The sequence below is a fragment of the Neolamprologus brichardi genome, chromosome 17, assembly GCF_056152115.1.
Source record: "Neolamprologus brichardi isolate AB-2024 chromosome 17, ASM5615211v1, whole genome shotgun sequence".
Lineage (NCBI taxonomy): Eukaryota > Metazoa > Chordata > Actinopteri > Cichliformes > Cichlidae > Neolamprologus > Neolamprologus brichardi.
Window position 1 is genome coordinate 10,175,233 of NC_142120.1, and position 243,793 is coordinate 10,419,025.

A 243,793-nucleotide genomic window follows, 5' to 3' on the forward strand; every position below is an offset into this window, starting at 1 on the left:
GCGTGATTCTTTCATTTTCTTTTCTCAGAGATTTTGGGCTGCAAAGCTCGCCTACACACACCAGCTGGCTGTTGTCTGGGGGAATCGCCTCAGCCATCTTTTTTTCTGATGAAATCAGAGGAAATCCACAAGCAGCCCAAGGCGGACCACACATCCTTCTCTCTCTTCCCCCCCCACCCCTTTTACTCCTTCACTATTCAATAATTCTCAGTGATAGGCCTTCCCTTTGAGCACTGGCACCACTCCTCATTCCAATTAGTGAAAGGCAAAGAGGCCCCCTTGTTTGTCGGCACGCAAGCAGTAATTGGATAATCCCCGAAATTTGGGAGAGTGCACAAAAGGGAATCTGTAATTAAAGCAGAAAGTCTGTCAAATATTGACACAGATGAGTCCTGCAAACTATAGATACTGAGGATGAGTCAACATTATCGAACAAGTTTTTAGAATCCCACAGTTTTATGCACGGGGGCAAAATATGACGTTTAGATCCGAGAATAAAATGGCTTATGAATAAAATCCATCAGATTTTTTTTTTTAATTAATAAACTTTTGCATAATCTTTTTGTTTAATTGGCTTTAAATCCTCAAGCGACATGTCTCCTCGTGTTCACTGACATGAGCTCATTGGGTTTAGCAGGTGGACTCGGTGAGGGAAGAGATCTGAAGAGACTCACATTCAGCAGATTTTAAAGAGTTTCATGAAAAGAGCAAGTGTTGCACTGTCTGTCACTTTCTGCAGGTATCCACAGTTTTCAAAATGTGACGGCCACATGAGAAAAAAACTCCCAACATAGTAGAAGTGATTCTTTCAAGACTAATGGTAGTAATGGTGTTACAAGGAGGCATCCATGAATATAATGAGCCTTCTAAATAAAAATGTTTGTATCCCTTTACAGATACAAAGTCATCTACTGCTCAAATTTATATACTTATACCACATAGCGCCATAGTTTTGTGTGTATAAGTGCAATCACACCGACAAATAGAGCTACTACTTGCTCATTTTGCTATGAGCATGATTCAGAATAGAATTCCAGCACATCGCTTAATGAGTAACCAAATCTAATAGACAGTTTAATACATAATACTGCAAAGAGTTGGTTTTTCCTCTGCTGTAGCCATTAAGTAGGCATTTAATGCGACTCCATTTGAAGGCGTGGAGATACTTGACCAGCATTAAGAAAATAGCGTCATCCCAAAGCCCATTTATACCCTCAATACATACTTTTGTCTTTCACATTGCTGTAACACGTTCATGAAGGACACAACCATGGAGGATGATGCGACAATGAAAAGAGGGAAACTCTGATAATATAAACACACAGCAGATATCGATAGAAGTGGCAAACTGGTGGAAACACAGCTAACATAATGTCTCAAAAGGAAGTAAAACTAAACACGAAACACAAGAGACAAAAGATTACCTAAATTAAAAGTAACAAGACACAGAAACACGAGGGAGGCAGGATTACACAGGAACTCAAAAACTTGTTATGACCCAGAAAATAACCATGAACAGAACTAGATGTAAAACTAAAACCTCAAAATATAAATATATAAGAAACTAACCAGGAAAAACGATTCAAGCAACTACACAACCCTGCAACCAAGACCCAGCGACCAAGAAACAGATGCTGTAAATCCGGGGATTAAAAAATGTCGTGATAAATGCAGTCAGACATGGATCAAAATGTAAGAAAGAGCAAAGAAAGGACAGGAGAAAACAGCAAGATAGTATTTTCAAAGGTAAGGATTGCTCGGTTTATAAATTGGAAATTTGGTACTTAGTTAAAGTTATTAATTCTTCTAGATTTGTTCATGAGATATTGTACATTTACAAACAAATAGTACACAGTTTAGTGCAGACTGAAATGATTAGTTTACAAAACTGTGGAGAAATTTACAGTCTTGCTTTTCACGTTCCTTAACACATTGTTTCATGTCCCTGAACAGTTCCTGTTCTTTCAGCTCTTGTATATACCAATTCATGTCCATATACATGAAAGACAAAAAAAAGTAAAGTATGGTCAAATGGTGACGGTATAATTGTGTATAATGATGCTTTTCATGGCAGATGTTGGTGCTTGTGGTTGGCACATCTTTACAAGCTCTGTTTCTTGGTTGCCTTGGTCACACCTTTCCATTTTCTCTACACACGAAATAGCCTATACTTCCTTTTGAGATACATCACTTTCTAATTCACTGACATAAAAAAAAAAAAATTCTTCAATTTGTGTCCATGAACGAAATATTTGTTGTTTTTCGTCAGGCTGGAGTCGATCACCGACTTGGCTGTAGTCCTTTGAGTATTCTACTTGGTTTTACGGTGATTTGATGTGTTTTCATTTCAGCTAGTGAGTTATCAGTCAGTGGGTTTCATCATGTTTGAAACACTGACAGTTTTGTGCGGTGTTTCCACCTGGACTCGAGTGATGGACTGACCAGAGGACCAGCATTGCAATACATGGAGTCATGCAGCTAAAATGGCTAAAAACCTGTTTGTAGCAGCCGACTGGTGAAAGTTGGGTGCCTTTCATCAGCCTGCGTGCCATTTTGGAAACAATCTTTGCTCACTGGACTTCTCACTGTGACAGCAGCATGCTGAGTTACACAGATTTTTTCCCCAACATCTCACTAAAACCCATCACAACGAGACGTCTCCTCTTAGAGTCCACTTAATGAGAGTGTAGCGTCAGCGTTCTGGCTGCAATTACAGTGCTTAGGACTCTTTAATGATATGTTAATGGCTTGGCTGTATTACCTCTCAGCTGCCCAAACAACATTAAATACCCCGCGGCTGATTAATCCTGCATCCACAAAAACACCCAATTAGAGGGAAAATGTTTGAATAGAGTTTTGCCAACAACTTCAGAGCAAAATGGGGCACGCACAAAAAGAAATTCTACAACAGATTTTCTACAAAAAGAGAATAACTGAAGCTTTAAATTCAATTCCTTCCTGTTTTACATTTAAAACACAACATTGTTTATTGCATTTCGATAATTCTTTCTTAACGTGACTTCAGGAGAGGCGAGGTTACTTTGCTCAAGGGCACAATGCAAAAGCGCACAGCTGTTAGCGCACACTTGTTGTGGTGAGGGTCAAACCTGTGACCTCTCGGTTACATAAGGCTCTGTCGAACCAGCAAGCTGCCTTGCCTACACACTGCTGCTGCTGTTTTTGCATCAAAAAGAAAAAGGCTTTTAAAACATCTAACACAACTTGCGCTAATTAGGTGCATGTTGTATTTTTGTTCTAATTAAAACCATGAAAGGGATCTCAACATAATCATAAGTTATGGCCAAATTAGTAAGATGAAGTGTAGAGAAACTCTAGATATCATCAAAGCAACAACATCCTCCGCTTCTGAAACCAGTCCTCTGAATTAATGCGAGATATTGATTTAAAAACCGCAAACACTTTTCATTCCTCGGCATTACCATTGTGCCAGATACGATTAATCCGTGATACATTTCCAACAACTCCCAGCACAACTTCCCTCTTGTCGGCACATGATTGCTGTCGACGTAGACTCTTGCGAGGCAATAGTGATTATTAATGTGCAACATCTGAAGTCAAACTCTTGAGGGGGGAATTAATTTTCCAGGAGTTCCTACAATGAGCTGTGACAAAGTACCTCCAAGTCCACAGAGGGGAGGAGATCCCCAGCCGGCTACAAAACACACACAACACAAGTTTGAGCAGTGTAGGAGGAGGAGAAACAGTAGACAGGTGGTACATTCTGTCTTGTTCTGTTCTTAATAAGAGTTTTGAGTTGCTGACACTAGGGTATGCTACTCCAGTGTATATATAGATATATAGTGTGGTAAAGGGGGAAAATACTCAGAATCAAACACCTCCACATCCTCGGTCCTTGTTGGCATAGATTCCACAAGGCACTTAAACTTCAAGCAGAGTTTTTCCTTTTTTAATAGAGGTAGTGGACGCCTGGGATACAAAACCTTGTTGTGCCTCTTCTGCTATGACCATTCAAAAGCACGAGACGTGATGGTTGTATAATAATTAATGGTCCGTGTTTATGGCAAATAGTTCAATATTATATGAGTTTACATCGGATTTATTACAAACTGGCTCAAAGACAGTAACCCCGAGCATCTGGCCCATACAGCGTGTAGTCCACATGTGCAGTTTTCTATTGACAGCATTTGGCTTTGACTGATGGCAGCAACCTGGGGAGAGTCTGGCTGCCTCGACTCAGCCACAGTTCCACCTTATATGGGCCAGATGTCAGGTGTGGCGACATTTGGACATCATCTGGCCCACAAAACATTTGCCAGTACCATAACCAAGCTGTGAGTGCCAAAAGAAGCCAAGATTAAACTAAATGTGTTTGCTCCCTAGAATGAGATTACTTGAAATGAAAGAAAAAATGAAAAATGAACTAACAGTAGCGTGTGAAAGACAGCAATATCAGCAGTGCAAGAAGTGAATAGATGTGGGTCATTTGAGCATAAAGAGCAACCTCAGCTGGCTGACATCCAAAACTAGAAGCAAGACAAACAGAATCAAAGATTAAAGACAGTAAAATCTTTATATATAATAAAGGTTATAAACATATATTAAATATAATATTGTTGGAGGTCAAAAATGTCCTTCTTAAGCCTCCAGTTCCAACTGAAAACAGAGTATATTGATAGCAGCTACATTAATTTACTGGATCACAGGCTCTTCCTAGGTTTTCTAAAGTCCAAGCACTGTGTAAGGGCATTTACATTTTTGTTAAAGTACTCAACATTAAAGGCATATGAAATAAAAACATGTAGTTTAATAAACTAGTACTGTACTCCTGTAGCAAATTTATAGTAACAGTAACAATAGGGATTTAAAATGTTTACATTGGAATTAAAATTAAACAAATCCAAGTAATACGTTGACTTCAGAGGCTACTCACTGTAGAAGCAAGGCAATACTGACACCGTTGCCGTTGACCCACTTTGGGTGTTATTAAAGTCATGGTTTTTTGGTTGTTGTTTTTTTTCCATTCTCAAAGACATTTCCACTGAGTGTTACGGCATAAAGTCTGAGACCCCGAGACAGTTGTTGTGCCTATCGGGCAATCTTTCCTAAAATCAGTGGATGAGGTTATGGTTACCCTGGAACAAACAACTTCCATTTTATTTGTCATTTCTACGAATACATATGTAAACAACCACCAACCACCATCCATGCCAGCCAGGAGACATAGTCTCCCAAGCATGTCCAGGTTCTGCCCCGGGGTGTCCAACCAAGTAAGATATGCCTGAAGCACCTCGTCCACGAGGTATCCAAGTCAGTCATAGCTGGCTCTTTTTTAATGATCCTCACAGTTAGCAAAAAAGGCCGGGCCCCGACACTTATCAGAGGAAGCTCTTAAGGTTCCATGTATCTCGTGTAATCACAACATTTATTTTCTATCACTATACTAACAGCCTTTGAGCGCAGGTGAGTGTAGGAACATTGATTGACCGGTAAATCAATAGTTTTCCCCTTTTACGCTCAGCTCTCTTTTCTGTCAAGCACCCAGAGTGGGCACTCCACCCTTTTTCGGGTGAGAATTGTAGCTTCAGACATGGAGGTGCTAATTCACATCCTCACTGCTTCACACTCTGATCCAAACTCCTCAGTGAAAGCTGGAAGTACCACTTAAAGCCAGGAGGACAGCATCATCGTCAAATAGCAAAGACGTGATCCTGAAAACTCAAGGAAGTCTGAACTCATGTAGCATAATGCATCACCAAATTCCTCAATAAAGAGACAGCATATTCAAAATACACTGTTATAGTACATTTAGCAAAGCTGGCTCCTTTTAAGATCCATTCAGTGTGTTCTGGAGCTTTCCATCATATTACATTATCCATATATACAAATGGATTCTGCCTAGAGACTCATGAATGCAAATGTTAAGCTTTCCTTTTTCTGAAACAGTTAAAACATGTCTAATACCACTTCATCAAAAAATCTGGAGCTCTTTAATTTTCATTTAATTCATCCTCTTTATTGTTGCACTTAGGCTGATTCATCTATGTATGAGGTATAATTTTAATCAGGTTTCTTTCCTGTCCTGTATATTTTCCAATAAAAGATGAAAAGGTTTTTTCCTTTAAGGTTGTAGCAGATCCATCAGTAGCAGCGGTACTACCTGTGGCTAACTTTAGTTGATAAAGGTAACAATTTAAATGCAATCATGCCTCTCCCACACATTGCATTATTACAGCCTGATTATCAATAACTGGGCTAACAATAATCATTTTCTCCATCATGAAAGGCTCTTTCAGAGTGTCAGGTCGGTGTGTGCATTTCGCTCTATCTTGTCTGTTTCTTATCACCCCCTCATCAGCGGGGGACGAGAACGAGGTCGGAAGTGGGGCTGCTCATCCGAGGTGAGGAGGAGAGCCAAAAGAAGGCAGCATCCTTATCAAAGGCCTGGGTGCTAAGCCTCGGTTAAAAATAGAAACCGAGGGAGATTGGCATCGATTTCTGCAGGCGTTGACGGCCCGATTGACAGCAGCACTGCGGCGTCGGGCTGTTGAGCCATCGAGGGAATCCGCCAGACTGCCTATGATGAGATGAGATGGGAAGATAACTTCTGACAAGCCCTCCACCCGCCACCCATCTCTAATCACCCTGTCTGCACACACACACACACACACAAACAGACACACATATAGAGAAAAAGTAATTACCACATGCATGCACGCACACACACACTCAGGGACATACACACTTGCTGCCCCCTGAGCAAGTAATGGGACTTTGGCTGGCTGAGCATCCACCTGTCCAGTGTCTCCTGCCAAGTCAAAGCTCATGTGCTCGCACACATACAAAATACCTCTGGATGTCCCTGCACAGCCACCAGCTACAGTCCTTCAGGGTTATCTCACTAAATTATCTACCAACAGTAAATACTTCCTAATATCCATGAGTCCTGAAAAGAGATGTCAGTGACCTTTGTTTTACTGCTGTAATTGAACCCCACAAAGTGATTACTGTTATTACACTGTCCGCTTTAGTGCACCTCAATGTTATTCATCTCCCTGCTGTATTAGCAGCAATTCAGTCAAGCAAATGTACTTGGCAGCCTGTTATCCATATTTTTTTCGGTCCAAGGTTATCTTGTTTTAGTAATATTCTTGAAGGCCTAGTTTATCATCCAAAGGTTGATGCCAGCATGCATCTGGATCCAGAAGTCATTTATTTTCTAGCATAAAGACAAGAACAAGCTAGTCCTAACACTCAGGCCTACAGCAACCTCCTACAACTCATTTGTCGTTGGCTACACCCAAACAGAAACCCTGATATAAAATGCCATTTTGTAATTTAGGTCTCAGTCACACAGTCAGTAATCCGCTGGCAACCTCTAAATGCCAGGGAAGAATGTGTCTTCCCCAAATGGGTGTTGGAGGTTGCTGGGTGAAATCATGCTACGCTCCAGATTAAGTCAGAATTTTCAAGTTGCAGTCAGAATTTTAATTTGGAAGAACATGTTAACTTGCTACCCAGAGAACCAGAGCAGCCCCACCAACCCTGAATTAACAATCCATGGTGGCAGCAGTAAAATTGTAAAACTGTTCATCTGTACTGTTACATTTGTGTATTTGTGACTCACTGAATAAGCCATGCTGACCAAGCTCTGTCCGTGAATGTGGTGCAGCGGTGCTTTCAAGTATTATGCTGTATTAATAGCGATACATTAATGGCTCTACCTCGCTAAGAACCAAGACCAATTCCTGTTTTTCCAACGTGATTTTTAACTTCTGAGGTGTTTGGAATGCAGCATCAGATTTAAAGGGGGTGCTGCTGCAAAAACTTACTTGTGATTGTTTTGGTTGCAAGCTCGTCTGCAACACTCACTAACAAGCCAGCAATGCAGTGAAATGTCAGAAAGGGAAACTCAAACTGGAAGTGGCGAATGTTCTCCTTCAAATTAAAAGTTTGAATTATTGCTGAAGCCAACATCTTTCAAAAAGGTCCGACTTTTACTTTGAAGGTGAACATTCTCTGTTTTCATTTTTGCCTTTCACTCTGTTTACAGACACCTTCCATGCAAATGAGGCAATCTGCTCTCGGAAGGAGGTTTTCAGCAGCCCCATACACCATATACTGCAGACCTCTGTGACGAATTTTACCTAGCAACAGCAAACAACCTCCAGCAATCATTCACAGCTGGTTGAGTTTTCACTTTTCCCTAGCGACCAGTGGTTACCAGGCAGTAGCCAACTGGTTTGCACGTCTGCATGTCTGGGGTTTAAGCTGTTTAATCATTTGGAAAGCATTTATGGAGTCTTTTACTATTGCACTTGTTTTTGAAATCGGGGAAGACTCCCCCTTACGTCCATTAGAAGAAATGCAGGTTTAAAGTACTTCTGCATTGGTTTCATATTGCAAACCTTGAGGCTCTGTCCATCTTTTTTATATAGTCTATACTTTGAACAGAGACAGGGCAGCCTTTTCCACATATACGATCTAAGATAAGCTAACTGGCTTCTTACTCAATCTTCATAATGGTCACACAAAAGTTCACTAAGGATTTTCATCTAATTTATATTCATATCAAAATGACAGACTCTTAAAACCACTTGGCTCAAGAAGAATTATATTTCAGTGTTTTTGCCACAAAAATACAGAAGTCTAATTCTTTTTGAAGAATTAAAAGATCATCTCTAGATCTGTAAAAAGAAATGGATGGGAGGTTCCTCTCTTGACTAATTTTCAAAGGCGGGGATAGAGGAGAGGATCTTCTGCTATTACATTTTTGGACCACACACGGACAGCCAAATCCACTGCTCTGATAAAGAAGGCCCAACAGCAGCTCTATTAACTAAAGACACTTAGGAAGACCAATGTGTCCACAGAGCTGTTCAAGGCCTTTTATCACTGCACTAATGAAAGTGTTCTAACATACAACCATACACTACAGTACAAAGGCTGAAAGGAAAAGTGTCCAGAAAGTCATAAGAAACTTACAAAAAATCATCGGATGTCTTCACACTGGAGGACATCTTCAGGACACACTCCACCCGTGAAGTCAGATGCATCCAGAAAGCTGGAACTCACCCACTCTGTGAATGAGTGGATGATTTGTAGACACAATTACTCGCATACTGCCTCTACAAATGAGTGTAAATGCATATTATTTGGCATGATTCCACAAGCATGTGAGGATGTCTAATTGCTATCTGTGTGCATTGTTAGCAAGTCTGAGTGTGTGAAATGTGATTTTTAGCTGTACACAGCTAATTTTGTTGTGCTTTCTCTAGCTGCAGTGACTCTAAAAGCATCTTATTTCAATCCTGGAAATATAGCCTGTTGTTTTTCTTTCACTCTTATAGATGTGAACAACAAAATATCCTAAATATAGAAGTTCACAGATATTATCCAAACAAATGACAACTCCTAAAGCCAAATGTTTGTGACCAGGCTTGAAAAGGGGAGTATAGTCATCGAAGCAAAATAAATAATTCTAATCAAACACAAAGAAATCAGAACACACACAATATCTTAAAACAGCTCTGATGCTTGAGTCCAAAGAGAATCTGGTCACTATATATTTGAGCACTAGGATGTACAGGGTAGGCCGCAAGCATAATAATGTCTGTGGCCTACCATACAGACATAATGAACACAGGTGATGCTGGAAACCTGTGGGATATTTTTTTTTAAATCTTAGAGAACTAAGACTGCTCTTCCAATTATAAGTAAAACAGAAATTGGGCTTGAGCCTGCAGAACATCTCCATAATGAATTCTAATTAATGTTCAAATCCACTCAAAAATGTGTGACGTTACTTCTCGATGTTGAGTAACTCTGCAAAAGAAAACATTGGTTCACCTTGTTTTCAAATCCAGCTCGCCCAAAACCGGAGCATTTACCTGTAAGCACCATTTTTCTCAACTAAATTTGGACCCATTCTGCTTAAGTGGACAACTTGGGGAACTAAAATCCAAACTACAAAGTGCTGGGAATGGGGCTATTTCAGTGAAGTATTTAAGAATTCATAATTTTCATATGATAATATTTGCATATTCATAGATTTTGGATTTTTCGCAGATGTCATTTCAAAGACTTCTCAGCAGGAAATTCAGCTTATTTATGGAAAAATTCAGCAAGGGTTTCTATGATTTTAATCATGGCCCGGGGGAAGGTTTTAGATCATATGCAAGAAACACTAACAAAAAAATAGTATAATACTTAACAAACCTTTGAGTTTTAAACATATATAAGTTTCTAACTGTGCGTTTTTTTAACAAACAACTGAACAAAAGGCAAGAAAAACAAATTTACAGTGCCCTGAAGATGAGTCTGAGACTTTCGTCACACATGATTCTCTGATGCAGACACTGGGCAGCCCTTCCTTTCTCTGTTGATGGTGAAATTATCCAATAAAGCCAAAATAATCATGATCAAAAGCTGAAAGTTTGACTTCTTCTCATAATTAGGTGATTTGCAGCAATCTGCCACACAGACTCTGTCAATCTGTCAGCATGATCTTCCTCCTGTTAAAACTGCCTGGGAGACAATTACTCTGAGCTCCTCCTAATTAAAAACTCATTGAAATTTATGAGTGCCTGTTAAAAATGATTGAGTTCTGTTTCCTGGGAGGAATGCCATTAGGGAAGTGAATATCTTACAGGCCCCTTTATCTGCGTTTTTGTCCGCATTTAGCTGTGATATAAAAAGGTATGTGTCTCCCTCTGGTGGTAAAAGCTGTACACGTGCACATGAGATTGTAGTGGAAGATACAGTAATAACGACGACTGCTTGGCTTCACGTCCAATCGTTGTTTTTGGATAGATGCGGGCATGAAAATTGATGAATGAATAAACTGTTTGTAATGGAGCATCATATAGAAAAATAGAGCCTACATTTTAATTCAGTTGAATATAAATATGAATTTGTCCCTATTTGTGAGGTTTATCTTAAAAAAAACTGGAAAGAGTAATTTAATTTGCTGACCACTCACTTGTAATTTGCCCAAAATAAGATTATTCATTCTGTAAACTGGAAAGGACAAAAAGTAAATGACAACAAAAAAATATGATTAGAAGTATGGATCAAACAGAAAAGACAGGTTAGCTGTGGATATTTGATATTAACTCAGTCCAGCAAGACTCATGTTGATCATTTCAAACTTAAATTTCCAGATCTGTTGTATAGAAAGCTTTATTTATTGTATTGTATTTCAATACATGGACATATTTCAGTGTTCAGTATCATACTGACATCACACTATCTGCAACATGGATCCAAAAACTCACTTTAAATTTCATTTAGTCCAATTTCACCATTTTAGTTTCACATTGACTCAAGAGTTGGGAGTTCGCCTTGTAATCGGAAGGTTGCCGGTTCGGGCCCCGGCTTGGGCAGTCTCGGTCGTTGTGTCCTTGGGCGAGACACTTCACCCGTTGCCTACTGGTGGTGGTCAGAGGGCCAGGTGGCGCCAGTGTTCGGCAGCCTCGCCTCAGGGTGGCTGTGGCTACAATGTAGCTGCCATCACCAGTATGTAAATGTGTGTGTGAATGGGTGGATGACTGGATGTGTAAAGCGCTTTGGGGTCCTTAGGGACTAGTAAAGCGCAATACAAATACAGGCCATTTACCATTTGATCAGTGACCAAAAGCTTCATAGAGACTGGTGTTATTTAAAGAGGGATTACTAGTGTGACGTTTCAGTGCAGGGGACCTGGCTGTTGACCTGCACATTCAATAATACCAGTCATTTCAGTTCGGTAACACCGCCTGTGCATGTGTGTGTGTGTGTGTGTGTGTATGTTCAGTTGGTGGTTCTAAATAGGCCATAAGTGTGGGTTTGAGTGTGTTGTTGTCTGCATTATCCTCATAACTGACTGGCAACATGCCCAGTGTGTAAGCTGCTTTACCAGCTAGCATAAACTCCGGTCGCTTGCTTACCTGTCTGAGAAATTAAAAAAGAAACAATACCACATTTTTATTACCACTTTTCTCAATTTTCTTCCAGCCTATAAGATGCCTTACAAACAAACCATCGTCTTGAGCTACCCGGGGGGAAATGGAAATATAAGAAACCTCCAGTATCCAGTCAGCTTGGATAATTTGGATGACTTGGCACTTTAAATTGCATCAGCTTCTTCTCTGGTAGAGGAAGTCAGAGGTGACAGCCCACAGTCCCACGCCTGAGAGTTTGATGGTGCAGATTCATCTTGTCTGCTGTCAGTCTTTACATTTATATTTCCAGTTGTAATAATGCATAAACTGCCAAACCTAGCTAAACCTCAGCAGTGGTACTGAAAGGTTTGGATACCAGACCCCAAAACATAAATGCCAGACACGAAAAACCTAATTTATCAGTGATTACGAATAGTTGTTTGCTTTCAAACTGTTGTTTGCTTTTCGCTGTGGGCAGACCTCAGTATGGGTGGGTGACTATGGTCAGTAACGTGGGAGTGCCGCAGGGGACTGTGCTTTCTCTGTTCCTGCTCACCCTGTACAAATCAGACTTCATATACAACTCGGAGTGCTGTCACGAGCAGAAGGTCACTGACACTACTGCAGTCGTGGGCTGTATCAGGAGTGGACAGGACGAGGAGTACAGAAAACTGATCGCAGACTTTGTTGAATGGTGTGAATCCAGACAATTCCACCTTAACAGCAGCAAAACCAAGGAGTTAATGGTGGACTTTAGGGTCTCCGGGTGGGGTCTGGGGGCGGAAGCATAAAGAAGTGTTTCACATCTGGAAACAATGCAGAGGAAGGCAAGCTTTGTTGTTGGTATGGAGCTGGATAGACTGACAATTGTGGCAGCGTGATGGGTGCTAAGCAGACTCCTGTCAATCCTGGACAATCCACTACACCCACTCCACAGCATCATCTCCAGACAGAGGAGCAGCTTCAGAGAAACGCTGATGTCATTTTCCTGCTCCAGACGGAGGAGATTGTTCATTCCCAAAGACGCATGACTTTTTAACTCCATCTGGGAGGAAAGGAACATTAATGTCAGTATTCCCTACTGTTCCAGTGTAAAGAAAGGGTGTCAAACTCATTTTACATCGGCAGCCACATACAGCCTACTTTGATCTTAAGCGTAAAGCAGTTACATATTTATCTATTTGTCTACATGATAAAGAAAAAGCTGCTGTGACAAAGAAACAAATCTGTCAGCACGACTCTTTGGACTTTTTTGTTTTTTCACAAAGTTACAGAGGTTTTATTAGTGTTTTGCAATTTGGCAGAATTTGTGAATGTTGACATTTCTTCAGTGTTGAATAGCAGGAATTGAATTTTCTTGTCAGAGGTCATTTCTGGGAGGGGGGGGGGGGGGGGGAGGACTGTGAGACTCATTTAGACACTCAGACACTGAGCCATGGTATTTCATGGATGTTTTGCGGGCTTTCCAGTAGCACACTGTAAAAATGCTGGTAAACAAAGCATAAACAGAGCATATTGATACTAATGGTAGCATTTTACAGGATTCATATCATTCTAAACATGGCTGAAAATGATAACTGCCACTACATTAATGTGATGGACTACAAATCTATTCTCCACTCTTGAAATTATCGTACATGATGTTCTGTGCTGAGACTACATAACAAAAGGAGGATTTGTATTTTAAGTTCAAAAACATAATAAAACAACTCTATTACTAGTTTCCTTTGCCTATGATTTTCCAGTGTCTATACTGAATAATGCTACTTTAAGTGCATGATGATTTGGAGGACTGCCTCTATGTGGTTAACTGAAGACTGAGACTGAAATTATGTGCTTTCCCACAAATAGTTCTTTAACTTTTTGATGCTCAATCATCCAGGTAAGTAAGTAAGTAAATCCCCAACTTTTGGGGAGTTCTTGGACTTCTTTAATGACTGAGCCTTTGCCTTGGGTTTGACAACAAAAGGCTCTAAAACGGGTGTATTGAAATCTCTGATTATTCACTCTGAATTATTCTTAGACAGAAGGTAAAGTTTGAAACCTAGAATCGCCCCTGAATTAAGACAAAAATATTATTATTTATTTATTGTATTTATTATGCTTGTAATAATACAAGAATCCTTGTATTTCTGCTGTACAGCACTTTGGTCGGTCATGTGTTGTTTTTTTAAGTGCTATATAAATAAATTATGGTATGTATATGTACAAATACACAAACATATAGGGGAAAGACAAAAATGCAGTAAAATTTAAAAAAATAAAAAAGAATAAATAATTAAGTAACCCAACAAACAATGAGAGAACGACGGTAACAATGAAGAAAGACATTAAAAGCGTTAATAAAATTTTAATACTTACCTGTCGTCCTCCCCTGCAGTCGCTCGACTTGGATGACGCTATGCCCAGGTCGAACGCTGATTGGTAAAAGACGCCGCGTTAAACCGGAAAAGAAACCTACTGCCAGAGTTCATCCCAAAGAGGAAAAATCTCGACGAACGAGTGATAACAAATTCCCAAACGGGACCATCACACCAAACAGACACAGCCTCTCTGAATGGCTTTGACAAGTAGTTGACTGAGCAGGTTGCCCTTTATCGCAACCTGTACGATCATGAGTTTTACAAGAAGAAACGGATTAACGCTTGTTATCGTGGCGAGAAATCGCAAACAAGCTTGTGGAACCGTTTTATCCGAGCCAGGAAAAAGGCGGAATGCGGTTCCTCGAACACATCACTGTTGTTAGAGTCGCTATCATGGCTGGTGGGCTTTGTTAAATACAAGACGACGGAGGTGAGAAACACGACAAAAGCCCGTTTCTGTTTTTTTTTTTGTGTTTTTTATGTAAACGTAGTTTAATTTAATAACATTATTAAAAACGTCAGTAAAGCTGCGTTCAATTTACCTCGGATGTCCGAGGTGGGAGTGTCACTGCTCAAGGTGAGCGCGTTCCAGTAGTAAAGTCAGAAAAGCAAAGAAAATGAGTATTTCTTTTGCACCATAGCAAATTAGAACCATTCGTACATCGCTTGCAATACAGTACAGTGCTTTGCTTGTAGCACTTAAAAACGTAAAGAAGACACTTAAGGAGCGCGTGTGACTGGCAACTGCACGTGCACAGCGACTTCTGACAGCGACCCACCCACTAAGATGTGGAACGTGTGATTTATACAGCCATTGTTGTGTATTTGCGAAAAATAAAAATTCTGTTATAATTTTTAACTCACAGAAATAAACATTGTGTTGCAAGTGATTGCACTACTTTGCCTAATAGACCTCTTTGGAATAATAAATATTCTTTCCAAAATAAAATCATTGTTTCTAGGAACCTGGACAGAAAAAGGAATTTGGTCAGTTGTGCCCAAAGCTAAAGAATTGACATTTTAAAATTCACTGTATGGTTCAACTGAAAAAACGATTCCTGTGGATCCTGTGAAGAAGATGTGCGCTAGCAAAAAAGGCAGTCGGGGAATGGAGTGGTTGTGTCAAAATGGCACACAGCTGAGACGTGTGCATGTGATGTCATGTGAGAAACCTTGTTTAATGTCTTTTTCTTTCTTTTCTTTCTTTTCCTTTCTTTTGTCTTCATTATAGGCAGAAATTCAGAGGATGTCTTTAACCCAACCTGCAAAAATCCAAATAGACGTTATGAGATTGTGTGAAGAGGTGCAACGTTGCCCGTGTCTTTACGATGGGTCCTTAACACATAATAGAGACGTGGAAAAGGACAGCAATTTGTGGAGTGTTTGTTGGATAAAGTGGAAGTCTTTAAGAGACAAATTCGTGAAGACGAGGAAGAGGCTGCAGCTGAAGAGAAGAAACTGTGCAACCTTGTTTCTGCTTCCCATATATATTCCTTGATGGGCTGGCTCTCCGACTTTGTGAGCCACTGGGAGTTAAATTCCAAGTCTGCAGAAGAGGCAATGTCAATTATCTTTGAAGGTAGCGTATTAGCACCAAAGCGTTGAGCAATATGCAAACACACATACACCCTTCCACTGAGACCCTTATTGATGAGGAGGCGGAACGAGCATTCAATGAATAGCTGGCCTGAAAAGATGGGTGGTTTAAGAACATTTTCTTTTACATCTCATGTGCAAATGTACATGAAATTATAACAAGCTCTTATTTGTTGCAGGAAGAGGAAGGCAGCGTTACTGTCACACTGCTCCAGAAAACTGTTGATCTCAGCGATTCACCGCACTGCTCAACAGCATCGCCTACAGAGGGGTTGCCATCTCCACTCAATCCCTCCCTCTCAGCATCAACAACTGTCGTGAAAAAATCCTCATCCACAGCCACTGAGGATTTTATTCAAAACAATCTCCAGGAGATTAAGAAGATTATTAAGAAGGCCAAAGGTCCAAGGGGTGCATTTGTTTGAACTGTAGTATTAACGAGCTTCAACATTGCTGGTTCTGCTCATGTAATTTGATAAATAAGTGTATATATATATATATATATATATATATATATATACACACACACACACACACACATACTGTCTCGGCTGAATTCTTCTTCGAGGCCTGTGTGCAATGAACAAGGGCAACTCTGAAGTAGCTTTTGACACACAGACTGTGCTGACAGTAACAACTGCAGTGTCCATAAACATTTAAAAGCGTGGTCACAATTGAGCTCTTGCACCATAAGTGGAACATGTTTGTATAGCTGCGTCTGTGTGGTTTAACATGTGGGAAGAAGCTTCTACAAATCTGTGCCACTACATGGTGAAATTTTGTGGCGTATCAATAGAGCCATCGTATTGTGTTAATTTGCAATATTGTATCAATACAGGGACACCAGATATCAATATTTCATTAAATAAATTAGAATACTGTGGAAATACAGTGAAAAGAGCACAAGTGCACCAATATCCTAGGATAGCGTTAGCCGAGCAAACTTGGATTAAATCGTCGGAACTGAAAAATCACCCAACACTGAGTTGACGATTTATCACTGTTCATTCCATTTAACTGTGGATGTCAAGAATTTATGACAGTGTTGGTTATGTTTGACAGTCTCGTGCACTTGGCTCTTGACGGAGGCGGCCGCACCTTCTCCCTCTCCCTTATCTTTCCTGCTTGGCTTCTCATGTCTTTTGTATAGTCTCGCTTATTCTCTAACCCTTCTGATTCTGATTCTAAGAGAGTCTCCCAGACTTGTTCTCTAAAAACCTAAAGAAGAATTATGAATTTGATCAACTGACACCCTCCTGGGCTTGGGAGAGCCTGATCGTCCCTCAGAGATGTTTGCTGCTGGATACTCGATGGTCAGTTGCGTCGTGGCGACACTCTCGATGGAGGACATTGAACGACATCTACCAATTCGGAACCATGATAACAGAGTTCTGGCTGATTGGAGCTGGCTCGGACCTGGCTTATCAAAGAACAAGAAGCGGCTACAGCTGTTCAAAATCCCACAAGGTTGGCCAACATGATAGACGATGGGCAGGGCTGTGAGTACTCGGACTGTGTTTTTCAACGCAATAGAGATAAAATCATGGAGAAGCTCATGGCTCTGCTATATGGATAACATCTTGAAGAAGAAGAACAGGAATTGAGAGACCTGGTGACCAGTGACGGACATTAGACCAACAGTAATACTGGATGCAGTTTGTTCGCACTAACCAAAACAGCTACCATCTTCATCTCATGTGGCCCTCTGGCGCCAGCTGGATGCTCAAGGCAAAAGCTGACGGGAATAACAATTCTCCCTTAGATAAGAAGACCGTGTTGTGACTTTCTCCCTCCTCATTCAAGGCCACGCGCGTTGACCGAAGACTGTTGACTTTTGCCTAACCGGGTGACGGGACACTTTCTCTCGGCTAAACACAGAACACACGCACACATATGCGTGTACACTGACACAGACCTACACCCTGTTGGAGCTCAATCTGGGGGGGAGTTATTATTTTCTCCTCGTCTTTCCTCATGTTGTGCATTTTCCATTGTTATACCTCTCTGACCTGTCTTCCCCATGTGATGTAGTAATGTATGTATGTATGGTCGGAAGGGTAAGATGGCACTGGCAAAGGTCGGCAGCCTAACCCAACAAATTTCCCACCTGTGGGACTAATAAAGGTTATCTTATCTTATCATTTTGCAGCGTAATGATTAAAGTAAGAAAACATTATCTTATTGGATAAAACGCATACTGACGAAGTTTAGTTTTGAGGGCATAATTTGCAGTTGGAAAAAAAGGTGATAAATCGCAGTATTCGTCATTGCAGAACTCTCAATATAGTGCTGTAAGGTGATAATGTGGTGTTTGTCAGATTTCCGTCTTCCCCTGTCCTCCCTGAACCTCTTGGTTGCGCCTTTCAGGCTGATGTCAGCGTGTATGTGGCAGGTTGCTTAGGAGAGAAAAGTAGGGGAGTATGAAAACTGTCCAAATTCATCTCACTGGTGTCAGAGATGATCCCAGACCTCCTGAGCTACAAACGTAAGGCTCAGCTGATCCTTGGACTGAGGGCCCAGGTGAGTGACTGTGGTTATCAGAACTCATTGTGTGCATCTGTGGCTTTTCTTTTTATATCTTAAAAAGTACTATTACATTTTTGAGGAGCATCTATAATTGTTTTGGGTACATTTTACAGCATTTGGTCAGAATGAAGAAGGACCAAACAAAAAAAAATGCATTTAATTAATTTATTTAGCCTTGAAAAGTTCTAAATTAATCCTTCAAGGCAAACCTACAGCAGCTTGTTGGTAACTTCAGGAAGCGCAATCAGTTAATCACTTTAAGCCAGTGTGTATTTAATTTTGACTATAGTTCAGCTGCAGGCTGGTGAGTCACCAGTATTGGGTAAAGTAAAGACTCGAGTATGAATGTACCAATTTATGTCTTTCAGCTCATTCTTGAAATACTGAAGAAGACGAATGATGGTGACAGTTTCCAGCAGAATACAACAAACCACGTGGATGCAGAAGTAAGATGCAGTGTACTAAGCGTCTTAGTTTGACATGTTTTGCACTATAAAAGTGATTTTGCTGTCAAATTTAGATGCTGATATTACTGTTTATTGTATGTAAATATACCTTTTGGCTTTGTGAGAGTAACAAGATGAAGAGGTGGAGATTTCAAAGTCACCATTGGTGGATCTCATTCAAATGCTACTTCGAGATCAGTCATTGGGATTTCTTCTATCGACTGGAAGAGTCGTGCCCAGTGCCAAGTGTCTCAGGTATGCTGCGGGGTAATGAAAAAGAGGAAAAGAGGTGAACTTTAATTCCGTGATTGGCAAATGCTGTTCAGTTATTTAAAAAAAAAACAAATGGCAGAATTTTAAAAGTTTGTTTTATTCACAATCGATAAATTTTTCTACATTTTCATTCCTTCTACCAGCATGTCCACTAATAAATATAGATCCACAAATTAAATAGTGGTCTTGGAAGAAGAAATGGGCAGTTTGAGATTTAAGGAAGTCCATTCTTCCTTTCCAGGTGTCTTCCATGTTTGTGTTAGATCCTCTGGACTACAAGCCTGAGAAGTTTGTCCCTAATCTAGAGGATCTGAAGCGACTTTTGCAGCATCAAAAGCAGCAGCAGAAGTTATCCAAAAGTAAGTATCTTTTTATACTGAGTGTTTGGTTAGTATAATCTATGAATAAAAACATGGAGCTGGAAATGGGAATAACAGGTCCTCATTCAAAGGTCATTAAAATCAACATTTTTCTTCTCAGGCAACTTCACCTTCACATCAAACACTATCCTCTCCGTGCTCACGTCACAGCAAACTTCAGTGGGAATCGAGAAGTTTGCCAGACTGAAATACCATCATTTGACTCACTCTTCAGTTAAGCCATTGAAATGTCCTTATTATAACAAGGCCTACAGGCAGCATAAAGACCTTAATTGTCATGTTCCTATTCACACCAATCCTGGAGTCACGCCCATTGCTTGCCATCTTTGTGATAAAAGATTTTATAGCCACTCCTCACATAAAGTTCATCTTCTGTGTCACAGTGGAAAGAGGCCACATCCCTGTCCGCACTGCGATTAAAGGTTCCTGACGAACTCGGTCTTGAAGTCTCACGTGCGCATTCACGCAGGCGAGTATCCGTACACATAAAATTCACACAGAGTTATCCGCTCACCATCCACCTCAGGATGGACGGGCAAGACAGGCCAAAGCTGTGCAGCACATGTGGTAGATCATATTCCTGTGAATTCTGCAAAAAACGCTTCGCTACCACGTGCAGCCTGATGCAACATCACCGGTCCCACACGGGAGAGAGGCCCGACCCTGGCTCACAATGCGACAAAATGTTCAGTAGTTGTACAGGACTGAAAAAACACATTTATGATCACAGGAGAGAAGCCTCACAGCTGTGTAACATGTCACAAGACGTTTGCTCAGAAATCCAACCTGAAAATACATCTCAAAGTCCACAAGAACAAGCAAAGTGGCTGTGGGAGCTTTTGGAGACGCAGTTTGCTACAGATATGGTTCATTTGAGTGTCAGGACAAGTTTTGATGCTAAAAATAATAATTTGCATTTGGACATATAGTGCATTCAAATGTGGATTTTTCCTGTGCTGCCCTGCGTTGAATTTGTGTGCTAATATTGCACGTTACTGTAAACGGGTGTTCTGGATGACCCAAATTAAGGTGTCCATGTCCTAATTCATGGACATAATGAATTTTGAGTTAGACTGTCCTGTCACCCAAACACTTATATATGAGCTGTTGGTGCTGTGAGAATGGTCATCACTTGATAAATGCACTAGAAAGATGTAATATTTGCATTTTTATGGAATTAATGGAATGAAAAAAAGCTTATTTTCCTAATGTTTTTTACCAGCCTCTGTTGTGATGCCTAGTCTGTTGTTTTCTGCATTAAAAGTTTCCATCCCGTCCACAGTAACAAGTCAGCGAGCATCATTTAATGCTGATGATGATGCAGTAGATGGAAAAACAAAAGAATTAAAAAATCACTACAGAAATGCATTTTTAAATGCATATTAAACATGATACAACAAAATCACTTGTCTATGTATATGTTAATATGTGTTTTGAGCTTTTTAGTCTTTATTTTGATAGGACAGTGGAGAGAATGCTGGTAAGCCGAGACACAGACCAGGGGAAAACACGCAGAAAATGGATTTGGGGCAGGTTCAAAGCCTGGTGTCTGCATCTGTGGGTGCTTGCTTAACCAAGTAAGGTCAAGCAGGCACCCACAGATGTGAGTCTTCACAGTGTACTCGACGACAGCTCTTATAGCTTGACCAGGATATTAACTGAAGCTTATCTACTATTCATAGTGTATTTTTAAGACTTTAGTTTGAAAGTTTCCACTGAGGATTGGGTGATGGAACTTTATTTCCAAAAGGCAATCTCTTTAAATACAACATGATGTTCCAACACAAGTAAAATATTACTTTCTAAAATTTCAGAAATACACAACTCTTCATTATAAAACACGTTCATTTGGGCGGTCATCCTAAATAATAGATTATGCACAATACAGGTCCTTTTTGTCCAGTCTATGTCAGACATGTAGTGCTTTATCAGTCCCAAGATTCTGTCTGCAGTCAGTTTTAGAAACTATATGAAGACAGAAGATTCGCTTTGATTGAGCTTTATTACTGACCGTAGGCTTCCTTGTGGGAAATGCTGGGTGATGATGATCTTTTATATTATTTTGGGGGGCACTTTTGCCTTCATTGAATAGTGAAAGCAAAGAGAGACAGGAAGGCGAGGTGAGCTTGCACTAAAAGGCCAGCTCTGTAGTATGTGGCCGCTTGCTCACTGGCACCTCTTTATGAAGGTCTTAAACCCAAGCTCTGCTTGAAGTCCAGAAACAAGCATCCAGTGAGTTTTTGTTGTTCTTCTTTTCTGCACCAATAATTGCACTTCATTACATCTCATGAGGATCATTTCTCCAGCCTGAAATAACTGTGGCTTCTGGAAGGCTGGGGTAGGTGTCAATGTGATGCGAACCATCTTCAGTCGATATTCCTGTGTCTCTATGCTTGAAAGCAGGCAAGATTAAAATCAATTCGGTGCATTAGGTCTCTCTGTAACAAACTCACAGCCAGCATAAAAGTCTAAGGATCTTTTATAAAGAACTTTGTAGTAGAGAGGGGATTAGATGGACCTGTTGTCTCAGTCCTACGCTGTTTCTCTGGATATTGAACAACTTGCCCAAATGATCCAGCAAAGTAAACTCATAACTGGAATAGCAGATAACAATCAAATACACACCATAAGCTCATTCATAGACAGTGTTATGATTTCTTTACCCCTGTACTCAGTTGATCCAAATATTAGATATATTTAGCAAGTACCCAGCCCTTTAACAGATCAAAAGAAGATAAAGCTCTCAAATAAATGAATGTAACTAAAAAAAATAAATCTGTCAAAACTATACCAAAGCAATCATGACTATATTTATACCAACATAAGAAAAGACTTTGAACGATGGTTATACCACCCTTTGGGATTAAATGTTAGAATTAACTGTAATAAAGCTGGATATATGCCACATCTACTATTGTTTCTTTGTTAATTTATTTCTAGTTATTTATTACTGTCTATTTTAATCAGTGCCAGCAGATATAACACCAATTCAATTTCTATAGATGAGATAAGCTCATTTCTAGATGTATATGGGATATAAAGAGGCCTAGGATCTGTCACACAATATTACAACTACCTAAAAATAAAGATCTAATGGTACTTCTGAGCCTGGGTGAGATGTTCTGGGCATGTCTGACCGGGAAGAGGCCTCGGGGCAGACCAAAGACGCTCTGGAGAGATTACATGAGGAGCATCTCAGAGGTCGGCGGTGGCTAGAGGAGGTGGCTGGGGATAGGGAGGTTTGGGCTTCTCTGCTTAGGCTGCAAACCCCATGACCCCGCCCCGGATAATAGGAAGAAAATGGATGGATGGTACTTCCAAATATAAGAGTATTTTCAAGCTCAACTACAACAACTTGTCTATTATGTATGTCTGTATGTTGAGTCTGAGTCTGTATGTCTCTACAGTAATTGGGATAAGGACTCTGTATGTCTATACAGACACAATAAACTGATCCGCAAGGCCAGTAATGTTTTGGGTATGGAGCTGGACTCTCTTAAGGTGGTGTCGGAGAAGCGAATGTTGTCCAAGATAAAGACAATGTTGGATAATACCTCCCACACACTCCGTGACATGCTGGCTAGCCACAGGAGCACGTTCAGTGAGAGACTGAGATTACTAAAAAACTCCTCCATCTAAACACTGTAAACACTGAAATAGTTAATAGTTAATACTCTTTCTTACTCGGTAATGCTGCTGTCATTTTTTTTTTTTTTTTTATAATCACATCTGTCAAACCTGGATATTTATTATTTGGTGATTTGTATATATTGTGCTGTTCCTTATATCTTAACATATTGTATATTGTTTTTGTTAATATTAAGGTACAGGAGCAACTGTAACCTATATAATTTCCCTAGGGATTAATAAAGTATGCTGATTCTGATTAGTGTTATATTACTGATGTTGCTTTGAGGAAAGATATTCAAGCCCTTAAAAAAACTGATCTATGCCAGTACTGGTGAGACTGAGGCCCGAGACTATAAAGCCTCTAATAATAATGTTTACTTTAGATAAATGGTACTCAGTTGTAAAGCAGTTGTAATTTGGATAAGGACTTGGACTTCTAAGATGGATCACCCATGAAGGTGAATTCAAACCGGGGATGTTTGACGCCAGCTTTAAACAGTTTGTGGGAAAAGGTATTACCGCCATGTGTACACTTACTAGAAAGGGTCAAAGGCAGAGTTTTCAAGATATGAAAATCACATATGATCTTACAAACCAGGATTTCTTTAGATGTTTACAGATACAGATACAAGACAAATGAGGATAAAATACATCCTATTGTAAAGACATGTGCATTATCTTATCATAGGCAGTTCCCAGAGTTGTGTCCACTATGTACTGTAGTTTGATAGACTCTAGAGAATATTCGACTTTATATGTAAACAAATAAAATGGGAACGGTGGCTGGAAGAAGAAATCCCAGAAGAGATGCAGTATGATATCAATGCAACATTGCCCTGTCAGCAACAAGGCACTGCAATCACTGAAACGGATGCAATTTAGCTGAAAGAACCAGGTTGAGTATTTTGTAAGGCCTCAAATTAAAAGTAAACAGATAAAGTTCAAGAGTGGAATCTTTAGTTATACGATTTCACGATCGTGTGCAAGGACATGTGCATCCAAAAGACCTGTTTAAGATTCCTCTGGCAAAGGCAAAGAAAAATGTAACTAAAAACTTGCTAAGGACTGAAACACTGAGCTATAGACTTGGGTTGCTGGTTGAAGAGATCATGGTGATGGAAAAAGTCACATATAGATTTAATATGAAAAAAGGACATAAGTAACTTTATTATTAAAAGAGGCAGATTTGCTCCAGCACTGCAGCTCTGGTACTGTTTGTGTACAGCTTCTGGCTAGCTCCCAGATTTTGTTTTGGCTTTGTGTCAATTCTCTTAATGTTCAAACAAAGCAGCCAGAAGTGGATGCTGTAATTCTGAAGGAGGAGAGGTAGCTGAAGACACTTCTCATCAAAAAGAACACCGAGGCTGATCTCATATTTGCTAAAAGACTTCCTGATGATCCCCAAGACTTTTGCGGAAAATAACCTGTGGAACGACGAGACAAAAGTTGAACTTTTTGGAACTTTTGAGTCCTGTTACATAAAACTAACACAGCGTTTCATTAAAGGAACATTACACCAACAATCAAACATGGTGGTTGTAGCGCGATGGTCCGGGGATGCTCGTCATGAGTTGTGAAAGAGGATCCCCAAACGAAGAAACTGTCCGAAGGGTAACAAAAGAGCAGGAAAACAGACAGAAAACTAACTGGAAACATGACAGCGCAGAAAAACACTGACACTGACAAAGAATAACTACTGAACTGGAAGTGATCAGAGCTGAGAAACAATGCACAGAGGTAAATGAGACCAGAGAAAGTAAAACTGAAAACTAAACATACAAGCTTGACACAGATGGGCACGGAGGAAAGACTAAATAGTAGGAAACTAAACAGAATAAAAACATTAACTGAAAGAAACTTACGCTAAAGATACTAAGAGGCGTGATCAACCATGGACCATGACATTTCTTTGCCCATCTGAACCTTCTCCATGACTGTGATTTGTATTTGAGGTCTGAAGAGTACAAGGTGAAAGAGGCAGGAGAGCACACTGTGTCCTGTGCTGGTCACTGTTTCAGAAGAGGTCTGGGTCCACTCCATCTCAGTCAGTTTGTCTCTCAGTAGGAGTGGTTGGATATTGTTGAAATAGAAAACACGTGATCCTCACAGCACCAGATGTGCAGCACAAAAGGAACGGCATCTTCCACACCCACCTTCTCCTGGTAAGCAAGCTGCAGGGGGTCCAGCAGCTTGAAGAATATGAGAAGTCAGTGCAGCTGATCTGAAAACAGAGAGGGGAAACGTGGAGTTGTTCAGACAGGCAGAGATGAGCATGAAACTGTGATCAGCCATGTGATCAGTTATAGGCGAATAGGCTTACATGCTATCCAGCAGTAGAAATTGCGGGCCTCAGTAAAGTCTACGCTCTGGTTACGGCCCTGACAGCATCCCTCCATAGAAACAAACACAACACTGAGCCAGAGGAAAACCTGGTCGGACCTGATGGCGGTCTGGCGCCATCTAGTGTTATGAAATCAAAATTTCCTGGTCGATCCGGTCTTCATCAACCAACCAGGAAAGAGGGCTTGCCGTGATCTGGACTGAGGCGGATGAGACCAGAAACCTTTGTTCTGCCTTTTCCTCCCAGTACCGAGTAAAACCTAGAGAACGTTCATACCTCCAACAACACTGCGCTCGTATTTTGCTGCTTGGCGATCGCAGATGGTCATTTTATTAATCAAACATTTGCAGAATTCATTCATTAGGCTTTATACATACATTTTTTTCCCGATAGCTACAACCCGAGGGGGACAACTGGCCATTTTTTTCTGTCAGCTGCGAAATGGAAATAAAACGCGGAGCTGAAAGTGGAAGCAACCGAGGTGCGTGTATCAGAATAAACAGGGGGAAAAAAAATCACGGTATCTTATCTTATATGATCCCCGATCTTTGTGTTGGTAACAATGATTTTTACAGTGACCTCAACGATAACGGCGATTGCCTGCTTCTGTTCTCTGTTGATATTCCTGCAGTATTTGGAGAAGGACTCACTTAATCCACAGTTGATCTCATTAGAAAGTGAAGGTTGTTTTCCTTCACTCTGTCAGTGGTTTGGGCTAAACATCTGTGCTATCAGAGCATTATTTTTTACTTACTAGCCGTATTACCTCTGCCAGAAATCCAATAGCTTGTGCATCCTGCATTATAAAGGTCAGCAATAAGTCGTGTAATCCGTGTTGTGAGTTTGTGGGGGAGTTTGATGGATGCCGCTGTCAATGCACCTCGGAGCAGCGCTGTCATGTCATTATTTTACGCAGCACTTTGCCACTACACGTCAAATTAACTTATGCTTCCTGTGCCAGCATATAAAGCGTCAGGTGGATGCTGTTCACTCAGGATCCTCAAAGAAAGGCTGTCGCAGCTTGTTTGCACTTATTCTGAGGTAGTTTCCCTTTTGTTTTGATTTTGTTTTTTGTCTTTCTAAGCGGATTTACTGAGATTACTTCCTCTTTTCAGGCAGACAGGCTCACATCACAAAGAAATTCAACATAACAGATGTGATTTAGGGACTTTCTTGAAAGTTAGGAGCGAAAGATCATTGCGAGGCGGACATTCAGATAAGAAAAGGAATGAAAAAGCTTTCTAAAATCTTCTGTAAAGCTTGACCTGCTTGCTGATTACCTAAGAAGTTCTCACAAAGTGTGAAGCCATCTTGATATAAATCGCTGCTGCTGTAGGACAGGCAGTGTTGTAGGCCTGTAACAAAACAATAAGACATTTGTCTCTGTTGTGGTTTTACTTCTTCTCTCCTCCTCTTCAGGTAATGACCTTCCCCTCCGTTATCTTCGGCTCCTGGCCCCACCCTTGCAGCTTTTATCAGCTGGAGTGTGGCGAGTTGTGCAGCAGGGACTCGTGGATCACTACGGGATGCTGGAAGAGTTTGTTACCATGGTGACGGAGCTGGTCCCAGAGCTGATGAGCTACAGTCAGAGGGCTCAGCTCATCCTGGGACTCAGGGCCAGGGTCAGTAGTGTTTACGTTTTGGTCATACTGAGAGGAAGCTAAAGTTGTTATTTAAAAATATCTGATTTTTGTGTTTAACCAGCTGGTTCTGGAGATGTGTCGAGGGGAGCATCCAGTGGATATGCAGATCATTCAGCCACATCTGGACAGAATAAAAGCCCCTGTCAGTACTGCCAAGGATCACCACGTAAGTGAACTTTAGCAGGAAAATGCACAGCTGTGTAAAAGCTGAGCGCTAGGTTGACATAGTACATACCTGATATGCAGTGAAAAGTCCTCCTTTATTTGTTTGGGGTTTTTTTTCCTCATTAAGTAAAACTAGAGTGAGTTATTATACTGGTACATCTTAAAAAATATATAATGTCATTTAAATGTTTTTGGGGGGGGGTTGCTATTTAATTAAAATAAAACTTTCATATATTCAAGATTCATTATACGTAGTAAAATAATTGTGTTTGTTTAGATAATTATGGCCATATTTTAAAAGAATTGATTATAAATCAGTATAAATACCAGTTCACTCTGCTGACTTGACAGTTGTCCAGATGACGATCATCGACACCCTTCACAAGGAGGTTAATCCACAGAAGGTCACTGCTGAAAAGGCTGCCTGTTCTCAGAGTTCTGTATCGAAGCACATTAACTGAAAGTTTGCTGGAAGGGAATAGTGCGGTGGGAAACTGTGCATGGACAACAGGGCGCAGCTTTGAGAGGATTGTCAGTAAAAGTTGATTCAAAGAATTTGAGGAAAGAGCGGACTGGGGTCGGTGTCCGTATTATTTCCCGGGCATTTCATCTGGAAATCAAGATCTTAGAGGAAAGAGTGGAGAGTCACAAAATCTAAAATGTTTGAAGTGTTGTGTGAAGTTCCTGCTGCCTGTGAGGATATCAGGGTGCCAATTCATCCGCTGGTGTTGGTTGGTGATGTTACAGCATGTCTGCGTTCACCTGCTGTGAAGCTCATGCCAATCTACTTTTTCAGCAGGACTTACCCACTGCCTACTGTGACTATTACATGGTTTGCAAACTATGTTATTCCTGTACTTGATTGGTCAGATAACTTGGCTGACGGGAACCCCGCAGAGAATCTATTAGCGGAAGAGGAAGGTGAGAAACACCCGACCCAAAAATACAGACGAACTGAAGGCTGCTTTCAAAGCAACCTGGGCTTCAATGTCACCTCAGCAGTGCCACTGATGTGGTAAAGGAACCTCGACTAGGATCCTACTTAGCGTTTAAATCCACAGGAAATAGTTTTGAGATGTATTTTAGGAAGTATTTTAACTATTTGAGATACTGGACTTCTGATCTTCACAAGCTGTAAGAATATATTCCTCTTTTTTTTTCCGTGTGTGTGTTTATATCAGGTAACCATCAACCACGTGGAGGAATCGGAGGTGAACTTTGTGGAGCTGGTGCATTCGTTACTGGAGGATCCCTCTGAAAGAAAATACTTTTTCCAGGTGAGACATCTTGCAGAGACAAACCAGACACATTCAAGCTTTCAGGAAGACTTCAGTAACTCTGATAACACTCTCAGAGTCATCTCAGAATTCACATCATGCCCAACCTTGAGGGTAGATGGAGTACAGCATCAAAAGACTAAATGAGGATCCACTTTTGTCAGCCAACACCAGAAATGTGAGGCTGAAGTGGACTCACCAAAACTGAGCTGCTGAAGATTGGGGGTGGGGGAGGGTGTAGCCTGGTCTGATGTGTCTTGGTTTCTGCTGAGGAACACAGATGGTAGAGTTACAATTTGGCATCAAAAGTGTGTCAACTGTACAGGCTGCTGGTAGCGGTGTAGTCATATGGGGATGGTTTCTTGGCACATTTTTGCCTCTCTTGAACCATTAGGACACCGGTGCTGGTATGAAGCTGTTATGATGCCTCTCAGTTTGTGGCTTTTGTGGCTTTTTTGATCAGAAATGTATAGTACTGGTTCTAGATTACTCACCAGCACCCAGATATTTTTGGTCCTTTAACTTGTTGAACTCTAATTCCTGGGGACACAGGCGGAACATCTGGTTTCACAGGCTGTGCCGCCTGGTCTGTTGTTTAAATGTAGACATGTGTGGTATCGACAGAAACTTCAGAATCTCAGCTAAAAGCTCCCAAAATTATTTCTATGACTGCCAAACACAGCTTAAACGACAAACAATCAAAGATGGCATGAAAAGACGTAAACGCAAAGTGTCGAGTCACCTGCCAGCATGTACGCGGACAAGCAACGTCTCTGCAGATCTCACAGCTTCCAAAACTCCAAGTTTCATCACACTCCAAACAAGATTTACCACACTAAACTAAACACACAATTACCTTTGCTCCCTTGCTTCTAAAAATTCCACCACGATAAAACCGCTCCTGCCGCACACTTCCATCTCCCAGTGTGCTTCGAGAGCAGCTTCCCATCATGAATCGCTATTTTGTCTTATTCGCTTGTTTACACACAGATGCAATACACACCACGCTTTGCGGCTGTCCGTGTTTTTATTTCTTTGTTTTGCAGAAAAGACCTCTGACAATAAAAGCCTAATTTCTTCTATTCAACACCTAAGAAATTTAAGTTTTCGTAGATGGTGCCAAATTGCGAAAAGCTTAGCTATGCTTCCAATAAAACCTCTGTAACTTTGCTCCGTGTCACTTCAGCAGCGTCCATCTTTGTCTATACGCTGATTCATGGCTTTCTTTAGTTTTTGGTCTACTGCAACAGATTTTCACAGGGGTTATGTGCTATAAGAGACACAAAAAATGAGTCCAGGAAAGACTTCTTCATACTTTTCTTTGTTCCATTCTCAGTACCTTTGACACAATGGCATTTGCTGTGATGGTTACACCTAAAAGTAATTCTCACAAGTGTAAGCTTTATTTTCATATCAAGATGGTTTACACAGAGTTTGTAATTGTAGAGAACTAATCAAATCATTTTGGGCGTGACATTTTCAAGCAGGAGCCTCAGAAAGTCCCTGGGGTTTTAAAAGGTTAATCATGGTTTAAATATCACTATGAGATGGAGGCGGCAACAACTTTACATTTTCCAATGGCTACGTCAAGTAAAAGTGGCCTTAAAGTGGCTTTATGAGACATCACAGTGAGTTCAGTGGCCTCTCCAGACACCTTTGGGATGTGGTACAACTGCAAAGTTGACTGATGTTAGACATGTCAGCACGTGAAATCCACGAAAGAGATGAGGCTGTATATGCATCAGGAGGTGCTTTAATTACGGGTCTCTATAACATAAGGCACAGATGATAAATAAGAAGACAGCTCTAAGTTTGGAATAATGCCTGTTATGTCATAGTGGGGGAAACACATTTATAATGTTTCAGAATGTGTGAGCCAGGTCGGAAGGTTTAGTATAGTTGTGCTGACTCATTTGTGCTGAGACGCTTGGTATAAATGAGCTATCAATATTTATATAAGTTACACCTGCATATCAGGGAAACGATTAAAAAAAAAACCCTCAAAATCACATCCTGCTGTATTATCACTGTTGAATCTGGATAATGTTTCCTAGGGCTGTGCGACATGACCAAAATCTCATATCCCGATATAAGAATTCTATCCGATAACGATATAAATCACAAAAATGTAACATTTTCTGTAAATTCGGTGACTCTCGGGCAGCTCGACTTGCGGGAAGTGTTTCCAGATGTAGCTGGAGTCGAGTGTTTTAACCGATGCATGAAACTATACATTTTTAGACATAAGTTGTAACAGCCGCCGTTTTCTTTGTGAGTATTTATTACACGGCGTGCTGCGGGGAAAAGCCTGTTCTAACGTTTGAGTCTAAGGTTTATTTTTTAGCACCTGGCGGCTCTTTTTTACTACTCATCCGTAAATAATCTGCTCTTTCACGTGATTCAGTTTATTTTGAAAAGTCTCAACAGGATCTTGAGCTTTATTGTGAAAGGTTTATGTGGAACATAAACAAGCGGACACGCGATGCTGTTACCGTCATTGTTGCTAACGACAACGCATAAAAACAGGCGCTTGTCCGTCTGTAGTGTGGCTATATTACATATAAGAGAAAGAGAGAACTTTAAGAAAAATAATATAGCCACTACAGTGACCATCAAAACAATGAAAAAATATTGCCCTAAACAGTTTATTTTGCGACACCACGAAACAAATGATCGCTGTAAAATGAACCGATAGACGTTTTTATATTGTCATCCGATATATATCGTTATATGAACAGCCCTAATGTTTCCTGACAGCACCCCTTTATAGCTGTACCTCTCTTAACCCTCTTAACCAAGGGCATTCAGTTAAAATTTAAGGAAGTCCAGTTAGAGAAAAGTTCCTCAAACAAAGTTGAATAAAGTCATTATAACTAAATGCAATATATTTTGAAGTAACCTAATATTTGTAACAGTATCTGTATATAGTTTACAATTTGGTGTCAGGAGCTTCTTGGCTCTGGACGGAGGCGGTCACACTTTCTCCCTCTCCCTTATCTTTCCTGCTTGGCTTCTCACGTCTTTTGTAAAGTCTCGCTTATTCTCTAACCCTAAGAGAGTCTCCCAGACTTGTTCTCTAAAAACCTAAAGAAGAATTATGGATTTGATCAACTGGTCCCTAAATGCAATTGACACCCTCATCTCGACGAGAAGCCTGAGTTCGGGAGAGCCCGTGACAAGACATTGAAGACACCTTTTCGGAACCATGATAACAGGGTTCTTGCTGATCGGCCCTGGCTTGGCCCTGGCTTGGCCCTGGCTTGGCCCTGGCTTGGCCCTGGCTTGGCCCTGGCTTGGCCCTGGCTTGGCCCTGGCTTGGCCCTGGCTTGGCCCTGGCTTGGCCCTGGCTTGGCCCTGGCTTATCGAAGAATAAAGAAAGCGTAAACGGCTGTTCAAATCCCCACAAGGCTGCCCGCTATGTTGATTGGAACGATGGAGCGAGCTGTGGCTTCTCAGAATGGGCTCATCAGATGCAGCACGGATGACATCTTGGAGACGCTTGCGGCTGCTGTGAGTACTGAGACCGACCGACAACATCTGACAACATCTCGGAGAGGCTCACGGCTGTCGTAAACACTCATGCTCTATGAGCAAACTGGATAACATCTCGGTATGGATGGATAACATCGTGGAGAGGCTCACAGCTCTCCAACAAAAGACCTGTGACCAGTGACGGACATTAGACAACTGTAAAATTGGAAGCAGTTTGTTCGCACTAACCAAAACAGCTACCATCTTCATCTCATGCGGCCCCCTGGCGCCAGCTGGATGCTCAAGGCAAAAACTGACAGGAATAACAATTCTCCCTTAGATAACAAGACCGTGTTGTGACTTTCTCCCTCCTCTTTCAAGGCCACCCGCGTCGACCGAGGACTGTTGACTTTTGCCTAACTGGGTGAAGGGACACTTTCCCACCCCCTCCAAACGCCTTCAAAGCTTACGTCTTCTACGTTGTGAGATGTGCGGATTCATGTGCTGAGATGTTTTTTTCTGTTCTCAAACTGATCTCCCTGTTGGAGCTCAGTCTGGGGGGGAGTTATTTTTTCTTCTTGTCTTTGCTCATGTTGTGCATTTTCCATTGTTATACCTCTCTGACCTGCCTACCCCATGTGATGTTTGTGTAATGTATGTATGGTCGGAAGGGTAAGATGGCGCTGGCACGACTGGCAGCCTTAACTCAATTTCCCTCGGGATGAATAAAGTATTATCAATCAATCAATCAATCAATCAAATAAAAGCACAAATTTCAACAATGTTTATTATGGATGGTATTTTAATAATAAAATACGAATGAAATGTTCTTTACTCATTTCAAGTTTTGAGTTTGCATTGAAAAATTACACCAAAAAAAAGCTTTTGAGAAGTTTCAATTAAAAAATAATGAAAATGTGTAGTCTATCCAGCCACCCATCAATTGTTTTCTGTGGTCCGTCTATTGGTGACTTAGGCTCTTAATCATTCTGTGCCTTTCTTTCTCACTTGCAGGAAATCTTCCCGGTATATTTTGGCTCAAAGTACGACGCAGCACTAGAGATGCTGGTGTGGGAGTTCATATCCAGACTGGAGGAGCTGCTGCCCGTCCCAGACTTCACACAGGTGCCGTGTATCTTTGTGCTCATCCGTGCCAGGCGTCACTAGCCTGTTGCCTGATAATGATTGTTACATGACACTTCAGCTCTGTTTTGTCTATCCCGCTTAACTGTATAAATGTTAACATGTCCAGATTGGAATTACATTAAGAGACATTTAGCGCTACTGTGGAGACAGCATCACGTGAACGTGTAAATTTATTGTTGATTAGTTTTGCATGTTTCTTCTTCTTCTTTTAAATCTGTTGTAGTTGTGCATCATATTAACACAGTGCACCTTATCTGTCTCCACTGGCACGTTTCCAAACTGAACAGCCATTAAAGGCTGACTGGAGCACAAAGACTCGCTCCTGGGCCTCAGCTGTCTGTACCGCTGTGGAGAAAGGAGGGTTAACAGGGTGCACGCTCACCAGGGCCTCCCAAAAGGCTCATTCCCTTTTTAGTACTGAGCCACTAGAGAGAAACACTAGAGCAAAGCTAAATTAGAAGCAGTCCAGAGTATTAGAAATACACGTGTTCACATCAGCTATATTTAATTACATGGATCGCATATTCTAGCATTAAGTCTCTTCAAATGAATTTAAATTCTCTATTTAATTCTATGATATAGATCGTTTTGGCTGTATAAACAAGTAATTTAACTAATATAATAAATAATTGCAGAATTACTAAAAAATAATACCTTGATTTTTCTTTCAGTTGGCCGCCTTGCTCAGAGACACTCCGTCATTCCTAGACGACTGTTTGCAAACCCTTTTCCCCCCGGAGGACATGAAGGCTGTACTTGAACACCACAGAAACCTCGGCCATTTTAAAGAGAAAGGTACTGCGGGCGCGCACTGGTGGGAGATAATTGCACTTCACCGTGTCCTGAAACGCGTTGAGAGAAAGGCTCGTAGCTCAGCGGCACTGGAAATGTGGCGCGAGGGCGTTCTGAGATTCATAAATTGAAAATGTTATTTACAGGTAAAATATTCATGCTTACTTTGAACTCTTGTTGTGCGAGTGCTGTCACAGGAGTGCTATGTTTTTCTCGCCATTAATTTTGCTACTTAATTCCCCGTACTTCCTAAATTATGAATCCCAAAGCCTTGTCATAAAAAACAAGCTCACTGGAGTTTGTGTCATTCAGTTTTATTTATGCAAGACGTAGTTATTCTCAAGGCGCTTTAGAGTCTGCAGTAAAGGCTTTACACTATTATAGAGAGACGTCCAGTCCCTTTGTGAGCAAGCATTTGACAACAATGGAGAGAAAAAACTTCTCTTCAACAGGAAGAAACCTCCGGCAGAACCAGGCCCCGAGAGGACAGCCATCTGTCGCCATCAGCTGTTGGGGAGGGAAAGCCAGGAGAGAAAAGTAGAGCAAAAAGAGATCACAAAGAAATGCCTAAACAGACAGATTCTGTTTATGTCAGTTGGAGTGTCTGACAGCTTTTTTATTTGTGTTTAAGTTGAACCAGAGCTTTAATAACGGTCTAAACGCTTAATTGTAGATCCCAGATTATTACCCATGGATGACTGCATCCTCACCTCCCTGTCACTGCCTCCTGGGACCAAAACTGTCATGGAAACAGCCTCCCGCTCACCTGCTCTCAAAGACTCGGACCACAAAGGACTTCTCAGCGCTCCCGTCAACGCAAGCAGCACGGAGAAGTCGAGGAGGAGCTCTGAGCCGATCAGGCAAGGACCGAGGGAGACGAGGGACTCTGGCAGTTGGCAGCTGCAGGCTAGAGCTGGAAACGTTTCTCAGGAGAGGAAAGTACAAAACATAATTAGCACACTGCCATGCGACGAAACCATAGACCTCACTACATCCAACGAGACTGCAGACACGGATTCAGAAGCCAGTGAGAACAACCAAAGCTTGAGGGCGGCTCGCATTCTCAGGAAGAGGAAGCTGAGCGGAGGTGTGGACGTTCCCACAAAGCAGCAGGAGGCTTCAGCTTTCTTGTAAGGTTTCCATATGTTAATATATGTTTTATTCATTCGTTGCTAACGAACGGTCGGCATCACATGTTTGCGTCTATCCATAACTTTATCTGTTTGATCAAAGTCATGCTAGGATGTAGGTCTGCTGGTCCGCCTTTAATGTTTGGTTCAGACTGAAATCTCTCCCCAGGACGTAAATGATTTCCTATTAAATTTTCAGCAGATGTCTACACTGCAGAGAGCGTGAATACTAATATAGAGTCATTATTTATTTAACAAAAAAAAGAGCCAAACTAGAAGAATAAGCAGTGTGTAAAAAAAATAAGTACAGCGATCCCTTGTTTATCGCGGTAGTTGCGTTCTAAAAATAACCAGCGTTAGGTGAAGTCCACGAAGGGGCCAACTTTATTTTTTCTAATTATTATAGATCTTTTAAGGCTGTAAAAACCCCTCACTACACACTTTATACGCTTTTCTCGGACAGGCATGAACATTTTCACGCTCTCAAAGTTCAAACCTTCGTAGAAAAATAAGTCCAGTGTTATAAAATGAAACCAAAGATCAAACCCTGTTTTCAGGGCCAGAACATGGGAATAGAGCAGCTGCCAGAGAATTCAACATTAATGAATCAATGTTACGGAAGTGGAGGAAGCAAGAAGAATGAGTTGAGTAAAGTTTATCTGACTGTTTTGTTTCGCTTAATGCTCCTTATAATTCGGTGTGCCTTATGGTCCGAAAACTTCTACCTTCCTTTAGCATGTCCAGAAGTCCAACTTTTTGTGCGATGGTTAGCATCTTCCTCTGCGTTTTGGGTGCTACTGCAGGTGCCTTTGACGGTGCAAAACGTTTCGTCGACATTGTGTTGGGGAGAAAACTTACAAACAGTACAGCACTTCAGAGTCACACTGCTAGCGATCGAAGATTTCTGTACATTTGACAACCTGAACACATTCTGTACTGTACAGGAGACAGTGGTCTACAGCCGATCAGGACGCGGAACACAATGCGCTGTAAAAAAAAAACAACAACAACAGCGAGACCGTGAAAAGGTGAACCGCGTTATAGCGAGGGAGCACTGTACACCTTTACCACTTGCTTGGGTCAGTAGCATCCAGTTGCTGCTCATCAAATGCACTTAAATAACTGATCATCAGCAGTGATCTTAGAGAAGAATAGCAGCTAGCTGTCAACCTGCAAAGGGTAATAAAGGAATTTCCAAACAATTTGAAGCCATCGATTTAAAGTGAGGAAGATTATTATTAGTGGAAAACGTTCAGGACACTTACTAATCTTCCCTCATTCGAGTTGTCAAGCACGGTGGTGGCGAGGTGATGTTTTAGGCATGTTTTTTGTTTCATTTCTTTTCACAGAAAGCTGTGCATAAATGAATGAACTGCAGCAAAGCTATAAAAAAAAAGAGTGGTCCAAAATTCCTCCACAGTAATATGAAACATTGATAAAGTCACACAGTGTTGTTGGTAATGGTGGTTGAATCATAGAGTGCAATTCATTTTTTACACCCTCCTTCTGCATTTCAGCTAGGACAGCGTTAAATAAATCATTACATTTGATGAGAAAACGGTTTGTAAGCGAGCAACTCCAATCGTAGTTTTTTAACCTTTGCAGGGAGTCCTCAGTGGATGATGAGAATTCAGGTGAATCTCCTCTCATCTCCATATGGGGAGATTATACAGGTGTGTGCAGTTTATACATGGTCTCAATCTAATATATGGTTTTGTATTTCTAAGCATAGCTTTAACTGAGTCTTCGTGTTTCATTTCAGACTCTCAGGAGGGCTCTTTTCCAGTTGTAATGGACACAAAGGTTCCCTGGTCGGATGAGGAGACGCTCCATCTTCTCGACATCTGGGGGAAGGACTCTGTGCAGCGAGCTCTGAAGGGCTGCTTGAAAAACCGCCACATATTCACCCAAATTGCACAAAAGATGGCAGAGAGGGGCTACATGAGGACAGTGGAGCAGTGCCAGACGAGGATCAAACGACTGAAGAAGTGCTTCCGTCAGAACAAGTGGGCATTTAACGACACAGATTTTGAAGCTCTCGCTGACGTTTGTCAGATATGTTCACTGATCCTGTTGTTTTCTCCCTGATCTGTCGCCGGAGGGAACTCCAGGCTGGAGCATAAATTTTACACGCAGCTCGATCAGGTCCTCGGCTCGTCGGCTTCCTTGGCCGTTCCTGAGATCACCTACGACGTTGAGGAAATTATCGATGAAGACGAGTCCCGAGACGGTGATGATGACTTGCAGTTTGTCGGACAAACGGGCCATCTGGAAATTGGTAGGAGGTCACATATTTGTACTTAAGTTGAACTCTTGCAGCACAATTGTTAGTGACATGAACAGCTTTTCTGTCTTTTAAGGCTTCATACAATTTTGCATCTGAAAGAAATGCTAAGGATTACAGAATTTTTGCCAGTGCAGATAAAAAGGAAGTAAACAGATACAGTTAAATGTAAAAAAAAAAAAAACTCAGAAAAAGCCATTTTTTAATTCCACCATACTCTGAAAGAGTCTTAAATATACTATTTAAAACGAAATTTACTATTTTTCCTCTGACTCGTAATGCTGTGTGTCCGTCCAGTCTTTGAATCCAGATGTTTTAAGTCTCATTGCTACAGTGGTATAAAATCATGCACAAAGCCGTGCAGGCTGCCATTGCAAACATTTGTGAAAGAGTGGGTTGATCTAAAGAGCTCAAAGAATTCAATAACAATAATAATAATAATACATTTTACTCAAGGGCGCCTTCAAGAAACCCAAGGTCACCTTACAAAAGAACAAAATTAATAAATGGAGCAATAGTCATAAAATACATCAAATAAGTTCACTTCTCTGGCTCTTGACGAAGGCGGTCGCACTTTCTCCCTACCCTTATCTTTCCTGCTTGGCTTTCTCATGTTTCTGTCTAGTCTTGTCTGCTTCTCTCCCTCTACCCTCTCACAGTCTGTTCTCTAAAACCTAAAAGAGGAATTATGGATTTGATCAACTGGTCCCTGAATGCAATTGACACCCTCTTCTTGATGAGAAGCCTGGGTTCAGGAGAGCCCATTGAAGACATCTACTTTTCTGTAACCATGATAACAGGGTTCTTGCTGATCGGCCCTGGCTTGGCCCCAGCTTATCGAAGAATAAAGAAAGCGGAAACAGCTGTTCAAATCCCCACAAGGCTGCCCGCTATCTTGACTGCAACGATGGAGCAAGCTCGTACTTAAGTTTAACTCGGAGAAGCTTGCGGGTGCTGTGAGTACTCTGACAACATCGCGGAGAGGCTCACGGCTCTCCAACGGGAATGGTGAGGAACCGGTAATGGACATTAGACCGACTGTAAAATTGTCATGCAGTGGTTCACACTAAAGCAAGAACACCACCATTATTTCATGCGGCTACCATATCGGCGCCGGCTGTGGTCTCAAGGCTGGTTTCTCCCCTGATAACAAACTGTGTTTAGACTCTTCGTTCCAAACGCCCTCGTACGCTTATCTCCAAGGTCGAGTCGGACGGCCGGTCTGGGCCCAGCGCCGGAAAGATAGCGGCAGGGCAGGATGGCTGTGTCTGCATCGGCTTACTTCTCACCCCTGTTGCTTGTCACGTGCTTCGTGATGTTGTGATGTGGACATTTATGTGCTCTTTGTGACTTGCCCATTGTATTGTACATTTCACTGTTTTTCCGTAACACTACCGGTCTCCAACCTGTCTCCCCATGTGATGTCTGTGTTGTGTATGTAAGGTCGGGGGGGTCCCATTTCGCTGCAAGGCAACTTGCAAGTGACAAATAAAGGCTTTGTTGAACTTGAACTTGAACTCTTGAAAATTGCAAAACAGAACTTGACAACGGATAAAATCAGCACTAAAGCAAATAAGCCAGTTTGAACAGATGTGTTTTGAGCTTTGACTTAAATACACGAAGGGAGTCTATATTTCTTATGGCTGGAGGAAGAGAGTTCCAGAGGCGAGGAGCAGAGCGACTGAAGGCTCTGTTCCCCACAGTGATAAGACGTGCAGACGGGACAGTAAGATGAATAGCAGATGAGGATCTGAGAGGGTGGGAAACAGTGGTGATCTGAAGCAGGTCACACAAATAGGAAGGAGGAGATTTATGGATTCAGAAGTAAGATTTATCCTGGCGTCTATGGATAACCAGTGAAGCTGCTGAAGAACTGGGGTAATATGAGCCAAGACCCGAGCTGCAGAATTTTGAAGAAGTTGGAGTTTATGAAGGGACCTTTTAGGGAGACCAAATTAGAGGAACGTAATCGATACGGGACGCAATAAGACTATGGACAAGGATGGCAGCAGCATGGGGAGTAAGGAAGGGACGGCTTGGGTTTCCATTAATATTACGTAATTCAAGCGTGATGGTGTAATAGGATGCCTCTGTTGCCTTTGTTGAAATTTCTTCCCTCCTAGATATTCCACACTCAGCTATTAGTGGTATTATTTCAAAGTGAAAGCATTTATTAACAGTAGCAAATCAACCACAAATTGGCAGAGCATGTGAGGTAACAGAGTGGGGTTGTTGAGTGCTGAGTCCATAATAGTCGCCCATACTCTGCTAACTTAATGTCTGCATAGTCCAAACGTTCTCTAACATCAGCACAGGAACTGTGTATGGGAGCTTCATGGCTTGGGTTTCCATAAATGGGTAGCCCCTGCAGGTGCAATGTGGAGGTGGTCCAGTACTTTTGTCCACATCATACGTAGAGATGTGTCCATTTTTTTGGACACAGTATTGTTTTGCTCAAAATGGAATTAATACTTCTGACAAAATCCTGTGATTTGTTATTTTAGGAACGAGAAGCGTTCCCTGGACAGACTTGGAGACCTTGGCCCTGATCAACACATGGGGTGAAGATAAGATGCAGCAGGAGCTGAGGGGAATGCACAGAACCGGGCACATTTTTTCCATCATATCCAACAAAATGGCCACACAGGGTTTCTCCCGGACGCCAGAGCAGTGCCAGACGAGGTTAAAAAGGCTGAAATCGAACTTCAGGCAGTGCTACCAAAACAAGTATGCGTGCTCGGAGTGGAAAGAGTAAAAGAAAAGTTTTCGATTTGTAGAGCTAATATCTCTGCTCTTTTGTTGTCCCTGCACTGTAGCCTGAAAGGACAGGAGCAAGTTCAGTGCAAGTTTTACAACGAGCTGGGAAGAATTCTAGTGAAAGACTTCCCTTCAGTTCCACAGCCGGAAGAAATACCAGGAGAGCCCGAAGAACGCGACTTTCCTGCCTACACTCATCCAGACATGGGTAAGCTCAGTTTCTCTGCTCAGGACGACCGTTTAGATCAGCGGTCCCCAACCCCCGGGCCTCGGACCGGTACCGGTCCGTGAGTCGTTTGGTACCGGGCCGCGAGAGTTGAGGCTCAGGTGTGAAATGCATGGTTTTCAGGGTTTTTATCGGTTTTCAGCGTTATTTTTTTATCGTTTTTATCGTTAACTCGGTTTTCCTGGGTCTTTTCACGTGTGTTATGAATAAATCTTCTTTTTTTCAGTACTGGTACTAGTTTTATTTTGTTGTATTTATCTGCGACACCTTAAAGTCTGGGAAGGGATCTCAAAACTGGATTATAGATGGCAGACACCAACTCTCTGCCATCTATAATCCAGTTTTGAGATCCCTTCCCAGACGCCTTAACGCCCACTCACACCCTGGGCCATCTGACCTCAGGAATTCGCATGATAAGGTGGGGCCAGGTTTCACAATGAACTCACCTGAAACTCTGGCTGATTGGGACCCACACCCAGTTCCACACCTTGGCTCAGGCGATTAGAGGATCATCAGGGGGTCCTTTTGTCCCTCTGTGGGGGGAAACTCCCACTAGGTTTATATCTGGGACTCTCCACCATTTGACCTTAGAACTGAAGAAGTCTTCAAGTAACTTAAAGAAGTCCAGACGCTTTTCTTTGCAAGCTCCTTTGACAGCCAATGACAATCACTACTCTTCAGTGAGTGTTGGTAAGGTTTTAGTAAAACTAGATTAATTTGTAGTGGATTTCACTGTTTGTGAGCCTCCTTTCTTTCTCTGCTTCCCACATTACAATTGTGATCACGAGCCAGATGAAGTACTACGTCGAGGCAGTTAAATGTAGGGAAGTACAAGATACATGAGCAAAGCTCCACGTTATAAAAATCACCATTTGTTTTTGTACTTTCTGATTTTGTCCTCTGGGGGGCGCTGTGGACATGTAACAGAAATCTAAAGTTAGAAGTGAATGCTTGTTTATCTAAATTTTGCACCCACACTTCTTCCACGACTTTGTGTATATTTATTATTATTTCTGTTGTCAGTTTGTTGTATTTAGTAACTGTTTTCTTTATTTGTGGTTCAATTTGAAAACCAGAAATTATATTTAACAGCATAAACTTTTGTGTTGTTTATAACTAACTGACTGAGATATACAGAATGGATATCTGCCTTCAGATCATAATCATCTCACTATAACATAATGTAATCTTTTCTTTCACATAATCCATCAGTAGAGTACATGGCAGCAGAATCGATGTAAACCACAGTGCTGTGTCAAAGCCTTGAGCCACTCATCATTTCCTTATTTTCCAAGTGTTCTTAAACAATAGTTCTCAAGGTCTTTCATAGTTTTTCTTTGAGCATTGAAGCTTTTTCACTCATTTTTAATGCAGTTCTTGTATCTTATTGTTTTCAGAGAAATGAAAGCTACTTAACACTGACCTACGAATCATTCAACCATAAGACAACATCTATCTTCTTGCAGGATGAACCAGTACAGTATCAACACATAACAGACAACTTAGCAAAAGAATAAATATAATAAAACATGAATGATATCTTTGGGCACTTTGTTACTAGCAGTGTGTTGCAAAAGGTATCATTTGCTACCTTTTTTGTAGTTGATTCTATGAAAAATGCCATAAGATAGTTTGACAGATATAAAGTAGTATTTTTGCACCTACAAGGTGATTCTCAAAGAGCCTTTTGCTGAAAACTTAGCATGGTTTGCAGTGTTTTCTTTTTAAAAAATGAGGAAAGAGGACAAGTGAAGGACAAAAGAAGAAGTGGTGAATGTAAAAACTATCTACATCAGATGAACAGTATCTGAAAGTCATGAAGAATAAAGAAGCTCGTGGCTTCTATGGTGTATTTCAATTTATATTTTCACATTTCAATAAATCGCTGTTCCAATCTTCTGAGCAAAATGTAAAGAAATGAGAGGTAGCTCAAGACTTTTGTATGGTATTATAGTTATCTAAAAAAAAAAAAAAAGTGAAATAAGGGATTGTGTATTGATGTGTTTCCTTTTTTATTTCTGCCTCTTCAGAGTCTGCTGTGGAAATTCAGGAGGACAGGAGGAAAGTCCCTTGGTCAGACAAAGAGACGATCATCCTTCTGGAGATCTGGGGAGACCCACAGGTAAAGCACAATGTCACAATCCATGCACTCCCCAAAAAATGTTTCGGAAATGTCCATAAATTTCCCGATAATCTCACTTCATTGCTGCTTCATTCCGTATTACTTCACTTTACTACTTTTACACGGAATCCTACCTTCCTTCAGGTCCAGCAGTGCCTTAGACGCTACCCACACAACGGTCACATTTTCACTGAAATTTCAGAGAAGCTTGCCGCTAACGGCTACTCCCGCAGCCCCGAGCAGTGCCACACGAGGATCAAACGCCTGAAGGGGAACTATCGCCAGTGTCGAGAAAACATGAGGTAAAAACTGCACGTCTGGAGTCCTGCACTGTTGGAGTGACTTTGTTTTAACGCACCTGTCTTACTGCCTCTAGCTCATCTGGGACTGACAGAGTCGACTTTAAATTCTATGATCTGCTGGAACAAATTTTGGATAAGCAGCCATCAACGTCGTCTACCATGGTAACGGACTCCATCGAAATATCAGAAGACTCCAACAGTGAATCGGTAACAGAAAGAGGTAAAATTTCTGTCTTCTACCCACCCCCTCAATGTTAACTCAGAATGGAAGATTGTTTTAATGCTTTTTCATGCACCACAGCTCCGAACTTCTTAAGACCTATTCATATCTATTATGAATGGGCTTTAATTTGCCAAGTTCCTGGTACAAAGTCCATGCGATGTGAGAATCTTGCAGGCGAATGCCTTTTCGATACACTGCAAGTGAGTGTGAATCACGTCTCCTACCTCCTGCACACACAGATGACACCCTCGCCTTAGCGAAACATAAAATTTCCAGAAACCAGAGCTTGTCTGACACAGAGTATCTCCTCCTGCATGCTGCATGTGAGAAAGGAAAGGAAAGCGTAAACACCTCATGCACCGCAGGCTCAGTTTTTGCACTGCAGGCTCCTTGTTCTCCACCTGTTTTCTCCTTTGTTTTCTCCAGACTGCATAGAACATAAGCCTGCTGAATTTGCACCCAAAAATCTCCATAAAAGCCTAAATAACTCTTGAGAATGAAATAAGCAACAAAAAATTGCACAAAAATCACTTAAATACCGATTAGCATGCAGCCACTATCATCACAGAACCTTTGTGTTCAGTTTTTATTTTACACAGACCAAAACTGCTGGATTCACACAGGGGTAAGATCAATAACAACTTCTTCAATCCAATTAGTGTATAACAAATCACCAGAGGTCCCTATGTAATACTAGACCCATGCTAATTGGCCTTAAAAAATATTATTATGTAGTTAATAATTATGTAACTACATGATTTAAGCCATGGGGCGAACATGGCTCAAGAGTTGGGAGTTCGCCTTGTAATCGGAAGGTTGCCGGTTCGAGCCCCGGCTTGGACAGTCTCGGTCGTTGTGTCCTTGGGCAAGACACTTCACCCGTTGCCTACTGGTGGTGGTCAGAGGGCCCGGTGGCGCCAGTGTCCGGTAGCCTCGCCTCTGTCAGTGCGCCCCAGGGTGGCTGTGGCTACAATGTAGCTTGCCATCACCAGTGTGTGAATGGGTGGATGACTGGTTGTGTAAAGCGCTTTGGGGTCCTTAGGGACTAGTAAAGCGCAATACAAATACAGGCCATTTACTATTTACCATGTACTGTATGTGCGGACGATTATGTCGACTTTAGACTAAAGTGAAGTGAAAGTAAAAATGAATTCAACACATAAGTTAAAAAAGTATTCCTAATCCCATTTTTCCCATTTTTGGATGTTTTATACTCATGTTAAATTTCTGTGTCTCAATCACAAGACCCAGAAATCAACATGTCAGCTGAGAAGCCAGCAACCAGCTCTTGGACAGACGAGGAGACCCTGGTACTTGTCGATATCTGGGGCGAAGAAGATCTCCAGAAGGCCCTGAGGGGTTTCGTCCACAACGGCCACGTTTACGCAGACATTTCCGAAAGAATGCAGGACCTCGGTTTTTCGAAATCCTCGGAGCAGTGCCGCTGGAAGGTGAAGTCTCTGAGGAACAACTTTCGACAGTGCTACGAAAGGAAGAAGTGAGCTCAGTCTTTCCATCGGTTTACCTGTTTTCGTATCCCTCTCTGTGAGCGATGCCTCCGTAACTGCCGTTTTCGTTCTCGCTAGATCTGGAAGAAAAGTTGATTACAAGTTCTACAGCCAACTGGAACAAATACTGGGACAGGAGGCGGTTTCTCTTGATGAGTATGATGAAAGGGATGAACAAGAGGAGCAGGATTCAGGTACAGAACACGCGCTCTGCATTAGATTAAAAATCAGCCACAAGTCAGATATCTTACATGCGTGTCTGCCTGCAGCAGGTGCCGATGGTTTGAACACAACGTGGACAGAGCAGGAGACGGTTGCTCTCATCGAGGTGTGGGCCGCAGATGATGTGCAGCATGGCCTGAAAATATGCGTCCGCAATAGTCACATATTCGCCGAGATATCTGAGAAAATGGCCGCAATAGGCTACCTGAGGACAGCGGAGCAGTGCCACTCCCGGATTAAAAGGTTGAAGAAGACTTACAGGCGTTACTGCAACAGCCGCAGGTAAAAAACAACAACAATGCATGCTTTATGCTTTTTGAGATGATCCAGGCTCGAATGTTGTCGCCAGCTGACCGTGGATTTATGTTTTCCAGAAATGGAGGGCGGCCCACGGCGTTCCGATACTTCAACCTCCTTGCTCCGGTGCTTGGCGACGAGTCTATGTTTGCCCCTGTGGACAGTACCGATGCCACCTTACAACCTTTGATGGACAATGAGCCTGTCTTATGTGGGTTTACACAGCCAGTCAGTAATACACAGGGTTACTGTGCGTATATGAACTAAACTGCCAAAGATGAACACAATAATAAAGGCGTTTCCTCGTTTTAGATGAGCAGCCCTCGACCAGCCGCCTCCTGGTCGACCTGAGCCGAAAGATGCCCTGGTCGGATCAGGAGACTCGCACACTGCTGGAGATCTGGGGTGAGGACGGCGTCCAGCTCACTCTGAAGGGCTGCCTGAAGAACCGACACGTGTTCGACTACATCTCAGAGAAGATGAACAACCAAGGATTTATAAGGACCTCGGAGCAGTGCTACACCCGCATTAAGCGTCTTAAATATGGCTTCCTCCATGAAAAGTCAGTAACGACGAGACTTTGATTCTCACTTATTCTAAACTTGTTTAGATGTTTATTGGTTTTAGTATTGCTTTTGCTTTTAAAATGTTTACATTTGACACGATCACGGGTGAAGGTCCATGTGAAGTCATGACAATCATCCCGAAGATCTCAAAAGATTTCAAGAAAGAACTTAACAGAGCATAAAGATGCTCGTTGTCGTTTACAGTAATTACCATAAAAACTGTAATTAGAGTTCTGGTTTTAACTGTGAGTTTGTTTTACAAATGTAGGGGAGAGTTTAAATTCTTCAATGAGATGGAAAAAATCTTCAGGAAGGAACTGAAAGTCGACAACGTGGCCGCAGACACGTCGGCTGCAGATGAGCCAGATGACTACATGCTCGAACTGGGCCCAAAAAAAGGTGTAACTATATGGAGTATGTCACAGTGTGTGTGTGTGTGTGCTTTGAAAGTGTTGATGAAGGAGTATAGAGAAGGTCACTGTTTCTTTGTGGAGCTAGAGAAACCATACGACTGGGTGCTAAGAGAAGTGTGGCAATGCATGAGAACAAAAATCTATGTTTCTTTTCTCACAGTCCCCTCAGGTAACCAGTGGGTGCCCGACAGCACTAAGCTGCCCTGGAGCGACGGAGAGACCGAGGCCCTACTGGACATTTGGGGGAGCGAGGAGATCCAGGAGAACTTAAAGGGCAGCGCCAAAAACAAACAGATCTTCCTCCAGATCTCTCAGGTCATGACCAGCCAGGGCTACCTGCGCACTCCTGAACAATGTCAGTCCAGGATAAAGAGGCTGAGGGCTAATTTCAGGCACTTCCTAGAAGGCAGAAAGTAAGCTCAGCAGTTCATTGTTGAGAGGTTACAGGGCACCGTGAGGTGGTGGGATCATCCATAATGTAAACGTGTTTTTGTCTTCTGAGCATATTCACACCTCAGAGTTCTCAGATTGTTGCTTTTTGTCTTCTCATCAGTCCTGATGTTCTGTGTCGTGTTTTCAGAGGAGAGAAACAAGAATGCAAGTTTTTTGAGAAGCTGGTGCAGATATTTGGCAACAAGTACATAATAAACTCAGACCCACTGGCTGACGATACAGCTGAAGTCATAGGTAAGTCTGACAAAGGCATCTGTTATTTTAGCACAGATACAGCAGCTTTAAAAACGCATACTGTTTGTGGGGTTTACTTAATTTTTGCACCGATGGAAACAAGTTATAAGTCTGTTTCCTGTTTCCAGTGTTTAAACTTCATTATTGTTTTTGCTTTTGTAAATCTAGATGTTGCACAGATATTGCTTCATTGATCAATTAAGGACTTTGTCCATAAGTATTGAGACAGTGAGGCAGTGTTTGTAGTTTTGCCTCTGTATTACCACCACAGTGCAATTTAAGCGAAATAATAAAGATGTCTATGAGGTTCAAACTTTAACTGTCACCTGTTTTCAGAGGCTCAAAATGAATGAAATAAACTAACATAATTTTAAATACGAGGATTTCTTTTTCATACTTTGATGAAATTCCTTTGCAGTTAGTGAGTCTCTGAAATCTCAGAGACCTCACCAAAGGCTGCCTCCCAGGCCTTGTTTATGGGTCTCTCTCTGCCTTCAGTCAATGCACCAGAATTTTGATTTGGGCACTCCTGAATCTTCTCCCCTGTCTCTCTCTGATCGGTTTATTTTACTTTGGCTTCCTTCACTTTTACTTACAACTTTGGACCTCACTAAGAGTTCCAGTAAATAGTTACCAAATGAAGGTTCTGGTTATCTTCTTGGTTTTTAACGAAGCAATGAAGAAACAAGGTTCACCTCCTTGTCGGCTGCTTGTTCCATTATTGTTAGGCCTCTGTGCATGAATATGGCTACATCTTCTAAATAGTTGATGAAATCTTTTTGTAAAACCCAAGGAATTAAAGCTGAAGGTCTGCACATCAATCACATCCTGATTTATTTAAAATCCACTCCGGTAGTGTGCAGAGGCAAAACTACAAAAACTGTGTCTTTGTCCAAAAACTTTTGATCCTAACTGTAGCTCCACATTTTGAGAAAAGTGTTCATTCATGAATTTACTAAATATAAGATCAACAGCATTCTTGTAGTGCAGGACTGCCAACGTCACCTGTTCCCAGTCTCCTCTGGCTGTGTTTAACTACTTAACTCATGAACATGAGAATAATAAGAGCGTTAGTGAGTTAATTTAAAACAGTACACAGAGGATTTACTTCTTAGAGCAGCAAACCAGCTCATTGACACGTTCTTCTTTTGGAAACTTGTTAACTGGGATATTTGTCAGCCTCAGTTTAATATCTAAAATGTTCCTCTCTGATCCAGAGGCATGAAATCATCCACGGTGAAGATGACGCAGCAGCAGCAGAGGGACAAAGAGGAACATCCAGAGCAAGAACAAGAAACCGATCTTTACTGCTGTGTTTGTTTACATGACAAAAGAGGGTCTGTCCTGTCTCACTCAAATGTACATTTCCCTCTGTTACCTTCTGCAGACACAAAGACCTACTTCAGGTAGCAATTCAGTGTGTGTGTGTGTGTGTGTGTGTGTGTGTGTCCCTCAGCTTGAGTGTCTTATTATTTAACATAGCCATGGAACAAAAACAGTGATACTCAGGGTTCGAGGGACAGAAATGAATCTTTGACCCATTTGAATTCACCCAAAATGCTCTGAACCTCCAAAAACATGTTTTCCTAGTAAATTTATTATTTTGTACTTGAAGTTAAAGTGAGTGAATCGAAGCACAACAACAACAACAACAACAAAAAACAGAAGAAAATACAAGTGAGGCTTTTGTTATAGCCTCACTGTTTGCCCTTAATTTATGTCTCACTTCTGAAATCTTGTGTATTTACACTTGTTTTTTAAAGTCTGTGTAGTGAAAGTTGAGCTCTTAAGTACTCAGTAGGAGTTAATGTTGTCCAGAATTTTATTTATTTAAATTATTTACATGTATATTCCAAAGTTTTACACTTTAAATATGTTAACACTTCGACCTTACTGAAGTACATGTAGAAGGGTTTTTTCATATCCATTAAAAGAAACATGAGACATGTCGTTGTGGAGTTGTTTTTTTCATTTCTCCTGCTGATTTTTCAGCTCGGATGGTCGTTGAATATTTTATTAGATCCCTAAGAACTCGTGGAAAATCCTGTTTGTTAGGTGGTTGTTTAACAGGAATTATATTAGAAATTATGTTTATATTTGACCATCAATTCTTTAGTTTTGTCATATTGTACTTAAGCACAGCACAAAAATAACAGACAGGCTTACTCCAAGCAATAAAAACCAGTCATATATATATATATATATATATATATATATATATATATATATATATATACTTATCATAACTGTGGATTTAGTAGCCAGTCATTAAAATTTTAAAACTAGTGTATACTTTGAAGTCTGAACGTTCAACACAAGCTGGAATAGAGAGTGGCTGCAGCTCGTGGCTATGTCAGCTTCTGAAATCACCAGAGTGAAATCTGAAATGCCCATGGTGTTGATTTAAAATGTGCTCTGACACAATCATAGGTATCGGTTGCTACTGAAAACAAAAAGTGAAGCCGGTCGGCGCTATGGGCTTGAACCATTTGTTAATTGGGGGGGTGATATATTCAGTTTTAACTGTAGCTAGGCTCAAAGTGTTAATGCTATCTTCATTCAATAAACACAATTTTCATTGTCATATAAAAAACTAGGGTGGCACTAGGGGTGGCAAGAGATCATTTTAGGGTCGCACATGCCACCACATGCTATCGTGTCATGTTATCGTGGTCATCTGATTGCTTAAAGCACCAAGCAACGTGATTTGTAGCTTGCTCGTGTTGCCCACTTGACGGCGCCAGTGGACAACAGAAATCTCCTTCCAGTAATTAAAATTGATTTTCAAGTGTATTTTGAAGCCAATTTAGTGGGTTTTTCAGTGCTGAATTTGAGAAAAATAAAAAACAAACTCAAAAATACACATTTATGATTGCATGCTTTAATCTCATCTTTGTTTTCAGTGTTTTCCTGTCTGATCATTCTTGTATTACTGAAAGTATTCTGCGGTGTTAGTCTGTATGAATATGCAAGCAAGGAAACTATACAGGTCTGTCACTGCCACAAATGTGCTTCATGTAAAACTCCTATAGTGCGTTGAAATAGGTCAGTTCACACAGACTGAGAAGCAAACACTTACACACACAAATACACAGCTCTCAAGAGTCAGGACAGTAATTACATGTCTAAATCTGACAGAGCGTCCAACCACCACTGTCTGGCTGCCTGCCAGTGTGTGTGTGTGTGTGTGTGTATTACTTATGTTCTGAGGACATAACTCTGTTTGCAATGTCACACTTACCTCTCTTTTGTGGACAAAAAGCAAGTCCCCATCAAAACAATTACAGCTTTAGTATGAACAATTAGCTTGAAGTGAGGGAAGGGGTTGGAGAGTTTATCATTGAGGTAAGTTTAGGAAAGCAGAGATCATAACCATAGACACAGTAGTGAAATGAATGGTAGTCAATGCAGTGTGTGTGTGTGTGTGTGTGTGTGTGTGTGTGTGTGTGTGTGTGTGTGTGTGTGTGTGTGTGTGTGTGTCCGTCTTTGGTAGAAACAGAGACAGGCTGGCTGGAATCTGCTGAGGGAGGACCTATGCTGAGGGTGTCACTGCGTTCAAGAACACATTTATATATACACACAAGTGCTGAGCAGTGCCACATCACCCACCACACTGCTATGTCCACTTTGCACACACTAACACACATGTCACTTACACCCTCGGTTCCAGGTTCACTGACCCTGTTTCATATTATTCTGACTATAACCGAAATTTTGATGACTTTTGTTTTCGCTGATGTCATTAATGTGTCACATTTGGGGGGGGTAAAATCTGAAATATCTCCATAACAATTGGATACATTGTAAAACACTTCAGTTTCCCTCACCATGATCTAAGAGAACATTGAGCCCTTTTAGTGTGGCCCTGCTATTTCATGTCATAGACTCAAGTGTCATAAAACCAAAAGGAAGATGGACAAAAAACAAAACAACAACAAGAACATAAGAAATGCATGTAGAGACAAAAATGATAAAGGAACAAGAGAGAGATTTAAAAAGCAACCATTTGAGTAAATCTTAAATACCAAGATGCTAACTGGGTCCACCCCCCTTCTTCTAACCCACTTTGATCTGGCTGTTGGATGGCAGCGGTTTGCCCATGTGGATCCCCTCCATTTGTCTAAAGTCTTTACTTTCATATTTCTCATAGACCTCAGGCTTCAGCTGGAAACCCTTCATCAAGGAAATAAAAAGTATAGTGGCGCTTCCCTCACAGTGTGACATTAACATCTCTGTTAATGCCAGAAGCACTGCACATGGGCTCGCGACAATAGTTTTTTTGTGCTTGAAGATTCCCTTCACTGTATTTCTCCTGTTCAGAGGCAAAGCCAAGAACCAGAGCTAGCCAGCCCCTCATGACTGCAGGAACAGATGACCAGTTTATGAGGAACTGAAAGACAATGATGTCTGGCTGTTTCAGGTTATAATGCTCTTGTTATGTCAGTTTGATCTCCTCTGCATAGCAGAAGTTCTCAACTTTCTTAACTCTCGGTAAATCCTGATGCAGAGGAGATCAAAGGACGACTTTATTCTGCCCAGGCCCAACCCTGGAACAAAACTGGAGGGGCGCTCGAGGGCACACGCCTGGTTGCTCGACTAAAGACTAAAGACACACAACACGAAGAGAGGCAGTAAGGCCCGGGTGAACTAAGTCGAGACCAAAAAGAACAATGGAGGGAACTAAAAATACAGAAAACTACACAAGGAACTAACCGTCAAAATAAAAGCAGGGACCAAAGCAAAAGAGGGAGCAGGAACAAACTCACAGATAGCAATGACACGCAGAGAATGAGAAAACACAGGAGGCACGTGAAATAAGAGAACAAGAATGAAGTGTTACAACCAAAAGACTATGACACTCGCTCTGTGGGTCCCCAACATCACTCGCCCGGGAGAGATTTCATCATTAGATATTTGGATGCTGCTGCTGCTGCTGGGGCTTGATGCTTTGATTTATGGGTATTCAATTAAGCTGAGATATCCTGGCTGTGAAGGCCTTATGGCTTATGGTTGGCATTGTTTTCATGCTCTTTAGTAACGCCTCATGTCTTTTGGCTGTGACATTGTGATCATGGGGCAGATCATGTCACAGAGCATGATATTAATGGCACATGCAGGGAAGCATCTGCATGCTACCGCATGTATACCAGTGTTTTCGAAGCACATAACAGAAGGGGGCATGGTGTAGTTTTGTAACATGCCACTGAGTCATTCCTCTACCCGGAGGGCAGACATTTTCACCTTCCTCCAACAGGCAGGCTCACGTTCTGTCTCTCTGTCTCTCTGTCTCTACGCCTTTTTCTATGTGCATGTGTGTGTCCAGACTAGATACTGTCACAGTCATCCTATCACGCCCGCAACTGTGCATCTTAATGCTCTTCTTCTACTGCAGGCAAGTATGTGACATGCAGAGAATTAAGGTGTAAATACATGACTGTGTGTGTGTGTGTGGGGGGGGCACCTCCCTACCTTGGGGTTGTTGTATGGGCTTGTTACAGCAACATTCCTCCACTCAGCTGCTTCTGAACAGCACATTCCACAAAGAGAGGGAGGAAGGAAAAAGAAGAGAGTGAGTATAGAACGAGGAAGGACTGGAAATGAAGAGTCAGTGAAAAAAAGGAGGGGGGGGGGGGGGGGGGTGTAAGTGTTTATATGTTTGAGAGCCGTAGACGTATCTGTGGAGAAGGAGGGGTAAAGAGAGTGGAGATGCACTGGCAGAGGAAATTGGTAAAGGAAGGAAAAAGGGTCATAAAAATATCATGTGTAAGTGATCCTCCCCCCCTCTCTCCTGCTCTTGTGAAATTTTGACTCCCATCTTCTCTGCATGGAGATCAGAGGTCAGGGTCAGATGCAGTGCAACCAGAGCCAGTGCTGAGAAAAGAGAGAAGGCCACGAGCTCTTTCCTAAAATATTCCTCATCATACAGCCATGAGAGAAGTCATGCACATGCGCACACACACACACACACAGAGTACAGTAGACCACACTGCTCTTTGATGTGCGTTTATCTCTTCAGTCTGCTTGACCTGTTTCTAATGAACTGTGCTGGGAGGAAACAGAATAATCCAGCTACACAATTACATCCTTCTGCACAGACTCACAAAGAAATCATTATTTATGTACCTTAAAACTGACACAGTATGCTTTTCCTGCTTCCCATCCCACCTGTATTCACACCTTGTGCTTGAGAGGGGCAGCCAATCAGAAGAAACATGGGTTAAAGGAAGTGGTCTTAGAGGGAAACAAGCTGATACATGATAATGAGTAAGAATTTTTTTTTTTTATAAAGAAGGACAAAGCTACCGTATGCTACAGTCACATTAGGGAAAGCAGTGGTTGGGCACCAGTTGTGGTAACTTTGTGCAATGAACTTGCAGTCTTATTGTCTTCGAAGTAGTCTTTTCGAAGGCGGGGTAAGGTGCTCTCTTTAAAGAAACCTTGTTGGGTTAAGATGGTGAAAAGCTGGAGTCGGTCTGCAATAATTTATAATTAAATGGGGTCTTACATGCAATCTGTTTGTGATATTACAGCAGTTATCTGTGAAAAACTGGGGAAACTGTTGCCATCTACACAGAAATTAACATTAACTACTTACATTCAGAGTCCAGAGAGAACCTAACAGAATTGTAAGAGAAATTCTTCCACAACCTCTGATGTAGTCGGTGCAGGGCAGCAATTTAACTCCAAAATGCTTTTATATAGGAATATAACCAGAGTACAACCAGTTAGAAACCCAACCAGCTGAGTCAAAGAAGTGCATCGTAGACAAGTTGCACTGAAAAGTGCAAACTGGCTTAGCTTGACTGCAACGTGTTGGCAATCTGTCTTCATTTATATAGTTAACCCTCACCAGTGTGTATGAGAGTAATTGCAGTCAGTTCAAGTATCGCCAGAATTGTTTGGAGATAGGTTGCTGCAACTGCCTTGTGATTAAAAGTGGTCGGACAGAAGTTGAGGGTGTTGGGTGCCCAAGTGTGCGAGCAGTCGGTCGCCGCGACTACTTGCAATTAGTGACTGTATGCAAAAAAATTCAGCCATGCAGACACTTGGAAACCATTAATTTTTCCTCTTTACAAGGAAGTTGCCGTCCTATTTTTAGTGTGTCTGAGCCAATAATATGAGTATTATTAGTAAAAGTATGACAATAATAATAACATGTTCCTAAACAGTATTCTTTCTCATTTTCAATATTCACTCAACTAAGACTAATGACCCTGGCTGCAGTGAATGCATTCAAATAATTTCTGCTCATAATATAAAGTTTTAAAAGACTTTAATGACTTTGAAGACATACATCTGTTGCCATAAAAACACCAACAACTGCACTGCAGGTTTTGGCAACTGTACAGCAATGAGAAGATAATTGATGGTTAAGATGACAACAGCAAAGACTCACGATACTGCACTTTAGAGCTTACATGACCAGTCAGTTAAGCATTCAGTGTCAATACAAGATAAATCGAATTATTAAATTAAAAAATATATATTTGATACATACCAAAATACTAAATATTTCTTTGTTTGAGCATACATTGGGGTCTTTTTTTTGGCTAAATATCTTTGGGTTCTACTTTCTTAGGCTCTTTAATCCCCCAAAAATGTTCAGAATTCAGTTATTGGATTAGTAGATAATGCATCTCTTAAATACAGTAACAACTAAACTATAGATTCCATTCAGGGCACAGCTAAGGGCAAGAAAGTTTGACTCAGCTCAGAAATAAAATTAAACAACGAGAGAGAAAATGTAGGAAAGCGAGAAGGACATGAAACTGGGACAGCAAAGAAAACAGTGAATATTTACTGGGATAACAAGCAAATAAGTTTAAAGACAAGAGCAACAAAAAGCAGTTTGTGTGAGGAAAGGCTTGTTGGCTCGCTGACAGCGTCTCCTCTCCTTCTCCCTCTTACTCTAGCTGAATAGATGGGTTTGTTTGTTGTCAGTGCTAGAACTAAAGGAAAACAAAGTGACTTGATTCCCCTCTGTGTTTATTGGAAGACAGTTCGTTGTGCATAAGTGTCTATTGAGTTCTCGTCCCCAGACAGCTTTATCCTGAATACCAATTTGGTTCCTCTCTTTTTTTCTCCGTTTGTTCAAATTAGAACCTCTTAGCATTATTACATAACACATACATAATACCAATCGTCTGCTATATACCATGTACTTGCAATGCTAATACATTTTCTGCTATAGTACTAATAACTACTATTACTTTTGCTACCACAACAGTGACAATTTTACACTGTCTGCATGCCTAATTAGAATTAGAAGGCCTTTATTGTCTTTGGAAAAAAAAAACTTACAACAAAATTAAGATCAGCATTATCACTGCAAAAGTGAGTATGTGACAAAACACATCACCTAAACACACACACACTCAGTCACACTGGAGAATTAAATATGTGCGTGATACATGATACGTTTCTTTGTCTCTATTTCTGTCACATTTTAATCCATATTATATATCTGACCCATTAATCTCTTGGCTGTTAGTTGCTTCTTCCTATCTATCTATCTATCTTATAGTTATTCTTTCTGATTTTAGACCAAGGATAGTTAGATATTGAAAACCAAGAGATTTCATTACAGTACATGTATGCAAATGTATGCAAACATTTACTGATGTCCTCTATTTTTCTAAAAATGAATGTGATCACTGATTTAAGAAAGTGACAAATACAAAAAATCATCCAGCAATGTTTTTCCACCGATGTGAAGAAACAGAAATGTATGCATATATAAACACTCACCTCCACTTTATTAGGTACACCTGTTATAATACAAATATCTAATTAGCCACTCATTTGGCATCAACTTAGCGCATGGCATAGACATATAGACATAGTCAGGACGACCTGCAAAAGTTCAAACTGTGCATTAGAATTGGGAGGAAGATTGATTCGAGTGACTCTGAATTGTTGCTGGTGTCACATGAGCTGGTTTGAGTATTTCAGAAACTGATGATCTCCTGAGATTTTCAAATGGGGTTTATAGAGAATGGTCTAAAACAGGGGTAGGCAACTCCAGGCCTCGAGTGCCAGTGTCCTGCAGGTTTTGGAGCGCACCCTGGGTTAACACACCTGAATCAAATGATTAGTTCATTACCAGGCCTCTGGAGAACTTCAAGAAATGCTGAGGAGTCATTTAGCCCTTTAAATCGGTCAACCGGTCGCAGCAGATGGCCGCCCCTCCCTGAGCCTGGTTCTGCCGGAGGTTTCTTCCTGTTAAAAGGGAGTTTTTCCTTCCCACTGTCGCCAAAGTGCTTGCTCATAGGGGGTCATATGATTGTTGGGCTTTTCTCTGTATCTATGAAGCGCCTTGAGGCGACATTTGTTGTGATTTGGCGCTATATAAATAAAATTGAATTGAATTGAATTGAAATCAGCTGTGATGGATCATGGACACATCTAAAACCTGGAGTTGCCTACCCCTGATCTAAAAGAAAGAAAATATTCAGTGAGTGGCATTTTCTGAGAGCAGGTTATAGAGAAGGTATAATTTACCAGGATAGATCTAGAAAGGTGTATCTGTACATTCTGATAAACAGTTCCCATTAAATTAGTATTTGTTAAGTAGCGCTGACACGCAGAGTGAATTGAATATATACCTATACTCGTAAAGTGCGAAGTATTACAATACTACTGTAGGATTGAGAAATAATTTGGTTACTAAAGTTTTAGACAAATGAAATTGTGTAAAATTTACAGTAGAGTAGGACTATATCGTTCACGAAGATATAAATGTGTTTGTTTTCCCAATTAAATGTAATAATACAGATGACCTATTTAGATGTATAGTTATCAGACTGTAAGAAAAAACATTTTTATGTGAAGCAGCATATCATCGAATAAAAACAAATAATTTTTAAAGCATCGATAAAAATTACAGCAAAACAGTAACGCCGTTTATTTAAACCTTACGTTTTTGGATCGTAATTTAGCTCACCAATGACGAATAGCGTCAAAACGACAGGCACAAATTCTGTCCAATGAGAACACGCTATTGGGTGGAGCGACACCCAGTTTAGCCACTTGGATTTTAATTCCTGGTCAGCGTTAGTCAATCAGATATAAGTATATCCTGGAAGGGGCGGGCCTAATTGTTCCTTGGCTTTACCCAGTCCGGATGTTCCCCAGTAGCGAATAACGAGCAGCAGTGTGTGAATGTGGCAACCGAGGTAGACAGGGAGGGGTACATAAGCTGGCCAGACCCAGGCTCTTGTCTTTTTTCCTTTATTTTTCTTTTCTCGCATAGCCAAGTGTTTACAGTTCGTGCACCGCCGCGGTTGTGAAGTAGTTTACGGGGCAGAAAATCCGGCCGCTGCTGCTTTTCTCTGGGACTAACCGCTGTCGTTGTGAAAACAGTCCAGAAGAAAGAAAGAAGGAAAGGGAGAAACAACATGGGGCGATAATTAAAAAAAAAAAAAGGTGTTGTGTTGTGAGCGGACGATGACTCTCTGGGAGGACCCGTGAAGCTTATTTATTTTTATTTATTCCCCTCCCTTCCTTCTTCCCTCATTCCCTGTGTCCGCTTTTGTTTTATTATTTTGTAACATTTCCCCTACCCCCTGCCAGTTTGGGAGATTTTTTTAAAGGAAAAGGCAACAAGAAGATTGAAGAAATGGACCAAGCCGGCATCCTGAGAAAGTTTATCCAGGGGGTGAAGGCCATGAGCGAGGGGAACGATGAGAGGGGAGAGGATAACTTCGGCAGCGACTTTATGGTGGGTCAAAATTAACAGGCTCCACCTAGCCTCTTGTATCCTATATCTGTCTCACATGTACTCTTCCCTTTATAACCTCCACCTTTTCCTCCATACTGACCCTTCATATCATACCCAGCGCCCCCTCCGTCTCCTGGTTCTCTGTGTATCCCCCAGGAGGTGAGGCAGGGGTGGCCACACTGCCCTCTTCCTTTTTCCTCCCATTTCCAGGCTTTACATGGCGGCCTAGCATTGTCTCCCATGCCACAGAAATACAACCGATTCCGGTTTCTTTAAAAAAAAAATTTTTTAAAAGGGGCAAATAACAAAGACGAGAAATATTATTGTCTCTCTAGCTCTTGGTTATTTATTTATTTATTTATTTTAATGACGTTGCTGGAGCAGCATGTAGGTAGATCTTTTATTGTGGCTATATGCTTGATTGAGACACAGTGCAGTGATTCATTGTCCTCATAAGCACTAAATATCCACAAACCTAAGCTTGATTGCATGCTTTGTTTCCTGTGGTTTTCCCTGTGTTCCAGTAATAAAAAAAATCCTGTCAACTATTTATAAAATGACTTCAATTTTAGTAGAAGTTTTAGCAGGTATCTATTGTGGTCACTGAGAAATGTGGCCACTTGCAAACTTTTATTTACATTTCCAGTTTAACGAAAGCAAATTGCAAAGAGCTCCCCATACACTGGACCCATATTTAAAAAAAAAAAAAAATGACAGTTTAAACAAGGGTTGTCAAACCTAAGGCTTGGAGGCCAGGCAAAGACTCCAATCAGACCCTACTGCAAAGTTTGAAAGACATGATTGAGGGTATAAATTTTGGACTTTTAACAGTATTTTCAAATGTTTTACAGCTTTATCTTTACTTCTAAAGGCACCCACATGGAGATTCAAGCTACACCAAAGATTTTAAAAATTAAATCTTTGAAAGGGTCCAGTTTTTTGTCTATTATAGAAATTTATGGTTGCTATATTTTTGTTTATTTTTAGGTCATTTATGTGTGCAATGGATACACCTAATTGTAGCATGTCATTTTACAGGTTTTGTCTTACAATTTAAGAGTCACGCTGACAGACTTCTTTCATTTACTACAAAAAATTATTTTTCTATCATGCAGTTTTCCCCCCATCTATTAAGATCTCTCGGGTTCAAACATGTAGTTAGGTCAAAGTGGGGTGTATCTGGCCCCCAATGTTAAAACGAGTTTGACATCTCTGATTTAAACTAAACCTTACAACAGCATTAGTTTTAATCTGGCAACTTTCTTACACGTGGAGAGGATCTTTTGAGATTAGAGATGCTTGCTGTTGAAGTAATTTTGATTACATATTTTGTGGTGACTGCTGACCCACAGTCATTAGTTTGCCTTCACTACATAACTGGATGTCACTGTGTTGAAAGTCTGGACTCAAAATAGGACCAAGGCTTGTGAAATGGTTTAAAATGCCACAACAGGAATGTCACTCCTATAAAAACATTTCTGTCATTGAGTCCACTTTAATTTAGATATGTTTAGAAATGTTCTGGTGGAAATTGATTTACTATCTTAATTTACAGCAAGTTTACAGTTTAACAGGTTTAGACTTTCCTTCATGAGCAGCCTTTTCGTCCAGCCTAGTTTCATGTTAATCATGTTGCAGTTTGATTATGTGGGAATTAAGCTCCTCAGCACCAGAATGGTTAACTTTTTCCCCCACACACAGACTCTCCTCACTTCCCTACTTCATGCAAGCTGCTTGCTGGAGCTTGCAACATTCTTTCTTGGCCCATTTCATAACATTTTGTCCTGGCTATAAAAATGCAACTCTTTGGCACACTTTGGATCGAGGCCTCTCTCTTGTTCAGATTAAGTACATAACAGTTTCTATAATAAGCGAATCTGTGTCTAATTTTGTGCTCATGACTTAGCCTTCTGTCTTGTCTTTTGAGTGAGAGTTGCAGAAAACAAGGAGCTGGGAGATGTTTCGGCAAAAAAAAGAAATTAGTTCTCAGCTATGTGAGAGGCATTAAGGAAGTGCTTGGTGGACGAGAGCTACGGAGCTGGAACTAGTCTGCTTTTGGCTTATTTACAGAAGATTCATTTCACCATGCATGCCCTCTTTCGATGAATTTTTACGCGGTAGACTCAGTACAGTGTCCATATGTTTGTGATTTTATTGCCTGCCCGTTTTCTCTCGCCCTTAAATTCTGTTTCTAGACTCAACTGGTTAAATGTAGGTTCTTCTTTTAGCACCACTATACTTGCCATTCATAGATTACACACGTCCACGCCTTGTCAAACTGCCTACAACAACCACACGTTGTATGGGAAGAGAACAATTTTTAAGCTTTTAAAGCGGAAAGTGTTTCTTCCTGTCAGTTTTTTCAGCAAAACACCCCACCAACCGTTTTTAGGCTATTAAATGTGGTGTTTTTAAGAAGTTGTAGGACACTACTGACTGCTTGTCAAGCTTTAACTCTTGATTATTTGTGTGATGTCTGTGGTTTCCTTTCAAATGAACTTCATTGGCATGAAATACAATATATTTCCTGTTAGCCTTAGGCTATCACACATGTCTCTAGACAGTCCCTTGACAATCATGCAGCTCATATAAACTTAATCGCTGGGGCATTCAAGTGCTTTCATTAAATCAATTATCCTTCATCTCGTTAGTCATGGTAATCGGGGTTATTTTTGTACATGCAAAGTTACTGAATGAGGCTTATAAAAATTGGGCTTCAAGCTAAATTTTCTTAACAGCTGGCAGCAGCTTGTGAATGTTGAGATTCTGCTAAATTATTTAGCAAACGCACCAGCTAGCAGTCAAGAAAATTTGTCCTGATCGAGCATATGTGCCAGTGTACGGAGCATTGTTGACGCTCACAAGCCGCAGCAAACATGTAAGTAAGTGTCTTAGCCAGTTGCTGCTAGTCTGTGGCGTTGATTTCAAGTCTTGTGTGAGGCTTTCAATTGCTGGAGTCAAGCTCGCAATACCACAAGCACATGGGGTGTGCTTCTCTATGAAGTGAGTCACCAGAACACCCTGACATAACACCCACTTTAACTGCCTATTGTTGTTTATATATAGAATGTGTTTTATTGACATAATTACAGGCTCTAGTAGGCCAAAGAGTCAGAGATTATACGTTTTCTTCAGTAGTTGTTTTGCTGTTTGATGCAGTGGGGAAGCTTCAGGTTTTTCTTCCACCTGGGACGCTAATTGGAAAGTATCGTGGGGTATCTGGCCATGTTTGACCTTATTAGAAAACTTGACAGTGAGCTGTTTTAGTGGCAGCCATATAGAGGCAGATTACATGGGATGTATGTCTGCATACTTATGAAGTGGAGGATAAAGATGTACATTGAGAATTGAATGTTTGCTCCAAGGACCTACATTATTTGTAGATATGACTGAGCTCTTGAAGAGCATTTTATGTCAGCTCTGAAGCAATTCACCTTCCATCTGTCATATATAAACTATTGTAATGGTGAATACCCTACTTGTGGCTTTGTATGATGTGAAAGAAGTAGCACAGAAGCTCCACCTATCTGGTGTTCAAACCATCTGTTTGCTGAGGTAGCCAATCAGAAGACTGTTGGCTTAAAGGGAGAGGAGCCAGGTAATAAGCTGAGACCAAGTATAGGATAAACAAGTTTGGGGTTCTTTTGAGTCATGGAAAGCTACTCTACTAGAGCCCAAGGGAAAAAAATATGGAGGTAGAAATGAGCATGATTGGTCCATTTTAAGGTTAAGCAATGCCATCAGTAAAAGGTAGATGCATTTTTACTGTAAACACTCTTGCTTTGTAATGGTGACTTAATCCAAAAAGTACACATGCAAAAAAGGTCAAATATGTGCTGTTATTTGGACCATCTGTGCAGATGCAACAATGGCAATTGTAATTGTTTCACAAAAAGGGGGGTTATCAGCTGTTTCTCTCAACCCACGACTTTTCAAACCAGCTATTAGTGCTTATGTAAGAGAGCCAGATTTATTTATTTATTTACTTTTTTAATAGCCTGGTCAACCAGACACAAAGGGGAGGAATTAAGATGAACCATCGAGTTTACTTAAAAAAAGAGAAAAATATTAAAATTCATTTATTTTTATAGTATAGGCTTTATGTGGGCATAAATTAGGATTTAAAGTTTCTCTGTGCAACTTTCTGAAAAGCCTTGTTGTTAAAGTTGACCTGTTCTCATCATTTGCAGCTCAATATTTTTTTCCCCTTGGGATCTACTTAAAAAGCTTTGCATGATTCACAGCTATAAATTAAAAAACAATATATTATATATATGTATATATATCATTACAAACCTTTTGTGCCATATAAATGACTAAATATTTTTAAAAGCCACCTGTACCAGCTCATCTGTTCTCTTCAGCTCCACCCTTTTTGACTGAAATTGGCAGTTCTTGTGAGCTCTGTTTGGGAACACAGTCGTTTTCCACCTGCTTCTCCTTGGAGTTACAGGCCAGACCTGATCTTCAGAGTAACAGAGACTGCAGTTGCCAGCTACAATCAAAGATGGGTGAATGGGTACGTTCAGCCGTGGACGCATGTCTCTGGGGAGTCCGGCGATCAGTATCGATCAGCACAATCATAAGGGAGCCTAGCTGGTTAGCAGTGACCTTTCAAAATAAGAAAGCAGGGATTTTCCACTTGTAAAGTGATCATGGAGTGGCATAGTTCTCTCATACAGATTGCAAAATGTAAAATGCCACAATGAGTCTTCAGATTTCTTTGAGCAGGTATTATTATTATTATTATTGCGTAGTGTGCCTAAGTAAAGTTTCTGTGTGGGAAGCAGTACTTTGGATTTTCCCAGGAAAATTTTTTTAACTACAATGCAGAAAAGGCTTTTAAAGAACTGGAAAAAATCCCTTTAACATGTCTAACTTAATTTCACAACCCATTCACACGCTGATGACATAGACTGTAAATAAAAGATTAAAATAATGTTACCAATTGGTTAGTGAAGTCCCATGATGGTGCCTCGTGTTTTAGTCGGTATGACCCAGAACTTGAGATTAAGCCCATAAAGTCATCAGGAAAGTGCTTACAGCTTAGAGGTCAAAAAGCAAGGAAGCCATGGACCACTTTCCCATAAACGTCTGTAATGTTGGAAGTATTTTTGAAACCAGCAGATCTGCCTCTGCTGACTATTAAAAAGCAGTTATGCATTGCTTTCACTTGTCAGACCTACTACCATCTTCTTTTTACAATCTACGTTTGGCAGCACCTATGTTACCCATCACCTTGTACCTTAAAATTAACAAATTATTGCAACGAATATGTTGCATATATGTTAAACATATGTCAAAATCTTTTGGCTGCGTAGGCTGGAGAAGATCACAGACCTGCTTTGGCCTTGCTTTAACTCAAGGTTTAATATCACACAATGCTAGCAAGCTGCTCATCTGTTGAACTAAAAGTGAATTCATTTGAATTAATTTAATATTTATTTATTTACTTATTTATTATACACCATGACCGCCCTCCTTGACAAGGTCAATGTTTTAGTTTTCACATTTAAAATCAGATCACTTCTGTTTTGCTGCTATGACTTGATCCTTAGATTGTAATAATCAGTCCCTTACCTGGAAATAGCTGTGTCATAAATTATGCTGTGACTAAAGTTGCATCACTGACTCACAATCTGGCGTGGTGAAATGAGCTCAACTTCTACATGGCAAGCTCTCACTGGTTTCCTGGAGACGATTTCGTTTTTATATGTAACTTCCTGTGGGCAGAGGAAGGATCCTATTTAAAGTAGTGCCTCCACTTTACTTCCTATTTAAGCAGCCAATCAAAAATTCTAATTGAAAGTATTTTTCATTTGGGTTTAAAGGGAAAGGAAGACATTTGAATGGGCTTTGCTGTTAGTAGCATTTTTTTTTTTTTTTTCCCAAGCGCATTTACCCATTACGTGACCTCTGTACAGACAACAGTTGCACTTTGACTACACTTGGTGAGAAAGTCTGATTATAGAGTATAGAGTTTAGCTCAAGGCAGGTTGATTGACATAGAAGCTGCAGGGGTTTAGCTTGTGACCTCTGTTATAGGGCACTGGGCCACCATGCAGCCTGATAAAACATTTAGTGAACAGTTCGATCCAAATGCCTCATGGGGTCGTATGCATGGATTTTTGCAGAGCTGTCCTCGGTAACATTGCATCTCCAAATGCTGTCAGACATCAGTTGTGCAGAATTAAACCAGAGCTTCTTACACTACTGGAAGTCTGTTAGAGTCTCTTCTCATTACAAGGAAAAAGTTGAAGTGAGTTATGGACTGTATTGGAGTGATATTATTTCCAAATACACTCTCATAAAAACACATGTACCTGTTTTGGGAACACTGGACTTAATTTTGTAGTCTAGACAGGGTTTAGAAATTGGAGTTCAGCCTCTCTCTGTGTGTGTTTTCTTTCCTGCAAGCAGATTACTCTGAAGGAGCACTTCAAAGAAAGTGAAAAAGTGCAAACACACATGCTTCTCTATAGTGCTCATCAGGCCACAGACATTAAACGCTCAGCAAGGAGACGAAAAAAAAGATGTGACAATGTGTGTGTTTGTGTGGGTTTATGATTGTGTGTGGCAACAATTTCCAGTGTCACCGAGGGGGCTTTCCCTTATGTGAAGTGTGTATATGTCAGTTTGTGTGTGTTCGCATATTAAGTGTAGAATCTGAAAGCCTTTTTCGCTTATGTATAACCCCCCACGCACAAACACACAAATTCTTCAGCAGGTATTTGCACAGTGTGACTTCTTTTTGAGAGAGAAAGAGAAGACACTGGCCTGATAAGTTATATAAATGTTAACAACAAATGACCCCAAACTCGGTTTCCTTAAGGTGCCATCCTGAGACTGGCAACACTTATTCAGTCTCCACAGACTCCCCTATTAATAAAATATCCAACTGGATCCAATATCCAAGTGGGGTGGATTTTTTAAATAAATTTTTTTAAAGCTAATCCACCTGGATAATTGTGTTAGGAGTATGGCTATGCTGATTGCCAGGTGTCCTGCTCAGAGTCTGCAAGACCTCATCCACAACTATTAGACATTAAACATTTCACTAAGTGTGTTTTGTTGAAGCCTTTGGAAGCATTTTTAATGGAGTATTTCATTATTATGGGTTGTTGTGTGGTACAGAACATCCAAGAAATTTGCTTTAGTTTTATTGAGTGAAATTCAGGTCTTTTATTAGTCTGTTACGTAGCACTATTTAGTCGATATGCATGTCTCTCTGTTGCACCTGGGTTGTGTATGAATACACCAAGCTAACTAGTGTTAGCTAATAAATTAGCACTCCCTCCATTATATCCATTTAAGGTAACATCTGGCTTCTAGAAAATGATCATTGGTGATTGTGGTGGAAACACTGGCAGGTGACATCACAATGTCTGTGTCCATCTTTTATGTCGTCTGTGGCCTTAACCCAAGGTTTAAGACTGGTATCAATATTTTAAATATTTATAAATACATTTTGGGGGTTATTTGCAGCTTTTATGTTTGATCAGATGATGTAGAGAAGACGGGAAATCTGGGAGAAAGCCCTGGGGGCAGACGTGCAGTAAATGGCTATGGGGCCGAATCAAACCCAGGCCTCAACTTTATGGCATGTGGGTTGCCTACTCAACCCTGTGTGATAAAATGCTTTTCTTCCTTTTTTAAAAATTTGTTGAATACCAAATTTTTTTTTCTCCTGGAAAACTTTTGGAAGTTTAACCAGTCTCCTTTTTGTACCAGTCTACTGCCAGCTCAATGTAGAGTCTGCTGGGCTCCATCATGTAGGCACAGAGAATTTTCTACCATTTATAGCAGAAAAGAATGAGTGATACAACTGGTTTGTCTTATCAGGTGCTACTTTCCGATGTTTACGATGGCTGTTTAGCAATGGTTTCTTAAACTTGCGTAAAAGAGCTTCTTTGTTATCTGACATGTGGTCTGTTTTTTGCTTTGATTATATTGTTAGAAGGCATTTTTTTTGCCAATGTTGTCTCACCATTAACTGATAACCCGACTTCATTACCATATAGATACGTCTACACAATCCAGCACACATATTCTCTGCCTGCTCAAAGCCAAGGCAATTTTCTTTTAATCCACAGAGTGCATGTACACTGTAAATCCTAAGTTTGGAGAACTCAGAAATTAAGGAAGCTGATTATTTTTTAAGTTTTACAATCTTAATGTTAATACTGAAACAATCATTCATTACTCTTGCATTAGAAATACAAGTGAGTGATTCCTTGGGCTTGAGCATCAGCCATGCAAATTCTCCACCAAGATCGCTAACCCAACTGTCCTGTGTCGCTTATAGTGTTACAGCTGTGCTATTTTAACTTGAATATAAATAAAATGCCACTGGAACGACTGAGCTGTAAACATAATAAATATAGCACAGCACTGAATGACAGAACATGCATAATATTTTAAGTCCACAACTGGCTACTGCAAATCCACAACTGCACACTGGCGTTTATTTTTAAATGAACAAATGGTTGAAAATATTAAATAATTAAAAGTTACAGGTACTTGGAGAGAAATGTCACAAAAATCTCAAATATTTAAGTAAACATTTAACAATATTGTAAAAAAAAGTAATTAACACATTTAAATTGATTTGTTTGCACTTTCTTGGTAAGAAGTTTTCAAATGGCTGCTGTAAATTAACTTTTATAAGCCTGTTTGTGCGAACAGGTCAAGGAGGGTTACACAGCAGGGGTCTGCTGCTGTCTTTGTCTGTGTGGCAATCGCCATCAGCCCGCCTTATGTTACTACAACAAGAAACAAGACTTCCCAATTTCTTGTCGTGTCACAAGCCTCCTTCGTTCTCAACCGCCCTTTTCCGTGGCTTAACCCAAAAAAAGAGCCTTTTGCCTCTAAGCTGGGTGTTTCTCAGAAGATGTAACGCAATATTTTTGCTTCGTAGTTGGTGTGTATGCGTGTGTGTGGTATGCCACACAGAGAACATCTTAATTGATCAAGATAAGGGACCAACACAGTGAAATACTCAGGAAATGATGACCTGTGTGTGCAATGTGTGACTAACGTGAAAGGAAATGGGGACGAGTCATATCGTTCATAGCACCTCACCCACATTTATTTACCTGCACTCACACCTATCCTGCTTCTGCCCTGCTGATGTATAGTGTGTCGTGGAAGAAAATAATCCCGCATTTCATTATCATTATTAATATCATATCCAAAATGTCATCTTAATCCACAGAATCGCACAGCAAAGTGCAGATTTGGTCAGCAGCTTGACCTTTAATATAGAGAGTGAATACAGTATCTGAGCAGGGAGCTGATTAATACATGCACACAGGCACCAAGCACACACGAAACACAATGAGCCCCTGTCCCAGATGATTGGGATTATGAGGTCTGTTCACATCTGCTTCCTGCTGTAAGCTTTGATCCAGGGTGGGAAATTACCAACAAGCCGATACCGGTAAATGCAAAGCATTTATGCGTGCATGCGGTTGTGTTTGGACTCTACAAATGTGCCTGATCTCATTGCTTTTTGGTGTGAATTATTTCATCACTTTCCTTGGCAATGATGTGGTTTTTTTTTTCTTTCTTTTAATTTTTTATTATCTAATAAGCTTAAGAATTGGGTTAAATTTCAGATTACTTTTAGAGAAACGGAATAGATTAAAGGCAGAGGAGAGGTCATGCTGTGATAATTAAGTTCACTCTCACTCAGCTTCAGACCCTAATATGGTCATATTTGTCAGGCACAAAACTGTGGCTGTGAGCACAAAAGCCCCATCCATCTGCTGTTCAGATCTTGTTTGTGAGGGGCAGCCAATAAGAAGAAAGGATGGAGGAGCTAAAAGACCCTGTTCAGGACAGAATATGAGCTGAGGGGGCCATTAAGTATTCATTTTGAATACACTCAACCAAGAGCTGAAAGTTGTAATTTAACCATTCTGTTCATTCTGTTTTTTCCTTTAATTACATATTTATTGAAGGTTTGTCTCCCAGGGTTTTTTTGCCATTAAAATGTGCATGAACCAGCTAAACATCTAAACACTTGTGCAGGAAATCTTTCTACATTCAAAAGTTGTCTTTAGACTATTTAATTTTCCACTTCCTTCATTGGGTTGTCCAACTGTATTCCAGTCTCTTTTCCTTCCGCTTCTGCTTTTATTTTGTTTGGCCTTTGTTTTGTCTTTTGAAATCACAAAGCCACTAACACGGTGACTCATTAAATCGGAGGAAGAAGTGTGAGTAGGTTTTGCTGCATGTCTGTCTACAATGATCTCTGTACTGTACATGCATGGGTGGCATTCGCAGTCCCAAAGGAAGTGGGCACTCAGGAGTAATGGTGGTTTTAAATGTGTGCTCAGTTCAGCACAGGTGCTTCCCGCAGTGCATTTCAATCATTTTAACTGCATGTACAAGTTAAAATCGCATATATGGTTACAAAATATTTACTTGAGATTACTTTAATATTACATGATGCTTGTGCATCGTCATGATGGACCTTTGCAAAAGCACGGTATACCCCACTTATTCAGCCAGATACATTAGAACTGAAAATGAAAGTGTGACAGGAAAAAAGGAACGCCCAATGGCTACTGAAAAAAAATCATTCTGCTTTGTGTCACTAAAAGTCACTCTTGTCGCACCACTGTTTTTCATTGTGAGATTGTTTATGCTCTGATTCTGTCAGTGTTCCACTGACCTATATTGGCCAGTTGCCTTCAAGTGTAAATAAGTGCACTGTGCATATGAGCGCGTATGTTGAACTTGGTTTCTCATGCTAAGTTGTTTGACGTTATCTTTGAGATCTTTGACATTGAGGTCCGAACCCCTGACTCATTCCAGTGCTCAGGGTGTGGTTTGATGTTATTTCCTCTGTTAATGAGCATGATTCATAAGCTCTGTTTAACTATAATGCTACTAACTAATAGCAGGCACCTGACATGCTCACTTATTCTCTGAAAGCTGAGTTTTTATTACTTTGACTGCAAAAACATCCACAGAAATTCAGTTACAGTGGTCCCTCGTTTATCGCGGGAGTTGCGTTCTAAAACTAACCCCCATATGTGAAATCCGCAAAGTAGCCAACTGTATTTTTTACAATTATTATAGATATTCTAAGGCTGTAAAGCCCCTCACTACACACTTTATACACTTTTCTCAGACAGGCATGAACATTTTCACACTTTGGTTTGATTATACAAGAGAGAAAAGGCACCCGCAGGTGCCTTCTGACTCTGCAAAACGTATCATTGACATTGTTGTGTTTGTTGAGGAGAAAACTTACAAACATACAGTACAGCACTTCAGAGTCACACTGGTAGCGATCAAAGATTTATGTAAATTTGACAAGCTTAATGCATTCTGTACTGTACAGGAGACACGGCACGAGATTGATTGATAATGGTCTAAAAAAATTGTGTAACCCCCCCCCCCCAAAAAAAAAACAAAAAAAACCCACCAGAACATGTAAAATTGCACTAAAAGAATCCGCGAAACAGCAAGGCCACGAAAGGTGTACCGTGTTGTAGCGAGGGACCACTGTATTTAGTTTTAAGTAGCAGCTGAATAGTCAGGTGATGCGGTTTTTGCTGCCATTCCCCATTATTAATATAGGAAATGGTGACAACTAGTATTTTTGCTTTTGAAATGTTGTTTTAATCTACTTATTTTCCTCTGTAAATTGCCTAGAGCAGGGGTCAGCAACCTTTAACACCCAAAGAGCCATTTGGACTAGGTTTCCACGCAAAAGAGAACACTGGAGCCGCAAATACTTTTTGACATCTAAAATGAATACAACACTGTATATATTGTTTTTTACCTTTATGCTTTGTGTGAACAACTAAGGGGTGTTGCTTATGAAATCTATGAAGTGCTACAGAGAAAATAAAATTTTATGTAATTAACACATTTTGAACTCTTTAAGAAATATAACAAAAGGAAAGACACCCAGCTGAACTAAAATGATCCATGTAGTAAACAAAAACCGCTGTGAGCCGCCACCCTTATATTGTCTTTGGGCTTTTGGAGCCTTGACCTGACTTTTAAAAAATAATTGGAAAAAAGCACTATGCTGCTAAAAAATGAAAAATAGATATTTGCAAAATTCTGCCTAAATATGTATTTTATCAGGTTAATGTGTGTGGCGGGGCGGGGTCTGCAGCGCCGCTGCAGGGGAGGCGGCTGCACCTGAGCGGCACCCGTAATCACGCCTCGCCGCTTTGACGTCTGTGCTATCTATGCTGTTGTTGGTGTGTGTCGGGCTGTGAGCTGCAAAGCTACAGCCGGCTGTATGCGTATAGCAACCGTGTGTGAAAAGTGGACAATAAAGAGATGCTGAAAAGCATGTTCATGCAAACATCGTCGGGTCTGCCGTGATATGTTTACAATGGGACTTCTGCTCCTGAACCTCTGCGCACAGCGCCTGCAAACCGGGGCTTTCATCTTTACGCAGGACTGTAACCTGTCATCTGTGAGGCGTGAGCGGTGTGTTTTTAACATGGTTCATGGTGGAGAACAGCTGCTGACATAATGTGTATCCGAAAACCCATAATTGGCCTACCTGGGGTTGAAAGTCTCCATAAATGCACGGCGTTTCGGCGGGTACACCGGCTTCCGCGAGTGTGGCGCTTATTTTGAGCGATGAAAAATAATAAAATATATATATTTTTTTCAATATCACAATAATCTTCCAATTTAGAATTACAAGTTAAAAAAGAACTAACATAAGTAAAATACTTCAGCTAAATACTTCTAATTTATTTTCCCAAACCACGCTGAGCTGCACTATAAGGACTAAACTGCATGCGGCTCCGGAGTCGCAGGTTGCCAACCCCTGGCCTAGAGTATAAAATGTTAAAAAATACCAATAGATAGTTTCTGAGATAAAGGTTGAATAAGCCTTTTTGAGCTTTTTAAAACAAAAGCTGTATATTGTCAATTTTAAGACGATGAAACCAGGGAATAATAGATGTTTTTGCCTTTGAAATGAAGAAATTGTTATATCTGATCAACCACACAGTTAATAATTTAATTGTTGCAGTTCTGAAATGAGCTCATCTCATTGGAGCATAACAAACAGAAATTGGTTCTGGGTCTGAAAAGTGAAACCAACACTGAAGTCATCCTTTTAATGGTGACTCCTGTGCTTGGAAAAAGACTGCTGATTACTTGATGCGCTCGTTCACTAATTTCAAGTAATGCTGAATACAACATAATGGCCGCTGTGTAAATTATAGTCACTCAAGAAATAGGGGGGGGGGGGGCTGTCCAGAGTATGCTTGTTGGCTAATGACTTGTCAGTCAGAAATCTTTAGACAGTGAGCTTGCAGCTTCTCAACCATTCATCTGGTTTGAAAACGCCAACATGGCAACGGCAACAATGCTTATCTTGACAAGGTTTGTTTAAAACATTTAAAAAAAAAAAAATCAATGCTCTTATACTAATCAATACTAACAAATTAATAAAGGATTAGACACTCATTTGTAACTGTGTCAACAGTGCCGTCTTTGCCTCCCACAGTAGATGCACAACCCATAGTAGCACTGCAGATAGGCAGCCACTCCCCTCACTTCCAGCTGAAGTTGTCATTTTCAACACTAAACATCTCAATGTGAGATATTTTGAGAAGCCAGTAAAGGTCCTATCTCAACAACAGTGAAATAAACGTTAACCAGCCATTTAACAGTTAACAACAACCAGATAGCTACATTAGCCTTTTTGTTAAGTTGTCATTAAGGTAGCAGCTAGCAGCTGTGGCTAATAATGATTGATAATGTTCATGTTGGAGATGAGTAGCAAACATTATAATTACTGCTGCTTTTATATTAATGCAGTGTTAACAGAATAATGGGCCTTGAAACGAGGAACCAAACCTATGTAAAGCGCGTGTTCTCGACAATATTAACAGGTCTGCAGTTTGTTGCAATCCACTTGGCACTGTGTCAGTCAATATGTCCGAGGTAGACTTACTGAGCCCCCGATGCTCCGTGAGTGGTTGGTTGCAAGCTGGGTTACGCGTTAGCCAAAGTGCTAGCAGCATCCCCGGCTAACCTATACATCGCGTCAATGTGATATTTTAAGTTGGAAGAGCTTCGGTGAAAACAAAATTCCTTCCTGCACAATGTGCATAATACTTTGTCGGCCAACTGTTCCGTCTTGTTATTTTTTTTTTTTAATACTCAAATTTCCCATAGAGAGGGCCAATGTGCATTTATCCTCTTCCAGATTGAGTTGATTGGCTCAGCTGGCCGTCACTACCAGATCAACTGCCCATTTGCGCATGTGCAAAGGTAACGCTACTTGGACAAACTGCCCGAAATGCGTTGACAGAAACATTTCAGGAATTTTGAGTCATTCTGCACCCAATATGCGTTAATACCGTAAAAAGTTTTTGTATCGAGTTAATCGTGATGACGGCTTAATCTGCGTTAACGTGTTAATTTTGACAGCACTATTATTAACATGAAAAAAAGTTGGGGCAAAACTCACTGAGTGTTTTCTATTCATTTTTTTTCATTCAAAGAAAAGCTTGAATATAAAACATCAACATGCTGTTTTATATTAGGGGTTGGTTTTTAGCTTTGGCTAAAGCCATTAGCTTAGTAATGATCTTCTTGGTAAGAAAGTCAGTGAGACGGAGACGGTATATTTTCACAAAATGTCAAGCTGTTCCTTTAATATTTCTGCTGTTGTTGCTTTGTCTTAGCCACGTCTTTCTTTATAACTGAATATGACTTTGCACTTGTGCAGCCTTTTACTGATCGGGGACATTAATGCCACAGTGAAAGAAAGGCAGAGAGCACACAGATCAGGCTGATTGAATTGTCTGAGTGAGGGAAGCACAGCAACAAACTCACACAGACCCTTTTAGTCTCCATGCTGTAGCAGTGCATCTTTTCCCCGCATGCTCGCAGCGCGGGAGATGGATTTTTCTGAGAACATTGTGAGGAGTGACCTATTTTGGCGTGTGTGTATGTGTGTCTGCATGGAAGGTGACCGTCAGTGCTGCCTCTCTGCCAGTAGCGCTCAATAACCGCACTTCCTGGCCACACACATTCAAAAACCTTCTCCCCTCTGCTGTAGCAGGAAGAGCTTATTTTCTGCCAATCAGCTGACAAAGAGTTGAAGAAACAGAATGTGCTTGCCTCTATGTATGTGTGTGAATTATTCAGTGTACCAGGGAAGTACATTGATGCTGACTTGTTCAGCCAGGAAACAGAAAGTAGGTTAGATCCACTAACAACTACATCTAAAGCAATCTTTCTGTCTCCATCATGATCTCTGTTGGCATTTTTAAAAAAAAATCATTTTCTTAATATTTATACTTCCTCAGTCTGCTTCTCATCTCAGTAACTGCCCTGGCATCTTTAAGCCATTTTAGGCCAAGTCATTGTGAAGAAATGTGTCTGTGAGCACATGTGATTCAGTCACACCCTCAAGAGGGTCTGTGAAGTCAGCCCTGGGCTGCTGGGGGCACTGCCCTGCGTGTGCATGGCAGTGGAAGTCAAGCGTTCACAGGAAATTGGCCAGCTCATTCACACTGTTTAACTTCTCAGACTGATGGGAAGTAAGTGATAGAAACGGACATTAACAGAAGGTAGAAACAGAGTACGGAAGGAAACTGGGCAACGGGAGACATGTGAATGCTGGGAAAAACTAGAAAAATGAGTAGTATGGTAACAATGATAAATGTGCAAAAAAACCCATTTATTGCACTGAAGTTTATTTTATTGCACCAAAAGAACATGATAAAATGGAGGAAATTGGAGCCCTGTAGATATTGGAGCAATTCGACCGTTGTCTTCAAATAAATGCTAGTGAGCTTTTGTTAGGTAAGGTTTCAAGATACATCGATTTGCAGTCAGAGCCACAACCATCCAGTGGTTTCAGTGTGGTCTTGCCTAGAAATTGTTCATATTACTCACATGTATTCTGCCTGTGGTTTTCTTTCCTTTAATGTATAAGTGGTTTAGGGGGATCATTTTTTTTGTGTGGTTAGGGCCATAAGTGTGTGGACACTGACACAATTTTTAAAATTCTTGCCTCTGTACACCACCACAGTGAATTTAAAACGAAACAATAAAGATGTGATTAGAGTACAAACTAATAACTTCGATTCAAGAGGTGTAATTACTGTTTAATTACTTTTAAATGCAGCTGAATTGCCCCATTTGCAGTGCTCTTTTCTCATGTGACTGATCTACATCATTTCTTAACAGATGTGCTTCATCCCCGATTAGTTTAACAAACAATAATGTGGCACTTCAAGGCCAGAGGTGCTTTTCTAACTGTAAACCAAAGTACATCAGATGTTCTGTTGTTGGCTGCAAGAGGAAACATCTCGAGCTTCTGAGAAGTCTACTACTGTTATTTTTCATGGCATTCCCACTAAAGTAGATTGCTGTAAAATTACTGTTAGCTTTAGCCGGAGTTGTGCATAAACCCGAGTGTCAGTTATAGAAACCATTAAACATGCCCTGAGTGTGGGTTACTATGTTACTTGTGCATGCACCGCTTCGCAGTTTCATTAGGATCAAATTAGAAGCTTTTGAGTAATCTTGACAAACGCAACCCAGCTTGTGAACGATGACGAAGCGTGTACTGTCAAAACGTAGCCTCGCTTTCTTCTGCTTCAAACATCTGCAGGTGAAGGTTTTGCTAGCTGGCACCTCTTGGTGAGTGGCGCCTAAACAATCAGAGCCCGCAAATGTCATAGTAGGTGACCAATTTTTATTTTTTATTTTTTAAAGAAAAAGGCAGAAGCTAAAACAGAAATGTATTGAAAGCATTACGTGATTTTAAAATTTCAACTTTGTACACGAGAATGATGTGATGACTTTAGGGGTGTGAAAACCACAGGACCTGTCACAAGTTTTTCCGAGAACACAGCAGTTTCCTGTGGTGGTACCTGTGTTTTTCATTGTGCTGACATCTTTCCTGAGGGTAGAAGAGTTATAGGCAGTTGTATTTCTTGGTTTAAAATTGCCACCAGTCATTGTTGTGATCAGCTGGGATGAAATCAGTACAGTACTGCTGAAACTCTTAAGTTGGCATGAAGTTTATTTAACAGCTGATTCATTTTAAGGCATATATCAACTAGCGCTGAATCCTGGTTCTCATTTGTTTAAACGTGGTACTAAATGGATTATTCTCTGTTGAATTTATATTTATTACTGTTACAATAAATCAAAATCGGCTTTATTTTTTTCTTGCTTAATTTCTCCCACCCAGAGGTGCTCTTTGGCAGAAACGATACATCCACCGTCTGCTAGATAACAAACAAGACTTGAACAGAGGAGTGCACTTGAATCCCAATAGAAACAGGGATATTTACTTTTCTTCGCCCCCACCTTCTCCATTCAGAACAGACGCTAGTGTGAAGCGACGGAGTACAACGGGAGCTTGTGAATAAAGTCGGGAACAAGAATAAAAGAACCCATTAGCTTAGTTATCATGAGCCTCTTGAAAGCCTCGACTCTCTCCTTGTCCTTTGCTTCCCCTTTCTCCCTCCATCTTTTCCTGCTGCCTTCGCTTTCTTTTTATATTTGACCTCAGATCACTTTTTCTCCTTTATCTGAACTACACAAGCTCTGATTTCCTCTTTTTTTTCACTTGAATTTTCTTACACTTCACTTCTCTTGTTAGTTTGTTTTATAAACGTCACACTCTTCAGTTCTTCAGACATTGAAATTATTTGTGAGAGGACACACATGCTTTGGTGTGTGTCTGTGTTGTATGTAAGAATAATTGGAAATAAAATTTAGGACAAGGTAAAGCAGCATTTTATTTTTTGTTAATCTGTAGTGATACTGAGTGATAAATGACAGTGAAAGAAACATGCTTAGTTTGAACGACAAAAGAAATATGTAAACAGTGCAAACACATCTCTCACAGTAAACATAAATCGTGGAGAGTTATGGCTGTTTTGAAATTTCCTAAACTGCCACATTTGTAGTTTGTGTAAAAGAAACAAAAAGCTCAAGAGTTGTTTTGTTTTTGTTTTTTTCAGCTAACTCCCTTTTCTGGGCGAGAATTTTTTGCACAAATTGCCTTTTGATTGAAATTGATTGAAATAATAATTTATATGATTTTCTGAGTGTCTCACATCATTGATGGAAGAATTTTGGCTCATGCTTTTTTACAGTGTTGTAGTTCATTGAGGTTTACAGCCATTTATTTATGCACAGCTCTCTTAAGGTCCCACCACAGCATTTCAGTCAGGTTGAAGCCTTGACTTTGACTGGACCATTGAAACATCCTGATTCTTTTCTTCGTCGGCCGTTCTGTTGTAGATTTGTTGATGTGCTTGAACGTTGTCCTGTTGCATGATACAATCTTGATTTAAGCTTTAGCTTTTGAACTGGTGTTCTCAGTCTAGACTCTAGAATAGTTTACAGAGGAGTTCACGATCAGTGACTGCGAGGTGCGCACGTCCTGTGGCTGGAAAAATAAGCCCAAATCATCTCCCCTCCACCGCCGTGCTCTATAGTTGGTATGAGTTGTTTGTACAGATATGCTGTGTTTGGTTTTTAACAAACATGGTGCTGCGCAGTATGACCAAACAGCTCCACTTTGGTCTTGTCTGTAAAAGGTCATTGTTCCAGGAGTCTTGTGGTTTGTTCAGATGCAACTTTGCAAACCTAAACTGTGTTGCTATGTTTCGTTTTGTTTTTATAATAAGAGACTTCCCCTTTTCAACGCTTCCGAACAAGCTATTCTTGTTCAGTCTGTTTTTAATTATACTGGGGTGAACTTCAACATTTAACAAGCTAATCGAGGCCTGCAGAGTGTGAGTGTGAGATGTAGCACTTGGGGCTTTTTGTTTGTTTGTTTTGTTTTTTCCAATTTCTCTAAGCATTGTCTAATCTTGTGGGGAATTTTCTGGAACATCTCCTCCTAAGAAGATTGTGGCAAGATGTTAACCCACCAGAATGCCCCAGAGCTACAAACTGCAAATGAAACTTTTGCCTTAATTGACAAGTTTGTCAATTAATCAGGTATATTTGATTAGCAACACCTAGCTGCTACTTAACCTCTTAATTACTATGGAAGCCGTGCGGGTGTGAGCTCAGCTTTTCACAGGACTGATTGGAGTACTGTTAACATTTTCTTCATCTAATCTTCTTCTAATATTATAGAGGTATCTTTTTACTCTGCCTCAAATCACATAGGCTTTCAATTAAACAAGTGGTTTTAACTGGTAATAATATTAGTAATTATAACTAAGGACTGATACTGAAACAAGTGCCTTTATAGGGTTGATCTTTTGTTGGTTGTTTCATTAATTCATTTTCAGTTGTCTGTGTAGTGAAGAGGGGAAAAAAGCCATGTTGAGTTTACATCCATTGTTGCACAACTTCTCAGAAAATATGCTAGCGTTGATTAAAGGAACTGATACATTTAAAGGCATATATTTTGATGGAGTAGACAATTTGGAAGCAGTTCCTAGTTGCCATTCCTGTAATTGTTGTAAGTGACACTCCACAGACAAGTCAGCCTGCTCTATCAGCAGATTAACAAGTGATAAATAAAGGCGCTGTCAGTGAAGATAGCGCTCTATGATGCATTCGTGACTTATAACTACTGGTTTTGCATACATGCTTTTAATTATATTTAAGAATTTCAGTATAATTTTACACATTTGTTATCAGTGACTGTGTGAAACCTGGGATAATAAAACGTATCAGTTACAAATATTTATGATTGTTATTATAGTAAATTTGTGTGTTGCTAATCCTTGTTAGCTAAAAGCTAAAGTTTCAGATTGCCAGGCAGGTTTTACTACTTTTGGCTCTGGGTTATGTCACTGAACAGGTATCCTTAAAATGTAATCAAGAAGCCACTTGCTGTCCAAAAAATACCTTTTTTGTGTCTACCATAAGAAGATTGCTTAACGGTAGGGTTGCCTTATAGCAGCATGATAGACAGTGAGTGAACTAAGGACCTTTTATCATCTCACAGAATAAGATTATGAGTTACATCGAACTGTGAACGATGCAAAGCTATCCACTGGAGTAAAAACTCAAAGTTTAACTACACATTATATACCTCAGATATATTTAAAGAAAAAGAAGACTTGTAATTTCAACATTACATCTCAGTTTTTCTACATGATAAAGAAATACTGCTGTAGTAAATTAAAAACATCTATCAGCTTGTCTCCCTTGGCTTATAGAGTAAGTAGCTCATTGCCCAGACTGTCTTGTAACTATAAAACAGAAGATACCAGAACTATCCACCTAAAAAATTAAATTAAATTGAAATAGAGCTCTTAAATAGTGAAACACTGGAACGTTTCTGTCATTTAATTCTTTATCTCTTATTTAATTATTTTGGTGTGGTTTGAATGGCCATGGGGGAAGTACAAAATTGACGCTCTCCTTCACATTTTCCAAAGCCATACAGTGGGCCGATATTGAGTCTGTGCCAGGTCGATTCTGGCCCTTAGGCCTTATGCTGCACACCCCTGCCCTAGAGTTAATTTTGCAGAAATTTTGAGTGTAGCTGCTGTTACTGCTTGGTTTGTCCTAACTAACTGGCAGATAATATATTCTGTCATTCAAGATTAAAATGGGTGATTAAGGGGGCAAAAAATCTGTACGCCAGGTGCCGCTGAATGTCTAAATCCACAGGATTTAATGGGAAAATGAATTTGATTCCCCGGGTTTCCTGTAAATGAAACAAAAGGGGCTACAAAGGGAAGCTACTTATCATCATTACTGCCTGACTTCTCTACTCGTTTTGTGTCTGTGTCTGTGTGAGAGTGTGTTTGTGTGCATGTCTGCCCGGGCTGTGGCCCAACACAGAAGCAGACCTCTGTTGCAAATGTAATTCACATGAGGCCAGAGGAGCTCTAACGCTATTACCACACACACACATGCACAGCTGTGTTGCCGCCCACGGTCTCTGTTTCGCGCTCCTTTTCTCTCCGTCAGTTCGTAAATTAAATTTTGAAAAACTGATCATGTCATTGGGGGGATTGGTGTGTGCTGTGCTCAGAAAATATAAAAAGATTTAAAAGACAACTTTCTGGAAGTCAGAAATGCTTTAATTATTTACGAATGAAGAAAAAACTGATGCACAGAAACCACTACCTAATACTTCTGTAAGCATTGTAGATTTTGAAAAATCAAGTGTAGTCTTTTTTTTTGAAATGTCACATTTATTCTATGCTAATATGTCCACTAGCACTGAAGTTGTTACAAAAGTGAAATGAAGAAGAAACACAAGGAGTTGGGGTGTGCAGTGCCGTGCTACAGTAACAGGAGGAAAGCCAGAGAGAAGAGGTGGGACCATTTTTCACACGAGGCTCCAGAAGCCTGAACGCCCACGCCGACTTTCTCAGACTTACAGAGAGAGAGAGAGAGAGAGAGAGAGAGAGAGAGAGGCAGGAAAAGTGGAGAGATTCCTAATTTCCTCAATGTCTGAATAACCAAGAGGAAAGAGATTAAACCAACTTCAGAAATATCTTTTTTTTTTTTTAAGGCCCTTGAGAGTGACACCATGCAAATGCTATCTAACTTCAGCAGCAACAGTTTTATAATGGCACAAAAGTTTTGCTGTGCTTTTGAAGTTTCTTTAGACTTTCACTGTTAAACTCTTAACTTAAGACCTGAATGAAGATTAAAAAAACAAAGGAGGATTCAGAATAGGCTTAATAAAATGTGGTTCTTTAAATTAAAATTTTTTGTCCTCTTCCTGATGTCATTTTCTATCACAGTAGCAGTTGTCTTGACAATAAAGAGACTCATTGAAAAGTCATTTTATAGTGTATTAAGCTGCTTTTTTTTTTTTAGCTCTGCTCTTTGCCTACGCTGTCAGATTCAGTCTTCTGTGGCCACAAATGGTACTTTCAGTGTTGAGTGTAGGTCACCTTCATTTTGCAAACGCCCGAAGCCCAACACATAATGACTGTAGTTACACGAGTAAACAGAAGAAAATATGGCCCCTGTATAGTGTTCTCCTTTTGTAAAGAGATCCTCATCCTTGCCTGCAGTGTTCAAGGACAGCTAGCTAAGCTCTGGCCTGCTGTCACACAAGAGACCCACGTACTTGTGCTCTTCCCTTTTCCCATTAACTGAGTGTGTCTTCATCAGTGTCAGCCACTATTAGATTTGGCCACACTTAACTTTATGCACTGTCACACAGAGAGGACTGGGAGTTCGTGTGTGTGAGACTGTGGTGTAATGGTATTAATAGTGATGTCAGCGTAGAAGGACGGATAAAATAGCATTTCTGTGTTATAAATGGGAATAACCAGCTTGTATCTAAGCTAAGACAAACACTGAAGTGAAACATGTTTCCCACAGATTTAGTTTCGGTCTGGCTCGAGTGGATGCAATGAAAGAAGGCGCACATGCTTTCTTAAATGAACAAGGATGCACGGATCAAACCTTTTCAGCTCCTTGCACGCACTCGGGCTTGGAGTGGAGCTGACGGAAACAAGTTGTGGACATAAAAGCTTGCAGTAAAGGTTAAAATACGTGGCTGAATATATTGCAATGTTTACAAGTGCTCGATGTGTACACCTCTGGACGCATGGTATATGTCCTACGATAGTCGACCCATACTTTTGCAAGCATGTCTAAAGTCATTGCAGCCACTGCTGTTGTTATGCTACCTACCGGCAACCACGGGAACCTCACGAATCCCCTGGAAAGGTATGTGCCTTGATCATTACTGGTGAACACCTGGGGAACTCGCAGTCACTATGTAAAATTGGTCACAAAGAGAAATGCTGGTACACTGAGAAACTCTTTGCAATTGCTTTGGTTGCTGCCGTTGCCTGTAGTTGGCATGAAAAATGCAGACTTGTCCTCAGTGACTTGGCAACTACTCGTCAAGTGGTGGTGAGAATGTGAAAAGCGTGACACGTGACGGGTGGCCTTCAGAATAAGAATGAAATGTGTTGATTGCAGTGTTAAAGCGAGACTTTTTTTTTTTACTTTGAAGGCCTGGTTAGTATTAGTAGGCAGGTAGAAGGCAAGCATTTGCAGTTCAGCATCTTCCATACAAACTACAGGCAACGTGCTAGCCAAGTTTTTGGTGCCTTGATCTGGAATGTGGGCTGGTAATCAACAAATAAACTTTCACAACAAGATCGGGGTTATTTCCCACGAATATGTGAATTGTGGGTGGTCTTCTCTCAGACAGATAAAAACTAAAAATGAAAATGCTGTAATGAGTTACCAGATATATACCCCGGTTGACAGCCTAAAGAAAGAGTATGTTGGGAGCACTGAACACTGTCTATTAACCATCATCTGTAAGTTTTATTTTTTTGTTTTGTGTTGGGGATTTTAGCGCTGTTGTCTAGTGCTTGCTTTCTCATTTGAGCTCACCAGTTTTCTCTCTTGAGTGATACTGATGTTGATAGGCTGACTTGTGTCTGACTTGTATCACTGATTGACCCTGCTGTCTTATCATATTTCCTCTCAAACAGAGGCGCACCAGTCATTGCAATAATCAGTGTTTGAGTTCTTCTATTTGAAGACCAGTTCATACTTTTAACCACTTCACATGGTAAATGTCTAACTGCTAAAGAGAAAAGCAGTGTTTTACAGTCTATGTCCTGTTTTCTTGTTTGTTTTTAGCGGTTACGACGGTTATCTACCAAATACCGGACAGAGAAGATCTACCCGACCAACATAGGGGAGAGAGAGGAGAATGTGAAGAAGAACAGATATAAAGATATACTGCCATGTAAGTCATGTTCCACAGATGAAAGATTCTTTCCCACAGGACATATTTGAACTTATCAGAAACAGGTGAAACTAATAAAAAATTTATGGCCATGTTACTTTTCGATGTACTTTTCTTGTATGTTATACTGGCAACTCGGTGAATGGAGCCACTGCTGATTTATCCACTTTCTTTTAAGAAAACAGGATAAAAGTTGGGGTTGGCATGTAAAGATGTCAACTTTTTTCTTTAGCTTAGAATTTATTTCATAGCTTCCACGTGATTTAGTTCTTGTTTTTTTAACTTTCAATGTATTCAATCAAAAATTAATAGACAAGGCTTCTTCATACTAAGAAGACATGGGGAGGACAAAGGGGACAAAATGAGCAAATTCTGGTAATTTGGAATACCCAAACCTTCAGACCTTTGGAGACGCTACTTACCTAGTTAACTCTGAAAAGGGGAGGAGAATTGGAGGTGCACAATAAATTAACTTTGGATTTTTATGGAAACTTTTTGGTCACACCATGCCTTTGCATTAATGCGCCTCCCTGCTACGCTACAGTGCTGCTATAAACAAGGATTTAAATGGAGCCTAATGTTTAGCATTGTTGTGGGTTTTGGTGGTTGTGTGCTGCCTATGAGTAGGTAAAAATAGGCGTGGACGATTTTTGCTTTACTCCTTCCGGTTGGCATCTTGTTTATCAAAATGCACATCTGGCCTTTATGTATGCAAAGATCAAGGCCAAATGTGCTGCACTAGCTTATCATTCTGCATCTTTTTCATGACTGTAGTTGATAAACACACCGTGCTTTCACTTGGCGTTTTGATCAGAAGTGTTGCCTGACAATATAATCTATATGAAACTTTGCTCCCTGCATGACAAGCAGCTTATAAGCGTCACGCACATATCAGCTCAGCTTTAAAGGTCACTGTACACCAGAGAAAACGGTGTTCAGTTAAAGGTGGTAACAGCCCCAACAAATGTCAAATATCTTTTTAGATATTGTCACCTGCTCGTGTTTACTTTGAGGATTTTATTCTAACTATTTGGTTAAATGAATGAAATTTAGAAAATAACAGAAAGTATATTTAGAGATCCATTTATAGCAGCTACAGCTACCGTAGGTCATGCAATGGTTTCCTACACAGAGGTCTTGCGGTACTTAATAATAACCTCGGGGGGAAGCTTACGTGACCCAACATCTGTCCTACTTTTTATACCTTTATCCTGCTTTTCTCCTCTGTCCATCCATCCATTCATTCATTAAGGCTTTTAGTGAATGGGTTGCTGACAAGGCAAAGGAAAAACTGGTTCATCTGTGACAGATGTGTATGCGCACACACGCACTGTACATAAAAATGGAGAATAATACTGTGTCCATTATATCACATATTTTACTTGTTCCCACCTATATCCTCATTCATTTTTTGTTTATTTTTGTTTCAATAAGAAGAAAATGTTTTAATAGAGAAAATATTTCTTTCCATTTCCTCCCCAGTTGATCACAGTAGAGTGAAGCTGAAGCTAAAAACAACCAATCAGGACACAGATTACATCAATGCTAACTTCATTAAGGTAAATGTCAAGTTACTTTACCATGTTCTCTGGCATGTTGTTTACTGTTTAGTGGAAAAGTTCTCATAGTGTACTGAGTCATGTGATTAATCCTCGCTGAATGTGCTAATATAATTGATCGGTGAACATGTTTTCTCTGCTTTCAGGGTATGGATGGCCCAGAGGCCTATATTGCAACTCAGGGTCCACTGCCGAACACTGTCATCGACTTCTGGAGGATGATCTGGGAATACAACGTTGCTGTGAGTTTTCCTTACTAGAAGACTGGAAGTCAATGGATGGAGATATTTTTTTTGTTTTTCTCATTGTGAACAATTGAATCGTGTATCTAAGTGCTGTTTTTGAGCTAAAACGCTGAAGGTAAAGAGAGCAGGAAAAGTCTGATGTGTAAATCCTTACAGTTTGGATGTACTTGATGGGGTTTTTTTTCTTCCCGTCTTCATTAATAGACTGGATATCTGATTATTGGCTTCTTTGCAGTGATTTGATCCAATTTCAGCAATGTAAACTTTTATCTACTGAGGACTTAAATGGAATTAAAAAGCATTGATTTGATCTTTAAAACTAGAACCTGGTTATTTGCCAATTTATAAATAATGGCATTTATAATATATAATAAATAAAATATTTTTAAAAATGATGAAGAGATCAAAGAAACACCCTTCAACCTTCTTGTTGAATAGTTTGTCCACCAGAGGGCGGAGTTGTCTGAGCAGAGCATAAACAAGCAGAAAAATGACTACACATGTCACACATAAATATCAGCTGATATATCGGAATGTTGGATTCTTAAATCAGTAAATAGTACTGTCGATGTTGATGCTATACTAGTCTCTGAGCGAGTCGGCTTGCTCGAAATGTTACTTTACATTAATATACTGCCAGTAAAACAAACCTTTCTAGGCTCTGTAAGGGTTACAATATATAAGGTTAAGGTTAGGTTATAGGTTATATTCTATAACGGGAATGGTAAAGCAGTTCAGTTCAATAGTTTAAAGATGTCTTTTTAGTAATCGAGCTCTATGAGGGGGGAAAAATGCTTCGGGGTGTTGCGTTGACTGTTTTGTTGCAGTACTGCGAGTGACCACTAGAAGAGCACAATAGCAAGGGCAAGAGGTGGTGCTGCAAGAGCTGGAAATGGCACCTTAACAGTGCAAGTATTTGGCAAGCTAGCCACAAAAAGCATAAAAACCGCTGTACTGCTGGAGGATCTTTTGTTAGCAGGGTGGCTGAAGAGGAAGAGAGGGTTTATTACCTAATGTGTTTTTGCAAAATGCTGCAAGAACTGGCCGCAGCTAACAGAAGACTTTTTTTTTTTTTTTTAATGTAAAATTGAATTCTGCTTTTTTTGTTTGTTTGTTTTCTTTTAAATGAGCGCTTACTCTTTCCAAGAGTGCAGATTTGGAAGAACAAAAGGTTGACATTAGTGGCGGTTAAATAAATTAAGTGTACGAAGTAAGACTGTAATAATGAAGATACTCAAAATAAATATTTAATTGTGTCGTCAGGAATTAAGAGGCAGATGGAGAGTGCTTATGCTGTAACCAGATGGACAAAGATGAGAAGAGGGAGGGCTATGATTAGGTTTAACTAGTGCTATGAAGAGGGATGAGTCTGCAGCTTTGATAATTACTCCTGTAGGATCAAAGGGAATGACCTGAAATGCAGCTGCATGGAAATGTGCGATCAAACGTGAAGGATGCTCTGCTTAGTTTCTCTAACTCTTAAATCTGAGCACGCAGGAATGAATAAAAATCTGCGTTTTTAGTTTTGAGAGCCTAAATGTTTATATTGTAATCCTTCCTTTTTGTGTCTTCGCAGGTTATTGTGATGGCGTGTCGAGAGTTTGAGATGGGAAGAGTAAGTGTGCACATTTTTGCACATGTAAAATCACAACCGCTTTTCTTTTTTCTAATAAAAAAATGTTTGTGGAAAGAGACGATGTAAATTCACACTGATCACTTATTTCGAGCTCTATATTGCTTGCACGTATGGCTATAGTAAGCACATAATTAGTCACTTATATCTGTCACCATCTATGTTCTACATGTCACATTAATTGTTTATTTTGAATCTGAAAGTGTGTGTTCACAGGAAGCTGTGGTGTCTGTCTCCTATTTTGTTCTCAGCCAATGCTAACTTTTCTTCTCTGGTTAGAAAAAGTGTGAGCGGTATTTCCCGATGCAGGGGGAGCAGCCTATGAGCTTTGGCCCTTTCAGAATCTCCTATGTAAGTAGACAAATCTGTGATGATACAGCTCTGTCTGTGTGTGTGTGAGACGAGTGTCTAAAAACAAAAAGAAGGCACGTAGCAGGTCTGGGTTTTGGGACTGCCTCTTTTCTCACATGTTTTTGTTTTCTAGGAATCAGAGCAGGCCAGAACAGACTACTTCATCAGGACTTTGACAGCACAGTATGAAAATGTAAGTGCTTTCTCTCGAGGCCTCTTCATTAATACCTAATGTAGTTTGTCAAGAAACCAGTCTAAAGTAAGTGTTAACTTTCAGATAACGCTACATCACAATAGCGACAGGATTGCCTACAAATAAACTTCATATCCACATGTTTTCCAACAAATAACAGCTGTATATAAGTCAACTTAGGCTTGCTTTTTGCAGCCATAAACCCAAAGTCGCCCTTCAACAGCTTGCATGCATCTAAACGCCAACCTTTAAATTTGAGTTTGAGAAAAAAGGAGCCATTTGACCAGGAGCCAAATGTTACACGCAGGACGATTGGTGCATTAAAAAATTCCCGTTTGTGCTGAATGACCACAAACATCCTTCAGACGTCTCAGGCTGTTGCAGTGCAATATCCTGACAGGTCTGCATAGACAGTCACAGTCACGCTGCATTCTTGTTTTTTTTTTCTATTTGTTTGTTTAGGGGTTTTTTGTGTGTGTGTGTGTGTGTGTGAGGGTTTGTTTGTTTTTGTTTTTTAAAAAACATCCAAACAAAAATAAAACAGCTGGTCATGCTCCAGATCTGATGCACCGTCTTCAGGCTTGAATACTGCAGACTACAGATGCATCTGGAGAGAGCTGTTTGGGTTAGTTTGAAAAACCGTTTCCTTTGTGGACACGTTGGAGGTCCATGGGGTGGGATTATACTTAAACTCTGTGTCAATAAAGTTTTTTTTTTTTTGTTTTTTTTTAAAGATTCAGTTTGGCAACATTGTTCATGGCATATCATAGTTTCACTCCTTCACCATTGAACCAGCTTTCATCTGACTCTCCACTCAGTTATCAACGTTTGTTTTCCTGCAGGAATCTCGTAGGATAACGCAGTTCCATTATATGAACTGGCCGGATCATGACGTCCCCTCATCATTTGATTCCATTTTGGATATGATTGGGCTGATGAGAGAATACCAAGAGAACAATGATGTCCCAATATGTGTACACTGCAGGTAGTTATGCATGCATCTACTCTTAGCTGAAATTGAGTTAAAGGGGTTTTGTTGTTTTGGTGAAATTCAGTTAATATGTGAAATATATGAAATTTCTAAAAATGGATTAATGTAAAATGCTTAATTGCTTTAAACAAAGCAGGTTTTACCCAATTTACTGAAGCTGGAGACTTCTAGGCTTCTAGTTCTAGGCTTCAAATGTAAATATTATCAGTATAGTACAGTAAGAAGCTTAAATGGTAAAGTTATCAACTTGAGTGTAAACAAAAGCAGAATAATTACAAGCCCACAGTTTCTAGTTTTCTGCTGCGCACATGCATAGGTGTACACACACACACACACACACACACACACACACACACACACACACACACACACAATGCACACACTCGTCTCCATGTGTGTGTAATCAGCTATAATGAGCAGCCTGAGGACATTTCCTGGTTCCTCTGTTACACAGCAGGACTTAAAGCTGCATCTCTGCATCTGTTAAGATGCTTTGTGTGGGTTGATGTGCGCTGTTTGTGTGGAGAAACGGTACTCTTTATAGTAGCAGAATGCTTGCTGACAGCGTGAGATCACTTTTTATGATTTTTTTTTTTTTTTTTTGTGTGTGTGTGTGCTTCTGTGAGGCTCCTGTCTCCTTCCTGTCTGGATGAGGTGTTATTACACACATGCAAACAACATACAAAAAGAGCAGATGCTTCTCAGTGATAGAAATCTAGTTAACTAGTGCACTGATACAACAAAAGCTTATTTGTGTATATGTGTGTGTTTCCACTAATCACAGTGCAGGCTGTGGGAGGACAGGAGCTATCTGTGCTATTGACTACACATGGAACCTCCTCAAAGCCGGGGTATGTCACCACACACTTACCTGTGCAAATGTACACATTAGAGCGATTTTAACATTTCTTTTAATTCTCTTTTAACGTTGTAAAGAAAATTCCAGAAGATTTTAATGTATTCCGGTTGATCCAAGAGATGAGGACACAGCGACACTCGGCTGTTCAAACCAAGGTTTGTTGTCTTAGCTTTCATTACAGATGTAAATTAATGAAACGGATGTTTATACAGAGCGATAATTTATTTACTAGTTCCATACTAGCACAGAAATGCTAATCAGTCCTCAGAAGCTTTAATGCTGCCAAGCACAACCATGGCCCTGAGGTCATGAACTCTAGACGTCGTCATACATAACACACTTTTTATATATAGTTTTTTTTCTGTATTAGATGTGTTCTTGTTACTGGAAATTATGAAGAAGTATTAGAGCCACTTTAAGAAAAACATTACATTTACATTTTGAGAATAAAGTCAAAATATGGAGATGTTTCAAGACAAACTGCCACAGCTGCTATACCCTCTACAAAATGCCTTGTGTCGATGAGTTAGTGAGATCGTACTTGGTTTCATTTAAAAGGAAGTAATTTCTCTTTTAGCACATAAACACAGTGGTGTGATAAGTAAAAGAACACTGAAGAAGAAAAAAAAGCAAACACAAAGTTGGAGGACTTGGCCAGATTTGTCCAAAATGAAATGGGCAGGTGAAAGGATACTAGTGGGATCACAAGACGCGATAGGACAGCTGATCAGTTAGTTTCACTGACTCATCTACACAAAGCGTTTTGTAGAGTGTATATGAGCCGTGGCATTGGCAACTGTAATCTCCACATTTTGACTTTCTTCTCAAATTGCACACAATTTTTAAATATTTTTTTTTATGTGGCCCTAATACTCGGTTGTGGGAAATAATCTGTTCGGTTTAGACGAGAAGTGGCACTTAGGTAGAGTGCCGCAGGCAGGAGGTAATTAAAGTCAGCACGAACACTCCCTCAGTGGGAATTCTTTGGACAGTCTTCTGCTCCTTTGTCACATGGGTTCAACCAGACAGACACCACACAGTTTGTTCTGTGTCTGCAGGATAAAGTTTGTTTAATGTCGATGTGAACCTTGATCGCCTGGCTGTAATGTATGTGTGGTAATGGCTGCCAAGTAGATTTTCATTTCCTTCATCGTAATTTTTTTTAAAAGGCATGTTATCATATAACTGAAGTGTTAAACTGTATTTCTGCAAGATTTGGAAAAGATATCTTGTTAACCTTCTGTTCTTTTAAGGTTATAATGTTCGAATGCACAGCTGTAATAATAAGCTTATTTCCTGTTAAAGGTCGCCCCCTTCATTCTCATCTCGTTTTGCTACATACCTGGTTGAAAAGGTTCTTTCATTATCTCGCGTTCCCATCGCTGCGTGTAACTGGTTGAGGTTGTTTTGCCACAATTTTTAACATCGGTATGTTTTCATGTTTACTTCCTGTAGTTAATGTGTGATTTTTGCCAGGAGGCATTTTGCACTTTGACATAGAGTCAAATTTGTACCTTTAGTCCGAGCTGTTTCTTTTTCTCTCCCAGGAGTGAAAATGAGCCCCGTTAATTGAATTACAGAATTGATTTGCCAAACGCTGACACAGGTTTGAGTTCAAAGTCTCAGACCGCCATCCTGTAGGAAGCTTGTAACTGTAATGAAATCTGTTTTGATAGAGTGGAAAGTATATTTGATTTGATATTGATTTTCCGAAACTCGTTTTTCCCCCTCCTCTACTTCTCTCTTTCCTCTCACACCTTGTGCATTTAACCCTTATCTCTGGCTTCATGCACCAGTTTTTTTTCTCTCCTTCCTGCCTCATCATGTGTCTGTTTTCTTTCTATCTATAGGAGCAGTATGAGCTGGTTCATAGAGCCATCGCTCAACTGTTTGAGAAACAGCTACAGCAGCTGGAGAGTCCCACCAGCACACAGATCCATGATGGCATGGTATGACACACACACACACACACACTGTGCATGCTCTGTAGTGTTAAAGCAAGACAGGATGTCGCTGAGTAACTTACTGGGAGTGGAGGGGAAAAAAATACAGATAATTAGTCACAGGGGAGAAGATGGTGTGGAGAGGTCTAAAGAAAACTTTTGTTTACAGACAGAAAAAGAAGAGTCATTGTGATTGTGCTTAAAATGAGAGATATCTCTGTACAGAGAACTCTGAGGACTGCAGACAATTTCAGCTATTTAAAAACAACTGGAAGCGCTTTGCTCTGTCACTTACCACTGACCTCATTTTAAATTGCTTTACATTATCCTCTATTGCCCCCAAATACACAAGCGCTCTATACAAAGTGTCCTGAATTGTCTCTGGTCCTCCTCCCATGGCCAAAAAAGTTTTTCTCATATGATCAAAGTTTGTTGCAAACGACACTGTACAACGTAGGTCTAATAAACTGAAACTAAAGCTTGATGTATGTAGACTGGATGAGAATTTCTTCTTCTGTGTTTCGTCCTCAAGTTTGAATAGGGCTGCTACAACTGGGAATGGATTTCTTTTTTCTTTTCTTTCGCTACTTGGCTCATAGATATGGACACTTTGATATGAACCGATGCCATGTTTTTTCACAATGACCTTTCATTTAGCACAGTGCACAGCATATACCCAGCCTAAAGAACAAAACAACACAAAAAAGAGGGACAAATATTATTTCCCAAACTTGAAAGACACCAAAACTTTGTGTTTTTAAATATTCATGCTCTAATCTGGTTTTGGAACACAAATTATCATTTAACTATAGGTCCTTCCTGTCATCCCATCAAGCAGCCTTAAAGAGACTACAAGCTGCTCTATATTTAGACAGCTAGACCTTAGAAGGACTGCACAAGCTTCACTGTAAGAGGCTGAAATCAGTACAGCGCATTAAGTGATATAAACAGAAACTGCTGTTACTGTAAGTGAAGTATAATAGCAAGTAATAATAAATGTATTGTGAGCAGATAAAATACCGGACCATAAATCTGCTGCCTCTTTCTGAGGCATGTTTGCTTCAGTTGCTTTTTAAGAGAAACAAGCTCACAAATGCAAGTTTAAGTGCAGCATATGCAACACGATACACAAATACCCATCAGCATTTTACACCAGTGGCCTCTGAAGTAATGCAACCAGTTTCTGTGTCAAACGTTTCTGCCTGAAGATGGGAAGCTTTAGGTGCTAGCTTTGTTGAAGTGGTGCCATTTCACAGCCTTTTAATCCTAAAGAGAAATTAAAATGATGCAAAGCAGCATCAGGTGAGGTAACATCAAGAAATGAGTGCTCCACCTGACCTGTGAAAACATAGACATGGTGGGAATGGGAATCAATGAGAGAGCTTTTAAGATTGGCAAATCTTAAGACTGTGGGGGGGAGGGGGGATACAGAGCTGATGAGACAGTGTGCTGGCAGCAATCCAGAGGCTCACTTCCTGCTTAGGAAGCTTTGGTGACATCACTTCTCTCCCATAATGCACTCTGAGTCTGAGAATAGAAAAACACATCCGTTGGGAAAGGGCGACCCTCGCAAGACACGGTCACACAGACGGACACAACTGTTTTTGACATTAGAAAAGAATCTGCTGACATACTTTGTAAAGTGGAGCTCGATATATCTTTGAGCGGCTCTAAAATGTGGACAAACTGTATCACTACTTCCCTTGTTTTAAAATTTATGCTATTAATCATTTAAGGATAAGGTGTGGTTTGCACCAAGCGTGGCATAAACTGCAGCACAAGTCGTAGCTGCTGATCGTGACTCTGTTATCTCACTTAGTTGCAAGTCCAAGAAGAACGCTGCACGCACAAACAGCACATCAGTATTGCTGTGCTGTACTGACTCAGTCCATACATGGATTGACTCATGTCCAGTCAGCCATTGTTGGTGACTAAAACACCCACATAGGTGATCTCTGTGGCATTGGGAACAATAAGCCTCCACATACACGCATCCCACATGTTTCTCCGCACGCTCACACCCGCCTTTGTTCACAGGAAACAGTCCCACTAGATCGGTTCTCACAACATACGTGGACATACGGAGCCAAAGAAGCTGTGTTCCTGCCCTCTTTTCTTAGATCAGAATTTAGTTCCTTGGCAGACTACAGCGTTCAAATGGCCCGGTTTGCCCCTATGTCATGAGTTTGACAACTGAAGTTGGCCTGTCATCTTCTCATTACCAGAGTGGGAAGGGAGTCAAACTAATGAGTCACAGGGGAGAAGAGGAAAGATGAGAGCTGAGGAAGAGAGAGAAAAATTGTTGTTGGGGGGAGGGCTTCTTTCAGATTAAGTCTTTCATCGTTTGGTGAAGCAACTTTGTAGCAACTTGTTACCTCTGCTTCAGGAACATTTAGGTGAGAAGAAAGAGGGTTAGTCCAGAGGCCTTGCTGAAAAATATGCTTCATCTTTCATGTAAATATACAAACACGTATACAAAAAACAAAATATAATGATTAACTAAAAGTAGGGATGATGGTAGTTGCTTTCCAGCATCTAAATATGACAGGAAAGAAAAATAAGAGGGTTTCCCTTATTTTCCACTTTTCACAAATGTCGTGTCCAACTATTTTGTTACTCTTGTGTGTTTGTCCAGGATGAAAGCAGTCCTGACAAAGCAAGCAACCAATTATCGGATGATACATGGGACACTCCACCTCCAAAACCTCCCCGCATTCGCAGGTAGGACATTTGTCTGACATTTATTTATTTTTTCAGTTTATCTCCTTATATCGCTAAATCGTTCCAGCCTGTTTTTCATTAAGGATGTTTACAACTGGTCGACTCTGCGTTTTAGTTTTCACCTGCTTTACCTCGTCCTCAACACAGATTAGTTAACAAGCCCACACAGGCGTTCACGCCGGGCGAGAGGCGGCTTGTTGGAGAACACTGTGAACACACAAAACACACAGAAAACATATTTTTTTAAAAATAAGAAATAATATCCCAGTATTTTGTTACAGTGTAGCTCCCCATCAGCCCAAAGTTACAAACAGCCTCCACTTTACCAAAGTTAACTTCTGTTTGGCTGCTGCTCCTACTGGAGGAGGAGCTGTATTTATAGATCATTTTGCAACACTTTGCAATGCTCTGCAACACAACATGGCATTGAACACACCACAACCCAAGGCTAGTTAAAGCAGAACTGTTACATTTTTCATCTCCTTCTCTTTGAGAACAAACAGTCCTTTATGCAAATGCAGGCAATTTATTTCAAACACATACACACACTTTATCTGCCGCATTCATAAATACACAGATTTCTTTTCTCTTATTCTTTGTCATTCAGTCTTATACATTTTTCCTCCATCTTATTACTCAATTATTTTATTATTATTATTTTAAATCTTGCTTCTCTCTGCTGTCTTTTGTCTCTTCCTTTTGGGCTTGCAGGGGTGTACGCTTTTCTTACAGCCCTCCTCTTTCTACTCATGATGTATCCACACCTGGACCTGCACTTTATAGCAGCACGGTGGCACAGTGGTTAGCACTGTTGCCGCACAGCAAGAAGGTCCTGAGTTCAATTCCACCATCAGGCCGGGGTCTTTCTGTGTGGAGTTTGCATGTTCTCCCCGTGTTTGCATGGGTTCCCTCCGGGTACTCTGGCTTGCTCCGGCCTCCCACCGTCCAAAGACATGCAGTTTGTGGGGATAGGTTAATTGATTAATCCAAATGGTGAGCGCGAATGGTTGTCTGTCCCTGTGTGTTAGCCCTGCGACAGACTGGCGACCTGTCCAGGGTGTACCCCTGTCTCGCCCTATGACAGCTTGGATAGGTTCCAGCACCCCCTGCAACCCTGAAAAGGGTAAGCGGAAGCGAATGGATGGATAGAAGCATTTTCTAAAGATTTGCTGTTTTGACAGCATATTTTTGTGCTAATGTAAGAAACAATGGCTCTGTGATTATCAGCGTGATTACATTTATAGTGGCAAGAAGATGTAAAGTGATCTGCTACTCTTTTTTTATTTTTTTTTGTCTTGAATAAATAATTATCAGCTGACAAACTCCACTTTAATAACATGGCTGATGCTACTGTTCTTTTCTGCAGGCAATACATAATTTAGACATTCACAACAAAGATTGGAAAAAGTGTACCTACCCGTAGGCTAATGATATCAACAATTTATCAGGCATTTTATTACACCGAGGAACTGGTTGAGCTATCTTTTTCAAAACACACAAATATTTTGCTAAAGATGATAAAAATCAAACCTCAAAGGGTTGTCTTTGTGAACACGTAATTTGCATAAAGCTGAAGTGGGTTCTCAAATCATGCATCAGTTAGTAGGTACGTAAGCCTTAATGCATGTGAAGATGATTTAGTGCTCTCTTTCTTTCCAAAGAAATGACATGCTAGGATAATTCTCCTGTCACCGTGTCCTTGATTGAAGCGCACTGGCTTACAGCTGGAATTAATCCCTGGGCACCACACAGTGGCTACCCATGTCTCCTTAGAATGGGTAGGATTGGAGAGAAGGAATTTCCCTTCTCCAGTAATCAGTAGGGATATGTTAAAGTCCCCCAGCATGAATGAACTGGTCTCTATCTGTGTTTATAAGTGTACCATGTCATTAAATAGGCGTATTGATGCATAGTGGAGATATCATCAAAGTGAATCTTGATGATGTTTATGGACATCTGCTCTCTCACTGATAGTGAAATAATTTCCCAAGTTAAGTTTTCTTTAGGGGTGATGGAGCAGAACAATGACTGTAAGTAAACATTAAAGCAGATCTACTACAGGATGATTTTAGATAAAGAAAATATGACATTTGAAGGGCACAAAACAAGCCCAAATTTCTGCAGAAGAGCTGCTATGCCTGCAGAGTATCCTCTAGACAGCCTAACAAAACACCTGAGCTAAAGCACATGAAAAAGGATCCACCAAAGCCCCTCTAGACATTATGCAGATTGAGCTGCACCTCGAGGAAAGTACTCATTTGGGGTTATTACATTTTTTAAGAGCCAATGTATCCTTTTTACTGCACTAAATTTCTCATTTTCTTTAATTCGTCTCCTGCACAAGGCAGTTTTATGAGAGAGCAGACATTTTTAGCTCATTCTAATGTTAGTGTGTACCTACAAGTTATCTGTTTACTAGACGGTTTCTTTCCTGTTCTTAGTAAAACATACAAATAGGAACTTGCAGAAGCTGCCAAAGTAGAAACACTTCCTTAAAGCAGGACACCCTGTGAGGAGTGTATGCAGTCTCCCTCTCTCTTATCAGTATGCTCCTTTCTTTCTCTGCATCATCCCTGTGTTTATAAAGAAATGATGTCAAGGCCTAGTTTAAGCCTGAGAGTGTTCTATTGATGGCGAGAGCTATTTTTACAGACATAAACCACACTCTGCCGGCCACACTCCCAGTGGGTCCTGCAGTGGTGTAAATGTGTAGAAGAATCTTTGGTTGTGAGAGAGAGAGAAGGGTGGAGGGGAGATGCTGCAGGAACTCGAGGGAGTCATGGCTTTTACTCATGCTCTGCCATTAGGGATGGGTTTAAAACCTCAATACTTCTGGGCTTCTGGCTAAAATGTGTCAGTAGCATCTTGATGATGTAACCTATGACGTACCAAAACTGACATCTATGTTTTTGAGGTAGTAAAATGTGAGCAATAGTATGATATTTAAGTGTTAAACATTATATCATACAAATTTTTAGTTGTCCCAGTGGAACAAAAGATGGGTGATGCTGTATAGTGAGTCGTCTAATTGCTTTTAATTTTACAAAGCATCCTCTACCTTCTGTTTTCTGCTGAGGAAGGTGAGGCAGGCACAGAGCTCTGGCTGTGACCACCAAAGCCACAACCATCTGCTGCTCCAAACTTGTTTTTGCGCGTCTGTGGATTTATTTATGAGTGAAAATGAAGGATTTTAAGGTTTACAGGAGAAATGTATGCATTAGCGAATCTTGTGTATCCACCTATGAGCCACGATAATCACTATTAAGCAACAAGTGAAGAGTTCTTGAAGTTGATGTGTTGAACTTGGAAACTAAAGTGAGTGACTTTGTCAAGGTAGTGACCAGACAACTAGATTACAGCATCTCCAACACATTATGTCATGTGTTCCCTGTAAGCAATGATTAGTACTTGCCAAAACAGGACAACTGAGCATGACTCAATGATGCCACAAGACCTGAAGGGAGGCTAAACCAAAATTCTGAAAACTCTACTGCTGGTTGCTAAAACACATCAGACTTCCGCTTTTACCTTGTCTCTGTGGCTAGGTGCATGTTGGGGGAAAGATGGCAAAAGATAATAGAACACAAGCCAGTGGAAGCAGCTGTGGCACTGATGTGACTGTTACACCTACCTAAACTTGCAAACATGCTACATACACTCCTTAGTCTTCAGCAGGAATGTTTGAGATCCATGACAAAGAGTTCAGGGTGTTGAAATGGCCTTCAAATTCCCCAGATCTCATTCTGATCAAGCATCCCTGGGATGTGCTGGAAAAACAAGTCTGATCCATTGACCCTCTCACTTTACACCCTGCAAGACTGCATCTGCTGCTCATGTGTCGGTGCCAGTCACTATAGGACATCTTTAAAGGACTCAATGGGGAAGCGGTTGTTTAGCAGGCAAAAAGGGAGCTACCTACACAATATGAAGAACACTGTGGGCAGATCCTGGTATAGTCACAATGAACTCTGATTGTGTCACCAGTGTCCTAACATGATAGGACTGATTTTTGACATTGTGCTGGTTGACAACATGACACTAACACATTTTTTGTATACTGACATTGTTGCAGGATAGTTTTAGCAGTTTTTAGCAAAAGTTAGAGTGAGCTGAATTGAAGTGTTGTTGCTTCTGTTGAACAAAACAAGAGAAATCTTGATCTTTTTCATCTTTGATCATTAAACAGAATAATTTGGGCTTTTTTATTTAATCATTAGATCCCTCAGGAAAGCAGCCGTACTAGTACTTTCTGCACTTGATTTAAACTCTTATATTTTTGTAATGCATGTTTACATTTCGTCATACATGCTGCAGTTGTCACAGAGTTGCCTGCAGCTTCATTTTTTCTTTATTCTCCTCTCTTTACGCCTTGTTTGTTTTTCAGTGACTTATTAGTGTTTGCTCCTGTAACAGCTCAACCTCCCCTTAGGAATCATTAAAATTTCATCTCATCTCATCTTATAGGGCCTGAAAAAAAAATCTTTGTGGCATCCGAATGTCTATAATCCCCCATGGAAATAACCGGATCCAGTTGGGAATCTGTGTTGTTAAATATCTCATGCTTGCTCAGGCAACAAAGATGACATAGAAGAAGAAATTCTCATGGGTAATTAAAGTTTTCATTAAAGAAAACAAAGAGATAGTGGTGTCTGGTTTAAGTTATGTTGAGCCTGAAAGCTAAATATGCTGTTCTTCTGGAACAGCCCACCCTTCCAAGAATTGGAGGAAAAGTTATGCACACGAGTTCTAGTTTTACAATACAATCAACTTAGTTTGGCTTTATTCAGTGGCCAGTATTATTAGCTGATATTAGCCCGTCATATTGGGATACTGGAGGTTTGTGTGTCCATAGCCTTCTTGTTAGGAAATGTCAAGTAGTCATATTTTTGTGGATGTGGTCATTTTGACACGAGCCCAAGTTTCTAACTAGTTTGTGAAATACACAATTTAGCCAAAAAGGCTACTTAATTTAAGGAAGCAAATGCAAACAGTCTTCCAGTGGATAGTTGCTTAAAACATGTCGGAAAACATGTCCCGGGGTCGTGGAAAAGATGTTTCAGAAAGGTTACATTATTTTGCATCAAGCAAAAGAAGCTGAAACTACTGATGCTACGTTATGAAGTGTTCAATTAAAGTGTCAGGTGTGGTCAGGAATAAATCTATAAGGAAAGTGGTTTGAGATTACTGTGTTTAGTATTACTAAGTTTATTAGTGAAAATAAGATCATTTCTAAATGCAAAATGTGAAGAGAACCCAAGAGATTGGGACTAAACAGCTGTGTAGCTGTCAGTTTGCTTGGCAGTGTAAAGCATGGATTCTAGATGCACATCAGGGGCGTGCGTAGTGCCTACTGAGGTTGTCAGTTTTATGATTCTTGGGTTGCTTCTATTGGTCAGCTGATTATTTGAATACACTGCATACATTTTGCATCAGTGTTTTGTTTTGTTTTTGTTTGTTTTTTCTTGTCTTGTTTTGGTAGTACGGGCATAGGCCAAGATGACAATGCCAGGATTCATTGGGTTCACATGGGCGCATGAGACATAATTTTTGCACATGAATCGAGAACAGAGTTCAGAACTGAACCCGTCTGAGAATCCTTTGGGATGTGCTGCAAAAGACTTTACACAGTGGTCCAAATCCTCTAACACTCCCTAAGTTTGTTGAAACAATGCCACATCACAGCTAAAGGCGGTCCACTGAAATACTAGTGTGCGAGACTCTTTGGGTTGGGAAGTGTACATTTCTGGAGAACATCAAAACTGCACCGGCCTTAAGACTCCATTATCAGCTGGGCTCTTTAATCCAGTGTGCATCCTAGCCTGTTATTATTAAAAAATGTGAACAAATGTTTGTCTGGAAGAGCAAGTAAACAAGAATACACACGGCAGATCTCAGCCTCTGTGAAAGAAGAACGTCTTCTGTGCTGCAATTCTGAGGCTTAATGAGGAAGGCTTTTATGGTTTGACTGCAACTCCAAAGTTGCTCAATGAAAGGAAATCCCCCGAGCTTCTAGCTTGCGACTTCAGTGTCTGACTTTGTGTCTGCCTGCCTCTGATCCACACACAGCATCATGTGCTGTCAGCCTGTATGCTGGCTCTTGCCTTGGTCATGTGCTCCTAAATTGGTACACCACCACTTCCTTTGACTGCTTTTCTGTATCTATATTTTTGCATGCGTACAGCATATAAATGTATTGAACAATATTTGCTTGTGTCACTTTCCATCTCTCTGTGGCTAGCTTTGTCATAACCGCTGTATCCTGTATGCAACTCGCACACCTACACTGCGAGCTTTACAGAACTATTTATTAGTAGGCTACATTACTAAAATACTGTACATGTGGTAAAGTTATGTGGGACGGTGAAGTAATCATTCACAACTTATCTTGAATAGCCATAGATGCTGTAATGTTACTGACACTTGGCTTTTTCTGCTTCTGTGCTCTGAGGAAGCTGCACGGAAGAGAATAAAATACTTTCGATACTTTAAGAAGAAAGCTGTCTTAGACTGTTGGTTACAGCACCATTTATATTTTGAGAAATGAAACTCTTTAGCACTGATCCGTTTTCACTTTGGCACATTGGCAGGTTATGTCACTGTTAAAGCCACATAATATGGGTGAGAGCAGAAGTCTTAAAATATCACATAAGAAATGCAATTAGTCTCTACAAGGCTAAAAGTATAGACTTTTTTTCAAATTCTGCCATCTAGTGGTGAACAAAACATAGCACAGACCTACTTTTAGTTTTATACGTACATGAGATTAAAAGTTAATTTCATCATATAAGTCTTGTAATTTGCCCTTCTTAGGATGTCAGAATTTCTGGGCGTTTCCTGATCAGCAGGATGAATTTCTTGCCATTGCATCATTTTGATTTTCTTACCCGCAGCACAAAACTTTAACTTTTTATCCAGGCTAGAAAATCCAGGGTTTAGTTTAACAGTAAAAAATAATTTTTATGAATTTTGGGCTCTGTAAGAATGCCTCATTAAAGATCATCAAAAGCCTGTCACTCTCACTGTCAACTGTAATATCTATTCAGTAACAAACTCTTGTGGGTTTTTCTTTCTTTCCTCTCTCTTTCTCTCGGTCTAGTACGCAGGTAGAAGGCGACGTAAAGGAAGAGATCCTCCAACCCCCAGAGGCTCACCCCGTACCACCCATTCTGACCCCATCTCCTCCCTCAGCCTTCCCGACTGTCACGAACGTGCGACAGGACAATGACCGCTACCATCCCAAACCCGTCATCCATGTCCTCGCTACTGCGCAGCACAACGTGACAGAGGTGAGCTGGACATAAACTAAAAATTGGCAACTTATAGGATACTATTGTGTATAGAACTGCATGGTATGTATCTAAAGGGTTTTATTGTACATGGGAAGTTGCACGGATATAAGAATAGTAATTGGTCTGGTAAAACCTGTTATATATTAAGTCAGCTAATGGTTATGGAATTTCCTAGACTGAATGATGGAGAAGCTGTGATTTAGCAACGATAGTGCGTGGGCAGTCTGTTGGCAGCTATAGACTGTCCATATACTTGCAGGGACTGCTGATAGAGGGGCAGTGTTAAAAATATGTGGTACATCCTGTCTGTGGGCTACTCGAGCTTTTTCTGTCGTCTGCGTTGTGCCACTCGTTCATGCTCATGGGGCATCAGTTACATAGTTGTGATGACATCACAGATGGGGCAGGACGCAGCCAGTACGTAGACCATAAAGTAGGAGTTAGCCCTCTGACATGGGTACTCCCTGTTATTACAGTGGTCCTGGTTTAGGAGCACGTAATTACACATTTAAGTGGAAAATTAAGTTCATTACCAAGTTGAGTTGTTCCCATCATGTAGGTATAGGTGTAACTTTACAGGAAGTATCAAAATGAGATGCTATAAAAAGGAGATCTTGATCTTTTAGCAGTGGAAAAAGTTGCATTTTTGTCTTTTGACATTATTTATGTTCTAAACAAACCGTAACATCACTAAAGAACTGCAGCTGATTCCATGATCTATGTGTCTGTTATGATGATTTCTTTTGTTTTTGTGCAAGTAAAATGTAGTAAATTATTATTTCAGAAGAATTAAGTTTTAGTCTAGAAGGGAAAACAACCGGCTCACAGTCTATAATAACAGCAGAAGTCTGAAAATGCATGAATATAAATAAGGTTGTTTTGTTCTCCTACATCTCATGTTTGTTTTTTGTGTGTGGGGCCTGCTTAATCAGCTTTTTCTGAACTCTAACTTGAACATCAAAGATTTCTGGTAGCGTGTGAATGTTTTGCTTTTTGTGAAGGGGGGGAGATTACATGTCTCATTTGTTCTACTTTATGTTTATTTCAGGATAAGAAAACGGACCAGCAGCAGAACCAGCTAGAGCCCAGTCCAAACAAACAGACCAGTCCCTCAGAGCAGAAAGATCAAGAGCAACTAAGCCGAAAACAGCAGAGTCAGGTCTCAAGTCTGGATCTCAATGACAACTACAACAACAAAATGTCTTCAAAGTCAGAATCAGGCCAAAGCCAGACTCAGACCCCATCCTCGCCCCTCTCCCCAGCTGTTGATTGTTCTGGTGCTCCTCGAATCGAGAGGAAGCTCAGCATTGAGATTAAAAAGGTGCCACTGCAGGAAGGACCTCGCAGCTTTGACACCTCCTCGTCGATGGGAGTAGCCGGCGGACAAGGCTCCAGTTCTAGTAACAACAGCTGCGCACTGCAAAGAAGTCACGCATTTAAAGCTCGCACTGGTCCGTCCCTTCTGACGTCCAGCTCCTCTCTGTCAGAGGACTCTGGCACAGAGGGAGGAGCTTGTGGATGTGGAGAGAGTCAAGCAGATGGAGGCAGCCTCGCCAGGCCGAACCACCTTCCTGTAAAGAGTGGAGAGAAGGTGGAGAAGCAGGGAGGGGATTTGAAAGCCGGCCACGCAGCGTGGACTCAACACAGCAACAGCCCGGACAAACAGTACCCCAAGACCACCTCCTCTTCTTCCTCCTCAGACCGCGTGGCTCCATCCTCATCCTCCTCCTCCCACCTCTCCTCTTCCTCCTCCTCCTCCTCCTCCACACCTGTTAGGACTGCCCTGAGTTTCACCAACCCCCTGCACTCTGACAACTCGGACGAGGAGGGGAAGATGTCCGAGGAGACGTCCGGAGGAGGAAAGGAGGCTTTCCGCACAAGCGTATCCACAGCGACTGCCACCGTAACGGCATCCTCTCAACATGGAGACCAGCAGCCGGTCAGAAAGGTGTCGCCGATGTCAATTGCAGGGCAGATCACACCAACGGTCTCTCCATCCATAGCAAGTAGGTCGATCAGTTACTTTGCTTTCCTTCTCAATTCTTTAAAATATGTGAAATTAAGTAAGAAATTATGAAAACTAAACACTAAACAATGAGGTTTAGCAGTCAAATAGTCAAGAACAATCTCTCTGAAATGCACATGAAGGCACCAAGTAAGCTTGCACTCACCTACTGTACACTCAGGAAATAAAAACATCACACTGTAGAGTAATTTTCTGGGTCGGTAAGGAGCCAGAGGTCTCAGACAACAAGCTAATGACAAGCTATATCTGTCAACACACACACTGTGTTCTCACTGCTGAGGAGTTAGAGGCCAGGAGAGGGAAAAACAGGAGGCATGGAAGAAAGGAATAAGAGGAAATGACAACAAAAACGGAGAGAGAGAGTTTCCAGTGAGTCTCACACAAAGCATGACTGTTTGACTAATTGGTTGGTTTTGGAGGAATGCTGCAAATATGGACATGTGTGGAAACAACTATTCCTCCTTCAGCTTGTTTATGTGTGTTTGTCTAAGTGAGGGAATTTGTGAATGGGAGAAAGGATGAAAGAAACTGTTTTGTGTGTTTGCCGAGCAGAAAACTGTGTGTGCATGTTGGATGGGGAAAGATCAACACTGCATGATACTGATGAATGCACTTACGCCACTTTGGTGCACGTTGGGTCAAACAGACAGTGTCACGCTGTTTGGGATTGATGTGATTGTGACAAGGAGAAGTGGGTTTTAATCTCCTGGTGGGGTGTGAGGACGGAGACTTCTCCTGCTGCTCTTCATTCTTTGATCTGAGCTCACGTGAAATTGAGCGGACTGGGCTGAAATCATCTGTGCAGTTTAAATTCAAAATATACTGACATGCCATTGAATCTCTGGCATTATACCTGATGTCACGCTCTCCTTGAGTATTTCCAATATTTAAAATCGGATGTGAAAATGTCTCTGTTTTGACGTCGACTGATTCAGTCTGCTTGGCTTTCTCTCACACTCTGTCTGGGCTGCAGCAGTGCTTCAGTTATGAAAAGCTAACAGCTGCTGTTTGATTGGTTGCAAGCATCTAATGGCTGCTTTGTTGAGGAGTTGCACTGAGCAAATTGCTGCTTTGTGGTTGGTCAATAGAAAGCTGGTGGCTGCCTGTTTTGCTGACTGCGTTGCCAATAAATCACTCACACCTTTTGTAATTGCCCATTTTAGAGAGATTAGTGCAGCTCACAGTGCTTTACAAGCCTGTAACAAACAAAGAAGAATTAAGCAAAATGAGCAGGAAATTATGGAGGGATCAAATATATACAGCTAATGTTTTAGTTTCTAATTATAAAAATAATCAAAACAGTGTTTTTAATTCTGAAATATAATTATTCATGAGTTTTTATATGTACAGTTTACAGAAAAAATTAGTTTTTGATCCATTTCTAATAAAAAGGTTTTTCTTGTTTTTAACACAGGTGGTCTAATACATTTCTTAAGCTTTTGCGTTTTTGACTGTGATTGGACTGTCTGCAAACAAGATGACATTTACCAGAGCATACAGTTTATGCTGAGGTGGTGTTGTGTCCCATCTACACCTAAAAAAACTTTCAGACAACATTTGGGATTTTTTTTTAAATTTATTTGTGTATTTTATTTTTGCCAGAAACGAAAGTGTGAATAAAAGACGATAAATTCAAAATAAACTTAAAAAAAATATTTATCTGCATTGGCTAATGACAACACTCTTTTAAAATTAAAATACACAGTCAATGTGCTTAGTTGTCTCTACCTCATTATTTACAGTGATATTAACTTGTAGTATCGCTTATCCTTATCAGGTTCACGGGGGTGCTGGAGCATATCCCAGCTACCATAGGCATAGGTTAACACAGAGAGACAAACCATTTGCACTCACATTCACACCTATAGGTAGGGCTGTGCGATTATGACCAAAATCTCATATCCCGATATAATACATCTATCGTCTGATAACATAAATCACAAAATTGTAACATTTTCTGTAAATTCTGTGAATCTCGGGCAGCTCGACTTGCGGAAGTGTTTCCAGCTGCGCGTCATGTAGCTGGAGTCGAGTGTTTTAACCGATGCATGAAACTATACATTTTTAGACATAAGTTGTAACGGCCGCCGTTTTCTTTGAGTATTTATTACACGGCGTGCTGCGGGGAAAAGCCTGTTCTAACGTTTGAGTCTAAGGTTTACTTTTTAGCACCTGACGGCTCTTTTTTGCTTCTCATCCGTAAATACTCTGCATACTTTTTCACGTGATTCAGTTTATTTTGAAAAGTCTCAAAAGGATCTTGAGCTTTATTGTGAAAGGTTTGTGTGGAGAATAAACAAGCGGATATGCGATGGTTTTACCGTCGTTGTTGCTAACGTCAAAAAACAGCCGCTTGTCCGTCCATAGTGTTTTTTTTTTTTTTAATATAAGAGAAAGACAGAATTTTAAGAAATTAATATAGCCACTACAGTGACACAAAGCAATGAAAAAATATTGCTGTAAACAGTTTATTTTACGACACCACAAAACAAACGATAGCGTAAAATGAAACGATAGACGTTTTTATATCGTCATCCGATATATATCGTTATATCGAACAGCCCTACCTATAGGCATTTAGAATGACCAATTAACCTAATCACACTAATTGCATGTCTTTGGACTCTGGGAGAAAGCTCGAGCATCCGGAGTATCCACAGTAAGGCAGTGGGCCTTGGGCAGATGGTGGAATATTAGATGAAGGGGACTTCACCTAATATTTAACTTAAGATTTTGACTTTGACTCTTTTTGCCAACCAAGAAAGTCAGCTGATTTCTTTTTTAACTTTCTTGGTTGGCATATGAGAAGGGTTTAATTTATAATTCATAGCAAGGATAACTGCTGGCTTTGTGTAAAGCAGAAGTATCTTAACCAGCCAAACTTTAAAGTGTCATATTTTCCCCTTCATATGTCACACTAACTTAACTATAACCTGGTAACGATGATGCTGAATTTGAAGAAGAGATTTTTAAGAAACTGTAGCTATGACTTAAGTATGGCGGTTCCACAAACTGAAAACATCACTAAAAATAACAGATTGGCCATTGTGGATATTGTTTTTACTTTCATTTATTTATTGTTTCTTGTCAGACGGAGAAATTAACAGATTATTAACGGTTTTAAAATCTTTAAGCCTAAATGTAACTTTGCTGAACAAAAACTGGATCCCAGATCTTTTAAGGACAAAATGAGCACAACACTAAGCGACACTACCAAGGGTCAATGTCATCTTATCTGCCAGTAGTCCAGCGGCAGCCAGCATGGCAAACATGAGACTATACGGACATTTCTCTGATCCCTAAAATGAAGTAATGATAATATGATATACACCAAATAGAACCAGTGAATATCTGTATAAAAAAGTAACAATATGCAGACAAATTATATAACATTTAATATTCTTGCCTTTTTGTCTCCATATGACTGCCGATCTTTTTGCCTTTCTTCTCGGCCAGTAGTTAACCTTGCTTCTCATTTGACCTCTGACCTTTTTAACCCAGACTGCTGGGACAGCGACGACTCCCCTCCCCCTCTCCCTGAGCGAACCCCTGAGTCCTTCATACTGGCCACAGGTGCGTTTGCATTGGTCAAGTTCCACAGGTGTGTACCCAGTGGTGTTGATTGACTGGGCGGCCACGTTATTGTGTTGTCCTTCTTTTAACAAAAGGGGGGGGGAGAGGCGGTTGAATCAAAGATTCATGTGCTGCTGTGTGGGTTAGCCATATTTTCGCGAACTTGGTAGTGAGAGTAAAGCCAGGCAGCAGTGGTTGTTTGATGCAGTCGGCAGCCTCTGATGTGAGCTGAAACAGGAGGAAACTGGTTTTCTGTGTTCTGCTTCTCTTGCCTAGTACAGCGTATGAACAGGTAGGGGCCTCAGTCTCTGTCATCCTCACTTCAAACAACCAGATGGACTCGCATATTGCAGGTAGGAGGCCTCTCGTTCACAGGATTGACTCGCTATTAGCGCGACCATCCTGCTGCCTTCTGCTGTTCTTCTTCTTCTTTTTTTCCTTCCTCCCTGCACAGCTCCTCTGATAGTGGATGAAAACCGTATTAAAAATATTCCACCACAAGGGAGCACATGAGATGAAAAGGAGGTGTTTGTGTTAAAAATTAACCCACTGCTGAGAGGTACTCTGGCAGTTTTGGAACACTAGAGGTCAGCATTGCTTATTTCAGCCATGCAGAGATGGAGACGGTTATAGTTACAGCTTTGGGAGGCGAGTTACAAATAGAGACATGGATACAAGAGGGCAAAGATGAGGTTAATGTAAAGAAAAGCAGTTTAAGAGGCTGTCCGCTGTGTGCGCCCGGATCATTATGGTTCAATTAATTATTTCAAATGTTTTACATAAATGCAGGCACAACTTGGGAGCACCTTTTGAGGATTGACTGTGATTTTTAAGCGTGTGGGAATGTGCGTTTGTGCTGTATTGTGCGTCTTTTGATCATTTGTCCTCAAACGCCCATCCTGTGTTAAATTCACCGATTGTCTTCCTCTCCGCCAGACCCTTTGGAAGCGAAAACATCAGCTTCAGCCGAGTGGAGTTCACATAAAGGTGCGAACGCGCAAATCATTAGTCCACTAATTCTCTTCCTTCATCTCTCACCTCTGTTTGAACTCTCCGTCCCTGCCTCTCTGCATGTTCCCCGATATTTTTTTGTGCTCACAGTAGTCGGCCAGCAGAGCGGAGCAGGAAAGGGACCTTTAGTGATTTACAAATTAGCCTGCCGATGATAACACTGTTGGTCAGAAAAACCGCTGCGAGGATGAGAGAGTAACAGAGATACAGGAGGAGGGGGAAAAGGGAATGAAAAAGATAAAACATGTCTAGAGAGAGCTGCAATTATAATGAGTGGATATGCTTATCTGTGCTATGAGGATTGTGTGATGATGGTTAATGCCAATTTATTGCTTCAGTAGTTTTACTGTGGCTATGACAGCTTATTTGACTTTAATTCAGTGGGGATATTTCCTTTTTTTTTTTTTTTTTTTTTTACCTTTTTATGAGTATAACTCACTAGGAGCATTTCTTAAGTATAAAAAGGCTGCGTTGCAAGCCGGGCTTTTAGCATCAAACTTTCATGGGAGAGAAATGTTTGAATTTTTGCACAGTAACACTACCTAGTGAACCAGATGTTGTCTCTTGGGACGTGTTGATACATAAACATTTAAAGCCCTCGTCAAAAAAACCCCCAAAAAACACACATTTTGTGTGTTCGTCTTTGTCTTAAATCTATTTCTCTCTACAACATTTTAACCTGGTAGGCTGTTTTTTTTTTGTTTTTTTTTTTGCACCTGTGGTATTTGGTGTGTTTAAATTATTCTCTGGTTCGGTCCCTCCCCCTCGTGGTGTGCAGGTGTGAACGCAGTAATCAGACTCGGGTGCATACCAAAGCAACCCCACCGAGACCCTGAGGTGGTCTCAGAACGCCAGAGCACTTCGTTTATGGTGTGAACGCAATCCGAGCAAACTGCATCCACGTGTATGCTGCAGGTTTGAGCCAAGTCCTTCATGTGGTCAGGTGTGCTTTGCATTCTGGGATACAGCTGGGTACCACAGATGTGCAAAGTACACAAACGGTTATTATGGGCTAGCAGCTAGCTGTAACAATAATGTAGATTCTCCACTAGACCAGAACACAACATCATCTTACTGCGTTTACTTTTGTTGGTCATGATTGTTTACCAGATACAAATAACCTCTCTTGTAGTGTTTGTTAAATTTTCTGCATTCTCAAGCCGGTGGTCTCAGAATATACAATACAAGTGTTTGGATGCTGGGTTAATGTGTTCATGAGAGGCATCCACAATCAATGATCTTTGCACAGCAGGTGGCTGCACTCATTCAGGAATGGAAAGCAGCTCCTCAACAGCGAATCGAAACACTTGTGTGGTCCGTGAGCAGACAAGTGACTGCTTGAATCACGTCCAGAGGCCATATCTCCTAAAAAAAAAATTTAAAACTAAAATCTATTTAAAACACACAACTTGAGTGTCTTTTTTTTGACTAGTATATTTTTAACTTGAGCAACAAATGCTGTAAGCTATCATATCTACTTGTTACATACGGCTGTTGGTAGTTTTTAATGATTACACTATTTTAACATTTAAGGTTTCACTGTAATTAATTTTGTTTTCAGTTATTTTAAGAGTCTTGTATGTTTATCCTGTACTGTCTTGTTGTTAAGCATGTTTTCTGTCTTCTTGACTTCATTTTTTTATATTTTCTCACATGATCTATATCACTCTAATGAACTCATTTTAAAATCTGCTTCATAATGTAATTGACTTGAATTATGAGTAGCATATACACCACTGTTATTTCAAGAATACTTCCACCCCATTAATCTGTGTTTCTTGTTGCATTTGATTATGTGTAGATGCGTCTGACTGTGCGACGACCTCTCCAGCCGACCTTCCATCTGCTGGCACCACAACAAGCAACAACAGCAAGCCAGAGCTGGGTGGGTAAGTCTACGGTCTCATTTGTTGTAGATGACTTTTATTTTGTAATTGTGATTGGATACTGTTGTTGTTCAAGTCTCTACTAGTTGAGCCTTTGAAGGAACATAAATAGTGAATCTGTGCAGGAAATATTGCTGACAAACATGGTTTCTATTAAGGTCATCATTTTTTGATTTGTGCCGCTGATTTTGCTGATCAGAAAGCTCGCTTTGGGCTGCATGTGCAGAAAACGTTTGATGGTTCTTGAGAACAGGCAGGTTTTCCCTCTGGTGTTGAGGTTAAACAAACTGAGCTAAGACATTTTCTCCTTCCAGGGTTCGGTAACCGCTGCATTCAGCCCAAAGGTCCTCGACAACCCCCCCTGGAGTGGACATGATGGAACAGTCCAGCTGCCCGTCCACCACCACTGTCCTCCCTTGTCAGGAGATGGGGTCTACCGACCTCACCTGGCTGGTCCAAAAACCAAGATGATAGATGCTACGCATTTCATAGAAAAACCTTCTGAGTGACTGTTTGCCAGTACCCTCCTCTTCCTCCTCCTCCTCAATCCTCCCTGCAAAGTGCCACTGTGCCGAGCAGGGACAGTCAAGAGGCTAGAATGTTCTCCTCCTCAGCTTGCTGATGTTGGCAGGTTTGACTACTCTAGATGCTGACCTGGGATCAGTTTGGTTATTTCCCTGTTTTAATAAAGGATAATTCCTGTGGGGGGGTTTTCTCACTTTTTTTTTTTTTTGGGGGGGGGTGACTGGAGAGAAGACTAAGAGCGGGCATGTTTTTCCTCCATGAGCTGTAGACACCTCACTTTTAAGGCTGTTACATGTCAAATATAAATAAAGTGTTCAGGCTGAGCGCTTTGTTTAAAGCCAAATGAGAATTTTTTTTCCCTCCTATATCAGGAATTACCTTAAATTAGAAAAACTACTGTGGGAGGCTGAACTCCCAGAAGTTGTCTGTTGCCTCCTACTGAACGAACAACAATCTTGAAAGCGAACTTAGATAATCTGTTACCCATTTCTGTTGGGTATGCACAGGTTGCCAGGGTGCTCTCTCTTTGTCTTTCTCTCCCTGTTTCAAAGTGCTGGTGCTACATTACAAAGGATCGTCACGGAAACAAAAGCGCCAGAGCTCACTGTTACCCGTTTCTCACTGCTGTTGTTAGCTCTGCTATTTTACACGTCCATGCTTCTCCACCAGAGTGACAGGTTAACAAAGTTTGGCCATTGTGGTGTTCATTAAAGTGCAGCTGGTGATTTTATGGCAGCTGGCAGTAATGGTTGTGTCAATGTCTCAGTGGCAACTAACTGAGCTTTAAAAAAAAAGAGAGAGAGAGAACGAACTAGCAAAAACTGCAGTTTCTGTAGTGGCCACTTGAGGCTTCATAGAGTCCATAGTCCCATATTAAAATCTCTGAATTTCCAGCCTTTTTTGGGCTCTATAGCTTATTTGCCCCTTTATATAAAGAATATGGTGGGGGGATTTTTACATTACTTATTCACATGGGTACTGGTGAGGCTTAAAGCTGGGGTGGGGGGCGTTGTTTTGATTGACAGGTGTACCCAAACAGGAAGCATTTTTGTGATGCTGGTGATTTATGGGGGCATTTTTGTATCTGACTTGTTGCACAGACATCAAAGAAGTTTGTGCTTCAGTGTCAGTGAGTGAAATTCTAGCATTTTATTAATCTATTACTAAGCACTTACGGATCATATGACCTGTCAAAAAAAAAAGAAAAAGAAAAGTTGAGGTTTTAAAAACGGAAATCAAAAACAGATGGTGGTTACATCTTCTATATACAGTCTATAGTCTGAAAGCAAAAACGGTAAGATTAAAGCCAATGAATTTGTGTAAAGTGTAGTATATATGTGTGAGCTCCAAGCAGCTGAACCAAAGAGTACAGTTCCACCTTAAATTAATAAATTGGAGAATTTTTTTTCTAAGCTACCCACGTTTGAGATAAAATGACATTAAACACAGAAAAAGCCAAACTTGTTAGCTCTGTGACTCTGACTCTCACAACTGGGACCATGAGCCTGCCTTAGTCCACCTTTCAGAGAAGACAGCTGATGACAGCCCTCCTTTATTTGCTCTTTTCTTCTTTCTGTGTTTCTGGCTCGTCTGCTCGGGACTCGTATTTCTTCCGTTTATTTGCTGTTCTTCTGTCGGGTTTCTTTCCTTCTGCCAAACCTCAGCTGATCGACCATGAAAGTTTCTTTCCTTTCAGCTGCCAGTTTGCTCACGACAAACCTCGGTGTTTCGGAGTCTGAATGTTACACATCGCCTGAAACGCTTGAACCTTTGACTCGACAGATTGAAATTAAACCTCCAAGCCTTCTCTACAAGTCACACTTGTTTGGTTTCTCATCTGACTGCGTGTTGTTCTTTACCTGCTTCTGAGACAATGATCCAATAGGACAACAGCAGCCAGGGACCCAGGACTACTACTGTTTACTCCTTTTTTTTTCTTTCTTCTTTTTTTGTTCTCTTTCATTAGCTGCCATAACTATACAGTATATGCATTGTTTTATAAAGAGCTGTACAGGACAGTTTAGGTATAAAATACTTCAGATTTCCTTTTTTTCTATCTCCTAAATGTTCCTATTAACAGAAGATGTAAGAAAATCAGTGCATGATGATGAATCCTCCCTCTACACAATGTTTTTCTTTAAACTGTAAATTATTCTGCTACCCTCTTGTTTTTGCTTTTGGCAAATATTTCAGGGGTTTGTTTGTTTTTTCTTTGTTTTTGTTTTTTTGAATTATATGCTTAGATTTAAAAACAAAGTTTTAATTGGTTGGCAGAGGAAAAGCAGAGGTTGCCAGCCCAGCCCTCTTTGAGATAACTACAATGGGCTCTGAACAAGATTGTAATAATATTAATAATGATGATAATATTGGTTGTTTGTTTTTGTAAATGGTATTTGAAAAGTTATTTTTGTATATGCAGTTGTTTGTTGTGACACAAGTCCACTGCCCCCCCCTCCCCACCCAATCATCAACGTTTCTCACTCACTCTCCTCTCCATCATTTCTTATTCTTTTTGAACTTTTTTTTGAAACGCGCAACTGAGATGAATGTCCTGTTCTCTACAAGGAGCATCTGTTGTTTCCTACTTACTTCCCATTTTGTTTTTGCTTCTTTAATCTTCACCCACTCCTGCCCTTCTTTCTGCCTTTTCCCATTTTTTTTGTTGAGAAAGGCTGTCATTTCCAACACATCTGTATGCCCACGCACAACAGAAGAGGCTGTCTTTAACTTTATCGATTCTCTTATAATTCGTTATCCTCACTTCCACTCCACACACACACTCATGCACACGCCTCGATCTCAGTAAAGAGCCCACCTGTGCCTTTAAGAGAGAGCCCGCCTGCCCGCACTCACCCTTTCCCTCTGCCCTCCAATCATCATTAGCGGCATGACCATAAGCGATGTGATTCGCTGCTGCTTGCTCATCGCCTCCTGTGGGACTCTCATTCAGCCACGCCCCCTCAGCCCCATCCTGTCACACACACACGTTTGTATGTTGCAGAAATCAATCAGTAAAAATGACCTTAAGTAAAGATGTGCCTCTTTCGCCTTCATTCCTGTAAATATTCCTGAATAATTGTGAGTTTGAATGTGTGCGTCCCAGCAGGAAGCATTATTTCATACTATAGACCAGTCAAATGGCTAATGCGTCACTTTGACTTAGTCGCCTGCTGACTTGTAATCTGATGTTTTCAGACGTGACTGACTCGTGAACTTTCAGTCAGTGTGAGTTTTGCATGTCTGTGTGTACGCTGTCACAGCAGGAAATGCTCACACACCTTGTGGAGCTGCCGAGACGACTGTATTCACTCAAGCACGCACACAGACTAATATGACAATTAATCACAGCAGGGGTCATAAACACTGGCGTTCTCAGAGACCTTGAGGGCTTTGCATTTGTATTCACTTTACACACAGAGAAGCACAGCAGGAGGGCACTCGTACTATAATTATTCGCTGGTGCTCACAGGTAGTCAATGCTCATTTCAAATTAATTATGCAATCATGGACGGTACAACTTCCGTGGTTCAGGCACTGATGGGTTTTTCCAGTCATTCTGGGTTAGGGTTAAAAACACTTTCATGTACTGCATGTGGATCAATGTAAACCCTTGTAGCTGTGTGATACTCACCAGCTGCTTTTATACCTGTACATCTGCTTGTTAATGCATATCTAATCAACCAGTTACATGGCAGTAACTCAATGCACTGCTGGGAAGGCAACAGCAGCTCAAATAACCACTCATTACAACCAAAATATGTAGAAGTCCATATAGATTCAGTAATTCAGGTCATGGTAGTCTTGAGAGCTTGTGTGAAGGCATCTGGACCTCTGGAGCTTCTACTTGGCTGACCACCTTTAAAGGTGACAGGTAACAAATGCAGCATTCGAGTTGTTCAGGCAGAGTTTTAAATAAACAAACTCATGGATCCATCCTGCCATCACTTCAGAATGGTGGTGGGGGTTCAATTGTAGCCCTTTAGTGTCAATGGAGCATCCTTTAACCACATCCATCCCTTTTATAACCACAGTGTAGCCATCCTTCTTCCAGCAGGTTAACACATCATGTCACAAACCTCGAAACATCTCTGGAGTGAAGTGGCCTCCACAGTGACCACATTTCAACCCAGTAGAGCATCTTTAGGATTTGATGAAACCAGAGATTCACATCATGGATGTGCATATGACAAATATGCAGCAACATCAATGTGGACTAAAATCTCAGAGGATCGTTTCAAGAAACTTGTTGAATCTATGCCATGAAGGCAGTACTGGAGGTCAAAAGGAGTCCAACCTGATACAAGGTGTATCCAATAAAGTGGCGGGTGAGTATAGCTCATGCATGAGGATGTTACCTGGTGGTAGTAGAAAGTGTACTTGATGCACACTTTCTACTACCACCTGATTATCTGTGCAAAGTTTTCCTCTCGGCTGCACACTAACACAGTATGAATGCACCATGCACCCTTCTTTCTCTCTCTGTTTCTCTGAGTATTAATATTAAGCCAGGTTGCTGTCTTAACTGGGTCACCTCAGTTTTCCCAATGAGCAGTTTAACATGTTATGTAATGGCTTATAAATATAGCCAGTCAGTGTTGGATATGTGAGCAGCAGGCTGCACAGAAGAAACTGTGTCAGCTCTCTTTTAAAGCCTGTAATATTAAAATACAGATTTACTGTAGCTATATGAGTCACATAAAGTCGATGCTGGACTCAGTACATGCTTACACACATCTCTTCTGTCACTGCATGCACAGACATCAAATCTCTGCTCGTGACTTGCATCATGCAATAATCTTGTCACAATATTTATAACCAGCTGTAACTTTACAATTCCCCTCGTGCAGCTGCTAATCATGTTTGCTATTCATGGTTGATTGTCACACGCTGACAGGCCTTGTACTGAGAACTCTGCCAGTCTGATTGAAGAAAATGTTTTCATCTCAGTAAATCAAAGTGTAAACAACGCCAGAGGATTCATGACACGGTCTAATGATGTGTTGTGCGAGGGAGAGTGATAAGCTCATTCAGTTGTAAAGATTAAAGAGGGCATATTTATCTCTTTAATGGGAGCAGTCGCATGTGCAGTCCTACACTGTCAACACTTACTGTACACTTCCCCACAAGTTCTGCCAGTCAGCTTATGACCATTCTGCCAAAATATAAGCACATAGACTACAGTGAAGTCTGTGCAGGACCTTTTAAGATGTTGGATTAATGCAGTCTTTTTAATGACATGTCTGAAAACTTCAAAGTGATTTAATATCACTGAAAGTTACATTTTTACTTAGGGATGGCAAGTTTTTTTTTATTACTGATTCTTTTTGTTTGTTTGTTTTTCATTAGCAGAAACAAGGTCCACAGTTTAAAGCACCCTCATACCTGAGGTTTAGCGGTAATGTTCAAATGATCAGGTCAGCCACAGACATTAAGCATGCAAACATACGTGTTATTTGAACGTATTTGTAAGTTTTGCTTTGGGACTGTCCCCAAATATTATGCAAGAGAAAACTGTTGGATTGTATGGTTTTGGTCCATAATGCTGTAGGATCTCTACCTTTAAAATATAACTTTGTTGCGATTTGGAGCAATGAAAGTTGGCATATGATTTAAATTTAATCTTAAAAATCTAATGGCTGCATTTCAGTACTCAAAAAGTTGTTGAGCTTTAGAAATATTTGGCTCCTTATAGTTAAAATCTACACCTTTCCTTGTTTCATAAACACAAAATACTATAGGTCGTACGTAAAATAAAACACATGCTGCTAAGGACATATACTTAAGCCCCGCCTCTATTTTTTCCCTCGCTACCTGTCAGTCGAGCCTGAGTCCCGCCTCCTCGCTGCCTGGCTGTCAATTCAAGTTCGGCCCCGCCCCTTCATCGCCTGTCTGAACGTCGCGGAAAAAAAGCAGCATCGGCTGCCGTTGGGGGAAGAGAGTAAATAGAGAGAGAAGCCTCAAGATGGCTGACTCGCAGGGCAGTATTCACCTCTCTGGAGCTGCCTCTCTTGCTACTACTCCTACTGTAACCTCCGTTCAAAGCGCGCTCGGCAAGCCGACCGAGGCGAAAGGAACCCTTGACAACCACTCCCAGTCTTCTCGTGATTTCAACCAGCCGCCGCCGCCCAAGAAGGTCCGAGTCGAAGAGAGGAGCGTTAAACCCAAGAAACTCAACAGGGACGGAGGAGTGGGAGGCAACGGTAGCGGTAAAGAGAAACTCCAGCAGCACACGAAGCTGCAGAGTTATGGGAACAGCTCGGGCTTGTGGAGCTGTAGTCCGGTTAAGACGGCCACCAGCAGCAGCAACAACAACCCGTCTTCGGTGGGTGCTACTGGTGGGTCCCAGACACCGATAACCCATCACAAAGTCTTTAAACAGAGCGATTTCTTCCTCCATAAGGCACCTTCTTCCTCCAAATCCAAGAAACTAAGTAAGGATAAACAGCGAGAGAAAGAGAGGGAAAAGGGGAAAGGAGGCGGAGAGGAGAAAAAGAAACATAAACTGTTGTTGACCTCCGGATCTGGGACTACTGTTAATAACGACGTCGGTAAATTTAATAACATTTCTGCAGCGAAGAAAGAAAATGGAGATGTCACGTTGCCACCAAAAGGTAAGCCATTATGTTTTCATCTATTTTATGAGTTAGTTAGTGGCATTAATAAACTTTGTGTTTATTATAAGCAGGCTAGAGTTCTGCCCTTTTATAGTGACTTGGCTAGCCGCTCGGGATACGAACATGTGCCCCGGAGTGTACAGTTTCTCTGCTTTCTCATCTGCCTGTAAACGGTCCCGTTTTTCGGAATGGCTGCTGTTGAAAAGGGCGCCCCTTAACGTCGTGCAAGATGCCCGAAAAAAATCTTCGAGCGTTGCATTAATTGATATTTGGTCGCTCGGGAACGTGTTCGCGTCGAGTTTGGAGCGTGTGAAAGCGCAGCAGTTTTAATCGATGGAGTCTCTGCGGAGTATGGCTGCCAGCTTTCCGTCGCTTGTTCACCCGCTTGTGAACCCTCGAGCTCTACTGGAGCCGCGTTCCAGAGCAGTATAGTCGCGCGACCTGGCCGTTATCGCAACCAGCCGCGCTCGTCCTGCGGTAATTTTTTTAAACATATTAACGTCGCATTGACTAAACATATCCACCCTTGTTTATATACGTTAGCTACTAACCCAGTACAGTTAAAAGATAAACAAATAAATAAATAACGGCATCTTAAAAACGTTTATAAAAACGAGCTGTAATTTGTCACACCAGCGTTATGGTTGAGACTCGTTAATCAATGACATCCCTGCGCGTGCAAGTATTTATTTTCCTTGGGAGCTGTGTATGTGCTGGCGTTACATGTGTGCTGTCATAACAATATAAAAACCGCCCGCCATTATAGGGTAAGTGTTGTTTTGGTAGAGCACCACGCCCCCCTCTGTAACCCCAGGCTGTAAGGGGAAACAGACACAGAGCTCCGTGGCTTGTTGATACTGCATCATCTACAGTTGTGCATGCAGAAATTCAACCTTCACACCCCCAAAGCATTAATTTCTACACAGACATCTTTATTGCTACAATGTTGTAATTACACTTGGACTTTAATGAGAATATTTTGTTTTGAGCGTGGCCACTGGACTTGTTAAATGCCATTTAGATGGTTGGGTGGGAGAGGGGGATAAATAGTCTTATTTTCTCGATTGCGTCCTTTAAAATGGTGCATGGTGCTGTGAAAGTATTTGCCCCTTTCCTGATTTCTCTTTTATTTTTTGCACATTTGTCACACTTACTGTTTCGGTTCAGCACACACATTTGATTTTACACAAAGTTAACCTGAGTAAATACAAAAACAGATTTTTAAATGATGGTATTAAAGGAGAATAGCTTTCTAAATCTACCTGGCCCCATGTGAAAAAGTAACTGCCCCTCCTTGTTAAATCATAATTAAAAGCAGGCTCGATCACTTCCAGAGCTTTGAAAACAAGAAATCACTTAAATGATGGTGATGGTCTGGAGCTGCTTTGTTGCTTCAGGACCTGGGTGACATCCCATAATTGATCGGTGTTAAGCTCATTCAGTTGTAAAGAAAATCAGTTTAAGAATCTTTGGAATGACCTTAAACAGGTCGTTCATGGTAAAAAAAATAAATAAATAAATAAATAACAACAACAACAAAACAAAAAAAAACCCTCCATTGTGGCTGAATTTTAAAAAAAATTCTGCAAAGAGTGAGCCAAAATTTCCCCACAGCGATGTAAAACACTCATTGCTGGTTATTGTAAATACTTGATCGCAGTTCTTGCTGCAGCGGTGACATAACCCGTTATTAAGTTCACAAGGCATTATTTTCTTCCACGGGTAGGTTTGGAGCGTTGTTAGCTTTTTGGGCATTTTTTTGTGTTTGATTGTTGTTGTTTTTTTATTGTTGTTGGTTTCCTCTAATCAGTGGAATTATTAAAAAACGTAATTTTGTATTTTCTCAGGTTATCATTGTCTAACATTTAAAATTAGTTTGATGATCTCAAACATAAGTTTGACAAATATGCAAAAAACACCAAGAAGTCAGTAAGGATGCAAATACTTATTATCAGCGTCCTTTTGTCACACCAAAGCAGCGTGCCAAAACCCATGCATATGCACATTTGTGCTTGCCAATGTGTGGACATGTTTTCACTTGTTAAATGTTTAGACACTAGCAAGGGTGGGCACATGTGATTGCATGATGTCACCCTTTTCCAGTTGGGTAGTCTAAGAGATCATGACATACTCTGAACAAATACCGCAAACAATTAGAGAACCAGAAGGAAACGTGTTGTTGGCCTGTAGCCCTAAACACTTTGAGACACGCAGTCTTGTAAACAGGCTGCGCTGAGTGCAACTTTAATATGTTCATGTAAATATGTGGCTGGTGGCAGCGTTTTATTTAAAACACATAGATGTGGCTTTAACGATTACCCACAAAACATCACATGATTTGCTTTGCAGATAATGTGTCATTTTCACCCCAAACTCTGTAATGAATATTTTCCATTAGGCAGTTATACCACTTAAAGTCCCTTAGTGCAGCTTATGATTTTCATTTCTGGACCTGACTAGCTAAATATAGATGCAGCCTTTAGTAGTGATAACTAAAACCGCTCCTGCAACAGTTTCACTGAGGTGCTCTTCAGTAAAGCACTGAACCTCTAATTGCTTTAGTGAGTTGCTCAATGGCCAGCAGTAGGAGACTGTAATTATATTAAGTAGAAGATGAGGAAGTGTGTGAATGTGAATGTGGAGCTCAAAATGTACATTAATTCTAAACAAAATGAGGAAATTGACAAGATTGCTGTTCTGCGGAAGGACATGTATTTGAGGCCAATTTATGCTCTGACCTTCCTGCAAGGAAAGAATCTTTCCTACAGGGATCCAAAGGGTATCACATCATCATGGTAATATTATTAGTGGCAAAAGCAAGTGCCAGGGAGCTGTGACTGCCAGTTGCATTTGAAATCTGAAATAGGATACATGAGTCAGACAAAGTGCAGTGAGCAGTAGACCAAGAAAAGGGAATTTTTAAGCTGTAGGTATAATTAGGAAGTCGAGCTAGTTGCAAATCAAGTTTGACCTTGTGTCAGTTTGATATTGCAAATGCAGTTTGTCGAATACATTTAGCCATAATCAGAGGTTCTCAGAGTTTTCATGACCAAGTTCCAGTGAAAGCATTCCAGTATACAAAGAAAAGGTTGCACAAAAATGACGTCGATACCAATTTTTATTTTTAAAAACCTCCAAACAGCAGATGTAGCTCTCCTCTTCAGATGTGCTTCCAGTCTTTTCTCTTCATTCTCAGTCTCTCTGCTCAGTTCCAAGACCTACTATAGAGAGTTACTTTCATTAATTGTTGTGTCACATAATTAATACCACAAGCAACGAGGATAAGAAGTTGAAAGGTTTCATCTTTCCAGCACTGTATGCCAGGCGGTATTTGCAGCCAAACAAACTGTACATTAAGAAGCCTTTGAGAAGCTATAGTAGGTATATTAGCTGGTACTTGTATGTTATTTAATCATCGAGTACATTGCCTGCCACTAACTTAATTGAAATTCTTGTTCTGCACTGCTATATCACAGGATGACATGAACTGTTGATAAATGAAGTTGACTGTAGTGCTGTACAAAATGTTACCACCGGCCACGATTTGTCAGCGAGCCTCCCTTAAGTAGCAGTAGCTGATGTTTTACCTTGGTTTTATTGGGCTTATAGCCAGACAGGATTTGCTTGCTGCTGATCTCAGATCATGTCGTTGCTGTTTACTAGTTTGTTTGTTTTTTCACCAGCTAGAGTTTCCAAACTTGCCTTTGTTAATAACCATTGTTAACAGAAAAAGCAAAAGTGCTGTCCTCTTTCTATTGATTGAATAATTGAAGCTTCATTTAGAGTAGACCATCAATGCTTACAGTCAACAAATCTGAGAGCAGATTCTGTAGATATTAATTCGTCATTACCTTTTGCAATTTTATAGTGATCTTAAAAGCATAATTCCGGTCTGTTTCCATTTTAATATGCAGAAGCAAGAATATTATCAAGTCCTTAAGTTTATCTGTTTGTGCAAAAGCCTAATATTATGCCCATTCAGATACTTGTGCTGCATAATGCAGAGATTAAAATTCATGTAACCAGTTCTGTTTTTGGCAAGTGTTACGGTTGTTTTGTGTTGTAGCTTTGACTTCTCTGCATTTCTATCTACTGTTAAAAGCCCATAATTAGTTTATTGTGTGGATGTAAATTTACCATGCTTAAAGAACCACCAAATATGTCTGGAGCTGCACATCTGAATTACACTGAGGAGAAAATGAAGCTTAACTACCATCATCGCCCAATTAAGTTTCTCTTGGCTGTTTTTTTTTCCCTCTGAAAAAAATGGCAAGATCCTTAGCACAGCGTGTGTATTGCCAATACAATGACAAACACTGTATGAGTCCTATTGCTAAATCATTTTGGTTGGTGAAGCATGGATTTGCCACACCAGCAGGGGTGGACTGACCATCTGGAGTAGCAGGATTTTCCTGAGAGACGAGTGTACCTGCAGCCCTGCAGTGATTTTTTTTTCTTTAACGTTTTTTGATCATGCTTAGATTTAACAGCTAGTTTCACACATATCATGTATTTTTCTATTAAAATCGCCTTCATTTTAACATGTACTGCAACCGTATTTGCAGTTGCAGTACATGTATATACTGATGGGAAACTGATAAAACGCTGAGCTCCCTGTTACAGTGTTTTGCATTTTGATTTTTTTTCTCCTTAAAATATGCACACATGCTTGGCCTTGGGCAAGTTTCTTTCTTCTTCCTGTTATGCTCAGTATGTCACAGAGAGCATGTTTACTGCTGAAAATGTGAGCTTGCAAGTATCCAGCACATTTTCACATGAAAATTCTGCTCAAACTGTGTTGTTCACAGTGGAGAGCTCAGTGTGTCTAATCTTTGAAGGCCTCAGATTCTTCCAGAAAAAACAAGATTTGCATGGTCCTGTTAATTACACCCCCCCCCCCCCCCCCCCATCCCCCCAACAAAGAAAAAAGCACAATGAACAGATGAAGAAGAAGCCCATCCCTCTAAGTTAACGGCTGGTAGATATGTAGACATTCCAGGCTTTAGATAGTGACACCAATGGTAGCGTATCCTTGGGCAATGGCCACTCGTTGCCTAGGTAAGCCTCTAATGTATTTACTACCATGTAATATGTCAATCAGCAGTATCCTGCAGTCTCACTGGTAGTTTCTGTTGAGAAAAGTTTTATATCTAGAATGATCTTCTTTTTTTCTTTTTCTTTTTTTCCCCTTCCATATGTTGTTGAAGTCATTGACTTCTTGAGGTTGCCAGGTTGCTGCCGATAGTTTCTTGTGTGGACGCAGCCTCACTGTTACATTGATATCCAATCCCAGAATCGCCAGTTAACCTAACAAGCATGTCTTTGGACTGTGAAAGGAAGCTGGGGTATCCTTAGAGAGCCCACACAGGCACAGGGAGACGAGCCGACAAATGAGCAAAAAACATGCTTGCATGGAAAGTCTGCAGCTGGGTGGAACCTTCTTGCTGTGAAGTGACATTACTTACCACTGGACCACTGTGACACCTTTCCCAAGTAAATAGAACCTCAAATGAAACTTTGGCCTGTATTCGAAAAAGATTTTGCCACAAGAGAAACTTTGGCTAGAGGATAAGCCTGGTATCATAATGGCAGTATAAAGCAGACCTTTAACATAATAAGCCACCTATCGCTAATGGTGATATGACTGTTTAAAGTTTACCCAAAATACACTTTTTTATCATGTGAATTAGCAGCTAACGGGTAAATATGGGCATTAAGCTGGCTTGCTGTTGAAACTATAAATTATGCTCTGTTATTGCTACTTAATTTTTAATGGCAGACAATTGGAGGGATCTGGGTTTCCCTTTGAAATGTAACAACTTTAAAATGTCAGAATGCACATATTTTTTATTTTTTCTGATAATTTTTATTTTGGCGTATTTTTTTTTTGATAAGAAGAAATGAGATTTAAATGACTGGTTGCGTCGTTGAAGTTTACTAACGGCCGGCCTCTGGCTCTCTGTCTTTCAAAGTCTTATCTCTCCTGTGATCATCCAAAGCGTGAAAACTACCTGCTGTGTTTCCCTTCCAAACTGGCTGCTGCTAGAAAATCAGCAAACGGAATGAAGAGGGGGAAGAAAACATGCTTCAGTCACGTGGATACCGTTCATTTCAAATTCAGTTAGATCTCTAGTTTTGTGCTGTTTTGCCCTGAAAATATGAACTTAGCTTTAGAACTTGTGACCATCGAAGCCTTGACATCTTTTCTCAGATCGTGTCGTCAGTTAAAACCCTGGTTTCACCCTGTTCCTTTCTTTATTTCACGGGAAAGCCCCTTCTCTCGAGGCGAGAGAAATCAACATGCTTCACTGTATATTTTCAGTTCACATCAGCCACCTGGACTAATTTACTGCCATTTCCTCTAAAGTTAAGGCTTATGAATGTTACTGCTCTGGCATGGCCTTACATGTTTTTATAAATCTGACAACAGATCTGAGTGAGCGCTCCTTTGTAGGCTGTTTCCTGTGCAGCTAAATTGTCGTTTTGAGATGTGCTGTTTTTTTTCCCCACTAGGCAGCTTACACTGTCTAGTAATTTAGCAGCATTTCTTTTGCATAGGAAACGTTGACATCCTTGGCATTCCACTATTCACCACAGGCTATGAGGTGCACGATCACCTGCGTCTTAAGTAGCAAAAGCAAAACAGTCTGCTGAAATGTATTTAAGTACTATGATGGAAAAATGTATCAATGTACATCTAATTCTCCTAATGCTCCTATAAGCCTTTTTACTTTGAAAGCTTTTTTTCTCCTTTGATCCCACAAACAGGGAGTGCAACCACACTGTGTTCACTTTCCCACTCCCTACATCCACAGAAGAGTGAACAGTCTGAAAACACGGCTTCCTTTCAAAGATGGATCCGACTGAGTTCAAAGGGGGGGAAAAAGTTCTCTTGGAAGGAAAAGAAGGAATGGACAAAATAACACTATGGAAAACACAAAGGATTTTTTTTTCATGAGGAAATGAAAAAATATAAAGCAAATCAAGGAATACAAAAATGTATAAAACGAGTGTTATTTGAAGATGGGTAAGGGTTTTTAGCTCAGCTGGAGGGGAGACGTGCAGATTTAAAGAATAAATGTCTGTTTGCTGGGGTGCCTCACACTTAAACACACCTTTCCGAAAGCTCTCCAACAATCCAGCTGAAAAGGTGTGTGCATGTGATACTGACATTTTAAAACTGATGCTCTCATCCGCAGCGATTTGCACCGAGCGTTGCATTAGAGCGCACTCCAATTCCTCAATGTGCTACACTTGCTCAACACACAGATGGAGACGTGCAGGAAAAGGAAACGAAAATAAGCTGAAAAGCAAAGAGAGGATTTTAGGACTTTTAAAATTAAATGGGAACATATTAATGATAGTAGAGGGTTACGTTTTTTGGGTATGAGGTGTGTCTTGATGAAACTGTGCTGTTTTGAGTTAAGTTGCAGAGCGGCTGCTGCATTCTCAAAGGGAAGGCCATTGCAGGGCTTAGATAAAAGTATGGGTTTGGTGATGGGATGATTTTTTCCCCTTTAGCAGTAGGGAAAAAAACATTTGTAGAGGAAAGATCAACAAAATTAAAAGTCAAGAGTGATAGCAGAGGTGAAGGGCTTGGCAAGAGAACAGGTGAGCTGTTAGAGAAGCAAATCGGAGCGAGCAAAGTGCCCTCAAACATCTGTGTACATGCTTGCGTGGGGGTACATCTGAGATCTTATGCTAATGTGCTTTCACCATCGAGACATGAAACGTTGCTCACTGCTTCCACAGATCACTCCACCAAGGACAAGGCGAAGGAGAGGGAGCGAGAGGAGAGGGAGAAGAAGAAGGTCAAAGAGCGAGAGAAAGAAAAGGAGAAGAAGAAGCACAAAGTGATGAATGAGATCAAGAGGGAGAATGGAGAAGTCAAGCAGCCGATTAAAGGTTGGTGGAAACGTGCACACATGCATACTAAGTGACTTTTATAGAGATGAATTAAATGATTCTTTCTATTATTAGTGAAAGTTGCACATTAAAATGGATCAGCGTTTAATTTGCTGCTGCTGGCAGAAAATATAACTACTAAAATAAAAGTAAACTACAACTACAAACGTAAGTGTGTTGTGTGCAATAACTGAAACAAAAACCATGCAAATAAAACACATTGCACATGTTGCAGTAGCATAGCTTTGAGTCATAAATGCTGTTTTTTCCATATACAAGTGGAGCTCAGATCTGCTGCTAAGGTAACCAAACATGACCCACTTCCACAGTGCGCTGTACAGTAAATCATCATTATGTTTCCAATGTACAAGCTGCATACACAACTGCTCAGCATCCCAGTGGGTGTTAGGGTAAAAACAGAAAAAGAATTCAATCAGTGTGCTAGAAAAGCTCCAGTTTAGCACTGTAGCTGTCATGGCTGAACTCTTCAAGTGTGACCAGAGTTACAACCTTTTATTTTCACTGAGAACTTGATCTCTGGTGTTAGGTTGACCTAACTTTGCTGCTCCTCACATGTAGCGTTGGTGCCTATGGTTTATTTAGCCCTTATGGTTTATTGAATTAAGGCAGCAGTGGTTGTAATAGGAGAAGCTGAGAGTCGTCACAGTCTGTCATCCCCTCCTGTTCCCATTTCTTGCTCCCTTTGTCTCTGCTAGTTCATCGTCTTTTATAATCTTTGTAGCTTTATTGGTGTTTATTTCTGCCTGCTCTTGTTCTCAGGTTGGTTTAAATAAGTATTTCTGATGTGATTCTTTAATGTTTGACCATTAGAATACATGTTTTACAGTAGCTCTGTTTATGTGCAGTCTTATTTTTGTGATTCTGATGTTTTTAAAAGTCCAAACAGAATAAAAATGCTCCAAATATTGTTCCATATAAAAGTCCTGACTGTAATTTCAGTTTGAAAATCCTCTTTTTTTTTAATGTCATTGATCAGGGCTTTCCCTGGGTTAAATGAGCCTTTGAGCTGTGTGTAAACACAACAAGTCCTCATGTAGTTTTGCATACATTTTCCTGTTAACTGCCAATTTGATAAACAAAAATGTATCTCAAGTTTGATTAAACCTTATCAAATATTGAAAAAAATGTTGGTTCTTTGGTGGAAGGCCAAAATCACTTTGTCATTGTTGTTGTTGTTTTTTTTAATATGCAATTACCTGACTGTGTTCACGCTACTTGTAATGCTTTTCCACGTTCCCAAAGCCAGCAGCTTACATGCTGTATTGACCTTATTTTATATTGAATTAAAAAAAAAAATACAAACACCAAAGAAATAAGAGCAGCACATTAATGGTAGCTTCTGTGTTGAGCAGCAGATGGTCTGAAGATGATCATCTTCAGGGAGATGGTCATAAAGGATTAGATGGTGATCACGAAGGCGAGTGTATGACCTATTCGTTACTATACGCATGTCACACAGTTGTTTGATTAGATGCATCAGCACAGCTAAATACCAGATTATATTAAATCCCATCTCCTGTAAACATATTTTGATGTATATATAGCGCTTTGAGCGTCTAGAAAAGCGCTATATAAATGTAATCTATTATAATTATTATCATTATTATATATAGCCAATATAAATTTCAGTTTGGGATAGGCAGCCAATAAAAAAGAAAGATGGCTTAAAGGGGGAAGAAAGGGAGCCAAAATGGTTAGTTTCTGACAGTAGATGAACTGATTGGTCTCACACAGGCCTGGTATAAGATCAAAGCAAAAATTATAAGCAGCTCAAGCAAAACTTGAGTGTGATTGGCCCTCTTCAAAATCTGTTTTCATGTCCCAGAAATAGCAAACTTAAAGTGGTTGTCTTTTTATATTATAGTTAATTAAAACAATTGACAAAACCCCCAACTCATTTTAATATGATTAATAGTTGCAACCCTAAATATGTTTAGCTTTGTTACTCTCTCATGTAATTGCCTTTCTGTGCTTGTTTCTGTTGTCAGGCATGGTTTTAACTTCCTGTTTATTAGAGTGTGACTGATGGGTGATTATCTAGATCAAACTTTTAAATATTCTTGTCACAGATCTTCTTAGAATGATGAGAAAAATATATTTTTGCTCTTAAACACATTTCTTTTGTTGTTCAGTTTTGTATACATTAAGATGGCGGTTTTCTTTGAACACTTGTCTGCATCCATTATTGATGCAACCCTGCTGGCGATGAAGTCAGGCTCACCTGTGTGCGTGCGCGTGCACACCTTATCAATGCGGTGCAGCGGCAACTTTCATTGTTAACCTTTTGACAGTAGTGAATTATTTGCAGAGCGCTGTGATCATAATCTCCACCTAACTGTGCGCGAGTAATCTGAGTTCAGCCGTTTATCAACGGGGATGTTTTGCTTTTTAAGATCCACCCCATCCCATTCTCTCTTTATTTAAAAAAGAAAAAAAAAAAGAAAAAAAAAAAGAGTGACACAGGCTCATACGCACAAACCACTTATTGACACGTGTGCATGCCAATTTTACTTCAATTGATTTGATTTGCTGGGGAGCTCTGGGGGAGTTTGTTATGGTATGTCACGACCCCGCTGTGACATTTCAAGGACTTAGCTGTGCTTTGGGCACATAGCGTGACCAGTGGCTGCAGATGGAAATTACATACGGATAAATTGGTGCACTATTTCAATCTTCCCATTTTCTGTCAAAAGGCCACACTTCCTAGTAATGCTGGTTCATTCCCTCATTATGAGGGTAGAGTTAAGAAAAGACTGGACTGAGAGCAAGAGGCATGTGTTAATCCTGCAGCCGTCCTGTGAGAGAGTCCGCTATTTAATCACTTGTTTAAGGGACGCACTGAAACCTGCGATTAGATTTTTGAGGCGGGGCAGGGGGGCGAGGGCTCTCCCCACCAGAGAGAAGGTTTTCTGTAATAGTGAGTGTGGCATTTAATCAGAGGGTATTACAGTGACAGAGAGACCGGGAGTGAAAGTTAGAAATTTAATCAGTGAGAGAGTGTTAAGTTTACAATTGAAAAGGACGACCAAGAGAGAGAGGGGCAGCCAGTGGAAACGTGTATAGGAAATCAATAAGCAGCAAATGACCATTCTGACAGTAAGTCTGCTTTACTGCCAGTGAGGCTGTTTGATAGTGGGTCTGTGTGTGTGTTTATTTGAGTGGGATCATGACCATCCAGCCAAATGGTCCAACTATGCATTTGTTTGTGTATAAACAAAAGGGAAGTTGCAGTTTTTGCCCAGGAAAAGTCATCAGCAGAGTGAACAAAAATTAAACAATTTTAATTTTTTTTAGAGCAGCTGCCAATGGCTGAACAAGTAGACCTATTATAACGGATAATTAAAACTGGTAGTTAGCAGATCAAAGTCTAATAATTTAGTTCATTGGTTATTTCAGGAAAATGTATTTTACCCTAGATATAATGTGATTTTCTACAGTAATGAATGCAACAAGCCTGACTGATACAAGATTTTTTTTTAATGTTTGGCACGTAATAATAAGCCTGTCACATTTACTTCACAATCACCTGATTATAATAATTTCAGCTGACTAATTGTACCTCTTTAAACACAGCTGGATGAAATTACATCACCATTTTCATGTTGTTTTGCACCAGTTTTGCCCTCTTCTATTAATGGCACTTCAAGGTGATCAAGTTAAACTATTGTGCCGGCTGCACTGCAATAAGCAGCTGTTGAGAATTAACAGCATGGATTTAGCTGTTAAGCCAAAACATCACCAGTGGGAGCATGTTGGTTTTAAGCCAAATAGAAAGAAGGAGCACAATAACTTGTTCTTTGTAAAAATAGGCGGCTGACTTGGTAACATAGACTGTTGTGTAGAGTAGATGTTTATGGCATAAATTCACCTGCTTCCAACTTTCTGGGTTGAAGGTCGAACAACACTTGTAGTTTGGTAAAGCAAGAAAGTTGTTCTTCAATGTGTTTGGCCTGTAGCCTTCATCAGGGTACACATAAAATGAGCAAAAGACAATTAGGCCATCAACTGTTTGTACCATCAAGTAAACATTATACAGTTGAAACAGTTTTTTATTGGTTTCTAATAGAAGTGTAGATCCTTGTTCCCCTTTACAGATCGCAAATAGAAGAGCAGTGAACTGTATTCCTTTAACAAGATATTTGTTGCTCTTCCTGTTAAAAGGGAGTTTTTTCCTTCCCGTTGTTGCCAAGTGTTTACTCCAATGTGATCATCTGATTGTTGGGCTTTTTTCTTTGTAAAATTTGTAGGCTCTTTCCTTGCTATATAGAGGACCTTGAGGCAACTGTTGTAAAATAAAACTGTATTGAATTGAGTTTTATAATCCAAAGATTTAAAACCAGAAAAAACATGTTTTCAAGTGGCAACATGTTGCAGCAACTCCATTTCTCTATTATGATTTTCATTTGTTTAAGGCCTTATTTTATTTATTTATTTATTTAAATCAAGTATATATTCTAATTTTTCAGAAAAATAGGTTCTATTCATTAATAGACACTTTCAGCGTTGGTACGATAAACAATGAAGCACATTGAATGTGCTTCAAAGCAGGCTATATTCCAGATAAAAGACTGAAAGGTACAAAATCACCACCTACTGACCAATCAGTTCTCTGGAAAATAATAGGCTATTTCCTGGATGATCTCTGGGACCTTTTGACCTTGGACGTTTTTGTGTCTCACTAAAGAGCATTAATATAGATTGCTTTTTTTCTTGCTATTGGCTGTAAGCAATTTTAAAATGGTTTCATATTACTGTAACCTTGTATACAGTGTTATGACATGATCATAACTGTCACATTCTCCGGCGTATTAAAGATAGAACCAGTGAAACTGGTAAACTTACATAGCTGGCATAGCACTTTAAGTCTTGTTGACTAAAGCTTTTAGAGTGCACACATTCCGCTAGAGCTTTGTAGTACTACACTTACTGTACAGTGCTTTTTCTATCAATCACACTGTTGTTTAGGTAACAGCAGCTTTGCTGCCTTCAGCAATCACTTCACACTTGTTTTAATGTTATAGGTTGGTCGTCTTCGTAAAATATTCCGCTGTGCTGCCGGTTGGCCTCTCCATGTTTGTGATTGGTCACACGCTGCCAAACCGCCTCGTTCATGTGTAGCTAGATTGGGAAATCCTGGGTTCAGTTATCCAGTTGATAACCGCCTTTGTGTGACTGCTTAGCCTGACATCGGGGTAAGTGAAGCCAGATCACAGAAGGAGATCCTGGGTTTGTTGAACTTGCTTCATCTGTGATTTGATGGAGGTTGAAGGAATAAACGTCTGTTTGGGTGTACAGGGAATTGGGGGAGGGTGACTATGGGTTAAAGCGCTTTTGGATTAGTAGCTCAGCTATTGTACTGCAAATACCCCCACCCCCACTGTGCTTTCTTCTGTCTCCCTCCTTTCTTGTGTGGCATTGAACTTGTGTGGGGTACACACTAGACTAAAGCTGTGTATTTGTGCATGTGCATTAGTGAGGTGAAGGCAGCAGCACCACTGTCATCATGACTGAAGTGCACGTATATATTTACTGTAAATGCATACGTGTCCATGTGTTTACACTATTAACTGTGGAATCAGAAACTAGAAAGCAACATGTATCCAAATTGTCATGCTTTGACACACACACACTCACACATAGACAAACAGATACAGTAGCACTTTGCATAAATTTGCATGTTCCATGTTGTCCTGCCTGAGGCGTCTAAGAGATGGACTGCCATGTACGGTATTATGTCTTTGCAAATATGCCAGTGGAGAGTGCGCTTTCTGGCTTAGTCATATCTGCTTTTCTCAAGGGATTCAGTTTCAATGTTCTTCACTTTATTTTATGCATACACCTCAGGAGATATGCCAACTGGGGGAAAACTTGCAGTGAGTCATCTGCTTAAAACAGTTAGTACTCGTTATTCTCAGTTGTTTTGTTTGTAGGGCATTAAATGTGTACCTGAATGTGTTTATTATTAGACGCTTTAAAATAAATAATAACAAAAATCTGAGTAAAGCTTTTAATTTTACTGTCTTCCTTTTTTAACCTGTTTTCAAAACCTCACCCCTTCTAGCCTCCATTTTTCCACCGCTTCACTTTATTTTTCTTGCATTTTCAGAGCTGCAGTTATTGCAAGAAGACTGATTTCACTGATTTAGTGACATAAGAGACACACGGCACTCAAAGCTTGGATAGAAAACTATAGGAGGACTCTGCAACGGCGCAGATGGCAATAGAAGTATAACTTCAGGAGAAGGGGGTTTTGGGGCAAAGTCAGCCAAGTTTTGATGTGGGTTTTATCACGTTTGACTGATAACTCGCGCATTTATTTCTCCGTGACAACTGAAATTAAAGTTAATTCAGATGATGCATCAATAAACGTGCCTCCTGGCATTTTAAGATTGCTGCTATCTTGCAAGACTTGCTTCTAGAAGGACTTTGGAGAAATCTATTCTCACAGCAGGGAGCTGGGAGAGTTTGTTGATCCACCGTGCATCAAATAACACATGATGGATTCTAACAAATCTGTCATGAAAGCCTCTTCAGAGCTGGATTTCTTCTTATTTTGTGGTATTTCACAAAAATCCTTCAATAGTTCCTTTCTCCCCTCTCTCTTTCTCTTTCTCTCTCTCTTTCTGTTGCTCTGTCCAGATGACAAAGAGAAAGCCAAGATCAACTCAGAGGAGCTGCAAATCAAAAAAGTGAAGAAGAAAAAGAAGAAGAAACACAAAGAAGGGGAGAAGCACAAGCACGTGAAGATGTACCACCGGTCCTGCCAAACCATCTGTGCTGGCCTGCTTCTCCTCCCTCCCTCCTCCACGTCCCCCACCTCGTCTTCCTCCCCCTCTGAAATAAAACACGACTCCTCCCTATCTTTATTTAAGTCCCCTCTACCTGTTTATCCTCCACCTAACAACAAAAGCTCCCATCTCCCGCCCTCCTCTCCTTCGAAATCTCACCTGAACTCTCTTCACAACTCACTTAACTCTCCGTTGCCGTCCACCACGTCACCTCTTTCCTCCCCAACCAAACACCAACCGCAATGCTCGTATCCCGGTATGGCGGATCTGGAGTTTGCCTCGTACATTCACGTAGAAAACCAGCCTAACGGAGGCGCCTTAGTGGCTCACGCCTACACGTCGCAGCTCTCCTCTCTCTCAGTGGACCAGAGGGAAAGGTTTGCTCAGGAGTTTGTCACGTTGGTGTTCAGTGAGGACGCGTCCCAGGTGCAGCATGTGTATTGATCAGATTGATCTTTGAATGTTGAGTTCAGTGCAGTGTTATTTGCAGCTGCAGTGTAGCACCTGCTGCTGACTATGTTTCATTAAAAACACTGTTTTTCTTTACCCTTTAAGTTATGTAGACGGGGGATGCACTGATCTGCTATTCAGATGGGTTAGGCAGGATTCAGTCAGATGTTTTCATAATGTGAATGAAAAGTGAGAGTTGAAGCTTGACTTTTTTGTGTGTTTACAGCTTTTCTCTTCTTTGATTGCAAAAGTTTTTTACTTGACTACAAACTGTGAACTTTGTCAAGTGATTTCACATGACTGAAAAGCTGTTATTTCACTAATAAATAGTAGTTCAGTTAATATATAGTCTTGGATTTATTAATTTATGTATTTATTTTTTTGTGAGTTTGTAATTTTAGACTTGCTGCCTAAAACCGTCACACATGCTCAGAGACCAGTCATCTCCTGACAGTCACTGGTTGCTAGGGAAAAATCTGTATTCCTTGATACCACTTTCAGTCATTTAATGGTTGTTATAGGATTTTTAGTTGCCAGGGGGTTGCCAACTACTCCCATACCTTTAACCATAAAAGAATAAATTGTAATCTTTTCCTCTAGTGACGACTCAACATTATTAATTTCATAATGGTATCAGATCAGTACTTTGGGTATTTGTAGCATATCTGTGATCAAATGAATTGGATTGGTGCATCCCTCATTTATACTTAAACTCTTAGACTAGTAATTTTAAATATTTTTCCTAAACCATCATCTTGATCTAAATTAAAACTGCTGACTGTTTTGCAGGCTGCTCGTTATGTCATGGGAATCGTCCACGGAGAAGCCAAGTACCTGCCGGACTTTTTGGACTACTTCTCAACCAAGTTTCCGTCGGCTCCGGTGAAAATGGAAATAATTGGAAAGAAAGACATAGAAACCACGACTATGGCTAATTTCTACTCTCAGGTCAGTCGAACACAGGCACATAAAGGGGAAGAGTGGTGTCATAGATATTGTGCTGTATGTGTGCTGTGGCTTGGATATTATTGGAACTGATACAGACAGTTCTGCAACCATGCTGACTAGTTGCTTTTCTGATTTACACCGTTTTTGCTGCTGCTCGTGCAGTTTTGAAGCAGTTTCCCCAGAGAGCAAAAAACAAATGTCAAGCTTTCAAACATGAAAAATAAAAGCTCAAAAGCATCAAATGGAAAAGGCCACATGCTTCCATGTTACTGTCAGTCGTTTGCATCAGTCTGGGTGTTACAACCGTCTATGAAGACAGGAAATAAGTGATATGTAGTATACACTTAGAAGGTTGTGTGATGCAGGATAAATTGAGGATGCAATGTGAAAGCCAGGATAGATGATGTCATGCTAGGACTGTCCATGCAACAGTTGCAAGAAGAGGTGGAGGCCTTTTGTCATGTTGTATATGCAAATGTATAAAAACATACACACACGTTTGTTTCTGGCTTAAATGCATTATGTTGCTTTCTGTGGTGCGATGCATGAAAAACAGTTGTTTTTAACAAATGGAGTTTGACTTGAGAAGCTACAGCTCTGTGTTTCCTCTACACTTCAGTGCTTTGCTTTTCTTAATCAGAGTTAATCTTGAAGTGACTTTTGTATAAATATTGTTTTCCTCAAGGTTTGCATAAAACATTTTCTTAGCAGTAATAGCAATTTTTCTGTCACTGCAGAAGTAAATACAAGGGCTGTTTATGAAGGCTCAACCTTCATAAACATTTTGTTTTACAATTGCGAGAAAAATTCAATAAGAATTGTAGGAATTATTTTTAGTATAATGTCTTTAACAGATATACGGTAGTGTGTGAAGTTTTACACTTAAAAGTTAAGCGAGATGGCTTTCAGAAGTAATGCCGTGTGCAGTTCAGTCTGAATTATTCATTAGTTCACTTTATACCAACTTCAGGAAACTGAAATGGACCAAGTTGGTGTTACAGTCCTCAAATGCAGCAGGTTTTTTTTGTTGTTGTTGTTGTTGTTGGGGTTTTTTGTCCCTTGGGACAGGTACCTCTATTGATCTAAAGATTTGAAGACAGGAATTAGAGAAGTCATGATACCAGAAATTTCTGTACCAACTTGGACTCTGAAAACTGAAAGGAAAAAAAAAAAAAAAAAAAGGAAATTATTAAATTATTCTTTAAAAAAAAAAAAAAAAAAAAAAACCCTGAAGAAAATAAAACAAAACACAGATCCAAAGCATTTTACTGTTATATCACATTCACAGCAGGGGAAAAAATAGCTTTTTTTTTTTTTGTCTCTTCATTTTTTTCTTTGCTGGAAAAAGGCTGATGGGGTTTTGTTGTCACCCTGCTGGGTGGCCGGGCAGGCATCATGGGCACCTAAGTTCAGTTAGTAAGGGTGTCAACTAAAATCTCGGGAGATCAAAACTTAGAGATTTATAATCTTGTGAATACAATAATTCAAGAAGGAAGTCACCTGGGATTTTTAAATTGAAAACTGAAATGAAAACTTGACTGTGATAACTCAAGAACAAGCTAATGGAAGATTTTGAAAGTGATACCATCGGTGTGTCTACTAGGCTGACAGAGAGCACTTGTGGTGTGCAGTATGTTCAGGCCTTTGGGTGTTGTGGGTTTTTTTTAAGAGTGCACCATATTGTTGATTTGGCAGCTTCTCAAGTTTGGGTTTTTTCCCCCCGCAACTCAATGATGGGCTCCTTCTGACATGAATGCAAGTTCAACACTTGGAATCAGCTCCAGAGCTTTTATGCATTCAGCTTATGATAACAAGGGAACAGGAACAGGCCCTGCTTTGCCACAAAGCTTCTCTTGAAAATGGGATACTGTGCTTAAAAATTAATGTAATTCCTTAAGCTGTTAATGTGAACATTTTTGTTAAACCCCTTTAATTAAAGCTGAAAGTCTGCACTCTAATCACAGTACACCTTAATTTTTAAATAAAATATTAAGGTTGAGATATATAAAATGGACATTTAACACTGAGTGGGCGCTGCTTTGAAAAGAATGGAACAACACTTCTCTCTTATTCAGCTTTAAATGGGGAATTATCAGACTGTCAGAGACCTGTGGTGCATGAAGCTTTTATCAGTCAGGCAGCACAGTTATAGATGCATAGTTTTCTATTAGCATCCACTACCCCTCTGCACTAAAAACTTTCCTGGTGGAAATCCAGCTGTACGCATCAACTGCGCAGAGTTCCACTTTTCTTTTCCTCTCAGATGAATATTAAATTTATTTACATTCCACTGATTTTTCCTAACTCCTTATCCACCTTGGTGTCATGGGTCGGGGGACTGGAGCCTCTCCCAGATGTCATTGGGAAAAACACACAGACACATCCAAACCTGCTGCCAGTTTAGAATCACCAGATATTAATCTATCATGCATGTCTTTACTGTGAAAGGGAGCTGGAGTACCTGGAAAACATGTGACTCCACACAGAAAGGCCACTGCATGCCAGGAGGACTGAACCCAGAGCCTTCTTGCGACCAGGATGACGGTGCTAACCATTTTACCCATTTAGAATATGGCCTACTAAGGTTACAGGCAGCTCCCAGCTCTTTTTATCAACAATCCCTAATGCTAGCCTAAAGATGAACGCGTCAGCGGTTGTGGATCTTGGGTGATTAGCTTTGCTAGAGCAGTTGGCAGCTGTCACAATTTGCAAAGATAACTTTTCAGGCTCAGAATTAACATTCTGAAGACATTTTCAATGCAGAGTTGACAAGTGAAATTCATTCATCTCGAGTTTAGTGTAAAGAGTAAGTTGACTGGATTTGAGGTGCTTAGAGAAGCTTGAAGTATTGCATCTGTTTTTAAAAAATCCTGGCTTTAATTGTCTTTAGGTATTATGCCACCACAATATGTTTCCACATATTGTTTCCCAGTACCTTTAAAAAAAAAAAACACTATTTAAAAAAAAAACCCCAAAAAACTGCCAAGTTTTCAGACATTTGTCGTCAACTTGTTCCAGTTCTCCCTGGTGGTAAATATAGAAAGTAAGGGAAGAAGGTGATGATGGGGAGAGAAACGTAATGATTAAATGAAAAGACTGGATGGCTGCTGTGAACATGAAAAAGTTGTATTGTTGTGGCTTTAACCATCTGGTCGAGTCATCTGCTTCCATCTGTTCAGCATTAAACAGCTTTTGGCATTAAACTGATGTCTGATTTCGCAGACTTAATGACAACATCATCAACGACAACAGCGTTGTGTGCAGCACACGTTTGGACGTGGCTGTTACTCTGACGCCTCTTAATCATGAGATATCAAAGTTCAAAGCAAGCGGACATACTTGTTAGAGAGGGAAGAGACTATTAAAAGCATATAACACAAGAGGCTGCATGAAGCATAGTCTAAAATAGATGAGAAAGAGAGGATTTTATATAAGAAATGTGACAGAAATGGCAGCGAAGGGATGAGAGGGAAGAAGTCGAGTTAAAAGACTCTGAGAAATGACTGCTGTCAGCCAGGTGGTGGCTTCACGGTAAAGCAGGTTGGAGACTCACCTCCAGCAACAAAAAGGTGATTTTCTTCTCAAACCTCCTGACCACTTTTTGACCCACAACACTTTGAAGGACAGCGGGAAAAACTAGAACTGTTTATGTAGGTGTGTTGCTGGGATGGGTTGCCTCCTCTGGGCACAGTGACACAGCTAGACCTCTTCATTTCAAGTTGTCCCATGTCTATAGTTCACTAATGAAAAGCTTTTTGTTGCCTCAAACCTCCTGAGTGGCTTTGTATTGAGATACCGCCTGCTCTTTTTCAATGTGAGTACAGCCAGGATTGGTTACCATACTCTTGTAAAGAGTGTGTGTGGTGTACTACAGGGGGTAGATCAGTTTGTGTGTTCTAATGCTCTCCTTCTGGCTGTTTTCTTCTTTTGTGTGGAATATTCATAATGTTTTCCCCCTGTATTTCCTTCTGTTTTTGGACAGTTTTGCCTCCACAGGAACACCTTGATCTCAGCATGACTGTGAATCAATTAAATCCAGTTGAAATGAAAGCATGAAACATCCTTATTGTGTCATTTTTGTCTAAATTTCCCTGCAAACCTGTGTCCCGTGCTGTCCCTTTAAGAGTAATGTTCCTTGCAGGGCTAACGTCATTGTCCACTGGTCTTGTTAATTTTTTTTTCCCTCCCTCCAAGCTCTCAGCAGTGACCTTGGGAAGTACACTTGCAGTCCCCACACACACACACACACACACACACACACACACACACACACACACACACACACACACACACACACACACACACACACACACACACACACAGACAGACAGATGTGAGCATGCATACTGATAGTAAATACACAGGAACAAGTACACACACACACACACACACACACACATATACAGAGATTAATGTTGTATCATCCCCATTTCTCTCCCTCCCGCTGTGTTAGTCTGTCTCTCTTTTATCTCTCTCCTCCATGTTTCTGTTATCGAGCCATAAATGACTGGACCGCTGCTTTTTGTATGGTGTGTGCAGAAAGGAGAGCAAAGCAAATTGCCGCCGCTTGCAATCTTTTCTTCTTTGTTTGTGCTCAAATTTATCTCCCACAGTATGAGACACAATCACCCACACACTTCTCCACGAAGTTACTTGCGTACCTATAGCAATTGATAATGAACAGCGTGTAAGAGAGGATGTTTGTTATGCTCACAATGTGACCGCAGGCACCGAAGTTGCTTTGCTGCTGCTCAGGCTGCGTGCCTGTATTTTGTATTCAGCACCTGTCTAAAGCCATTTTCAGTACCGGTAAGAATTATGGAAGATTACAGCTCTCCATTTTCTCAGGGCAAGTACAGCCCAACAGTCAATACGTGGTGTGCTAGGACGCTGAGGTAATTTGGTCTTTCTCCTTTTAGTCACTGAGAGCAATGATGCCGGTACGTCGTCAAAAGATTAAAGCGAGGCAAAACAGCAGAATGTAGCTTTTTAATATTTTATTAATCTGTGCTCATAATGTGCTTGTGTTAATGCTTTATCACTGCAGAGAAACATTCACAGCAATGCCTCATATGTAAATGAAGTAAAAGCCAGCAGGTTTATGGGTCAGAGTGGGGGGAAAAAGAAGCCCAGTACTTTATAAATGTGTAAACTCATTGACTAGAATAGAAATATCCTTTATTGTCCTTCATTAGGAAAATTGAGCATCAAAGTGACAGGCAGATGGAGCTTGCAGATTCACACAAAAGTAAAGAATATATAAAATAAGAGACTGTACAGTAAGTAAGTAAGGGCAGCTTACAACTTAATGCAAACAAATACTGTATAGTTCAAAGCAAATACTGGACAAAAGCTCAGAAATTCCGATTATACAGAGGAAGATGTTGCAACAGTTTGAAAAGACGAGACTTTGTGGGGGGGAGTCAAAAATCCTATATCATTGCTGAGGGTTTGTCTGAGTGGCGAGCCCAGTCTTTCAGGACAATACTACCATTTAGCTGAGCTCTCTAAGTCGTATTCCACAACCCGCTGGTGAGTAGTTGCAGGAGGCTGCTGGTAGTCTCTGTTCTACCGCTATTACTCACCAGGTACTCTCCGAGCTGTAGTAAAACTGAAAAGTATGACACAAACCAGAAACTATTTGTCTTCAAAGTAAACATTGCTCCTTTTGATATGTGCTGGGAGTAGAGTCAAGGCACAACTTTTAGTTGGAAGTTGAATTTTCTCTATTACTGGATTATGTCACACTTTTTGAAGTTTTACTACCGCTCTGCCAGTAGCTCCCAACTAGTTGGGTAATGCACATTTTTCCAATGTGACTCTCTGGACCTGCCTGGGACCCAATATTGCATAGAGGATGTTAACAGCAGTTTGTAGGTGTTTCACATTGACTACACCATCAGCTTTTTACTATATTTCAATAGCTTCTTGACTTAGCCACAGACTTCAGTAAAATGAGTCATCGTAACTGAAAAGACAGGATGACAGTGTGTTTTCTTCTCTCTATTTGCTGAGGTCCTCTGACCTCCACAGTAGGCTAAATTGAGACTAGCGTGAATAAATTAGGTGACAATTTAGTATGAAAAGTTGTGACACATTTGCTAAACCTGCAATAAATAGGTGAAGCACGATAAGAACTCTGCGAGTGAGAAGGATGGTAAACAAACGAGCTGAGATCATTTATTCTCGGAAAATACACCACAAACACAAATTATTTTTTTTGTTATTTTTGCCTATATTAACAGTCACACGAGACACGAGTCCAGCTGCTGTGCTTAGACTAACATAGATATTTCTCTAGGTGCTTTCTTTTTGAGAGATATGTTGTGCCCCTAGGCTAAGATGGTTTATTTTTCTCATATTAAAAAAAACAACCAAACAAAAAAAACCCAAAAAAACCCTGATTATTCAAATCTCTAAATTGAGAATCCTATAGCTACATCGAATACCGGTTATCGGCATCTGTAGCTCATCTGATTCTAGCTAAAGCCTCATCCTGTGTAGGCACCTTGCGCCAGGCTTTTGATGCTCACTGACCTGAAGGAAACACTGCCACGCTCAGCCTCCACAGTGTACCTAGATGTTGGCTTAGCATCAGTGTGGTGTCACTTTAACTTACAAGAATTCATCAGCAATAACAAAGGAGGCGGAAAGGGACCATTACATTATTTTTAATTGAAGTGTGGATGTGCATTCATTCACGTCTCTCTCTTTGTAGCCGAGCCAAGTGGGAGATTGTTAAAGAGAAGCATGTCCAATTGTGTTTGAGGCACCAGTCAGCAGCCAGAAGCTTTGTTGTGACGCATGTACGGAAATAGACTAATAAACTTAGCACTCTGCAGTCTGGCTGGACATAATGATCAGCGAGAGAATTGGATGAGAGGGAGAAAAGAATTTAAGAGATACGCGGGGGTCAGGGAGAGGTTGGACAGATTAGTAAGATGATGGTATGACATGAACTCAGCAGGAGAAGGTCAAAGATGAGTTGATGAAGGAAAGGGAAGCTTGTTACAGAATTAACAAGTGAGGGAACCAGAGGCGGAAAGGAGAGCAGGAAGGAGAGAGGATTGATCTAATAGGCTTCCCACCAGGGATGTTAGCGTTATGAAGGAAGGAGGCAGAGGAGGAGATGGAGAGGCTGACGGAGACGAGAGGGGGTAAAAATGGGTAAGGCGAGTAAAACACCAAGTGAAGTCAGTGTTTACAAACACGTACGCAGAGAAGAGAAAGGGATGGAGCATCTTGAACACTGTAGCTCAGAGGAAGTCTGTCAAATTTCCTGTTTCCTTCTGTTTGCCTTCACGTAAAATAGAAAAGGTGTGTGTGTGTGTCAGTACCAGTGGGTGTTAAATTTATCTGTTCATTTAAGTCACAGGTCGCGTTTCCTAATAATCCTCTTGTGATAGTGAGAGAATATTGTCTTTGCAAACAACATGGGGGTTTAGTCAGGTGTTAAGTTACGCACGTGTAAACACACACGCACAAAAATAGAGACTCATAAGCGCAAACACTTATAATCATGTAGAAAATTGAACACACACACACACATACACACACACACTACAGAAATACATGCACACACTGTGGCTAAGAAACATTGTGGAAGCCAGGAATTACTTGCAAGCCCGATGGTGTTGGAATCAACACATCCCCCTCTGTGTAACTAGGCCACTGACTCAGTGAGACTATTTAAAGTTGTCTTTATATGTATTTATGGAGTCAGTATGTCAAGCTTTTAGCCTGTGTCATCTTATGAGGATATTAAACCGTGAACAAACAGCCACGTGGCTCGGCATGACTACGGATGATACACTGATTTATTTTTGCTAGTTTAATATAGAATTAAAAGCTGTAAACAGGTGTTCATCACAAGTGTTTGGACCAATTTACAAATAATTGTTAAGGTAGACATGTTGTTTCCTTTACTGAGTAAAAAACATGTTCTACATACTGAAGCCGCCAGCATTCACAGTCTTCTAAGCTACTGTTGGGGATCTGGTACCTTACATATAAAAAGGCACCTGGGAGCTGCTAAACACCCTCCCCTTCAGTCCTTTTACAATTTAGTGCTTCCATCTTCATTACTTCCCCTTCACTTCCCTCCTCCCATCTTTTCAAACCTTCATTCATCTCTCCTCATCAACACCCCCCCCTCCTTTTTTTTTTCTTCGACCCTTTGGAATTACGAAGATTTCTGCATTTATTAATCCTACAATGTGCTCTGATCTTCATCTGAGTCACAGTTAGATATTTTTCTCATTTTTTTTGTCTCACTTTCATTTCACAGCTTGTCTTCCCAAACTTTCTCTTCCTCTTCTTTACACATTTTTCTCTCCATCTGTCTCTTCCCCTCATCCTTTCTCTCTTGTGTATCCTCTCTCTCTCGGTCTCTCTCCTCCCTCTGGTCTGCCTCTCTTCCCTTCTCTCTCCCTTTATCTCTGCCTCGTTGTCAAGTGGTGACTCACTGGAGGCGTGCAGCCAAGGATTTGGCATGCGCACAGACACACATGCATCGCGATCAGCCAAGAGTACCGCATGCAGGCCACATGCTGCACGTACTGCGCGCACATGCACACACAAAAGGCACTGCTGAGGGCCAAGGGTATGAGAGGCGGGTTAGAGACACACAGTCGCACAGGCGCGATGCTCTGTCAGCCAAGTGAAAAGCAGCAAACAGCGTTGAGTCACATCACTGGAGCAGAAACATCAAAAGAAGGCACCAACACACACACAGTGTCTATTTTGACACCCAGTAATGATGCACAGCTTCTATGCGGATCTCTGCCTCCAATTCAGATTTTCGTGTGTTCCCAAATTGGCATGAATAATATTATATTTTATATAAATAATATCATCATATAACATTTGCTGTAGGATGGAGAAAGGGACCATTATATTATTTTGCTTCCTGTCATTTGTTTATCACTTTTAGCTGTTTATGATGTCTTTGCCAGACACTATATGCCTAATATAGTGTCTGGCAAATGGTCTGGCTTTGAGCACAGAAGTCCCACCCACCTGTTCTTCACACCTTCTGTTTGCAAGTGGCAACCAATCAGGGAAAAGCTGGCTTAAAGGAAGTTAAATGGTTTATTTCACGTAGTGGATGAACTAAGTGGCTGCACTAATACCCAGTTTATGATGAACAAGTAGTTTTTGGAGCTTTATGCTTTTATCAGAGTGCAGTGGAGAGCAGACTGGAAAGTAGGGAGAGAGGGGGACTGGGGGAAGACACGTAGCACACAGCCTTGGATTTGAAGCATTTGGGCTTGTGGCATATGGTCACCTGCTCCACCTGTGAGCTAAACTGGCACCCATTCATGTTTGTTTTAACTATAGACCATACAGAGTTACCCTAGTAGAGTCCAGCAGGAAACTATACCAAGCTGGAAATAACCACAATCAATTCCCTCCACAAAAATTGTTAAATTATTTTAGGTGTTTAAAAAAGGTATTAAAACAAAACAAGTGGGTGAAATGCTCTTTAGTAGGACTGGTCACCAGGTAACTGTTGTATGTTAAAAAGGAACTCAAAAAAGGAACTTTTTGCGCCACGGACCGGTTTATGTCCGACAATATTTTCATGGACCGGCCTTTAAGGTGTCGCGGTTAAAAACAACAAAATAAAACCTGTACCGGTACCAAAAATAAAAGGACTTAATAATAACACACGAGAAATGATGCAGGGAAACATATTTAATAATAAAAACGATTAAAAAAAATAAAGATAAAAACTGATTAAAAGAAAAAAAACCTGAAAACCATAAATTTAACACCAAAGGACTCATGGACTAGTACCGGTCTGTGGTCCGGGGGTTGGGGAACGCTGCTCTAGCCCCTGTTACAACAGTGGGAGGTCTTTAATGAGCTTGTTGAAGGTGCTACAACTTTCCCAGATGATGATTATTGACTATTAGTTTCTATTTATCACTGTGCATGGATATGTTTATTGTTAGAGTGAGAGAAATGATAAACAGTGGGTGTGTATCACATTGAAAATGGTTTGTTTGAACTGCACTCCTTTGGATGAGAAATAATAAAGCTGTGATTTACAGTTTGCCAGGGAAACTTGTTTTGAAATTCGATTATCGTTATAATACCTCTGTCTGTGCACAACACGAAAGAGAATGTTAAATATTAGCTTTTGCATGCTTCTAGCTAAACACTGAGGATTTTAGATGATTGAACTGAACTCCCACTTTATGATTAATTATGCAGCAGGAATCGACCTCACTTCACCATAACACAGAGTATGTGCGTGTGTTTGTTATATTCCCGCTGCAGGTGAAGAAAACCTACAGTCATGGCACATACAGAGCTGGGGCCATGAGACAGATTAGCCTGGTGGGAGCTGTGGACGAGGAGGTCGGCAATTATTTCCCAGAATTCCTCAGCATGCTGGAAGAGTCACCTTTCCTCAAGGTGAGTCTGGCAGTAATCCTGACAAAGACAGAATGACTGAATGGAAAAAGTGACAGAAGGATTCAAACAAGCAGATAAGATTTTGAAAGATTTGAGCTTGAACTGGTTAAGGAAGTGAGTCCGCAAAATGTTTGTCCCGACCTGAACTGAATGCAGTGAAATGCCTTTTAGAAAAAAGTAGCCGACACTATAGGAACTGGATTTTAATCTGCTTTGTTTTAGCCAGAAGAGAGCCATTAAAACTTTGTTGGGTCGGCCCAGATACTCATCCTTAGTATCCTCTTGGGACATCCTTATTAATCGCTCATTGCCTCATGCTCTAAAAGCATTCATTTTCATAATGTGCTACTATTTGTTCCAAGAAAACATCATCTGTTCTAGTAAAATTGTGCACGCTTAGTCAAGCTGTTGTGTGACGATGTTCAGCTGGCTGACATAGTGTGATCCCTGAACTCTAAAGTAGGATTTATTTACTCCACTTATTTACTTCCTAGTACCACATGTATGGTCTCATATTGCATTCAATAACTAGACTATTTTGACGCATTTGCACCGCTGATCATTTGGAAACACCAAACCGAGCAGATGGAGAATACTGCAAGACAAAACACCTAAACTCTCAGCGGTGGCTGGAAAATGAGAGGCGTGTCAAGCGATTGACGCAGCTCCCTGTTTTAGTCCAGGAAGTTGTTTCTGTCTGCAGGAGCAGACCACCGAAACGCTGCGTTTACTCACTGCTGTCCCTTAAATGCAGGAGTGACAGGCTCGTCTTCTGTTTGCTGTTCTGTGTTGAGACTTCAAATCTCCTGCTTCTCCGCGCTGCGGAGGAGTGGCGTCGCACGCTGAATATCAAAAGACGCACATCCTCTGGCGTTTCCTGTTTATGAACGGCTTTGGCTCAGATTCAGCACCCTCCGAATCATCCTGGGTGCCAGTGACAAGTTTTGCCAGGGGAGCAGTTTCTGCACACGAGATAAATAAAACACTTGATGAATTGGGTGCCGACTAAAAAGGCGATGCTTTGATTTTTATTCCCTTGTGTCTTCACTTTCCCTCCTCCTTCTTTTCCTCCTTGTCTGTCTGGCTCCAGAGGACTCTTCCATGGGGAACGTTTTCCAGTCTGAGGCTGATGAGTCCCACAGAGAGCGACGACGGTCCTATAATGTGGGTCAGACCAGGAGAGCAGATGATACCTGTAGCTGATATACCAAAGTCTCCTTTTAAAAGAAAACGGTGAGTCCAGCGGAGAACGGCAGACGGCAGACGCACACAAATAAGGCCAACTCACGTTTCCAGTTCAGTGAGACAGATGGAATTAGGAGGGATTTCGCTCTTTATGAATGTTGTTTACAAGCCTCTGTGGTGTGTGTTTGTGTAACTTATTGAGCCAGCTTGCCTCTGTACCCTCCGTTCTGCCCATGAGGACTGATTATAGGCTAAAAAAGTGTTCCAATCTGAAGCAGCGTGCAGCTTTGTTGAAGCCGAGCTGCTCCAGATGAGACGATTACCCTCCTCTCTGCTTGCCTGTGCCGCTGCTGCTCAAACACGGCCTCTGCCTCATAATGCATGATGTCTGCGAGCGAGACCATGAGAGAGAACACTTGTGTGTGTGTGTGTGTGTGTGAATGGGAGCGGTATGTGGCTCACCGCTAGGATGAGATCATCGTTACATCAGACACCACTTCACATGGCAGCCAGCCAAACGTGGGACAATGCACATCACACACATTCCTGCCTTGCTTCATTTATTTCTCTCTCATGTCTCAGGTCATTAGCGATGGCATCAGTTGGTTGGTTGATTTTTTGCTTAAGAGATGAGTCAGTTGATAAGATGATGATTCTTTATTTGTTAATGTTGTTTACAGTTGGAAGAAGTCTGTGATTTCACGCCGATTTCAACTAAGCGCACTTTTATTAGAAGCTTTAGTCCTTTAGTTCAGCGGTCCCCAATCCCCGGGCCTCGGACCGGTACCGGTCCGTGAGTCGTTTGGTACCGGGCCACGAGAGTTGAGGCTCAGGTGTGAAATGTATCGTTTTCAGGGTTTTTATTGGTTTTCAGCGTTATTTTGTTACCGTTTTTATCGTTAACTCGGTGTCCCTGGGTCTTTTCACGTGTGTTATGAATAAATCTTCTTTTTTTCGTACCGGTACTAGTTTTATTTTGTTGTATTTATCCGCGACACCTTAAAGGCCGGTCCGTGAAAATATTGTCAGGCATAAACCGGTCCGTGGCGCAAAAAAGGTTGGGGACCGCTGCTTTAGTTCATAGATGTCCTATTTTTAATTATTAGGTTAAGTGTGCCTGCTTTTTAATTTGTGTTTGCACCAAATTTCCTACATTATGGTACACATTAATATGTTTTGTCTTTTCATGGTGCACTGGGTTTAGACCAAAGTTAGTAAAGCTAAAAGTACATGTTGGAGGGGGGCAAATGAAACCTTTCAGTTAATGGAAATAAAAAATAAAACCAGACTTGCATGTAGGAAATTTCTCAATCTTTCACCCGCCTTGCAGCTCCGGCCTCATTTCTCTGTCCTTGCCCTCATGCTACCTCCACAGATAGTTTCTATTACAGTCTGTTTTCCACTTCTTCTTGACCTCTGTTTTCTGCTTGAAGTTGATTTATTGCGGACTTCACATGCTGCTGTTCTCAGGAGCCCAGGTGTTTTTCATGTCTGTCAGTGTGTGAATAAGAAAAGAGACATCAAAAAAGAAAGCATGTCAAAAGAAATACGGAGAAGTAGTGAGGAGGAGAGGAGGACGTGATGTTTGCAGCGAGTCCTTGGCTGCAGTTTGGCCTTGCGCTGTTTGGAGGAAGGCTGCTGGCGCATGAGCAGCGTCTCTTCGCGGCACTGCTTTTTATTTCTCAGTAGTTTCAGTGGAAAGGTCAAACTGTGTGCCTTTCTGACAGCGCTGAGCCTCTCAGTCTGAGAATTCAGCTTGATTATAGTGGTCAGATGATGAAAATAAACCAAAATATTTCAGCTCTTAGTGAAAGGGCGCCACGCTCACACAGATTTACTGTAATTGCATAGTAGAAGCGGCAGCAGCAGCCGGGGCCAGCACCATTTTGAAGAAAGACAGAGGATCGAAGAAGAATGTGATGTGAGCGTGACAGCCAGCGTGAACTGATCAAACCCGCAAAGCTTAGCAACGAAGAGACAGAGGTGGAACGCTTCTGAAAGAAAAAACGATGTTAACGTGACGTTAACCTTTTATTTCAAGCACTTCACACTTTATGTGCTCTGCGCTGTCTACTATACTTACACTGATATTTACTGAGCTGTTTTTACTACATTTAGTACCACATTTACTGCATTTTGATCTGTATTTGTGCTTTTGTTGTGTAGTTGAAATTGTTTTAGTTTTTTTTTTTATTGCATTTTACTCCAGATTAACTTTTACCTTTGTTTTTTCATATTTTATTAGATTTTGTATACATGTTCCTGATCGGTTTTGCTTTGTCAACCTCACCTGGTTGAAAAGGCAACCCACCAGTCCCTTCATTTCCCTTCACTTTCCTGTCAAATAAAGACTTAAAATGCCCCAAATAAATCAATAAATAAACCACTAGAGAATATAACAAATGATCAGTTTTCAAACATGGTATCCCAATTATTAATATATCATATATTCCAGTATTATCTACATTTTTCAAAGTATTAAGTAATAGAGTTACATAACCATTAACAACATTTGTGTGCTTTTGTCGATGAATTTCATTTGGCACATATTACTTTGGGGCTAAATTGAGTTTTAAATGCAGAACCTGGCCAAAAATCAATATAATCAACACACACAAAAAACAGCTTTTGTATGTTCAGAGAGCATTTCTTTCCTCCATTGCTTTCTCCCTTTATATCCACATACTCCCCACCTCCCTCCTTCTTTATCCCATCAGCCCTATTATCTCCTTGCGCCCTCTTCTACTCATCTACCCCTCAGTCCTGCTTTAACTGGCAATAAAGGCGCAGGAATCTCTCCTGACATTTTGGTGCACACTACCAGCAGACACGGTGGGAGAATAACACGACCTCACATGTAGTTAAAGATTTGCAGCGGATGGTAGGCTTCAAAGATGTGCACATTCAGCACTCTTGCCTTTACGCTCTCCCTTTTCACAGTTTCACTTACCAGCTTTCCTGGTTTTACATTTATTACTGTCAGCCTGCAGTCAGCTCAGACACACTGAGCTCTCCGTGTGTGTGTGTGTGTGTGTGTGTGTGTGTGTGTTTTTCATCTACCCCCATCCACTCTCTGCACTATTTTCCCCTGCTTCTTTCTTCCTCTTCCACCAGCTCATGCCTCTCTCCTCTTATCTCTGAATGAATGAACGCACAATTCAGCATTCAGCACGGGTAGTTTCGAAGCTTGTGTGCGTGCGTGTGTGTGTGTGTGTGTTACTCTCTCGAAGGAGTCTCTCGCAAACTCTGTGCGTGTTTATACTCTTGTTTGAATTTGACTGCAGCTCCAGTGTGAGTCACTGATCCAGCAGTGAGCTGACTGCAGTACTTCTATTGTTTGGCAGCACGGCTCATTTCTATGCTTTTCCTTCACAGCTCTTCAGTCTGCACACATGAAGCCAAGCGCAGACTTCATATGTGTACATCGTCTAGCTTTTGCCGTTACACTGCTTGAAACGCAGCTTGTGTTTTTTGGGCTTTTTCTCTTCTTCTTCTTTTTTTTGAAATGCGAGAGGATGTTGTAGATCTACAATTTTTCACACTTATTTGTAAACAGGCATTATGCCAGCAGCAAACATGGAACCATAAAGCATCATGAGGCAACTATTGTTGTGATCTGGCGCTATATAAATAAAACTGAATTGAATAAAATGATTAGATTTGGGGGGGGGGGCATCCGGAGCTAGAAAATCTGACATATTTGTTGAAGGCCTGCAGTAATTGTTTAGACGCATTGTGGGTTTGTTGTTTTATCTTTCATCTTTTGGTTCATACTACATCTTGCATGTGAATCGGAGAAGTGCAATAAATCCTTACATTTATAAAATGACCTCAAATATGTAAATTATCTGCAGTATTTTATACTGTTAATATGTGTGTTATGTATCAAAGTGGAGGAGTTATTAATACATGGGTAAATTCTGTGTGGTGTGGAAACCAGACTGAGCATGAATGGTGCTTTGATGAGGGTTACACCCACAAATGTTTCAGAAACTCTCACTGAAGCCACAGGCTGAAACGCGCCTTTTTCATCCTGCTTCTATCAAACATTAAACGTATTGACTACCTAACTGTGAGCGCTGACACTTTCATTAAATAACGCGCAGTTTTTAGGGATCTGTTTGTTGTTGTAAGTCTTTTTAAAACAAACACGCCTGCTTGTTCGTTAAGTTTACATCGGCTCACCCTCAGGCTGTGAAGTTTCCAAGTTCTGGCTTAATAGTTGAGTTATACAGTGGATGTGTATAAAATGCCAGATTTTTGTGATTATTAAAAATGAGACTACAATAAATCATTTCAAAATGTGTCCCACATTTAATGTGACCTGTAACCTGTCTAGTTCAATTGAAAAACAAACAAATCGGTAACAGGAAACAATATGAAAAATAAAAAGCGTGCTATAAGCCGAGTGCAAATGTGTCCATACTCTTACACTAATGCTTCGTTGAAGCACCTTTTCATTTATGACAGTTATTGACGCAGAATATATGAGGTCTGTTTGTGCACAAAAATTCCAGCATGTGGATCAAGGATAAGGATTTTTAGATTAGATCCAGCTACACTGGATAAGATGTCTATGGGTCCTTAAAATATCTTAAATTTGATTGGATCTTAAATATTTGACTTGATTTATTTATTTATTTATTTATTTATTTGGTCTCTAAAGAATTAGATAGCATGATGTAATTGATCACCTGTTCACCTAAAGCTTTCAGGATATTTTTATATGTGTACGGACAGTTTGTGGTGATGCCAATTAAAGATTTTCCCCAGAAAATGAATGCAAACTAAAATAAACAAAAATTCCCCCAGTGCTTAGGCCTGGCCTGCTGCCCGTCTTGCACACACTGATGGAAACACTGGGGACGACTATGATGACGGCTTTGTTAGCCAGCGTGCTCATTAGAAAAGGAAAGATGTGACTTTCATGACAAATGGCTCACAAATAACAATTGTTCCTGCTTGTTAAACAGAGCAAACTTCACTGCTGTTAAGGGAATTTCAAACATATATATATTTAATAAACACATGTTACTGTAACAGACTAAATACTTTATCTTACTCTTCCTTTTGAACTGACATTAATGAGTTGACTTGGAGAGAACATATTTTTCACTTTTGATGTGAAGTTTGGTGTAAAATTTTGTTCTAAGTGTTATTAAAAAGGTCTTAAATTTGACCTGCAAGCATCTAGGCCAAGTCATAGCTTTGCCAACTAATGAGGAACGAAGTATAACATGACATCAGCGCTGGCTGTTACAGAGGCACCAATTGCAAAATTGTGGTTCAATGTTTGAATCGCTTATCTATTTATTTCATTATTTTTGTTGTATTTATTTCCCCTTAAAGCCAAAAACAAAGCAGTCTTTATTACTTTATTATATGTTGTAAACGCTTTGACAGGCAGGATTTGAACATTTAAAATTTAGACTAGACGAGATAAATACTCGTTGCTGATTGTGGTAAAATCCATCTTATTTACAAATCATTTAAAGGCAGTATCGCTCTGTGTATCCCTGTGGCTGATTGATTTGTTATTGTAGGTGCTTCTGTCTTAGCTGATGCTGATAATACAAAAGCAACAGCAGCAGGTCTCTTTGTGCTGTTATAAAGCAGACGGGAAAGAAAGAGCCTGGGTGAGTGAGCATCCCACTCACCTTTAGTCATTTTCTTCTTTATTTAGACAGCAGGGAAGCAGACAGGGGTGAGAAACACAAACTGTGTGGGCACGCTGTGTTTTTCTACTTTTTCACTCTGCTTTTTCTCTTAGCTCCGCAAATGAGGTGAAGAACCTGCTTCAGTCCCTGCCCAGGACCAGCGAGCCCAGAGAGATGCTGTTCGAGGATCGGACGCGAGCCCACGCCGATCACATCGGACAGGGTTTCGAGCGCCAAACCACAGCGGCCGTGGGGGTGCTGAAGGCCGTATGCTCCGTAGAAAGGTAGGCGTTGAAGCGACAGTAGCGCACGCTGTAAATGTCAGACAGTTTTGCAAGCAGCCGTCTATGTGGAAGTGACACACGCTCTGTATTTACACAGCTTAGTCACTGACGGATATCATATAATCCTCCTCTCTTCCCTCCCCCCCTTGCTCGTTTTCAGCTTGGAGCCTCCTCGTGTAACCAAAGATGTTGTGTGTTTCCACGCTGGTGATTTCCCTTATGTAGTTCAGAGGCTGCAGTTGGACTTACATGAACCCCCGCTGTCTCAGGTGTTATATTACACACACGCACACACCTGTGCTCACTCACTCCTATTACTCCCAGTAAATTGACCTTTATAATAACTCATATTGGATACAGTGTTACCAAAATATCAACTGAGTGTAAACCTGATGATGGATGCTGCCACCCGGTGGACAATTTTAACCTCAGCTAGAGGTTTGTCTTAAGAAAAGAAAAGACAAGTGTTACTATAGTAAATAATTATAGTTATAGTTCTTCTGTATTTATTTTTTGCTTATGTAGAATAGTTTATTTCACCGGGTTAATCTGCTTAGCAATCCTTGCTACTTAGATTATTAAGTAACGAGCAATAAGCTTTAATAGTCTGTTCACAGATGCAATTTGAAGTTTTCGATTAGTTTGTTTCCATGCTGATCTTTTGCACCTCACAGTTAGCTGCTTGTAAATGCAGATTGTTTTTTGGCTGCTGGTATTTGTTTTTTTCAAAATCAATGAAGGAAACTCACACCAAGTGATTAATAACCAGGCTTCTTGTTGTGTCCATCTGCACCCGCAGACGTGTTTCTGTGGAGGAAGAATTAAATGTCAAATATCACTAGTCTCGATCCAGGTCCCTGCCAGACGTCCTCTGTGATCACCAACTGTTTTTTCATATTTATTTATGTATCATGTGAATTTTATTTTAATTTCAGAAAAATCCCCCGTAAGATAAATGTTTATTTAAAGTGAAATAAATATTTGAGCAGTATAGTTAATGAATTACTGCCAAAACAATCATTATCATTTTTACCATAATCTAACTTCACCTAAAACAACAAACACACTGCTCTTTTTTTTTTACCTGTTTTTTAAAAAAAAAGAAAGACAAAAATACAAATTCTTTAAAAAAAAACACATTAAAGTTCCTCTAGTACTTTCTGTCAGCTTTGATTTTGCAGTCTGTGTAGCTTCTTTTCCTTTTTGAGATAAAGAGACTCCAGCTCCCCTTGTGCAGACTGCATAAGTACAACCTGCACTCAAGGAGATCAAAAGCAACTTCAGAGAACAAGATTTTGTCTTGGTGCTGCTGTTCTGACTCGTTATGCAGAGGAATTTTATTTTGAATTTATTTAATCTGTGAGTTTTGAATCGTGCATCAGCAAAATGTCCCTCCTGGGTATTGGAACAAGCCCGCAGACCATTTCAATGCAGCTCAGCATCCTTAAAGGAAACCAAAACAACTCTAGAAATGTTAGCAAGAGGCTGCTGCCTTTTAACTTCATGCAGCCGGTTTTCTCAGTGTCCTGTGAAGCAGTGCATATCAGACAACTGGAAGGATGTAGGCTAATTTAAATCTTAATAAACAATTTTAATAAATTTGTTTTCTAATGTCTGACGTGTAACTGTTTTTTCAATCAGTTTTGCGATGCATGTCCTTTTGTTTACTTTATCTAAGTCAGCATGGCCCTCTGCTGCTTAAATTCTTATTCTCATGGTATTATGACATCTATTTTCTTCCTCTCCTCCATCTTTAACCGTCTTCCCACCCTCTCTCTGTACAGTGTGTGCAGTGGGTGGACGACGCCAAACTAAACCAGCTGCGGCGGGAAGGCATTCGTTATGCTCGCATCCGCCTGTGCCACGATGACATCTACTTCATCCCCCGCAATGTGGTCCACCAGTTCAAGACAGTTTCTGCTGTCTGCAGCCTGGCATGGCATGTCCGCCTCCTGCAGTACCACAAGGGAGAAGGGGGGGAGGAGGAGCAGAAGGAGAAGGTTGAGCTGAAAGTGGAAGAGACTGAATCGGTTTTTGAAGGGGAAAAGGAGGATGAGAAGAAGAGGATAAAGGAGGAGGATGTTGAGGTTGAGGTGGCAGAAAGCAGGACATTGGCAACTGGCAGAAAGGAGGAGGACAATGATTGCCTTCAGCATCCACCTCCCCCGTCCCGGCCTGCTCTCTCAGTGCACTCAGACAAACAGGAGGTGATGGAGAGGGCAGCTGAAGAAAGAGGGCCTAAACGTCAGGATTCACCTCCTGCAAAGGTAAAGGCAGAATCTCCAGCCGCTGCCTGCAAGAATAAATCTCCTCCACCTCGCACTATGTCCCCTCCTGCTTTTCTTCCTCTTGATCGGGACACAGAACCCAAAATATCATCTAAGCCTCATCACCACCACCATCATCTCTTAGACAGCAGAACAACGTCTTCCAGTAGAAGTTCCTCCTCTTCAGCTTCTCCGAAATCATCCCCAAAGTCTTCCACCTCGTCAGCGTTTTCACCTTCACCTGTGGCAAGCTTGCACTCGACTTTTGCAGCTTCTCATCCATCTTCTACCTCTTCTTCTTCCTCCTCCTCCTCCTCTGCTGTGGTGTCCACATCTTCCCCTCTGCCAGCTTCCTCTTCATCCCTGACGAGTGTCAAGCCTGCAGTGGAATCTCTTCTCTCCACGCTTCCTCCTTCTTCTCAGCCTCTTCCTTCCTCGGAGTCAGATCAACCGAAGGACAAAGACTCGCTCCCCGTCACAGACACACGGACACAGGGGTGGTCACAGGGGTCGCCCACTGTGGATGTAAAGACACACCCCTCCGAAATCAACACATGGACTTACACAGGGATCGACATACGGACACAAACACGCCCAGAGGCGCAGACTCACACTTTAGACTCAGACTCCAGGACATCCGTGGATTTGCCAATACATCCGCCACAGGACGTCTCGAGGCAAGGAAACTACATGCAGCAATACACACCCCAGCATCTCCCACCTCCTCCCCTCCCTCAGATGCTTCCCCTCTCTTTCTCCCCTCTCCTGCCGCATTCCCACATCCCTCACAGACCTCCAGGGCTCCCCCAAAACACCCTCTCCAGTCCTTCCCTTCCCACACAGCCTCAAACGCTAAACTCTTTTCTCACCCAGAAAGCACCGCCACATTCGGTCCACCTGAGCCCGCTTCACCTGCATCACCAACAAAATATCACCACACAGTCCCAGCCGTACTTCCAGCCCCCACTAATGGCCTCCCCTCCTCTAAGCTCGCCCCTCACTAACACCCAGTCTCTCTCCCCTCACCTTTCCCATCCACACCAGTTCGCCAAAACCTTCTTCCCCGCCCAGCATCCCGGCTTCACCTCCCACCCCTTCCTCCCCCCTCAGCCTTTCCTCTCGCAGCCGCCGGGTGCTTACCCCCTACAACCGCAATACCAGACCTCAGCATCCATGCAGGTTCAGCTCTCCCTGTCACAGTCTTTCCCTCACCCACCTCCTCCTCCACCGCCATCCTCCTCCCCACACCCCCCTCCTCCCCCGCTTCCTCCTCACCCACCACCTCAACCTCGCCCTGCTGTTTTCCCCCCACCCCCAAACCACGAAGAGGAGCCGAAGCAGATTTTATAGTAGTTTTTTGTACGTAATGAAACTCTTTTTAAATGACTGTATACGTATAAGGTTTCATTTTGGTTGTGCTGTTGTAAAACAATGTAAAATAAATAACTAAAGAGGGAGAAAGCAGACACAGTATCATAGTTTATCAAGCAGCGTTGGACTCGATATAACCCAGACCTCTGGACTGAACTGGCTTAGATTGTACAGATGCTTTGGTCGTGCACAGGTTAAAAAGTGTGATGGAGAATTCCTTTCATTTACAGGTAGCTTTGGCCTTTAGCCATCTGAACTCTGAAGGAGAGATTATTCGGGCTCAAATGAGCCCTGTCGTCTGCCAAACTGCTGTCTGGCTCTGTTTTGTTTTTTTTGTTTTGTTTTTAAGTGAAGTGAGCATAAGTCCTTTCAAACATCAGATTATCTGTGAGCCTGTCAGATGTAGGAAGAGAAGATTTCTCCAGACTTGTGTCAGATATTTATATAAATATAGAATAAAGGTTGTAAGTGTGGCCTTTTTGTGAAACTTGCAGCTAATGCTTCCATTTTTGTGGCTTTTTTTTTCTCGTATGTTCTCCGTGCCCAAGACTGTTTCTGAAATAATGATGGATCACCGCTGGTGTATTGATTTAATGTTCCTACACTTCATTACTGTACTGTACTATACAGTCTATCACAGTACTTTTCCCTAATATTGTATTTAGAGCTATAATGTTGCTGTAGTTTTTTAATGCTACTCAACATTATCTGAGCTCCAGCATGCAGTAGAACTGCATTCAGTCAGGCCACTAAGAGTCACATTTTCAAAGGTTGTCCTGTGCTGGCTGCCCTTAACGCCACAGTGGGCTCTTTGTGTAATTTTGCTGCTTTTCTTTTTTTGTTTTTCGCCCGTCTCCTGGATGTGTGCCAGGGTTTCCTAATTTTGAGAACAAGTTTTGTGAACAAACTCGACCCAGGGCCTCCAGAAGTCTCAGGAAAACGCATTCAGGGCACATCCTGAACCTCGATTTTTATCCCCTTAACCGGATCTGTGTGTTTTATTAACAAGCAGCTATGATGACAGCTCACTGTGAGCTAGGATTCAAAGAGCAATATCATACAGATGCAGCATAGCCAAGACATCCCAAACGTGACTCACCACAGCGGTTTTAGTGCGTGTGAAAATGCAGTTGGTATTATTGTGGAAACTTTGAGTCGAGACTTGCAGATTCCATTAGATTATCCACAGGGCAATTTCAGGTTCTTCCAAGACTGTAACTTCAGTGCATTCAGGCTCACTTTTTATTTATTTTTTTTAATTTACACTTCGAAAACAGACGGTACGCTGTCAAGAGCTCGTTTCCAAAGCACTATTTATCTATTTACCTGAAGTCTGCTTTCTCTACAGTGTGGAGTCTATGAAATGTTTTATTTATGAACCACAGACTGAAGTGTTTAAAAGTACAGTAAATTATTTTATGTGGAATTTTTAGCAGCGCCTATGAAGAATATATGTTTCTCCAAATATCTGATCATGAGAGTCTGTCTCGGTGCATGTCACAGAGTTGTATATCTTTGTTGGTGTCTTGATTTTGTTTTGTCTTTTTTGTTTTTTACTATCGATATTGCTAATGTAGCCCACATTTCCCCAGTGCCTGTCCTTAACTGTGAAATACTAAATGGTCCAGAGACATACAGTGAAGGGGTCTTAGTTTTAACTGGAAAATCAGAGCAAAGCCTTAAATTGGTGTCTAAAGCCGCTGAAAGCTCTCCAAACATCTGAGGTCGGAGGGTTCAGCAGTTTTCAGAAGTAGGGCTGTTCGATATAATGATATATATCGGATGACGATATAAAAACGTCTATCGTTTCATTTTACGCTATCGTTTATTTTGTGGTGTCGCAAAATAAACTGTTTACGGCAATATTTTTTCATCGTTTTGATGGACACTGTAGTGGCTATATTAATTTCTTAAAGTTCTCTATTTCTCTTATATGTAATATAACCACACTACAGACGGACAAGCACCTGTTTTTATGCGTTATGGTTAGCAACAACGTCAGCTTGTTTATGTTCCACATAAACCTTTCACAATAAAGCTCAAGATCCTGTTGAGACTTTTCAAAATAAACTGAATCACGTGAAAGAGCAGATTATTTACGGATGAGAAGTAAAAAAGAGCCGCCAGGTGCTAAAAAAGAAACCTTAGACTCAAACGTTAGAACAGGCTTTTCCCCGCAGCACGCCGTGTAATAAATACTCACAAAGAAAACGGCGGCTGTTACAACTTATGTCTAAAAATGTATCGTTTCATGCATCGGTTAAAACACTCGACTCCAGCTACATGACGCGGAGCTGGAAACACTTCCCGCAATTCGAGCTGCCCGAGTTTCACAGAATTTACAGAAAATGTTACATTTTTGTGATTTATATCGTTATCGGGACGATAGAATTCTTATATCGGGATATGAGATTTTGGTCATATCGCACAGCCCTAGTCAGAAGGTTTTTTGGGTTTCTTTTCCTTAATGATTCGTTTCACCACAAGCCTGAAATTTTTTTGGAAAATGACAGATAACGCCTTAGCTTTTTGTCGTCAGTTTGCCTCAACGGAGTTCACAGTGAGAACTCTTCACTGTATGGCTCTGGGGGAGAGCGAGGTGATAATTAAGCACTTGATAACAGTTGTGAGGCGCTGTGCCGCTCTTTTTACGCTTTTTGGCTTTTGGATGTTACAGAAACACGACAGGAACTTCTATATTTTTTTTGTAGAAATGTGACAAAAAAGTTATGGCTGAAAACAAAAAGTCTCCAGGGGCTAGAATTGTTTTCACAGAGTTAATTTATCTCCAGTTTTTCTTTGTTTGTTTGTTTTCTGTTCTTTTTAACTGTCAGCACTGTAGTGTACATAATGAGTTTTGTAAAGGGGAAAGAAATACTTGTAGTGTGGTTTCTACTTTAAATATGAGCCTAGCTAATAAAAGGTTCAATGTATGACTTGATTCTCGTTGGTCTGGTTGTGTTTTCTCGACCGTGCATGACACTCTTGCGAGACTTTAGTGCAGGTGGGAGTCGATCCATTAAAGGTTGCCGCTTTAATCGTCAGGTGTGCGCCGACAGTAAATTTTTTAACAGAATTTTTAACAGTTAATGTCTTTCTGTGTGGATGATTTCACTACCAGCCATCCGTGCTTCAGTTTTGAGTGAAATATTATGAATCTGTAATTTAGCTTTTAAATGAGTGTTCACTATAGGTGCAACCGTCGTTTGCATTTTTTAGTAAGCTTCCACAAAACGTCCTGCAATAACTGAATTTTTTTTTTGTCCACTTGGGGGCAGAAATATAAAACCGTCAACACTACCCTGACGTACTCTGAAAATGATATATTAAAAGTGAAAAGTGTTTGCAAACAGTGGGAGGCCTGATGCTAAAAAATAATAAATTCAATGGACCCGAAAGACACTTTAAAGCTCCTTAGAAGTGAAGTCACATCCTTGGAATATCTGCAACTCTTTTCAAATACTAGCAGCCACTGTAAAGAAAAAAATACTACTTAAAGCATCTCTCATGTGTTAAGTGTAACTTTACACTTTAGCCATACGAGTCCTTTATAAGGCTTTGTGAATGTGCTTAAAACCTACAGACACTCATCTGACTTTGAAATTTGCTGAAAGCATCTTTCTTATTTTCAAAGCCATTCCTCCACCTTTGTCCAGCAAACACCTGCCTGTTTTCGGCTTCTGTTTCCCTGTTATGCAAGCCGCCCCCTCACTGCAGTCTACGGCAGTGAGCTCAGCAGTTTTTAACGGTCCAGATTTGAGCAGACAACATACACAATGCAGTAGCTCTGTAATTCAAGGCTGCTGTGTGTCGAGTCAAATCCAGCTAAGGAGAGCCTTTCCTCCCTCCTCTCTTCATCCTTTCCTGCCAGGGGAGCTCAGCTGACCTTTAAAGTGCAGGATCGAGGCAGGAAGTTGTTGCAGAGACAGTGAAATTAGTTTTGGATCATTCATGGTAAACCAACTCGCTCAACAGTGAATGCACTCAGTCAGTGAGCGCATGGTATTCTTTCATTTAGTAAATTACTGCGGGTGCTATTAATTTTATTCTGTTCATTGCTTTTTTATGTAGCATGAAATGTGAACTAACCCTTATGTACTCTGCAGATAGGATAAGATGTACTATATTTATTGCAAAAGTTGGGAATTTCCTGTGTTGTAACAACCAAAATATTAAACATAACCTAAATAAATGGTTTATTAGAATAAAGTGGAACAGTTAAAACACAAATGATACTAAAATGAGTTAATTCAATAGGAAAAATACATTAAAGGAGCTCAATAAGTCAAGAAATAAGATTTAATTCAATAGAACTGTATGTAGAATGCTGAATATAATACATAAATACAAGTGCAAACAACAAAACTAGTAAAGCAAAAACTGCCAAATGGCATTAAAGAGAGGTATTGTTACATATTACACCACAAGATTGCTAATAAAGATGCACTATTGCTTCCCCATATTTAACTTACTGCTACTCTAATTACTCCAGTAAGAGAAACGTTTTGGGAAACTGTACAAACCAAAACCAATGCAATAAGTAAATTTATTAACAGTAAGAACCTGCAGAAAAATGCCTTAGAACAGGTAAACCTGCTCCTTATAATGCTGCCTGTCCTACATGAGCTACTCTGGAGTAAACTGGAGCTAGTTTCACAAACAGGTACAGTTATTACTTCACATAAACTGAGCCAAAATGCAGAAGCAGTGTGTGAAACTCAAAGTACATGCTTACATCTTCCATTGGAATTAAGGGGTAGTTAGCAGGCAGGTGCTGCTAATTAAATGCTCTTGATTAACTGATCATCAGCAAGTGTGAGCACCTCTATAAAACAGACACACAACAGGTCTCAGTTAGGATGTGAAATATTCAAATGAATGACAGTACAACTAGAAAAAGGCTGAACACATATGGCTTATTTGGAGTCTCTTTGGACATCTGGACAATCCAAAAGACGTCTGTAACAATGTTCATGGACGGACGAGAACAAAATGGAGATGTTCGGTGAAAAACACACACCTCTTCCCGACTGTGAAGCACGGTGATGGAGGGATGTTGATTTGAGCTCCTTTTGCATCCACAGGACCGGAGCAAGTCAAAGTCCAGAACTCAACCTAACTAAAATACTGCAGCGAGATTGAAGAAGACTGGACCGAAATTCCTCCACAATGATGTGAGACGCTGATAAAGTCACACAGGAAATGATGACTTCAAGTTATCACTGGGCGTATTTAGTTTTTCAGAGAACTGCAGAGAACCATGGGAAAACGTTCTTTCTCACGCAGCAGCAAGTGCTTTGATCTGCGCCCCCCTCCTATAAGATAAAGATGAGAAGTTGTGTGCTGATTAATGTCACAAAAAAAAAAAAAAAAAAAAAGGAAAATCACAAATGAGTTGTTATATTTTTGACTCTATCGTGACATTTTGGATACATTTGTTTCTTAGATAACCTTTTATTTAGTCAGAGCTTATCTGCTGTGAAGATAAAGCATTCAAGAGCTAAATCAACCTGCAAACATAGCTGCTCATTAAGTGAAGCAAAAAAAAAGGTGCTATAATATTTAGTCGCATAAAATGAAACGAGATACTTGCCTTTTCCATCTTCTTTAAAGGTGTTTTTGGATAGTTTCTCCTAGTTAGTTTTTTTTCCCACAATACAAATACATCTAAACTTTAAAATCCTGTCATAAACCATTAAATTAGAGTGTTACGTAACGCCAGATAAACTCGTGCGCGCGTTTCAGAGGAGCTAAAGTGTAAGAGCGTGCACTCACACCCTGCTGTTAGCTGATTGGCTGCCTCACGGTTCATTTCAGGTTACGTCCCAGAGGGATTTTCCCAACCACAATACTTTGTTTTCAACAAGCTCTAGCTGATGCCAACCTTCAATTTGGAACCACTTTTTAAGCATCGTTTCGAGACACACGGTGTAGTGTAAATCACTCGTTTATTATTATAACACATGCATGCAATTTCAAAATTTCAATGCAAAATAACACAAGGAAACAACCGATGGCGCTAAATACATTTTCACCCATGCACAGAGTCAACCGACTATGAAACTATGAAACTGGAATCACCTCGGTGTTCTCTTGCTTAAAACTGCAATTGTTTTTCAACCACACAAAGGTTTATTTGTGATCAGAGTTTTGGACTTGAGTGCAGAGACTGAGTTAAAGAGAACACATGATGAAAGTACAAAAGAGAACTTGTATAAGGCAGAGAGGGCAGCCTGTGGAAAATGGCACATCAGATGCTTCTTAAATCCCCCACTTCTGTGTTTGCAGCTAAGCTCGCTGCTGTCTTTTAAAAGTTTTAAAAAATAAACCTGGAAAACAAAGCAAAAATTTACACCGTAGTTTGTAGCGAGCGTGATAGTTACACAGGAAGTAGATTCAGTTCCTGCCTGTGCAGCTGCCGTCATTTACGTTCAGCAAAAATAAACTTTAGAAAAACAATACTGGACATTTTCAATCCATAAAAACACAAAGCATCAGAGGATGTTTTGGGTTTTTTTGCTTCCAGTGTTGGCTTCACAGTAGTTTTACAGATACAGCTGTTACCATATGGCCATCTTTCAGCTATTTTTGCCATGTTTACATGACTTAGTAGCAGCACAGTAGAGTCCCAGCTCTACTGATGCACACTGGTGGGGCCTGAACACCCACAGCTGCAGGAAAGGTTTAAGATTATAATATGACTAAACTAGCATGTATATATTTGTATAAAAAAAACACAGCGTGATCGCTCACAGTCCAGACCCATTGCACTTCCTTTAGCACCAACAATGTCCACTTGGGTTAAGGTGATAAATTCTGACAGGTGTCCAGGCTCTGAGGTAGCAAAGCAGCTCCAAACCATGATGGTACCTCCACCGTGCTTCGCTGTTGGGGTGAGCTTTTATTTACTGTTGTCCAAAAGACTGAGTGCTCAGATATAGTCTTTTCCAAATATGGCATGTATTGTAGTGTGCTTTTCTTCCTCAGGTTCTTCCAATAACATCATTCTTAAGTGTTTTTCTTATGGTAAACTTTATTCAGCTGTTTGGAGGTGTTTTTGTCATTACCCTTGGTTTCTTTTTCACCTCCCTGGCAAGGTGGCAGCTTTCCTGAATATCCTCTGAGAGTTCTTCTTAGTGGGACTCGAAAAACATTTTTCCAGTTTTGTGAACCTGCAAATGCTTCTTCTAAGTTCCTGGGAAAGTCACCGAAACGAAAGCGTGGTTCACCCCTTCCAGGTTTTCCTTAAAAGGGCAGATTTTTATCAAGAACCAGGCTTTGTTTGCGCTCTGATCTCATTGAGGTGCTTTTTCAGATTCACGTCCATTCTCCAGCCTGGGCCTGGGAGTTATTTCATCTTTTATAACATCATGCAAAATCCAGTTTGTGCTTCATTAGTTTAGCCAGATTGTGTTTCTCTGCAGTTGTGAGTGTGATGAAGGTCAGGCCACATTTTCCGAGTAAGTTATGATGAAATCTGTGCACTTCCAACTGAGTGATCTGCCTACACAAAGTCTCTTGTTCTTAACAGTAATACTGATAGCTGAAGTGGAGATTTGATTCTTCTCTGGAAACATAATCAGGCTAAGCTCCTATTTCACAAAGCCAAGACCAGATAAACAGAAATCTCCTACCAATGTCTGCCTTCGTGTTTTTACACAGGTTTGTCGAGGGTGATGCAAATCTCGCTGAGATCTTAGGCGGCTACTAAGCCTCTCTCCTTTCAGGAAAGATATTCAACCCCAGTTCCACCAGCGCTCCCATTAACATGGTCCACAGTGGTATGCACACAAACGTCAGCTTCACGTCGGCCAGCCTTTCCAGCTTGGCGCACAGCGTCAGGCAGAAGCCGAGCTTCAGCAGCATGGCTGTCAGGTACCAGCTACGCAAGCGCAGGTCTGGAGAGCCGTTGCGCGGGTCGTATCCCGGCTTGCAGCGGCCTGCCATCTTGATGGCGAGCATGAGGATGAGGATGCCATCAAAAACCCAGACAGGGAGAAAGATGAGGAACCAGTTCCACTGCACCTGTAGAGAGGAAAGGGAGAAGATGTTGAGGATAGTTGAGGTTGTTGGGAGGAATGTGTCACTGGATGGAGAGTAGGTGGAGATTGCTGATGAAGCTATGAAAACTGTTACCTTTCCATCCAATTTGAGCACCAGCATAATGAGGAAAACCAGGGTGAAGACCCAGGTCAACAAAACCCTCTGAGCCAGAGACATCTCACTCAGTGGAGACCAGAGGAGACAGACAGAGGCTGCACACAGACAGACCACATGTTATAATCAGAAAATATGTTAAATAATGATAAATGCATGCTTTTGTAGCATAAAAAGTGGATTTAAAAACTGACAGCAAGGCAGGAATCAGAACTAACTGGATTATTTGGTGTCAGCTATGCTCTCCATTGCAGCATCAAACAACATTTCGCTGATGGCCGCTTTGAAATTATAATTTAATGCCATAATTGTATTCATTGTCAGATTAAAAACGCTGCAATTAGAGCTAGCTGTTACAGACTAATAGCATTATGCTAATCGCTGGCTGTGACTTACTTTAGTGTGTTTCCAGCTCGGCAGACAGCATCTTCCTTCCACTGTGTCCTACGCATTCACATTCTCATATCGTTTCTTATAGCCAGTCATGTAATTATCAGCAAACGTGTCCGTTAATAATAATAGACTGGGAGATTTTTTTAGGTCCGTTATCCATACGGGTCCCGCCTCTCCTGGGAGCCGATTGGTGCTCCTCACGTTTGTTTTAATGTCCATCACGCTGCGTTGTAACCGTAAAGAGTTCACGAATGCGCAAAGCAGTTGGTGGGTTTTCCTGTAGTGAGTTTTCACGTCCACTAGAGGTAAGTAAAGTTCTTTTTATTTTTTCCCCCGGCGTTTCTGATTATATCCTATTCGTCGTGATGGTATTTAAAATTTTAACCCTGTATTTTCTCGTTTTTTGACTTTCGAAATACTTATTGTATTCATGTGTGACCCTAGTCTTCTTTCCTATTTGCCAACCATCGATGGCGATTATTTGCTGAAAATATAACTGTGCCTTTATGCGGCGGTTTACGGTAAGGGGGCCGAAGTAGTATTTTTACAGTGAGAGACAGAAAGGGAAAGGCTAATGCTTGAAACACTGGCGAGCAGATACTCAGCATCTCCTCCAGACAATGGACAAGGCTGGCTAGCTCAAGTTCATTATAAACTACGCTTAGAAAGCGCGCCTGAGCTCTGTGTGTGGACTCGGAGCCGCCTTCGCAGTCAAAGAGGTAAGACTGAGCGGCTGCACGGCGCGTTTAGACGGCAGTAATCAGGGTTTCGGGGTTAAAGACAGCTGTGTGGGCTGTTATGCCTGCCGGTGGCTCAGCTAACATATAGCCTGGCAGAAGGGAGGGGGACTGTCTGTATATGAACCAAGACAACCACGAAGACTGCCCGAAAGCACAGTGGCTGCTTCCAGCTACATGCCAGCTAGCATCAAAATTAGCTGCATGTGTTTCCCCACTCATAGTGGACCGAGCTTTACTTCACAGTAATGCAAACGTTGACATTTTTAGCCTGTGTTTTACTTCCTCTACCTCTTTGCTATTTTTAAATCTTCCACATCAATGTTATTAAGGATAAGATTTTTAGTACAATCCTTTCTCACAGTACTTCTATAGCAAGTAAAAAGATTAAAAAAATCAACTGAGAAAGCAATCAAACTTGTTTAAAAAATAAAATAGGCAAGTAGGGTTGCTGTTAACTATCATCTTTATAGTAATACCGTTTATTGCATGGCATTTTGTTAGGCTCTGACTGATTTACTACTTAAGCTAAACTGCTGTGTGAAAGTATTTCCCTGCTTTTTTTTTTTTTGCACATTTGTCACACTTGCATGTTTCAGGTCAACAAATTTTTATATTAGACAGTGATAAGCTGAGTAAAAACAAAATACAGTTTTTAAGTCATGGTATCATTTATTAAGAGAAAAAGCTATCCAAATCTACCTGAAGTTAAGTAAAAAAAATAATTGCCCCCATGTGATTAACCACATTATTTTTTGGCCAGCTGAGTTCAATTTAACTAGCCACACCCAGGCCTAATTACTGCCAGGTCTGTTGACTCGTGAAATCGCTTCTCTAGAACCTGTCTGACAACATGAAGAAGGCTAAAAGATCTCAAAAAGAAACTCTTCGTCTCACAATCTAAAGTGAAACTGAAGAACTGATGCGAAGCAAAGTCGTTGACATCTATCAGTCTGGAAAAGGTAATTTCTAAGGATTTGAGATTTCAGTGAAGGACAGTGAGAACCATTATCCAAAAATGGAGAGAACTTGAAATGGTGTTGACCCTTCCCAGGAGTGGCCAGCCTATTAAATAAAAATACTCCAAGAGTGCACCAGTTGAACACCAGCTGAATTCTTTGGAATGTCTGAGTCCCGTTACATCAGGCATAAAACTAACACAGCATTTCACAAAATGAACGTCATGATGTGTGTGTTTCTGTGACTTCCTGTGTGAACATGATCAACATTCAAACATGGTACTGTGATGGTCTGGGGCTGCTTTGCTTCTTCAGGACCTGGACAGCGTCCCGTGATTGATGTAATTATGGATTCTGCTCTATGTCCGGCCATCAGTTTGTGTCCTGAAACTCAAGCTCGCGTTGGTTATGCAAATTTTCCAAAACACACCAAGTCCACCTCCAAATAGACTTGAATCTGATTGAGATGCTTTGACCTTGAACAAGCTGTTCATACTTGGAAAAACTCTCCAGTGTGGTTGATTTAAAACAACTCTGCAAAGAAGAATGAGCCGAAATTCCTCCACAGTAATGTGAAACGCACAACAAATTATTTAAAATCAGATTTTTCTTTACGAGTTTATCTTTGCCTGATATGTAAAATGTGTTTGAGCTGAAACATGCACATGTATCAAGCAAAAACAGGAAGAAGTCTAGAAGGAGGCAAATGCTTTTTCACTTTATTTAACTACGAAGACCCATTTATATCAAATCTGGTTCAAGCTATACAAACACAATATTTAAAAAAGCGGCAAATACAGTGAAAGGTAGCTTATAGGACATAAAATGGCACAAAAATTTCTAGTGCCCTCCTACACAGTCTTTTAAATCAATTAAAACATGCATCTGAGCAGCTATAATTTTATGTCTGTTTTTTGTGGCTGTCCATAAACATTGCATTTCTTTTAACCAGCCAACTGCTTGCAGGCATACAAGTAATCGGAAGCCATCAGGGTGCCTGTAGTCTGCTAAGCTGTGATGTACTCTGCTGCATGTGCTGCAGATATTGCTGAGGGCTACAGCAATATCTGTGTATCTCAACTAACAGATGTGCCAATATATGTGATAGGCCAGTAACAGCAGTTTGCCTCGTGCTCATCTACATTATTCAAATCTTTATCTGTCTCTTCTACTCTATTTTACTCTGCTTTAAAACCTGTTAGTGACTGTGTCAGAGAAGTGAAACTGCTGCAGGCTTCTGCAGGGGGTCAGGCTCTCAGTTTGGCAGGCCTACTGATTATCCAACAAGGTTATCGTTGAGCCAGTCTGTCTGCTCCAATGTCTGACTAACAAAGTCATCGCTCACCCAGATTTCTATCTGCAGTCATAATTCGACCTCTAAATTAGTCCGCTGTGTCACACCGGTTGAGTCGCTTTTAAGCCTAAAAATCACTTTTTCCTATTAAGCCGTACACGCTGAAGAAGCAGATCAGATTATCCTGATTATCCTTACGAACACGGTGACAACAGCAGTAAAAATTATCAGCTGCTGAGTTTTTTCCGCTGTTGGAGCAGTTATACCTGACTGTGTTTGCAATTCAGCCAGGAGTGGAACATTTATTTTATTTTATTTTTTTAAATCAAACTGCAAGTATGTGACTTGTGCAACAGCTAAGCAAACCTTTAATCTCGCTTGCTGTAAGCTCCATGTACAGCTTATACTGTAGGGCCTCGTATTCGGGGTAGAGAAATATAGTTTTCTTAGACTCAATAGGGTTATGTTAGTCATATGATCATCAAAAGGAAGGGGTTTTCCCCAAAAGGAGCTACTAGGAACTACCTGTTTAACAAGAAAAAAAACTGTGAATGACATCCGAGATCTCACTTAAATCCCTTATAAAGTGCCTTCGAGCAAGGCAGTTCAGTGCTCGTTTTCCTGCCTCGCTGCAGGAAGCTGTGGTTCAAAAGTGCAGTTTGTTTGTTTCTTCCTGACAGAAAGTAGATTACTGATATCACTTTTGTGTTATGTTGCATATTCAAAAATTCACTGCGGTGTTGCACACACATGGGATTCCTGTTAATGCACAGACACACAAACAGGGTAGGACTAGGCAGCTCGTGTGCCTTTAAAACACTGATTAATTATCTGCTGGTCCACTACTACAACTCAGACCATGTATCTGCGCCGCATCGTGGTGTGCACACACAAATGTGACTTGTAGAGAATGACTCCCTCGTTGAGTGACCTTCTGTATACTTTTACACCCTTTGGACTGGCATTGCAAGAGTCTCTTGGTCCTGCAAGGCCTTAATTGTCATTTGTCTTCACCTGACAAAGTGTGGATGAAGGCATGTTCAAGGCTGGCTAGAGAGAGATCCCACTTCCTTCATATGTTCTCTGCGCTGTTATTTCTAGCTGAAGTAATTAAAGTAATTTAAAATAAAAGCAGTGTTTCTGTAAATAGTTTCTACTTTTGCACACGTGAGAGTGCATTCTCTGCATCTCTATCTCATCCTCACCTAGTCTCCTTAGTTGTCTTCTTGTTGCATTCCCCCTCCATTTATTTCTCTCTTTGAGGAGCTCTGAGACGATGGATTGCATTTTGTTTCGTGGAGCGTGAATCTGCCTGCAGAGCTTGTTATATCATCAGCTGCAACACGGTTATATCACACACTCATCTGCTATATTATTTTATGCTACGGCTGCAGCTTGGCCTGCATGGAAGTGATATCATGCGTTGAAATAAAGTCACTGCAGTGGTGATTGTGAGCAGAAAGGTCAGTTGACCTCATAATCACTAAACCATTTCTTTGTTATCACCTTAGCTGTACTGCAGCTAAAAGAACAGTCAGTAACAAGGTGGCAGTGACCAGAAGCTGCAGTTGGGACTCTCAACAGTTTACACAGGAAGTCACAGAAATGCACGCATCCTGTTAAGTCTGAATGCTGCTTTAATAAAAAATAAGAACAAGGAAACATTTAGTAATGCCTCTGGAAATTCTTGTTCTATAAACGTCCCGAATCCACTAGGACTGGGCTATTTATTCTGAGCTTAATCTCAGTGGCGATTATAGCTTTCGGTGATTATGAGGACAAAATAGTCTGGGTAAAAAGATGACTCTTTTTGTGATATACTAAATCAGCAGTCAAAATGCACAGCAACATTAAAGAAGAAAAATGGGCAGTTTTAGATGTAGGTATTGATATAGGGTGAAAGGTGGGTTACATCATGGACAGGTCAACAGTCCATCAAACTGCTAATAGACCGTCAGCCAGTTTAGACTCACCTGTTTAAGCAGTAGTTGGACAGGAAAGCCAAACAGAGCAGCCAGGCTCCTCAGAAAAGGTGTTTGAGCCCAGCATCTCCTTGCTGTGTGCCACAAACTCAAATCACTGCAAAACCATCTCCCCTAAGACTTAATGGGGTCTGAGGACTTGTCCTCAATTGGGTGACGGACCAGTGACCTTATCAAACGGATCTTTACCCAAGTTGTGCTCAAGGTCAAGGTTACATTTGCAGTTTTTACAGGCAGTAACTTGTGGTGAATTGTGAGCTAGATCTCATTAATGCTCTGGTAAATAATCCCATGCTATACACCAACATAGTTTGGTGCAATGTGCACAATGCAGAAAAACATTCATAAGAGATTCACACATTACACATATAATACCATCAAAATATGAAAACTGCATTAAACTCTGGGTGATAAAGGACTATAATGATGCAGCTGGCTACTTTTGCATGCACTGACATTCCAGCTGGAGTTTGTTTCATATTATGGCAAACAAAAAAGAAAAACAATTTTTTCAAGTAATGAACATAAGTGGAGCGGGATAAACTGAACAGGTCAAGGTTAAAAGGTACTACAAGAATATAGGATACTTTGGCTAACTTAAAACATTTCCACTCAGGCTCACTGGGGGTGGGGCAATTTGTTAAAGATAGAAATTGTTGAACAATAATAAAAGCAACAAATATCAAGTTAAAATGAAAAATAAATACAATGGAAATTAAAAACAATACAAAAAGAAAAACGGACATTAACACTCTGGGGTCTTCAAACTCAATAAAAGCGGTAAGCCAAATGACAAAAATATATTTTAAGGAGGGATTTAAGTCCAAAGTCGTTGGGCCCGTACTGCAAAGACTCACCTTTAGTGACTAAACAAGCCTTCAGAATCACTAGCCAGAAAACGCCACTTGTCAAAGACTCTATAAAGTTTATGAGAACTGTGTGTAATTAAAGCTCAATATAGTCTCCTCTTGACAGCTGGAGGTCTCTAATGAGCACACATGTTAAATGGAAGAAAATCCAGCTACATAAAAGAAATAAAATCAAATGTTTCATATTTAGTGGTGGATCAGGAGGTTATGTCCTGAGAGCTGGTAGGCATTTCAGTACATCAGGTTTTACCAGTGGGAGCATGAGGATGAGGATCCGTGCTAAACGCTGTAGTTCTGCTTGGATCGATACAGCTCTGTGCATTATCCTACTGGTGCCAGCTGACGTACACACACAGGTGCTTTCAATAAATTTTCTCAGAAAAGAGCTCTATCTGTATGAAAGTTCTGCAAACTGGTCACACATCACGAGCTGATAAGAATATTATTGTGAACAGGAAGTGCAGCCAAACTGACAGGAGCATCGGACGCCTCTTGCAAGGTTTTGCAATTCAAAGTGATTGAGATCTTAGATTGGCTTTTTGGCAGCACTGGGCAGGCTCCCCTCTTTTACACATCTAAGCTACTGTAACTAACCAGCATGATTGTTTCGTGTTTCTTCTTCCCCCATTTGGGATACATCTTCATCACTGTGAAACAAAATACTGGACTCTAAGTGAAACTTACCACAAAGCCTCATATCTAAAGTCATAAGGTCTCAGATGTGTTGCAAACTTCTTTTTTTTTTTTTTTTAATAAGCATCCTGTCTTATCTCTCTTGACGCGATAAGGGGATCATTTCATGACTCCCTGAGGTTACAAGTCATTCTTTAACTTGGGTAATTGCGAAGGGTTTTTACTGTTGTCCATCACTTCAGTATGACATTACAATAATGTAATAATGCTAATTATATCTGATCCTTTACTAGCACAAATTACCTGAATTTGTTTATTTATTTATTTGTTTATTTATTTTTATCTGAGTCTGATTGGTTTAAATGGAAATGCAAGTTTCTGAGTCGTAAAACTCTGATTCTAGGGGGCGTTTTAGGAATTGCTTCAGGACATGCTGGGACTGCCTGCCCTGTTATTACCTGGAAGGTTATTGTTGAGGGTAAATTGATGGCAATAACGACAGCATGTTGATGATGAAGGAGGAATTGTGAGGATGATTGTGATTATTCCAATCCTTCTCTTGACTTTAAACAAGAGCTTCCCTGTTAGGTTGAATATTTGGGTCCCTTGCTGCCTGTTGTTAATCATTACAGTTTCTGAGAATTCATACTGTGTCTGCAGGCAGACTTTGTGTTTGTGTTCATTTGAAGTTCAGCAAATGATAGACGCTGCTTTCTAATCCCCCCGTGGAGTCTCGTGACATGGACCCATGCCAAAGTCCAATTACACAGTGCTCAGGAGGCACTTGCACACGCATTAGAGCCCCATTTTAGTGAGTGATCAGAAAGCCAGTATAGTACGTGAGAGCCTGAGATGCACACAAACACCTGCTGTTGCTTTGAATCTCAAATGCGATCGTTTCATTGCAAGTAGTCTGAAACGACACTCTTTCTGTTTTACAGTCGTCTGGTTTCAACAGTCTCCAGTCAAGCTACACGGCCCAAACAGAGGTGAGTCCTGTGTCTGAGTGCCCTCTGTATGAATTGGAGGAGATTCTTGAAACCTCACACAGACGGTTATGAGGGTGTCTTCAGTCAAGCTTACATACAGAGCCGCTCTGCTCAGACGGCAACAGCAGTTCATGAGTTCTGTTCACTGTGTCTGAAAGAGAGAGACAGATGGAAAAATGAGACTGTGAAAAAAGCAATACTTCCCTTTTGAGAAGGTCAGACAAGTAGCAAACACTTGGTGTTTGTGTGTGCGCGCAGACTAGAGTGTCAAGTGAACAAAGTCTGTGGTTGGTATTCGTGGTGTGTGTGTTTTCCAGTCCAACAAGTTGCCACTGACTAGGGATGACACAAAATTGCCCATAAAATGTGTATTTTTTGGGCAATTTCGAGTTGGCTCTGCCAATCAGTAATCTACATGGTATGCACCCTCAAAACTGTATCGCAACAAATTGGCGCTTTTGAGAGTACGTTTGCTGATAGTAACGCCATGTTGTTCAGCTAATAACACAAGGATTTCATCATTTGTGAAGCCACGCTGAAAATAATCAGCAATTTGTGCATTCATGACTGGCTGTAATATTGGTAGCTTAGCTGTAGCATTTGTAGCTGAGGGCTTCAGTGTCCAGGTAACAAGGAAATGACGTCATTCACGTAGATGACTGATTGGCAGCGCTATCTCGGAATTTTGAGTCATTAACTAAAAATTTTGAGAAAAGTCCAAATTTCGAGCTGGTTTTCTCAAAATGTCTAGTTAATAACTTGAAATTTTGAGTTATTTTCTTGAATTTTTTTTCTTCTTCTTCTTTCTTTTTTTTTTTGTGTGTGTGGCGGAAACGGGCTTCCATATCCATCAGCAACTTAAAAAAAATTAAATTAAAGCCATCATGGTAGTGTCAAAAATTCCAGTCCCTCTAATGGCCACAGGTTCCAAAAGTGAGTAAGACCCCATATTAAACAAAAGTATTTTTCTCTAGAATATTACCCTGTGCAACACTCATCTGAAGGCTTAAATTTAGGGATGTGCCTGTTTTGATTGGCAGCTACTGTGACAAAGGTAACCTTAGTTACTTGCGAGGCCTCACCTTTATTAATTCGACGCACTGAACTGGACCTGTGAGCAATGTTTGTTTGTTTCGGTGGCATTTCAAATATTTTCTCTGTAATTATCTGACAAAGGATGTTGGTGTCTGTGACTTGCAGTCCGTCTGAGTCTTTCGGTATCAATCCGATACCAAAAGTAAATACAGGAACAGTAGTGCCTAAAGACTTGTAGGTTACAGTTAAAGTTTATTATAATCAGACATTCTTCATAAATCAGGTTTCAGGTAAAAAAATATATATATATTTCGTTTAAAATCGAATAATTTACATATTGTTATTGTCATAGTGTTATTATTTTAATGTCTGAATATAGTCTGTAGTAATCAGTCTAAACTAACATTAACTAATGCTGAAGATCTTATGTACCTGGTTACTCATTGGCTCTCTGAAAGAAGTGCAGCGGTGAGCTGTGTCTGTGCTGGGGTCTGGGTCTGTCTGATTAATTTCCTTCCTCCTCGCTTCGTTTCTTTTTCTGTTTGTTCTGGGATGAAGGGTTTTTCTTTTTTGTGGTCTTTCATGTCTTTATTTAAGTTGGTGTTATTGCCACAGTAGAGAGTCTCCTTCCAACCTGTGTCAGTGTTAGCAGTGTTTTCATTTACAGCTGTAAAGTAACTCTACACATGGTCGTCTTTCTCACCTGCTACATGTTAGTTGGGGAGGAGGGGGCGGAGCATCGTTTGCACAGACATGTCTGCTTTCTGATGAACCTGAGCAATGCATCTGTGTATCTTTGTTTCTCATGCTGTTTTATTTTATTTTATTTTTATTTTGTTTTTATTTCTAGTCTTTGATGTTTTTTTTAGCCCCTGTCACTTTTGTGGTAAACTCCCCTGCCACTCCCTTCCTTGTTTAAGCTTACTTTCAGCTAATCAGCATTCGACCTATGCACAGCTTAAATGTCGTACTACATGCTGCTGAGTTGTTGGAAGAATGCACGCTAGTACGTTTGCATTGGTTGCAAATACACAAACACGATGCCATAAAACACACATTAACCTGTTAGCAATAAGTACCACACATGCAGGTCTGCATTTCAGCTGTACAGTCTCCACTCACATGTACAAATATGGTCACCTCTGGGTCCAAAACATGGTGTCAGCTGACAGTGAAACATCATCTGCCTCAACAGAGAGGCATGAAATCACAGTGGCTACACTTGTCCTTTTTATGTACAGTCTATGGTAACTATGCCAGTAGCCACCAATCGTACAATAAAAACAAGATGCAGTAATAACTAATTATCTAGTGTAGCTACAACTGCTGTACAAAGTTAAGTCAACGGACATAATCTTTCTTTGAATAGTTTCTCCAGCTCTTAGCACTTGTATTTTAATAAAACCCGCTGTCCACAAAAAGACACGTAAAAGGCAAAGTGAACTAATAACATTAGTTTTTTTGTTTTGTTTATAGGCATTATGAATTTATTATTATTATTATTATTAGTAGTAGTAGTAGTAGTAGTAGTAGTAGATGTATGTATGCATTGTGTTTTATTCTGTTTTTGTTTGTTTCAGTGCAAATTTGATGAAGCATCCAAATGTCGGACATGCATATTAGATGATTCGAGTTTGCTTTCAAGTTGTGCCTAAGGCAGAAAAGCTGCTTACCTGAGGCATTTTATATGAATATATCGCTTTATTTTATTGAAGCATAGTAATAATGCTCAGTGAAAATTGTACAAGGGAAACGTGCAGATGCTTGGTCCTAAATTATGAACACTCGAACGATCTACATGCGCACGTTACATTCTTCCTGTGGCTGTAGAATCAGGCTTATCAGTTGGAAGACAGGCGTGTTTTATGATTATTGCTCACTTTGGTCTCTCATTGAGGTATTTGTAGCTTATACCTCAATACTTACTGGGATGTAGAGCAGCACTGAAGGCTTTCCACTACTGAAAATTAACCTGACTCCTGCTTATGAGCTACTCTAGATGGATGTGTCATAAACATGAAATATTTTGTGGCAGATCTCAAATTTGGCAGACACAGTTTAAGCCAGATTTAACTTCATGGCTTCTAGTATCTGAATGCATTTCTGATTGCTCTGATCAGTTTAATGGGCATCATTACACTCAATTATTTGTCCAAATAATGAGATGTGAGGCTTGGCAGATGGATGGATTTCTGAATTGACCGGCTTGCAGTTTTGAGTTTTTCTCACATGAAGGGACTGAAGTTGAGCGTGTGGTTGTTTTGATATAATTAACTTATGTTTTGCATGTTGTTGAAGCCTAGTTGCAAAACTTAAAAACAGATGACACTGGCTGCGTCCTCTGACCACAAAGGCCCTTTTCTATGTTTAGAGCTGTAAATATAACTTCATTTAAAGCCTGTATATAAGTGAAACTGCTACAGACAACCAAGAAGCTGGTTTTTTGTTTTTTTTTTTGGAAAATCTTGCTCATTTGATTTGTCTCGTCTAACAAACTGTTCAGCTTAAACAAACATCACACTTAAATGTCCAGTTTGCTGTCTGTTTATAAGGGTTTACGGTAGATCAACTGTAAGGTTGTTTGGTGTGACTTGAGATAGTCAGGAAATCACCCTACGATGAAAAACATCTCCTTGCTTCTTTGACTCTCTATTGCCGTCCGTGCAGCCTCGTGTTTCCTGCAGGCATGCACACATGTGCCCTCTCACCCAGCCCAGAGAGGTAACCTACTCCCATCATGAAACATGAAGCACCCAGATAGGAGGAAAGCAGCTAGTGTTACACATCACAAGATACGAGACTTGTGAAGGAGGTCTCCTCCTGTGCTCATGTTTTCATTAGAGATCCCAAAGACACATGATCCGACTGTCAGTTTGTATTAGAAGTGAGTAGGATGGAAAAATGAAGAAGTTTGTTTTATAATGCAGTTTTCTGTCTTGACTGAAGACCTGTCTAGTTATGATATTGTAAAACAAGCTCTGGGAACTGCTTTGCTAAAGGTCGGACCATGATGAGGCATTTTATAACCCTACCTGACCCTTTCAGTCATGTGTAGGTTTGTTTTCAAGTAGCAAAATTGGGAAAAAGAAGCAGAATAACTTGTCTTTTCCATCTCTTTTTGAAGTTTGAACAGCATTGAAGGCCACTAACCTGTTTAGTCTAAAATTATGAGTTTTAAGCTCATCATTTTAGCTATGTAAGCTTTCCTTATATGCAGATAAAACCTCTTTTGTGAACTCTTACAGCTACAAATGTAAAACCTAAAGTGACTCATTTCAGCCAGCATCGTAACCTCCGATGTTAATTTGGTTTAATGAGGAAGTGAAACAATGTATATACTTGTATATGACAAGGATTAGGCAAGCATACACTGCACTTACTGACCGTAGCTGTTTTTTTTCTAGAGGAAATTTAGGGAACAAAACATTAAACAACATGTCAGTTTTGCCCAATATTGGACTCTTGAATCTGGCTTCCATTGCCTGTTGGTAAAGTTTTACTTTGCTATTTTCCCCCCAGTGCTGAAAAGTGTCTTTCATTGGTTCAAACATTTTCAAATACTGTGAATAAGAAAAGTGTATGTGTGCGTCATTGCTGCCAGGCACCTGCTGCACTGTTGCATCCTGTTTCAAATAAAGCTGTGAGCTCAAAGTTCAAACAAGTTAATAGTCCTCTATTTTCAGTCTTGTAGTGTCACTGCTTCTTTTGGCATAAGCTCATCGTATATGTCTTTAAAAATAAAAGGATATGCTCTAAAATTCAGGCAGGACTGGGCCTTAATGTTTGTTTTGTTTTTTTGCCTCAGCCTAACCAGTGTTTTTAAATGTGAAAATAGTGTAGTCGGTCTAAAAATAACAGACTTAAATAGTGCTGATTTACTGTAATAGGCAGTGGTAGACAGTAACAGAGTTGCTGGACCACATTTACTTACATGAGACACAAACCACACTCTTGTAGGTGAAGGTTTCGTGTTTGATCCTTTCACAACCTGCTTTTTATGTGGACTCTCTCACTCTACATTTACTTACATCTGTCGGACTGATACATTAGACATTAAAGGGTTACCTACACAAACCAAAGCCCGGACTTTCATTATTACTTGCAGTGAGCATCAGCTCCACCGAGCTGCCCAACAAATGAGGTGAATGGGTCGCATTGAAAGAACCTAAATTTCGAGCTAAATTATTAACTGAGAAATATGTGATGAATAATGTTTTGTTTTTAATTTGAACACTATAAGTTACTTCCAATAATGTGAAATGTGTGGTTGTCTCTGTGCCTTGCAGAGCAAATGAGTGTAACTGTGAGGTGCCAGATTAAAAAGTCAGAGGGTGGCAGGTTGTGTAACCAATTATGTAAAATGTTATGAGAACTATTATTTTTTGAGAGAGATGTTTTTATGCCTCGGGGTCAAAGACAGCTGTGGGTGGTGGGTTTGTTTTTTGACCCTGATCATATAAACCTCGAGGAAGTTTAAGTATTTCACAGATATAACTTGGACTCAAGAATGAACTGATTAGATTATCTAGGTTTACGTCATGATATTTCCATGTCATGATTACAAGTTGGTAATAAAAGGTCTGCACCATAAAACACATGTTCGGCCGTAATTTAGCAACCGCATTAGTAGCTAGGTAGGAATTTAACACACATGCTAACTGGATGAATGCATAACATTTTTGTCTCAAAGGTCAACTTTCATTGTGACTTCATGGTCTTAGAAGTAGAAATTGTGACTTTGTTTCACATTTCGACAGGCACTTTACTGGAGACACTGCTCTCTGTTGCAGTGTTAACTAGTGGTGACTAGTTAACATTGGTTTTGAATGTTTTATGAGTATTTAAACAACCAATGATCACGGTTAAACATTTGCCATACAAATAGTGCTTGTGTATTTAAGATTACCATTATTTAAAAACCAAATGATGTTTTAAATGTCTGTGAAAAATGCTTCCCTTTGCACTGTGCTGATACGTACAAATGATGTCATACTTTGCCCAGTGTGGCTAACATTAGAAGCGCTATCACCCGCAGCCTTCCTTCCTGCCAGGCCAGTGTCCTCAGCCTTGTGCACAATGTGGTTACACATTTGCTTTTGTGGCTATATACCAGTGTTCGCTGAACACATACACCTGCTCACTTCTACATCAAAGAGTACTGCATGGTTGTGCAGCAGTCTTGTCTTACTTTTTTTACCTTGCATGTTTACAAGTTTCCATCACAGAAAGAGAGCGGGGTGCTGCCGTGTAGTAGGGCTAGTAGCAGGTGGAGTCATAACATGGCAGAACCAGCACATAACTGCAGTTGTACACAGTTAAATCAATTGCCTAGTATGTTTGTGCTTACTAGTAGGTTGCATCCCGTTTTTAAGTCTGCATATTTTTGATCTGGCCAGCTTGCATTAATCGTTGATTGTTTTAATTGAGTGTAAAAGCAAAGCTGTTGATTTACTGGTAGATCTGTATTCCCATCCTCACACAAGTTCTGGGTAGTGACAGAAAATTAGATCATGGATATAAATATTGGAAATGACCTTCCTCCGAAGGGTGTCTGAGCTCTCCCTCAGAGATGGGGGTGAAGAGTTTCGTCATTTGGGAGGGATTCTAGGTAGAGCTGCTAGTCCTCTGCTTCAAACAGTGGTGCGTTGGGGGACTATGATACCTCCTGAGATCAAATAGGAGGAGGTCAGAACACACTGGAGTGGATGTGGCGGCAGAGAGGAAAGATTAGGCTTCGCTTAAATGGCTGCCTTCATGACCCAGCCCCAGATAAGCACCAGATGTGTGGATGGAGACTTACTGACCACAAATCCACTTTATGATTTAACTATCTATTACTGTCTGTTGTTAATATTAAAAGTAGAAACTTTGCAGGGCAAACATAATCCAAATCACACACAAATGTACAGACACAGTCACTGGTTTTGATAATGAAAATACTTAATCTGTTTTAACATTATTGAGAACCATTTGAGATCCTAACCTCGCTGTGAAATTACGGTAGCTGGTGTCACATCCTCGTTGGTCAGTTATACTACCACAAACAAACAAAAGAAACGCACACAGATGCACACTCTGGCACTGATGCTCCGCTTTAACATACATCAAACTGCATCCAACCATTTCCTGCTCACAAAGAGATGCACAAACACACACAGCCGTGTCCTCAGCACAAGAGCCTCCTATAAACCGTGGCCTACATAATGCACTCTTTCTAACTTGACTGCACTCTCCCTCTTTCTTTTTCTAAATGGGTCAGTTCAGACAGTCTGGTGCCCAGACAGATTTCGCAAGAGTCACTGCTGCGTACACTGTGTGTATTTACTGTTAAAATTTCCAATCAGGAAAGATTAAAACCCTGAAATATCTAAGATGTTTACCCAACCCAACGAAGCCCTGTTTCTTTGGGTTTTTTTGAACATCTACAAATGCAGCCTTTTGTGACCATATATATGTAATGATTGCGTGTGTTTCTGTTGTCTGGGCTCTGTTCCCTAAATACCCTTCAGGAAACCACAGTGTATTTTGGGAACACTAATGTGTAGTTTGGAAAAAAGCGTGTTAGGAAAGAGCTGTTTCTTCTTACTGTGTTTTCCAGGCAGAATAACAACCATGCAGCTCACACATAATCCTCTGTATGAAGCTGTGTTAGGCAATAATATGCGTCTCTGCTGGTGTTTTTTGTCTGATGCTGTTTGTGGATTGGTGCTGGCCTCAAGTGCCTGCTTTTCTTATCGCTGCCTCAACATGGGGAGGATTTGTGGCGTTAAAGCCGTCACACCGCTGTTTGTGCCCAGCTCCAGTAATGACAGGTGTCTGCCCGTTAGGTTAGAGTCTGTTTTTGTCTCTCTGCTCATGCTTACCACCCTCATTTTATGTTGTGCATTTTGAAAGTTTCTCATCGCAGAAATTGTTAGTGGTTCTTGTTGACCCAGACCACAGCAACAAGACGTTTTTTTTAATAGCATACTTGAGTGATGCGATCTCAGAAATTCGTTTATTATGTAACATCAAATTGCAGAAGTTTGCTTGTGCATTTAAAAGTAGTGCTGCAAAAATCAGTTGAATAACCTTCAGTGCCCATTGCTCTACATCAACAGAAAAATGGGCACTCCCAAGTCCTTATATCAACAGTTCAGGCTGCTGCTGGTGGTGTTGTAATTATTGCTGACAATGTCCATCCGTCTATGGCTACAGTGTACAGTTTGCTGGCTATTTTCCATCTAGTGAGCACGGGAGTTTCATATCATGAATGTGTAGCCAAACAAGCACCTGTGTGATGCTGTCATGTTAATATGGACCAAATCTCCAAGGACTGTTTCCAAAACCTTGTTGAATCTCTGCCACAAAGCATAAAGCCAGTTTTAAAAGCAGAAGTAGGTCAACCTGGTATGAGCAAAGTTGAATTGAGTGTATTCCTGGTAAAATTAAACGGAATATACAGCTGACATGCTCGATTTCAGAAACCCAAACTTATTGACTGTGAAGGTTCTCAGTCATCCTGGTCATCGTAGTCTAAGGAGCTTGGAAAGAAAAGCGTCTGGACTTCTTTAAGTTGCTTGAAGACATTTCACTTCTCACAATTGCTGCATGCAGAAGCTTCTTGGACGAGAGGTGAAATGTCTTCAAGCAACTTAAAGAAGTCCAGACGCTTTTCTTTCCAAGCTCCAACCTTATTGAGGTTTTTTACTGTATAGCCTGTTTGTTTTTCACTCCAAGTTGTGACGATAGTTTGAGTCGCCTATCATGCAGAAACTGAAAAACATTTGCCGCTTCTGCAAGGATTTCCTGTTTTGTCTGTTTTTATGTTTGTGTAACTAGAATATTTAAAGTGTGAAGACCTTTGATGTTCCAAAGAATCAACAGACAGACATTCCAACAACATACAGTATTATTATTATATTAGATCTCATTTTACGTTGTGATTTTTGATGCAGTTGATAGAGTTATAATGCTGCTAATGGAAATCTCTGCCTCTGATTAATTAATTTATTATTAGCTAAACCTTTGAATGTCATTTCACTGATACAAAAATGATCTGCAGTTTTCCCAAACTGGACATGATGCTTTCTCTGTTTAATCCTCACACTCACATTAAAATGTGCACGTGCGAATTTCAAGCTTACTCTTTTGTTTAAATCCTTAGTTTCATTTGTCCTTTTACCACTTCTATCGTGATCTCTCTGCTTTTAATTTAAGTTTTAATCGAAATGTCTTTACTGACACACTACATGTGTAACCACAGGGAATAAAACAGATAAATGAGCATAGAGCATGCTTTGTTGCTGCTTAAGTTAAAGGTAAAGCATGCATTTATTTATTTATTAAATGCAATTTATATCAAATACAGTTTGGTGCAGCAGTAAGAGGGAGGAGTCAAGATTGTAAGTATAGACATTGCAAAAACAGAAACCTTTCTTCCTGTGTCTAAAAATGTCTTCAGCCCTCTGCTGCTGCACACACGTGCACACACACACACGCGCATATCTTTCCAACAGTATAAGCAGTGTGCATGCAGCAGTTGTGGTGCAGGAACTTGTTTGTTTAGCTTTGAGTATTAGTCAGCTGGTGGTTTTGCAGTATTTCTGTGTGAGCTTGAAACCTTTCACAGTTGGCTCAAGTATAAAATTTTCTCACTTGCTTGCTTTTGAACTTTGGACGCTCAAATTTTCACACACTCAAGTCTGGGTTCACCTAGCAATGGCTGCATGGACGGCATAGACTTTGACGCACACAGTCAAGCCAATACTCTTCTCTTTAAAGTGGCACCTTTATCATGCATTCACCATTTGTGTTGTGGTTTCGCAGATGACAGATAAGCTATGGCGCTATCAAACACTATGTACTATGGTCTCTAACATGCATGTCTTACAAAACTGAATCATTAGTTCCATGTTTTATAATTGTCATTATATCTCTAAAAAGCAGGTGCACATCAGAACATGCGGGGAACATAAGTAACCACACTGGGAACGATGACCAAAACACTCACTGGAAAATGTCAGGAATTGATTACCCTGCTGATTGAGGCTGACAGCACAGACAACCCTTCACATGCAAAGCAGGATGTTTTCACTTGGCTGCGTTGAAATTAAACGTTCCGTCTCATGTGCAAAGCTTGAGACGAGCGAGAAAAGCTTGTGCTAGAAAAACAGGAGAAATGGCAGCCCTTAGTTAGCTTTCTCAAAAAGCTGAAAAGCATATGTCTGCAGCCATGTTTGATTGAATTATATGATCTAATCCACGACTTAAGAAAAGCTGAGAGCAACTGCTACCCTGTGAGTCAGCCTGGCCTGCAGCCGATGCCCTCTGTCCCTCCCACTCACGCAGCAGGACAACGCTGTGCTTATGTAACAGAGAAGTAGAAAAGGGATACAAGGAGACTTAAGATAGAGGAAGGAAGAGAGGCTAAAAGAGAGAGGGCAAGAAAGAGAGGAGGAGAGCGGCTAACCGCATGCCTCCATGTTTTCCGCTTGACAGCTTTGCATTAACCACATTTTGTCCTCGTCTTCCCCTTCATCTCCATGAGTTATTTACTTATTAAAGCACTTGCACTTGTCATATTAATAAAATCGTCATGAAAATTTGATTAACAAATCTTTATAGAGAGAAGTCAGAAACCCCCAGTAAGCTGATTTAAAATGGAAAAACTTTTAATGAAAATGTGTCTGTAATCTTGTGCAGCATGCATCGGCATGTGCAATTACATCTTTTTGTTATATCAAGTGTCAAATGACTCTGAAGCTCAGGCTTATTGAAGCAGATCCAGCACTACTCTGCTTTAACCACAACTAGCATGTTCTCATCACCTCCACCCATCTGTGGAGCGTGTTTCAGTGACGGCTTCCTGTAATATTGGCAGAGTGCACAGTGAAACTACAGCCAGGAAACTGTCATGGTCGTATGCTCTTCCCATCAGTGACTCAAATACTGATGATCAACTCAAAGTTGTAAAATTAATGGTTTGTTGCTGAGGTAGAGTGTCTCGAATAGATCAGTCAATGCAGTTTTATAAAGCACCAAATCACAAAAACGGTAACGTCAGGCTATAATAATATAATTTCTTTGGACCTTGATTTTAAAAGGTTAACTAAAAATAAAGCTTTGATATCATTCTTTTTGTCCATGTATTTATTTTAGACAAAAAAATGGCTGGAGCCCAGAACAGGAGGACTTAAATCACACATCCATAATTTGCTATCTGGATAAATTGTCAGCAACCGCCCCCCCCCCCCCCCAAATCCTCCATTGCCTCCACAAGGATAAAGTTTGTTGCTTATTGGATTGTGTTATTGAAAACAGAGCTGTCAGTTCCTTCTCTGATTTCTGATTTGCGATTTCTTTCACATTTTGCATCAGCTCATTAAGATTGTGGGTGCAAACGCGTCAAAAAAGTAACAAGGCATCATGCATGATGTCAGGTTTCCTTTGTGGCTCTGAAAGTGGTGGGCTGTGCAGGAAAAATGTCCAGTTCCATAGTTTGTAGTTTGGTCTCCGCCCATGAGCTTTGGGTACAGTCCGAGAAAATGACATCATAGATAAAAGTGGTGGAAATGAGAGTCATCTGAAGAGCGTATGCAGCGTCCCTTAGGGATGAGGTGAGGAGCTCAAAGTAGAACTGCCACTCTGTATCAAAAATCAGAACCAGTTGTGATGATTCTTGGATCTGACTAGGAGCCCTCCCAGGCGCCTCCTAAGTGTTTTGGGCATTTCCTACTGCGGGGATTGGAGACCCCAGTGAAGACCTAGAACACGGTTTCCGCATGGAAGAGCAGAAGGAGGTGGCCGGGGAGAGAACAGTCTGGGCATCTCTGCTGAGATGCTTTCCCTTGTGATCCATACCAGAGAGATAGTAGAAGATGGAAGGATGTAGTTAAAAGATGAACATAGTAACCCATTGGTTTGTGAAGTCTTGTGTTAAAGCCTCAACACACTGTTTCCCATCTGTGTTGTGGTTGTGTTGTTTTTTTTGTTTTTTTTAAACTGGACAAGTGAAGGAGAAACTGAAGGGAACACCCTGACGCATAAGGGTAAAGCTTTATCAACTTGCTTTGACTCTACTGGGCACAGAATAATCATCACACTGTATCCAGTAAGACTTTAAACTCATTTCAAATTCAGTGTGGTGCTGTGTTCAGGCAAAGTTAACCACACCAAAGATGTGTCTTTGTCCAAATACTCACACGCACATTAATGACAAGCACGTTCATAAATCCAACTTGATGACATGTTGACATTTTGTAACCATCGGTGTGTATTCATGTGTGCTTGCATTGCGTTAAGGTGACATAAGTGTCCACTGGATTGCATGCCTGTGCATATGGGTGTGTGTAATGGGTGTTTGCGCCTATTTTTCCATTCATACACACCCAAACCACTGCAAGAAATCAGACAGCCACAACCAAACCGCTTCCACAGAAGTCTTGTTTTTGTGTGTCTGTGTGTGTGTGTGGTGAAGGGGTTTCAGGTGAGGATTTAAAAGGAACCAGCTCTAAACAAGAGTGTTTGTTTGTATTGTAAGATGGGTGTCAAGGGAAACAACATTAAAAAAAAAAAAAGTGACTAGGCTTATTACTAAGGTGTGTTGTTCAGTGCGTACATGTCTTATGTTTGGACACGTTGATTGGAGTACAGGTTAGACTTCATGTTCAGATTTGTGTTCAAGGAGAATCCATCACATCACTGTACATCCCTTATTTATCCTCTTAAAAGCCTCACTGACATTAAAACACTGCTTTTTAAGAGTGACCTGGTTCTATTAGACGTGTCAGTGAGATTCGCTTTAACAATTGATTGTGGGAGGCGTGTGTTTAGTCCCCTCCCTCTTTTATTTGTCATGACACACCTGCCTACCAGGTATAGACCTCAGTCCTCCTCTCCCTCTCCCCAGTACTCAGTCACTCACGCTGCGCTCTCTTCTCTCTCTCGCTGTGTGTTTTCAGTCTAAGATGCCCTAGGCGGTGAGGAGGGAAATGTAAATGGCTTCCAAAGTAAAAGATGCTGTGGTGTGGTACCAGAAAAAGGTAAGGCGCTGCATTTTAAAATCTGCATTTTTGTGTGTGTTTGGTTTCACACTATTGCTGTGCTTTTGTTTTTAAGTATATAACTATAATATTAAAATGAAAAACATATATTTAATATGACATTTTGACTTATGACTACCTCTGAAACTATGCTTTGATAGCACCATTAACCTTTTTATGCACTCTTACTAATACTAGTTTTACAAGTCTGCTTTTCATAGCGTCTTAGTTAAAAAAAGAAAGAAAAGAAAAGGCTTTGACCTTTTATAAGCCATTACATTAATTTTTTCCTTTTATTTCTCTAAATGACACTTTTTTAAAGATTCATATTATCTTTGCACTACCTTGTAGCCTATAAAGAAGACTAATTTTTGCCCAGTGTGATTACTATTATTGTAATGATTGGGACTATGTTGCAATTTGCATTTTATAGACATCAATCATGCTTTCCCTTTGCATTGTAGAAGTGTCTGATTAAGGCATCGTCTGTGCATATTAAATTGTATTGATATTTTATACTTGTGTGCCTCAGCTATGGTCTTTAAACCATAGCTGATTATAATGCTGAATATTATGAGCTGTCAGGTGGACCTCCTTTTCTGTAAGACTCTTTATAAAGTCTTTGCTTTATTCTATTCTTTGAATAATCTCCCACACATTTTGCAAGCTCTTACATGCTCGATAATGAAAAGCAGTCTGCTTTTACTGCACTTGGGAAATGCAGTTTCATTCACTTTACTCTAATTCTACTCTCATCACTTGACATCTATTCTAAATTTTGTAGTTTAGAATTAGTAATGTAAATGTTAATAACACAAAAAATGAGTGTAGTTCCCTTCATTTTATTTCTTTACTTGCTTTTATTGATAACGACGCCTCTTGTCCATGATTTTCTGAGTTTAGCAAGTACAGAAGAGCAAACTGATCATCTTTTACAGAGAAATGCACAGAGATCTGATAACGCTGACCAGTTTTGCTTATATTTGCAGTCATCCTGACTCTGACCCAGTAAAACACTGTTAATTAAGACATATTTGCTCCTTTTGCTGCAGTGATTTCTGACTTTCCTAGCATACATACAGACTGCAGTATATGTATATACTCAATAGGCGATCATACATTGTTCTTGCTCTGTAGCACACTGTGGGAGGAGTCGCTAAATCATTTAATTTCTCTTTTTAAAAAAGAAATAAAGATAGTTTTACAAGACTTCTGACACTGAAGCGAGCAGACTCCTTCAGTAAACCATTTTGATAATGACTTCCTTGCTGCTGTCAGCAGCGACATCGGGGTCGAGCCGTTCAGCAGCGCCTTCAGCCCGGCTGGTGTTGTGTGTCCTGTTGTTCCATAGTCTCAGATATCAGATCCTCTGTTGGACTCCAGCGCTGGTCCCCCTGCAGCTCTCAGCTTACACACTCATCTGCTCTCACAAACCTGACTGCCTGTTTTTCTTTTCTCTGCCCTCACTGCTGGCCTTTTTTTCTTTTGCCTTTTTCTCTTTTTGCTCACACCTGCCAGATGTAGAGATCAGAAGCTGGAATGAGAGCTCACAGAATATGACCCATCAGAAGTAACTTTAATGAAAGAACAACATTGAAAACACTTGCATGTGTAAATATATACGTTTTCAATCAAAACTGCATTTTTAAAAATGTTGTTTTATTACTTTAAGTTAAATTCTTTATTTTGTGTCTTAAATATAGGAAACGGTAAAGATTGCACAAACCCTACTTGGGTTGTTTTCAAACCGTTGTCTTGGCATTAGCTGATTAATCTGAGTTAAACGCAGAATGTTTTCTTTAAAAAAAACATTAAGCTCAATGCATTTCTTGGGTATTTGTTCATCATACGTCTGTGTTTTGTGTGTCTAGCAAAGCTTGTCTGGGCAAAGGCACACCAGTGACGACAGCCGCTGAGTCACAAATGACTAAACCTTTTTTTTAGTGCCCTCGCACCTGTCCTCAGGGGACTTCTTTATCTAGCGTGTCTCATTTAGACAAGTTAAGAGGTTGTTTATTTTCTCAACTGAGTGAGAAAACGCACAAGAGATTAGATTTAACTTTTCTGCAAGCCGTGACCAGTGTCTCACAAGAGACGGTTTCATTCGTCTGCATTAAATCTCTTAAGTGTTCTGTAAAATTGGACAACAGCACACCAGATAGATGAGTCTTGAGAGGCATAGAAGGGTCCACTGCACCTTATTATAATGTCTAGCTTGTCAGGAAAGGATTTGATATCAGCAGCATTATGTAACCACCTGAAATCTTGCCAATCAAATCTTCTCTGCCCTCAGGGAAGAGTCATACTTCTCAGATCCAGCTTCACACAGTTGAATAATTTGTTGTTTCCAAGTGAAAAGATTGGCTTTTTTGACACAGATGATCAAAAAATATATTTGTTCACTTGCCTCTGATTGCTTTTAGCACTGCAGATTCTGCAGTTTCATTATAGATGTTTGACATTTCTGATCCGTCACAGTATAGTTAAAACGTCAACAAACAAGTCACAGATTTAGATTTGGGCTGTTTTCAGTAGAGCTACTTTTTATCCAAGAACACTGGTGTTAAATTCTTGACATGTTTCCTTTTTTTAATGCTGTGAGCTCCATAAATCTGATTAAATTCAGCCAAGATGATATAAAAGTGCACATTTATGCTTGCCAGGTGTGTTTTGTTTTATTTGGTTTAGTTTTTTGTGCTATATTTTTGCCTACTTTTAAATGTGTAAAACTGCAAAACTGGTTCACAATGCAAGAAAAGACAGGGTCCAGTAACAGTTGAGTCTCACAAAGCTTATTCAGTGTATTCACATGAAGTTACATTTTATGTTGCAGAGAAAGTTCTAGATTGTCAAACCGGTCTGTTAAGGTGTGATTCACAACTTGAGCTCTTTGGCCTCTAAACCCTTCAGGCAGTCTTATGTCAGAGTCACAGTGTATTTCTGACTGCTGTGCTGGGAGACCAGCTGTAAATAGACTCAGTGCCTTGTTTGTGTCGAGTCTGTTCTTATCCTCACTGCCGTGCCACGCCAAGCCCATATCACAGTGAAGGCACATGCACCGGAGCATGCTATATCGGCCACAGCGCCAGCCATACTTACTTTTTCTCTCTGGCAGTTTGTTTGTTGTTACCAGATAGAAAGCGGTTCCATGTAGAAATTATTCAGCTTTAAATGTCTTGAATATTTCAAATGTGCCATGCATGTTGGTTTATGTTTGAGCTGAAAATGTTTAACTGTAATAAATTTAATTGTAGCTTGTGTGTGTATTTTGAGATGTGACGCAGTGTGTATTTTTGGAGGGCGTTTGTTGTTGACTTCTCGAGATCAGAAAGTCTCGTGTGAAGATTCACTGTGACCACACTTAGCAGTCACAGGTCTATATTTAGGAGATGAGAATTTTTCTGGATTATCTTGTCGCTTCCCTGTTGTAGTTTCTTGGTGCAACTCCTTGGACGTTTACATCTCCAAATATAATAAAAATCATCTGACCTTTACTGGGTTCTGAAACGAGGCATGACTTGGTAAATAATGGCATGGTGTATTGAGCCAAAATGCAGAAAGTGTGTAAAAAAACTAAGTTCATCCTCACTGTTTGCATAGGAATTAAAAGGGTAAGTAGCCGTTATTATGCTAAGTCAAATACACCTGATTAAGTTATCATCAGCAAATCTGTAAAAGCAGAAGTAGTTTTAATTGTTGGTCTGCTGTCTGTTAACATAGCACAGAGGAGGACATCAGCAATGATCTCAAAAGTGATTGTTGCTGTGGTTATAAGGTCATTTCCAAAACAATTCCAAGCCCATCACTGTGCATTGAGAAAGATTATTCACAAGTGGAAAACATCCAAGACTCCAGCTTGTTCCAGCAGATTCACCCTGAGGTCACACTGTGCAATGTTTAAAACCCAAGAGGTCCATCTTGGACTCTGCAGGCCTGGGTTAGGAGGTTAAATGTTAAAGTTCATGACAGTACAATATTTTAAAAAGAACAAGTCACTGAGTTTGGAATGGCAGCTACTGCAAAAAAGCTTGTCCTCTCTATAAAGGACATGATAGCACAGCTTAGGTTTGCAAAGTTTCATCTGAAAAAATCATGAGACTTCTGAAACAATGTCCTTTGAACAGATGAGCCCATAATGTACAGCACTATGTTTGGGGAAAACCAAACCCAGCATTCCAGCACAAACACCTCATACCAGCTGCGAAGCACGGTGGTGTGGGGGGGATGATTTGGGGTTTTGCAGCCACAGGACCTCGGCACCGTGCAGTCTTTGAGTCGACCATGAACTCCTCTGTATATAAGTATTCAAATGTGGGGCCGTCAGTCTAACAAGCTTGGGTCAGAATTGGGTCCTGCAACAGGACGATGATCCCAAGAACAGCTGAAAGAGAAAAGAAGCAAAGTCATGCAATGACTCAGTTAAAGTTCGGACTGTGAAGAAGAGCGGGCCAAAATTCATCAAAAGTCATACAGAAAAGATTGACTTCAAGTTATCACTGCTGAAGGTGATACTACTGGTTTTTGCGTCATAGATTGTACTTAGTTTTTCCACATACTGCTTCTGCATCTTGGCTTAGTTTTTGCTAAATAAATAACAGCATTTTGTTATGTTGGGTTGGAAAATCACCTTCTTAAGTAATGATAATCTTCATTTCTTTTCCTTCATTTGCTCCAAAGCAAAAAAAAGAAGAATCATTGATAGGTTTGTAGCATAAACCTATTCGCTGGAACGTTCAAGACAATTTACAGCAAAAAGCAAGACACAAGTAGGCAAAGTTCTTCGTGTTACTCATGCATGAGGGAGACCTGCCTGGAGCCAAATGTCGTTCCACCCACTTGGCCTCCGTCAGACTCTCAGCCAGGTTCCCCATAGCACTCCTTTTATTGTGGTTACATGAATATGCATAGGTTCATTAACATATGACGTTTCATATAGGTATACATGTGGACAAAGAATACCGTGTGTGTGTGTGTGTGTGGGGGGTGGGGGGTCGGGTCGAGATGTGACCCTGTGAAGAGACTCCAAAGCTGGTGCCAGGAGTCTAGCGGTCCATCTGAACAAAAGGCTCTTACACTTAAACAGATATACGTGTGTTTGCTATACCATATATTAGAGGTGGGAATCATCATACATCCCACGATACAATATTATCACAATACTTAACGCACGATACGATATTATTGCGATTTTTTTGATTTTTTGATTTTTTGATTTTTTTATTTTTTTTTATTTTGCGATATTCAGATTCTGTACATAAAGGTAAACTTTATCAATATTCATTTTATCTAATATCAAAGTCTCACACTCAATCTTTCTCTCATTTCAGTTTTATTGTTGACAAACTGAACAGTTTGTCCAACTTAACTGAATGCAACCATCTGGTACAATTATAGCTATTCTGAACTATGCAATTTATTAAAACTATGCAGCCCCTTCAGCAACTGAAGAATTTGAAAGTAAATTAAAACAAAATATAATTTTACATTAAATAAAAAAGTTTTAAACTTAATTAAAATAAAACATGTTTTAAATTAAAATAAGTAAACTGTCATGTTTATTGCTGCCAAAAAAAAAGTTAAACACATTTGGACAATGAAGGAATGTCAGGATTCTTGCTCAGAAAAAGGATCAACATGCTCTGAAGTCAGAGCACAAAAACCTTTTTTGTAACAAAATATCGATTTCTGCTGTCCCTGTATCGATACATTATTAGCAAACAAAATATCATGATACTACACAGTATTGATTTTTTTTTTCCCCACCCCTACCATATATCAGCAAGAGAAGACACGACCTCTCCTAGGAGGTGTGTGATCTATGCCAGAACCCTCTGAAGAGGAGTGAACGCACTCCCCTCTTCATGCTACACAGAGTTGTTACAGACCTCCTAGGATGAGACATTCTTTAAATCTACAAATGGTTATATACTTCTAAGCATATATAAATATTTCTAGGCATAAATGACAATCCAACAATACAAATCTAACAAGCATATTGTTCTTTTGAAATGTCCTTCATGTGTTTCTGGCAGCCAAATTAAAGTTTTCCTATCTGACACACACATGCACGTACACACCTGTCTGAGCAGAAAATAAACCTTACACACAGACTACAGGGAGAGCTGTTGTTGTAGTCTGAGACGCTGTAGTCGCACATCTCAGGGGTTCGTGGACACAGCGAAAAACTTCTTTTTAAATGTTTTTATTTTTGCTGATTCTTTTCTTTAGTTTGTTTCTTTTGTTTTTGCCCCTTTACAGATTTCTTCTTCTTCTTGTACAAATTGCTTATTAATAAGAGATTATTGGAGGTTATTAGAAGGTGGAAGCTTCATGTTTTTATCACTGTAGCTTAAATATACACAGAACAATTTTAAGACTTTATTATGACTGTGGCATTGTATGATTTCACTGTTTATTTAGACAATTTTTAAGTTGATAATTATTAGTGGTAGCTGCAATTTTTTGTGTGTGTTTGAACCTGGGCTGAATGTATTCCTATATTTACACAGTAGTGATGCCCTAGAGACACACTGATGGAAAAATCCCTCCCCTCTTTGTGGGACGCTGGGTGTGGTTAGCTCTCACGCGCTGATTAACCACCAAAGTCTGGTTCAGACAGAAGAGATGTTTTCAAGCTGGAAGGAACAAGGAAAAACTGGATGAAAAGTTGACACAAACATCTGACAAACTACACTGTCAGCAGCTTCACACATTGTTAAAATCCTGCCATAAATTTGACTGCTACACGTTGTAATCTTGTCTTTTATCTCTCTGGTGGGCAGAATTAGTGTGGGATTTGCTTTCTGATCCAGATAATCACTAAATCTTTGCCAATTATATTTACTTTTTTAAATATTTTTTTTTATTTATTTTTTGCAGTGTTAATAGTTTAGTCTGTGAAGCTACTGCCGGAAAGGTGACGTCCTCATTGTTGCTTGTTTTGTCTAATCTTGGTGCAAATCTTGATTTAAAAAAAAAACAAACAAAACAAAAAACAATAAATAAAATCATTTTCCCTCAAAAGCTCAGGCAATCGGGTGCTTAATAATAGTAGGTTATTCATAGAAGATTTTTTATGGTTTTCCAGGATGGTGACTTTTTGACAAATGTTCAGAGGAATGTTTTTTGAGCCTCTTAGCACTGACTTATGATTCATTCAAGCATAAAAATAGACCCAACTCAAAGGATGAACCAGTGTTGTTTACACATAACAGGCACATTAGCAATAACCCGTTTTACATTGTATCATTAGGTACTATGTTGCATATGTTTTTGTGATAGACTGGTAGTATATGCATTTCTTTTGCTGACTCTATGAACAAAACAGTATAACACAGTTTGATAGGCATAAAAGTGTTTGTTTGGGAATCACCTTGTTGATAAAATAAAGAGCAATTGACTGAAAACTTGGCATATCTCAGCATGGTGTTTAAGCATGTCTTTAAAGTTTGAGAAAACAAGTAGTGGGGGGCCTAAAAGAAAGGGGGGGGGGGGGTCTGCAGCAGATCAACAGTATCTGAGAAACTGGGAAATAAAATCAGTAAAAACCTGGCACAGGAACTGAAAGATGCATCTAGGCCTTCAGGTGATCCATCTACTGTTGACGCAAGCCTCTTTAGAAATGGTCTGAGTAGAAATTTTGCTGTCAAGAGGCCATTCTTGGGGAAAGGAAATGGGGAGAATTTACACATCTGGACTGAAATTCAGTGGCCTGGTGCAGTGATGAATCCAAATTTGAGATTTTTGATTGATGTTCTTGTCGGTATATACAGAGAGGTTAAACGGTGAGTATATAAAGTTATCTGTAAACAGTGGAGGTGAAGGCTTGGCCATGGTTTTGAGGGGTTTTTTTGTTTGGTTTTTTGTTTGGTTTTTTTAGCCATTGGTGTTGAAAATCTTCAAATATGCTGGAAGTATGAACAGAGAGAAGTAATGTCAGATTTTGATTCACCTGTATTTGATCTCAAGCAAAGTGCCAATACAGTAAAAGCATACCATACCACATCATGGATTGGCCTCCCCAGAGCCCAGACTTTAACATTATTGAAGCAGTGTTTGATCATCTTGATGGAGAACCAAAAAAAAGGCAGAGCTTTGAATGCCCCTTTGCTGACTCTATGAAAACCACTTGAATTAAACTCGTTAGAATAGTGCAAACTCTGTTTTTGCATTGCCATTCAATAAATCACTGCACCTATTTTGCATTTTCCTGGTAAAATATGAAGAAAACACGGTAGGCTCAAGTCTTTTGCACAGTACTGTTTACCTGGCTTCTGCAAAACCTGCAGTTGAGTTGGGAATTGAACTCCCGGCCCTGTCATTAGTAGCGGACTCACCCAACCCTCTTAAGCCTCAGCGGCCCATTTCGTTGACTGTTCAGGATTGTTACATAATGTCCACTGACAGGTTGTCCCCCTGTAAAGTTTATATGACAAACGTGTTAACAGTTTACACATGCAACCCACAACAAACGGAGTAACATTACCATTTATGTGGAATCGTGTTTGCTCTTTTGTTGTTCTGTTTTTGGTGTACACTAATTCCCAAGGGAAATGTTGTTGTTTCTGGACGCTAGAGTTGAAGTTTACGGTTGAACAGTAATTAAGGCCTTTATAGGATTCATAGGTATGAGGGGATAAATCATGTGAGATAGTCCTCGAAGGCATGGTTAATGCAGAAATATTGATTACAGCAGATTTAAAGTCAATGCAGTAAAGTCTCTGACCAGGATTGACATTTGAGTACTCTTTATTTTTAAGCCGACTAAACCCCAAACAGACAACAGATGACTGACGACATCGCACACTGAAGAGTGTAAATCATTCGCGGCTGACATTTCTGTTAATATGTTAAACTTCACGTCAACAACATTCCTTTGAAAGTCAGCATCTGTCTTTGTCTCTGATACCCCCTCAATTGCAGAGGCAGTTATGTAACTCCGCTCTCCTCCTCCGACTCCCCTCGGTGCATCGTCCCTCTCTGTTGTCATGACGACTCCAGCATTGCTGCAGCGGCACACTCGGCCTCTTCGCTCTCAGCTCTTGATTTCTTGTCAAATTGCTGAACCTTGATTTTTTTTTTTTTTTTGTTTGTTTTTTGTTCTTCCCTGGTCCAAACTGGGAATTTAAGTATTTGAGATTTATTAAAGCAGTTTTTTGCAAAATGGTCAAAACCAGCTGGCTGATCATGAGTGGTTGATGAGGTAAATAGATAGTGATGTAACGGTGTGAGTGTGGTGATAAGAGGATTTACAGTGCTGTAAATGCCTCTCTGTCAAATCACAGTTACCTCGCGACTCTATGATGTAACAACAGATGAGCGTGCGTGCGTGTGCCTCCACTTTCCACACCAACTTTCACTGTTATCTATCCCCCTTCCACTTTTATCTTCCTACTTAGTAGTCTGGTCATGTTTGTCCTCTGACTGTCCTCCACATGTGCTCCAAACATCCTCGTGTGTGTGTGTGTGTGTGTGTGTGTGTGTGTGTGTGTGTGTGTGTGTGTGTGTGTGTGTGTGTGTGTGTGTGTGTGTGTTTTTTAATGGGCCGAGTGGAGTGGAAAATTAGCTGTCAATCTAAATGTCATGCAGTCAGTCAGACGTCCAGAACTCAGCTGGTTTTACCTTACTCGAGATCCTCATCTGTCCCTAGTCGATAAGTCACAACCCTTTTACTATATAACACATGAAGGATTTATTTTGAAAAGCATCTATAATGTTTTAAAGCAGTGGTAAAAGGTAATACTCAATTCTAGCTTCAAGTATAAGTTCTTCGTTATATGCTTATGAAGCTGAACACTGAGATGAGTGTTTATTCACCTGCTTAAAAGGCTTCTCAGTCAACTCCAGCGTGGATTCTTTCCTTATTTGTACGTCGCCTCGGACAAAGAGTCTGCCAAGTCATAAATGTTTAAATAGGAGTTTAAAATTAGACGGAGGTCTCAAGTTGCACCCGTTGAAAAAATTGTTTTTTTCCCTTCCTATACTTAGATTTATAATGAGACCGGGAAGGAAAAAATTAAGGTGGCCTTAAGTCTGCCTTTTATTTCTGTTTATAATATAGTGCTGTTAGAGGTGCTTTAATTGATCTTCAGCAGCAGGTAGATTTTGCACTCACTGTACAGTCTGTTAATCTGTCACCATGTTTACCGATTTGGCCTCAGTGGGTAGCTGCCAGATTTCCTGGACTTTCAGCTTAACAAGAAAATGCCAAGGTCAAGATTTCCTTTTGCCTGCCAGCTATTGTTCATGAATGCAGTTTAATTATAAAAAGCTGAATTGTTTGTAATTCAAGTCATTCTTTTGTGTTTTGCTCGCGTGCAGCCAAACCCTTTAAAACACGCAATTAAAGACGTGACTTTTTCCTTCTCATATCTGCATGCTTGTATGTTAATACGTAATTATAGCTGCATAGCCAAAGATTTCTCAAGTTTTTTTATTATTATTGTCCATGCTTATTTGTAATGCATTAAACTTGCTTGCGATTGAATTGTAAAATGTATGTTTACAGTTAGTCTTGGTGTCTTGTCAGCTCAAGTTCAGTATCTCTAGCCCATAAAACTAGAAATACTGAACTTGCTTTGCTATGGTCTACTTTTAGCACAATAACAGAAGGCCAGGTCATTATAAATATTAATAAACTGATATTTTGGAACCTAGGCAGACAATTCCTTTGATTCCAGCTTCAGCATGCCAAATTTGTTTAGTTCCCATTCCGAGCTACTCCGGTAAATAAAAACACTGTACGGTCGTGTACTGTCATCCTCCCTCCACACTTAGCTGTTTCTACCTGTTATGAGCTCTCTGATGATGTTGTAAAGGCGAAGAAAACATCAGAAATTAACAACAAACTTTGTTCAAAATACGCTCACAACCACTGCTCCTCAATGAGGCCTTTCCAGAGACTGCGTTGTCTGGCCCGGCTTGTTGCTTTATTATCAATAAACATTTGTCATTTGTAATTAGGATTTATTCATTTTATAAGGTAATTCATTAGCGAAGGTTGGAAAAGCGAATAAATGACCTTTTACTGACAAATTTTATATTGAAATAATCAAAACAGCAGACTTCTTGATAGAAGAATTAGTTTGTTTGTACTTGAACAAGTCTTTACAGCATTAAACACATCTGGAACCTCTGGAATAAAAGTGATCAGAGCAGCACCCTGGTTCTAAAGATTGGTATCACTGTAAAACACAGAGAGAATATTATCAAGTGTTGCTTCTTCATAAAGCGGAAACAAGTGCATCACAATCTGACTGCTAGTTCCGGACAATATAATTTGAAAACTGTCCATGAAACCGCATGATTAACCTCACAGTACCCAGCTACCTCCAGACAAAACCAATTGATTAGAATTTGGGATTGATGTGTACTCAATAGTTGTACGATAGTGTGACCTGCGGGAGGGCGGTGTCACAACAGGCACGTGCTGAAGCTGGTGTCAAAGTGTGCCTGTTATGTGGGACGGCCACGATGTGACACCTTGCCTGACCCACATCTTTTACTTCTATATGTGATCGTTGACATGGAGATGTCACCAGACTGAGGTGCTGTCTGCACCACATAAAAGAACAAATCATTTCACTAATGTGATCGTTGTTTTGTTAATAAAAATAATACTTGTAAAGTGATATTAGTAATAAGACAGTTTGTTTTTGTTTTTTTGTAACTACATGGCACACACTTTCTCTTCTTGAGTTCCTAAAATTGAATCCTCTCTGTTTCAGTCTCTCTTGGTGCTGTTCCCTCGTTGTCTTTGACCTCTTTCTCTCTCTCTCTCTCCATCCATCATTAATGAAACTGCATTAAATATGCATAGTTTCCACTGGCGTGCTCATGGGGCGACCCAGACTCGATGCCATGGAGGCATACAAGCTCGCAAGAAGAACCTGATCTGCTGACACCTCTAGCAGGAGATGGGTTTTTTTTGTTTTGTTTTTTTTAAAGAAGCTGCTTAATAGTGCAACTCTAGTAGAATTGTATCTTCTAATTGTGAAATCTAAAAGCAGGTGACATAAGAAACCAGCAACCCTGTCGGTGTGAAATTGGTGCAGTCTGCCCTTGGAGTGCGTTTGTTTTGATCTGTGTTCCCAGATCAGATACAAATATATCTTGTTCTTACAGTAACAGCACTCTCTGTCATTGTCTGATATATTTTCTTTCTGGTGTCTGCTGTGCTTGGCTCACACAGACCACATTGCTTGGCACATAATAGCATATAATGGCTTATCCACTCCTCTGACCTCACGCACACCGTGATAAACACGATTAGTCCTCGACACGCACCAACACTCTGCAGGTCTATTGATCCCTCTGATCCCTGTGACAGTAACAAGTGGTGCACCCTTCATTTTGCCCTGCACTTCCTCCTGTGTTTAATATTGGTAAATACTAGCTGCTGGTGCATATTATCCTATCAGGGTTTTGTTAGCAGTACTCCAGTTAAGAGGTAATCAAGGAAAAGAACAGACAGGACGTACTGTAGGTGTAATGTGTTCTCGTTCCTGGTTTTATGTGATCTGTACATTTCAGTGCATAAAGTCTTTACATCCCTGTTAACTTGCTGTAGTTTTATCTGTTATTAAAACATCCAAAAAGTCTGCAGACTGAGAGTCGGGGCACAGCAGCACTTTATTAAAGTAGATTGCTCAGAGTGCAATAATTCATCCTCCAACATAATGGCTGAACTGCTCCTCTGTTTGGGACTCTATGCTACAGCAACACCAAGAAAACTGAAGGGGTTGCTATAAAGATGGAGACTAGTTCTGTGACCATTCAGTCACTTGGTGTCTTGAACGTGACTTCAGTGCATTCAGATACCAAGGAAACGTTTGTTATACTGCAAATATTAACTGTGATACATTGCTTTAAATGGCAAATCTATTCTTCTCTACATGCCCAGAAATCCATGTTAATGTGAATTTCTGTTTAATAACTGAGCGACATAGTTACTATTTGTGAAAGATGGAGATTTAACCACAAAACGACATAGGTGCTCGGCAACCTTGCTTTTATATCGGCGTATAACTAGAATACAACCAGCTGAAACCAAAAGTTCTTAAAGAATTAGGGGAGAAAACATCGATTCACCAGGTTCAGACATCTTTACAATCCCGTCTTACTGGAGTGGATTTCTCCTTATGGGGCTGATTTACTGTGTTTTAATGGCTCACTTTCAGATTCATCCATCTCTGTTGTATTTTCAATAAATTCCAGCTAGTTTTATGAGACCGTGACAGTTCCAGTTGTGAAGCAAGAGCCTGAAATCTTGAACTCCCACACAAAACAAAACAAAGCTCTAACCATAATCGTGTGTCTCTGCAGGCTTCCTGTTGTTATGGGATATAATGAGGCTGTAGGTAATGGGGATGATGCAGCTAGCAGATGAAGGGTGGATTTCATGCAGAGAATGAAAGTAGATCAAGCTTTATTCATAAGTTTGACTGTTCAGAGGAAGATGGTCTGACCACTAACCTTTATTTGCTCTGCAGTCTTTATCAGAACAGAAACTTTGTTGTGTGTAAAAGAAACCTGTTGTGGTTTTCAATCATTACTACTTTTTTCTGTAAAGTCTGCAGAGCATCTTGTAAGATTAAAGCTTGTACTAGGTTTGTGTTTACTGCTGGTTTCTTCACTGGATTTCATAATTAATACCTTGTTGTTTTATTTTTCCAGATTGGCGCCTATGACCAACAGATATGGGAGAAATCAGTGGAGCAGAGAGAAATAAAGGTGTGTTTCCTCCACACTTGCATGTTTTGGTTTGGTTTTTTGCTTTTTGCCATTTTCATTTTCCTGTTTTTCTCCTTCTGGTCTCTGCTTATTCATCCTTCATGTCTTGTGGTTCCTTTTGCATTATCGCTTCAGTTTTATTCAGTTTTTATTCTGCCGTCACTTTTCCTATGTTTTCTTTTCACTCTTTCCTTTCTGTCCTCCTGGCTGTGTGTCATCTGCCCATTTGTCCTCACTTCACCTCCATCCTCCTCCTATCATCTTTTTCTCTCCCTCTCCAGTTTATTTCTCTGGTGAGTACACAGCAGGGAGGATGTTCCTCCTGTTTTCCCGCAGTGCATGTCTGCTCATTGTACGCTGTAGACAAAATAGACTCTTATCGGTTATTGGTTTGTTATCACGTAGTTTTCAGGGTCACAGCTGCATTCCTGTGACCAGTCAGTGTGGTGTTTCTCTCTCATCACAGACCTAACAATGTGCATCCTCAACATCTAGTTCACAGTAGCAATCTGCACATGTGACCTCAGTTACTGTAACAACCAAATGATGACACCTTAGTGCAGAAATTACTATACCAACATAGGAAGTTCAACCTCTGATCTCTTGACCTTTTTTAAATCGGTAAAGTTTTCTTGCATTTAAACTTCCTGTAGTTTTATTTTTTTATTGAAGGAGTTATTAAAATTTCATATGCATTGAATCGGCCTCAGATGAGAGTTTTGCTATCTGACAGATCTCTGCTTCTATCACCCTCCATCCCTCATATAGTACTTCTTAGAGAAACAGACTTTTTAATCAGCTCAGTACACACGCGCACACGCACATGCACATGCACACCACTGACCTTGGTTTATGTCTGTTAAGCAATGGTTTCCCAGAGTCTGCAGCTGCAGCAGGAAGTACAGGCTGCATCTTACTGTGGTACTGACACAAGATGCTCTACCTCCTGTTAAGTGTTAATTATACCGTTTATTGGCTCATATAAACTCAACCAATCGGCATCATAAATCTAGAGAAACTATGACGAGTCTCTTCATTCTATTTTTAGCAGAAGACGACAGCTTATCTCACTAGAGAGGAGAACTGCTCTTTTATCCCTATCACAACCCTGATCATAACTGCAGTTTATTTACAAACTGGAAAGAAAGTGTATTTTTGCATTACTTAATGATTTAAAGACCAATGCCATTTTATTTAATTGATGTTAAGCCTTATTGTTACAACACAAACAAATAAATGCCATTTGTCACTCATGAGCACAGTCTGTTCATACATAATAAAACATCAGATACAGGAGCTGAAATTGTTTTTTTTAAAACAATGTAAACTCTTATTAACAAAATAAAATTAGAATTAGAAAGACTTTACTTCTCAGTTGGGGTTGGTTATTAAACTTAACCAAACCTAGTGTGAGTTTGTTAATAGTAGAAATGTCTGGAGAAGAACCCAAGCTGCCCCCTGCTGTGCAATCAGGAAACTACTGTTACTACTGTTTGAGGGCTAAAAACAACTTAAAATGCAGCCAAGCATCAGCAACAAAAGAACAGATTGAAAAGCAGTGAGAGAAGTGGTGATTACTGAATGCAAAGAGTGTTTGTAAATGTTAGATTTAATTAAACTTTTGTTTTGTACATATTTTACAGTCAGTCACAGAAGCAATGTTTAGCTTGTGAAGATAAAAGGCTTTTCACAGCATGGAGATAAGTGAGCTGAGGCCAGGCGAGATGCTCGTGAAGGACTTTACTGCTGCAGTAAAGACTCTACCTGCATCTACTTTACTCTCTCACACACATGCGCGCGCACACACACTATATTAGCTTGTAAATATGTAAATAGTGCTATTTAAAGATAAGAGCCTTCACCGAGGCTCCATATCAGACCATTCGCTGATAACAGAACTTGATTGGCTGCTATGTAAATATTAGCATGAGCTGAGCAGATTCAGGTGCACCGCTTTATGTAGTATTTCACAGTACTCTTGGATATGTCTCACATTGAAATGTGCAGAATTTTAATGGACTTAAGGACAGTACTAGTGTTGATAGAAAACCAGGTTTCAGGTAATACAAGACTAAAAATTGTACTCTCAGAAAGCCCAAACTTAGATCCAGCTGCAAGTATAGACGAGGAATACTTTCAGTATGAAGGAAAAGTGATTACCTGTGTTTTCCGAACTGCATGAACATAGTTATATAAAGACCAATGAACACCATACCTCCCTTATTTTTAAACTTATGGGCTTTTTCTAGCAGCATGTCTGGATTATGGCTACGTTTGAAAAGGAGCTGCCAGAAAACTGAGACTCCACAAAAGTGGAAAAAGATGCAGGAATCTGGTGACTGACTAAAAATAGGTTTAATGTTTCAGCAGTAATTATGATGTAGAGTAATCGGAGCTTCTGTGGCCGTCTTCCTAAAATGTTTCCAGAGATTTTGCGATGTGCACATTCTAGCCCTGAAAAACCAAACAGACGAGTGCTTGCCAGGAAAGATGTAAAAGGATACAGTAATCTAGAGACTCACTAGAGTTAAGTGGAAACGTGCAAGAGTATTCAAGAGTCTCCAAACATGTTTCCACGCACCTTTTCTGTGAACAGGCTGGTTCTTCCCAGGAAATCTGAGCCTCAGTGCCACCTTAGACAGGCCTGAGGATATTTCATAAACTTGTGGAGTCCTAAGTTTGAAAAACTACAAGCCTCAACTTTCCTAAAGATCATGACAGAAATGCAATTATTGGTCCTGTGAGATGAGTGGCTTTCCATGAAATTAGTCAGAACTGCTGCAGTAAAGCAATAAGGAGCCCAACGGTGAGCCAAGAAAAAGGCCGTGCACACAGAGGTGCACATGTTTACACAGCACTGTGACCTCGGCTGTGTTTATAGATCATAATAATTTAATCCAAACTATTGTCAGGCTGCTTACACACTAATTCAGGCATTGTACTTAATCTCTATCTTTCTCACACACGCACACAGGGAGCTTTGAGCTGTGTTAATTTGCTGCCTCTGTGACAGAAAGGTCACACAAGAGATTCATGTGATTTTTATAATTTATAGTCGCTCATAATGTTTCGGTACAGTTTGTTATCTGAGCTAACAGATAACACACAAAAACAGACACACACACACACAAATGGAGCGTATGCATCATAGGAGGATGTGACAGGCTGGCACAGGAAGTTGGCATGCCACAGGGGAGCGTTATTCCCAGGGTCATAAACTGAACAAAGCACCGTATTTAACTACAGCAGTCAAAATGAGTAAGAGCTATTACACAGTTTGTAATGACAGGGCTGGCTTCAGGGTCTGAGAGGGTATATTCATCAAAAAAAGCTGCACCACAGCACAAGAATCAAAATAAACATTAAAGTGTAGATGCAGTTTTCTACGAATTAATGGATTCTTGTAAATGTAAATCTGCTTGATGTGTGTAGATGCATAAACTCTTAGAGTAGAAGCCGTAGCTGTGTGAGTGCACGGTGTGCCTCATCAGACACTGACCACACATGTGTTTACGAAGGCATAAAGTGCACGAGCAGCGTGTATCCCTGTGTGAGTATTTACATATTAACGATGTCTCTTTGAGTTTTTGTGTGGCGCTCACTCTGCGTCTGTTTCCCCCTGCAGGGCTTGAGGAACAAGCCAAAGAAGACGGGACACGTTAAACCAGATCTCATCGATGTGGACTTGGTTAGAGGTGAGGGGGTAAAAAACGGGGGCTTTCCACTGCAACATTTCCACATGTGCATAAAAGACAAACGTGAACATGAGACGGGCAGCATGGCCGTGCCAACCTTCCGGCGCTGTTAATGCCCGCTCTTTCTTTCTGCCTCGATCCATCCGTCTCATATTCATCACATTTTCAATTATTCATCAGAAGAGTCAGTTTAATCCCCCTTGGTTAGGGACATAATCAAGGCAGAAACGCAGGCAGGGAAAAGATAAACGGAGTCGGGAGGGGGGGGGATCTGGTGAGATAAAAAAGATAGATGAGGTGGGAGAGGGAGCCTAAAAAGGAAGAAGCGAAGATTAAAAGATTAGCTGAGCTCTAATGTGACTCCTGGATGTATTAACTGATGTGCTTTTCTGCTCACAGCAGAGTCATTTGCTTTAATTAGCTCTCATTAAACTTAGTGTGTGTGTGTTTGTGTTTGTTTCTGTTTTCTTATCGTCAGGGTCTGCGTTTGCCAAGGCCAAACCTGAGAGTCCATGGACGTCACTGACCCGGAAGGGCATCGTTCGAGTCGTCTTCTTCCCGTTTTTTTACAGATGGTGGATCCAGGTCACCTCCAGGGCCATTTTCCTCTTACTGCTGGCACTCTATCTGCTGCAAGGTTGGTGTGACAGTGTGTTTCTTTTTTCTTTTCTTTTCTCACAACCCACAATCTTGGCGCTCTCAGTGGAGTGGAAATGCAACTCCTAAGTAAACTGTGGGATGAGTTGTTTGTTTAGTAAGATGTCAGGGTGAACACGCTCAACATCTGCAGTGGGTGTGCAAATAAATAAATCCTGATTATTTGTTGAGTGAGTGACCTATTGCTTTTTCTTTATCTCCTGTCATATATTTGCTCTTTACATTTAGATTTGATCATATTAAACATGACCAAACTTTCAAAGAATGGGGTTAGTGTATGTACAATAATCCTGATTTTTTTATTTTATTTATTTTTTTATTTTTTTATTCTTGGATATGCACAACATCAGAGGAGATGTCCCCTTATATGGTCATCTTATGTATCAGTCGCACAGACTTAGACGACTCCCTGGCAATCTGCTGTTACTAGAGAAAATGTGTATTCTCCAATTGGTTTGCAAGTGGTTGCCAGCTGTCAGTCACAAAGAGGGTGCTGCACAAAAACCTCATGATTACTTTGGTCTAGCAGATTGTTCCGCTTTGGTCGGTTCTGCGGCTCCTGATCGGTGTTGCAACATTGATGTCACAGCTGGGCTGAAGCCACGCGTGTATGATTGTATTGGTTTTTACTGCCATTTGAAAGAGATTCTGGGACAGAGGCTCAGAGATATGCAGATATAGAGAGGGAGAAGTTGCGATAGTTTGCAGAGCGTTTTTCCACAAGTCTCATGTTTTCAAAGTCTTTGCCTCTAGTTTTGTCTGAGTGGTGACACCTATGGTTCAGGAGAATAGGCACGCACATTTCTTGCCATGAACAGAGACGCCCCAGGTCTCTGTTATTGAAAACCTGTGAAGGGCTGCCAATCAGAAGAAAGTGGTTTTAAAGTGGTAGGAGCTACAACAGTCTGGAGGATAAACCAAGGCCTCTTATAAGACACAAATGTTCTGAACTGTGAATCATGCAAAGGTACTCCAGCAGACTCCAAGAATAAAAACATGGAGCTGACTATAAGGGTAATTTATTCCTCTTCTTTAGTCTTCAGTTTAAAACGAGGTTCACAAACTGCTTGAACAGCTTGTAAAATAATGTTTTTCCTAAAATGCACAGACTTCTATAAGAAGCACCTCCAGGTTGCACCCACAGACGCACACGCTCACTCGCTTTCTCTGCACAAACACTTTCACGAGCACTGAACGGTATTTTCCACCACCTACATCACGTTGACCTTTTCTACCCTGAAGAAAACACTGTTGTTTTTCATCTCTCCCTCCACCCTTCCTGCCGACCCCATCTACACACCACATAAAACACCACACGCCTTCTTGCTGACACTACAATGAAAATAACTTGAAGTGTCAAGTGATTTTTTTTTTTTAAATTGTTGAGCATACACTGAGGGAAAAAAAGAAAGACACAAGCAGAGAAGCAACAAATAAAATGGTAACATGGAGGGATGGGATGGAGAGCAGTTGGCCAATCCAGGGGACGATATTAAAACTCATCAGTTCTTTTTGCATATTTGAGTTGGTGTGTTTTTCTGTTGCAAAACATTAACATTAGAGGAGCTTTTGGTCACTTGAGTCACATTCAGACTGTTTTTCTACTCATTTGTTAAACTTGTAGATTAAAACAAGCTGTATGTAATGTGTAGACCTGCAGTTTTGTCTTCAAGTTGAAGACTGCTGTTACTTTAATTTAATGTCAGTTTCTGCTCTAATGAATCCTGTTTGTTCATATTTCTCACAGTCGCTGCAGCATTCCTGTATGTGACCATCCCGCAGCCTCATGGGATACCAGCCACCGAGGTGTTTGAAGCCATCTTGCTCATGTTGCTGCTGGGCACCGTCCACTGTCAGATTGTCTCCACCAGGACCCCGAAACCTGCCTCCAGCAGTGGGGGGAAGAGACGCAGGTAAGGAAGGGAGAAGGGCTGAGACGTGTTGCTGAGTGAAAGCTTTTAGGAAGACTAGATGGGGAGGAGGTGAAGGCATCACATGAGATAAAGCCCTTCAGGGACAAAAGAGAGAGTCAGGAAGAGATAAAGAGGAAGATGTGAAATAACAAAGGCAGTATTTAGTTGATATACAAACCACCAGATGCCAAAAGAGTGATGGAAAGAAAAATTAATGAAAACCTCTTTTGTTGCTGGGGTGTATCTGACCTCAGTTAATGTAAAGCGTAAAACACTCAAATCTGTACTAAAACACACCCTGGATGAATGTGCTGTCACTTCTTAAAGATGAAATGAGCTCTGTGTGTGTGTGAGAAAGTAGAGTAGTTTGCTTATTGCTGCTGTGTTTTGTAGTGTTTAGATTTGCAGTCTGTGAGTTTCCCTTTGTGTTTTTTTGGGTTCAAGGCTTTTTGGTGTGCGGCTGCTTTTCTGGCTCACAGTAACGTAAAGACAATTTTCAAACTCCTGGGAAGAAAATTGGACCATGCCACTGTTTTGGAAAGGTTTTCTGGGGATACAAAAATAGTGTGCCTCAATACTGAATCAGTCTTTGTTCTCTGTCACCTTAAGGTTAAGTCTGAAAATCACAAGGAGTACAATCACATTTGATCAAAGAGGAGTTTGTTTGTGTGACCTTTCTCTCTTTTCCTTATCCTACCTTTGGAGACATGTCGTCATATCAATTGACAGCAGCAAAATATTAATTTTTTTTTTTTTTTTTTAACCCAGTGATCATCATAATGAATTCTTTGCTTTTAAATTTTGAGAAGAAGCTCTGTCCTGCACCTCTCCTGTGTGTCCTATATTAAAATAATGATAATCAAGTTCTTGATAATCATTTTTTATGTTAATGTCCTGCAAAAGTAAACACAGAATTTCACAGTTTATCACATTCACAACCCAAAGAACACCAGTGAAACTGGAAGCATCCTAATCCTTTTTATTTTTTAAGATTTAAGATTTTATCATCTTTTTGTTTTGATGCTATGATATTCAAATTTTAGCTTGTAATATTTCATGAATCTACTTTTGCAGAGTAACAGCCTAGATGATGATTTTGGGAGAATTTGCCTTTGATCTGTTTCAGCCTGTGTGTCCAGCGGGTGCCGGCTGAGTCACAGCACCTTTTTTGAGTTTAGCTTCCTTTGTTAGTTGAACCGTATCATCAGTGTTACGATGAAGGTGCAGCCAGACTCCCGGTGGACACACTGCTGTGGTGTCAGGAGTCTCCAGGTCCGCTCTAAGTGTCTCTCCACTTTTTTCCAAACCGAAGGAAGTTGAGGAAGGCATCTCAGATGGAGGTGCATAGGGAAGGCGACGGGTCTAGCACTACCGATAACACACAGGAGGGGGCGCCACACTCCCACTCAGCCAGCACCACATACAGCCTGGGCGCTTTCTTCCAAGATTTCTGGCATGATATCTGTAAAGCTGGGTGTGTATTTTCATTTTCCATCTTCCTACAATGAGATGATGAACATAGGCAGGGCTGGGCTACAGTTTGAATCCATTAATTTGCAAAACGTTGGGTCTTTTGAAAACAAAAACCCAGCCTTGCCTCAGAGCCTAACCTTGGCTTCTTTAGCTGCAACATCATAACCTAACGTTTATTTAGGAAGGGATGGAGAACACCGTCCCCCTCATTGGTCAACTAAACAGGCAAGCTCGGTGCTGAAATGTAAAGTCAGTTCTGCAGTTTAACGCCTGTGTAAATTCTGCTTCCTGTAGTGCCAAATCTTTCCCTCATTAATGAGGTGCAGGTGGATTTTGCAGCTAAATTTTATGCCAGTAATTTGCTGATAAAGCTATGTTTAAAAGAAGCATTGGGGCAAGAGGCGTGCATGTCTGTGGTGAGTAAAGCCCTAACCCCCATGCTTCTACTTGAACAAGCTTTCAGCAGACTGCAACAGTGTGGAACCTTTTTGAGATCCAAGTAGCTCTTTATTTGGGAAATCCATTATCCAATTATCTGCCACACTCACTTTAGCTCCAAAACACTTTCTTCTATCTAATTCAGGCTCTTTTATTCCAAAAATAGCTTAAAAAAATCTCTTGTAATGAGTATCAGAAAGCAGTATCACCAATTGTACTCTAATTTACTACAGATAAAACACTGTATTTTAAAATGCAGGTATCTTACTCGATGTCGACTTAGCTACCATTACAAGCGTTTATTTTGTGTGAATGTTCCACATGACTGTGTTGAATGCATGCTGTTGTGAGTTTGCTATTGCATGTCTAATTTTCTAACTGCAATTATTTACTAGTTTAAGATAATCACAGCCCTGCCACTTCTCTGCTTATCTAAATATGTCTGTTTCTGCACTTTCCCCCCCCATCGACCTCCGATCTGGTTTTCTTTCTGTTCTTCCTCTCCTTTGCTTCCTACCAAAGATCCAAGAAGTCCAAGCTTTCCATCGATAAATCCACAGAAACGGACAACGGCTACGTGTCGCTGGACGGCCGCGTGACCAATCGCAGTAGCGAGGAGGGGCTCCAGCTCCACGAGCAGCGATGCGATTTGTTAAATAGGGCTGACGAGGTGTGCTGGAACCCGCACACGCAGCCTGCACACGGTCACGCTGCCCGCAACAATGGACTGCTGCTGGCCGGCGGTAATAAGGTAACCTATCAGTGATCATTATTTTAATATTTTAACCCTAATATTGTCCTGGATTTGACTCTCATGTCACTTTGTTTTTAAGGAGCCGGCGTCGGATGAGGCTTCCAGTGAGGAGGACCCTGAAGCGTCCTACAGCGCCCTCCGCAGGGGAGTGGAAAGAATGAACAGTGACTGTGCACTCCGAAATCGCAAGAATACGCACCACTATAAGAAACACTACACTGTGGAGGTTAGCATGGACACGTTAACTCCTTCGCAGGAAGCTCGTTCATTCATTCATACTGGACAAATTCAAACAAATGACAGTCATTTTCTCCTTTCTGTCAGGATGTCCCCAAGTCTGGTACCAGCTGCAGCTCCAGATGTTCAAGTCTGAGGACTCAGGATTCAGAGAGTACTCGACACGAGTCTGAGACCGAGGACCTGATGTGGGAGGACTTCCTGCACTGCACTGAGTGCCGATCGTCCTGCACGTCAGAGACAGGTGAGAGGAAGATGTAGAAATCATCTGCTGGGTACTAAAGTCATGTAAACTCAGACGCATACCAGGGTTCATACAGGTTCTTGAAAAATCTTGAGTTGTAATATTAACTTTAAGCTGCTAGACGCTCAGGTGTTTTTTGAGCTTTCTGCTTGAAAATGAAATGACCAAAATAAATGCAGCATTTCTCTCCCACTACAAACTGTGTGTAAACAGTCTTGGTAACAAAATACAGCTAACACTTGTGAGATGTCATCAGAGGTGTAAATATTACTGCAGATGTTACTATGTCAAAGTTACTGTGACTCAAACATAGAAACATTTGATTTTTTTTATTTCCTTCACCTAATTTTTTAAAGTATATTAAAGCCTAAAATATGCTTTGGTTCATATTTAAATCATATAACAAAATATGGATATTACCTGTGACACTACTCATGTCGGCACTTATATTTAGGAACCGATTAAACGTGATCTCCTCCATTTAGCCCCCATTTTTCTGGGCGTGGGTGTTTGACTAGGTAAAAACAAACAAACATCTGTCTCCTATTTTTGTGTCACACAGGAAAGAATCATCAATATCTGATGAAAAAACGCATTAATTTGGCCTTGCTGTGTATTATTGTGGCGTTTGGTGAAGTTTTCTTGTTTTGTAGGGTTGTGTTTTTTTTCAAGTGGAGAGGAATGTCTCTAACAAGTTGATTTGTTTACATTTGCGCATCTTAATTTTTAAGAGAAATGTGTTTTTTGAGTTTGTACGCTATATCCATATAAGGCAACCATTTCCTTTTTCAGTGTTTTTGTGTGGTGCATTTTTCTCTGTTTTAACAAAAGGGGAACAAGGGACATTTAGGTCGACCTGAGATGATTTGTTTTAATTTTTACATGGTCTTACTGAGGTGATGCAAAGTTTTGGGGTTTTTTGGTAATGTGCTGGAAAAGCTTGAAAGTGCTTAAAGAGTGCTTGAAGTTGACTCTGAAAAATGCATATGAACCCTGGCATACCTTCCGATGACTGCATGTAAATAAGCACTATCGCTGCTCTTCCTCACAGAGGGAGAAGGAGGAGGAACGCCTGTGTGTCCGGCCAAGAAGGAATACAGAGATGACCCTTTCCATCAGGTCTGTAAATGCTCTCACACTTGGAATTTGAGGATTTGTGGATTAAAGTACTTAAAACTTGAGTAACCAAACTTTTTCAATGACTGAGGGAGGTTATTCATACTCTATTGTATTTCACACAGGAGTAGAGGAATCTTGCTACTCTGTCTGTTTCCTATTCTTTAGACCAAATCATTACAATATCACAATTAGAAGAAAACAGTGAGCCAAGACATGTATAACAGTTATGACAAATTCATGGGAGGAAATGTCACATAAATATATGTCACTAGGATGACTTGAAGTTTAACAGGAATTTTGGTCACCCCACTTTTACCTCCACTTTTAGCAGTAATAAAGCAGACTAGTTTCACTAAATAGAGTAGAGAAGGTGAAGGTAGAAACAACTAGTCAATCATCCAAAACATCGGACGGTGCACAAAAGAGAAGACGATGGGTGGAGACGAGTGTCAGGGGTGATTTCTGACAAAAGGATGGCAGCAAGAGTGAAGGGGAAGGTTTACAAGGTGGTAGTGAGACCTGAGTACGATTATACAGGATTATATGAGAGGGATGCTCAGGCTGAGCAGTTTGGAGATGCGAAGAGGAGAGAGTGTGGATATATTGGAGAAAGGATGTCGAATATGGAGCTGTCACACAGAAGGGATAGAGAAAGAGAAGCTTTGTGGACATAGTGGAAGAGGACATACAGAGGAGGATAATAGGGATGGGGTGGGATGATTTGAAGTAGTAGTAGTAGTAGTAGTTGCCGTGACGAGAGGTGTCAGTATTTAATGGTGTTTGGTTTCCCTGCAGGGTCACCTTCCCTGGCTGCACAGCTCCAACCCAGGCCTGGAAAGGGTGAGCGCCATCGTGTGGGAGGGAAACGAGTGCAAGAAAGCAGACATGTCTGTCCTGGAGATCAGCGGCATGATTATGAACAGAGTGAGTGACACTTTCCATACAAGCAAAAAACACTAACGAGGGCACCGTACTCATGTAGTTTGTATGTTTTCACAGGTGAATCTTTACACTCCTGGAATCGGTTACCAGGTCTTTGGGAACCTAGTTTCAGTAGCACTTGGGCTCACACCCTTTGCTTACAGGTAATCCATACTGCACGTGTGGTCAGTATTTGAATAGTGATCCAACTGAAGTCTTTTGAACAGTGACAATCAGCTGTTATGAATGTTAAGACCAGGACAAAAGTAAATATCCAGAACATATCTGTGAATAATTTTATTTGAGAAAGCCAACTCGCCTACCTATGTGGTGATTTCCACAGCAACATTGTTACTGGTAGTAATTCTAACCACGATTATGCAAAACTGTTAAAATTCAGTTTGAATGATCATGTTAATGCCTGTGTGTTTAATATTGTTACATGTATCTGAAGGTATCATTTTTAAAAATATAGTAACTTAAGAATTTAAATGTGTGGATTTATTATTTTCCGACCTACGTCCTTCTTTCCTATGCAGACTGGCTCAGTACCGTGACTTGGATCAGTTGACCACTCTCTCAGCCAATGAGCTTCTGTCTGTGGCGCTGGGGTGTGGGTCTGGTTCAGATGTCCTGGTAATCACCATGGTAACGCTCAGCTTCCTGGTGCGCGTTTGCCTTATCTGGCTCTTCTTCTTCCTGCTCAGCGTAGCAGAGAGGACATACAAACAGGTGCACAGATAAAAGCTGTTATCTGCTGATCATTTGCAAGTCGGATAAACGGTCCCTGTACTTACAATCACGTCGATGTTTCAGAGACTTCTGTTTGCCAAACTTTTTGGTCACCTGACTTCGGCCCGCAGAGCGAGGAAGTCTGAGGTCCCACATTTTAGGCTGAAGAAAGTTCAGAACATCAAGATGTGGCTGTCGCTACGCTCCTACCTCAAGGTACAAAAGTAAAAGTCTTAAATGTACAATTGTAAAAAATTAAATGTTAAGTAAAGACACAAATGGAGAAACTGTTGCATTTGCAGAGACGGGGTCCTCAGCGTTCGGTGGATGTCATTGTATCGTCTGCTTTCCTGCTCACGTTGTCAGTCGTCTTCATCTGCTGTGCTCAGGTAACTTCTGAAGGCGTCAAATCAGCAAAATATACAAGTTTTTTTTCTTAAGTTACAAAGTGGATAAATCATGGAGAGAAATGTTACAAAAAGTGTTGCTCTTGCCCTTTCAACTTTCTGCAGGTTTTTTTTATTTTTTTTTTTAAATACTCAAGTCCCCTAAAATGAGAACCAGCCGATTCATTTATGTCCTCTGTGATGGACATTTGTTTTTGGTCTATATCCAGGGGTGCACATAAGGGGTCCGCAGGTGCGCATTCGCTGTTAAAATAAAAGATGCGCACCAGATAAGAAGTTGCAACGCACGTTTGCGTACATGTAAAAGGCACTGTTTTTGTCAGCTAGAGTGGGATTTTCACGGCATATTCTGCACCACATCTCTGTGCGTTCATCATTTGTTTGAAGCCAGCTCACCTCCTGCAACCACTTTTCTGAGAATACGCGCTTCTTTTGCGGTTCGGACTCCTTCTGACATTTCTTTGGAGGTGGAGGAACACCAAAGTAATTGGTTAAAGGAGCTTGCTTCTTCGACATCTTTAAGAGTTCTAAACAAATGTCTGTCCTCCTCCAGAAAATTGTATGTACGTAAACGCGCGTTGCAACTTCTTATCTGGCGCACGTCTTTTATTTTGACAGTGAATGCGCACCTGCAGACCACTTATGTGCACCCCTGTCTATCTTTTGACCAAGTCCTGATGTACTAAATAGAGGACATCGTGGGCTTTTCACTGATATCTCATGTGTTTGTATGGGCTCTTTTTGCTCCAAAGAGGCAGGAAATCACAAAAAGTTCAATGGGAAGATTCCTCTTTACACGGTTCTCAGAGTTTATTAAATTGTCATTCTTCGGTTAGTTGTCTTTAATCTACATTTTTTTTAAAACTCTAAACTACAGCTCATGGACTCACAGTGACCTGGGTACTAATTATTTCAACACTTCATGGGGAAAAAATCCCTTTTAACTGGGAATTTATGCTTCAGCAGGACACCTGCACTGTAGCTACGTCGTAATCACAAACCCCCCTGAAGCTCTACAGTGTAACCTGAAGCACACTTCCTGAGACTGAGACTATGTCTCATCAAAGCAGCTCGCAACTACTGTGCACCATCAAGTCTTGTAGAATCCTCTCGTCCATGGGAAGTCTGGACCCTCATGTGAACCTACGGGGGGAAAAAAACAGCCTGCATAAGCCTAATCACACTATAGCTACCCACCTGGTAGCTCATCAGTATATATCATGTAGCCCAGTTTCACTAACCCACTAAACTTTGCTGCTATTTTACTGTTTGTTTGTTTTTTGGCACTGAGAGAATTAGTGTGTTTTAACTTCCAGTGGCACCGCCATGCTTGTTTGCACTTAGGAACTGAAGGAGTGTTTGACATCATCAGCTCTGTTTGTGTGTACAAAGTGATCAAGCAGATAGCACTGCAGGGTAATCCGGCCGTGCCAGTTATAGTCACTCTAAAGATGTTGTAATCAAAAAGATTTTATCTTTACCTGAAAAGCCGTGAGGCCTCAAGATGTTACATAACAGCTTTTTCCACATTAGCCAGTAAAACAAGTTTTTATTGGCTGCAGAGCCTAAACCTGCACATGATGAAGACGTGTCTTCCATGTGTGTTGCACAGTTTCTGCCACCAGGGGTCAGTCATACAGACAATTAGCAGAACACTCAGCTCTAGTAAAACTGATCTGTAAAACTGATAAAAAGCAAATATGTGAATGCATTGACCTTCAGAATAATTATTTTGGGACATTTACAGTACTTGTGCTGTAAAAAAGGGAAAATGAGTTGAAAGACACTGCAGCTTGTTACAAATGTGGCGTTTCATATAGATTTAAAAAAAATGTAATTACAGTATTAGCAAGTCTGTGTTTTATTTTTGGGTTTAGAAACTGAACAGTGTGTTTATCTCTCTTCTTCCAGTTGCTCCATGTCCATGAAACGTTCCTGGACTGTCATTATAACTGGGAGCTGGTGATCTGGTGTTCCAGTCTGACTCTGTTCCTGCTCCGGTTCGTCACTCTGGGCTCGGAGACCAGCAAGAAGTATAGCAACACCTCCATCCTGCTCACTGAACAGGTACAAACACACACACACACACACACACACACACACACACAATATACAAGTATGATCAGTGTCGTGTCCAAACTCTGACCCTGACCCACTGCGTTTCTCACAGATTAACTTGTATCTGAAGATGGAGAAGAAGCCAAACAAGAAGGAGGAGCTGACACTGGTCAACAATGTTTTAAAACTGGCAACCAAACTACTCAAGGTACACACACTGTCTCAATATCCTTTCTTGTTGGTCGTCTGGCACCAGCTGCCCCTGCTTTTACAATCTGACTCTTTTTTTTTTTTTTTTTTTCCTTTCCTTTTCTCCAGGAGTTGGATACTCCGTTCAGGTTGTACGGTTTGACGATGAACCCTCTGCTCTACAACATCACCCAGGTGGTCATCCTGTCTGCTGTGTCAGGAGTCATATCTGACCTGTTAGGATTTAACCTGAAGGTAATTTTATGCGTGAACGCTCTTTAGTCACATGTATCTGTTCACGTCTGTCCTGTGGTGGGAACCCCCCCCCCCCCAAAAAAAACTCGTCTTCCTCACAAAAATGGATTAATTGCTGCCTACTTTAGAGATATTCACAAAAGACAGGCTATAAAAATTCTAATTGTAAAAGCCAATGATGCTGCAAATAAGAGATCTGTGTTGTAGAAAATGTGAATTCATAACTTAATATTTGTTTTTTCAGTGGCTCTTAGTGCTGCCATTTGTCTGTCACATATTCTAGCATATTAGAGCTGATGGATTTAAACACTGGTGCATTCAGGACTGACCGTGTCTCAAAACCTAATGACAGAGATGTTGAAATCATGTTAGTTTCTACCCAAATTAAAGCAAAATTGACTCTTTTCTATTCTGTGTTATATATTAGCTGTGGTAGCAGATTACGATTAGGCATGAAAACATGTGCATGGCCAGCTGAATGCACGAAAAGTTCCTGTGATCATGCATTTTTGCATTTTTCACTGCTGTAACTTCACAGCCTCCTGTGATACTAGTGAGACACAGCTGATCCAGGGTTCTTTTGCAAAATGTTTTCCTTCAACAGAAAATCTATATTGCACTTACAGCTTAGTGTAAAGAACCAGTGAAGTTGAAGGCAGTTCTAAATGTAAAAGGAGGTCCAGCTCAGTATTAGCAGGGCGTACAGTACTGTGCGAAAGTGTTTCGCCATGTTGGAAAAACACTTTAGCTGAATCTACAAAAATGATAAAGATAACAGTTTGATATGCTTTTTTTAAACCAACAAGGTGATTCTTAAAGCACGATTAGATGAAAATCTGGCAAATTTCAACAAGATGACAAAAGAAGGGCAGTTATGGATTGGCCTCTACAGAAGCCAGAGCCCAACTTGACAGAGAACGGAACAAAATGCTGTCAACATCCAAAGAAGAGCTTCGAATGTCCTTCGAGAAACATGGAGAACTATTCCTGGACACCGCTTAAAGAAATTAGAAGAAAGCTGCCTAAGAGAGCTCAGGTTGTGTTGAGGAAAAAATGTCACACAAATGTAGACTTTCAAGCTCATTAGAATTGTAGAAACTCTGTTTTTGCCTGTTTTCCGTATTTCCATGTATGTTTGCACATTTCAATAAACCTTTCCACCCATTTCCCCAGCAAACTATAAAAAATGAAGACTTTTGCACACTACTGTAAGTTACCGTGGTGATCGAGGCAGGTTTAAATAAAATAGATTTACCTGGCTTCATACTATTGGGTACAGTTTCCAGTATTTAGCAGAGATATAAACGAAGTAGACCAAATGTGTAATAAGCTGACACCTAATCTGGCTCCTCCTGCAGCACTGTTGATCTTACCTTTGATACCTTTCCTGCGTTTTGTTGTTAGACTGTGGCTGCTCATTGGCTGAATTCTCCGATTTGAGTGTCTGACATGTGCTCGTTTGTTCCCGTTCACAGCTGTGGAAGATCAAATCATGACAGTGGACTGAGAAACGGCGTCGACACTTCACTCTCACTGACTGGCTGAACCGCTCGTCTGACTGGCCCGACCCACCGAGAGACCGAGCCTCAGCTTCGACATATCAGAGTGCTTTGACCTTCAACGTTTCCACTTTGTGCAATTCACAGACTATTTATTTACCCATTCAGTGTTTATACCTAGGCTTTATTTGAATTCTAGTTTCTTTCATGTTTTTGTGTTTTGTGACACAAAGTTCGGTTTTTACCTGTCAACAAAAGTGTTATGAGTGTTTCCCCTAGGTTACCGCTTTGGAGGGGAGACTTCTCGCTTGTTTGTTTGTTTTCCTCCCCCCCTGCTCTAAAGCAAATCTCCCCTGTCGTTTTAGACGGATCAAGACTTGTAGGGATGCTTTTTGCATTTACACACATGAAGTTGGCTTCAACAGGAGTAACGTTATCTTCACAAACAAACAAAAACACAGTAGTGTGCTCCCCCGCCCACATTATTTTTTTTCCTCTTGCCCCCCCGAGTTGTTGGTAGGGGGAACGCTGTGTGAACATAAATTATTATTAAGTGATGGTTGAGGTTCTCAGCTCGATCTGCAGCTTTTCATTTTAACTCATTTGCAGGCAAAAATATTTTATTGTATTTTTTCCTTTTTTTTTTTTTTTTTTTTTGCTTAAACTGAATGTTATTTATATGTTGAGTTTCAAAACAAAACAGATTTTAAAAAAGCAAACGTTAGTCCAGTGGTTTTATTCAAACAAACTGAGTTCGTCAAACATTTTTTAATTTTATTACAAACAAATACTGAAGGTGTAACATGTTCTTTAAGATAGAGTAAATGCTCCACACGGACAACTTTAGATCAAGCTGCTAACTGGTTTGGTGAAGAAATTTGCTGGTGTCTTGCACCTGTTCACACTCAAGCCACATGCAAATATCTCTTAAGGGAAGTTAACAGTTCCATTCTCCAGGTATTTAAAAGCAAAACAAAACTAGAGAGCAGATGACATTTACCAAAACCAAAAGGAACAGAAGCGACACGGCCGCAGACGTGTGAACAGAAAGAAGACTGAACATGTCTACAATTATTCTTCACTATTAGACGGCATGACCTGAAGCAAGACCCCTTTCAATTTTTGCTCGAGTTTAATATTACGAGCCGCATCAGTGGTTTCAGGAGCATTTCCAGCAATACGCGAGTAGATGGTAACACTTCCCTCAGAGAGCTGACACAGCATCTACTGTGTCCATTAAATTTGCAGGTAAACTGGTTTCAAACGGCTCGACGGTGTCGCCTGTCAGCTTTCTTTGTTCAGAACACATGCAAAGCCACGTGTGGCTATTTCCCAAATGGTCACATGAGAAACACTGTCGTGGAGGGCTGCACCAATAAACTGAACTCAAGTGTCTGCTCAATATTTTCTCTCTTTAAGCTGCAATTGATAAGAGTAGATGTTACAATTAGGCAATAAAAATGTGAAATGGGGATAGTAGAAAGGCCAACATTTTATTGTTATTTGATTTCAACATTCCCCAAAACTGTGAAAATAAGTCTAAAGTTATACAAAGTGCTACTGCTACTTTGCTGGTAGTTTAATGGAGCTTTTCAGTTCTTGTTTCTTGTTCATTGAGAGAGATCCAGTCGGTTTTGGGCCTAAACAAGTGCATTAAAGTCAGATTCAGTATCTGATATTTATTTATTTTAACACTTTGCCCAGACTGAGCCACCTGGCAGCTGTGTGGTAGCTATGTCACCATCTTCAGTCTCACGCTCCTCTGAAAGTAGAACAAACCATTTTAGTTGCAACATCAACAAAAATTAACTGACAGAAATTCCACTTTCAGTTCTGGGTTCATTTCAGTCATTTAATGTTGCATCTGCTTTTAGACAACGACAGCAGTTGTTAGACCCCATCAGCTCGAGCCTATCCAAGCATGCGTTGCTGCCCCATTTTCTAATGTTTTCCTTCCGTTCTTTTACGGACAAAAATTAGTAACTAGTCTCTAGACTATGAGACGACACGTCTCATCCAGGCCCAAAGAGGAAAAGTCAAATCTGTCCACTTTGTTTTTCCAACCGAAGCTCTAGACTTCCTGCAGTGTCCTCAGTCCATCTTATTACGGTTCAGCTAGAGAAGGGCACATTCTCCACCAAACATTGACTCTTATTGTTTACTTTTTTTGGGGGCGATATCTCACAAAATCACAACGCTGGTCTTGACTGCTCCATCCCTGGATGTGTAGATTTGTAAAAAGTCAAGTTCTTGTATTTCTCTTTATGATTAGTCTTGTAATAGCGATTCAAACATACCAAATGACCACACAGCTTTACCTCTGACTTAAGTTCATATTTAGACAATGATAAATAGCCACATCTCATAAAACATTATCATTTTTATTACCACTGGATTTAGTTGCACACACATGAGTAAAAAAAAAATTTAATTATCATGGGCCACCAATGGTCAGATAATGCCCACATCTGCTCTAATGTATCTTCAACCCGCTAACGTGTCGATTAACAACAGCCAGTAGATGCATCGATTCATTTCTAAGTTGAGGAAAGCTCACTTTGGGCCCCGTCAATAGCTTCTTCCTGTCAATAACCTGTCAATAACGTCAATAACCTTCCTGTGTGGATGCCCTTTAAATACACAGAGATGACTGGCCCAACAAAGATTTTTGGTAAATCTCAGACTGAAGTTTTCATGTTAAAATGTGAACTGATAACTGCAACTTCTCTGGATACTTCATATAACAGCATAAAAATAGGTTGCCAAAATGTAACGTGTGTCCAACAGCTCGTTAAGCAGCGCACCTGCATAGCAGATGGTTTCATTATCGACTCCCAGTCCCAGATCAAACAGTTTCAGCTGTCCTAGCATGAAGAAAACAATCCCCAAAAAGCAAAATGTTGAATAAATGAAACGGAAACTCGTACTGGAGATCTCTGCCTCTCCCTTCACTCCACCAGGTCAAATCTCAATTAGAAGTTCATTCAGATAATAAAACTGAACCCTAAATAAAGGTGTTCACAATCCACTCAGATATTTTATAAACTGACTGGACTTCACATAAAATGCTGTTGAACGCTCAGAGCTCCTTTAGACGTTGGTGTACACGACACTTCGGTGAAATCTTTCTTGTGTCTGAGTGTGAACAAAGACATGCACTTTAAAAACACGTTCTCAATGGAAGAAAAGTTACTTTGTATCAACAATTTTTTTACATCACTCTGTGTGATACAGTTTGTGTGTGTCTGGTGTTATAGCGAATGCTAGTTCAGCGTGTGTACTGATGATTTGTGTGAATTAAATCCGAAACGGTACGTGAAGTAATGATGCCCACGGAAAAGAAACAAATGGTTGCCTCGGTTCACTGGAACAAGCTTCATTCATAAAAATGCGAGCATAATCATCTTCAGTGTGTTTGAGGAGGAAGACCAAAGTGCTTTTAATTTAACTGTTGTTTTTCTCTGCTGGTTAAAGAATGTATTTATAGCGTTCTGGTTTTAAGAATATTTCCTTTTTGTTCTTTCATCATTTATTTGTACAGGATGTTTGTTCCTCACCCTCTTTAGAAAAGGCATGCTCGACTCTTTTTGTTTTTTAGCAACGAGACTTTTGAATCGTGTATATGAGAGTGAATCTGAGGAAAGGACTGTGTTATGATGCTGTTTTCCAAAAGTCTAAATATTTACTGTTTTTCTTGTGAACTGGTCTTTCAATAAGATCTGTTTTTATATGAATAATTAAAAAAGTGGATGTTAAATCCTTTATTCTTTTGTTGTTTAACTGTTTGTGTTATCCTTTTCCTTCAGTGGTTTAAATATTTATAGTTGCACTTGATCAACTGCTTCTTACGGCAAAAATATCTAATCAATCAACAGATCAGTCATCTCTGAATGTTTCCAGACTCTTAAAGAAATTACGAGGAAAAAAAACTGCCTAAGAGTTCAGACGGTGTTGAAGAATAAAGGTGCTCATACCAAATATTCACCTTCAAGCTTGTCAATTCCATTTTTGCCTTACTGTTGCCGTGTATGTGTGCACGTTTCAAGAAATCACAGCACCCATTTCCTAATTTCCTAGCAAAATATAGAAAGATGATGGATCCATCAAGACTTTTGCACTTTTATACTTAAAATGCATTTTAAACACACATTAAATTTAAAAAATAAGGAAAATTATTCATAAGAAAAAATTTGCAACTGCAGGTTTTCTGTCTGACTGACAGACTGAGCAAGCTGGATAGCATAGTGGTAAGACTACACGCTTTATATTGACATGTATGGAATCTTTCATACCCAACACCCAAGTGTGGGTAGAAGGATTGTAAATCATCTACAATCTAATATTTTAAAACTTGGAACTCAGCTGCAGCTTGAGTAAAGTGTTAACTAACAGGAAACAAGGAGGTTATGTGATGCAATCTCAGTGTTGTGTATATAATAACACCTCCAAGACAAAGTGACTGCTTCAAAAACCTTTTTATTAGAACAATACAGCAGATATAAAGGTCTATTGCAATCAAACACTTCCACCAGAGCGAACTGTGTGCTTCAGACAGTATGCCCTCCCCGAGAGAAATAATTTAATATAAACTAGAGAAAAGAAAAAGAAACAGAAAAAAAAATGGAGATGAAAACAAAAAATTCTTCTTGCGATGCAAAGACGATCGATCAACTTTCTTTTTACTTGCACACCTAAAAGTTTACACATCCCCAGAAACACAAGCTCACAAGTGTTTTATTGTGCAAGTTGTAAGATTTTGGTATAAACTTGAAAGTTCATCTCGTGTTAATTAATCATGAGCCCTTTAAGTCGGAACGTTTGGAGGGAGGAACGTTTTGGCCCTCGCCAAACGAAACGAAACAATGAAGCAAACAAAAGAAAAGAAACACGTAAAATTAAAGCTTGAAATGCAATAACAGCAGTGAACAAACGAAAATGCAATCCACAAAAGAAAGAAAGAAAATTGTTTTCATTTTAGTTTTAAATATTTGTGGTCTGTGGACATAAATCTCATCAAGAATCATGTTTGAGGAGCAGAAACTAACGATTCCAGTTTTACCTAATTCTGGGGCCGTGTTTACAAAAATATTGTGAAAAGTATCATTTATGCGTTTCAATAAATCATTTAAGGAAATATTAGAAAAAATAAACATATAGTGGTGGAGCAAAAATAAGCTTTAGGTTGAATTCAATCAGAGAAAGAAGATGCTACATATTTAGATAACTCATGAATATATAATCATAGTTTTTGATGTTAAGACGAAATCCGTGTTGCTCGCCGTTTGTAAGGTTTTCACACCTGTAAGTGACTCCCGTGTCGCCACTGGAGACGGCGTACTATGTTTTGATAGGATTTGGATGTTGCGCCAATAAATTTTCTCTAAAACCTCCCCCACCTCGTGTCCTTACGCAAAAAAAGTTACTTGAAGCGCCTCCCACCGAACACTGGAACAAGCGTAGAATTGACACCTCTCCCCCTCGGCTCTAATTGGTTTACCATCTATCATATTTATTCTTGCCATCATTTTTTGTCATTTTTTAAATATATATTTCTTACAAATCTATAACCCAAAGTTTAGAAATCTTATTTACATGGAAAAGTTGTTATTTTTGTTTGGTTTTTGTTGTTTTTTAAATTTTAAAAGTGACTATTAACCCTTTTGTCCGCATTTGCAAAGCTTCACAATGAGAGAAAGAATCAATTTTGCACTCAATTCTTTTCCCCCCCCCATACTTTCATTTGTTTGCATCCTCTAAAGAGGCAACTTGGAAAACAGCATTCAGCAAAAAAGAAAAAAAAAGTAGTAAAAAAAACCAAAACCAAAAAAAATGTTTGGTTTTTTTTTCCTTTTTAAAGCATGAATCACGCTTCTGCTGGAAACCAAACCATTAATCCAAGAAGAGAACGTAGGGAGGTTTGAATCTCCTCCCGGACAAAAGGATTACTTCCTGGAAAGAGTCTCAGAAACTGCTTTTATAAAACACGCTGTCACAGAAGTGGTTTTATAGTCAAAGCAAACGGAGTCAGAGGAAATGGGGACAGACAGGCAGACAGAGTTGGATTTAATCGCGTCCTATGAGAAGGACAAGCCACTTCGGTCTTCAGTTTGGGGGTGAAGTGAGTGTGTATGTGTCTGTTCGTGTATATCTGTGGATATAAGAACCGGTGCCTGACACAGTTTTCACTGTGTCAGTAAATGATGAAAGGGTCAGTGTATGTTTGTATGTGTGTTAGAGATTGCCATCCTCAGTGCAGCCTCCTCCTGCCGTGAAGCGAAACTCCTGCAGATTGGAGACGCCGTGGAAGTGAACGAAAGCCCCGGCGACCACCAAGATGTGGAACAACTGATGGGAGTGAAACTGCAGAGGGAAAGAAGGACAAAAACAGCAGGACATAAGAATCACGGTGAAGAGTTTCTAATCCAAGCATGTTTTCTTACCGGCGACAGACACTCACCCAGATGTCACACTTGCCGGGGAAGAACCTCTCGGGGATTCGGGCGGCGTACAGACAGGCTCCGGTGATGTAGAGCGTGGCCATGAGGAACAGCCAGCCCATCTGGCCAATGGTGGTCGCCTTGATCAGACCCTCACTGATGACAAAGTGCAGGGTGGGAACCACGCCACTCAGACCAAGGCCCACAAACACACCTGAACAAAGAATGGACACAAAGTGAATACACGAGTGAGCAGATATAGCAAGGGCCGCTTTAAGAACATCGACTGTCAACCAACTTAAACCTGTAATAACAGATTTTTTGACTCATTGATTATTAGATTAGACACCTACCAACCAAGCAAGTAACACCAATCTTAATTTTTTTACTGAAAAGAATTTAACCGGTGTTGAGTTTGATCTCTATGGGTAATCCAGCTTCCTTCCACAGACGCTCTTAGCTACAACAGCTGCCATAGACTCCAGCTGCCCCTTATTTTAAATTAAAATGCTTTTATATATTTTTAAATATTTTTACACCAAATCAATCAGGGTTACGTTGAGGCAAAACTTAGTGCCACACCTTAGCAGCGAAATATGCAGTTTATGGACCAAATATGGTGTCCTCTATTGTAAATAACAGGCCTGAAGCCACATGACCACAAACCCAACCCATCCTCACTTATCCCAATCTACCTGCTCTGACTCCTCTGTACTGCGGAGTAGCAAAGAAGTCGCACTGTGATACGGTGATGGCAGCCAGTCCTAGTACACAGACCACTATCAGGTAGATGAAGCAGGGCTGAGGGGAGCAGTAGAAGGAATAATACAACCAGGGGACGAAGGAGCCCATTATCAGGAAGGCAATCCCACTGTAGTCCAACCTGGAGACACAACAACATCGTGAGCTTACTGCTGAAGAAAAGACGTCTCCAATACAGCATGAAGACTGAGACATTTCTTACTTGGAGAAGACTCTGGACACGCCCTCAGAGTGGCAGTAGACTGTGTGGAAGAGCCAGGAGAATGAAAGGCAGAGGATGGCTCCCAGGAAAAACATCCCGATCACCACCTTCTCTTGGACCGGAGCCACAAAAGACATGTTGGGTCTGAACATGTACATCAGGCCCAGACAGAGGAAAAACAAACAGCCTGCAGAGAGATGAGATGACAGGGTAAGATGGATATCAGTGATATTAAAATGAAAAAGTATCAGGACTCACACTTTTCTCCATTCTCTATTTCTCCACTACAATGCCACGAGGTGGCAGCAGAGAGAAGAACAAAACTTGTTTATAGAGGTGTAGAAGGAAGGATAAAATAAAGAGTTTTAAAAACCTGGGATCAACTACAACTCTTCCACTCAAGCAGAAAAATAACACACTGGATTTCCTGGACCCGTCTACTGACAGCAGCCGCTTGGCTTTCGACACACACGTTTTTATGCAACGTAACAAGTTAGCCGGTTTGCACAAGGTTCTCTGTTACCTAATGAAGTCTGGATAAATATGCAGATTAGCTGAAGAATAAAATAAGGAGTGGAGTAATACATTTCAGAAATAGACACAGGAAAAAACAATCCCACTCCTGTAATTCCCAGCCGTTAACCCTAATCCTGTTCTCGTGGTGTGTGTGTGCATGTGTGTGCATGTGTGCTCCAGTACATCTGCCCTCTCATCATGCCTCAACATTTTTGCAGAGACAATTGAAGATTAGGATTAAAGGTTAAAATGAATAATAATGAAAGTTAAAGATGCACAAAAGTATTGAGTTTTAGAAAACTCTCTCAGTGTGTGTGTGTGTGTGTCTGTCTGTCTGTCTTACCTAGCAGGTGTGTCCAGATGTTTCCCGTCTCTGTGTGGATTCTAAAGATGCTCTTGAAGCAGGCGCGAAACGAAGGCATGGGAGGCCTGTGGCCGTGAAGCAGGAAGTCGTTGTCCTTCAGCCAATCGGGGAGTACATCGTGAGGAATGACGCGCCACCGACCCTCCCACATCTGATTGGTTAATAAGTGAAAAAGAGAAAAACATCTACATCATGATCTGGTATGAATGGAAAACTGCTGCAGTTTACTGGACTGGAGTGCAGATCAGGAGTGTCAAATGACAGCTATTATGTAAATAAATATACTGACTCCACCAATTTACATACAGCTATTTTTAGTTACAGGACACTCGTCCAGGCTGTGCTGTTTCAAAAGCACACACTCTAATTCTTATAGTCGTGTGAGTATTTTTATTTCTTTACATCACAGTGTCGTAACTGTTTGCATCTGTATGTATCAAGAACCACATCTGAAGGGCTTCCTGCAGCGTAACAGTGCTGGCCTTTTTTAGCTTTATGCTCATAAACTGCACTTTAAAATTACTGAACTCTTTTTTTAAACTCTCCGTCTTTTGAAACACATTCTGTATAAGCGATAAAAATTTTTTTAAAAAAAACGAAGCAAACACAGAACTCTACCGTAGCTGTTTTTATGGGTTTATTGCTGTCGTTTACTATGTAGCTTTATTGAGTGTTGTTATAAAACCTCCTCAGTAAAGCAAACATACCCCAAGGGAGGAGTACCTAATTTAGTGGGCGGTGGAATTAAAAGGTGGAGCGCTCCCTAACAATCTTTTCAGATAAGTTAAGACGAGTTAAGACGAGGGTCTGAAGTGTGTTTGTGAGTGTGGGGGGGTTGGGTTGTTTTTTTTGTTTTGTTTTTTTCACCTTGTGTACAAACTCCTCCATCCTCTCCATGGCGTGGTGTGCTTGCAGGAGTGGAGTCATTCCCATGAAGCCTTCATCACCGTTCCTCTCATCCTCCTCCTCCTCCGTTTCCTCCTCTTTTCTTCCTCTGTCATCCTCTTCGCTTACCCTTTTCTTGTCGTCGCACTCTGGGACGCTCTGCAAAGAAACACACACACACACACTTAGTCGAAGAGGACCAGCTGTTTTCTGACACCTTTACCATGAACCTGCTCTGGCTGCACGCTACCCAGTTCAAACATGTGGGAGCTATCATCGATCTAAGCTTGTGCAATCCTCCTCTCATGTGCACACAGACTGTACAATGTGATCATACACTGAGGATATTTAAGACCACTTTCATCTGAAGCTAACTGTAGCAAATTAGAGTGTTTGTTTTTTTGTTTTTTGTTGTTGTTTTTTTTAAACCAGTGAACAGCTTTTTAATTAAATATTTTAAGTTTCTTATTTTCTAAAAGTTGTAACTCTCCTTTAGTTGTCTTGTTCAAATCTTATATACATGAGTGGCTTCATGTGCAACACTTCAGTCAATGTCAAACTCATAACTGTAATGTGTTTAAATGTGCTATGTTAAAAAAATATATTTTTTTTTTTATATAGCACCTTTTGTGCAAGTATTGCAGTTCAAGGTATATAATTATTAATATACAATAAAATATAAAATATTGTAGTGGTAAGTAAAAATCCAGATAAATAAACCAGCAATAAAAGCTAATATTAGTTCAAACAAAGTAAATAAAAACAGGGTTTCGACACCTCCAGCTGCTCTCAGACTCAAACAGCTGAAAGCCGCCTTGCAGATTCGTGCCCGTGCAGCTGAGGCGCCGCGCTGATTCATACGCTGTCAGCACGCGAGACAAGTCCACTGAAGCAAGACAATGAAGTGTTTAAAAATAAGCCAAAATGTAAAATAAACTGACCTCCCTTTAATCTACTTCACTATTCAAACCAGGAAACATAACAACTTATTTACATTCATAAATTTACAACTCGAGAATTGAGCTCCATCGTTTTTCTTTTCGTTCTACCTTTAACGCTGTTACTGACAACTCCTCAGGCAGTCCGTGCAAAGCTTTTAAACTGTCCCATATCCCAGCATGTGGTGCACAAAAACTATAAGAAAATACGCGCATGCAAAAATACACATTTTATCATCCCTATCTGACTGCATACACAACCAAATCAGATTAACAAAACTGTAAAAGGAAGAAAATTAAAGCTATTATGTAAAGAAAACAAAACCATTTCATTATTAAATCGCTGCAGTCCCTGTTTGTCTGAGCTATCATTTATAAATAGAGGCTTAAACAGACAGTGTGAATTCAATCCAACACAATAGCTGTCACCGCTGGGTAGTCTGTGGCAGAATTAATATGGCTAGCGCTTTGTGATAAATACACAGTCATTCATCATTACTGACACGCAAACAAACAGTCGCACACAGTTAAGCGCTCGCCGACACACCGATGATGTGTGCGGATTCAGGTGGGAAAGCTGATAAGTATTAAGGCCACACATGCATCAAAACACATACACTGATGATTATTGTTATTTTTTTATTCCTCTTAACAAGCCACGGATTCATTTATGTTTAATAGGAGATGATTAGAAATGGCATCCCTCTTGTTCTTTTTAATACTCCAGAGGAGCAGGAAAAGGCCAAGTGAGGAAATTAGGGAAAAAGTGGCGAGACAGAGAGGGACACGAGAACAAGTGGGCTGCAGAAAGAGGGAGAATGAGAGTCCTGTTTTATATATAATGCATGACTAACCCCGTTTTTAAAGACCCACCAGCAAAATACACTGCAACAACAAGGTCTCTGCTCGTGCACGTGTGCCTACTGACCATGACATGCCGTTTAGGAACTGAAAGTGAACGTCTCCGAAGTTTATTTTTCCTTGCATCTGTGTGCACACAGTGTTTAACCACACATGAGAACAAATCAGAGGCCGCAAAAATGCAAGGAAGGGACAAAAGCACTGAGCTTCCATCACACCTGAGGGCAATATTTTCATAAATCTGCTGTTTCACCTAACGTTGATTCTCGGTGTACTTGTGTGCAAATGACCCAGTGCACTATGTCAGCAGAGGGTATCTGGGTGACTGCCAAACAGTCACGTGTGCCCTCCGGTCTTTGCATCTCTCATGGATAACCTCTCATGTGTGTCCATGCATGCAAGTAATACAGGTGTGGCCTTAACTTCAGGTGCTGCCAGTTTGGTTGTGGATTGTGAGATTCTTGAGTAACTCTGTGTGTGCACACGTGTCTGTGCACAGCAGGAACAACAGCATGTCCTCTAAGGTCAGGATTACTCTCGGTTGCAGATGCACAGACGGACGAGTAGCTGTTCTTGCGATATTATATCCTCGTCGGCTTTTGAGACACGTGTGGTGCTCTTCGCTGATGTAGAAAGTGCATGACACATAAGCAGCACAGCATCTACTGCAGTTATCAATACAACTACTGTCATCTCATGACCCGACTAAAATCCCCAATTAGTTTTGGATGCAAAGCGCACAGTTTATTTATAATTTATCCTAGCAACAAGCTACTCGCCTAACCTGTCTTGCTGTAATTTGAATCCACGTGAATATCCGAATAAAATTATGCTAACATCATGTGAAAACAAGACTGAATCTTGTGGCTGAGTTTTATCAACAAAACTTCACCAAACAATCAATATGTATGACAACGCTGAAGTCCTGAAGTAACGCCTGCACATAACACCGTGGGACATAATCTGTTAGAGTGTTTGTCAGAAAAATAGTGATTTGGTAGAACTGACCTCATTTTTAACACTTTTTTTTTAATAAACCAAAATTAGCCTCTTGAAAAATAATCAGAAATGAAAACTGCAAGTTGCAGACCAAGTATGTTAAGACATTAGCAGGTAAAAAGTTCTACGATGTGCGTGAGTGGAATAGTATTCAAGTATATGGCCACCAGCTAAAAATAATAGGACATGCATTGTGACAAGTCACAGTCACATACTTGCTTTATAAAACATGCCTTGTTCACCTATTCACACCCATTAATACAAGCACTTTTTCTATGCTCTAGTGCTTTCTATCCAACATCCACACGTTCACACTTCGATGAATGCATTAGAGAGCAACTTGGGTTACTATCTTGCCCAAGGATATTCTGCATACAGACTCGAGCAGCCAGAGATTGAACCGCGAACCTTCCGATTAGTAGACAACCTGCTCTGAGCTACAGTATGTTAACTTAGTAAACTTTTTTTTCCCCTACACAAAAGGTTTGATTACAAATAATAAATGACTGAAAAGGCTGTTTCTGTTACCTGGTGTGAAGCTGACATTTTGGAGGCTGTTTTCACACGACCGTAGACGTGTCGTTATTAAAATCTGCAAAAACAGCTGTTAAATCCTGCCAGAGTGCTTTCCTGCTCTGATCGTGAGAAGCGGGTTTAATATGGGTATTCTGTATCTGGTAGTTAGCAGCTTTCGTCTTTCTCTGCCACGTAAAAGCTGATGAAAGAGGCTGATTGCAAAGAGGAAGCTATGGGTGTCTGCGCATATTCTCAGGAAGAAAAATACAGAGAAACTGAAAATGACCGACTGCCAGTGATGCAGGCACAGAAACTTTTTTTTGCCTTTCTTGTAAAACATCAGTTCATTTGAAATCAGCCACAGTGCTGAGGTTTAGCAGCAGGCGACGCAAATAGCCGAGCTGCCAGCTGCTCAGCTGAAGCTGCTGTAATCAGACCTAAAAACTGAGAGGACAGGAGGAGGTCTGTCACAGCGAAGCAGGGCAGTTTTCCTGGAACTCTGGGCTACCCCTCACACACTTGTACTTACATTCAGAGATAAACACGCCTGTGAAAAAGCCTGAACATGTGACTCAGCTGCATGGTTGTCAACAAGGTATTATGGCAGAGGTTACAGAGTCAGATTTCGCTCTGTATAGGAGAGAGTGCATGCGTGTCTACTGATATGATCCCATCTATCCAAAAAGCATTCATTCTTATCTCGGTGAGGTCACCATGCACCAGCTCATCGTGTATGAGTAACAACACAGTCCGGAGGTCAGCGAGGCCCAGATCGTTGCTCGTCTGGCACAGTCACGTGTATTTTGTGTAAACGTGTCACAGTGGGTGTCACTTCTTTGAACACTTCTCCTCTCCATTTTTTGGGGGGTGGAAAACAAATTCCTGCAGGACAGTTGGGAGCCTCTTCCAAAACACTGAATAAAAAGAATTGATAGCATGTTCAACTTGCAGCCCAAAACTGAAACGGACTTATTCATATGGCTCATTCTTCCTACCCAACAGTCCAAAACTCAAAGATTAGCCGGAAACAGCAAACACAGTGTTCACATTTGCAAAGCTAAGTCTGATACATGTGTTTACTGAAAATAGAAATACCACAAATATACATATATTTTTTTTATCTCATATTGTAGCAAAATGCATCTGTGTCTGACACACAAGGTAAATAACCTTATCAGTGCAGTGCAGGCACGCTGAGTTTCAACAGCTTTGTTAAGTGATGGGATGTTTTAATGCCTTAAGTCAGTGGTTCCCAAACTTTTTTTGCTAGGCCCCTCTTTGTTTTACAAGAAAAATGTTCGTGCCCCCCTCTTCTGGCGCACGCGCACACGTGCGCACACACAAACACATCCTCCAACCACACACACCCATATTTTGCTCCATTGCGGTTTATTTCACGTCCGCATCTACACGGGTATTTTTGAAAACGCAGCTGTTTCGTCCACACGTAAACGCCGTTTTGAATCACCGAAAACTGAGATTTTTTAAAACGCAACGTCAAAGGTATGTGCCTTTTTTCACGTCACGCTGTGCGCATGTTATTGTTTACATGAGATGAATTGCAGACTGGCAGATAGAGACAAAATACTGTTAATCTGACTATCTTCAGTTTTTAAACGCTTACATATACACACGCAGTTACTGTCCCTCCATTTACAACAGCAGAGGCGTCACGGTGTGATTATTTTATGTGTAGTTGTTTTTTTTTCATGTGTAATAATATTCAACATTGCTATCAATACATTTTTCAAAAAATGCCTCTCTGTGCAAAATGGGTTTAAAAACATAAACAGCTGTGGGATACTGTTTGTCGTGATTTTGGAGAGCCCAGCACTGCTCCTGACGCAGGGAAATGGCCTTAAGCCATTTTAATTATTCTTTTTTAACGTGGCAGTAGTTTAAGAGTGAAATAAAAAGGTTATCTATTCTGTTGTGATTTCAATTTATCAGTCTGTTATAACATGGCATGATTAAAGTGAGAGTGGTTGTTCATTTTGGATGTGTTACATTTTTTAAAGACTAAACAAAGAGATGAAGGGATTGCACAGTTATTTATTGCAAGAACGTTTGTGAAAATGAATCAAAATGTGCTGTATCTGGGATCTCTTAAGATACTGAATAAAACCTAAAAAAGAAAGAAAGAAAAATGAATGTCAGAGCATGACAGCAGAAAGACTCGCAACACTTTTCCTCTGAGCACGAGCTAAAAAGTTGGTCTTGGATGATATATAGACACAAGAAGAGGAAATCCCTCAAGGTATCGGTCTGCTCAAGATTAAATGAGGCTGTTTTTCTTAAAAGTCCCAAAACAGCAATATTGCCCAATGCCTCACACGCTCACACACACAAAAAGAAACATATATCCAGCTCCCCTCAGGCTCATTAACTACTCTATATGTATACCTGACTAATGACTTTCTCCTGACTAATGATGGCACACATGCACTTACACACACCTACATACACATACTGTGTTTGCAATGAATGATTAGCTTCTCTAGCTTGGTCAGGGGTGAGCAAAAGAGGTTCAACATCCTCCAGTGAACTTTAAACTACATGGTCCAACTGTGAGGACCAATGACACAAGAGTTTGAACTTGAACTGGTGTTGGAGGGGAGTGCTCACACTTATACACACTAACCCTTGCACAGCACAACAGACATGTGACTCACACATGTACAGCTGGCCTCTTGGGGCAGTAAAGGTAAACACACACACACACACACACACACACACACACTCTGTGCAGTGCTCCAGTGGTCACAAGACAAACTGTTTGTGCAAATGAACACGAGTAGACATGAATTTGCAAGTCCAGCAACAAAGTCCTAGATTTTTATCAAGCTCACAGTTAAAGGCCTTGAAGCATGTTTTTTTTCCTTCCTTGCTTTACTGGATACAGAATGGAAGCTCTGAAAGCCTTACCAAGCTGGGAGATTTTTAAAAGCAGGGGATTTTATTTGCTTTCTTGCTGATATTTTCACAAACAATGCTGGTGGGTTACTCCAAAATAGAAAACCCTCACTGGCCACTTTGTTCAAATACTCAATCAGCCAATCAAATGACAGCAACTTAAGGCATTTAGGGAAACATTTAGGGAAACTTCGAAATTACATTGTTGGCATTTCAGAAACTGCTGATCAACTGGGATTTATCATCTCTAAGCTTTATAGAAATGGTCTAAAATAGATAAAAACATCCAGTGAACTGAAGTTTTCTGTGACAAAATGCCTTATTGATGTCAGAGGTCAGAGAAAAATGGCTACAACCAAAGTATGCAGAAGAAAAGATTCACATCATGATGTGATATGATGCTTTCGTGTCAACGTGGACCATAATCTCTGAGCAATGTTTCCAGCATGTGGTTGAATCTGTGTAACAAAGAGTTAAAGTGGATCTGAAGGAAAAAGGAAGCCCAACCTGGCACTGGCAAGGTATAACCAACTGGTAACTGTAAGTGCTAATTTGTTCCCCACAATGTTCGAGGGTTTAATGAATAATGACTAAGAAGGATGCTAGAATTACTTAATGACTGTGATTGTGGATGACAGGTACAAGAAAAGGAAGTAAAAAGTGATGTTACATTAACCTGAGATGGATAAAAGTTAAAAAAAAAAAAAAAAAAAAAAAAAACCCACCCTGACGAAGTGAGGATGTTTGAAGACGTCATTCGTCTGTTGGCATTTTCCTTTTACGTTGTTGTGCGTGTACGTGACTGAAAACAAATTCCTTGGCCGTGTCTCATTCAGCGCTGTGTGTACTACATGTGTTATGAGAGTTTGTCATTATTTGTTATCTTCTGATAAACAGTTTTTTTAAAAAAAACAAAACAAAACAGAGGACATAATGTTGACTGCGTTTATTGGGTTCTGTGGATATTTTTGTTCCTATGTGGGATATTTTCTTATTCCTACTCAAATTATTTTCATTATCTCCATTATGGAAAACTTTAAACTGGACTGGACTCATGTAACAGATATTACCACCTTAAATTCTTCAACATCTTAATTACTTTTAGTAAATTAAATGACCTGTAAAAAGATCCATAACTTGACTTTAATGATGTTGTATTTTTAGCCCTTACAGGCATCTTTCATGACAATCTCTAACTTTTATGTTATTTCTAAAACAGTTATGAGCACCAAATTCCCTATAACACATAGTTCATGCAAAGATAGCAGGCTGATGACTTTGGGATGTGAAACTATTGTTTCAAAATTCGTCTCTGCAACAGATGGGTGTGACCAGGAAAGCACTCAAATGCCAGAATCCCACAGGGACAAGTTCAGAACTATCAGAAAAACAGAAACGTGTAAATATTTCTGAACAGGAGATCATCTCCCTACCATAAAATCAAATGTAAATCAAACATATAAAATATATAGGTCACACTGACAAAGAAAAAAAAAAGTTTCCAGTTTCACAGCAAACAGGAAGTGTAATACCACCCCCAAAACCAAACCGCACATGCACAAACAACACATCTGAGAGAAGCTAACACCTGAGCAAAACACTTAAAAATTCAAATGTGGCCTGTGGGGTGTTAACACAGTGTGTCCCTGCTGACTGGGGCAGGGAGCCCCGATGCTGTCTCAGGTGTCTGTGTTCTGTTACAGCGGGTAAAAAGGCCAAACACAAGCAGACACACAAATACTATTGTGTTTCAGCTCAGTGTCCCACTGCTGATCGTCTTTCACAGCGAACAATAGAACAGCAGCTCCGACTGTATACACACACACGCTCAGTCTGAAAAAGGACAAGTGGTGCCTCTGAGGGTGAGCGTCTGGCACATTTGTTTGATAGGTTATCTTCATATGGTGCTAAACACATTGATTTTGGTAACATTTGCTTTCCTTCCACGAAGACAACTCTATATAGTACTAACAGGCTTATTTCAGGAGCTGTGAGTTTTGGGCTTATTCACTATCCACATTGCTTGAGATTTTAGAGAGGAACCAAAAGTGAACATCAAGCAGTCCCAGAGACAACCTCATCAAAATGCACTGCTAATTACTACACCCCAGAATGACTCATCATTGAGTCTGAGCAGCCTAGAAGGTGGTGAGGGTGTCAATAATAAGTTAAGGTTGGAAAAGCTGAGGAGGAGGTTTGTAATGAAAATGTGCAAAATTAAATTCTCCAGCAACACTTTCTAAGCTGCTCAGGTATAGCAGCAGACTGCATTTGAAGTTTTATACGCACAGCTTTGTCAAACTGTTAATGGCACAGATTGTGCTTTTTGTACTGGATATACTTTATGTAAAATACTTCACAACTTTTCTGTCTCCAGGAAACTTCCTACTGAGAAGAGTGTTAATGTGTTACTTCAACTCATGTTTTATGTACTGTGCTTTATTTGTTTTATTTTTAATGGTTTAATGTTAAATGATTAAAGGATAATTCCCTAACAAAAGCTCACTCGCAGAACTAACAACAAAGTAGGTCCAAAATGTTCCTAAACAGTTATTGGCATTTCTAACTTTATAATGCTCATTAATAAAGAAAAGCCTCGCAGCCTTTTTATGTTAAATTAAATATGCCGTTCAATAAACTCCAAAGGACACAAACTGAGGCCAGACTATGACCAAGTGATTAACCCTCAGTGCCAATTACTGTTTTTAATCGATGTGTGTGGTGTGTGTGCTTCAAATCTACTTTGTATTTATCTACACAAGAGCCCCCAGTGAGTTTGCACTTTGCTAATAAACTGATATAAAATATAAAAGAAAATTGACATTCATTTCTTTAATTAAACTTAAAAAAAAATCCTCCAGCTCATGTTTTTTTATTTTGTTATTAGGTTAGACTGGTCAGCATCAGTTACACTATATTATACTTTCCTGTTAACAACAGCTGTTTAATTATGAACTTGAGGGTGTGTGTTTTGGTGGGATACTTTTACAGTGTAACCAGCTGACCCACATCACGCCTCACTGCTCTGAACCAACCACAGCAAATGTGTGCGTGCGCGTGTGATACTTACCCCACTGTGTGAGGGGCACTCTGCGGTGCTGAGGTGACTGGTTGAAGAACCTGAGGTGGGCAAGTCTGCTTTCTCCCGTGGACTCATGGGACCTGTAGGCGTAGACTCTGTGGTGTGTTGTGCTATGAGATTTGAAGTTCTATGTCGCAACACAAATGTTGGGCCCTCGGCCCCACTCTTCTCTCCTCCGTCCAGCTTGAAGTGCTGGACTGGCCTCCAACGAAGACTGAGGTGAACTCAGCGGGCAGCGGACAGACTCGCAGATGTTGATGAAATCTGGTTGGTGAGATGGGTGACCAACCAGGAATCCACTGAGAGGGCGGGCAGGACTGCCACTTGACTTGAAGGAGACTACATGTTTTGAGGAAGACAAAGAAACAAACAGGAAAAATCAAAGTCATTTGTTTATTCTCAAATTTAAATACATAGTCATAACATGTGATCAAAACAAATCTACTTCACAACTGTTAAAATGTCCAGGATCTTTCAAAAAAAAAATTTTTTTCTAAGTGGGGTTTCATTTATTCAAACATAAAATAAATTTTGGTGTATTAGAAGGCCAGAAATAACAGCAAAATATATGAACTTGTGCTACGAAGAGTACCACAGATTCTTTGGCAAACTAAATCTGGACCAATGATTATGTGACAAACTCCAAAGGACCATTTTAAGCAGGAAAAACCCTGAAACCACAAGTTCATAACATTAACCTAATACAATCATTCACAATAACAGTCTCCAAGTAACTGAAAAACAGAATGCAATAAAAAAAACAAAATATATATTATAAAATAAATACGTGATTCTGCACACACCCGTGACAGGCAGTGCATTAGTGAGGCTTCGTGTTTGGTTTTTGGCTTGGCCGCCCAGACTAAAAATAAAATCAGTGGCAGCATGGCCTGAAAAGGTCACACGTTTGTGTTCTCCTGACACACAAAGTGTCCTGCAGAAATATCACCACAGCCAAACAGCTACCATTGATTACTGCATTCTCTGTCACTTCAAAAAAAGTTGCTCATGGCATTGAGGCCTTAAACTACTGCACCTACAAACACTCAAAGCCAGCTAGGCGCTGCCAAATTGCTGTCATGTTGAGTTGCTTAGCGACAAGAAGTGTCAAGGACAGAGACAAGTGCTTCACACACAGGAAAAAGACACGGAGGTTCAGAACTTACAATCAATTTCCTTCATCGTTCACAAAATACGTCACTATTTCTCAGAACAGGTCTTTGTTGGATTTTACAGGCAAATATATTACGTTGTTTAAGTTAGATAAACAGTGTGGGCAGCAAGGTTGAACAATTCAATTGCAATGCAAAGAGACATTCATAATGAAACTGATGAACAAAATTCAGAAGGTAGCCTCACGATATCAACAGCAGTACAGCACACTCATATTTGTATGTTTATATTGCAGCATGTTTTTAAACATTCACTGAAGCTTTAATGCTCTGTACATAATGAGAAATACACCTACACACACATATCGGCATACTGCTCCATGATGTTTATTCACTGTGCCTCCCCAGCACACACACATTTGCTCCAGAGAGGCCAAGTTGATGTGAGTGCGCCCTCGAGCATTGGACCACTTCATTTAAACCATCTCTCTGTGCTACCAAACAAGCATTAGGGGATTCTGTACACTCAAGGGTAAAAGAGGAACACAAAGCATGTGCGTACAAATACACACGAACCACTTAACGTACCATTTGTAATAGTGTGATGCTCCTATAAGTGTGGCGGCGAAGGGTAAAAAGAAAGCAAACAAGAAAGGAAAAAACTATCCAAAGCTAAGAACAAAGAAAATCCTTAGAGCCGCAGGAAAAATGCTGAGCGTCAAACCCCGTGACATTGACCAGCACGCTCTATTATACGCAGAGAAGATGATGGCGACTATTTGAGCTGAACTGAGATGACTGGCCAGTGGGCAAGTTCTCAAATCGAAGCACTTCTACATCTAAAGACTGTCCAATCAATCTCTCCCCCTTTCCTTTCAGCTTCTCCCCAATCGACCATTTACGAAAATTACACTCTTTTCCACTCTAGTTGCACTGTTATTTTCCGTCATGATGAAAAGTTAGATTTCATGGAGGGTCCCTATTAGCTAGAAAAAAAGGGGAATAAAGTATTCTTGAAAGGTATTTTGGCAGCTATAATAGTGGATTCCCAGGACAATAGTCTTGTGGTCTGATTGCTACACAGGCGCAAACAGCTCTCCAGATGATTCAAGTCAAGTTTTGTTCTGTGTGGTTGTGACAAAAACAACAATATTATGAGAATAACCACAAAGTTACATGTAAATAACACAAAAAAATAGATGTGAAAAAGCATTTCAGTGTAACAAAATAGAAAATAGGAAGGAAAGGTCTTTAGCCTTATGCTGATCAAATACAATAATCATGAGGAAGTTTTGGTGCGTTTGTTTTTTGAGACTGGGGGGTTTACATGATTGTAAGTCAAATATATTGTGATTTATGCTCAGAAAGTCTTTAATCTTTCCCCTGGTTAGTCAAATAACTTAAACAACTAGTAAATTACCCCTGACAAACACCACACATACTATTAAAAAAAAAAACCAAAACCACTCAAAGTAAACATTATAAACATGTGTCACAATACATGTCAGGTCAGAAACAAGCTGACTGGCTATATTGCGTAAACTAATGTGAATTAAAATCACTGAGAATGATAAATATGAACTTGACCTTGACCACAGTTTGGGTGAAGTCCCACATTCCCATTAGGTGATCATTGTGTCCAAGTTCCACTGAAATCTGACAAATACTCTGGGAGGAGTAGAGATTCTTATGACCTGTGGACAGACAGACGATGGACGTCTGGCCACGGCATGAGTTCATCGGTCCTTCAGCCAGATGAGCTAATAGAAACAAAACTGAGATGTGCAAACCCACTCCAGAAACTAACTGAAACTGAACTGGAAAAAAAATAATCATAAAATGAAATAAAAACCAATAAGAAAAATAAGAGGGAGGAGGAAGAAGAAGAAGAAACAACAGAAAGCTTCAACTCTGTAAAACAAAACAATACATTTGCAGGTTTGAGAACAGACTCACTAAAAACCTTTACAAAGTTGACAGTCTTTTCACTTGTCTGTGTCCAGCTGCCTGGGAAGTCAAAGTCAAAACACAATGATTGGCACTACTTAAAGGGAAAGCCACAAGCACCACAGTTTTGACCCCATACTGAGATAAAAAGGCACGCTATTAGGGAACATGAGATAAAAAGAGAGAAAAAATTATCATTTTTAGACACCAAACCAAATGGGGCTTCCCAGGGTCTGAGCCAAAGCCCAAAGAGGTTTCATTTCTGAGAGACCAGCTGACACACAATGTCTGTCGACAGGATGTGAAATGACTCACCATCAAGATGCTTCATGCTGGGTAAATCTATGATCACAATTTTCTTGGCTCATAAAAGGCTTGTGAATGTCATGTACACGCTTATTGTTCCCTATTAACGTCCTGCTGTGACGTCCAATAATTTTCCACACTCATCACCTATGAAACAAACCAATAACACAGACAACTTTACCATCTGCTCTGGTCTTCTGCTAATTATAGCCACTCACTAAATGCCATCTACCTGACCCTGAGTGGTACTCGGGGAGAGACAGAGGGCTGGACAAAAAGGAGCCTGAAGGAGCTGGGTGGATGACCCACTGGAACAACTTCAGACAACAAAGGAATTAACTGATGCTCCCACTCAAAATCTCTCCTGGAGAGCCCCTGAGTAATGCTTCCCTTTATTGAAAATAAACTCCTCTAGTGCTTTTCAACTATGCCCTAAAAAGAATTGAAAAACAAAACAAAACAGAGCAAGCAATCAAGAATGCATGCTGTCAGCAATATTTTAAAATATAAAGCAATCCATATTTTGAAATATTGGGTGCACTCCCTTTCATGTTCATGAGCTTAAGCTTTATTGAATTTTTCTGGGGGACTGTTTAGTTTTCATTTTAGGAAGTTGCACAGTAATTTGCACCATATATGTAAAGAAAAACAAACAAACAAAAAAAACCCACCTCACTAAACCTTAATATCAGTTTTTTAAAAAAAAACCAAAAACACTAAAAATGTATTGATATCACAACAACCTTGAGGTCACATTATTACACATTACTTTAATGATGGACACTATTGAGCTTTTAACATTGATGCTATTGATCCGACTCAAAGGTCAATATACACAGTACAATGAGTGCATGTATCCACTTCATGCAGGCTGTGATAGCATGCTATGAGCACGCATGTTTAAAGAATACATTATTGATGTCACTCAGCTCCGGTCTTCAGTTTGAAAGAATGAAAACAAGTTTAAAAGCGCTTACCAGCCTTGAAAATGAAAGAAAACAAGTTGCGGTGAAAGGACGAGGTGCCCATATTTTTGTTAAAACCACTACATTGAAGATGGAAAAAAAAAAAACCTCCACAGCTCTGACTTACTGCTTAAGAGTGTTTATTTTTAGTATATCATCACCGAGCACATCTTATCTGCACTGCCTCCCGCTGCATATTCTGTCTGATGTACTAAATCCAAAAGCACCAATTGAAAATCACTTTACAAAACAGCAGACAGAAGGCTGGTTGGTTTGCTTTTTTCCAGAAGTAAAGTGTTCAGATTGTCACACAGAGTTCACTGTGCCCTCCAAATCAGTATCTCTTGCTTCACATTGTGCAGTTTTGCAAGTCATTGCATTCCCTCACTAAACCGTCAAAATCAAAGGCACATGGAGGACAAACACATATTTACTCTTCTCCATCTTATAGATAATATTTTAGAACAATAGCTGGATATTTTTGGCAATAAATATAAAGACTGATAAGACGTGTGTGTCAGGGGTATGAAGCCACAAGCGGTAGTCTGTCAGGAGTATAGAAGAGGCTTCAAAAATCCAAGAAATCAATCCAGGACACTAACAGCAAACTCAGATAAAAGTGGGGAAAGAAAGCCACCGAGGAAAGAAAGACAATAACAACAACTGAAGGCTGAGCGGAAACATCAATGCGGATTGATTTGCTCTCGATTTCTTTATTCCTCCTGAAGGAAAACTAGGAGTGGTGAACATCTGGCAGCTGCAGAAAGTGGAAGTATAGCGGGGAAAAAAGCCAAAAAGCAGAATTACCCATTTCTGCTTGTTAAAACGTGCACTGACAACGATTTTAGGTCGACAAGATGATCGCTCATGATGGCTGTGACCATTTTTGCTCTAAATCACAGCTGCCACAATTATTATATGTAAAAATAAAGCTGGGCAATATTATAAAAATAATATCTCATCATGATAAATAGATACAAAACAGATCAAATGGCTCATGCTTAAAATTTCTATTTTTTACTCCTATTTGGAGCTCTGCTGTTAAATTTCATTTAAACACATGAATCCAAATAGTTCTACTGAGGTTATATTAACCATGTCTTATATTTCCATCACGGAAAGATCATTTCACAATAATGACCGTTATCATTTTATTGCCAAGCAATATGTACAAATGACCTGTAATAGAGGACATAGGTGTGCCTTAATGTCTCTCCAGATAGCCGGGGGGGGGGGGGAATGTGAGGACCTTCATTATAGGTGAAAGCAGTGGACAGAAGCAGGTGAAAACCTCACTTCTGCAAAATAAAGCAGACAGAGAGAATAGAGAGACGCAAGAAATAAATGTGAGTGAAGGGCAGAAAGTATGACTCATTAAACTCATCCTTTGCAGCATCATCTGCTTGGCAGACAGGCAACTATGCCTGTGGACTGCATCAGTGTGTGGGTGTTTGTGTAATGACACACAGTTGTAGGTCATAGACTAGTGCAAATTAAACAGAGTTTGCTTTACTTTGATTTAGTGAAAAGCAAATGTAGGACAAAGGTCAGCATAGTACAAGTAGTGTTGCTCTTCCTGCTGCAGAAACTTAAAAAAACAAAACTGCGTTCAAACATAGAGACAGGTAACCGTTTCAAATTCCAGAGAGAAACCAGGAAAAGATGTCTTTTTTCCTGCTCCCCCTTTGGTGCAAAAATGTTCTCTTGTATTGACTGATTATGAGTTTATATATTATTATTGGTTCTGTTATTATTAAAATAATTTACAGATTCAACATTTGTGCGTCTGCGGTACTCCTATGCCATGTTACTGGTACTTAGTAGTGCTTTACCTTGCAAATTTTGGGGGAGTTAATACATATTCACTTAAGATGCTGTAAAAAAAATGTAACCAACTAAAATCTAAAAATCATGATAAACCAATATCTAACCACTGCCTGGGTTGGGTGTCAGTGGGTAACATACTGTAGGACGGAGGATAAAAGCAGCAAAAGGTAAGCAGTCTAAAAGGTTTTTCTACCAGTTGACATGACTGAAGAGCTCTAATGCATGACGCATCCTCCATTGGCCTCCTTCACTTTGGCTACGTTCACACTGCAGGTCTTAATTCTCAATTCTGATTTTTTTGATCAAATCCGATTTTTTTGTCTGCTTGTTCACACTACAAATAAAATGTGACAGCAAACGCGCTCTAGTGTGAATCCTCAAAGCGGCCTGCATGCACAAAAAAAGACGTCACACACAACGCGCTCTGTTTGGATCCAGACCAAACAGTATTGTTTGACTGACGGCCCTTAATATAAAGACTTGTTTCGAATTTTACGTTTCCCAATTTTGCTTTAAGTTATAAAGTTATTTTGTTATTTACATATGGCCTAATAATGATCCTTATTGCTGTTTTAGAGAGGAGCGGTGATTCAAAGGATAGTTGCAGATTTCTGTCAGAATCTGCAGATTATACAGTACAAATAAAATGTTAAAATGTTAACGTTTCTCCAATGCTGTCTTCCCAAAGGTTTCACTAACATCTACGCTGGATGGCCAGGAAGCGTTCGCGATGTATTCTCGGGTGCTTCTCCGGCGCTGATAATTGGTGTCTGTCTTGTGTCAGTGACGTAAAAGACTGATTTAATGCGACGTGACCGTTCAAACAGCAGTCGCTTTCTAAAACATCATAGGAAAGTGACCCAGATCGGATTTGAAAATATTGGATTTGTGCCGTTCACACTGTCAGACCATGATCGGATTGGGTCGCATAGGGTCAAAAAAGTCCGATTTGATGCGCTTTCGCCTGCAGTGCGAACGTAGCCTTTGTACTGTGGTATTGCACCTACTGTAACATAAAGTGTTTTCATCAAATCGATTAATATTATTTTACTTCAGCGGTCTCTTGTGTGTGACTCACAGTGAAACTGAGAGGAAAAGGAGGAACCAGCTTGACTGGGAGGGACAGCAATATGCCACAATGGCTTGCAAAAACTAGAGCAAATAATTGTGGTAAATATTTTTATTTTTTATTTTTAACTTGGCAATCTTTAAGTCAAGCCTATGTCGAACATATTTTTGCACTGTTTTTCCTATTTCCTATTCTTTTTCCTTCTAAGTTGAGATGGGATAATGTCTCAAGTCTGATTCTCAGAGTGGTATTCTGTAAAAGAAGACACTCAAACCTAGTTTAATGGTGTTGTATTGCAACCGGAAAACTTTAATAACTGCGTCCCTGCTTTATCTCTACAGGTACTGACTGTTAAGTTGTTAATGTTGTCAGAACGAAGTACATGTTAAAGGAACAAAAGTCAAGTTGCTCGAGTCACTTTTTAGTCACCTTCTGGACTGCTACTTAATCAACATAACGCATTTTTTAACCAAAGCAATAACACACATTTAGCATGACACAGGCCTAAAGCAGGGATCATCGAAATAAAAGAATCTACCCAATGTTGCTTAATATCCAGCCTGGGCATGACAATCAATTTCTTTATGACCTCCTGCCACATTTTTTCGAGTCAGTCAGCAAGTCTCAGTGTGTCAAACAGGTTGCACAAGTTTGTCTGTCTTATGTCAAGCAGAACAGGTTTACACAGATCTGAATTTTCTCACTTCTTGTAAATATACACATAATATAGAAGTTTTAACACAAAATAAAGGTGAAACAAATAAGTCCACTTATTGAGCATCTAAACTTGCTAAGTCTATATCAAAGTACATTAGCAGACTTTCTTAATGTAAAAATAGCCAATGAACAGAAAGTAGGTTGCAGTATGTTTACATAAGGACTGTTATTTAATACCGCCATTTAGATCTTCTATGTCAGCTTTTTAAAAATAACTGATTTAAATGGAGATTAAAACAGACACTGGCCTCTGATATGTGTAAGCTCTTTTTAAATTGACATAAATTTAAAAGCCACAAACTTGTTGCATAAGATACAAACTGCGCAACAACACACTTTGCTCAGTGACATTTCAACAATGTCATAAACTTTACTACAGACCTGCTGTCATGTTTTGTCAGATTTTGGCTGTCTCCTTTCACTATGCATATATTAGTACCAGTCAAAACAAACAAAAACAAAAAAATCTTTGCCTTGGAAAGGCAGGGAATTGTGAGATAACAGTGAATGCAGTTAGGTTTATGTGGGAGTATTTTAATTAGTGCAGGAATTTTCCATTGTTGGTGAAGACTCTTGTCTCATTAAACTGTCAATATCTTAAGCCCCTGACCTTGTTTATGCAGACACTGAGAAAAATGGTTTTGACGTCAATACCTTACATCTATTTTTTGCTTTCTGTGCACCATTGGTTCTGTTCCTACAAAGCAATTATTCTTGTGCATTTATCAGCTATGTTTGAGAAAGTTAAACTTAGGTAAGGTCCTACGCAGTTTTACGCTGTCCTCAAAACTGCATTTACCTAATTGTGCTTTATAACATGTGCATGTTCCTACACGCATCGAACAAGCCACTCTTTGTATGTGTAGCTGCCTCGTAGTGATTTAAACCTGATGTTTAGAGACCACATGGCTGCCTTTACTGTTCTCGGGGACTATATGGCTCCCCTGAGACATCCTTTAAATTTAACCAACCTATACACACCCTCCGACACTCTTTATCCACACACCTAAAGTTAAGAGATTGGATAGAGTGAATACGTGTTTTCTTTTACCTAATGCTTCACACGGGTGGGGTCAGCTTCTGGAGTAAATTAGCACACGTCAGACAACTTGACAGCCAGTTTAGCATGTTTTTCTACATCAAACACAATCCCAGTTTTAGAACGTTTGTTCTAAAACAGTTGCTGAGCGTGTCTCTACTGGTGACCTGACAAGTCCTGATGAAACAGTGACTTTCTGATGCTGGAGTCTTATGATGGAAAGCTAAACAAAGGCAACCAGTGTGATGTAATCTACACACACACACACACACTTTTTTTCTCAGCTTTGCAGCACACACACAGTACAGTCCCCCTCCCCATGCTTGACAGACATGGTTGTAGGTGAATATGCCGCGCCGCAGTTTTTGCTCAAATAGTGACCCCCCCCCCCCCCCCCCCCCCCCCCGCAAAAAAAAAGAAGATATTATATATTAAAGAGATTATAAAATGACATTTACTGAGGACAGCATGTACCAAAACATTTTCACTAACCAGTAAATTGTCCTCAGTAAATTGTAACCAGTAAATTGTCCTCAGTAAATGCATTGACCTGATTACCAAAGGAGAACCCTGTGGTCAGACCAGTAAACACAGACAAGTTGTGCTATAAACTGGTGGGCCACAACTGGGTCCAGGCACCAGACACCATGCTGGTTTTATTGTAATACTCCTAATAGCCTTCAAATAATGCAGTCTAAAGGGGAAATCTTCTCTATAGCTGAAGAGCTCATCACCTGTGATTTGTGTGGAAGTAATTCAATACGCTGAAAGGGTTTGGAGCACGTGCTCCAGATGGAGAAAACATGAAACAGCCACATGGTTCTGCCTGTTACTTTCTGAGTCGCAGACTGGTGAAGGCTAAAATATTGAACATGATGCAGAAAAATCACTTAACAAACTGTCCTTGAAATTACATAAACATCTCAAGGCCCGAAGTAAACAATACTGAGACCACATCCTGAGCAAATTACTAGTGGAGGGAAAATATTAGAAGATGAAGCTTTTAGTCTCTAACTGGAACCAAAGAAAAAAGCCCATAACCCATCAACCATGTGACCACATCAAGGTCACTGTGCTGCTGGCTCTGCTGGAGAAACAGCACAACCAAATGTTTTCAGACACTAGGTGGTAATCTAAAAGTAGGTCAAATGAACAGAAATGAGACCTGAAAATGAAAGAGGGAACCTAAAGCCACTAAACACAAACTCGTTATTCTGTCTCATGTGGAGCAGACTGGATAAAACACAAGTTTACTTTTTGTTTTCTAAGGATTACAGTAAGATATTTTAATGGGGAGTCAAGCAATAAAGTTGACTGATTAGCTCAAGTTATGTTTTTTTTTTGTAATTAAAAATCTTTTTTAGATTCTGCAACACGTGTTCTTTACACAAGGCATGTGCATGAAGATAACTAAAGGTTTTAAAAATAATAGTTAAACAGTTAAAATTACCACTTTTGGGGGGTTTTGTGACTCACAGAAAATATCACAAATACAGATATGAGAGACTAGAAGGAGTACACTTTTAGCACTGCTAATCAACTGATTCTTTGCTAATTTACTTTCTGTTGATCTACTAATCAATTAATTGTTTTGGTTATACACAATTGAACTTTACGACTGAAATTAGTTTTACTGCAAATCTAGTGACTCATCTGCTAGTCTTCAAAGTACAAACTCACACACATGCAGACACATTTTAACATAGTTTACACTGTTTAGAGTACAAGCTGGGAGTATTGTGTGTCTCTCCAGGCCTATTTAGGCAATAGCATTTGAACAAACCATTTTAAACAAAGGCCTGAGTTTTTTTGTTTTGTTTGGCACACAACAACACAAACAGAGACAAACACACACACACCCCTGTTGTGCATGAAAAAGAAAAAAAGGACTAAAGAGAAGGGAAACATAAGAGAAAGAGAGAGCAGCTACTCTGTGTTATGATCAATCAACTTAGCAATGACAGATCTCTACTATTCTTAGAAGCTATGTTTAGCTGCTCTCCTGCCTGGCACGCTGTCAAAGGCTGACTTCATTATACATTAAGTTCTCCAGAGAGTTGAACTTCCTGCAGAAATATGACGTATTGCTAACCATGTCTAGCTGGTGTGGTACAAACATAACCTACGCAACAGATTCAGTTATTCTATAACAGCAAATCAATATCCTCCAACAGGAAATTACTACAAAAACTTATGGCGTGGTCCTGTGAGAACCCTGCTCTATGCACAACTTGACTTTTCTACAGGGCATGGACTTTATGTAAAACCCAATGCATGCATCTGCTTTGCATCCTTGTGTGGATTTTCAAATAGAAGACACATACAGGTACTTGAGACTTGAGAATTGAAGTAGGTAGTGTGGGTGTATGTAATTCTGTTTACAGGCAACGGTTTTAAGGTTCTTTCTGGTGCTGTTAAGGTCAACAAAAGCTAAACTTGAACTTGGAAACCATGACAGAGCAAAGTAAGGGTGGGGCCCTACCGGAAAGCCAAGAATAAAAGAAATTCAAACATAAAGAAATGCATAAAATATCAAATAAAAAAAAAAAGATGCTCCATGAAATATCCATAAGCTAATCTCAATTTAGGGCAGAGCTGGAAGTGTTTCTGTGCATATAAAGTTTGGATTCAGGACAAATGTGTTATAAGCTACCCCAGCCAATAAAAAATGTATGAGATGACTTCATGTTTTGTGGCAAACAGAACTGTTAAAATACTGAAATGGGATGGGCATTCATATAATATTCAGCTAAAAGGAAATATTAAGTAGCATAACAATCCAAAGAGTACATATACAAGGGTGGGAAATTAGTGAAAGAACACAACTAAGTGCCTTCATAGGGTGTTCAGCTAAAAAAAAAAAAAAGTGTCTTTGTGCTGTTTCTACAAGTTTCCAGACAACTTCTAAAGGGATTTCCAGAAGATATTCTTCTATAGAGTATGTTGTACAAGATGCAAAGTCCAAGATCTCCCACAGGTTTTATTGAGATTGAGATCTCCTGACTTACAGTTTGCTAATCAGGGTCAGCTTCAGGGCTGATGGACTGAGTGAGCAACAAACTTTAACACGGGGTATTGGTATGCTCAATTTTTTTTTGCAAGTTTTAAGTGAGATCATGCTTTAACCCTCTCAAGGCAGGCGTTGCCGATTTGCAACAGTTAAAAACTAACAACCTGATTACCCCACATACATATTTTATGAGTTTTTTTTACTCAGAAGTACCACTGCAGGACTTGGTTGTGCATTAACAACAAAAAGTTTAATTTGAGCCTGAGAGGGTTAAAAACAATCTCACAAGCTGATGATGGGCTTTTTTAGTTCCAAAGAGGTATACATAAGGCATCATGGGCCAATGTGCTCCAAAATCAGCATTCTCCTCATCTCTGGTTGGTGCAAATGCTCTTAACTAATATTAACCCAATAATTAACAGAGGCTTGGTTGTTACTACAATAACTTGTAGGCATTCAAGACTATTATTATTATCAAATATCATAATTTACCTGCAGTTGTAAATGTACAGAAAATTTAGCTGAGGAAGTACAGTGACCATTTTGAACCGGCCTTTAGTGTTGTCTCCTGGTGATGAGTGTCATAATGTAACAATCATATTTCCATAAAGTTAAGTATTTTTTAATGAATGTTAGCAGATAAGATGAATCAACTATTCCTCACACATGAAAGAAATGACTATAGCTTTCTGAAAAAAAAAAGTTACAGGTCACACTGACTTACACAAAGTCACTTCTTTTAGGATTGATAACAGGAGCTCAGCTTACACCTTTTTAAAAATAGGAACACAATTTGTTTATGAAATAACGTAAATGTTTTGAGCTAAAGAATCAGAAAAAAATGACGGCATTTCCAGGCAGTTAACAAGTCATCAATGACTAACAAAGGAAGAAGGTGGAAAGCACAGTATGCATTTAAGATGAACAAAACTGACTCTACAAAAGACTGTCAAGTGATTAAATGAATCAGCCTAAACAGCAGCTTCCCGCTTCTTTTATTTTAGATGACAAGCTTCAAATACACTGAAGAGCCACTCAGAGTAAACTCACAGTACCCGGAGTCAACACAACACTGGGGAGCAAGCAAGACAAAGAAACCCAAAACTCTAGCTGCACTACGTTTTTGTTGACAGCGACAATTCGTTTACTTTTACTACAAGACATACACCAAGGGGCGTTTTTATTTGTATAACATTATGTTGACGAAAAAAATATTTCTTACGTTTGACACGAGCTTTAATAAGAAGCAGACTGCTGCTCAGCGACAGGCAACGATGATGGTTTGTTTACACCGAGCTAGCGGGCTGGCTAGTCCGCTAACAAGAGCTGACACCTCCGAAAGAAGCCAGATAACTCTTTAAGAAAGCTTCTTTTTCTTTTGACAGCCTCCCAGAGCCACCTATCTACCTCCAAATATGCCAAATATGCTCTCACAAGAATAAAAATGACTTGGAAAAAGAAAGCAAAGCTGTGCTTTCTAGCTGGCTAGCAGACTATGCCGTTGTTTTGACAGCCCAGAATTAGCTGAATAGCAAAGCTGCTAGCTGGCAGGTTACATTCAGGGTGGCGCTAACGTTACGCCAGGAAAGTCCGAGAAGAAATAAAACAGCTCTAAACAAGACAGAACAACAACAATAAGAATTAACAGAAACAAATGAGAATTGTAGTATTCACCTGCTCCGGATGACCTGGTCTGTCCGTGGTCTGGCTATAGATACTACAGCTGACAGAGAGTTGTGGTGGGTACTCTGCTCTCTCCACTATAAGCAGCTCCTCACAGTCTCTGGACCAGACTGGACCCAGAAACGACGGGAGGCAGGCATTCACTGAGTGACGCCACTCGCATGAGCTCGCATGAGCCAATCACATCGCACTTTATGAAAACTCACCAATCAGAGACTATCAGGAACAGAAAGGTACATTCCATAAACGAAGAAGCGTTTTTGTAGTTTTTATTCATAGGCCGAGTTTATAATCGTAAATGATCAAGAATTAAATCACATTATAACCATATTCCGCACTTGAGACGAATATATGTTATAGTTAGTTTTATATAATGTGATCTAGGTATCTGTGCAATACAGTGTTCTTCAATGCCCTAAACCAGCAGTTTATCTTTGCCAAAACTTG

At 40.4% G+C, this 243,793-nt stretch overlaps 6 protein-coding genes, 1 long non-coding RNA gene and 1 pseudogene across 16 annotated transcripts; 6 read left to right on the forward strand and 2 right to left on the reverse strand.

Annotated features, from left to right (window-relative positions):
- The first annotated feature begins 14,388 nt into the window (after window positions 1-14,388).
- Window positions 14,389-16,392, forward strand: LOC102796690 (uncharacterized). Its single transcript, XR_436551.3, has 3 exons — window positions 14,389-14,693; window positions 15,495-15,842; window positions 16,039-16,392. It is a non-coding gene; the product is annotated as an uncharacterized LOC102796690 (long non-coding RNA).
- Window positions 16,393-19,354: 2,962 nt separating this feature from the next.
- On the forward strand, window positions 19,355-20,360 carry LOC148097872 (uncharacterized; annotated as a pseudogene). The gene is made up of 2 exons (XR_015716700.1): window positions 19,355-19,463; window positions 19,585-20,360. The product of XR_015716700.1 is annotated as an uncharacterized LOC148097872 (transcript).
- A 5,294-nt stretch (window positions 20,361-25,654) lies between these two features.
- Window positions 25,655-48,623, forward strand: LOC102796906 (uncharacterized). Its single transcript, XM_087830703.1, has 24 exons — window positions 25,655-25,936; window positions 26,875-27,077; window positions 27,160-27,264; window positions 28,445-28,540; window positions 33,026-33,136; window positions 33,829-33,952; window positions 34,623-35,079; window positions 36,685-36,752; window positions 36,842-37,085; window positions 37,191-37,357; window positions 39,868-40,090; window positions 40,180-40,328; window positions 42,377-42,468; window positions 42,613-42,770; window positions 42,845-42,990; window positions 44,239-44,491; window positions 44,580-44,695; window positions 44,774-45,005; window positions 45,098-45,231; window positions 45,333-45,582; window positions 45,855-45,985; window positions 46,160-46,412; window positions 46,580-46,686; window positions 47,904-48,623. Exons 1-24 carry the CDS (start codon window positions 25,897-25,899, stop codon window positions 47,909-47,911), a joined length of 3,867 nt encoding a protein of 1,288 aa, XP_087686829.1. The 5' UTR covers window positions 25,655-25,896; the 3' UTR covers window positions 47,912-48,623.
- Window positions 48,624-56,833: 8,210 nt separating this feature from the next.
- Window positions 56,834-110,923, forward strand: ptpn12 (protein tyrosine phosphatase non-receptor type 12). 6 transcript variants are annotated; one of them, XM_087830320.1, is made up of 18 exons: window positions 56,834-57,406; window positions 80,978-81,086; window positions 82,569-82,645; window positions 82,792-82,887; window positions 84,467-84,505; window positions 84,803-84,874; window positions 85,008-85,067; window positions 85,910-86,052; window positions 86,843-86,909; window positions 86,995-87,072; window positions 88,768-88,866; window positions 91,496-91,581; window positions 98,678-98,867; window positions 99,919-100,876; window positions 104,398-104,469; window positions 105,406-105,456; window positions 107,282-107,369; window positions 107,681-110,923. In XM_087830320.1, exons 1-18 carry the CDS (start codon window positions 57,305-57,307, stop codon window positions 107,688-107,690), a joined length of 2,397 nt encoding a protein of 798 aa, XP_087686446.1. In that variant the 5' UTR covers window positions 56,834-57,304; the 3' UTR covers window positions 107,691-110,923. The 6 variants fall into 6 exon arrangements, with proteins under 6 accessions (XP_087686446.1, XP_087686445.1, XP_087686447.1 ...); XM_087830319.1 differs by having other exon boundaries at window positions 107,282-107,365; XM_087830321.1 differs by lacking the exon at window positions 104,398-104,469 and having other exon boundaries at window positions 107,282-107,365.
- Window positions 110,924-113,764: 2,841 nt separating this feature from the next.
- Window positions 113,765-154,744, forward strand: rsbn1l (round spermatid basic protein 1 like). The gene is made up of 9 exons (XM_087831178.1): window positions 113,765-114,502; window positions 122,258-122,410; window positions 129,071-129,645; window positions 130,459-130,617; window positions 140,902-141,039; window positions 142,130-142,272; window positions 147,995-148,165; window positions 148,326-148,434; window positions 149,950-154,744. The coding sequence occupies exons 1-9, from the start codon at window positions 113,854-113,856 to the stop codon at window positions 151,780-151,782; spliced, it is 3,930 nt and encodes a 1,309-aa protein (XP_087687304.1). The 5' UTR covers window positions 113,765-113,853; the 3' UTR covers window positions 151,783-154,744.
- Window positions 154,745-157,741: 2,997 nt separating this feature from the next.
- Window positions 157,742-160,520, reverse strand: LOC102797686 (transmembrane protein 60-like). Its single transcript, XM_006780669.3, has 3 exons — window positions 160,357-160,520; window positions 159,940-160,058; window positions 157,742-159,828 (listed from the first exon to the last, which is right to left on the reverse strand). Exons 2-3 carry the CDS (start codon window positions 160,021-160,023, stop codon window positions 159,511-159,513), a joined length of 402 nt encoding a protein of 133 aa, XP_006780732.1. The 5' UTR covers window positions 160,024-160,058; window positions 160,357-160,520; the 3' UTR covers window positions 157,742-159,510.
- Window positions 160,521-160,887: 367 nt separating this feature from the next.
- On the forward strand, window positions 160,888-214,960 carry phtf2 (putative homeodomain transcription factor 2). Of its 4 annotated transcripts, XM_087831149.1 has the most exons (22): window positions 160,888-161,072; window positions 167,769-167,816; window positions 180,794-180,874; window positions 194,549-194,605; window positions 194,887-194,898; window positions 198,231-198,300; window positions 198,779-198,937; window positions 200,705-200,870; window positions 202,183-202,344; window positions 203,304-203,532; window positions 203,615-203,761; window positions 203,860-204,016; window positions 205,068-205,135; window positions 205,931-206,059; window positions 206,135-206,220; window positions 206,596-206,788; window positions 206,873-207,004; window positions 207,091-207,177; window positions 209,107-209,262; window positions 209,366-209,461; window positions 209,572-209,697; window positions 211,173-214,960. In XM_087831149.1, exons 3-22 carry the CDS (start codon window positions 180,830-180,832, stop codon window positions 211,191-211,193), a joined length of 2,298 nt encoding a protein of 765 aa, XP_087687275.1. In that variant the 5' UTR covers window positions 160,888-161,072; window positions 167,769-167,816; window positions 180,794-180,829; the 3' UTR covers window positions 211,194-214,960. The 4 variants fall into 4 exon arrangements, with proteins under 4 accessions (XP_087687275.1, XP_087687278.1, XP_087687277.1 ...); XM_087831152.1 differs by lacking the exon at window positions 202,183-202,344; XM_087831151.1 differs by lacking the exon at window positions 194,887-194,898.
- A 701-nt stretch (window positions 214,961-215,661) lies between these two features.
- adipor2 (adiponectin receptor 2) lies at window positions 215,662-243,457 on the reverse strand. The gene is made up of 8 exons (XM_087830345.1): window positions 243,338-243,457; window positions 229,660-230,010; window positions 220,345-220,521; window positions 219,457-219,628; window positions 218,598-218,784; window positions 218,329-218,516; window positions 217,654-217,847; window positions 215,662-217,556 (listed from the first exon to the last, which is right to left on the reverse strand). The coding sequence occupies exons 2-8, from the start codon at window positions 229,744-229,746 to the stop codon at window positions 217,428-217,430; spliced, it is 1,134 nt and encodes a 377-aa protein (XP_087686471.1). The 5' UTR covers window positions 229,747-230,010; window positions 243,338-243,457; the 3' UTR covers window positions 215,662-217,427.
- Between the last annotated feature and the right edge of the window lie 336 nt (window positions 243,458-243,793).

Excerpts from the sequence above, each read along its gene's own strand:
- LOC102796906 (XM_087830703.1), top strand. The coding sequence starts at position 25,897 with ATGGAAATAAAACGCGGAGCTGAAAGTGGAAGCAACCGAG. Across the intron at positions 25,937-26,874 it reads TGAAAGTGGAAGCAACCGAG|GTAATGACCTTCCCCTCCGT; the intron begins GTGCGTGTATCA and ends CCTCCTCTTCAG. Across the intron at positions 40,329-42,376 it reads CTACACTCATCCAGACATGG|AGTCTGCTGTGGAAATTCAG; the intron begins GTAAGCTCAGTT and ends CTGCCTCTTCAG.
- ptpn12 (XM_087830318.1), top strand. The coding sequence starts at position 57,305 with ATGGACCAAGCCGGCATCCTGAGAAAGTTTATCCAGGGGGTGAAGGCC. Across the intron at positions 86,910-86,994 it reads GGAACCTCCTCAAAGCCGGG|AAAATTCCAGAAGATTTTAA; the intron begins GTATGTCACCAC and ends AACGTTGTAAAG. Across the intron at positions 91,582-98,677 it reads AAACCTCCCCGCATTCGCAG|TACGCAGGTAGAAGGCGACG; the intron begins GTAGGACATTTG and ends CTCTCGGTCTAG.
- rsbn1l (XM_087831178.1), top strand. The coding sequence starts at position 113,854 with ATGGCTGACTCGCAGGGCAGTATTCACCTCTCTGGAGCTGCCTCTCTT. Across the intron at positions 142,273-147,994 it reads TCTCCTTTTAAAAGAAAACG|CTCCGCAAATGAGGTGAAGA; the intron begins GTGAGTCCAGCG and ends TTTTTCTCTTAG. Across the intron at positions 148,166-148,325 it reads GCCGTATGCTCCGTAGAAAG|CTTGGAGCCTCCTCGTGTAA; the intron begins GTAGGCGTTGAA and ends GCTCGTTTTCAG.
- LOC102797686 (XM_006780669.3), bottom strand. The coding sequence starts at position 160,023 with ATGTCTCTGGCTCAGAGGGTTTTGTTGACCTGGGTCTTCACCCTGGTT. Across the intron at positions 159,829-159,939 it reads TGCTCAAATTGGATGGAAAG|GTGCAGTGGAACTGGTTCCT; the intron begins GTAACAGTTTTC and ends TCCTCTCTACAG.
- phtf2 (XM_087831149.1), top strand. The coding sequence starts at position 180,830 with ATGGCTTCCAAAGTAAAAGATGCTGTGGTGTGGTACCAGAAAAAG. Across the intron at positions 198,301-198,778 it reads CGATGTGGACTTGGTTAGAG|GGTCTGCGTTTGCCAAGGCC; the intron begins GTGAGGGGGTAA and ends TCTTATCGTCAG. Across the intron at positions 202,345-203,303 it reads CATGATATCTGTAAAGCTGG|ATCCAAGAAGTCCAAGCTTT; the intron begins GTGTGTATTTTC and ends TTCCTACCAAAG.
- adipor2 (XM_087830345.1), bottom strand. The coding sequence starts at position 229,746 with ATGAGTCCACGGGAGAAAGCAGACTTGCCCACCTCAGGTTCTTCAACC. Across the intron at positions 220,522-229,659 it reads AGTGCCCCTCACACAGTGGG|AGCGTCCCAGAGTGCGACGA; the intron begins GTAAGTATCACA and ends GTTTCTTTGCAG. Across the intron at positions 217,557-217,653 it reads CCGGCAAGTGTGACATCTGG|TTTCACTCCCATCAGTTGTT; the intron begins GTGAGTGTCTGT and ends TTCCCTCTGCAG.